General features: G+C 49.8%; 8 protein-coding genes across 21 annotated transcripts; 4 read left to right on the top strand and 4 right to left on the bottom strand.

Moving 5' to 3' along the window:
* Positions 1 to 16,332: 16,332 nt before the first annotated feature.
* CCM2L (CCM2 like scaffold protein) lies at positions 16,333 to 34,169 on the bottom strand. 2 transcript variants are annotated; one of them, XR_009559114.1, is made up of 11 exons: positions 34,101 to 34,169; positions 31,637 to 31,804; positions 29,404 to 29,487; positions 29,128 to 29,311; positions 27,796 to 28,259; positions 24,317 to 24,452; positions 22,634 to 22,697; positions 20,133 to 20,262; positions 19,458 to 19,596; positions 16,990 to 18,583; positions 16,333 to 16,638 (listed from the first exon to the last, which is right to left on the bottom strand). XR_009559114.1 is itself a non-coding variant. In XM_030830950.2 (10 exons), the coding sequence occupies exons 1-10, from the start codon at positions 34,128 to 34,130 to the stop codon at positions 18,267 to 18,269; spliced, it is 1,716 nt and encodes a 571-aa protein (XP_030686810.2). In that variant the 5' UTR covers positions 34,131 to 34,169; the 3' UTR covers positions 16,333 to 18,266. The 2 variants fall into 2 exon arrangements, 1 of the variants encoding a protein (XP_030686810.2); XM_030830950.2 differs by having other exon boundaries at positions 16,333 to 18,583.
* An 11,217-nt stretch (positions 34,170 to 45,386) lies between these two features.
* XKR7 (XK related 7) lies at positions 45,387 to 69,703 on the bottom strand. Its single transcript, XM_030830589.2, has 3 exons — positions 69,120 to 69,703; positions 48,208 to 48,410; positions 45,387 to 46,879 (listed from the first exon to the last, which is right to left on the bottom strand). The coding sequence occupies exons 1-3, from the start codon at positions 69,701 to 69,703 to the stop codon at positions 45,924 to 45,926; spliced, it is 1,743 nt and encodes a 580-aa protein (XP_030686449.1). The 3' UTR covers positions 45,387 to 45,923.
* A 15,224-nt stretch (positions 69,704 to 84,927) lies between these two features.
* On the top strand, positions 84,928 to 91,756 carry PDRG1 (p53 and DNA damage regulated 1). The gene is made up of 5 exons (XM_030830951.2): positions 84,928 to 85,104; positions 86,921 to 86,996; positions 88,073 to 88,147; positions 90,099 to 90,179; positions 90,805 to 91,756. The coding sequence occupies exons 1-5, from the start codon at positions 85,018 to 85,020 to the stop codon at positions 90,885 to 90,887; spliced, it is 402 nt and encodes a 133-aa protein (XP_030686811.1). The 5' UTR covers positions 84,928 to 85,017; the 3' UTR covers positions 90,888 to 91,756.
* Positions 91,757 to 93,586: 1,830 nt separating this feature from the next.
* On the bottom strand, positions 93,587 to 159,530 carry TTLL9 (tubulin tyrosine ligase like 9). Of its 6 annotated transcripts, XM_060284461.2 has the most exons (15): positions 159,176 to 159,530; positions 152,111 to 152,300; positions 149,347 to 149,390; positions 137,404 to 137,496; positions 133,276 to 133,387; positions 132,142 to 132,327; positions 117,662 to 117,730; positions 115,701 to 115,791; positions 114,099 to 114,139; positions 113,138 to 113,225; positions 102,197 to 102,255; positions 101,169 to 101,365; positions 99,000 to 99,113; positions 97,658 to 97,782; positions 93,587 to 93,786 (listed from the first exon to the last, which is right to left on the bottom strand). In XM_060284461.2, exons 2-15 carry the CDS (start codon positions 152,111 to 152,113, stop codon positions 93,710 to 93,712), a joined length of 1,299 nt encoding a protein of 432 aa, XP_060140444.1. In that variant the 5' UTR covers positions 152,114 to 152,300; positions 159,176 to 159,530; the 3' UTR covers positions 93,587 to 93,709. The 6 variants fall into 6 exon arrangements, with proteins under 6 accessions (XP_060140444.1, XP_060140447.1, XP_060140445.1 ...); XM_060284464.2 differs by lacking the exon at positions 152,111 to 152,300 and having other exon boundaries at positions 137,354 to 137,496; positions 159,176 to 159,529; XM_060284462.2 differs by lacking the exon at positions 152,111 to 152,300 and having other exon boundaries at positions 133,276 to 133,465; positions 159,176 to 159,529.
* Positions 158,688 to 168,500, top strand: DUSP15 (dual specificity phosphatase 15). 3 transcript variants are annotated; one of them, XM_060284469.1, is made up of 8 exons: positions 158,688 to 158,866; positions 158,956 to 159,116; positions 160,548 to 160,581; positions 162,521 to 162,603; positions 164,680 to 164,729; positions 165,708 to 165,782; positions 166,935 to 167,106; positions 167,943 to 168,500. In XM_060284469.1, exons 2-8 carry the CDS (start codon positions 158,967 to 158,969, stop codon positions 168,213 to 168,215), a joined length of 837 nt encoding a protein of 278 aa, XP_060140452.1. In that variant the 5' UTR covers positions 158,688 to 158,866; positions 158,956 to 158,966; the 3' UTR covers positions 168,216 to 168,500. The 3 variants fall into 3 exon arrangements, with proteins under 3 accessions (XP_060140452.1, XP_069899653.1, XP_060140453.1); XM_070043552.1 differs by lacking the exon at positions 158,688 to 158,866 and adding an exon at positions 159,194 to 159,853 and having other exon boundaries at positions 159,001 to 159,116; XM_060284470.1 differs by lacking the exons at positions 158,688 to 158,866; positions 158,956 to 159,116; positions 160,548 to 160,581; positions 164,680 to 164,729 and having other exon boundaries at positions 162,538 to 162,603.
* A 1,524-nt stretch (positions 168,501 to 170,024) lies between these two features.
* On the top strand, positions 170,025 to 182,233 carry LOC115839357 (interferon regulatory factor 4-like). Of its 6 annotated transcripts, none has more exons than XM_030830953.3 (8): positions 170,025 to 172,332; positions 177,210 to 177,399; positions 177,710 to 177,810; positions 178,617 to 178,704; positions 178,824 to 178,889; positions 179,662 to 180,033; positions 180,685 to 180,771; positions 181,005 to 182,233. In XM_030830953.3, the coding sequence occupies exons 1-7, from the start codon at positions 171,694 to 171,696 to the stop codon at positions 180,747 to 180,749; spliced, it is 1,521 nt and encodes a 506-aa protein (XP_030686813.1). In that variant the 5' UTR covers positions 170,025 to 171,693; the 3' UTR covers positions 180,750 to 180,771; positions 181,005 to 182,233. The 6 variants fall into 6 exon arrangements, 5 of the variants coding, with proteins under 5 accessions (XP_030686813.1, XP_060140443.1, XP_060140442.1 ...); XR_009558982.2 differs by having other exon boundaries at positions 170,027 to 172,332; positions 179,662 to 180,213; positions 180,653 to 180,771; positions 181,005 to 181,022; XM_030830952.3 differs by having other exon boundaries at positions 170,030 to 172,332; positions 180,653 to 180,771.
* Positions 182,234 to 182,369: 136 nt separating this feature from the next.
* On the top strand, positions 182,370 to 185,159 carry FOXS1 (forkhead box S1). Its single transcript, XM_030830955.3, has one exon. It carries the CDS (start codon positions 183,906 to 183,908, stop codon positions 184,896 to 184,898), a length of 993 nt encoding a protein of 330 aa, XP_030686815.1. The 5' UTR covers positions 182,370 to 183,905; the 3' UTR covers positions 184,899 to 185,159.
* A 9,466-nt stretch (positions 185,160 to 194,625) lies between these two features.
* Positions 194,626 to 207,016, bottom strand: MYLK2 (myosin light chain kinase 2). The gene is made up of 12 exons (XM_030830591.2): positions 206,965 to 207,016; positions 206,009 to 206,483; positions 204,698 to 204,999; positions 203,020 to 203,125; positions 202,357 to 202,450; positions 200,141 to 200,250; positions 199,918 to 200,059; positions 197,065 to 197,135; positions 196,815 to 196,943; positions 196,178 to 196,330; positions 195,879 to 196,011; positions 194,626 to 194,934 (listed from the first exon to the last, which is right to left on the bottom strand). Exons 1-12 carry the CDS (start codon positions 207,014 to 207,016, stop codon positions 194,854 to 194,856), a joined length of 1,848 nt encoding a protein of 615 aa, XP_030686451.2. The 3' UTR covers positions 194,626 to 194,853.
* Positions 207,017 to 218,369: the final 11,353 nt, after the last annotated feature.

Raw genomic sequence — 218,369 nt, 5'->3', positions numbered from 1 at the left:
ATTCTGCCCCCAGGATTTTAATCCTGCCAACGGAAGGATACTAACCCTTTCCTTTTTTCTTTTTTTCTTTTCTCCCGGTACGCGGGCCTCTCACTGCTGTGGCCTCTCCCGTTGCGGAGCACAGGCTCCGGACGCGCAGGCTCAGCGGCCATGGCTCACGGGCCCAGCCGCTCCGCGGCATGTGGGATCTTCCCGGACCGGGACACGAACCTGTGTCCCCTGCATCGGCAGGCGGACTCTCAACCACCGCGCCACCAGGGAAGCCCCTAACCCTTTTCTTGAAAAGATTCTAACCCAGCCCTCAGGATTTATTACCCTACTCCTAGGGATTCTAATCTCTCTCCTGAGCGATCCCACCCTGTTCCCATAAGATTTTAATCCGCCCCCCAGGGTTCTAATCCGACGCATCCAAATATTCCATCCCTGCCTTCCAGGGTTTCTGATGGCACCTATCAAAGGATTCTAAACCTTTTCAGGAGGATCCTAATCCCACCCTCATCATTCTCACAGGATTCTAAATCCACTCCTCCTCCCGCAAGCATTCCCCACCCTTCCAATCGCCACCTCCTAGCCCGGGCCCCTCCCCACACCGCGTCCCAAGCCTTCCCGGCCCTTCTGTGGTCTGCGGTTTCCGCTCCGCAGGCCCCTGGCGAGTCAAACGCCAAGCAAAGTTCTTTGCCTGCAGGAACCAGACTGCCTTACTCCTTGCAGGCTTCCTGGCAGCTCAGAGGAGTTCGAAAGTTGAGGGGGCGGCAAGTGGGGCTGGAGGGCACAGCTGGAGGCCGCAGATGAGCGAGATGTGCCCAGGGCCAGGCAAGGGCAGAGCACATCTCCTCCTGGAAAGAGAGGGACTGTCGCCTTAAATTCTGCTGGACACACCTCCAAAATGTACGGGAATCCTACTGTGTCTCTGTAGTCCCACTGCTACCAGCCAGTTCAGGCCACCATCATCTCTCCATTCATTCATTCAGCAAGATTGTGCTGGGCGCTGGGCTACACAGGGCTGGCTTCTTGGCCTCAGCACTATTGACATCTAGGTCCTGAAGTTCTTTGTTGTGGGGTCTGTTTTGTGCATAGTAGAATGTTGAACAGCATTTCTGGATTTAATCCACTAGATGCCAGTAACAACCCCCTTCCCCAGTTGTGACAGCCCAAGTGTTTCCAGACATGACCAAACGTCCTGGGGGGGAGGGGGACAGACCATGGATGAGAAAGATAATGACTCTGCTCTTATGTGTTTTGTTTATGTACTTAAATACATGTATGCACTTTTAAAAAGTAGAAAACGGGGAACTTCCCTGGTGGTGCAGTGATTAAGAATCCGCCTGCCAGTGCAGGGGACACAGGTTCAATCCCCGGTCCGGGAAGGTCCAACATGCCGCAGATAAGCCCCGGCACCACAACTACTGAAGCCCGTGCGCCACAGTGAGAAGCCCGCGCACCGTAAACAAGTGTGGCCCCTTCTCACTGCAACTAGAGAATGCCGGCACGCAGCAATGAAGACCCAACGCAGCCAAAAAAAAAAAAAAGTGGATAATGGGTTTATATATATATATATTTTTTTTTAATTTTATTTTTGGCTGCGTTGGGTCTTCTTTGCTGCGTATGGGCTGTCTCTAGTTGCAGCGAGCAGGGGCTACTTTTCACTGGGTGCGCGGGCTTCTCATTTCAGCGGCTTCTCTTGTTGCGGTGCCCGGGCTCTAGGTGCACGGGTTTCAGTAGTTGTGGCTCACCAGCTGGAGAGTGCAGGCTCAGTAATTGTGGCGCCCGGGCTTAGTTGCTCCGTGGCATGTGGGGTCTTCCCAGACCAGGGATCAAACCATTGTCCCCTGCATTGGCAGGTGGATTCTTAACCACTGTGCCACCAGGGAAGCCCCTAGATAATATTTTAATTGTGTGTTTAAGTTACTTGGATGGTACTTATTCAGTTTTGTCCCTTTTTTTCCACTCCATCACTAGATACTATTAATATCTAGCCATGTTGCTGAAGGTCATTGTCTACATCCTCCATAGTCTATTTATCCATTCCCCTAGTCATGGACACCCAAATTGCACACAACTTCATGCCACTGTGGACATCCTGATATGTGTCCCCTTATGAACCCACGTGAGAATTTTATAAAGACTTGCTTTGCCAAGAATGACAGATTCTTGCACAGTGGCTGCTGCCTGGATTCCTCTCCTGCCATTTCCCCGTATCTTGTCCCTTGGTATCCTCTGCTGGTCTTAATTTGAGTTCCCCAGAAGCAGACCCTAGACATGGATTCAAGTGAAAGTTATTTGGAAGATGCAGAAAACACTGGTAAAGGAGTGGGTGAATGAGACAGACAAGGGAAGAAAGCCAATGAAGAGAGCATTATCGGGCTTCCCTGGTGGCGCAGTTGTTGAGAGTCCGCCTGCCAATGCAGGGGGACATGGGTTCGTGCCCCGATCTGGGAGGATCCCACATGCCGCGGAGAGGCTGGGCCCGTGAGCCATGGCCGCTGAGCCTGCGCGTCCGGAGCCTGTGCTCCGCAACGGGAGAGGCCACAACAGTGAGAGGCCCGCGTACCGCCAAAAAAAAAGAATAAGAGCATTATCAAGCAAGCTCCAATTGTGGCCTCCTGGAGCTCAATCCTGCTGGGAAGCGAACCCACTTCAGAGTTATCCCACCTGAGGCTTGAGGGAGCTGGGGTATTTATACACCAACGCCTGCCAGGCATTGGATGAGGGCTGCTCCCCGGCGGATATTAATCCTTCAGCATTTCTGGTCTGCCCCATGCATGCTCCAGTCACCAGAGAGAGCCTCTAGGAAGAGAGATGCAGGTTCCCGGGACATTAGAGGGTCATTGTCAGCATCAGCTACATCTTCTTCCAAAAGTCTGCCATTCTGATGGCAAAGGACCACTGATAGCTGAAACATTCTCCTGCTAACAGCCAATTTCCCCAATTCTTTCGGTATTCAAGTGATGCTGCAATAAAAATTCTTGTATGTGTTCCCAAAGCCCCTATCAACTTTACTGCGGCATAATCTTATAAATAAAATGCACCATTTAAAATACTCAGCTCGGGCTTCCCTGGTGGCACAGTGGTTGACAGTCCGCCTGCCGATGCCGGGGACACGGGTTCGTGCCCCGGTCCGGGAAGATCCCACATGCCGCGGAGCGGCTGGGCCCGTGAGCCATGGCCGCTGAGTCTGCGTGTCCGGAGCCTGTGCTCCGCAACGAAAGAGGCCACAACAGTGAGAGGCCCGCGTACCACACACACACAAAAAAACAACACATAAAATACTCAGCTTGATGAGTTTGGACAACTGTATACATCTGTGTAACCACCACACTAATCAAGATCTAGAACATTTCTATCCCTCCCAAAAGTTCCCTTATACCCTGTTGCACTCAACTTCTCCCACTCATTTCCTAAGGTAACAACTGATTGGATTTTTGTCATTATAGATTAGCTTTGTCTTTTCTGGGATTTTACATAAATGCAATCATACAGTATGCTTCTTTTTCATCTGTCTTTTTATTCACGTATTGCTTTTAGGAGTTTCCATGTTGTTTCATATTCTAGTATTTTGTTCCTTTTCACTGCTGAGAAGTATTCCATAGTACCGATGTATCGCTATTTGTTTATCCATTTACTTGTTGGTGGACATTTGGGTTCCTTTTGTTACAAGAATAAAGCTGTTATGAACATTCATGTACAAGTCTTTGTGTGGACATGTTTTCATTTCTATTGGTTAAATACTTTGGACTGGAATTGCTGGGTCATATAGTAAGTGTATGTTTAACTTTATAATACAATGCTAAGTTGGTTTTCAAAGTAATTATACCATTTTGCATTCCTACCAGTGATGTATGGTTTCCAGTTTTGTCACATCCTTGTCAATTTTGTACTGTCATTCTTTGTAATTAAAAAAATATTTTCCATCTAACTCATATTAGCATCAAAGAACATTGATACAATTACAAATTTTATGCTAAAGCACTGGCTTACTAGTATTTAGGGTGGCAAACATTTTGTCTACTCATGCATTCGTTCATTCATTGTCATGGGGAGTATAGCTGGCCACAAGCAGTGGTGCTAAATACTGCATCTTTGGAGTCAGACTAGAGTTCAAACCCTGGCACTGCCATTTATCAGCTGAGTGATCTTGCTCATATCAAGTCACTTCTCTGAGCCTCAGTTTCCTTATCTCTCAAGTGGGAATAATAATAGGTGAGTCATTGTGAGAGTCAACTAACATCTTATGTCTGAGGGTGATAAGGATTAAAAGGAAAATAAAGCAAAGCAAGGGGAGAGGTAGCAGCTGTGGGGGAGGGGTGATGGTGTGACTTGAGACAGAGAGGCGGGGAAGGCCTCTCGGAAGAGGGAGCATGTGAGCAGAGACCTGCTGAATTGGGGGAGTGAGTCATGGGATGGTTTGGGGGAAGTGTGTTCCAAGCAGAAGGAATAGTAATGGCTAAGGTCCTGAGGTGCAACTGCACTTGATGTGTTGAAGGAACACAAGGAGGCCAGCGTACCTGGAACAGAGTGGGCACAGGAGAGAATGATGGAGATGATGTTGGAGAAGTTGTGCTGTCAGACTGTGAGGCCATGAACCTCCTGGTACTGATATTAAACTTTAATTGACACAAGATGGGAGCCATTGGAGGGTTCTGGGCAGAGAAGTAGGCCACAAATGGCTTGTGTTTTAATGGGATCTCTTTGGCTGCTGGGTGGAGAATGCATTAGATGGGCCAGGGGAAGCAGGGAACCCAGTGAGCAGGCTGAGGCAGTTCCCCAAAGGCAAGATGATGGTGGCATGCGCCGGGGTGGTGGCAAATGACAATTGTAGGAGCTCAAAGAAAGGAACAGAATGCTTGAAACTTTACGGGTATTCACAAGGAGAGTCATTGCAGCACCACTTTTACTAGGGAAGAACTGGAAATAACCTAGATGCCCATCATTTGGGGACTGGAAAAAAATGATAATACAGTAATGGAGTACCAAGCAGTTGTCAAAAGAATAATGATGTTTAAAAACTAATCATATTTCTATGCACTAGCAAAGAACAATCTGAAAATAAAGCTAAGAAAACAATTTCACTTACAATGTCAATGAAAAGAATAAAATTCTGGGAATCAATTTAACAAAAGAAATGCAAGATACTTGGAAAACTAAGAAACATTTTTAAAAATATTTATTTATTTATTTGGCTATGCCCGGTCTTAGCTACAGCACGTGGGATCTTCATTGCGCATGCGGGATATTTTTTCAGTTGTGGCATGAGGGACTTAGTTCCCTGACCAGGGATCGAACCTAGGTCCCCTGCATTGGGAGCATGGAGTCTTAATCACTGGACCACCAGGGAAGTCCCCTAAGAAACATTCTTGAAAGAAGCTTAAGAAGACCTAAGTAAAGTCATCTCAGGGATGGAAAAGACATCTCATGGAAAAGACATCCCTCTGTGGACTGGAAGACTTAATATTGTTAAGGTGATGATACTCCCCGAAGTGATCAACCAAATCCCTATCAAAACCCCAGATGTCTCAAAATGAGGGACTTCCCTGGTGGTCCAGTGGTTAAGACTCCGCACTTCCAATGCAGGGGGCCTGCGTTAGATCCCTGGTCAGGGAACTAAGAATCCGCATGCCGCATGGCGTGGCCTGAAAAAAAAAAAGAAAAAGAAAAGACAACCCACAGAGTGGGAGAAAATATTTGCAAATCATACATCTGATAAGGTACTGGTATCCTAAATGTTTAAATAACACTTACAACTCAATAATAAAAAGACAACATAATTGAAAAGTGGGCAAAAGATCTGAATAGATATTTCTCCGAAGAAGCAATACAAATAGCTAATAAGCACATAAAAAGATGCTTACTATCATTAGTCATCAGGGAAATACAAATTAAGCCCAGTGAGATGCCACTTCACATCCATTAGAATGGCTAATAACAAAAAAGACGGATAATAGCAACTGTTGATGAGACTATGAAGAAATTAGAACCTTCATATATTGTGGTGGGAACATAAAATGGTGCAGCCCCTTTGGAAAACGGTGTGGCAGTTCCTCAAAACGTTAAACATGGAGTTACCATATGACCCAGCAATCCCACTCCTAGGTGTCTGCCCAAGAGAATTGAAAATATGTCTACACAAACATTTGTATGTGAAATTTTCATAGCAACATTATTCATAATAGCCAACAAGTGGAACAACTCTGATGTCCATCAATGGATAAATAAAACGTGCTATATCCATTCAATGGAATATTATTTGGCAATAAAACAGTATGAAGTACTGATACATGCTACAACATGGGTGAACTTTGAAAATTTGTTAAATGAAAGAAGCCGGTCACAAAAGTTCACATATTGTGTAATTCCATTTACATGAAATGTCCAGAATAGGCAAATCTACAGAAACAGAAAGTAGATTAGTGGTTGTCTAGGGCTGGGGGTTGGGGAGAAATAAGGGGTGACTGCCAGTGGGTTCGGGGTTTTTGTGGGGGGTGGGTAATGAAAATGCCCTAAAATTGATTGTACTAATGGCTGCACAATTCTGTGAACATACTAAAAATTACTAGAGTGTACATTTAAATGGATGAATAAGTGAATTATAATTCAATAAAAAAATTTTTTTAATGAAGAAAGTCGTTATGTACTAATAGGGAACATGTGGGTAAGGGGAGGGGGGAGCAAGGTGCACAACAGTTTCTATTGTATTTTACTATTTGTGTAGAACAGGAGAACAAGGATACGGGAATTTACCAGCACATGCCTCGGCGGGGTCAGGAAGGGCGCACAGAGGAAACAGCCCCAGTGGTTTCTTCTAGGGAAGGGAACTGTGTAGCTGGGTGACAGAGGAGGGAGAGGGACTTATTGGTCCTAGTATACCCTTTGTACTCTTGAATTTTGAACGACCTGAATATATTAACTATTCAAAAATAAAGTCATTTAAAAAATCAGAGACTTCATGGACAAGATAGAATTGGGGCTGGGTAGGATTTTTAGAGGATGAAGAGTCCAAAAAGGTTCTGGGTGTGCACTTCACACTGGGGCCAGTGGTGTAAGAATGATGGAAGCAAAGGCATTGAGACTGGACTGACTGCCTCTCACTAGCTCTGAGTTTGGTCAAGTTACTCAACTCCTCTCTGTCCCTGCTTCCTCATCTGCAAAGTGGAATGATAAGAGTGCTTACCTCACCAGGTCATTGAATCATTGCATATCAAGCTCATTACTGTGCCCTCACTTATATCATCTCATTTAATCTCTTTGAAATGGGGATGATTATAAGTGGATGGCTCAGAGAGGTAAAGACAGTTGCCCAAGGTCACACAGCCAGCAACAAATTCGAATCCAGGTCTGTGAGCCTCCAGTGTGCCTCCAAAGGCTGTGCTTGTAACGACTAGACAAACCTAATAAGTGTGCCCCGGAGATTAAGGAGTAGAGAGAGAGAGATGCTGATGGGAGGACATGATGCAGGGCTCAGTCCTGGAGGGAGGGCAGGAGCTAGGGAACAATGCAGTCTTCACTTTACAGGGGGTCAGAGGTTAGCTCCTTCAAAAGTATATTTTCCTATTTCCAGGAGCATTTGCATTTTATTTCAAATTCTTTGGGAACTGCTGATTGTTCTACATTCAAAACAGGATGGGGGATGGGGAAAAGAGCCACAAATGATTATTTCAAAGCCCAGATATTTCCCCTTTTACTTGCAAAGTAGCCAGTGTACACCCTCTCAGGCAGGAGGTCATTGCTGTCCTTATTTTCCAAGAGAGGCAAACAAAAACCTGAGAAGACTAGCCCTTGAGAACCTCACAACAGCCCCCAGCAGGTCCTTGACCACTCTTCTTAAAAAACTCCTCCAGGGGCTTCCCTGGTGGCGCAGTGGTTGAGAGTCCGCCTGCCAATGCAGGGGACACGGGTTCGTGCCCCGGTGCGGGAAGATCTCACATGCCGCGGAAAGGCTGGGCCCGTGAGCCATGGCCGCTGAGCCTGCGCATCCGGAGCCTGCGCTCCTCAATGAGAGAGGCCACAATAGTGAGAGGCCCGCGTACCGCAAAAACAAACAAACATACAAAAAAAACACACAAAACTCCTCCAGCCTCCATCATCTCTAGCCCCCCATGCCCACCTCCACCCCTGCCCTGGCTTATTTTTCTCCGGAGAACTTGTCACCACCAGGCACTTTAATACATATTTATATGTTAAACTGTTTGTTGTCTATCTCTTCTACTTTTTTTTTTTTTTTTTTGCAGGTTCACGCAGGTACTATTCATGTGTACGTTTTTACAGATGGAGAAACTGAATGAATGAAGGAAACTGAATGAATGAAAGAAACTGAAGGAAGGAACCAAATGAAGGAAGGTTTAGTGAATAACAGTGCCGGGATCAAAACCCTTCATTTGATTAATTCTATTAATATTTATTAAGGGTTTACTATGTGTAGTTTCCAGACTTTTCTCTACACGTTTACATACATATATAGGTAAATACAAAACGATGTTATTTTAAAAAAATGAATGTACTCTCTGTACTATTGTACAAGCATGTCTTGGGGCTCTCTCCATGTTAATTCACCACTGAATGTGAGTGAGGCTGGGGCCCAGGAACTTTAACCTCTCAGAATGCTGCCACGAGCTGGGAGGACAAAAATGGACAAGATAGTCTTGGTCCTCAAGCAACGTCCAATTCAATTAGGTAGACAAAAACTTAGACCAATAACTTAGATACAGAAGTGGAAAATTCTGTGGTAGAGAGGCACATGATATTGTAGAACCAAGTAGGAGGGACATTGGCCCAGCCTGGGGTGCATCAAGGAGGACTTCTTGAAGGAGGTGATCCATTGAGGCTTAAAGGATGATAGTGGAAGGTCATGGCAAAGGATTTTCCAGACAGAAGGTACAGCCTGACAAAGACTTGAGGGAGGAAAGCCTGGCCTGTTTGAGGAACCACAAACTTCTGTTTTGTTGGTGCCTGAAGCCCGAGGCAAGAGAAGGCAGACCATGAGGCTGGAGATGACAGCAGCAGCAGCGGATAAGGAGCTGGGGCTTTCTCATGAGGGTGACCAGGGAGACTGGGCTATGCGTGTCTTGGAAGCTTACCTACCCCGGGTACCATCCTAGAGGCAGCCGACCTCTTGCTCAGGGGTGTGGCAGGGCTGAACCGGGATGGGGATGGTGGGGGGTGTCAATGAAGTTGTTTTTCTGCCCCCAGCTGCGTGGCCACCTCCAGCTGATGGGTCCCCCTGGGGCGGGGGGGTACGGGACTGTTCGGTTTCACAACCCCCCTCCCTTCCCCCAGTGTCTCCGGAGGCCAAGAAAAGAGGAAGCGCTACGTGGACTTCCTCCTGGGTCCCGGTGCTTTTGAGCCCAGGCGGGTCTTTCGGAAGGGCGGGGGGAGGGGCGGGGCACAGAAGGACCTCTCCGCCCACATGCTTTCAGCAGAATAAAAAGGCCTGGCCTAGTCCCGCCCCCTTTCCTCGGTGGCCGAGGTCCTGCAGGGTGGGCCCAGGCCTGGAGCTGGGAGAGCGAGTTCGCATCCCAGCAGTCCTAACACACTGTCTCTTTCTGTACAGGACCTCCTCTCTGAGACTCACATCTTGAATGAGAGGGCACGTCCTATCCAGCAATTTAAAACTGAGGCGATGTGTATGAATGAATATGGAGAGAGTCCCAAGATAGCTTTCAGAATAGTATAGAGTACATTCATTAAAAAACAAACAAAAACCCCAACAAACCAACCATGGTTTTGTATTTACCTATATATATATGTAAATGTGTAGAGAAAGGTCTGGAAACTACACAGCCGACAAGAACAGAGATTGTCATTGAAAGAAGAAAGGAACATTGGGATCAGGGAGAAAGAGGTGAACTTTCTTCTATTTTTTTTAAACTAGAGTGTATTTGTTTTTATCTGTGTAATTAAAATGATAACAATAAATGAGAAGATTGGAATATAGGGTTATGGAGGGTCTTTTTCCCCAAACGTTTTATTATGAAACTTCCCAAACATACAGCAAAATTGAAAGACTTTTACAACAAAACCCCTATACTCACCACCTTCATTCTACCATTAACATTCTATTGCTTCATCACGTCTGTCCATCTAGCTGTACATCAATTCATCTTTGAAATGTATTTCAAAGTAAATTACTTCGGCATACATATTAGTTCAATGTTTGCTTACAAAATTTAATGTAAAATTTACATACAACAAAGTGAATAAGGTTAAGTGTTCATTTGCTGAATTTTTGCAAATGGATATACATCCATGTAACTTCAACCCTGTTAAAATAGATTGCCATCAATCCTGAAAGTTTCCCTTTGTCCTACAGTATATTTTAATTGCCAACATTCTATGAGTCAGCATTCCACACAGGGCCAGGTATATAGTAAGTGCTCAATAAATGTTTGTTGAAGGATGAATGTGTACATGGCCTGCTCCCCTGAGGGCAGGATGATGTCTTTTTCTCTTGCATTTCCCACAGAATTGATACACAGTAAATGCTTAATAAAGACTTATTGATTGTATTAGTTATTCATTGCTGTGTAACAAATTATCTTTAAATTTAGCAGTTTAAAGCATTATAAGCAGTTATTATCTCACCCAGTTTCTGTGGGTCAGGAATCTGGGAGCAGCTTAGCTTAGTGGCTCCGGCTTGGGGTCTCTCATGAAGCGGGCCTGGTCAGCCTGATCTGCAGTCCTCTGAAGGATAGACTGGAGCTGAGGATCCATTTCCAGGATGACTCACTCATATGACAGTTGGCAGGAGGCCCAGGTCCTCATTACACGAACCTCTCCATAAGCCTGCCTGAGTGTGCTTATGTGGCTGGCTTCCCCCAGAGCGAGCGATCTGGGAGAGCAAGGTGACACATCACACTGGGTACACAGGTCATCTCTAGTCAGTGTGGGAGTGGTCCACACAAGAGCAAGAATGCCAGGAGGTGAGACTGCTTGAGGACTTCTTGGGGAAGAAAGCCATTATGAATATGGATTCAGATTTTCTGAGCACTTGCTTTGTGCTGGATACTGTGTTGGGCTCCTGGAGGGAATGTAAGGATGAGTCACAACCAGTTCTCCCCCTTCCAATCACAAGATCAAGATCTCTTTGTGTGTGTGTGTGCTGGGGGTGGAGATGGGGAGGTCAGACAGACATGGAAACAGATGACAGTGTTGTAGAGTATGATAAATCTCACAATAGTGGTTTTTAAAATTGCTTTTCTGTAATTCATGTTCATGACACAACATTTGAGATGACATCATGAAAAGAGAGTTTCCTTTCCTCCATATTTTACATCTGTACATTCCTCTAGCTCAGAGGCAACAACTATAACCTGTTTTGTATATGCTTCCAGAACTATGTGTTCCATGCATAGACACAAAGACATTTCCTGCCCTCTTTAAACAAAAAGACAGCACCATCCATAGTTCATTATTCTGCACCTCGTTTTTCTTTTTTCCACTTACTCTATCTTGGAAACAATTCCATATCAGTACACAGAGAGCTACTGCATTCTTACTTATGGCTGCATGGTATTCTATTGTCTGCCTGAGTCCCGGTTTATTTAACCAGTCCTCTTTATCACCGAATGTCTGGTTTCTCCCTTTCTTTCCTTCTTTCTTTCTGGCCGTGACACACAGCATGCAGGATGCAGGGATCTCAGTTCCCCGACCAGGGATGGAAACTGTGTCCCCTGCATTGGGAGCGCAGAGTCTTAACCATTGAACCACTGGGGAAGTCCCAACATTTGGTTTATTTCTAACCTCTTGTTCTTAGAAGCAAAGCTGCAACGATTTTCCTTGCATGGCCATCGTTTCCACTTTGCGCCTATGAATGCAGGAGAAATTCCTGGCAGTGAAATTGTTGCATCAAAGGGTGTGTGCATTTAAAATATTGGTAGATATTGCTAAATAGGTTTTTTAAAAAAAATTTGGTTGCCCCAGGTCTTAGTTGCGGCTCGCCAGCTCCTTAGTTGCAACATGTGAACTCTTAGTTGCAGCATGCATGTAGGATCTAGTTCCCTGACCAGGGGTCGAAGCTGGGCCTCCTGCATTGGGAGCGTGGAGTCTTAACCACTGCACCACCAGGGAAGTCCCCCGCTAAGTAGGCTTTATGCCAACTTGCCCTCCCACTTAAAACATGTGAGGGCTGGGCTTCCCTGGTGGCGTGGTAGTTGAGAGTCCGCCTGCCGATGCGGAGGACACGGGTTCGTGCCCCGGTCCGGGAGGATCCCACATGCCGTGGAGCGGCTGGGCCCGTGAGCCATGGCCGCTGAGCCTGTGAGTCCGGAGCCTGTGCTCCGCAATGGGAGAGGCCACAGCGGTGAGAGGCCCGCGTACCGCAAAACAAACAAAAAAAACATGTGAGTGCCTGTTTCTTCACATTACACACACAGTAAGTAATCAAGCTTTCCAAACTTTGCCAATCTAGTAACTGAAAAATGGTTTCTCAATGTAGTTTTAATTTCTCTTATTAGAGTGAGGTTGAACATCTTGTCACATGTTTCAGAACCAATTGTATTTTCTTTTCTGTGAACTGAATAAATAATTTGCCTATTTTTCTATTGGGCTGTGGGTCCTTATTATTTATTTGAATGTTCTCTTTACACATCAAGGCACTGTCTGCGTGATAAGCTTCAAAAATAATTTTTTGAAAAAAGTTGCTTTTAGACAGAGATGAGAAGTTTCTACAGGTCACATCATTTTCTGTGCATCACTGCAGGGCTACCTAAGGGCTAAGGGGGCAGCCGTGCCATGTAGAGTTCTAAAAGGTGATGCTAGGATCTGGTGCTGGGGTTGGGGGAGGAGGGGTGGGCAAGGAGGCAGTTGTTAGCTCTCACACTAGATGAAAAGGGCTGCCTCAGAAGACAGCAAGCTCCCCAGTACAGGAGGTAGGCAAGACAGGCTGGCCTGGCTCTAAGACCTTTTGCCCTTTATCTGGAATGTCTGTGGATAGACAAGTCAGAAAGGGGAAGACACACAAATAGGGCTGTCAGTTTCTCATCCTTTGGGCCTTGAGTGGGTGGTTACTGCATCTGGAACATTATTTGTTTATTTATTTATTTATTTAATTAAAAAGATTTTTTTGGCCTCACGGCTTGTGGGATCTCACTCAGTTCCCCGATCAGGGATTGAACCCAGGCTCTTGGCAGTGAAAGTGCAGAGTCCTAACCAATGGACCACCAGGGAATTCCCATGTAACATTATTTAATAGTAATATAAACTCCTTAGAATGTAAGCTCCATGAGGCCATTTCAAGTGCTAAATAAATAGTTGTGAGATGAAGAATGAATGAATGAATCTAATCAAAGGATGTGAGAGGTTGCTGTTTCTGAGCGCGGAGGGAGCCCTCTTCCCCTCCCTCCCTCTTTGAAACTGCCCTGTCCTCTTCCTTCCTCTGAGTCAGGTCTTAGCATCTCTCCTCTGGTCCTTGTCTCCACACCCCCCCCCAAGTCCCCCAGTGCCCAGGCTTCTCTTGACTCCCCTCCAAGCAGCTAGATTCACTTCAAGAAAATGTAAGCCCATTAGCTCGCTCCCCACTGCCTATACTTCCTAGCCTGCCCCTTCAGGGCCTTCTCAGTCTGCCCACTTCTCTGGTTTCCTCTCCTACGAGTCCTGCCCCTCACCTCACACACCCCATGCTCCTCCAGAAAAAATAATGGTCACGTTGACTGAGCACTTCCTAGATGTACTTTTACACGGATTATCTTGTTTAAGCCTCACAACTATCTACGAGACCTATGAGGGCAATGCTCTTATTACCTCATGTGATAGATGAGGAAACGAAGACCCAGAGAGACATTTACCCCTTGGGTGACCCCAAGGTCACCCAACTAGCAGATGACAGAATTGGGACTGAAAACCACTCAGTCTGACCCTGGAGCCAGAGCGCTTAAGTGTCTCGGACTGTGCCACGCTCCTTCCGGCTCCCCTGCCTGTGCTCATGCTGGGCCCCCCAAAGGGCTCTCCCTGCTATTGTCAACCTGCCAAAAATCTTGCTCGTCCTTCAAGGTCTCACTCATACGTCACCTCCTCCGAGAAGCTTTTCCCAGCTTCCCCAGAAAGAGCCGGTTTCACACTCTTTGATTTTACAGTTGAGAATTTTGTGCTGTGATAATTTGGGGACCATCAGGCTAGGAACCCCCCCAGTGGGCAGGGATTATTCTGTATCTCCTTCTACTGTCTAGCACAACCCCTGGCACACAGTGGGTGATCTCTAAATGACAGTGACTGAATGGCAGTGGCCCCAGGACTCCTCCCCAACACGCGGTTGTGAAGGATTGCTAGGAGTCTCCAGGGCCCCCAAGTGGGAGGGGCTTCAGTGTAAGGGGCAGCTGGAGACATTTTCACTACCCACCACTTGTCAATGGGTCGAGACTGTCACCATGTGATCCTGCTGGTGGGGGAGTTCCATCATTATGCCACCCCTACAGGTCTTTGGGAATCAACTATCCACCCCCAGGGGCGTTTCCCGTCTTGCAGTGCCAGGAACTGAACCATGATGGGAAGTGATCCTGGCAGGGTTTCTGAGTGCTATAGGAGGAAGTGTGGCCAGAGTCCGCATGCTCAGAGCCCGGGTCACCCCAGTCAGGGCCCTTTGGACCTCAGAAACCAAGGGGTTGCATGGCTTTGGTAAGAAGGTAGTTCCGGGGTGTGTGTGGACTTCCTCGGGGTGTGCGGGAAATTGCTCCATCCCTGGAGCTGTGGGGTAAGAGCTTTCCCAGTGCCTCTCAGCAGCCCTGTCACAGTGTCCAGGCTAGGACTGTGGGCAATTTCCAAGCTTGATCCTCTTGCAAAGCCCTCAGCCCTTTGAGAGGGACCCCATCTCTTTGGCCTCTGCCCCTTATCAACAGACTTCTCCCTCACGGCTGCCTCACTCAGGAACTTACTAGGGCACCCCACAGCCTTGGGTTCAAATGCCTCAGCCTGCAGTCATTATATCCCAAAGACTGGTAGAGAGGATAGCAGAGCAGGTAGGAGCCTGGGTTCTGGGGTTAGCCAGATATGGGTCCAATTCCCAGTTCACTGGGTGACCTTGGGTCATTCACTTCACCTCCTTGAGGTCCAGTTCCTTCATCCACAAAATGAGAATAAATAAATTTGAAAACATCATAATTAAGGATTTGTCCAGTGGAAAATTTGTTCAAAGGAAGGCACCACAGACCAATGGTTCTCAACGTGTGGTCCCTGAACCATCAGCATCACCAGAGTACTTGTTAAAAACACAAGTGCTGGGACTTCCCTGGTGGCGCAGTGGTTAAGAATCCACCTGCCAATGCAGGGGACACGGGTTCGAGCCCTGGTCCGAGAAGATCCCACATGCCATGGAGCAACTAAGCCTGTGCGCCACAACTACTGAGCCTGCGATCTAGAGCCCATGAGCCACAATTACTGAAGCCAGCGCGCCTAGAGGCCGTGCTCTGCAACAAAGACAAGCCAGCCCAATGAGAAGCCCGCGCACCACAATGAAGAGTAGCCCCTCCTCGACCCAACTAGAGAAAGTCTGTGTTCAGCAACGAGGACCCAATGCAGCCAAAAATAAATAAATACACAAATTTATTTTTAAAAAAAACACAAGTGCTAAAAACAAACAAAACCAAAAACGCAAGCTCTTAGGTCCCACCTCTGTTCTGTTGAGTCAGAAACTCTGGAGTGGGGATCAGGAGATTCTGATAAATGCTGAAGTTGGAGAACCACTGCCATAAATAACAGATGGGCAATGCACTAGGAGAAGATCCTTGTAACAACAATATCCAAAAAGAGATTGACATCTAAAATTTATAAGCTACTCCTACAAATCAACAAGAAAAAACAGGAAATCCAGGAGATAATGGAGAAAAGATATGGACAGACAATTCACTGAAGGGGAAGCCTAAATCCCTGACAAGTATAGGAGGTTCTGAATCTCAGGATTGACAGAGAAACGCAAGTTAAAACAACGAGATGTCATCTTACACCCAAAGTAGGCAAAAGTTACAAAGTCAGATAATGTAAAAGTTGCTGAAAATGTGGGGAGAAAACATCCCTCACACGCTACTAGTGGAGCCATCCTAGCAGATTTTAGTGAAAATTAAAACAGAGATGCTCTATGATCTAGTAATTCTACTCTTGGGTATACAGCTCAAAGAAATTTTCACACAGCCCCATAAGGGGCATGCACAAAGATGTTCATCACGGTGTGGTTTATGGTAAGAGGGAACTGGAAGCAACCTGACTGTCCATCACTGGGGGAATGGATAGATAAAACAGTGGATGCTCAGCTTGGAATATTTTGCAGTGGTTAGATGTAATAATTTAGGTTTTTACACAGCAACATGAGTAGATCTTTTTTTAAAAAAATAAATTTATTTATTTTTGGCTGCGTTGGGTCTTTGTTGCTGCGCGAGGGCTTTCTCTAGTTGCGGCGAGTGGGGGCTACTCTTCGTCGTGGTGCTCGGGCCTCTCATTGCGGTGGCTTCTCTTGTTGCGGAGCACAGGCTTTAGGCACGCAGGCTTCAGTAGTTGTGGCTCGCGGGCTCTAGAGTGCAGGCTCAGTAGTTGTGGCGCCCAGGCTTAGTTGCTCCATGGCTTGTGGGATCTTCCTGGACCAAGGCTCAAACCCGTGTCCCCTGCATTGGCAGGCAGATTCTTAACTGCTGCACCACCAGGGAAGTCCCCACATAAGTAGATCTTAAAAACACATTAGGGAGTGAAAAAGGAAACAACAGAATGAGAACCTTATACAATACCATTTACGTAATATAAACACACACACAGAAGACATTGTACATTTTATGTCCAGGGATATATATCAACACATAGGGGTGGGTGCCTATTGTAGGGAGGGGAAGGATTGTGGGGATGTATGGATGGAGTTCGGGGAATATAAAACAAAGTAAGACATCAGAAGGGCCTTTCATGGATCAGTTATGATGGGATGGTCATTTGCCACGAACTGAGTATAACTCATGAAACTCTCTGGATCTGAAGCCCTAATAATAATAACGATATAATTTTAACAATGGTGATAATACTACCTACCTCACGGTAAGTGCCCTGTGTCTGGCCATGGAAGGCCATGTAAAGTTCTACAAATAAATTTTAGCTCTTCTATGCAATTCTTGCCTCTTCTCAGGGCTTCTTTCTTTCAGCCTCTGAGCCTTTACTGAGGCTGTGCTGAGTCCTGTTCTTATGCTGACTTCTCCTCCCCTCCAACCCTGTCTTCAGACTTCTTTGACTACTCCAGATGCGACGGCTTGTCTGCGGAATCTTGGGTACTTTTCATTTGGGCCTCGAGCACAGAGCCAGGCTGTAATAGAGCTGTGAGGGGCAATTCCTATTTCCTCCTCCCAAACTGTGAGCTCCCTGAGGGTCTTCTCACCTCCACCTCAGTTCCTGTCCCGTTGCACACAGGTAAAGACAGGTAAACTGAGTCAGAAAGTGTTCGATGTGGAAGGGAACAGCATTTATTGAGCGCTTAGCATGTGCTAGACCCAGCACTGAGGTCTTGACCTTCAGTCATCCCTATGACGCCCCTGTGAGGTGGGTGGGGCCGCCTTCATGGTCAGAAGAGGAAATGGAGATGCAGAGAAGCTAGAACTGCTACCAGACAGGAGGCCTAGCCTGTCTGGCTCCAAATGCAAGATCTGAACAAGCAACCTGTTCAGAGCCTTAGGGCCAGGACTGGGACCCAAATCGTCCACCTCTGGGTTGACTCTCAGTAGAAAGAAACCTCTATTCCACACTAACGATCTAATTCCACCTGCGAAGGGGAGACCCTGCCTCTTAGAGCTTTAAAAATACCCTCTACACCACTTAGTATGGTCAGTTTGAGGTAATATCTGAGGGGAATCAGGAGACTCCCTCAAGTCCCTTCTCTCGAACATGTTTCTCAAACTGTAAAATAAGAGGAACAGAGGTCTTTGGGCTCTGAGAATTATTTTCTCAACCGGCCAGCAGGTGGAGCCCACTCTTCATCCCTCCCTGGGTCTCCAGAAAGCTGCGGAGTCTCGAGGAGGAGGGAGAGTCCAGAAGCCGAACCCGCGGGGCTAGTGGGACAAAGAAGTTCGCAGTCCACCCCAGCCGGCCTAGGGGCTGCCAAGTCCCAGTTAGGATTCCGCCCCCTGCAGGACATTCTCGGTACTGCAGGGACCGGAGCCCCGGGAGTAGGGACAGAGACCCCGGGAGGGTGCAGCCCCGGTTGGGGGTTTGAGGAGGAGGTCTGGGGATGGGGTCCCACAGGCAACGGTGAGTGAGGCTCAGGAGCGGGGTCTTGGGGCCACCCCCTTCCCCGCCCTCCGCATGGGCGGCGGCACAGGCTACAGGTAGTTGTCCTCGGCCGCGTCGACCCCGCTCGGGGAGCCCTGGGCCTCCTCGTCAGTGCTTTCGTCGTCGTCGTCTGGGGCCAGCGCCTCGATGTCGTGCGTGATGTCGGCCAGCAGCCGGTGGAAGGCCTGCGCCTCGGGCCGCTGGGCCGCGCCGTCGTAGCTGCGCACGGCTGACGCCGACGTGGAGCTCATGCTGCGTTTGATGCGGCCGAAGCTGTCGGTGAGGATGCCGCCCTCGCGGATGCCCACGCCCTCCAGGAAGCCCTCGAAGTAGCCGATGTCCTGGTCCGGAATGAAGGGCCGCATCCCTGCAGGCCGAGGGGCAGGGTGATTCCTGGGGGTCAAGCCTTCCCCTCCCACGGAGGAATCACCTTCTCTGGGGAGCGGAGTGCAAATCCCCACCCTGCCGCTCGCCGGCTGTGTGACCTTGCACAATTCCGGACTCTCTGAGCCAGAGCGTAACGGCATAATGCTCCGCACGCAATAAATGCTCACTACATGTTAGCTTATTATTGTTATCATTATTATTATTACATTCCCATTTATGAGTTGTGTAACACTCCTCCAATAATTACTCTGAGCCTTACTTTCCTCCCCTGTAAAAGGGAGATAATTACACCTGTTCTCTCGGTAGGGCTGTGAGGATTAAATAAGGTACTTAACACACACTGAGTGCCCCATTTGGCTTCCGTTTTACTTCTGTCACTTATTAGCTTTGTGACTTATTTATGTACTTTGCTTCTCTAAGCCTCAGTTTTCTTATCTGCAAAATGAGGGCAAATCATAGTTTCAACTTCCCGGAACTGAGGGCGTTCAATGAGATGATCCTTGCCACTACACACGGTAACTGCCCAATACATGTTAGCTTATTAAGATTATCGTTCCTGTTGCTGTTATCACTAGCCCTCCTTACTAGCTCTGTGACCTTGGAAGAGTTCCTTAGCCTCTCTGAGCCTCAGATTCCTCATGGAGTAAAATGGGAAGAATCATATCCTCTCCCAGCTTTGCTGTGAAGGTGAAATGGTTACACCTGTGCTCTCTCTCCAGGCTCTGACTGCAGACAAGTCTCTTCCCCTCTCTGCACTTCGGTTTCCCTGTTTGCCTCATGGATCTCATGATGTCAGCTTTATGGGAGGCCAAGGGATAAAGAGTAAACACTCCCAGCCTGGGCAGGGGGCTCACCAAGCAGGAGGAACTTGCGCCGGTCTCCGTAGAGCTTCAGCAGGCCTGCGCAATAGTCCTGGATGGGCAGCCCCAGACGGTAGTCCCGCAGCAGCAGGGCAAACTGCTGGATCTCAGGGGGCCCCAGCTTACTCCGCAACTGTCAGGGACACCATTCGAGATTAATCCCAAGAGCAACCCCCACCCAACCCCTGCCTAAAAGACCCAGAGCCCTCACTAAGGGTGTATCCAGCCCAGCCCTCCTGTGAAAACCTGGCCTTGGGCTGCATCTAAGAATGGGATGTGGACTCAAGCTGCCCGATTTCAAATCCTGGCCCCTTCACTGACCAGCTCTGTGATCGTGGGTAGGTGACAACCTCCTTAACCCTCGCTTTCTTCATCTGCAATGTGAGGATAATGAAGGCATTTCCTTCTTGGGTTGTTGAAAGGATGGAAAGAAATGATGCATTAAAGGCGCTCAGAACAGTGCCTGGTATAAAGTCAACACTCAGTGCTAGTTGACATTACTTGAAGCCTTTCACAGCTGACTCCGTTTGCTCTCCTAACCTCATGCCCTGCCCTGACCGCTGAGGTCTTATGCTTCAGTTATGTCCAGGATTATTCATGATGCCTGAAATACCCCATGTGTTCTCCAGGCCCTTGCTTATGCTGTTCGCACTGCCTGCCCCAGCTCACCGTGACCATGTAATCCTGCAACTGCTCGAGGCCCAGGCTGCTGTGGTCGCTGCCGCTGCAGTGGGAGCCATGGAAAGAGGGTGTGGACGTGCCGCTGTAACAGGCTTCAAATGTGTCCTGGGAGCCATTGCTGCAGAGACAGGGGGGGAAGGGGCCCTCACTCGCCTCCCTCCAGCTCCTCTCCATGTGGTAGGCTGAAGGTGGGAGGGCACAGCCACCAGTGCTCTGGGCCTGGGGCCTCATCCTATACCCCATTTTGGCCTTCGAGGCCCCATATGATCTGGCCACGCACCACCTCTCAAGCCTCGTCTCCCCCTTGCTGTTTGTGCTCAGGTCACCCTGCCTTCTGTCTTTTCTTCTAATACTCCAAGTACCTCCTCACCTCTGGGCCTTTGCACATGCTGTTCCCTCTGCCTGGAATGCCTCCCTTTCCCTGTCTTTTGCTCAGCTAACTCTTCCTCACCATTGGATCTTAAATGTCACCTCCTCAGGAAAGTTTTCCCTGATCCCTCTAGAATGGGTTAGACCCTCTGTCAAATGTGGTCACATAGTCTGTAAGCCTACCCATGACATGAAGGCCTTTCCGATGCCTCCACCAGATCTCCTCTCTATCCACTCTGTCCTTCACACCCTCTGCTGCAGCCATAGTGGCCTCCTGGCTGCTCCTCAAACATGCCAAGTGGATCCCGCTTCAGCATCCTTGCACTTGCTGTTCCCTGTACCTGGAGCGCTCTTCCCCCTTTTATTTGTCATGTCTCAGTTCAAGTGTCATCACCTCGGAGAGGTCCTCCTGACTCCCCGGATGAGGTAGGGTTTCCACAGCCTCTCTCTCAGCACTCTGAGCTTCTCTTGAGTGTTTATTACTGTTGATGCTTATTATTACTAAATAATGATTTCATTGTCTCCTGTGCTACCTTGTAAACCATGCAAGAGCAGGGACCTTGTTTTCTCTGTTTGCTGAGTACCTACTATGTGCCAAGCACAGGCCTCGTCCTTGTCTGGCTCCCCACTGTATCCCTAGCACAGAGCACAGTGCCTGGCACATGGTAGGTACTCAATAAATATCGCTTAAATAAAAGTCAACATTGGGCTCCTGCCTCCTGGTCTCTACATTGTTCCAGAACCATCTTCAATGATTACCTCCAGAGAAGCAGTGTAAGCTTAGTGTGGACTCTGGAGCCAGCCTGTCTGGGTTCAAATCGCAGGCCTACAACTTACTAGCTGCTTGACCTTGGGTCAAGTTACTTAACTTCTCTATTCTTCAGTTTCTCTATCTGTAAAATGGTATGATAAAAATTGGTGTCATTGTAAGAAACAGAGGAGTTAATGTTTGTACAGTACTTAGAGTCATGGACTAGGCAGTAAATAAACAGTAGCTACTGTAATGTTGCTATGTTGATTTTAAAAACGAAGTGCATTATAGAATAGCACTTGGCAGACAGTAAGTTCTAAAGTTAGTCATTGTCATGACTGTCATCTCTCTAGCAGATAGCAGGTTGTTTAAGGACTGGCCTAAGAGTGCACAGTCTTAAGCAAGTATATTGCCGCTGAAAAGGGGGGCGGGGGGAAGTAAGGCCTGTATCACTGGCAGAGGCTGTCCCCTGTCAGCCTTAATAACAGAAAGCCAAAGGCCTTAGTAACAGAACTAAGGTGACCAATTTGTCCCAGTTTTCCTGGGACTTTCCTGGTTACAGTACTGAAACTTCCATGTTTTGGGGAACCCCTAAATCCTGGGCAAACTGGGGTGGTCAGTCACCCTAAATAGAACCCTGGACAACATTCCCAAATGAGATTTTTTTTTAAAAAAACCCCTACATTTTCCAGACTTGCTTATAGCTAGTTCTGGCCATGAGACCAAGTTCTGGCCAATGAGATGTAAGCAGAAGTCAGGTAGGAATTCTAGCACAGCTCTTTCTTTAAAGAGATTCCTCATATGCTGCTGTGATGGCTGGAACTATAGCCACTATCTGGGCCCATGAGGTGACCTTGAGGATGGAAGCAAGTGTTAGAGAGGGAGGAAAAGATAAGCCCGAGCCCTTAATGACCATAAGGCCATAGACTCCTTGTCTATCTTATGTAAGAGACGGGCGGGTGGGGGGGGGGCGGGGGGGGGAAGCTTTATCCTTTTTAAAGCTACTCTTTTTTAGGATTCTCTATTCCATAGAGCCAAAATGACTTTTTGGCATTAGCTGTGATTTTGGCCTCTGCAGGCCACTGTGTCTGGATGACTGGGAAAGAGCTGCAGGCCCATGTGGACCTATTTGTGAGTTCTGGCTGCCCTGTCTGTCTCTCAGGGGTTCAGATCCTATAAGCTCACCAGAGCCTGGGAAGTTCAGGTTACCTGCACCCTCGGGGCCTAGCATCTCAGCACAAATCAAGATGGAGTCACTTTCTCCCACCCTCTCTTGCCCATAGGGGCTCAAGAATGCCCAGATGAGCAACCCTGTTTGTGCAGGGACAGAGGGGACCAGAGTGGGGTCCCTGAGAAGGACGGTACCCACAAGGAGCTGCAGCAGCTGAAGTCGGCGTCATAGGCGTAAGTCCCATCCGTGCGGCAGCTGTCACCTGGGGGCAGCAGACAGAGGGCGGTCAGAGGCGGCCTGGAGTAAGGATGGCGGCTGGAGCACGAATGGCCTTGTTAGTAACTGTACAGGTGTTAACTTTCACTCTGAGTGAAATGGGCAGCCACTGGAAGTTTCTGACCATGATTCCTGCCCCCACCGGCAACACACAGCCAACCTTGGGCAACGCACTTCTCTCCCAGGCACTCAACTTCCCCAAGGTTGGGACAATACCACCTTCCTGCCTACCTCAGGGGGGCCTTGGGGAGAGCAAGCCAGGGAACAGGCGAGGTAGCGCTTTGTAAACTGTGTATGTTTGACAGAGAGAAAAAAGAACTTTGAGGGCAAGGAGCTCAAAATCATGAGGAGAAAGGAGCACCAGGTACAGAGAACTTGCTCTGTACCTGCCCCTGTCATCTCAGTGAATCCAGCTACTGGCCTCCCCCTGCCCATCGTGGCTCACTTAGTGTCACTTCCTCAGGACACTCCCCTGACTTTCCAGGCCCCGCTGGTTCCTCATTATACATTCTTATAACACAGTGTGTGGTTACATTTTATCTGTGCAACTATTTAATTACTGTCGGCCTACTTCAGCACTGCACGCCTCAGAGGGAGGGCCACATCTGGCTTTACTCGCCAGTACATCCTGGTGATTAGCAGGATCCCACAGACAGGTGTTCAAGAAATACTTGTTGAATGAATGAATTTGTTGAAATATCTGTTGAGTTATCTCATTTATCTGTCCATCATCCCTGGGAGAGTCAATGAACTTTCCCAAATTCTCAATAACCACAGTTCCCACAGATGTGAGTGCCTCCAGAAGGAAAGAGCTGGCTCCCCATTGCCTGAGCTACGCAAACAGGGACCACGCTCAGGGGGCTGTGGCTGAGGAAGTTCCCTTAATGGCCCTGAAGGCAGCACGGGGAGTGAGGCTGTTGCAGGAAGCTTTAGAATCAGACGCACCTGGGTTTGAATCCTGACTCTGCCATTTACCAGCTGTGTGACCCTGAGATATTTATTGACTACTCTGAGTCTTAATGTCCTCATCTGTAAAAATTGTATTCATAAGGCCTCAGAGTGTTCTTTCATCCATTCAGAAAATACGCCTTGAGCATCCGTCCCTGGTCCTGTGTTAGGCACAGGGGATACAGTGGCAAACAGGACAGACAAGGTTGTTATGAGGATTAAATAAGATTCGGTACATCGGCCCTGTGCTTGGCACGTAGTTGGTGATCAACGAATACCACTATTGGTCTCATTCTCATTCCAGCCCTTGATGGCATTCAAGGACCAGTCTGGAAATCTTGGTTTTGACCTAGAGTCCTAGTGGGACTAGATGGCTCAGTAAACTGACAATGCATGTACTTAGGTTTTGGCAAAGTGGGGACACCAAAAAACAAAAGGGAGAGAGAGTTCAGCTCTGAGGGTCTCGTTCTGAAACTACGTTTGAGGTCGTTATGAAATTTGACATTTTATTTTAGCGACATATCGGGGGTATGCTGTAATTGCTGTAGAGGTCAGGACCCCTAAGGGCTTTCATTGGCCCCAGTCCTGGGACATCCCCCCTCCTCTGGCCTTTCAGGACGTTTCACAGGAGGGGCCACCAGGAGTTGGAGTACTCACTGCGGCTGCACAGCCACGGCCGTTCGGGTGTGGACGTATAGTGGTAGCCGGCCCGGTCCACACACTCGATGCTTTGGTCCCCGTAGATGATCTGGAAGACCTGACAGATGAGGGCGCAGGACTCCTCTGCAGCATCCTGGCCCAGAGAGGAGGACAGAGCTCAGGCCTTCTCCAGGGACCAGGATGCCCCTGCTTCCTAAAAACGCAGTGTGAGGAGGCGCACAAGGGCACACACACAACTATGGGAGCCTTTAAATTGATTTTGAGGACATTTTTCATCAAAATTATATGGCCACGCTCTGGGTGGCCTTTATAGAAATAGCCACTCACTGGCCTTTACAGAATCCAGTGACAAATGTAACTCTTCTGCCCTGAAAAATGCACACATGCACCCCAAATTTCTGGGAGAATTATGGGGCCTCCTGAAGCTTATCTAAAATAAGCCCTAATTTAGTTTAATTTACACGTAGGAAGCTGAAGCCCAGAGACATAAAGTGATTAGCCAGGACTAGAGCCCAGGTCTCCTAATGCCTAGTAAGAGGAAAGGAAGAATTAACTGTATGAAAATGTTAGGCTCAGCAGAGTTACTACTGCTCAACATAGTTACTATGCCATATTTAGATATGAGCTTCCTGGCACCCAAGGCAAAAATGGAAGCAGGATGAACACATAAACTTCAGTCCCTGATAGAAGGAAGGCATTTAAGTTCTTGGGTGCAACTTTTTTGAGATCGCAAATATGAAGAGGAATTTGCCTCTTTGATTTTCCTCTTTAAGTCTTTAAGCAAGAGACACGGAAAGACAACAACTAATGAAGAGACCAACTTCATGAAGCCACTTCTTATATTGTGCTTCTAAAAAAGCCAGTCCAGGGAGTAAATTAAAATGTAACCCAGGACAGGCATTTTGGGATGAGGGAGTGAAATTATCATTAAACCAGGATTGACGCTTATAATAGCTCTACCAAATGGACAGGGAAGAGGGCATCCTTATTTTATAATGAAAGACATGGAGGCTTAGAGTGGTTAAGTGACTTGCCCAGGCTCACACAGCAGGCTCATGGCTTTGGTTAATATTGGCACCCAGGTTTTTTGACTCTAATTCCTGTACCCTCCTTGGGACCATGATGCCTCAGATTGGAGGCCAGAGGCTCAGTTACTCCTAGAAAACAACCATTATTTATTTACTCATTCCACAAATTATTATTTAGTCCCACTGTGTGGCAAGCACTGGGCCAGGCTGTGGAGTCTCAGAGGTGAATTCGATGAGGCCTAAAGCCCTCACAGCCCAGTGGGATAAACAGGGTACACTGTTCCCTCTGCCTGGAATTTGCTTTCTTTTCTTTCTTTTTTTTTTTTTTTGCTGTACGCGGGCCCCTCACTACTGTGGCCTCTCCCGTTGCGGAGCACAGGCTCCGGACGCGCAGGCCCAGCGGCCACGGCTCACAGGACCAGCCGCTCTGCGGCATGTGGGATCTTCCCAGACCGGGGCACGAACCCGTGCCCCCTGCATCGGCAGGTGGACTCTCAACCTCTGCGCCACTAGGGAAGCCCCCTGGAATTTGCTTTCTTGACTCTTTGCCCTGCTGCTTCCTTCTCTCTTACACATTTCAGTTTAAAAGGCACAAACTCACTTTCCCTCTGGAAAATGGATCTCGTCCCTCATTATCATTGCAACCTGCTTTTCTACTTGGTCCCCATCACAAGGTATAGTAACATAGTACCCACTAATCCATCTATTCGGTATATTTATTGAGCACCTATCATGTGCCAGGCACTGCCCTGGGGGCCAGGGATACCAGAGTGAACCATCCGGAATGCACAGATGTCTTTAGATGAGGCTAGAGAGGAAATGAGGATGGTGGCTAGGCCACCATTGTAAGGTAGATGGCCTTATAAACAGTTGTAAGGACATTAGATTTTACTCTGAGTGAACTGGGGAGCCACTGAAAGGTTTTGAGCAGTGACACAATGTGACTTCTGTGTTAACAGGACTGCTCTGACCATGTGGGGGAACAGATTCTGAGCAATGGCCAAACCAGTGAGGGGTGAGTGAATGACCCAGATGGGGGAAGATGGAGCATGGACCTGGGAAGTGGGGGACAATGGAGCTTGGGGAGAAGTAGATGCACTTTGGTTATATTTTAGAAATAGGGCCAACAGGATTTGTTGACAGAGTGGATATGGGTTGTGTGAGAGACAGGAGCCAAGGAGTGCTGCAGGGTTTTGGTCTGAGCAATGGAAGGACAGAGCTGCCATTCATCAAGACAGGGAGAGCAAGGGAGGAGCAGGTCTGGGGAGAAGACTGGGCGCTCAGCTCTGGTCGTTAGACCTTTGAACGGAGAGGCTGAGTGGAGACACAGCCGTGGAGATTTGGTGGGAGGTAACATTTGGGAGAGTTCTCACTAGAGAAGGCCACGTAGAAATGAGTGTAGATAAAGGAGAAAGAGAATCAAGGACTAAGCCTGGGACAGTCCAACCTCAAGAGACTGGTGAGAAGAGGAGGCGCCAGCTCTTGAGAAGGAGCAGTCAGGGACGTAGGAAAACCAGGAGCATGTGCAGAGCTGCACACCAAGTGAGAAAATGTTTCAAGTCAGCACCAGAGCCTGAGTTTACTGGTTACTATCCACCTCTCTTAGAGAGGCACTGTGTCTGTTTTGTTCACCATGTGGGGTTTATATAGAGAGGGAGTTCAGGGCCCTGGGCCAGAGAAACAGCTTACAAGGCTCAGGGTTTGGAGGTGTCTGCTAGATGGTGAGCTCCCTAAGGGAGGGCACTAAATATGTCTTTGTTCATCTCTGTATCCATGGCACCTAGCCCAATGCCTAGCACAAGCTGGCGCTCAATGAACATGGTCAAATGAATAAAAGCAAGGGTGAATGTGGAGGATGGGGGGGACAAGAATGGCCAGAAGTCTTCTGCCTTGGGTGATGGCCACTGTTACCAAGAGTACAGGCTCTGAACTTCTGGGTCCCAATGCTGAAATCACCACCTGCTTCCTGTGTGACCTTGCACAAGTTGCTTAGCCTCTGGATCTGTTTCCTTCTCTATAGAATGGGGATGGTGGTAATATTTGCCTCCAGGGGTTACTGTGAGAATGAAATGACTTAATGCTGGTTTCCTGTCTGGCACAGGTCGGCCCTGAATTCGTGCTGGTGATTACTGTCCTCATTATTGTTACTGTGGTAGTGTGGACACTGACGACTTTGGAGAAGGAGCAGGGCTGGATGAGGGGTTAGATCAAGTCTGGGTCATTTTGAGCTTTCATCCCATTGGGACAGCAAGGGGGAGGTGTCCTGGGGCTGGAGTAAAAGCCTTTTGGCGTCAATGGGCACACAGTTTCGAAGTTCTGGGCAGTAGGGCCGAAGGAGGGAAAAGAAAAGGGGCTGGGGTAGACTCCAGGAACTTGGTATGTGCGTGGGGAGTGTGAAAACGCGCCAGGGAGGCAGGGCGCAGGGGCGCGGGATGCCCTCGGGCTCACCCTGTTGGCCACAGCCAGGATGACCAGGTTGCAGTAGGCGTCGGGGCTGGGGTCCTGCGGGTCGAGCGGGTTGGGGCCCGGGTGGCGCCGCTCCCAGCTGCCGCCGCCTCCCGCCTGCCTCCGCTCCCAGCTGCCGCCTGGCTTGCCCGCGGCGCCGCCGCCGCCGCCGCCGCCGTGTCGCCGCTCCCAGCTGCCGCTGAACGTCTGCCGCCGCTCCCAGCTGCCCGACGCCCGCGCCCCGGCGCGCTGGCGCTCCAGGCTGCCGCCGCCGCCGCCCCCGGCCCGGGCCTCGGCGCCCGCGCTCCCGCCCCACGCCATCCGCCAGTCAAGGCTGCAGATGGTGTGGCGTCGCTCCGTGGCGCCCACCCGCCGCTTCTCGGGCGCCGCCCCGGGCGGGCCCGGGTCGCGCCCCGCGCCGCCGGGGCTGGCGTCTACTCCGGCTGGCACCGGGTCCACGCCCAGACCTAGGAAAGGCCGGGTGGCCGTCAGAAGCAGGAGATCCGGGCTGAGAGCCCTCTCCCGAGGCCAGCTGGGTGTCCTGACCCCCGCCGCTGCGGTGGTGGTTGGGGGGAGAAGGGGTCCAGCCGTGTCTGGCCCCGCCCCCACCCTCAGGCTCCACCCCTGGCTTCAAAGTCGGAAGGCCGGACCCCGCCCCACTACGGGTCCTCACTTTTGGGTCCCGCCCCCACCCTCAGGCTCCACCCCTGGGTTTGGCAGTTCCCACACGCCCTACCCCATTCCGACGCCCCTTGCCTCCCAGACGCTGCCGTCTGGTCTGAGAGTAGTGGTCAGGCTGTCCCCTCCTTCTTTACCCTTAACTCGGACCCTGTCCCGGGTTTCAGGAACACCTCCTTGGCTTCCGGCTTCCCTTCAACCCCTCCCCTGGCCTCAGGCCCCGCCCCTAGTATGGCAGGGTCTGACATCTCCCACCAAGATACCCCAGCCGCAAGCTCCGCCTCCCCAGTGTATGGCCCCTCCACTAGATGAGACTCCGCCTCTGCCGCAGGTTCCCTCCTAGCCTCAGAGCCTTGCTACCCTTCATCACGCCCTTTAACTTCAGGCCTCAGGATTCTGGCTTCTCCACCGTTTCGAAGATGGTGGGTCAGGCCGCCCCTCCTTCAAGCTTCAACCTTGGGCTTCCTCTTCTCGCAAACAGCCATGTCCTGTCCCTAGTCTCAGGGTAGTTTGGTCAGGTCTTTCCATCACCCACTTATCCAGCCTCAGGCCCCGCCCCTGCCCCAGGTCACGCCCATGCCCAAGACTAGGTGTTGGGCCCTTTCTCCACTCCTTCACCTCCCCCGCCCCGGCCCTGCCAGGCCCCGCCTGCCGTACCGGTCTTAAGCACCAGCAGGTGCAGCGCGTCGTCCTGCAGGTAGGAGGCAGCGGCGATCTCGTGCGTGGGGATACGCAAGATGAGCTCCTCGTTGTCGCGCCAGGTGAGCAGCAGGCAGCGGGCCGACAGGCTCAGGATGCTGTCCTGCTCCGCCGTGGTCTTCAGCGGCAGCTCCTTCAGCTGCTGCGGGGTGGGTCGGATCTCCTGAGTCCCGGGGGCCTCGGGTGGGAGAGGTAGGGGACCAGACCCTGCCCTCCCCTCTCCCGGAGCCTCACCCTGGCCGTGTCCAGCAGCTGCAGGAGCTCGTCGCGGCTGGAGGGGTTCAGTGAGGAGGTGACCCAGGTGAGGTGGCCCAGGAACTGGATGGAAATGGGGCGGGGGCGGGGGTGGTGGGAAAAGGGCAGAGAGAGGTCTCCCTGAAGCCTTGGAGGACCCTGACCTCCTCACTGACACAGTGCGGGTAGACTGAGATAAAAATATCTGAATTAATAATAATAGCCTGATAATAACTGTTATTAAAGCCATTGTAGGAGCCAGGCATAGTCCTGAGAGTTTTCTGCACTCATTCATCATCGCTTTAAGGATGAGAAAACTAAGGCACAGCAAAGCCAAATAACCTGCCCAATATTATAGAGCTAAAAAGGGCAGAACTGGACTCCACACACCAGAGTCCATACTCTCACTGCTAGCTTATTTTTGCTAAAATAAGCTTATTTTATGAGCACATAGTTATTTAGCTATGGCAGAAACAAAAGTCATTAGAATAGCTTGAATTTCCTGCTTGGCCTGAGTGGCTCTGTGCACCCCAAGCACCAGTGTCAACTGACTGTGCAGGTCACTGGCCCTCTTCATGATCTTGTCGCAGAAGTCAAATGGAAAGGGAAGAATGTTGTATCCAATTAGTATATAATTTTGTCAGAAAAATGATGCCCTAAATTAAATTAATAGTAAATTAATTCTTCATTCATTCTTAGTTATAGCTTAATGTTATCACACTTAAATGTTATTTAATATAAGAATTAACTTTTTAAAATATTTTTAGTTTTATTCTTCTAGGTGATTCTACCAATCATACCTTTCTTTTCTTTTTATTCTCTATGAAATTTCAGTTCCCAATTTTTTAAGTGGATTTGTTTGCTAGCTTTTCTCTTCATATAGGGCTGCCAGGTAAAATACAAGATGCCAGTTAAACTTGGTTTTCACATAAACAACTAATATCAAAACTAAAAAAGTACTCATCGCCTATCTGAAATTCAAATTAAAAAAATTTTTTTTGTTGAAATATAATTGATTTACAGTGTTAGTTTCAGGTATATAGCAAAGTGATTCAAATACATATTCTTTTTCAGATTCTTTTCCATTATAGGTTATTATAAGCTATTGAATATAGTTCCCTGTGTTATACAATAGGTCCTTTTGGTTATCTATTTTATATATAGTAGTGTGTATCTGTTAATCCCAAACTCTAATTTATCCCTCCCCCCACCAAAATTCAAACTTAACTGGGTGCCTGTTTTTACTAAATCTGACACTCCTACCCCCATATCAGTCTTTATTGGGTAGCGAGGATTCTCCACTGCTCCTTCATGGTGTTCATAAAATAGAAGTAAAGCCCCTGAGTTGGCCTAAGTCCATGTGGCCTGCAGAACTGGCTTCCTTTAAGCTGGACACTGTCCAAGTAGCAGCAACGTCACTGCAGTAAAATCTCACAGGACGGTCCGGCTTTTTGGTGCACAGAGCACCCTCCCATCTGCTCTCCCCTTGGGGTAGGCTTTGAGCCCCATGTTGAGATGGCAACACTGAGGCTGAACAGGTGGAGGTCACTTGTTGAGGGTCCCCAGCATAATTCAGGGGCAAGGCTGCCTTGAACCCAGGCCTCTTTCCCCTGAGCCTCCCCTGTGTGGTCAGGGGTTGGTGTGGGGGAGAGGTAAGGTCTTTCCTGATGGAATCCAGAACATGCTTCCCTAAAATATGGCATCTTGGCACATTGAATATCTTAAGCTGAAGGAGTATGAGAAAACGGCAGAAGCAGGAAGGTCACTCTAACTTCCCCCACCTCACCCATCTTCCCTGAAAGCAGGCGATAAATCTCCCTGGTGAAGGGTACCCTCCTTTCAGGGTACCAGTAGGAAGGGAGACATCCTTATCACCAGGGACAGGGAATTGAGGGCCGAGAAGTCTGTATAAACAAACCTTGTTCCTCTTTCACCATTTACCAACCCCCTCCAAACCCCTCTGGCCTTGTCCATTCTTCACAGATTTATTGTTTCTTTGTCAAAAAGTATAAAAACTTCCTGCTCTGGTCACTTCTCAGGGTCTTCCATTCTCTTCTGAAGGCTCTCATGTCCATGTGAAAATTTAATAAAATGTGTGTGCTTTTCTCCTGTTAATCTTTGTTCAGTTTAATTTTCAGATCCAGCCAGGTAACCTAAGAGGGCTGAGGAAAACTTTCCCCCCAGCCCCTTATCTCAAGCTTCTTCCCACCCCTCCTGCTCATCCCGAAAGTACCTTGACCTCTTTCTCCAGATAGTCACACAGCAGAATCTGGGGGTCGATGAGGTAGTCGGGGGGATAAAGGGGCATCGAATGCAGGGGCCGGCGGCTCACACTGCTTCGAAAGGCTGCCCGGCGCCCAGCCTTCGGGAACACCAGCCTCCGGATGGGGGACACGAAGCCCTGGGAGAGGCGGGGGCGTGGGGGTAAGAACAGTAATAACAGCAACTGACTTGATCATATTCAGCACTTACATGTGCAGCCTTTTACTTACATTACCTAATTTAATTCTTACAAAAACTCTGCAGAGGGGGTAGCTCTATGATTCCCATTTAGTAGGTGGAGAAACAGCCTCAGAGAGGCAGCTAGCTAATAAGGTCACCAGCTAGTAGCGGTAGAACCAATAGTTCACCTTGGGCAGTCTGGCTCCAAACCTTCCATTCTAAACATGCAGGTGAGGGTAGAAGCCCTGTGCAGGCCCAGGCTGAGGCTTAAGGAACCCCCACCCAGGCTGGGGCAAGTACAGAAAAATATTAACATTCAGTGTGGCTGAGTGGTGGGTGCATAGGTATTTAAGCTATTTTCTGTGCTTTCCTAAATATTAGAAATGGTTAACAGGTACCTTGAAGTTTAATCCAGTGGGCACCTGCATAAAAATGGCCTGGATCAAGGTTAAAGGAGCAAATTTCAGGACCCCAGCCCATCCCAACAGAATTTAAACTCCCAGGAAAGTGTGAGCACTGCTCTAGAGCAGTGGTTCTCAGTGTGTGGTTCCTGGGTCTCCACCAGCAGTAGCAGCAGCATCGCCTGTGAACTGAAGAGAAATCTACATTCTTGCGCTCCATCTCAAACCTATTGGATCAGAACCTGGGATGAGACCCAATGATCTGTGTATTAACAAGCGCTCCAGGTGATTCTGCTGCAGGCCCAGCTCAAGTTTTAAAATCAGTATCACGGAGCCTGGATGAAGTACGTGGAAGCTCTGAGAAATGAGAACAAGCGATGTGGGAACGAGCACCCCAAGCAGAGGGCACAGCATGTGCAAAACACTGGGGGCTGCAAGGGCGGGCGCGAGCCTGGAGAAGGTGTGTTGTAGCTGTGGCTGAATGACGAGATGAACAAGTCATAGAGGGCTCGAATGCCGGCTGTGGAGCCAGGACTTTATCCTGTATATGGGAGCATGTGTGTATATGTGAGTGGAGTGGGGAGGTGAATGCTTTGTCTGTGGCCCTCAGTGGTCCACCCCTGCCCACTTCTCCAGCCTCATCTCACCCCACGCTGCCCCTAACTCCTGCCCTCCAGCTATAGGGCCATCTTTCAGTTCTTCCTATTTGCTACATTCCTTCCTACCATGGAGCTTTGCACATGCTGTTCCTCTGCCAGAAACACTCTTCCCTGTCCTCTTTCCTTCCACCCATCAGATCTCAGCTCAAACTGACCAGTCTAGGGCTGGGTCCCTTAATATTCTGTCACCCAGCACTGTGTGTGGAGACTTTTGTACAGTTTTACATTAATTGTTTTTTTTTTAAAAATTAATAGTTGTCTCCCTCACTAGAATGTGAGCTTCAGGGAGGGAGCAGGGACCTTGTCTGACTTTGCTCACCAAGTGCATCATCACCAGCGCCAGGCACAGTGCCTGGCACATAATAGGTGCTGAATAAATATCTATAGAAGGAATGAACCAAGAGAGAACAAGCACCTATGTCTTGTCTCCCTTCGGAGCCCTCACAGTTCATGTGGGAGTCTTTTCAAACAGCTGGATCTAGGTTTCCTGGGGGAAGAGGGCTCAGTGGGGGTGGGGGTGGGAGTTGGAATCCCAGAGGCTCCCTGGACCACAAAGAGAAACAGGTGTGATGCCCAGAGAACCAGACTAGAAAATATCTGAGAGTCAGGAAGGGGTAAAGGTCTAGGGGTGGGGGGAATGACCCCCAGGCTGAGGCCTTTGGTGCAGAACTGGGCCCTGTATAAAGACAGGGAGGGGGCAGGCTCAGTTGGAACCCAGCGGGGGGGGAGCAAGCAGGTGTCTCGAGCCTGGATAGGCAGCCTCATAGCACAGAATTGCCCTGGCTGAGGTCCTTCTGTCTGGGGAGGCAGGGAGCAGGGGAATGGGTTTGTTGGGTGGCTCTCTATCTGTCCCTTGGTCTGAGAAGCTGCAGGAGGGAACCCCCAGGAACACCAGGGAAGCAGGTTGAGAATATCTCCCAAACTAATCTGACTGGCTGGATTTTCCTGGAAGGTGCCCGTCCGTCTGTCCATTCCTGGGATGGCACAGGCCACTGAGAGCAGGGAGACGGGTTAGGGAATTTTGAGTCCAAATGTCTGGCTGCCCAAGGGTGGGGAGGAAGGTCTTTCCCAATAAGAAGAAAGGCTCTCCTGACGCCACTCACTGCCCATCACCCCCCTCCTCCCCCCAGGCTTCCCACTTCTCCGACTCCGGGGACATCTCTCTACCGCGCACCCCTTCCAACCTCCCACCTACCTTTTTCCCTTTCTTGACTTCATATTCCATGGTGAAGTGTCCCCTCCACTCCTGCCACCCTCCTGGCCACCCCCCTCCACCTTCTCCCCCCATGCAGTTCCTTTGTTCTTTTTCCTGCCTGGTCGGAAACTCCACCAGTCCCAGAGTTCCTGCCCCTCCCATCTGATAGTGAGCGGTGGGGTGTGGGGTGGGTGGAGGACGCAGCCTTGGGACCTTCCAGCTGAACAGTGGAAGCCCAGCCAGAGCAACTGGCCTGGGGAGAAAGCCCCCAAGGCCTCCAGCAGGCTTGCTATTTAGGGGGCTTGGGAGTTGAGTAAGGCTGGGAATGGTCCCCTGAATTTGGAGTCGGAAAGTCCCAGATACCACCCCCTCTTCTGCCACCGACCTTGCTGTGTGACCTTGGCAAGACAGGATAGTTCCCCTTTTCGAAGCCTCAGTTTCCCCCTCCCCTTTATAAATTAGGAGTAAACATTGCCTTCCTCTCTGGGCTGGTGTGGTGAGAAATAAATGGAAGTGGGTGGGAAAATGCTTCATAAACTATGGAATATTGTGTCTGAGCAAGTAATGATTTTAAAATTTAATCTTACTATTAAGGGAGGTGGTATGCATGGGCTTTAGAGACAGGCTGTTTGAGTTTGAATCCTGGCTTTGTCACTTACTAGGGTTATGACCTTGGGTCTGTAACCTCTTGTGCCTCCATTTCCCCATCTGTACAATGGGCATAATACCAGCCTTGTGACCTTGTAAGAATTAAATGCACTTAGAAAGGCTCTTGGCACATGTGAGGTACTCAGTAAATATTAACTATTTACCTGTGTGTCTGTGTGTCCTGGGCTGTTTTACTGTCTCTTGAGAGAATAATATTAGAGAGGCAAGGTTCCCTTTGTGGTTCTGGACTGAGCACTTTACTTATTTCATCTCACTTATTCTTCACAATATTGGGGTACCATTGTTATACAGATTTTTTTCTTTCTTTTTTTTTTTTTTTTTTTTTTGTGGTACGCGGGCCTCTCACTGCTGTGGCCTCTCCCGTTGTGGAGCACAGGCTCCGGACGCGCAGGCTCAGCGGCCATGGCTCACGGGCCCAGCCGCTCCGCGGCACGTGGGATCTTCCCGGACCGGGGCACGAACCCTTGTCCCCTGCATCGGCAGGCGGACTCTCAACCACTGCGCCACCAGGGAAGCCCTGTTATACAGATTTTTAAAACAGGCTCAATTGCAGAGGCTGACCCAATGAGGGGACACAGTGAATGAGAGGAGGACCTGGGATATCTGCTGGGTCTGGCTCTGATCTGAAGCCTGGTTCCTTTCCTCTAGGGCCTATGCCCTCTGTGTGGCCCACCCAGGACAGCTGGAAAGGTTCTGACTGACCCCTTCTGACCTTGCCATGACCCCTGGGTTCTGGAGACCTAAGTCCCGGAACTGATTTGCTGTATGATCCAGGGAGGTTGCTTATTGTAAGCTCCCTGGGCCTCAGTTTCCTCATCTTTCCAACGGGAACAATAATCCCCCAAACCCTGTCCTGCAGTCAGAGACATGGCAGGAAAGACATCAGGCCGTGCATAAGAAGGCAGTTGGAAATTATGAAGTGCAGGGGCCAATGCATAGGATTGTTTTGAGTTTTTTCTAAAAGCCTGGGTGTTCCAGGTTAGTGCCGGTGGGAGCGAGGGTCAGAGCTCCCCACTGCCTCTGGGTGTGAGAGCCGACAGAGGCTCCCAGACACCAGCCTTCCCTCTTCCCCTCCCTCCCTCTTTTGGGGGTGGGGAAATGGCCCAGGCTGCTTAGTGCTAGCTCATACAGCCACCCCCACCTGCTCCCCTACATCCTGCCAGTCACCTCCCAACAGCAGGAAGTGAGGTCTCCCTCAGCGCCCCCGCTGGCCAACAGGAAGAGGCCTGACCCAATCCCTGACTGCCCCAGACATCAAACTCCCAGTTAACCCCTGAGCAGGTCCTGAACTCCCACCCTCAGAGTGGCAGCAGGGAATGAAAGGTGGTCTCTTGCTTTGGCACCTCCAAGACTGACTTTTTATTTTTTTAAAGATTTTCCTGATGTGGACCATTTTAAAAGTCTTTTTGAATTTGTTACAATATCGCTTCCGTTTTATGTTTTTTTGATTTTTTGGCCACGAGGCATGTGGGATTTTAGCTCTGTGACCAAGGATTGAACCTGCACCCTCTGCATTGGAAGGTGAAGTCCTAACCGCTGGACCTCCAAGGGAAGTCCCCCATGACTGACCTTTGCAAGCCTTTTCTTCTCTCTGAGCCTCAGTTTCCCTATCTGTAAAATGGGGATGTCTATTATTCCTGGAATAACTCCAAACATCACTGAACTGCTGGGAATCTCAAACAGGACAAGAAGTGTTCTGAATGCCACTAGAAAGAGCAAACTATCCCTGTGTTCCCTGCAGTGCACACCCCAGGGCCATGAACAGATCAATTGGCTAGTACGTCAGTGGAAATGGGCGGAGACAGGTGGACCTAGGTTCACATGTGTATGACCTTGAACCAGTAGTTTCTCTTGGAGTCCCAGAGTCTCGTGTGTCAAAAGCAGGATAATGATGGTGCTTGCCTCAGAAGGCTGCTGCAGGGATTAAGTGGGATCAGAAGCATACAGTGGTAACACTTATTAACAAAGTTGCTTGTGAATCAAAAAAGAGGTGAGTAAAACAAAGTCCATGCCCTCAAGACTTAACAGTTGTGGCAAATAGGATTCACGTCTTTTGAGCCACCTCCAGTTGATTGGAGGGGCTGCCCTGGAGTGCTGATTAGAAAAACCAGATCTACTCCCAATGAAAAAGGGATTGCCATGGGATGGTGGCTGGGTGGGGAATGTGGCAGCTGGTGTACAGTGCATATGCTGACCCCTAAACTGGTGAGAGAGAAAGACACACAGGCAAAGAACTCTGATACAAGGCAAGCGACTTGTTTGGGGAAGGTAGAATCAGGAGCCATTCACCAAGCCTGTGGCATTCAAGCCAGGCTTTGAAGGGCGTATGGACAGGAAGGTCACTCCGGGCAGAGGGAACAGCGTGAACACTCATTGCATGAGATGCGACACTTTTGGCTACCAAGAATAGACTATCCGATCAAAAGTGACTTAGACATAAGGGAAATTTATTATCTCTCAAGACAAAGCCCAATGGTAAGTGATTTTAGGGCTGGTTAATTGAGCAGCTCAAAAATGGCATCAAGTTCCTTACATCTTCTGCTTTGCTGGTGTTATAGGCTGAATTGTGTCCCCCCCCCCGCGCCCCAAAATTTATATGTTGAAGCCCGCACACCCAGTACCTCAGAATGTGGCTGTTGGGGAGAGAAGACCTTTAAAGAGGTGATTAAGTTAAAATGAGGCCATAGTGTGGGTTCTAATCTAACTTGATCGGTGTCCTTATAAGAAGAGGAAATTTGAACACATAGACACCAGGGGCGCACACACACAGAGGAAAGGCCATGTAAGGACATAGTGAGAATGCTGCCATCGGCAAGCCAAGGAGAGAGCCTCAGAAGAAACCAGTCCTGCTGACACCTTGGTCTTGGACTTCTAGCCTCCGGAACGGTGAAAAAATAGATTTCTGTTAAGTCACCCAGTCTGTGGTATTTTGTTATGGGAGCCCTAGCAAACTAACACAGCTGGCAAGAGGGCTGTAGCAGTTGTAGGACCAATACAGACCTGATACTACTCATCATTATTCTGGTTTTGATGCTATCAACCCTTGATAAGGCCAAGGGTTTCCCCTTCTTATGTGTCTTTTTATCGAGAAGGAAAACCTTTCCCAGAGATTCTTCAAGAGACTTCCCTTAGGGATCTAGGGGTCAGATGTATTAGCCAGGATATATTTCAGCTCTAACAAAGATCCAAATAACAGTGGCTTAAACGTGATAGAAGTTGATCTCTTCCATCACATAAGCAAGTCCAGGGCAGGTACAGCAGCTCCATGTGTCCAGGACCTAGGGGCTTCCCGTCTCGCTGCTCCACCAGGCTAGGGTTTTGCTTTCAACTTCAAGTTGGCTCTCGACACAGCTGCAGTCAAGCCGGTAGGAAGGGTAAACTGAGCCAGAGGAGAGCACAGCTCCTCCCTCTAAAGGGATGACCTGGAAGCAGCACAAAGTTCTACCGCTCATATCCCATTGGCCGGAACTTGTTTCCATGGAAACGCCTAATTGCAGAGGAGGCTGGGAAATAGTCTTCTATTCTGAGTGGCCATGTGCCCAGCTAATAATTCCTTTATAGAAAAAGGGGGGGCATGGATACTGGGGGACATATAGCAGTCTCTGCCTCACAGAATTGGGTCACATGGCCCTGCCCCCACCAATCCTCAGTCAGGGGAATTATCTTGGACCAATGGTTCTCAAACTTGGGTGTGCCTCAGAATCTGCGTGAAGGCTTATAAAAACATGGTGCTCCCCACCCACACCATGGCGCTCCCCACCCACACCATGGCTGGTTCAGTAGGTCTGGGGTGGGCTCTGAGAATCAGCACATTTCTAACAAATTTCCTGGTGATGCTGCTCTGGGGACCACACTTTGAGAACTATTGTCTTGCCTCCTAAGGCCAGGTAGGGGCTACATTCCCTGAGCACTTGGGCTGGGGGGTCCTAGGAAATGGGGCTCTACCTCATGAGAGAATGGAGAGAAAGGGCATTGGGTGGCAACCAGAAGAACCTCACAGAAGCAGGAAGATGGTGGTTTGGAGAAGCTATGAGGTCTAGGTGGGGTGATGTTGGAGGTGAGAATTGAGAGGTATTTTGGGTCCAGGTTGTGAAAAGTCAGCATCTTGCCTACTAAAGAATGTCACCAGCCATCTGGCTCTACAAGAATTGAGTCATTGGCCACTGCAGTCACTGACCTTTAACACACCCTGAAGGGAGATCAGGAATGAGGCACTCTGTGCTCTGGGAAAACTGGCAGAACAGCCCTTCAGATAGTTATATATTTTCAGGAGAAATGTTTTATGCACCTGGATTCTTGCATCTTCCCATACTTCGGAAAGCACTAAAACCATTAACTAAGATATCTGTTCCTTGAGACTAGCAGCAAAGTTGACAATCTTTATTCTGAAGGCCCTGGGAAGCCATGGGAGATTGTAAAGCCAGGAAATGTCATCGTCACATTTGGGGGAGGAGGCATTAAAGCAATGGTCCTCAAAGTGAGGTTCTTAGAGCCCCTTGTACTAGATCCTCTGGAGAGCCTTTAAAATTCATATTCCCAGGCATGCTCTATTACCCCCCCCTCCAGTTATGGAGACGGAAATCTGCATTTTAAATATCCCCACTCCGCCCCAGGTAATTCTGATGCATTTTGAAGTTTGAGAACCACTGGCTTAGAGGGTGGAAACCCTGGAGGTAGGGAGATCTCTTAGGGGCAATGCCCTCTAGAATGTAAGCTCCAGAAGGGCAGCGATCATGACTTTAATATCATTCTTATTCACTGTGTCTTAGAAGAGTGCCTGGCACGTAGTAGTTATTCAATAAACATTTGTTTTAGCGGCATTAGGAACTTCGGTCTAGGTCCTGACTTTGCCACTGACTCATTCTTTGACCTCTAGAAAGTCTGTCCCCAGTCCCTTTTTTCCCTTACCTGTAAAACGAGGAGTTTGGAGAAAATCCCTAAATTTTTGGCCCCACCCATCATTCTGGTTGAGTGATTGAGGTTCTGTCCAATCAACAAGGAGCTTTGTATGCTGCTGTCCTCTTCCAGCCAAATGCCTGTGTCTCTTAAGGGAGCCACAGGAGCCGCAGGGGTTGTGGCAGAGGGTGTCCTTTCTCCCCGCACCCTCCTTCCTCATCTTCTTTCTCTGGCGCAGAATAGCCAAAACAATAAGACGCAAACAGCACGTACTGAAATGACTTTTAATATCTCATGTTGCAGCAAAATTAAAAATATACAAAAAGTTTGTGGCGTACAAAAGAGTCTCAGTACAGAAGTCCCAGCTTGGGGTCCCCTCCCCCTCCTGGGGGAAGGGCAGAGGGGTGAGTGGGGTCTCGGGACTGAGGATGGCACAGATGCAGTAAATACCAGGAGGTGGGATCGGGATTGGAGACACAATTGGGCAGGGGTGGGGGTCGACTACAGAGGGAAGAAAGAATCTGGATGGGAGAATCACCCGGAATTGTGCTGAGGGAGGGAAATTAACCCCTCGGGCATGGCTAGTGGTTCCTGGAGTTGGAGAAAAAGTGGAAGAGGGGGCATCAGGGCTGGGGGTATTCTGGTGGGACCCCGAAGAACCTGGGCTCTGATCCCACCCTCCCAACTCACTGTGTGACCTTCTGCTGGCCACCCCTTCTGGGCCTTCCCCTTCAGAAGGGGAAGGATGATTCAACAGACGCTGGATGATTAAACCACTGATCCCTAACTTGGGGTCCCAGAGGCAAGAATGGGGCCCACAAGTGCTCTTGAGAATTATGTATTAAATGCCAACAGAATACAGATATCCCCCCCACCTTTAAGCCCTAGAAGCTAACTCAAGGCCTTGGAAGCATTTCTCTGCAATCAGAAGCTCAGTTTGAGTTCATTTAATGTGGGAAAATTAATTATCCTTCAAGAAGCGAGGCTAGTTTGGGAGAAAAATCTCCCAAACTATAGGATCCTCAGGGGTGAAAATAATAAGGGAGAATCTGGGAACCATTCGGGTCCCTTCCAGCTAGTTTATGACTGGTTCACAAAAGACAGTGGGTTTGGGGGGCTGTTCAGATGGGGTCCCTCCACGTGGGGTTGTTTAGCCAAACAAATGGAGACAGGCCTGGTTTGGAGTCTGGGATTTGGGTGAGAGGGAGATGGAAGAATATCATTTTTCTACCTAGTGCCTTTCTCACCCCCTTTGCCTCAAGCTACCCTCCACTCTGGGATTACTGCAGGTGCCCCAGAGCCCACCCCCCTTCAGCCTGGCCTGGGGGTGCCCTTAACGATGATTGTGCATAGAATAAAGGCCAGGATTGCTAGGGAGAAGGCAGCCCCCTTCTTGCTGGGAGAAGGGAAGGGTAGAGGAGGCCTGGCACAGCAGGTCCACACCCCACACAGACACATACCGGGGAGTTTTCTGCTTCCAGGAACCAGGCCATCCCTAGATCAGGCCTTCCTCTCCCACTTCCACAATTTCCTGCTGTTCCTCCCCTCGCCTCTACCTGCAGCAACCAAGAACCCGGAAACGTCCGAGCCCCTCCCCAACCAGAAGGGCACCTGAGAGTCTTTATCCCCAGCCCCAGGGTCTCAGAAGACCCTCTGGTTGGGAAGGGGGACCGCAGACCCCATCCCCACTGCTGCCCACGTGGCTTGGCACTCACTCCATCTCTTTCACTGAGACATTACAAAGTACAGGAAGTACAGAAATTGATAGCTTCGCCCCCTGTGGGCCATAACTGGGAGGGAACCATCCTCAGGGTGCCAAAGGGTGGCATGGCCCAGCACAGGATGGGGCAGTTGGGTCCTGGCTTTCAGTCCTCTGCCTGTGCCTGAACTCTCCCCCCACCCAGTGCAGGTTCCTCCTACCTGGGGGCCCCCAAACTGGAGAAGACCCCAGTCCTTACGCTGACCCTGTCAGTCACTGGAGGGGCCTGCAGCCCTTATCGGATGATGGTTCCCAAGCCAGGGACCTCCCGGATGCCCAGACCTCCCTGGCCTTTTCAGTCGAGAGGGCGTCGGGCAGTTCTCCAGTGGCCAGGCCATGGGGGTTTAGGGTTGGACTAGAAAAGTCTCAAAGGAGTTTCCGGACTCTTCAAGACTCTCCAGAACCTTATTAACATTTTGATCCAGAGGTTTCAAACTGGTGGCCCACGGTCAAATATGAGTGTTTAGTTTGGCCCGCACTGGATTTTTCAAACATTTGAACTTTAGTGGCTATAGGCAGGGCACGTACTCTCCAGTTTGTCAGAGTCCCCACCACTTAATTTTCTAGCACCTCTACCACTCTTATTTTCATTAACTGGAGGCATTTGAATTTGCAACCCATGCACTCAGATACCTTCTCCCCACTGCCTGAGGTTTCAGTGAATTCCCAGCCCAGGTGATCTCCAAGGGACCTGTGGGACTTTAGCCCTTAGGAGGGCACTGGGGCTGCCAGGCAAGACCTTCCCTCCCTGGATACTCCTAGCCCTGTTGGCCCTGACCCTGAGACCTGGACCAGGCCTTGCCCTCCCTGCCCTCTGCTTTCTTCAACTCTCATGGGTGACACACCTCTGCAGGACACAGGTGTAGTAGGGAACTGGCTTGGGGTAAGGCAGATTTGGGGGAGATACGAGGATAAGGCAGATGAAAGGAGAGGACCAAGAAAGGCTTCCTTGTTGGGGAGCCCCCTGCTGGGGAGGGGTAGAGGTCTGTGCTGTCCAACCAGGTGATAGTTACAAGGCACGTGGAACATCAGTGCATGGGGGTATGATGAGGGGTGTGTGCTGCCTGGAGAGGTTTGGGGAGCACAGTCAGCAGCCTGGGGCATCAGCTCCAAAAGACTGGGAGACAGAAGTCTGCCCTGGGAATGGGGGCATGGTCTCCTAGGAGTTGAGATACTGACAGCATGGCAGGGCCTGACATATTTGGTACCTAGAGCATCCTGTTGTCTTCTCTCCCTGGCAAAATTAAGATGGACCCAACTACCTCTCATCCCCAGGAAAAGCCTAACTCTGCCACGACTTCCTGTGTGATCTTGGGCAAGTCCCTGGCCCTCTCTGTGCCTCCATTTCTTCTTTATAGTGGATGTGGAGGGTAGGTGGCTTAAGAGACACTAAGGGCCCCTCTGGGCTGTGAACCTTCTCTCACTGCAAGGACGCTGTAGGGATTCTGGGAAGGGCTGAGCAGCCAGGCTAGGGGGGAAGACAGGGAATGGGCAGTAGGAGGCAGGGACCCAGGGTGTCCAGTTCTGGCAGGGAAGAGAGACTGGCTGAGGTAGATTGTGTCACAGAAAGGAAAACAAAACTGCTTGAATGAGATGGTGCCCCTTCCCTACTCTGACGCCTCCATCCCAGTGAAACAAGGGGACCAGCAGGGACAAGATGAAGTAAGGGACAGGCCAGCAGAGAGAGGGACCTCAGGCCTGGGAGGGATGGGGTCCTGAGCTCCTAGGTGTGGAGGGAGGGGGCAGTCCTTAAGGGGCTGAGCTCTTTCCAGAGGGTGAGACGCAGAAGGTGCCTGTAGCCCTCTCCTCGGGCCCTTTGACTATGACCGTTTCTGGTGTTCAGGTGTCCTTGCAGGCAGAGGCCTTTAGGGAAGGTTTTGTGGGATTGAGAAGATGTGGGGTGGAGGTGGAGTAAAGTCCAAAAATGAGCCTCAAGCCACGCCTCAGCACTGCCTGCTCGTCCCTACTCTCTGGTTCTCTGGGCAGCTCCTGGAGCCGTCAGGACTCCCAGCTCCCAGGGAGGAGATTTTTAACTTTTCTTTCAAGGATGCTGGGGAAAGGAGCAGCCATTCTGGGGCACTGGGAGTAAAATAACTCGCCAAGGCTGACCCTCATGTCCCCTCTCTGAGCCTGTTTCCTCCTCTGTAAGACGGATTGATAACACCTCTGTTGTAGGCAGGGGAGAGTTTAAGTGAAACAGTCCAGAGTGAAAACTGCTGGCAGTCAACCCAGGAGAAACGATCGGTTGGATCTGGGTCCACATCCTCAATGCTCCCATCTCACAAAGGGCCATGGAATTTGGTCTCTGAAAACAGAAGGACAGAGGATAAAGAGGATGGGGGAACGCACCAGAGGGAATCTGGGTCAGCCTTGGGCTGCTCCTGCCCCCCACCACCTTGAGGCCCGGTTCCTGAGGCATCTTAGGGATCAGAGAAGTAGAAGAAAGAAAGAAGGAAAAACACTCTCTGTGAGTTGACAGGAGGGATGCACACACCATTTCGGCCTGGGTGGGTGTCTGTGCAGTCACCTGTGGTGCTGGGGGGGTGAGGTGACTTGTGTCACGGGGGTGATGTGTGCTTGTGTGTGTGTGTATGTGCAGTCCTGCCTTCTCTGCCTTTGGAGCCACCCTGCACCCTGAGTGTGGCCCTCTCCCAGCATCCTTAGCAAAGCCACTATCACCTTTCACATTCTGATGGAAAAGCCAGGAATCTAGGACCTTGTGAGACTCGCTGCCACGCTGGGCCTCAGTTCCTATCTGTAACCCAAGGGAGGCTGAACCAGAAAGGGCTAAGTGCCCCTCTAATTTGCATAGTTTGCCCCTCTAATTCTCATGTCCCCTTCACCCCAGCCCAGGTCTGCATCTGTCCTTAATATCGCCTGCTGAGCCCTTGCAGTGAACGAAACTTACTAGGCATGCGGGAGGGAGGAATTTGTGGAGAGGGGTTCCAAGCTTCGCTCTGTCCCCTCACCCCACAGAACTGCCTACTTCTCAGCTCCCATACCCCCCATGCTATCCAGGACTTGTTGTCCCAGGTGGAGAGAAAGGGCACTGGGTGAGTGGCCCCAAGGATGCCCTGGGATGTTTGGACCATGAGAATGAACCATGGGTCCTGGAGGGTTGTCAGATCTGAGGCAAAACAAGTCCGTTTTACAGCTGCAGCCCCAGGGAGCTGCATCTGCAAGGTGGCTAAGAGCCAAGATTCATGTCATGTCCCCAGAGCTAATTTTCTCCAGCTGGAAACCAGTTGGCAGTTGAAATGTCTCAGGAGTTCTGAGGACAGTTTCTCCTCGGGAAGGTGGCTGTGGACTGAAGTGGACAGGGGCACAGAACTCTTATAAACCCTAGAAGTCTAGAAGTGGAGTACCCTTTCCTAGAATATTCCACTCACACAGGGTTCTGATGCCCTCTTCCCCACCACCACGGCAGGAGCTAGAATCCCCCGCAGCAGAGCAGCAGGGTGCCAGCGTCTGCACCTCGTTATAACAGAATCCAGGTCAGAGTGACTCCCGAGAATGTTTTATCAGCTGTGTGTCCTGGAGCTCAATCCAGAACAAAGAATGTCTCTCTAGAACAGTCTCCCTGCTAAACGTGCCAGAACCTTATCCACAATCAAACCCAGACAGAGCATCTTCCTAGGCAGTTCATCTACTGCGGTCAAGACCTTCATCTAGAAGAAATGTTCTAGATGCTCCCCTAGAACAAAGAATGGCTCCTTGAAACACTTCCCCTGAGGTGTCTGGAGCCTCCTCCATAAAAGAGCCCACAACAAAGGCTGTCTCCTGAGGAACATTCTCTATGCTCCGGATCGAGGTTGCCCTCCCCCAAATCTGCCACCCCTTCATGCTTCTGCCAGCCTGTACCTCTCCAATGTCTCAGGGTCCTCCCTCCTGTCCACCTCCAGCACTGTCAGCCCCCCACCCCAACTTCCCACCCCACCCCAACTCCCTCCTTTAACTCCCCTCTTGCCCAGGCTCCAGACCTCGACCCACAGGAGCTGTACCAACCTCGCTCACCAGATGCTCCCGCCTCACCCCACATCTTCCGTGGCCTCCTCCATCCTTCCCAGAGGCAGCCCACCCCCACGCCCCCTGAGGAGCACAGGGCCTAGGTCATGGACCCCCTTCTCTGGCGGGCCCACCAGAGTTGACAGGTGGGCAGCTCCAGGCAGGGGAGATGGTGTGGGGTCCTCAGCACCAGCTGTGATACGGAGGCCTCCATGAAAGTGGGGCCGCTCCCGAGGAGCGTAGCACCAGTTGGTTCCCTGGGCCCCGGTTCAGGGGAGTTTAGGAAACGGGCCACAGGGCTGAAAACAGGGCCAAGGCCTGGGGCCTCCACAAGGCTGTCGCCTCCCATGAAATAACCCCATGGTGGGCGCCACTCTACCCTTGGACCAACAGATCCACTCCCCCTCAGCCTGGTGGCCCTGAAATTTTGGGCTCAACACTGTGCTCGATGTGGGATCAGCCAGAGTTCATCCCTTTTGCAGGGAGACTGTGACCTACACTGAGGTCTCATACTCCAGCAGCTCCTGGGGGATCCCGATGCTCCGGTACTGCAAGCGGGGTGTCGTAGGCGAGGAGTACTCCAGCGCCAGAATGGTCTTCCGGAGCCGGCGGTCGATAAAATGAGCGTCCCAGGCAGGGTACTTCTTACGAGGCAGGTCAATCCGAATGACAGGCCCCTCTGTCCGCAAGGTGCGGGGCACAGGCGTGGGAGGCAAGCCAGGTCGCACCTGGAAGACAGGTGGTGTGGGGGTCCCCGCACGCTCGCCTCCCACGGAGGCCCCATCCCGCTCAGCGCCTGTAGTCCTGGGCAGGGACCTCGGGGGACTTGTGACAGCATCGGCTGGTGGGCCACAGGGCCCTGGGGCCTCAGGGCAGATGCAGCCAGGCATCTGGGGACCCAGCAGGGGCCCGTTAGGGTGCAGGAGGCAGTAGTAGACACACATGAAGAATATGCCCAGTGCGAAGCTGGAGGCCACGACGCAGACCAGAATAAGTGAGTGGAAGTCAGTGGAGAAGTTGCGGCTGGAGTACCAGAAGCCGGTGAGCACGGCGTTCTCGAGCAGGACGATGCAGTAGTAGAGGGTCATGCGGCGGCGGCTGCGGCCCTCCTTGACGTTGAACCAGCAGAAGATGTAGATGATGCCCACCACCATGTTGTAGATGATCTCTTCCCACTTGGACATGCAGAAGTCCGTCTCGCCCTGGATGACCCAGAAGGTCATGACGCACCAGTGCGCCACAATGAAAATGCCAAAGTAGAGCTTGTAAACGCTGGCGAAGAGCGCGAAGGCCAGGCTGCGGGCCGCGATGGCAAACAGGTGCCACAGCACCTGGGCCACGGCGCCCTTGTAGGACAGCGGCCGCTTGTCGTCCCGTGAGTCCCGCAGCACCTTCTGGTAGGAGGCCAGGGTCCAGGCCAGGGACACGAGTGAGGCGGAGGTGGAGAGGGCTGCGGAGACAGGGTGGGGGCAGGGTGGGCTGGGTTAGGGATGGGTCTGGGTTGGGGTCTGAGGAAAGGGGGAGGGGTCTGGGTCAGGAGCTGGGTTCTGAGGAGGTGTGAGGGGAGGGTCTACAAATCAAGAGGGGTGTGGAGAGGGACTGGGTGGGTGGTCTTCAAGAACACTGAGGCAGGCGTGAGAGTGGACAGGGTTGGGTACTTCTACAGGGGTGGGAGCATAAAGGGAGAGGGGAAGTGGGTGATTTTGGTCTCCATAAGGGTCAGGTTGGGGTCTCTAGTATGGGGCTGTTAGGGTTCAGGGGTCTTGGTGGGAGGTTGGGAAAATAGGGTCCAGGACTCTGGGAGTGAAAAAGGAGGTGAAGAGGGGGGGTCATGATTAAGGAATGGAGGAGCCAGAAGGGACTGTTAGAAGCTACAGGCCACCAGGATGAGGCTGGGGCATGGAAAGGAATATCCAAGCTGAGCACAGCTGAGGGCATGGGAGGAAAATCCCGGTGGGAAGTTTCGACTGGGGCCCAGGACCCTGGGCGAGGGATGCCCAGGGAACCTGAGAGATGGTGATAGAGTCTTCTGAAACACTGAGGGTGTGTCGGGCAGTGTCGGGCGGGAGGGGCACCGGGAGCCCCAGGGAGACTGGGAATGTGGCTTTTCTCTGACACTGAAGGAGTTGGCCTGGTCTGTTAGGGTTCGAGAAGCTGCAAGGTGGGTGGGCGGGGTGAGCTCATGGGGACCAGGACGAAGCCTGGGAGGAGTCCACAAGGGGCTGAAGAGCAGGGAGGGGTGGATGGAAGGGCTCTCTGGAAACTGGTGGTGATTCAGAGAGCCTGTGAGGCAGAGGGGTCCCCAGGAGATGCAGGCTGGGATTGGGACAGTCTGGGGAAAGCAGGGGCAGGGGACTTCCCTGAAGGTCTGAGGTGTGGTGATGGGGTCAAGGACCTCTTTGGATTTGGCAGAAGTGAGGTCTGGTCTGCCCTGGCAATGGGGAAGGGAGGAGGGCGGGAGGGGCTAGTGCGCAGGGAGCCTGAGAAGAGCAAGGGGGTGGGGTGTCTCCTAACACTGAGGGTAAGGGGGCCATTGGGGGGGACCTGGGGGTCTCCAGAGGCCTGGAGACTGCAGAGAGTAGAAGGGGCGGGGCCCCCAAAACCCCGACAGTGAGTGCGCCAAGGTGGGGGGAGTGGACAGGGCCTCCCCAGGGGGCCTTAAGCATGGGGCTGGCGGGGGTGGGGGTGGGGGACAGGTGGGGCCGTCAGAATACTGCAGACGAGTGAGCCCTGGGGGCGGGGGCGCCCGGGGCGGGCAGGCGGAGGGGCGGGGCTCACCGGGCAGCAGGTCGGGCGCGCCGCCGCGGTGCACCAGGAGGCTGAGCTGCAGGACAAGCTGCGGCGCGCTGCGCAGGAAGGTCTCCAGCAGGCGCAGCATGCTCACGTCGGCGCTCTCGAACAGCATCCTCCAGTAGAAGTGGCGCCGCAGCCGCTCCCCGCGCCAGCGGCTCTGCAGCCCTAGGTACATGGCGCGCAGGTACCTGCGGGAGGACGTGGTGCTCAGGCTGTTGCGCGCGCTCATCCCCCTCGCCCCCTCCCAACCAGACCCTCGCCACCCAGCAAGTGCAGAGGGCCAGGGCGCGGTGTTGCCCTGGGCAAGTCACTTACTGCGCTTGTTTCCTCAGCTGTGAAACGGCCTCATTGAAAGGATCGCCTCACGGGGCTGTTGTTGGGCTGCTCCCACTGGGCTCACTAGCTTAAAGCACTGGCACAAATTAAGCCTTGAATACAGCATTATAAGGATCATTATTGCTATGGCAAGTTAGGGCCTGCTTTCTTTGCAGGATTCTGGACACCTTACCTGGAGCTTGCAATAACCCTATTATTATCCCCATTTTAGAGATGAGAAAACCGAGGCTCAGAGAGGTATGTCATTTGTCCAAGGTCACACAGCTAGGAAGCAGTGGAACCAGGATTCAAACCCAGATGGGCTGGTCTCAGACCCACACTCTAACCAATAGGTGACACTGCCTCTCACTGTAAGCCATAAAGACTTGCCCATACACAGGTTCCTTCAGGGACAGTCCTGGTGCCAGCCCCCAGTTCTGTTGCCAGCTTCCTGGCCTTTTCCCCAACCCCACGTCTGAGTGCACAGTTCTCCCCTTAGGGAAGCTGCTCAGAGATCCCCTGGCATTTGCGACTTAGCTGCTTCCTCTGGTGCCACTTCTCCCAACAAACTTCACAGCTCCAGCCGCTTTGTACACGTCACAGATTTGCTCGCCCTCACTGCTAAGCTTTTGCACTTTCTGTTCCCTCTGCCTGGAACACCTTGCCCTGTCCGCCAACCCCACCCCAGCCCCAAACCTGGATAACTCTTGCTTTTCATCCAAGGCTCAGCTTTTAGATATGACTTCTTCAGGGTAGCCTCTACTGGTCACCCTCCACCTGAGGTAGGGGCCTCTCCCCGGCTTCCCTCCAGCCCAGCACTCGTCACAGTGGGTTGTAACTGTCTGGTTATGCATCCATCTCCCCCAGGCTGTGAACTCCATGAGTATGACTAGGTCATAACTGACTGCTATACCCTCAGTTCTTAGCACACGGTAGGTGCCAATCCTATTGGCTGCATGACTGAGTGCATGATTCCAAGTCTGTTTAACTGAATGGAACTCTGGTAGCCCCATAGGAGGTATGGAAGGGATCTGGAAGTCCTGAGTTCAATTCCTGACTTTGCTTCTAATTTGCTGTGTGATTTTGAACAAGACCCTCTCTGAGCCCTAGCTGATCCCACCTAAAGTGGTTGTGAGGATTAAATGGATGAGGCCCTTTGCAGCTATAAAGTGCAGCGCCCATTAGGGTGACAGAGGACCTGTCCACACAGATCTCTGCCCTGGTTCCTTGCCCAGCAGCTCCACTCCTGGCTGTTGCAGGTACAACAGCCCCAACCCCCAAATTCTCTGATACACAGGACAGGCAAGCCCTTTTTATGAAACCAGAGAAGGCTCCTCTAGGAGTCATATCCCCCCAAACTGGGGGAGAAAATCCCACTAGATTCAATGACCCTATTGCCTGAATCCACAATCAGGGAAGCAGGGATCCGGGGGTCTATTCCCTGATGTGAAGTGCCGGCATTTCCAGGATGTTCTGTATTCAGCTGTGTGTGACCAGCCCAAGGGAGGAACCACAGTGCTCCCTGGAATTTGTGCTCAGCTAATTCCTAGAGTTTTCCCAAATGAGTATCCTGGTCTTAGCAATGGTGTGGCCCTCTCTGGGCCTCAGCTTCTCTATCTGCCAACAAGAGGGATGGGCTTGGAGACTTTGGAGATCCTTTCAGAGCTAATGTTCTGGGACCCAAACTTCCCCCAAAAACATGGCCAGAAACATACCATTTAGGCCTCTCCTTCCCATCTCTGAGTCTTCTGAGGACCAATCGGTGGTGTAGACACACCCTCAGTGTGAAACAGTACGGGATTGGCCCCCAGGATGGGGAGGAGGGCTGTTCCCTCAGAAGCTGACTCAAGATGCAGAGGCCCTTCAGTCTAACTCTCCTGTCCAGCGCTGGAATCCCTTCAGCAGTTCCCAGCCCCGTGCATTTACCCCTCTGCTCACACACTTCTCAGAACAGGGAGACGCTACCTCTTGAGGCAGAGCCTTTGGCTTCCGAGCAGCTCCAGGGCCGAACTGTGTTTCTCCTGATGAGCAGAAATTTGTCTCCCTGTGACTTCTAGTCTCTAGGCCCCTGCCTACCCCCCAAATAAGGATGTCTGCAGCTAGAATCATTCATTCACATAGCAAGCGTATCTTGACCACTTGCTATGTTCCAGGCCCTGTGACCTTAAGTACCTCACAGTCCCACGGGAGAACAGACAAGCTAAGAGCTGAAATAGATGCTCTAAGATGCTGTGAAACCCAGAGAAGGATCAGTAACTTTAGCTGGGGAAGACTTCCTGGAGGAAGAAACACTTGATCTCCGTTTTAAAGCATGGGTAGGCATTTGAAGGCACACGGGAAGCATAAGGCATTTTAGGTGGAAGCCCAACTAAGGCAGAGGTGTAGAGGCGTGAGAGAGAGAACATGGCTTTTCAGGGGAACGGCCAGGGTTTTGCCAGGCCTGGCGGGGAGGGTTGTCCTGGGGAGGAGCATTAGAAGACTAGAATTGTGAAGGGCATCAAATTTTGGACTGAACAGTTCCTATTTTATTCTAAATCTGAATTCTATCCCAGAATCGGGAGTGATGTGATCAGCTCGGTAGCTTAGAAAGCTCACTCTGCTGGCTGCCTTGGAGGAAGGCCAGGTGAGTCCCCAGTTTAGTTCAGGCCTGAAATGACAGGGCTGAGTTAAGGCAGGGCACAGAGGAGGAGTCGAGCGCAGAGCTGGGAATGCCAGAAGTGGGGGCGACTCGGGGAGAGACCAGGCTGGCCCCCAGAGCTTCTCAGGGCCCAAAACGCAGACCACCTGTCCCAGCCTCCACCTCCCCCTTCCCGTTCCCTTTCCCAGTCCTGCGGCTCCGGCTTTGAACAGGAAGGAGAGACCAGCTGGTCCAGTGTGAAGGGGCCTGGGGAGCTGGGGGAGGGCAACACCCTGGAAGTTTCCCTCAGGCTGAAGACCATCTGTTCCCCGGCCTGGGTCAGCATGAGAAAGGCCCCAGCCCGGCCAGCATCCATCACCACCTGACAGGCTGCTTGCCCAACTCCCCACCCACTCCTGTCCCCTCCTGTGCCAGCTCCCAACACCCCGCACCCCACACCCCAGCTAACAGCAGACAAAGGGCTTACCCAGCCGAGGGCGCTGTTGGGCCAGAGCAAGGAAGGGGGAGGGGAAGAAAGAAGGCTTCTGAGACCCAAGAACATGGGGTCAGCAGGGAGCGTGGAGAGACCATGCTGCAGTCTGAGGGTGAAAGGGCCTCGGTTCAGCCTCATTTTGCCCCTTGCCCCTTTTGACAACAGGTCCAAAAATCGTGGCTGTCCTTTCCAGCCGGTGGTACATGCTCGTTGCCGAGGGCCTGTGAGGTTTTCATGGGCCTAGCAAAATGTTTGAAGCCTGGAAAAAAAATTGGCTCTAAAACACAGGGAAAAACTGCAGAATCAAAATTAATAAATGTTTAATTAAATGTCTGCAAAACAGAGCATATCAGCCAGTCGACTGCAATTTGGCTTGTATCTGGGTATATATAATTTACATTCAATGTTTGATATGGCTGCATTTTAATATACTTGATAGATGTGGGGCCCACAAAAGTCTTAAAACAGCTCTGCCCAGGACATACAACCTAATTGCCCTGGGCCTCAGTTTTACGTTCTCTAGAAAGGAGCACAGCACTTGCCCTCCTGCCTACATCACAGCCACTGGGGCGAGGATCAGGAGACAAGACGGCAATATGCTGGGCTTGTGGGTTTGCCCGTGCCCTGGATGCTGTGTGACCTTGGGTAATCTCTCTGCCTCTCTGAGCCTCATTTTCCCCCTTGTTGTGGGCATTTATAAACTGTAGAGGGTGTGCACATAGTGAGGGTGACCATATGCTAGGTGGAGGCCTCTGGCTCCTTCTGATCATCCAGCCTCTCTCTTTTAATTGAAAGTTGACGTACTAGCAGGTGCCCTTAAAACCTCCTCCAGGAAGCCCACCTGATTCCACTCTACTTGAAAGGAAGTTGGAAGAAGTTGATTTTCACCACAAACGGGACCGATGCCACCTACAGAGAACACCTCATCTCAGGGAAAGGAATCCAACTTCAGGGGCAGTGCCTCTACTCTCCTCCAAAACACAACCCCAGTCTGTCCATTCACTGACACCACCCTGGTCCAGGCCATCATCATCTTCTGCTTTCTCAGTCCTGCATCCACTCCTGTGCCCCACCACCATAGCCCATTCTCCACATGGCAACCAGTGGGATATTTTAAAAACTAATCATGTCAGATCACGTTATTCCCTGTCTCAAAATCCTCCAAGGGCCTCCCATCCCACTTGGAATAAAATCCAAGCATTCCCCCTTGGCTTGCAGGCCCTAAACCATCTGGCCCTTTCTGCTTCTTTCAACTCGTCTCAAACCACTGCTTCATTTGTGCCCTGGAGGTTCCTGGAAGCCAGCCCAACTTGGTCCTGACTCTGGACCTTTGCACTTGCTACTTGCTCTGCCTGAAACACCCCCTTCCCCAGATCCTCCTGTGGCTGATTCCTCAGCTCCCACGTCACTTTCTCAGAGAGGCCCCCCAGGCCACTCATCCTATGTCAGCCCCTCCACTCTCACTAAATCACTCTCATCTCTCATATCACTCTGTCTTATTTTGTTCTTAACATACACTATGAAACAATCTTATTTATTAATTTACACATCTATTTTCTGTTTTACCACTGTGGTTTGCTGAGGGTCGGGACCTCATCTGCCTTGGTCACCACTGTGTCCCCAGCATCAGTACGTGTAGTAGGCACTTGATAAATATTTGTTGAATATTTGCGCATGAGTGTTTGCAGGTGTCTCCCTCCTGACCTTGGAGGCCCTGGGGCTTCTCTGCCTGAGTTTGCATAGAGCCAGAACATCTGGCCTTCCTCCTCCAGGAAGCCTCCCCTGATGCCCCACAGCCTGGTTGGGCCTCCCCAGCTCTGACACCCCCAGCCTTAAACTGCCCGAGGCCAGCGTGAACCGGAACCTAACAGACAGCTCTACCGCCCCCATTCTACCGGTGAGGAAACAGAGGTGCTCAGAAGTCTGTTTTGGATCTAACTTGCTGACTCCCAATCTTTGGCTCGGAGAAGAAGCCTGTCTGGGAGGAAATTGGAAATTGAAGTGGTAAGTGTGTATCGTTGAGGATGGGGTGGGGAGCAAAATGACGAAGCCTAGAGAAGAGAGGAGCCAGCAGTGAGCGTGTGAAATCCCTCCACTCAAGGATCCGAAAGGCTGTCTCCTCTGGATCCCCCGGCCCTGTGAGCAGGCAGCTGGGCAGGAGATGAACAGAGCTCATCCCCTTCTCCCCAGGCCCAGGGACTTCCCAGCATTGAGGGCTCCTTTCTAACAGGCAGAAGAGAGAAGGATGAGGGGATCCCACATCCCTAAGTAGCCAGAAAGTTTCTGGGTCACCCTGTCTCTCTCCTGTTCTCTGTTCCTGGGTTGCCCTGAGTCTCTGGTACCAGTCAGGGCTGCTGGCCTTGGCCTCAGTCCCCGTGCAGAAGGTCATCCTGGACCCGTCTTTTGTGTGTGCTCAGATCCTCGGTCATTGTCTGTCTCTGTCTCTGGCTCAGATCAGCTTGTTGTTGTGTCTGTCCCTTGAATGCAGGGTCAGCCTATTTATTTATCTGTTCCTCCATTACTGTCAGTCAGTCAATCTATTTGTCAGTCAGGGTCACCCTGGGGCCCTGGGTCAGTCCTCCTGTCTGTCCTTGGACTATAGGTCACATCGTCTCTCAGATACTATGTCCATCTGTTAGTCAGCTTGACCCTGGGGTCCCACGTCAGCCTGTCTGTCTGCTCTTAGAGGCCAGGAACGTCAGTCTGTCTGTCCCTTGGATGTCAGGATAGCCTGTCTGTCCCCTCGGATACCAGGTCTGCTTTTCTGTCTGTCTTTCTGGCTGTCTCCTGAATACTGCCTGTTGGTCTGTCCGTCTTTCAGTCCCTTGGCGGCTTGGTCCATCTGCTGGTCTGTTGCTCAGCTCGTGGCTCGCGTGACTCTGCCAGTTTTCCGGCCGCCCTCCCCTGCCTGCTCCCTGTCTCCCGACTCTGGGGCTCTCTCTGTCTGTCTGCGTCTCTCACATCCTCGGCTCTTCCATCTGTCGATCTCAGCGTTTCCGAGTGTGTGTTCTCGTCCCTCTCCACTCCCCCTCACAGCTCTGGGCCAAAAACACAGCAGCTTCCAGCGGCTCCCCCGCTCCCACCCCATCCAGAAACGGCACCATGGCCAGCTCTCTTGTCTCCATTGTGGGCCAGGCTTGCAGGCTCTGGAGGGTAACCAGGCTGGGCTGATGGAAAGCAGCAGGAACACTGTACCAACTGGGCCCACAACTGCTCCGTAAGTCTGTAGGGGGATAGCGTGCAGGCAAAAATAATGAGAATAGCTCACGCTTACTGAGCACCAACTGTATGATAGGCCGTGCTAAGCCTTTCTATACATACTGTGCATTCGTCACAGCAAATCTTTGAGGTGGGTACTATTATTATCTTTATTTTACAGATGAAGAAACTGAGACCCAGAAAGGGACTGGGACTTGTATAAAGTCACACAGCAAGTTACTGCCAGACCTAGGACTCAGACTTGGCTCTCCATGGGCCCCTGCATCAGAGAAGGTGCTTCAGTTGCCTGGAAGGTATTCAGAGGGCTGCCCGGGAGGACCCGTGTCGGACAGGGCTGGACCTAAAAGCTTTGCTTGGAATTATGTGGGTTTAGAGAAAACTGGGGAAGGGGTGACAATAGTAGTTGGAGTGTCAGGAAACCCAGGCTCAAGGCCTCCACTGGACTTTCTGGGAAAGTCCAATTCCTCTGTGGGCTTTAGTTCTCCTACAAAATAGGTCCAAGGAACTTGATGCTTGCCTACCCCAAGGAGTTTTCATCAGGCGCAAGTCCCCACACATCCCATCCTGATAACATCAAGGCCTGACAGCTGTCTCCTAAACCCAAGTACTTCTCCCCGCCCCGGTGTCATCACTCTGGTCCAAGCCACCCAACCTGAAGCAGCGGCGGCCTCCATCTACCTTGATCTCCTTCCCTCCATCCTTGCCCTCATAGACCGTATTCTTCACACAGCAGCCTGAGGGGTCCTGTAAAATCCTAGGTCAGGTCATGTCACTCTCTACTGTCCTTAGAATAAAATCCTCACCATGACCTGTGGGGCCCGGTGCGATCCAGCCTCTGTCTACCTCTAGGACTTCATTTCCCTCCGCCGTCCCCCTCTCCCACATCTCCAGCTACACTGGTCTTGCTTCTTCCTGGACACCCCAAGCTCTTTCCAGCCTCAGGGCCTCTCCCTGGAAAGGGCTTTACCAACACGTGGCAAATTCTTATTCTTTCCATCTCAGCTCAGTGTCACCTCCTCAGAGAGGCCTTCCCAGATCCGCCCCCTGCCTTCCAAAGCAATTCTACCCACCCCTCTTGCCACTTTCTGTCAAGTTACCCTATTTTCTGAATAACACATATCACAACCAGAGATGATCTAACTTACTTGCTTACATATTTCTTGTCTGTCTCTCCACGAGTGTGGGGACCATGTTTGTCCTCTTCTCTGCTCTGCCCCTAGTGCCTGGCACATAGTTAATGTTCAATATATATTTGTTTCTTGAATGAGTGAATGAATGGAGTGTGAATGTATTTTATAAGCCCCCAAGTGAAGGCTGTCAAGTACAGAGGGAAAGAATCAGCCTTGAGAGGCAGGGAGACCCGGGTTCAGATCCTGACGCCATCATTTACTGTCTGTATAGTTTTAGGCAAGTTGCTTCCCTCTCTGAACCCTTCAGCTCAATGCCCACCTTATGGGATAGCTATAAAATCAGAAAGTGGTGATTTGTATAAAATGCCCAGCCCAGTGCAGGGTATTCAACCAATACGAGGTTTTAAGAAGCTGACAGACTCAGAGGCTCCAGCAGGGAGAGGAGGTCTTGTAGTTTCCAGTTTAGTTTCTAGCGGGGCTGAGACCTACTCCTCGCCTGACTTTCCCTGGTGCTCACTGAATCCATCCTCAGGAGACAGAGGGTCAGAGAAGTCCCTTCAGGACAAGTTCACAGGGCAGGGCCTTATTTGGGGTCTTCGCCCTCCTCCAGAAAATAACTGCCACTCATCAAAGGCCTTCTGTGGGCACTTTGCCAAAATCCTCACTGCAGCCCTGTGAGGTTTCGTGGGCATGACCCCCACTTTCCAGATGAGGAAACTGAGTCTCAGAAAAGAGGCGGTTCACTTGACGTTTATTCACCCAGCAGTTTTGTTTTTTTTTTTTTTTTTTGCGGTACGCGGGCCTCTCACTGTTGTGGCCTCTCCCGTTGTGGAGCACAGGCTCCGGATGCACAGGCTCAGCGGCCATGGCTCACAAGCCCAGCCGCTCCGCGGCATGTGGGATCCTCCCGGACCAGGGCACGAACCCGCGTCCCCTGCATGGGCAGGCGGACTCTCAACCACTGCGCCACCAGGGAAGCCCCACCCAGCATTTTTGAGTACCTACTGTGTGCCAGGAGCTGTGCTAAAATGCTGGTGGACACGATGGTGAGCAAGACAGACCCAGTCCATCTGGCACTGTCTAGCGGGGAACCTGGACATTAATGAAATCGTCCTGTAGACTTGAAACGACAGACATTCTGTGGGCTGCAGACATGTTCCAACAGGCTTCTGTGCTCCAGTGCTGAGGAAGGCAATTCTATGGGAGAAGCGCCCAGCTTGGGAAGGGCGTGGCAGTCAGGGAAGGCTTTCTGAAGGAGGTGGCTACTGAGGCATGATCTGAAGCAGGCACAGGAGTTAACCAGGTGAAGGGAGGGAAGGGAGTTTCCGGTAGAGGAACAACATGGGCACAGGTCCTGAGTTAGGCGGGAACAGTAAGTGGTCAGAATGGCTATAGCTCCAGAAAAGGAGGTGAGAAAGCAAGGGATGAGGGGGACCATGGTGAAGCATTTGGTCTTTATCTGAAGAGTGAAGACTGTGTTGGATAGCACTTCTGCATTTTAGAGGGAGTACCCTGGCTGTAAGGAACAGATTGGACGGAGGCAAGGGTGGAGGTTGGGAGACCAGGTGAGAGGTGAGAGGTGAGGAGGGCCCAGACAGAAGGGATGGACCCCAGAGACATTTAGCAGGCATTTGGAGAAGTGACATGCCCAAGATCAGTAGCCAGAAGCATTGGAATTGCATCTCAGCTTAGGAATGGTGGACTCCTTCATTTCACCACAGGCATGGATCAAGCTGAGGACCTAGATGCAGTCTGAGTTCCCTGCAAAACATTGGGCCTCCAATTATACAGATTCCTCACCTGAAATGTGGTCAAGGAAGCTCCTGGGGGGAACAGCCTTGAGGCCCCCTCCCCATCTATCCACTCCTCAATGCTGAGCACTCCTGCAAGGATGCAAAATGGGACCTTCCTGGAATTGGCAGCCTAATGAGTCATAAATGTCAGTAAAGGATGCGATTTTACACGTTTGGCTCCCATTTCATATGGTGCTGGGAGCTGGGCTGTCTCCTTCCTCCTCAGCAGCCCCCTCCAGAGTCACAGCACTTTTTTTTTGCTGGGCTAAGGCCAAACATCTCCCTGCCACTAATTTTAGGCTCTGGCTGTAAAGCTGAGACCCTCTCCCAACCCGCCCACTGCAGTCAGCTCCCAGACAGTGTGCCTCTCTTTGCCCAACAGGGAAGCAGGCAGCTCCTCTCCAGCAAAGCATTTGGGACCAGGTTCCTGCCTCTTATGTTCTTCACTGTATGAGTGCAGCCAGATCGCCTTCCCTCTCTGGGCTTCACTTGCCGCATCTGTGAAATGGGTGCAGAGCAGAGACTCAAAGCCAGGACTCCATACTCTAGCCCAAGCCTCTTTGATCCCCCCTTTCCTCTTTTCCTGATTTCCCTGTGTGACATTGGGGTGGCATGAGCCTGTGAGGGAGAAGGAGTTAGATCCTGGTCTCCTGGTGGTATCTGAAGGTACTTGAAGATCGAGGCAGGGAGAAAGCACCACTTCTCTTTGTCTCTGATCTATGAGATCCTAGATGGTAGAGGAGCCGAGCTGATATTATGAGGGACTCTGGGGAATGAAAGAAGGGTGTCTAGAAAGGTAGCTGTCCCTCAGCTCCAGCTGATTGCTGCCATGGGAGAATGTGAGCCCAGTATGGCTGGAATTTCAATTTTTCAAGAAGAGCTGGAGGGCTTCCCTGGTGGCGCAGTGGTTGAGAGTCCGCCTGCCGATGCAGGGGACACGGTTCGTGCCCCGGTCCGGGAAGATCCCACGTGCTGCGGAACGGCTGGGCCCGTGAGCTGTGGCCACTGAGCCTGCGGGTCCGGAGCCTGTGCTCCGCAGCGGGAGAGGCCACAACAGTGAGAGGCCCGTGTACCGCAAAAAAAAAAAAAAAAAAAAAAAAAAAAGGAAGAAGAGCTGGAAATTAGGATATTTATGCAAAAAACAAAATAAAACCCCAAAACTTCAATTTGGAAATGTTGGCAACTAATTTTAAAAATACCATATGAATTTAAAAGAAATTATTATTCCTTTTTTAGGTTTGATAACAGTATTACATACTTCAGTTACATTTTTAAAAAGTCTATCTTTTTAGAGATGTACTGAAATATTTATGGGTGCAATGATATGACATCTGAGACTTGCTTCAAAATAACATGGAAGGGCAAGAAATGGGGTGGGGTCCAGACCTATACTCTCCAACACCTACGTGTCCTACACTAGCCACATATGGTTCTTTAAATTTAAATTAGTTAAAATTAAATGAAATTTAAAATTCAGTTGCTCAATTATACATTTCCAATGCTCAATAGTCATGTGTGGCTAGTAGCTACTGTATAGGACAGTGCGTTTCCTATATACATATATATTTCCATCACTGCAGAAAGTTCTTTCGGATGGTGCTGGCCTAAGTAAAACAAGGCTGGCCAGGAGATGATCATTCTTGGAGCAGAATGGTGGTACACAGAGCAATCATTAACCTGTTCCCTCTGCTTTTATATATTTAAAATCTTTCCATAATAAAAAGTTTCATTAAATAGTAGGGGAAAAAATACTGTATGGGACAATCGAACACATCCTCAGGCTGGATTTGCCCTTGGGCCACTGATCTGCAACCTGTGGTCCAGCAGGTAAGCATCACAAAGCACCCAAGTTAGATCCACAGACTCTTAAAACTGTGAGGGGCTTTAGAGATGACTGGTTTATCCTCCAAACTGAAGGCAGGAGGCTCTGCTACTGCTTCCCTGCCAAAGTCAGTCACTTTTGTCTGCATGCATGTCTGGTGATGTGGAGTTCACACCCTCGGGGCAACCCAGGGAGATCTTTCTTCTTATCACACAGCTTCTGCCTCCCTTTAACTTTGGGTTGTCACCTATCCTCACACTGTCTCTGGAGTCACAGAATAAGTCTCCTTCCTTGAAGGGGGGATCTGTGGGTGAGGGGTAGTGAGCGTTAGGACCCTTGATGCCCTTCTCCCACCCCCTATCTTATTATGAAGCAAGTAGGATGGGCTACTACTTGGGCCAATAATAATTGGTAGTAAATATTTTCTGAGCATATAATATGTGAAGACCCTATTCATTTACATTATCTCAAGACATCTTTACAAGAAACTTAAGGGGTGAATACTATCACCCCATTTCACAATGCGACTAGAGCTCCAGCTGGTGGAGCAACTTGCCCAAGGTCACACAGTGAGGAAGCCATGGCGCCATGGGCTGTACCAGTGCCCCAAGCTCTCAGCTACTCTGCTGTCTTGTCCAAGTCCTGGGAAAACTCATCCAGGATTCCCAAGCCCCCACCTGGACTTTACAGATGGGATAACTGAATCCCAGGCAGAGAAATGTCTTTCTCAAGATTCTGATTTCAGAAACAGACTCACAGACTTAGAGAACAGACTTATGGTTACCAGGGGGCAAGGGTGGGAACAGGGATAGATTGGGAGTTTGGGTTTGACAGGTACACACTGCTATATTTAAAATAGATAACCAACAAGGACCTACTGTATAGCACCAGGAACTCTGCTCAATATTCTGTAATAACCTAAATGGGAAAAGAATTTGAAAAAGAATAGATACATGTATATGTATAACTGAATATAACTTTGCTGTACACCTGAAACTAATACAACATTGTTAATCAACTATACTCCAATATAAAATAAAAAATTTAAATAAAGTTACGTTACTAACAGTGGAGGAAAAAAGGTTCTGATTTTAAAGATTCTATTCAGTTCACATGAACGTTTATTGAGCACTTACTGCATACGAGGAACTTCATCTCCTGTCAGACACACGTGCATCCTCCTGGGAACTCAGCCCCGGGGTTGCTTCTACTACATCTTGTACAAATACATATGTATTGCCCTTAGCCTGCATTTGTTCATTGATAGTTTGGAAGGCTGCGGATGAAGGCCTAAGCAGACCTCAGTGCTGTGTCCACACAGCAAGGGGCTCCCACACTGCCTTAGCGCCCCCCACATCAGCCACAGATGCAAACCCTGCTTCAACAGAATTTGTGTTCTAAGACCCTACTATGGACCTCACCAAAGCTCGCTGGGTACAAGGCCACCAATAGCAACAGAGTGTCAGCTCGGAGCCAGTCATGGTGGGGGACAGAAAGAAGGACGAACAAGGCCTCAACTCCCCAGGTGCTTTTAATCTGGTAGGAAAACCAGCCAGGTGGGCAAGGATCACAACAGAATCTGATCAGGACTATGGGGCTGAGGAGGAATGAGTAATTGTGCATGGGGGGAAAGTCGGAGAGGAAGAACCCAGAATGTCAACAGGGGGTACTTTATATTAAAATAAAATTTAAAAAATACTTTTCTGACTTTTTCCCTCTTCCCAAAGCAATACATGATTGTTTGTTTTGTAAGAATACACTTAACTAGCAAAAGGTAGTATCTCTTGGTAGTTACACATGTGGGCTTGGGAGCCTGACTGCATGGCTTCAAACACTGGCTTTGCTACTTATGTATTAGGAGGCTGTTACCTCCTTGTGTGTCAATTTCCACATCTGAAACATGGGCCAATAATGCTAGCTAACACTACTTGAGGACTTATGATGTGGTGAATACTGTGCAAAGCATGTTCCATATATTAATTCAATAAGCCTTCATAATGGCCATTTGTATAGGGGTGTTATCCCATTTCACGGATGAGGAAACTGAGGCCCAGAGAGGTTAAGTGACTTGCCCAAAGTCACATAGCTCCTAAGTGGCAGAGTCAGAGTTTGGGCTCCACAGTCCTTATTATTATTCATTATTACACTCCCTACCTGACAGGATTGAAGAGGAACGACCTAATCTATGTCTCTATAAGTGGTGACTATAATTTTTAGTAGTATCTGACTCTTTGAAAGCAGGTATACATGCTTTTAAAATGTATGCAGGTAAAATGTATTTTTTGGTTAATTAAAAATCAGAGTAAAATCATCAAGTGATACAAGAAATATCTAATTAGTAAGGGAAAATCTCCCCTAACCCCACTTCTGCACCCCCAGAGGTAATAAGTGGAGAGGAGTCTCCTTTGCACCTTTCCTGCGCTGCCTGAGGTTTCAACAAGAGCATACAGCTCCTTTTTAAACAGACAAAACAACCAAGCAGTTTTCATTTTAGATGAAAATGCCAACAACTAGCCTGACTGAGGAAATGGGAGGTGGGGTCTGAGGGGCAGAGGGTGGCACATGTTGAGTTTGTTCAGGGTGAGCGTCTCAGAAGGGGTAGCATTTGAGCTTGGTCTTGAGGGATGTACAGAGTTTCACTGGGAGGAGGATGGGGCGGGGTGTTGCTGAAGGAAGGACTGCAGGCAGCTGCTTAGAGGCATGAAGAAAAGGAGCATGTGATTTATTTGGGGGGAAGCGTAGAGCAGTGAGGAGATGAAAGGGTGGGAGGTTGGGGCTTGACACCAGGCTATAGCATTAAGACTCGCTCAAGGGGCAGAGGGGAGCCAGGGCTGGCCCTCTGGCTACAGAGTGGCAGGGTCAGCTCTGAGCTTTAGAACTACCATTCTGGCCGCAGGTGGAGACAGGATATGGGGAGGAGTGGGCTGGGGGGAGACCGGAGGCTGATAGGATTTCCCAGAGGAGGAATTCCGAGGCCCTAACAAAGGCAGAGTGGTGAATGGAGAGGCCAGAGAAGATCCCAACCCATCCTCCTTCCTCTCCCTGGGGACCTTCGCCCCAGCTGCCAGGGGTTCAAAGCCATTTCCTGGCAGCCCTCCCTCCTCCCCCAGGGTTTCTCCTGTGTGGTCTTTATAGATCAAACAGGGGACGCTGGGCCCAACTGCCGCCGCTGTGTCTGTTAGGAGCTGCTCTAATGGCCTGTTGCTGCCAGCTGGGCAGGGAGAGGAGGGCGGCCCGGTGGAGAGCGTCCTAGAGAGGGGTCTCCCAGGAGGTGGGTGGTGAGGCTAGACTGGAACAAGCCTGCAAGGTCAGAGCAGGGAGGGACCCTGTGGATAGTCACCGAGTTCAGGGGGTTGTAAACATGTTTCAGCTGTAGGACTGTCAAAACAAAATCTTAGGCACGTGACCATCATATCAAGAAAGAGAAACTTTGAGATACTCAGGTTGAAATGATGGTAAGAGGTGAAACACAGTTTGAAAACCACTATGGAATCCAACTCCTGACCTGTTTTATGTATTACTTATATACTTGTATTATTACTGTACAACTAGTAATGGCTACTGAGAATTGAGCACTTCCTGTGTTCCAGGCACCGTGCTAAACGCTACACATACATTCTTTAATTTACTACTCCTCCAAGCCACATGCGATACATACTATCAGTAAGAATGTCCAATTTGCAGATGAGAAAATTAAGGCACAGACAAGTTATGCCATTTGCCCCAAATCACAGAAAGTGGCAGACACAGGATAAGGCTGATTCCAGAGTACGAGTTCTTAACCATTAACTCTCTGGCCCCAATGGGGAAATTGACCAAAGAAGGAAAGATACCCTGCCTGCTATGCCTAAAACAGACCCCCGCCCCCTCTGCTACTGCCCTGGTCCAGCCTCCATCTTCTCTCACCTGCATCATCGAGGGTGGATCTCTTCGTGGGTCTCCAGGCTTACCCTGGCTTCCCTCCAGTCCATTTTTCATCCAGCAGCCAGGGTGCGCATTGTAAAGCATAAGTCTAGACCCTGTTCCTACTCTGCTCAAATCTTCTTGGGCTCCCCACTTCATGCAGAGTGAAAGCCCCAATCCTCCCCCCCGGCCTTTGGGGCCCTGTGTCATCCACCCCCAGCCACCCTGTCCACCATCGTCTCCTACAATCTCCCCCCAGCTCCCTGCTTTGCCACAGGGCCTTCTCCCTGCTCTGCTCCTTCCCTGTGCCTGGAACGCCCTTCCCAAGACATCCACACAGCTTGCCCGCACCCTGTTCAGCCCTCTGCCCACATGCCCACCCCTCACAGAGGCTGCCCTGACCACCTTATCTTGAAGGGCCACACCCTCCTCCTTTTCACTTTTTCCATAGTTCTTACCAGTATCTAACCCATTATATTTTATGTTATGTATTATATTTATATTATATTTATATTTTAGATTAGGTAATATATATTTTAATTTGTTTATTGGTTTCCCCCACTAGACTTTTTTGTTTTTGTTTTTGCGGTACGCGGGCCTCTCGCTGTTGTGGCCTCTCCCGTGGCGGAGCACAGGCTCCGGACGCGCAGGCTCAGCGGCCATGGCTCACGGGCCCAGCCGCTCTGCGGCATGTGGGATCTTCCCAGACCGGGGCACGAACCCGTGTCCCCTGCATCGGCAGGCGGACTCTCAACCACTGCGCCACCAGGGAAGCCCCCCACTAGACTCTTGAGCTCCAAGAGGGCCGGGCCTCTGCCTTGTTCACCACTGTATTTCCAGCACTTAGCGCAGTGCCTGGTACACAGCAGGTGCTCCATATATTTGTGGAATGAATGACTACAGATTAAATGCACAGCTGCCGTGTCCCTATGGCTTCAGGGTCCTTCAAGGCCCTCTTGCCCTCCTGCCCACTCACAGGCCACCCGCTCAGTGAACAAACCTTTTTCTACAGGGAACAAAGCCCGGGCTGATGGTCCTAACCATTGCCAGGGGTTCTGAGTACTTAATGATGGCCAGCCCTTTGCTAAAACCTTGGTATATTATCTCTTGAAACCTTGAAACAAACCAAGAGGTGATACCGTATGGTCTCTAGTTTATAAAGGATGAGACTCAGGCACAGAGAGATTATGTGACCTGTCAGGATCACACATATTAAGTGGTATGGTCAGGATTTGAACTGAGGACATTTGAATCCAGAGTTCATGTTCTTAACCATCACGCAAAGAACAGAGCTTCCCAGAGAGGAGCCCCAGAGACTGACTTTCATACCAGGTAGGTCACTAATTCATTTCTGAACGTCTCTGGAGTGCAGGGCTTGTGAGGAGGCAGAGAGCAGTGCTGGGGCCTAGACATAGAGAGTGTGGTAGAGGGAGGGCCTTCAAAGTCCAGTTTGCCTCTTTCCTTCCCCTCCCTCCCATTTTGGGGTCCCCGGATCCTGACAGCCTGGGAGGAATCCCACGGCAGATTAATTCCACTAATTGGCTTAACAAACCACGCTTATCTGGGCAAAGCTGGGGCCCAGAGAGTTTAAGATTAGGGAAAGCAGGATTCATGGCTTACTGCTCTCCTGCCCACAGGGTCAGAGTGGACAGGGTTAGGACTTTAATTGGCTTAGCAGCGCTGAGTGGCTTAACAGCTCAGAGGGATGGGGGTGGGAGCTGGGCAGAAGGCATGAAAACACAGGTTGGTGTCCAGCCCCCAGCCAGCGTCATGTCTGACCAGAGGATCTGTGTGTTCTCTCAGGGATCAATCTGTCTCTGCACCGGGCCATCGCTCTGGGATCCTCTAATGCAGCCAGTGTGGTGGTATCAGGGATAGAGCCTGGGCTTGGGAATTAGGCAAAGGTGGGTTGACACCTCACCTCTCCCCCACTTGCTCAGTGGGTGACCTTCGGCAAGTTACTTGACTTTTCCAAGCCTCACTTTCTTGTCTGATAAATGGGTATATCAACTGTCACCAGAGGGAAGGTTTTGGGGCAAAACAAGATCACATGCCTAGAGCACCTCACATGGGGCCTGCTGGGACATGGAGGGTGCATAGTGTCTGTGAATTCCTTCCCTTGCTCTCCCTCCTCAGAGCCCCATTTTGTGATTAAAATAATAACATGCATCTTGCAGGCTTGTCTGGGAACAGAAGAAGAAAGGACCTGAATCAATTGTAAGGAGCTGGCCAGAGGTTACAAAGAGGATGGGCCCCCATATGTTTCCTGTGGTTGACACTATTTTTAAAAACCTTAATTAGTAGTTGAATACTGGCAGAATTCACCAAAAAAAAAAAAAAAAAAAATCCCAATTTCCCATTTCTCTTGAGAAATCAAGACTTGTCAACACCTGGTCCGTGATTTCTTGTGGCACCATCAGCTGGAGCTGGGCGGTAGCTTCAGCTTCTCTAGGACACTGCTTGCCCCATACTGTCCCCTTGTCTGACACCCATGTACTGACACAGTCTGTGTTACTAGCTCCTCAAAGTATTCAAGGTTTTGATTCAACATTGTGCAAGCATAAGGAGTTGAAAGATATCTTTATGATTCAAATTAATTTATTCAGATTTGGGGGCGTGGAATCAGCATGTGAGTGAATGGCCAGTCCCTCAGCTTTGATCATGCAGGTCTCACACACACATCTCCTTCCTCATTACCCTGGGGTCCAGCCCTCAGAACATCTGCACCAAGTCCCGCTGGACAGTGAGCCTGTTCTTTGTGGGAACCTCATGTTTGCTTACCACATTGCTTAGTTTCTAGGAATACCAACTCTGGTGGCTTCTCGTCTGGATCTCTCTCCATTTAGCCAGACTCTCAGCCATTTTTGAATCCAAAGCTTTTGGGACAGGGGCCCAGAGGTTTAGCTCTGATATAGACCCAGAGTCAGACTTCCAGAAAAGGGAAGGCTCTTAAGGCCATCAAATCTATTATTCTCATTTTACATACAGGGAAACTGAGGCCCAGAGGTGGGAAGAGCCTTGCCCAAAGTCACCTAGCCAGCTAGTTACAAACCTGGATGAAGTCTCCTGATCCCGCCCTACCCCCAATCCAGCACTTTCCTGACAATATACACAGTCTCCCCATCCTTATCCACATAGTTCAACTCCCTCCCCCTCCTTTCCCATTCTTATCTCAGTCCAGCAGAAGCCCTGACTTTCTATCATCCTGGAATCTTGGTATCTCAGACTCATAATTCTTTGAGCTTGGAGGACACTTTAGTGGCAGAATTGCAGGGGAGATAAATTGAACTTGGGCTTTGAAGGCAGAGAGTCTTGAGTCCCAGTGCTTTTACTCCCTAGCCATGTGACCTTGGGCAAGGATGTCCCTTTTCTGAGCCTCCATTCCCTCATCTGTTAAGCAGGAATGATAATACAACCACATTGCAGGATTATTAGGAGGGATACAGGAGATGAAGCAGGTAAAAAGGCAATCAGTAGTCTGGCACAAAGTGAAGGCTTAATGAAACAATTGTTACAGAACTGTAAATTAGGGCTCTCATGCCCCTAAGGCCTAAGTGAAAGAGTCCAGATGTGATCCAAGAGAATGGAACCGGACAAACTGAAGCGCATATACCCTGTCTAAATTGTTCCAGGCCTGATATTGCTAGATGCATTTTTTTTTCAAGAGGAGCTAGGATTTTGGATTTTTGAAATACTATGCAAGCCAGACAAAACACTTCTGTAGGCCAAGTTCAATCTAAGAGCCATTAATTTGTCATCCCTGCAAAATCATCTCATCCCAAGCCCCTCATTTTACGAATAGGGTAGAGTAGAAATCGCTAGCCCTTTTATCTAAGAAACCATGGAGTTCAATGGACCCTCAGCCATCTGCAGCCACTCCCCTGAGACCCCCACCTCCACCCCATGGTCATTTTTTGCTCTGTTTGAGGGAAATTCAGTTTATGTTCAAGAAAGAAGTATGCATTTCTTGTAAGTAGATTCTGAAAATGGGAGAAGGGGGTTTTGAGGTAGCCAGTGAGTCAAGGGGCAGCTGGCCCATTTTAGGCTGAAGGGAAAGGGGGATGAAGCTTTGGTTACCAAGAATAGGAAGTTACCATTTCAGAATCTAAAAATATCTTTCACCATCTGTCCACTCGGGCACAGAATGATAAATGCAGATTAGTTCCTGGATGTAGACATGAATATTTTTTGTGTCAAGCTAATAATAATAACACCACCTTGTGTGGATAGAGCTCCTCCCACCTTTTCCCCCAGGGTAAGCTAAATGGAATATATACATCATCTAGGCAAGGCACATATGGGGAAAGCAAGTCAGAGAGAGATTTGGCAACACAACAAGGGTGACACAGCAAATGAGCAGCTGGGACAAACCCTGGGAGTCCTCTTTCCAACCCTCAGCTCAGAACTGCATCTTCTGAGTTAAGCAGAATGTGTTAACAAGTAGCAGAATAAATATAACAACAGCAATAATCACCCTTTACTCCACAGTGACTTTGACTTTTTCCATGGTTTCCCCACAGGTGTGATAATCATGATAATCTATTGCATTCCTAAAATATGTTACAGTCTGCAGGGCCTTTACAAAGACCCTCTCTCACCTGACCATCCCAAGAGGTAAGAAAATGTAATGTAGATCAATGAGATGAGAAGAGTAGGGAATCGCCCTCTCTTCACAGGTGAGGAAACTGAGGCTTGGAGGGAGGAGAGGTTTGTGTAAGATCAAATAGCAGACAAGTTCATTCTGTCAGTGCACAGTAGAGCCTAAGCTACTAGAGCAATACAGACTCAAGGGGAACCCTAGGTTCAGAATTCCCTGTCTCCAGTTAACTCAGCTCAGCAGGCACCCTCAGTCCTGGCAGAGGAAGAAGCCTAGAATTGGGCGGCTTGTACAAAGCTTCAGTTTTGTCTTACTGTCCTGAGATGAAAGGACAGATAGTGGCTATCTAATCTCAGATTCAAGATCCCATATCCCCATGGCTCTGTTTCGGGGGGCGGGGGGGCGCTGCAGAGATACTGGGGAAGTCCTAGGAGGCAGAGGAGCTAGACACCTTCTCAGCTAGGTCCACCACAACCTTTCCTAAAAGTCCAAAAAGTTTGGCGGGATATTCATTTAGCTGCCTCGAATTCTGTTTCTCCTGGGAGGTTGGGAATGGACTGCAATTCCGAGCTGAGAATCTTTGAGAGCAGAGAGGGACTTCTGAGATCTTTCCTAAGCCCAGGCTCAGGCTCAGCACTCAGGCAGAGAGGAGTGGGACAGGGCTGGATGGAGCCCTGGGGCCCTGTTCCAACCTTCACATTCTTCTCCATCGGCCCTGGGCCCTCCTCATTCACACACCCCTGAGGATCTCTTTCTCTTTCTTCTTGCCCCATTCCCTCTTCCCTCAATAGCCAGATCCTAGAGGATGGTACAGAGGTTGATCAGAGTTAGAGGGCAGAGGTCAGGGAGGAGCTGGCAGAGGAGGAATCAGAGCTGCAATAGGGTGGGGCGGGGCGGGGGTCAGGACAGGAGCAGGTGTGGAGGATCAGAGAAAGGCTGGGGCGGCAGGCAGCCCCTTACCACCTCCCACTCCTCCAACTCAGTTCTCTCCACCTGAGCTTCTCCTACCTCCAGACCTGGCCGAGCTGCAGGAGGTGGACGAGGGTCTGCAGTAGCCAGACGCAGAGGCGGCGGCAGCGGCGGCGGTAGGCGCTGGCCGAGGAGGGCTCAGGTCGGGGGCCCAGATCGGGGCTGCCTTCTTTGGTACGGAAGGTGACGGCGCTGTCCTTGGTGCTGATGACCGGTCCGCCGGTGCCGCTGTCCTTGGTGCTGATTGCGGGTCCCGGGGCCCCAGCGGTCTCCGTGTAGTCGTAGACGAACCAGCGGAAGCTGAGCAGTTGTACGACAAGCGAGGGCAGGATCACAAACAGCAACGTGAGGCCGAAGTAGGTGCGGTGACCCTGCAGGTAGTAGGAGGCCGCCAGCCACAGGTCCGTGGCGCCGTCGGAGAAGAACACGAGCAGCGCGCACAGCACCCAGCAGCAGTCCCGCAGCTCGTAGCGCGGCCCCGGGCCTCCCGCCCCGGTTACCCCGGGGTCCCCGGCTGCCGCCGCCGCCTCCCCGCGCCCACCCGCACCGCCCCGAGCTCCTCCGGCCGCCCCCTCCGGCCCCGGGCCGGCCGCGGCCACCGCTCCATCCGACTTCGCGGCCATGTTGGCGGAGCAGGAGGCGGGGAGCGACTTCCGGGCGGCGGAGGGGGGGGTGGGGTGCGGAGTGGGAAGGACCCTGTGCGGGCGGCTCCCGCCTCCTCCTCTTCCTCCTCTTCTTCTTTCTCCTCCCCTACACTTCAATTATTCATTCCCCTCGGCGCCGCCCCCGCCCCCGCCCTTCCCCCACCCCGCCTGGGCTGTGACCGGATGCGGGCAGCCCTCCAGGGAATGGAGAGGGGGAGGGGAGGGGAGAGCATCCCAGGTCACCCTCCTCTTCCTTCCTCAGAGGCGTGGGGCTCCAGCCACATGCTTTCTGCCTCCAAGCCCCCCACCTCACTCCACTTCCTTCTTTCCTCTTTTCTTCACCATCCCTGTCTCCATCCTCTCTTCCATTTATCTCCTCTGTTTACCTTCAGTGGTCTGGGTCTGAGGAGAGTAGGGGACCAGGGACTTGAAAGTAAGGGGCTTCTTAGGCAGGCACCCCAGTAGACCATCACTCCATGCTAACACCCCACTTCCTAGTTTCCAAAGTGTTCACATATTGTTCCATCCCTTTCTTTCATCTTGGGAGGTCTCTTTTCTTATTGTCTTTTTCTCATTTAGGCTGAGTAAACTGCAGCTCTGAGAGTTGCTGTCTCTTCCCACTCTCCCCTTCCCCTCCCTCAGGGAGGGGCCTTCATCTGGCCACAGCCCTAGTCGAACAGAGGCTGGGAAGGGGTCAACATCAGAGGGAAAGGGATGAGAGGAAACACCAAGTGGAGGAAAGAGCAAGTGTAAAGGCCTGGAGGCCTGAGACTAGAGGGCATGTTTTCAAGGAAGTCTGGATCACAGATCCAAGGAGGTGGAAAGCTAGGAAAGTTGGGGCTGGAGAGTTCCAAGGGATGCGATCCTAAAGAGCCAGAAGCAATGGGGAAACACTCAGAATTTGATCAGGGAAGTAATGTGATCAAATCAGGATTTGGAAAAAAGACCCTGCAGCCAAAGGAGAGAAGTGCTTACAGGGAAGCAGTGTGGAGATGGAGAGACCAGAGAGAGAGAGAGTGCTAACAGTAATCCATGAGAGGGGTAGGGTCCCTCATATGCCCTGGATATCCCTAGTTCACCACCCACTTCACCCTGCTTTGCTCAGATTGGATGTACCAGGGCATTTATGATACAAGCACTCATGTAGCAGTTTCTCTTTGCTCAGAATCATTCTAAGCATTGTACATTTACTAACTCTTTATCCTTACAATTTGTGAGGTAGTTTATGTTTCCCTCCCATTTTACAGATGAAGAAACTGAGTCTCGGAGAAGTTTATTTATTTGTTTGGAATCACACAGTAAGTGCTAGAGTCAAATTCAAACCCATCACCTGGTTCCAGAATAAGCTTTTCTACCTTCCAAAGGGAGGATGGGAATTAGGTGAGAAAGGGAGGAGAGAAGAGGGGAGGAAGGGAGGTTTGAGGACCACCCTGCTTCAGAGTGGCAAGGAAGGGAAGATGAAGGGAGACAGCTGCCCTGGATCAGGAAGGAGCAGCCATTTGCAGTCCTTCAGCCCAACATCCCTTTCATGTCCAGGGACTGTTTTGGTCCCAGCAATGCTCAGGAGTTGGAGTGCCAGCTGTTGTCCAAGGCTGAAAATGGAGGACGAAGAGTTAGGGATTAAGGGAGTTTTCCAAGCTGGATACAAAGCTGACAGTCTAGAATCCGCAGGCATGTGTAGACTGGTGGGAGTTTTTGTGGGTTGGGCAGGAGGGGAGTCCGAATCCCAATGTGATTAAGCAGGAGAAGTGTCTCTTCCTTTCTTTCTCCTCTACAACTCCAGGCAAGGAGACTCATGTAGTGCATGGAGCCCTGAGCAGAGGGAAGATCTGACCTCAGATCCCCTTATGGCCCTGGGCCAGTTCTGCATGTGTATGGATAGGGCCTGACAGAGTTAGGTTCTCACCTCCCGGGCCCCACCCAATGGAGGCAGCCCCTCTACCTCCCATGCCTCTCCACATCCCAGGATCAGCCTGTTCAAACAGGCAGTAGAAGTCACACTTTTATGTACGAGACTCTAGAGCCAGGAAACCTGGGTTCAAAACCTACTCATTCCTTCCCGGCTCTATGACCTTAGGCAAGTCACTCAATTTCTCTTAGCTTCAGAAAATAAAGTAAAATGGTGGGCTTGGGGGATAACCAGTGCCTTCCTCCTAGGGCTGTGGTGAAAATTAATGCTAATCATTAGCTGGGGTGATGCCTCCCTCAGGAAGCCCTCTTGGATCTCCTACCCAGCCGTGCCCTGCTCCCTATCCCTCAGAGAAACCTCCCTGACCCTCCCTTATTATGAGCTTCCATGACACTTTAGTCTTTTCCTTCTTGACATCAATACACTGGCAATTTATCTTTTATGTTTGCCTGTTTGGAATTGTCTGGGAGCTCCATGAGAGTCGGGACAATTCATCCATTTTCTTCACTGACAAATCGCCGAGTGCCCAGTGCTGTGCCTGGCACTCAATAGATAGTCTATAAAAATCACTGAATGAATGAATGAATGAACAAGTGATCAGCCCTATGAAATAGGTTCTGCTATTCTCCTCATTTTATAAACAAAGTAACTTATTCGGAAAAGGGCAGCGACTTGTGTAACTATGAAGCCCTTCTGTGTGTCAGGAGCTGTGCTAAGAAATTTACTGATATTACCACATGTTATCCTCAAACTAGCCTTTTTGGGGGGGGGGTGAGGAAACTGGGACTCAGGGAGGTGCTGTCATTTACCCGAGACCATTAGTTAAGAAGTAGCAGAGTTGGCATTCGAGAACTCTAGTTCAGGCAACTGGAGGAGTGACACTGAGGAAGGAACTGATGGGGTGCCTGAGTGGGTCAGGTGGGAAGGACCCACTTGTCACTGGTGCTGTAGAGGGGACTCTGCCCTGAGCAAGTTTGGACCAGTGTGTTCTGAGATCAGAGATCAGGGATTCAGACTAAGACCAAAGAGGAACTACAGGGGTGGTGTTCCACTGGGGCCGGGGGTAGAATATCTTGGGCAAAGGCTCTGCAGTGGGACTGAGCCAGGCTCATTCAAGGGCTAAGATGAGGCTGGGTCTGGCTGATGTGGAGGCAGAAGGTGAACCACAGCTGGTCAGAAGTGGGTAGGTCCTTTGAGATCTCATCTAGTTCCCTGAGCTCTTCTTTCATTTTACACACAGGGACACTGAGGTCCAGAGAGAAGTATATCTAGCAAGTGGCAGAAGCAAATCTGGGAGCTTTTCCTTAGTGCCCAAGGACATGGCCTCTGGGCTTTGTTGGGAATCACTCTTGGAAACAGCCTTCATCACATTTCCTCAAGTAGCTAAGAGCTTAATCCATGCCTACCACACCTTCTGCTTGGACCAGTTTCTAATACACAGGACCAGTTTCCCTCTGCTTGGACCAGTTTCTAATACACAGGACTAATTCCTTTAGTCCTGTGCAAACTGTGCACAAGATAATTGACACTGCATTGTTTATAACAAGAAAAATTGGGAACGACCCACATGCCCATCAGTAGGGGACTGGCTAAATAAATCATGGACTTCCTGACAACGGAATGGCATGTGGCAGTAAAGGAGGTGACGAAGCACTCTGGCTCCTAATACAGAGAGGCAGCCGTATGGAAAAGCAAGGGACAGAACAGGTGAAAAGTGGGACTAATAATCTATATTTGTATTTGTTTGCATATGCATAAAGAAACTTTGGAAGTCTACATAAGGAAATGAGATTACTGGGGAGCACTGGGCAGAAGGGAAACAGGTTGGGAGGGAGACTTTATAATATGCCTATTTATAATTTTTTGAATCATGTGAATGTATTTACCTATTAATAAATTGAAATAATAATGGGGACAGCTGCTACTCAGCTACTGCTGAGTGTTGTCATATGGGAATAGGCAGTCAGTATGGTCAGATTTTCCAATTACTCAAGAGAAGCCAGAAATCCAGATTTTACTGTAAAATCTCTTGATTTTTAAACCTTGGCTCCATTTTCTCTCAAATACTTTTCAGGCCAAATAAATAGGTCAGTGGGTCAGATGTGGCCTGAGGGCCACCAGGTTTCAGCCTCGGCTCTAACGGCCTTCTGCTTCCAGGCTGGAGTTCTCAGCAGCCCAGGTCTCTGCCCCACTGTGGGCAGCTGGAGACAGAAACAGAAAAGTGTCTTGTCTTGCCCCTTTCCTGGCACCCTCCAACCCTTGCCCCTTGGGGCTGTGGTATTTGGGGCTTTTAACTCAAGACCTGCAAGGCAGAGAGAGGTTATGAACGCTCAGATAAGTCCTTCCCCCAGGGCCCTGCAGGCGTCAAGGCACAGCTGTCTCCTGCTGCCCACCCATCTGTCCCTGGGAAGTGGGGACAGAAGTGGGGGTGGGCAGGAGTCTGCACTCTGAGCTTCAGATCGCTGGGCTCTGTCCAGACTCAGCCTCCAAGAGATTGTGAGGAAAGAAAAACAGGGGCTTGGCTGCACCTAGCTGGTGTGTGCTGAGGTAATTCAAGCAAATTACAAAACGCCAGAGCTGGAAAGGCCCTAAGGGACCATCTCATCAAACCCCTCGTTGTGCAGCTGGGAAGACTGACCTCTGCTCCCCAGCACCCCGCCCCAGACCATAGCTTTGTCGCTACTCTCCTGGACAACTGGACTGCACCAGCCTCTTCACTGGGCGCCCTGCAGCCTTTCTTCCCCTCCTATTGTTCAGTCTCCACCATTAGCCAGAGGGGCTTTTTTAAAAGAGAAATCTGGGGCTTCCCTGGTGGTGCAGTGGTTGAGAGTCTGCCTGCCGATGCAGGGGACAGGGGTTCGTGCCCCGGTCCGGGAAGATCCCACATGCTGCGGAGCGGCTTGGCCTGTGAGCCATGGCCACTGAGCCTGCGTGTCCGGAGCCTGTGCTCCACAAGGGGAGAGGCCACAACAGTGAAAGGCCCGCCTATCGCAAAAAAAAAAAGAAAGAAAAAAAGAGAGATCTGCAGATCCCATTCTGCTCAGAATCTTCTGATTACTTCCTACTCACTTTGAGCCTGACTCCTCAGCCCTGCCTACAATCTCTCTCCTGCTCTCCTCTCCAACCTCTCATCCTTCGGTCTTGCCCTCGCACATTCTGTTCCAGCCACACTCTTTGCTATTCCTTTAACATGCCAGCCTTCTCCCTCTCACCCAGCTTCTGTTCCTTCTGCTCCCCCGGGTGTTCACAAGGCTCCATCTCTCTCTTCTCTAAAATGTTGCCTCTTCAGAGGGGTTTTCCTCATCATTTCTCCCCTATGCTCTGTCACCTCACCTGCCTTATTTTTCATCCACAGCATTTATCACTACATGATGTTATAATACGTATGTTTTTGTTTCTCGTCTAGAGTACAAGATCTGCGGAGGCAGCAGTCTTGCCTACATTGTTCACCACTGTGTCCTCGGCACTTAGCAGATTTTGGCACATAGATGCTTAGTGATCCTGAACCAGCTGTGACGTGAAAGGGCACAGTCTACAATTCAGGTGACAGCCAGTCCTGATTCTGCCATTACCTGCTTAGGTGACCTTAAGCAAGTCACGTCGCCTCTCTGGGCCTCAGTTTCCTCATTTGTAAAACAAGGGAATCACAGAGACACCTTCAATTCAACAATCCTGGGATGTCTTCTCTATTCCAACGTCACTTTCTCCTCCATGGAATCTGAAAGTCCTTTAAACAAACGTCATTGTGTTTATTGAATAGTTAATACATTCACAGTATTCAAAATTCAAAGGTACAAAGGCAGCACATATGTCTTTCCTATCTTGTTCTCCAAGGTTCTCCTTCCCTTAGGTACACAAGTTTCCTCTCCCTCCCTCCCTCCCTTCCTCCCTTCCTTCTTTATTTCTCCCCTGCCCCCCACTGCTTATCTTTATACTGTCCTTCACCATTCTGAAACAAATCAGAGCTTAATTATACACAGTTCTGTGTTTTGATTTTTTTTCGCATAACAGCATTTCTGGAGGTTGCTTTATATCAGTGCATAGAGAGCACTCCTGTTCTTTTTTGTGGCATCCCAGTGTTCCATTGCATCAATGTACCATAATCTACTTCACCAATCCCCTAGGTGGTGGGCAATTAGGTTGTCACCAGCCTGTAGCAATACTTCAGTGAATGACTTTGTGGACACACCATTTTGGATACCTGTATAATAAATGGACTTGCTGATTCAGTGGTAGGTGTGTTTATAATTTGGATAGATGCCCCCTATAGGGACTATACCAATTTATCCCACACATATCAGCATTGAGTAAAAGTGCTCAAAATAAGCCTTTTTAAGTGGACTGCAATAAGTCCTCAAGACTCCTTGTATAATAGATGAATAAATTGTTCAACCTTGCTAAGCCTGTTTCCTCGTCAATAAAATGAGTATCCTACTTCATAGAGTGGTGGTAAGGATCAAATGAGATAGTGCATGGGAAGTCCTCAGCCTAGTTCTTGGCACATAGTAGGGCCTCTATGAAGGTTCGCATTCCTCCTCTGCTTGATGTTATCATCTGCCCCCAGACTGCAAGCTCTGTGGGAACAAGGGCCTTGTCTGTTTTGTTCGGTGCTATAGCACAGCCCTGGCTAATGGTAGGTGTCCAATAATTATTTAGTAAGTGAATGAGCCCACTTTCCAACTTCACTTCGCCCACTAGGCCCTGCATTATGACCTAGCTCCTGCCTGTCCATTCAGCTCATCCCCTACCTCTTTCTCCCCTTCTCCTTGGGATCCAGCTACACTGCCTCCTCCAGGTTCCCTCCTGCCACAGGGCCTTTGCACTTGCTGTTTCCCCTGCCTGAAACAATTTCTTTACCCCATACCCACCCATAACCTCTCCATTTGCTTAGTTTATTTCTACTCATCCGTAGGTCTCAGGTCAAATGTCACTTTCTTAAGAAAGCTACCTCTATTCCCTGATTTACGTTGGGACACCCCTCTATACAATCTCATTGGACTCTGAGCTTTTCATTTGAGCCTTATCACAATAGGAATGGTGCCTGCATGAATGTCAATCATATCCCTGTGACCAAAAGCCCGTGAGGCTCAGGACTAGGGCTGTCCTGTTTACCATTGAATCTGCAGAGCCTGGCACAGTGTAGGCACTGAATAACCATGGCCTTGAGTGAATAACTGAGTGCCAACACCCATTTTACAGAGGGATTGAGCCACGCATCCCCACCCAACACTGTGGAAGTCTGGACTCCATGTTCCACTCTCTTTCCAGTGGAAAGAGCAACTTCCGTAATGTTTTGGTTGGTAAAGAAGAAGAGAGAGGGGCTTCCCTGGCGGCACAGTGGTTAAGAGTCTGCCTGCCGATGCAGGGGCACGAACAGGACACGGGTTCGTGCCCCGGTCCGGGAAGATCCCACATGCTGCGGTAGCGGCTAGGCCCATGAGCCACGGCCACTGGGCCTGCGCATCTGGAGCCTGTGCTCCAGGGAGAGGCCACAACAATGAGAGGCCCGCGTACCGCAAAAAAAAAAAAAAAAAGGAGAGAGAGAGATTGGACTCTTAATTCCCTCCAAGCATGATTATGTCACGGCCTCACTCATTCATTCAGCAGACCTCTCCGGGGACATCATCTGAGGGTCCTGGGTACTTGAGGGGAAGCCCACAGAGCCCCTAGCCTCAGTGGGCTCCCATGTCAGTGAGAAAGCCAAAACCATGGCAAAAATAGGTTTAGTCCAAAACAAGAAAGTGATCGATGCCAGAAGAAAAGGAGGACGACAGTCCTTCTGGAAGACCTGAGGGAGAGCCACCCTCCTGGGGGACCAGGTCGGGGATGGGATAGGGTCTTCTAGCAGGAGGGGCCTTAAGAGAAGAGTAAAAGCCTCAACAAGTGGATAAGGAAAGCAAAGGGTACTCCAGGCAGAGGGCACAGCCCAAGCAAAGGCAGAGAGGTGGGCAAGTCAGGGAGTGTTTGGGAACTAGGGTTCAAGGAGAGTAGAGGAAGATGAGGTGGAGAAGAACTCACAGACAGGTATCAGGAGATGTGTCCCTGAAGGATCATTGCAGCACTTCTTATAATCCCCAAAGATGGAAAACAACTTAAGTGTCCATCCACAAAAGAATGGGTCAGTAAACATGATACTCACAACCACCACACTGGCAAGCCGCAGAAAGGTGGATAATACCTAATGTTTGGGAGGATGTGCATCAGTGGTAGGGCATAAATGAGTACAGCCATTCTGGAGGGCAGTGTGGCATTTTTCAGGGATAAAAAGTGTGTGCGTGCCCTTCATCAAGGCAACAGCACACTAGGGTGTTCGTTGTGGCACTGTGTGTGTCAATGCGGAGAAAAAGGGAACTCAAGCACCCACAACCAAGGAGGAGGACGTATGAAATGTGGTGGAAGCGGTTACGGGTTCTCTGGAGCTTCCAGGAGCAAGGAAATAGAGGTACACAGAGGATGTGGATAGATCCGAGGAACATCGAGATGAGAAAAAAAAAAAAAAAGTGGGACATTAACACACCTTACAGCACAATAATATTATGTGGCTTATCCATATCTACTATCTACTAAAACTAATCATACCCAGCAATCCCACTCCTCGGTATTCATGCCACAGAAAGGATACATATGTGTGTGTACCCAAAGACATGCACATGACTGTTCATATCCGCGCTCTTTGTAACAGCCCCAAGCTGGGAACCACCACAGCTCCACCAGCAGCAGAATGGCTTAACTGCTGTGAGTCCTCTGATGGTACGCTTCAGCGTCGAGAGTAAGTGATCTACAGCCACACCCAGCGATAGAGACAGATCCATGAACAAAATGTTGAGCGAAAGAAGTCAGACATAAAAGAGCACACTCTGTGTGATTCCATTTGTATAAAGTTCAAAAACAAGCAAAACCGATGTATGGTGTTAGAAGTCAGAGTGGCGATTACCTTGGGGTGGCGGACGGGAGGGCTTGGAGGGCTCTTCTGGGGAGGGGGCTGCTTGATCTGTGTGCTGGGTACTTGGGTGTGTTCAGTTTTTGAACGTTCATAAACTATAGTATACTTAAGACTTGTGCACTCCTGTGTGTGTTATACCTTAATAAGAATTTTTTTTTTTTTTTTTTTTTTTGCAGTACGCGGGCCTCTCACTCTTGTGGCCTCTCCCGTTGCGGAGCACAGGCTGCGGACACGCAGGCTCAGCGGTCATGGCTCACAGGCCCAGCCGCTCCGCGGCATGTGGGATCTTTCCGGACCAGGGCACAAACCCGTGTCCCCTGCATCGGCAGACGGACTCTCAACCACCGCGCCACCGGGGAAGCCCAATAAGAAATTTTAAAATACATAAACACATAACACAACTACTATGCATTTTTCAAGAAATCACAAATATTTAAGGACATATATCAAACACAGTAGAGAGGGTTTCGGTGAGCTCAGAATTGAGTGGGGGTGGGGGGAAAAGGAGAAAATAATATAAACAAGAGAGGGTCTTTGAAGACTAACTCATGATCACGTGCTAAGAGCTGAGAGGTGGGATTAATTCAACCACCTGTACTTTACTGCATGAAAAATAAATGTAAAACTTAATTTAGGAAACTAGGTAAACAAATGAACTCTGGTGCTTATAGACTATAGAATACTCTGCAGCAGTCAGGGAATAGGAGCGAGATCTAAATATACACATCAAAGATGTCCAAGAGCAAACAGGCTGCAGAGTGATCATTTGTGTGCAGTGCCTTCCATCCCACCTCCCTACCCTGCCACGCACATAATAGTCTTACATATGTTCTCTGGGTTCCTAACTACATCTTTAAATGAACATCATCACACACCCAAACTGGGACTGTGGAGAGAACTGAGATGGGGGAGGGGTGTCAAAACGGAACTTTAGTCTTCTCTGTAATGTTTTCATTTTCAATAAGAAGAATCTATTCATGGAATTTTACATGAATGGATTTAGTATTAAAGGTAGTAGTAAAGACCAGCTCACGGGCTTCCCTGGTGGCGCAGTGGTTGAGAGTCTGCCTGCCGATGCAGGGGACACGGGTTCGTGCCCCGGTCCGGGAAGATCCCACATGCCGCGGAACAGCTAGGCCCATGAGCCATGGCTGCTGAGCCTGTGCGTCCAGAGCCTGTGCTCCGCAACGGGAGAGGCCACAACAGTGAGAGGCCTGCGTACCGCAAAAAAAAAAAAAAAAAAAAAAAGACCAGCTCAGGGAGGCCGGGAATGTTCTGGGCTTGTATTATCTTTGAGGTCACTTTTAAGATTTTTCAAGTCAAGCCTTGGGACCATCTGTTGCCTGATGAAATTGAGGTGCAGGGAGTTAGGACACAGGTCCCCCCTGGCATCCGCATCTGGCTTCATGACCTCGGGAGGATCCCATGCCCTTTTTGGGCCTCAGTGTCCTCATCTGCCCAATGGGAATCAGATTTCTTCGTTCCCTGGGGACGTGGGAGGATGAAGTGAGGGCATGAGGAGAATCACATGAATATAAGGGATTATTCTCTGGGTCAGGGGAGGAGAGGGAGTGGAAGCCTCCCCTCCACCTGCCAAGCCCACAAGGCACAAAGGAAGCAGAGGGAGGCGCTGGGGACCACCCAGGAGAGCAAACAGCCCATCTGTGGGACAAGGGCACGCTGTCAGCAGCTGGGAGGTCTGGCCTGGACCACTCGCAGGCCAGAGCCCCTGGGGCAGCCACCCAGGCTGCCTGGAAAATTGGGATATTGAGCCAGCTTCCTGCTACTCCCAACTCCAGTGCAGTCACAGCCCTGTCACCTCTCCAAGCCCCCATCATCACCCTCCCACCCCCAACACACACACACACACACACACACACACACACACAGGACCGCACCATACTTGCCCTTTTTAGCCCATCCTATCCCCACAGCCAGAGCGGTTTCACAAGGTAAAACCCACTCACGTCCCATGCTTGCTCAAGGCCCTCCAGTAGCTTCGTATTGATCTGGGAACAAAATCCAATCCCCTTACCTTAACAAGGCCTGGCATGACCTGCCGCTCCCACCTCCACCTCCAGCACAGGGGTTAAGAGCCTGGCCTCAGAGACATCTGCCTTGGTTAGAATTCTGGCTCTTTTCCTCATTCATTCATACAAAAATGCTTATTGAGCACCTACTGTGGGCCAGGTAGTGTTCTAGGTATTGAAGATACATCAGAAGCAAATAAGACAAAGATTCCTGCCCTCATGGAACTTCCTTTCTAACAGAGGGAGATTAACAATGAATATAAGTAGATTAAATAGCATGCTGGAAAGTGACAAAAACTGTAAAAAAAAAAAAGTAGAGCAGAGGAAGTTGATCAGGAGTACTGGGGTGGTGGGGGGTTTATTTTTAAATAGAATGGTCAGGGTAGGCCTCACTGAGAAGGTGAAATTTAAGCAAAGACTTTTAGGAGCTAAGGGAGGGAGACAAGAGGACACCAAGGGAAAGTAGAGGCAGAGGGAGCAGCCAGTGCAAAGGCCCTGAGGTGGAACTGCACCTGGCTGGTTTGAGGAGCAGCAAGGTGATGGGGAGAGAGGTGGGAGAGGCTCAGAGAGGTAGGGCAGGTCATGTAGGGCCTTGCGGGCCTCGGTGAGGAGTTTGGCTTTTACTGAGTGAGATGGGAGCGTTGGAGGGTTCTGACCATAAGGGAGTGGGGGAGGCAGGACAGGGAAGGAGAGGAAGCCAAGTAGCACTTGCGGATGTCGTGTGGGTGGCTGCTTCAGCCTGACTCCATGGGGGAACTCTGGAGCATAAGTTACACCTCAGAGTTATCCACCCACACCCCTGCCAGCATCCTACGCAAAGAAGGTGGGCTTTCATAACCCTGAAATGATGAGCTACAGCTTGGAGGAAGGGTGGGTCCCCCCCAGAAGGCTCCAGCAGCCTGAGAGCAGTCCTCCCGAAGGAGAGAAGTGGGTGCTGGTCACTGAACACTTACCCAAGGGTGGGGCGCACAGAAACAGTCAAAGGAGGTCCAAGGGGAAGGGGCGCAGCATCATTCTTATTGCCTCCAGTCCCCAAACACCAAAGCCCCAGTAGTTACAGCCCTTTTGGCCTGGGGCAGTGGGTGGCTAAAGATGGGGCATACCCTAGTGTGACTAGGTAGAATTTCCTGGTTAGGAAATACCGAGGGTCCACCTCCACCTGAGTTGCAGAGGGTTCCATGCTCTGCAACGTCCCGATAACGTGGCAGTCCAGCCTTATACACCTTATGGGATGGGGAGCTAGTTACCCTTGGGTTAGATCTGTTCACTTTTGGATACTTTGGGTTTTAGAAAGTTCTGCTTCATGTGGAGCCCATGGCTGAGCACCGACTGTATGCCAGGCACCATCCTAGGTCCTGGAGACACAGCAGCAAACATGACAGACAAGGTCCCTACCCTGAGGAACTCTCAACTGGAGAGGGAGATGATTAGAGAAAAAGATGGTGTGGTAAGTGCAGAGGTGTGGGTAGCCCAGGAAGCTGTGGGGGCCCCGAGAGGACTCTTGACCTTTGGGAGGAGGTGACACCAAGCTGATAAGTGGGGGACATGTAGTAGTTATACGGGTACAAAGTTTGGGAGAAAACGAATCCAGGCTGATGGAAGAGTGTGTGCAAAGGCCCGGAGAATCCCACCAGTGTTCACTATCTCCATTGCTACCCTCTGTCCAGCAACTATCCTCTCCTGCCTGGATGACTGTAACAGCCCCCTCGTGGGTCTCCCACAGAGAGGCAAAGAAGCTGGGGTAGGCAGCCACTAGCTCCTTCCTCTTCTTTGTTGAGGGCCACTCCTGTGGATGTTAACTCACCTGCATTCCCCACTCAACCTGCATCTGTGAGCAGGGAGAAACAGGAAGCCACAGGCCTGTGCTGCAGTACTTGCAGGCCACCCCCAAGGAGGGCCTGGCCACGTGGGCGGGGCACCTATAGGCCCATCTATAGGCCCACAGGCTCCATGCCTCTTTCCCCTTTCTGACATCACTTCCTACTCTGCCTGCCCCCCCCTTCCCCCCACATTCTGTTCCACCTACGCTGGCTTTGCTGTCCTTCCAACTTGCCAAACGAAGGCTCATCTCAGGGCCTTTGTATTTGCTGTTCCCCCTGCCTGGAATGCTCATCCCCCAGATGCCCACGTGGCTCACCCGCTCACCTCCTCCATATCTCTGCACAAATGCCACCTCTTCAGAGAAGCCCTCCCTGACCACCTTATCTCAAGTCGTCCCTGGTTCATTCCCTCTCCACCTTGCCCTGCAGTGTGCTCCATAGCACTTATCACCCACCACCTGACGTGATATAGTTGCTTGTTCACGTGTTTATTGCCTGTCTCTCCCACCAGACTGAAAGCTTTCTGAGGGCAAGGACCATGTCTGGTTTTACTCACGGTGGAATCCCTATAACAGGGCCAGGGCAGTCAATAAATATTTGTGAAGTAGATGGTTCTGAAACATAAGTGATTCTGAAACAGGAGCCCTTCCAGGTCTGACTGTCCCAAAGTCTTAGATATGCCCTCCCTCCCCAACATTGCCAGTGGCCAGGGGTGCCCTCTGAGGGCCAGTCACAGCCAAGAAGCTGCCAGTTTGGGAGACTTCCTCAACCCTTCCCCACCCGGGCCCATCTGCCAGGGGTCAGGGGTCAGCCTGGTCCAGCCCTCTTTGAGCCCCAAGATGGAGGAGACCCAGTCCTGGGGTCCAGGCCCCACAGATGCCTGGTGAGGCCTGTTTCTCCTTTGGCAAATGTTCCCCCTTCCTTCACAGGGCCTGCGTCTGCGTTTCTGAACCAGAAGGTGTTTACACAAAACATCCTGGGTTTGGCGACAAATTCACCCTCAATGAGGAATCCTTAATGAATCTCCTTCTTTCCCCATGCCAGGTGGCTGCAGGGAAAACTAGCTCTGCCTCTAGCAGTTGAAGGAAGCCAATGGCCATGCAAAGACAGGGTGCTACTGCGACTCCTGGGGCCACGATTTAGGGGAGGGCCTTTTTTCAGGGTCCGGAGACAGCTGCGGTCTGGCTTGCTGTGTGACAGGGCATTGCCCTTTCCCTGCCTTAGTCTGCAACTGTGAAGTGTGTAATAACCCATCCCCACAAAGGTTGCTGTGAAATTCAAGTAAGGCAAGGGGTGTGAAAGGTTACAGTGGCCAAAAGGAGAGAAATAAAAAGCTGGACTCAGGGAAACAAGAGGTCAGAGCTCTAGTACTGGGTCTGCTCTTGACTTTTTAAAGTCCTCACCACTCTCTCAACCTTGGTTTTTGCAGCTGTACAATGAGGTATTGGGCTTGAAGATATCTAGGGAACCCTCTTGTTCTGAAGGGCCGCCACTTTCCACCTGCCTGCCTCATCTTGGAGGTCTTCCCAGATCCTACAGCCCACACCAATTCACTTTCCAGCACTTACACAACTTTCTTCTGAGCTGGCACTCACTGCCCATGGTTTTCCAGCCCCTTCCTTGGGTCTAGGTCAGCTATTCCGGACATTGGGCCTAACACAGGGGCTCAATGAACACGGGGGTCAAACTGAATTTTAAAAGATTCCTGCCTCCTTCCAACCCTGAGGAAAGACAATGAGGGGGAGTTTTATTCACTCTCATTTTATAAACTGGAACCTGAAGGTTAATATAAGTCACACTGCCACATGGGCCTCCTTGGTGTTCCTCAGGCAGGGAGGGGAAGAATGATTTGATTTCTCCAAAGCACTATCACTGCCTGCCATAGTATGTAATTATTTGTTTTGTCATTAATTGTCGATGTTTCCCGCTAGATGAAGTTGCACGAGGGCAGGGACTTTGTTTTGTTCACTGCTGCACCCTCAGCCCCTAAAACTGCCTGGCACAGGGCTTCCCTGGTGGCACAGTGGTTGAGTATCTGCCTGCCAATGCAGGGGACAGGGGTTCGAGCCCTGGTCTGGGAAGATCCCACATGCCGCAGAGCAACTGGGCCCGTGCGGCACAACTACTGAGCCTGCGCGTCTGGAGCCTGTGCTCCACAACATGAGAGGCCACGACAGTGAAAGGCCTGCGCACCGCGATGAAGAGTGGCGCCCGCTCGCCACAACTAGAGAAAGCCCTCGCACAGAAACAAAGACCCAACACAGCCAAAAATAAATTAATTAATTAATTTAAAAAAAAAAAAAAAAAAACTGCCTGGCACAGAGGAGGGGCTCAAGAACTGCACGAAAGGGAGAGGTTGAAAGGTTTGTGCCTGCAGGGGGCGCTTCAGTCCCGCCCCCAAAGCTAGGCCCCGCCTCTCGCGTCCGCCCGCCGCGCGTGCATTGGAGCCTGCGCGCCACCGTTCTTTTTCCAATTGCGCATGCGCGCCGGAAGCCCTGTCAGATCGGCGAGTGCGCGGACCGAGCCGCAGCGGAGGTAGAGCGGAGGTGGGTACGGATCGCGGCCGAGCCGAGTCCGAGCAGGTGAACACCATGCTGTCGCCCGAGGCGGAGCGGGTGCTTCGGTACCTCGTGGAGGTGGAGGAGCTCGCCGAGGAGGTGCTGGCGGACAAACGGCAGGTAGGAGGCCCGTCCGCGGGGCTGGGGCCCGGGTTTGGCCTGAAGGCGAGCGCCTGGAGAAACGCGCGTGGTTCAGAACTGGCTCCAGCTCGGGCTCGCCGTGAGTTGACCTAGGCTTGTGGGCCAAGGGCTGTGACGACAGACTGGGCGGTTGTGAGATCACGTGGGTCAAATGCGTGGCACGGCACGGAGTGGGGACGTGGTAGGAGCGTGGGGCCCTGGCCATGGAGGGCCATGTAGACCTGCACAGGGAGTTTGGGTCTGGTTCTAATGGAAATGCCAAGGGTTTTAAAGGAGTTCGAGGTGGCAAAAGATACTCAACATCACTAATTATTAGGGAAATGCAAATCAAAACTACAATGAGGTATCACCTCACACCAGTTGGAATGGCAATCATCAAAAAATCCACAAAAAATAAATGCTGGAGAGGGTGTGGAGAAAAGGGAACCCTCTTACACTGTTGGTGGGAATGTAAACTGATACAGCCACTATGGAGAACAGTATGGAGGTCCCTTAAAAAAACTAAAAACAGAACTACCATATCACCCAGCAGTCCCACTACTGGGCATATACCCTGAGAAAACCATAATTCAGAAAGTCACATGTACCCCAGTGTTCATTGCAGCACTATTTGCAATAGCCAGGACATGGAAACAACCTAAATGTGTCTGTCGACAGACTACTGGATAAAGAAGATGTGAGATACATCCACATGTATAATGGAATATTACTCAGCCATAAAAAGGAATGAAATTGGGTCATTTGTAGAGATGTGGATGGACCTAGAGTCTGTCGTACTGGGTGAAGTAAGTCAGAAAGAGAAAAACAAATATCGTATATTAACACATATTTGTGGAATATAGAAGAATGGTACAGATGTACCTATTTGCAGGGCAGGAATAGAGACACAGATGTAGAGAATGGACGTGTGGACACGGGGGTGAAGGGGAGGGTGGGATGAATTGGGAGATTAGGTTTGACATAAATACACTATCACGTGTAAAATAAATAGCTAGTGGGAGCCTGCTGTATAGCACAGGGAGCTTAGCTCGGTGCTCTGTGATGACCTAGATGGGTGGGATCGGGGACTGGGGACGGAGGTCCAGGAGGGAGGGGATATGTGTATACATAATAGCTGATTCACTTCATTGTACAGCAGAAACCAACACAGCGTTATACTCCAAATAAATAAATAACAAAAAGTTTAAAAAAACAGTAACCTGTGTGGTGGGCCCGGTTCCTGTCTACGTTTTTCAGAGAGGTGAAATCACATAGCTCATAGTGGACAGCAGGATTCACACCTGGGTATTCGGCTTCAGAGCCAGTGCTGTCAGGCAGTATGCTGTACTGCCTGCTCACTCCCTTTGTAGCTGTTGGGCTGTTACCACCATCTCAGTGCCAACACCTCTGCTGTTCTGATGCAATATTGTTGGGTTTTTCATGATACTAGGTCAGAAACAACTGGAGGAGCTTGTCCAGGGAGTGGTTTGCACTCTCCTAGTGATTCTGAAATGTCCTAAAGCTTGAGAACTAGTGCTTCAGTGGATAATAAAAAAATAATGACCTATTTAGTCATTAAACATTTCCCCAGCACCTCCTCTTGGGGGAAGACACCTGGACAAAGCATTGTTTTTAAGGAGCTGGAAGCTGAGTGGGGGAAGAAATACCTTCACACATCAGTCCATTTTAGGCAGGACATTGGAATTAACCTAGGAATGATGGCTTGTCTCTGTTAGGTTTTAATAGCCCTGGTCTGTTAGGAGTACAGGCTGGGGTAAGAAGTAGCTGAGTTCCTTTCTGCCCCTGTGCTTTTCAGATTGTGGACCTGGATACCAAAAGGAATCGGAACCGGGAGGGCCTAAGGGCCCTGCAGAAGGATCTCAGCCTCTCTGGTAAGCCTAGACCTCCTCGCTGCAGCCCAGGAGGCCTGTTCCGTTTTCCTTCTAAGGCCTTTGACTTGTCCCTGATAGAGACTGGGCAGGAGGCCACAGGCATGTAGCACAGCCCGTGGAGATGGGGGAGACGGTATTGCAGGTCTGACATAGACTGTGGTTCAGGGTTTCAGCAGCTACTCTGCTTTAGTTTTCTCTATGGTACTTCCTCAGTAACAGGTCGTTAGCGGCCAGCTTATCAGTGATGGCACTGGGAACATGCGGGGGGTATAAAAACCCCCAGCACGTGAAAATTGTGAATTGAAAATTCACAATGTGAAAATTGTGAGAAAGCTGAAGGAGGAATTGGACATGGGGTGGGTTTTGGAGAAGGGGATAGTGGCTCTTTAGATGAGGCCAAGTGGTTGTGACAGAGTAAGGAGCAGGGGAGGGGTGTGTGATGAGGCTGAAGAGGTGGGCAGAGGCCAGGCCATAATGAAGGGCCTTGGGGGCCAAGGGTTTAAAGTGCACCGGGAAGCCTAAAACCTTCCAGTTTCTTCTCATCTCACCCGAGTAAATTCCGGAGTCCTGCAAGACCCCATGGAATTCAGACTTCCTTGAACTCTCCCACATCATCTCCTCTGCTCTCCTCCTTACTCATTGGCTCCACCCTCGCTGGTCTCCTTGCTGTTCCTAACGCCCCGGCACATTACTCATCTTTGCTGTTCCTGGTTCCTCTGCCTGCCTTGCTCTTTCCCCAGGTGTCTGCAGGGCTTACACCCTCACTTTCTTTGGGTCTCTGCCCAAATGGCACATAATCAGTGAGGCTTTAGCCGACTGCCTGGTATAAATGACAAACTCCTCCCCTACTTTGGCATTCTCCATCTCTCTTACCCTGCTTTAGTTTTCTCTACGATACTCTTCAGGGTCTGACAGATCATATCTTTGTTTATTATCTTTTTTGTTTATTGCCTCTTCTCCACTATAACGTAAGCTATGAGGGCAGGAACTTTGTCCTATTCTGCTGTGTTCTCAGCATCTAAAACAATGCCTGGCATAAAAATATTTGTTGAAGGAATGACTGTTTGCCATTTCAGAAGACGTGATGGTTTGCTTTGGGAACATGTTTATCAGGATGCCTCACCGTGAGACGAAGGAAATGATTGAGAAAGGTAAGGCCTCCTGGGCAGGGGTCAGGAACAGGTTCCCCCGCACCCCCCAGCCTTGGTCTTAACCGAGAACCGAGAGTCAGGCTTTCTTTGGGCAGCAGCTTGATGAGAGGCGGCTGTGTGCATGTTGATCCGTGCTCTGCCACTGAGTTATTTCCTCATCTCTAAAAGGGGGACACTTCTACGTAGCACAGTTGTTGTGAAGTTGAGATAAAACAGGACGCGTGCCTAGCGCAGTGCTTGTTTATCAGTGAGGAATGAGTTAGACTGCAAATAACAGGAATCCAACAAATTGAGGGTTAAGGAAATAGAGTTCTGTTCTTCTTATGTAAGAAGTTGTCCAGAGATGGGCAGTACAGGACTGGCACAGCTGTTCAACAGTGTCACCTTAACATGTTCTCAGGGTTATTATGTCATCATCGAAGGTCTCATGTTTGAGTGCCAGGCTGGAGAAAAGGCAGAGGGTTTTCTCCATATATGGCCTTGCCTTCTATTTTGAAAATAAGACGGTCCGCCTCAGGGACTTCTGCTGATCCCTCATTTGCCAGATCTAAGGCACATGCCCACACGTAGCTGCCGGGGAGCCTGGCAGAGGAGCTCTTATTGTTCACATCCCCTGCAGTAGCAAGTGGGTTGAAATGGACGTTTGGGAAGAGTGAACCTCTAGGGTCTGCCACAGCCTGGATACACAACATATGTTACTCAAATCTCGCAACTACGTTCCTGGAGGCTCTTTGGAGGAGCGTCATAAAGGCAAAAGGTCAGGCTACAAATGGGTCCTTGGCTGGGAAAAGGTCAAATTATGCATGTTTTCTGTACCCCTGAAAACATGTGGGCCAGGAGGACCAACAAGGTTGCCTCTGTCCCTGAAAACAGGGTATCTCTATCCCTATTGAAACCGAAATTCTAGCAAAGGAAACTAGGTCCGCTTGGAGGAGAAGCTTCCGGCTGTCTTGTTGAAAAACGTACACTAATATCCTGGTTATAAAATTAAGAATTGTCATTGCACTTGGGTGGAGGCTGGAGGCCACTCAGACTAAGCTTCCGCAGGGCATCGCCTGCCTGGGTTCAGGATCCTCAGCTCTCTTAGCCCACAAGTGTGGTCTTGTCACCGACATAGAGAAGTTCTGTGACATCATCACCTCTGGTTCTCAGGGATGGACCCAGGCTAAACAAGCTTGTGTGAGACTGTGGTTCCTCATTTACAGTGAGAACCAGAACCACTGCCCAGGCCAGAGGCTCGGCTCGTTAGGGCGTTCACCCATCAGAAAGAATGGAAGTCTGTGAAGAAGACAGGAATGTCACTCACGAGTGGATGAAAACAGAGCTGGGGGAGTTGGTTGGGTGGCACCAGTCAGTTGCACTACTCACGGCACACCTGCCTTTGGGTGCAGCCCGTCCTGTAAGACACCGTCCTGTAAGACAGCCTTCTCTTCACAGCCGTGAATTAGGTCAAGCGTGAGCGCTAGGCTGCATGTTGACTGTTCACGTATCAGTTACCACAATCCTGCCTTCGTGAAAACCCCTGACCTTGATGAATGTGGGGTTGTGAAATTCCTCAGCCACCTATTTTTCCATCCCTCTTAGGGTAGGCTGGGTCTAGGTTCTTTTTGTCCTTACATTTGAATTTTCCACAATTTCACTGTGGGAGGGTGACCTAAAATCCTGGCGTTGCCTTCCCCATCCACTGGCCAGGGTACTTTGCATAATGAAAACAGTTCGGTGAACTGTGAGTCAGGGGACTGGTGTGCTCAGCCCTGTTTTGGGCTCACTCAGGGGTCGGGGCAGGTCATGTCCCTTCTCTAGCCTTTAGTTTTTTCCTCAGCGGGTCTCCGAAGTCTTCTTTTCTTTCCCACATGCTGAGACCCCTTGCTCTCAAGGGGGCTGGGGAGAGGCTGGCATCCTCAGATCTGTCTATAGTATAACCTCATCTTGTTTGCATCTCATTTTTCAGATCAGGAACATCTGGATAAAGAAATAGAGAGGCTCCGGAAACAACTGAAAGTGAAGGTCAATCGCCTGTTTGAGGCCCAAGGTATTGGCCTGGGGGCTGGGGGTGGGGCTGGAAACCAGGAGGGGAGACAACCATCAACACGGACTTTGAAGGCAGGGGTGAGAAGCCCCTCTGGGTGGGCAGTGACCCGGGCAGCTGGTGAGTGGCACTGAAGCTGTGGGCAGTGGGCAGGGTTGTCTCGAGCCGCCCAGAGATGGAATGGACGGGAAGTCTGTGGGATCTTATTCCTGTCACAAGTTGTTTTCAGGCGCCAGGAATGGCCTGGGATATCTCACATTTATGCCAGGGCATGGTGTCGGGACTGGGATAGCTCTGACTAAGGGTCAGAAGGCCTCAGTCAGGTGGTCCAGGTTAGAGCTGAATTTCTAGGTAAACCAAACCACTCCAGGTTGGTCACAGTCTGGTGCAGATCTGGAGGTTTCTAGACAGCAGTCATGACTCTGCAGGTTCTTGGTGACTCAGGAGCAGGTGTCGATGCACATTGTTCAGTGCATTGCAGAATTTGAGGTCCATTCCTGTCAGACCTCAAGGCCAAGTGTTTGGCAGCATGAATGCAGTGTAAGCCCCTTTCCCAGGCCTGACTCCAGGGCCAGCAGGTTGGACAGCAGGAGCCCCGACTCGCTGATGAATTGTCTTCTCTTCCTAGGCAAACCGGAGCTGAAGGGTTTTAACCTGAACCCCCTCAATGAGGATGAGCTTAAAGCTCTCAAGGTCATCTTGAAAGGATGAAATTTAAGAACCAAAGTGGGGGACCTAAGACCAGCATCCCCCCTGGGATCATGGAGGACCTAGAACTCTCCAGCCTTGACACCTGCAAGGACAGGATCTACTCTGCAAGGGGACAGTTGTGAGGAATCTGGCCATAGCCCTTGTACGAAGCTTCTTTGTCTGTAGCACTTGGCTATTTTGTGATGGCAGGAGGGAACCCTCAGCCTGCCAGTATCTGCCGGGCCTGACCACTGGGGCTGGGTGGACACAAGGCCCATTGACAGGCCCTGGCAGCCACCAGGAGGTGGGAGGGGGCAGCGCTTGTGGGGGTGTGAGAATGACTGCAACAGGCACTTCTCAACAATGGCCTGCTATTGAAAGGGGCCCCGGGCAGGGGGAAGAGTGGGAGCTCATTCCAGCATTCCTCTCAGAAAGAGAGAGAGGCATTTTCAAGCAGTGTGTGTAACGGAATTGGAGTAAAGCAGGAGGCTCAGAGGCTCCTGTCCTGAATCAAGGACAGAATCTTGGTGCCTCATGGTCCGCCATAGGCAGACGCACAGTCCCCCTGCACTGCCTCCATTTGGGCCCATCTTCCTGCTTGCCCCCAGGACAGCCCAGAGCAGGTGCTGCTCATCAGCCTGCTGCGGCTGCTCTGGAGTCAGGGAGGCCTTGCAGAGTCCTGCACCAGAGGTGGGTGAGGGGCCGCGTCTTACTGTGCTGCACTTGTGCAGGGTGCGCCTCCACCGGCTCTGAAAGCAGGGCCCGGGCCAGTGCTGCTCGGAGTTCCCATCTGCCCTCGGGGTCTGCGATCCTGATGGGAATGTGCCGTGAGGGGTGTCTTTCGTGTGCCTCGAGGGCTCAATAAATGTTACCTACGTGAACGAATAGCAGCTTCTAGTCTTCACCTCATTCAGTCCTTAATTGCCACTCCTTTAGGATACCATCTATGAAGGGGCAGTGGTTCCTCCTTGAATTGATGTCAGGATTAGATAGGCAGTAACAGCAGAAGGTGGCAGGATGGAGAGGGCACTCCATTTGGTTCCAGCCAAGTTATATGGGGAATCAAGCTGGCATGGCCAGATCCTGTGTTTTCTTCAAGATAATCTAGAAATTTAGATTTTTAGGTTGAATCCTCTGTTTTTTAAATACTGCTAATTCAGAAAATTTTTTACAACTTGGGTGTTGGCCAACAAAACACTTTACCTAAGTCAAATTTGGCCCAGACCTATGATTTTGCATCCTCTTGAGTTTTCTTAGTAGAATTTGCTGGGTTTTCCCCATAATGGCCCTAAGAAGTAGGGAGGTGGAATTGGAAACTAAATGTCTGTCCACAGTAGATTAAAGAAATTGATAACTCCAAATAGTGCAATACTATACAGCTGTAATCAAGAATGAAGAAGCTCTGAGCACTGATTTGAAACAAGCTCCAAGATACATTAAAGTGAGAAGTAAGGACAGGTGTCTAATCTCATAATTTGTGTGCAAACAATTATGTGGTTCCTTTGGAATAGAAACTGCATGGTGGGGCACAGGGTGCAAGGGAAGGACATGTTGCTGTTGTATATTTGAAAATGGGGAGTTGCGGTGTTCACTTTGGTTGATGCTGTCTCGTATGACTGCCTGGCTCGCAGTTGGTCTGTCTGAACATTGCCACTGCTTGTCTAGCTGAGGGTGGATGCTAGGCCAAAGAAGAGCCAATCAGATTCTTTCTCCTGGAAAGATGTGGAATCCATGCCTGGGGTTGTCTGGGCTTGCCCCAGTCCCAGGGATGAGGGAAGTCCCCACACTCTGGAGGCAGGAGGCCCGGAATGGCCTGGCTTCAGGGGCTTCCCAAGGCTGGCTGATTCACTTAGATTTCCCAGTATTTTCCTTCCAAAAGCCCTCCCCACTTCTCCCCTTCCTTTCCTTCCACAGTCAGATTCTTGCAGCCAAAAGAACTGTCCTGAAAGAGGGGAGAGTAATAGAGGGAGCTGACTAGGGTCCTTGGTAGGTTGCCCTGGAGCAATTAGCCACCAGCCCACTCTTGCTGCAACTTCTTTTCAACCTAGAGGAGGCGTAGGAATGTGGAAAATGCAGACATTCTTACTTGTGCCCAACTCCCCAAGCCATCTCTGCCTGCCAGCCCAAGGCTTTCTGGTCTAAAAAGCTCAGCTCCCAACCTCAAACAGGAAGGTTCAGAGAGGCACCTAGGTCACCCATCTGACTTCGATAAGTGCACCTTTGCAGAGACTGTCTCTAAGTAGCTCTGTCTTCCTGATCCTTACCTTGTCCGTGGGTTCCCTGCCATGCAGTCAGGGTATTGTAAGGAGGGCAAGATGCACACAAGGCTCAGGCCTTCCCCAGACCCCCAGTAAACACACAATCTAGTAACTGCTTGCTTTGCAAACACAGCTTAAGTTGCATAAACCCTGAACCCTTGCTCCTGGAGGAGCTTTTCAACACTGATCCCCCCGGGGAGACATCAGAGGGTCAAAGCCAGGAAGATTTGGTTGCAGCCAACAGCATCCCCTGAGCCAAGCCTGGAGCCCGAATAAAGACTGTGATCCTTTATTAGACGTGATCTCTGGGGCAGCAGAACTTGCCGCATTTGTCCTCTTCGGGCCTGACCGCCAAGCCAGCTGATCCGTCAAGGTTAAAGTCTCTCCAGTCCTGGGGATTGGCTCTCTCCTGGTGCAGAGATGCCCAGGGTAGAGTGGGGGTGCCAGGCTAGCAGAGCAGCTGCCAGGCCGGAGGGAGGGGGAGGGAGGGAGGTGAGTTCTCTGAGGTGCTGCTGTGCTGGAAACTGGGAGCAGGGAGAGAACTGGTGTGGCACCTCCCCTGGCCGCTCTCCTCTGTGCTGGGGATTAGTTGGGAGTTTTCTTCTGGCCTTGAAGGGAGCGGAACAGCTGCCTCAGCTGTTTTTTCCGATCATTGACGCAGCCTGGAAGGGAAGTGGAGTGTTGCCTGGGATGGGCTGTCCCAAGTAGAGGGGGATTTGGGGGGAGTGGAGGGGCCTGTGCTCCCACTACCTGCGGGAAGAGGGGACAGCAGGAGCCATGCAACCACGGATGGCCTATGGTTTGCATCCTGGCTCCCCTGCTGCCTGTCATGGCCCTTAGGCAGGTCATTTACCTCTTTGAGCATCCGCTTTCTCATCTGTAAACCAGGATACCTGCTTTATGGGGTGAATGTAAGGATCATCAAAAGCAGGTAATATTCACTGGGGGCTTACCTCAAACCAGGGGCTGCTTCAGGTCCAGAATGTGGACTGACTTGCTGAACTTTCACGGGAATAACGTGTACAAGAGAAAACTGAGGCTTGAAGAGGTTAAGTAGTTTACTCCAAATCACACAATAAGTAGCAGGACTGAGGGCTGAACCCAGGCTATCAAGCTCCAGAGGCCCAGCTCTTAACCACCACCCCACGTTGCCTTACCTTCTGGCTTTGCTCTGAAAATGCACTTAAAGCTATCACAGTGCCTGGTACCTAATTGGTTAAATGTTAGTTTCTTCCCTTATCCAACCCCATGTGTCAGGCACTTTCATCTAAGAGATGGCTCTTCCCTGCAGGTGGCCCCTACTCTCATGAAAATGTGTCCCAGGCAGTCCTGACATGACCTCCCCTCTCTGAGCACGTTCACAGTGTTCCCTCCCTTTTGCGCTCAGAGCTGATCCTTGAGGCGACTCCGTGGTCATTTGCTCTTGGGCCAGGCACACTGATGGCACTCACGAATGGTGGCTGACTGACTGAATCCCCACGGGGACAACTACTAACCTGGAGGTGTCTGCCGTCTTCTCAGCACCCCAGAGCCCCATCCCTGCCTCCTAGGCACTCACCAGCCATCAAGGCTTCACTGAGCCGAGAGTCCACTAAATGCATCCCCAGGGTTTTCCAAAGTGAGTTCCGTGGAACCTTAGCTTTAACTATAATTGGCTCGTTCATAATTCTCAAACCTTTGTGTCCAGTGCAAATCTCTTCTTGGAGTTCTAGACTCATCTCTGAGTTGTTTATCTTTTCACCAGTTCTCAGCACATCCCTAACTCATTTCATCAGTACTCTTGCACCCCCAGCCAGCTCCTCCTGTATTCAAAACCATCCACCCAGACGCTCAGCTGGAGTCTTGGGAAGCACTGGCTCTCAACCTAAGCTGTGCTTTAGACTTATCTGGGAGCTTTGAAAAATACTGACGTCCAAAGATACTTATCTCCAACAGGCGTCAGTATTTTTTAATTCTCTTGCATGATTCCGATGTTCAGCCAGGGTGGAGAACCACTGTTCTGAATCTTTCCTACTCAAACAGAGTCCAGGAACCAGCAGCATTGATATCTGAGGTGGACTGTTAACACAGGCGGCTGCCATGATCCTCCCAGGCCTATATGCACCTCTCTGCAAAGGTGCCTCTCTGTGCCGCGCCTCCCGTCAAGAAGTGGAGTCTATCTCCTTGTCCCCTGAATCTGGGCTGGACTGGCTTTGGCTACTGGATTGTGGTGGAATGACATTGTGGGATTTCTGAGCCTAGGGCTCAAAAGGCTTCGCTACATCTTCTCTCGCCCTCTTGGAGCCCTGAGACTATACCATCTGAAGAAGCTGGGGCAGGGCTGCTGGAGGATGAGTGGCCACCTGGAAAGAGAGGCTGCTGACAGTCAGTCTCGAGCACCACACATGTGAATGAGGCTATCCTAGACCATCACGTCTCAGCAAATCTGCTAGGTGCCTGCAGCCCTGTGAGAGACCCCAGGCGACACCTGAAGAATCATAAGCAAATATAGTTGTTTTAAGCTGCGAGGTTTTAGGAGGGTTTGTTACATAACAGTAGCTTGTTAGGTATGCAGACTCTTAGCCCCCTGCTCCAGACCTACTGAGTCATAACTGCATTTTTAACAAGATTCCCAGGTGATTGCACAACTTGAAAGCATTGTATAGTCATCCTCCAACAACACCACGGGCAGGTACTAGGGGTCTGCTGTGGGAAAACCATTCACAAACCTTCTCTCCCTTGCTTTCCTGAAGGCAAACTACTTGACTTCCCAGGCTTCCTTGCGGCTGAGGTGCCATGTGACCCAGTTCTAGTGGGTGGGAAGTCAGCAGAGGTTGCTGGGAGGGCTTCCCTTTTGGAATAAAGAGTCAAAGCTTGAAAGAAAGGCTTTGGCCCTTGGGCCTTCCTGTCTCTTCCTGCCTGAGACAAGGACACGGTGTCTGGAGTTGGAGCAGCTGTTTTGTAGCCATGAGGCAACAAGCATGAGCATCAAGGCAACATGCTGAGAGTGGCAAAGCAGAAAGAGGAAAGAGCTGGGTCCTTGTGCAGCTGTTGTGTACGGCCTACCCCATGACTTCCTGTGGCTTAAGATAAATCAGTTCCTATCTGTATAACTGTTAGTTGGCTTGTTAGTGTTTGCAGCCGAACCCAATCCTAAATCATACCAAACTCTAAAAGATACTTAAAACTTCTTTTCATCAAAAAAGAGAAAAAAAAATGCCACAAACAAAATTTAAAAAGCAAAATGACAAACTCAGGAAAATGTTTACAGTAAGTTTGACAGAGGGATGATATCCTCAATATATTAATATCCAAGCCCTTTACAAATTTAGAAAAATGTAAGCCCATTGAAAAATAGAGTATGGACAGCTTACAAAAGAAGAAATGCAAATTTTAAATCTGAAGCCCCACCCATAATCAATGGAATGCACAGAAAACAAGTCAATCTTTTTACCTATGAAGTTGGCAAAGGTTTTCTGTTGTTTTAAATTCAGAACTGGCAAATTTGTGTAATATTTCTAAGAAAGCAATTTGACTGTAATAAGTCCATCCTTTTGACCCAGTAATTCTATTCCTAGGAATCTGTCCTAATGAAACAGCCAGAGTTTCAGCTGAGCTTTATGTGAGAGGATGTTCTCACAGGATTATTTATAAAAGTGAAAAACTGGAATCATGCCAAATGCTCGATTATATGAAAGTGATTTCATAAATTTGGGGATGTTTTACAGCCATATGGTAATTTTGGTTTTAATTGTGCTAAGGGACAAGCACTAGCAGCCAAGCATTCGGGTTTTGGAGTCACAGACAGATTGGGGTTCAGGTCCCTGCTCACCACTTACAACCAAGCCCATCAGCAAATGATGTAATATCTGGAGGCCATTTCCTCATCTGTAAAAGAATAAAAGCTGCCTAAAAATGAAATCAGATAACGTACGTAAAATAGTCTGGGCCTGGCCATACAATGTTTCCAAAAGAGCGGCTCTTATTATTGAACGAGATGAAAAACGCTACATGGGAAATTAGACTCAAAGCTCCAGCCCAATGCCAATTTTGTAAAAGAAAAAGCATGAATATATGCATTTTTGAAAAACTGGGTGGAAATACACCAGATTGTTAAAGATGGTTACGTCTGGATGGTTTTTTTTTTAAATTTTCTTCTTTAATTTTCAAATATTCTACAATGAGTATGAATAATTTTTATAGTCAGGGAAATTTTTCACTTTTGAAAAACCAAATTTAAAGTCAAGCCCCGAAGTCCTTAATTTCTCTTAACAACATATCATGCTTTTTGTGTGGGTGCCACTTAAGCCTTTTGAAATCCACCTTGTGACAGATTAATAATATCTCTCACTACGGCATATATTAAGACAAACTATTTAATCTCTGTTTTACAGATGAGGAACAGAGAGGTAAGTCCCTTGCCCAAGGTCACACAGCTGGTAAATTGTAGATCAAATTAAAACAGTCTAACCACCGTGGCAAGCTGCCTCTTAGACTACTTGGCACCTCCCATGACTCATCCCTGGTGCCCACTCCCCACCTGGCCCCACATACCAAGGTGCGTGTTGGTCACAAAGTTCCCCAGCCCCGACAGGTCATGAGCCCCATCTTCTCTGCTGACAGGGCCATCGTTCCACATGAGGTCGAAGCCTCCCACTCGCTTCTCCCTTCCCGTGAGTCTGGACAGGCAGGAGACAAAAAGGGTTAATGAAGGTGCACCTGGTAGGGCCCTAAGACTCAAGCCAGGTCCCTGACTGTTCCCTGCACCCGACTGGTACCCACCCTGTCAGTATATCTTCTTTTGTCCATCCATTCACTGGTCGTTTCCCAGGCGCCCACACAGGCCTCAGAAGGGTCATCCCCCATTTGTCCCCAGGCTTCCACACTTGCCCCCAGTAACATGCACCTATTCGTGCTTTCTGGTTTAAAGAAGTCTGCTGTTCTTCCCAGACCACAGACTCCATGAAGTCAGGGACTAGGCCTGTCATGTCCTTTATTGTGTCCCCAGTGTGTGACACAGGCCTAGCACATAGTAGGGGCTCAAATGTTTGTTGAATGAATAAGTGATGGTGGATATAGTGGGCACCTGAGGTTCTGCCTGCTCAGCATACATTTCACCATTTTTTAGCCTGTGGGTACCTGGGTTTTTCTTTGGAAAACCATGCCTCCCTCTCTCACTCTCATGGCTCAGGTGGGGTTAGCCCCACCCCCCTGGGAGGTGGGCACAATACCTAGGTCAATCAGAGTCACAGTGATTGGTTCCGGTATGGGCATGCGACTCAATCCCCACCAATGAGCAATGAGAGTCAGCCCTCAAACTTTTGCCAGAATAATTGGGGAAAAGTTAATACGGAGGAAAGAGATGAGAGAGAGGGAAGTGAGAACAGACAAACCAGCCAACACTGCCTGAGCCATTCCTGAAGTCAAACCCTGGATCTTTCTATTATATACACATCATTATATCAATAAATAGCCTCTTACTGTGCACTTTCTGTGAGTTACACACTTTATAATAAATTATCTTGGTAAATTAATCTAACAAACCTGAGAGGTAGATAGATATGAAATCTCCCATTTTACAGATGAGAAAACTGAGGCTCAGAGAGGTGAAGTGAGTGGTTCAGGGTCACACAGTCAGGAGATATTGAGGAAATCCTGCTGGACCAAATCTCAGAAAGCTGTAGTTGGCCTGCTCTGCTGGGACAGGGCTGAGTCCCTGGGCCAGGATCTGACCCTGTGTGGACATTGCAGTTTCTCCATCTGTAGAATGCTGGGGCGGGGTGGACAGAGCCATCTCTGAGGGCCTCTCAAGTCCCAAGGTTCTGAGTTCTCTATCCTCGGTGGGAACCCCGATGGTCAGGTACAGGGATGCATGAGCAAGGTTGCTCTCCCTCACCTGGCCTCCATGTCCACGATGTGCAGGGTGTCTTCCAGGAGGCAGGTCTTGAGCTCATAGTCCTCCTGGCTGCTGGCTGTCAGTGATGGGGATGCATTGACCTCCAGGAGCCACCTGCGGAGGGAAGGGAGTAGAGAATCTTAAGTGTACCTGGTCCCTGAGGCCCCTGGAATTTCACTGAGAGGCTAGATAGGGTGCCTGGGTCTCACCCTCAATTCAACCAGGGCTGCTCTCTCCACATTTCCATTTGAAGAAAGGGTTCAGGGGCTAAAACTTTCTTCTTTTAATTAAATTTATTTATTTAATTTTGGCTGCATTGGGTCTTCGTTGCTGCGCGCAAGCTTTCTCTAGTTGCAGCGAGCTGGGGCTACTCTTCATTGCGGTGCGCAGGCTTCTCATTGCGGTGGCCTCTCTTGTTGCGGAGCACGGGCTCTAGGCGCGTGGGTTTCAGTAGTTGTGGCACGCGGGCTCAGTAGTTGTGGCTCGCGGGCTCTAGAGCGCAGGCCCAGTAGTTGTGGCGCACAGGCTTAGCTGCTCCGCGGCATGTGGGATCTTCCCGTACCAGGGCTCAAACCCGTGTCCCCTGCATTGGCAGGCGGATTCTTAACCAGTGCACCACCAGGGACGCACAAAACTTTTGAAAACAACTGTCACAAACTTGGGCAGTTCCCACAGGGTCCAGGTGGTGACTTATAGGAAGCAAGTTGGTGGGGGTAAGAATGATTTTGCTGCCCTCATGCTTGTTATCGCTTTTCCTTCTTTCAAAAGAGCTGTGAGTACAAGAAAAACTCCTTTCCTAGTGAAACTTTGCCCATAAATGGCCTGACACGTCAGGGGGTGGGGAGTAGCAGGGAGGGGTAGGGACTGTGGTGAGCCAGAAAGAGCATTCCATGTCTAAAGGGGTGGCTATGGAGGCTCTAGGAGAGCGTTGCCCTGTGAGAATGTGAACCCAGAATTGCAAGATCCTCTGACTTTCCCAGAAAAGCCAAAAAAATCCAGGTTTTTGTGTAAACATCTTCCAGTTATTGGAGACTGTCAATGAAAATCAACCAAATGCAAAAACATCGGGAAGGCCAAACTCAAAGTGTCTGCAGGCCAGAAGCAGCTCAAGGGCCGCCAGCCTGCAACCGCTTGTTTTGTGCAACCCTGTCATTTTACAGACAGGAATCTGGGGCACAGAGAGGGCAGGGCTCGCCCAGCAGGTCAGTGGGAGGCTAGGGCCCCCTTTCCACCATTTTCTGCCTCCTGCCAAGCTTGTTTCCCCTTTCAGTGTCCACTTTAATGCCCATAGCATATCTTGCATCCCCGGGGGCAAGGGAGAGAGACCCGCTGGTGCCCGGCCCCTGTTTCTCTTGAACTTGGACCTGACTTAGGTCTTGCTCTAGGGCTCCTACTCCTAGCTCAGAAAGCCCCTCAACAGCTATACAGTGACCCTGGGGAGGGGGTTGGGTCCAGAAACCTCAGTGCTGTGGGAGCAGCTCAGCCCAGGAACATGGACCCTGGGCCTGGCTCAGCCCTTGACTTACTGCATGACCTCAAGCTGCCTCAACAACCCCACTGGGCTTCTGTGCCCTGTTGTATCACGTAAGGGCCATCACTGTGTTCCCTGATAGTTCAGGTTTGTTCTACTCATCAGCTCAACCTCCTCGTGGGCACTGGGAGGGCACAAAATTCTTGGCAGGGATCGACATGGTAACAGTACTTCCTTACATGGCACTTTGCATCCTCAAAGCACCAGGGCTAACAGAGGGGAAGCTTCTTGCCTGATAGGAGGGGAGGATCGCTCACTCAGCAGATGCTCAGGAAAGGCCTCAGTGCCAGGCATGGGGCTCAGTACCTCACTTCTTCCTCATAACAATCTTACAGACAGAGTGACCGTTTTATTTTATTTTTTAATATTTTTTGGCCGCACCGCGCGGCATGCAGGATCTTAGCTCCCCGACCAGAGATCGAACCCGTGCCCCCTGCAGTGGAAGTGCAGAGTCTTAACCGCTGGACCGCCAGGGAAGTCCCACAGTGACCATTTTATAGACAGGCAAGCTGAGGCACAGAAAAAGAAAGTGTGCCCCACTGGGAAGTGGCAGAGCTGAGCTCAAATCCGGGCAGTCCGGGTGCAGAGTGTGTAAAACACCCCTCCAGGCCCTCCGGGCCGCGAGCCCATCCACTTACGGCTTGAGGTCCTGGTCTATAAGGATGTCATAGCCATACAGCTCGAAGCAGTGCTTGTCGCTGATGATCACCTTCTGCACGCTCTGCAGGCTTCTGATGAAGATGTTGTCCATGTCACTGAAGAGCGTCTCCACTGCCGTGGGCCCATGCTTGGATGCCAGATACTGCCGGAAGCGCTGCAGCATCCACTTGCAGCCCTGGGACCCCGCCGCCGGGTTGGGAGAGGGAGCCTCGGTCAACCCGGACCTGGCCCATCCAGACCATCATTTACCATCAGCACAGCCCCTAGGCTTGGACGAGAGGGGCCCAGCCCTGAGTCCTGTGATTAGGAGAACCCCAAGTGTGTCCCTCCTTGAGGGGTGAAGATTCTACATGCCCAAGAACCTGTGCCTCTCTTTCTAGAGCACAGCCTGCTATCCACCACCCCAGAAGTCCCCGACCAAATGCCCTGCACCAGTTTCCTCCCTGGGCCTGCCCTTACGCAGACAGACTGCCCTGACCATTGTGCAGCCCAAGGCCCAGGGAGTCACCAACAGCTTGCTGTTTTGTGTGTATGTGTGTGTGTGTGTGTGTGTGTGTGTGTGTGTGTGTGTTTGAAGGAAGCCCCCTCGGGGTAATGGGGAGCTGGGGACCATCTCTTCCTGGGCTCTTCTGTTCTGGCTTTTAACTCTGAAAAGTCTGAGTGTTCTAAATATGAACCTGGCCTTGCAGGTTATTAGGTAGACAGATGACAGATGAGAGATGATAGATAGATAGATAGATAGATAGATAGATAGATAGATAGATGATAGGAGTACATCTGTCAAGGTAGGAGGATACAACACATTCTTTTAAACAGTGTGTTCGTTTGATTTGTAACTTTTAAATATTTAGACACATGACGTGTGGGCCTCCATTTGTACTCTTGCCCTGGGCCCTGCAAACGGGAAGGGTGATCTGAACTCTCTTCGGCTCCTTGGTATCCCTCCTCCTCCCCCCAGCCCAGTCCCAGAGGCCATACCTGGAGGGCAGAAGCCCAGGTTCCTCACCTTCTTTGGGTGGTAGTCAGGAGACGTCTTTTGCACGGCGACATTGGTGAGGTGGACGTCTGCCAGAGATTAGTGGTCAAGGGCCAGTGCGGACAAGAAGGCGCTGAGCCCTGTGCCATGTAGCCCCCAGGGACCGAACTGAGACCCTTGCTTGGGAAGTGATGGGGGAAGGCCGCCAAACAGCCCAGAGGTCACGTGCGGGGGCTTCGGAGTCAGATGGGCTCGCACCCCTGAGCAAGTCACTTAACCTCTCTGAGCCTGTTTCCCCACCTATTAAATGGGGGCGTGTAGTAGTATAATGACCTCACAGGGTTATCTGAAAAATCAGATAAGACGCTGTGTAGAAGCACCTCTTACAGTGCCTGGCATGGCTGATATTAGATTAGGATTGTTCCACTCAAGAGGAGAGAACACTTTCTAACATGTAGAAAGACCAAGCACAGAACAGCCATCTCAGGACATTCTGAGCTCTCTGTCACTAGAGGGGCTCAGGCTGGGTGGCCACTTTGCAGGAATATCAGAGAAGTGACCCAGCATTGGGATGGGGTCAAGTTGGCCGCCTTTGAAGTCCCAGCCCTGAGAGTCTGCTTTCGGTATCATTACCATCGTCACCACCAGTAACATCGGCAACACTTTGAAGCTTACAGAGCATGTTCACACACTTCAGCTCATGTATTCCCCAAATCATTCCCATCTCACAGAAGAGAGCTTCGAGGCTCAGAGAGGATGACAGCCACTCAGAATACCCCTTCTCAACATCCTCCTCCACATAGCTAAGTAAGATGGATCCCCAAAACCTTGTGTAGTGACAAGACATAACTTTCACTTGGACTTGTTGGTGAGACAGGCTGAGACCTTTTGCTGCAGTGCTTGCACCTGGATACACAGAAACTATAAGGGACTAAAAATAACTGCATGCATGCGCAGTTGGGGCAAGTTATGGACAACAAGATACAAAGAGACCAAAAAGCCCAACTGCCACTTCTGAAGAGCCAGGAGCAAAAGCAGAGGGTCAGGAGCAAAAGCAAGGTATTGCACATGTCCCCTACACACCACCACCACCAAAGCGTTGGGCAAACCACCTAAGCCACCCTTCTGGCCCGACCCCTGGACACACCCCTACCCTCATCCCATATAAGGAACCAGCTCCCCCCACCTTGGTGAGTAAGGGAACTTGTTACTTGTTCTTGCCCCCCACTGCTGCAGCAGGGGCCCCAATAAAGCCTTGGCTGAATTTCTTCTCTGGCCTCTGATCAATTTCTATTGATTGAGGAGGCCAAGAACCCTGGTTGGTAACATTGGGACATTTCACACATGCAGAGGTAGAGGCTCTAGGTCACTGACCCAAGTCTAATTCCCCTAACATGTATGTTTCTCCATATTTGTGGCATATTGGACAGGGCTTCAGCCTCTCCAGAGAAGGTGGGTATTCTCTGTAGCACCATTTTCCTAGAATGTCTTCTTTAGGGCTTTTCAAAGACCTTTTTTTTCCACATTTGTCTGAGAGATTTTCTGCCTTAATTTCAAAAGAATAAGCACATAACAAACCACTAAAAGGAAGAGAGCCCTTACATTTTTGGTCAATTGATTTTCGAAAAGGGTGCCAAGACAACTAAGTGGTGGGAAGCAAAGTATTTCCAACAAATGGGGTGGGGATGCCTGAATATCCATGTGTGAAAGAATAAAGTTAGACCCCTTTCTCATACCATAGAAAAAAATTAACTCCAAATGGACCACAGACCTAAATATAAGAGCAAAAACTATAAAGCTCTTAGAATAACATTTAGGAATAAGTCATTGCAACCTTGGGTTAGGCAGAGCTTCTTAGCTGTGACAACAAAAATACAGGTGAAATACATGCAGAAAAAACTTTTGACAAAATTCAACATTGATTTATGATTAAAAAATTCTCCAGAAAGTGGGCATAGAGGGAACCTACTTCAACATAATAAAAGCCATATATGACAAACCCACAGCCAACATCATTCTCAATGGTGAAAAACTGAAAGCATTTCCTCTAAGATCAGGAACAAGACTCTCACCACTATTATTCAACATCATTTTGGAAGTTTTAGCCACAGCAATCAGAGAAGAAAAAAAATAAAAGGAATCCAAATTGGAAAAGAAGAAGTAAAACTGTCACTGTTTGCAGATGACATGATACTATACATAGAAAATCCTAAAGATGCCACCAGAAAACTACTAGAGCTAATCAATGAATTTGGTAAAGTAGCAGGATACAAAATTAATGCATAGAAATCTCTTGCATTCCTATACACTAAAAATGAAAAATCAGAAAGAGAAATTAAGGAAATACTCCCATTTACCATTGCAACAAAAAGAATAAAATACCTAAGAATAAACCTACCTAAGGAGGCAAAAGACCTGAATGCAGAAAACTATAAGATACTGATGAAAGGAACGAAAGATGATACAAACAGATAGAGAGATATACCATGTTCTTGGATTGGAAGAATCAACATTGTGAAAATGACTATACTACCCAAAGCAATCCCTATCAAATTACCAATGGCATTTTTCACGGAACTAGAACAAGAAATTTTACAATTTGTCTGGAAACACAAAAGACCATGAATAGCCAAAACAATCTTGAGAACGAAAAACGGAGCTGGAGAAATCAGGCTCCCTGACTTCAGACTATACTACAAAGCTACAGTAATCAAGACAATATGGTACTGGCACAAAAACAGAAATATAGATCAATGGAACAGGATAGAAAACCCAGAGATAAACCCATGCACCTATGGTCACCTTATCTTTGACAAGGAGGCAAGAATATACAATGGAGAAAAGACAGCCTCTTCAGTAAGTGGTGCTGGGAAAACTGGACAGTTACATGTAAAAGAATGAAATTAGAACACTTCCTAACACCATACAAAAAAATAAATTGAAAATGGATTAAACTTACCTAAATGTAAGGCCAGACACTACAAAACTCTTAGAGGAAAACATAGGCAGAACACTCTATGACATAAATCACAGCAAGATCCTTTTTGACCCACCTCCCAGAGTAATGGAAATAAAGACAAAAATAGGGCTTCCCTGGTGGCGCAGTGGTTGAGAGTCCGCCTGCCGATGCAGGGGACACAGGTTCGTGCCCTGGTCCGGGAAGATCCCACATGCCGCGGAGCGGCTAGGCCCGTGAGCCATGGCTGCTGAGCCTGCACGTCTGGAGTCTGTGCTCCGCAAAGGGAGAGGCCACAACAGTGAGAGGCCCGGGTACCGCAAAAACAAAACAAAAACAAAAACAAAAATAAACAAATGGGACCTAATGACACTTAAAAGCTTTTGCACAGCAAAGGAAACCATAAACAAGACAGAAAGACAACCCTCAGAATGGGAGAAAATATTTGCAACCGAAGCAACTGACAAAGGATTAATCTCCAAAATATACAAGCAGCTCATGCAGCTCAATATCAAAAAAACAAACAACCCAATCCAAAAATGGGCAGAAGACCTAAATAGACATTTCGCCAAAGAAGACATACAGATGGCCAACAAACACATGAAAAGATCCTCAACATCACTAATCATTAGAGAAATGCAAATCAAAACCACGATGAGGTATCACCTCACACCTGTCAGAATGGCCATCATCAAAAAATCTACAAACAATAAATGCTGGAGAGGGTGTAGGGAACCCTCCTGCACTGTTGATGGGAATGTAAACTGTTACAGCCACTATGAAGAACAGTATGGAGGTTCCTTAAAAAACTAGAAACAGAACTACCATATGACCCAGCAATCCTACTACTGGACATATACCCTGAGAAAAACCATAAGTCAAAAAGATACATGTACCACAATATTCATTGCAGCACTATTTATACAATAGCTGGGACATGGAAGCAACCTAAGTGTCCATCGACAGATGAATGGTTAAAGAAGATGTGGCACATATATACAAGGGAATATTACTCAGCCATAAAAAGGAACGAAATTGAGTTATTTGTAATGAGGTGGATGGACCTAGAGCCTGTCATAGAGTGAAGTAAGTCAGAAAGAGAAAAACGAATACCGTATGCTAATGCACATATATGGAATCTAAAAAATACGGTACTGATGAACCTAGTGGCAGTGCAGGAATAAAGATGTAGAGAATGGACTTGAGGACACGGGGGGAGAAGGGGAAGCTGGGATGAAGTGAGCCAGTAACATTGACAAATATACACTACTAAATGCAAAATGGATGGCTAGTGGGAAGCTGCTGCATAGCACAGGGAGATCAGCTCAGTGCTTTGTGACAACCTAGAGGGGTGGGGTAGGGAGGGTGGGAGGGAGGCTCAAGAGGGAGGGGATATGGGGATATAAGTATACATATAGCTGATTCACTTTGTTGTACAGCAGAAACTAACACAGCATTGTAAAGCAATTATACTCCAATAAAGATGTAAAAAAATATATTGAGATTAAAAAAAAGCACAGGTGGCAATAAAAAAGTAGATAAATTGGACTTCATCAAAATTAGAAACTTTTGTGTTTCAAAGGACTTTATGAAGAAAATGAAAAGGCAGTGCGCAGAGGATTTTTAGGGCAGTGAAATCACTCTGTACGATACAATATGATGCATACATATCATTATACGTTTGTCCAAACCCATAGAATGTACAACCTTAATGTAAACTATGGACTTTGGGTGATTATGATGTGTCAACATAGGTTCATCAATTGTAGCAAATGTACCACTCTGGTGAGTGGTGTTGATAGTGGGGGAGGCTATGCACACAGGGGGGAAGGGGGTATATGGGAAATCTCTGTACCCTCCTCTCAATTTTGCTATGAACCTAAAACTGCTCTAAAAAATAGTCCTTAAAAAAAAAGGACAACCAGGGACTTCCCTGGCAGTCCAGTGGTTAAGAATCTGCCTTCCAATGCAGGTGATGCAGGTTCGATTCCTGGTTGGGCAACTAAGCCTGCACGCCACAACTAGAGAGAAGCCTGCGCACTGCAACGAAGAGCCCACGCTGCAACAAAAAGATTCTGTGTGCCTGCAACCAAGACCCGACCCAAAAATAAATAAATAAATAAATATTTAAAAAAGAGAAAACAAACAATGGAACAATATATATTAAAAAATATAAAGGACAACCCACAGGATGGAAGAAAATATTTGTAAATCGTGTATCTGATAAGGGAGCAGTATTAAAAATACATTTAGAAACTTACAGCTCAACAATAAAAAAGACAACCTAATGAGAAAATGGGCAAAGACTTTGAGTAGAAATTTCTCCAAAGATTTACAAATGGCCAGGAAGCACACAAAAAGATGCTTAACATCATTAGTCATCAAGGAAATGCAAATCAAAACCACTTCACATCCACTAGTGTGGCTATAATAAAAAAGGACAGATAATAACAAATGTTGGCAAGGATGTGGAGCAACTGGAACTCTCCTACCATGCTGGTGGGAATGTAAAATGGTGCAGTGCTTTGGAAAATAGTTTAGTGGTTCTTCAAAAGGTTAAACATAAAATTACCATGTGACCAGCAACTCCACTCCTAGTATATACCCAAGAGAAATAAAAACATATGTCCACACAAAAACTTGTACACAAATGTCCATAGCAGCATTATTAATAATAGCTCAAAAGTAGAAACAACCCAAATGTCCATCAACTAATGAATGGGTAAATAAAATGTGCTATATCTATACAATGGAACATTGCTTAGCAATAAAAAAGGAATGAAGTACTGCTACAGGTTATGACATGGGTGAACTTTGAAAACATTATGCTTAATAAAAGAAGATACAAAAGACCACATATTATATGAATCCATTTATATGAAATGTCCAGAATAAGCAACATATAGAGTAAAAAGTGGTTGCATAGGGCTGGGAAGTGGGGTCGGAAGGAAATGGGAAACGACAGCTGATGAATATGGAGTTTCTTTTGGGGGATCGTGAAAATGTTCTAAAACTGAATGTGGTGATGGTTGTGTGAAGATGATAAGAACCCAATGAGTTGGGACTTTACTGGTGGCGCAGTGGTTAAGAATCCGCCTGCCAATGCAGGGGACACGGATTTGAGCCCTGGTCCAGAGGATCCCACATTCCGCAGGGCAAGCCCATGTGTCACAACTACTAAGCGTATGCTCTAGAGCCCAGAAACCACACCACTGAGCCCATGTGCCACAACTACTGAAGCCCACGCACCTAGAGCCCATGCTCTGAAACAAGAGAAGCCACCAAAATGAGAAGTCTGCACACCGCAACGACCCCACTCGCCACAACTAGAGAAAGCCCATGTGCAGCAACGAAGACCCGACACAACCATAAATAAATAAATAAATTTATTTATTTTTTTTAAAAAAGAACCATTGAGTTGTATGATTTAACTGAGTGAACTGTGTAGTATGTGAATATATCACAATACAATTGTTATTTAAAAAATGGAAAAAGAGGATGTTCAGGCAAAGTGAGTTACTGGCTTTAAGAGGAAATTGCTCCCTTGTGATGGAGGAAACGCTCACATTTCTCCGCACACTGCTCCTGCCTGCGGGGAGGAGAAGTCAGGGACTTCCCTAGTTTCCAGGGAGAAGCAGAGGCTAAAGGAGGAGAGTGGGTGACTGGTCAGCTGACCTCAGAGCCTCCCCTCTCCACAGATGGACCTGAAACCAGGTTCCAATGGACCAACAAGCTAAGTGGCAAAAAGTAAGCAAACAAACGGTCCAATTCATAGAGAAGTAGAACTGATTAGCTGTGAGATCTTCAGGGGGAAAAGGATTTTCTTATCTTAGAAATGACAATAGAAATCACAGAGGAAATCAGTGGATATAGTCAACTATGTGAAAAGGAAATTAATCAGATGTCAAGGCAAAAACGAAAGGCAAACATGACTAGAGAAAAGATTTGTAACAAATATGACAGGCTAATGTTTTGTCACGTGAAAATCACGCATAAATTGTTAACAGTAAAATTGTATGACCCTAATAGAGAAATAGATAAAGGATATGAAAACATAAAAGAAAAAATATAACTGGTAAAAGACCATCTGGGAAAGTGCCCAAAGTTTCTAGTAATAAAAGATACACAATTTTAAAGGGATGTAAATGGGGGAAAAATGCAAATTGGAAGAGATGCAAATTCTAAGGCAAAAAATCTGCTTCTCCATCAAGTCAGTTACATTTTTTTAAACCTTTTTATTGGGAAAAAATTTAAAACCCACAGAATACTTGCAAGAATAGTACAATGAATTCCCATATATGCTTCACCTATATATGCCAATTGTTTTGGAAATGTGTTTTTTTTTTAATAAATTTATTTATTTTTGGCTGTGTGACGTCTTCGTTGCTGCGCACGGGCTTTCTCTAGTTGTGGCGAATGGGGGCTACTCTTCATTGCAGTGCGCGGGCTTATTGTGGTGGCTTCTCTTGTTGTGGAGCACAGGCTCTAGGCACGCGGGCTTAAGTAGTTGCAGTGCACGGGCTTAGTTGCTCTGCAGCATGTGGGATCTTTCAGGACCAGGGCTTGAACCCGTGTCACCTGCACTGGCAGGCAGATTCTTAACCACTGCGCCCCAGGGAAGCCCTGGAAATGTGTTTTTTAATTGATCGTCCCCAGTACTGGGGAGCTGGGATGAAATGTCAGTGGGAGGGTAAAAATATGAGGAAATCTTCTGGAAAACAATCTGGCCGATGCCCTTGACCCAGTATTTATACCCCTGTGGCAACATACAAAGGAATAAATTTTAATATAGTAAAAGATTTATGAAAAAAATATGTTTCTTTGCAGCATTGTTTGTCATAACAGGAAGAAATTGACTACTTCCCAAATGCCTGCAACAAGTAGGATTAGTAAACCAGTAAATCTATTCAGTGGAATACTTTGTAACTAATAAAAAATGTCTATAAGGAAAATACTTAAATAATGTTCAGTGAAAAAAAGGTTATACTTATACAGTGTGATCACTCATATATAAAAGGCCAAACAACAACAAAAAACCTGGGAGGAAAGACATCAAAAAGGTAAGTAGTTATTTCTAGAAAGTGTGACTAGAAAAGGTTTCTTTTCCTCCCTCCCCCCTTTTTGTACATTTCTGTATTTTCTGATTTGTCTTTAAAGAGCTATACTTTTATTATGAAGGCTATATCCTTTAAATGTTTTATTCTCTTTACTATTAAAGTAATTCATAGCAGTTATAAAGAACAGTTCATAATATAGAGAAATGTGTAAAGTTGACAGTAAACGTTTCCTGACCTGATTCTAATCCTCTGAATTTTTCAAAGCTAATAGATTCATGAGTATCCTTTCATACTTTCTTCTAAACAGAAACGTACTTCCCTAAAAGCAAAAATGGGATTGTAAACGCACCCCAGTTCTACACCGCACATGTTTCCACCTCATGGTCTGTGAGATACGTTGGGTTTCTGTTTGTTTGTTTTTCTTGGCAAAGCTTTGCAGCTTGTGGGATCTTAGTGTTCCCAAACAGGGATGGAACCGGGGCCCTCAGCAGTGAAAGCGCAGAATCCTAACCACTGGACCGCTAGGGAATTCCTGTAGGTACTTTTCCATGACATTTCAATCACCGCATTGTATCCAACAGCTACACAGGATCCTGGAAATGCTTTATCATTCATTTCACCGTCCCCCTAGGGTGGGTTAAGCTGTTTCTTCTTGTTTACTACTACAGTGTTGAGGTGAATATTTTTATATTTTGGGTGTGTGTATATGCATATATGTATTTGAATAATTGTGTGTAAACTATATATGTTATATATATTTATTTAAAGTCAGGTTAATAATATTATATATTATTATTTTGTGATCCCAAGTTGCTTTATTATTTTAAAAGTTGCTGTGTTTCTAAAGCAAATATGGCAAAATATTAATATCTGCTAAATCTGGATGGTAGATGCATAGATTTCTGTTACAGCCTTTCTGGCAGTTTTCATAGAATTTAAATATTTCAGTATTTAAAAATTAAGAACAATTAAAAGAAGGGATGGAAAATTACGTGTATTCACTCACTGTGAACACAGCAAAGGCTCATTAAACAGAAACTAGCCCTGGGAGAGGCCTCAGTTTAATAAGGCCCCATGATGCCTGCAGATAAGCAAACACTTTTAAATGGGGGTCGGGAGACCACTAACGTGTACTGAGTAGTCATTCTGGGTTAGGCATTGTCTAAGTGCTTTACACGTATCATTTAACTTTAATAAGAAATGAGGTGGCAAAAAATGAAAGTAAAATAAATTTGATGAGTTGCATATGGTAAAGGCTTGTTAGAATCACAAAATAAAACAAACACTGGAAAGGCTGAAGTTGGCTAAATAGAAAGAAACAAATTGTAGAAAATTCTCAGGAAGGCCTAAGCCCTTCTATCATGTAGGGAATGTATTATCTTGGACAGACACTTAATTGAATAATGAAATTAAGGCACAGTGATGTGAATTGACTAAAAGCATCAGTTGGATTGCCCAAGCCAGAAGCTTGGCAACATCACTTGTCATTTCCACCTCTCCCATATGCAGGTGATCTAGTCGTGCTGATTTATCTCCTAAATATTTCTGATCATACCCCTTTTCCTCTGATGCTCATGTCTGAAAATCTTAAAAACAATCTTTGATGTTTATATTTGAACCAGATAATACATTCACATAGTTCAAAAGTCAAAAGGTATAAAAATGTATATAAGGAGTATCTCCTTCCCACCCCAGTCTCCACCTGCCCATTTCTCCTCCCAAAGGCAAATTCTGCTTCCTGTTTCTTCTACATCCTTCCAGAGATATCTAGGCACAGATAAAAACATATACAGAGATACACTTTTTTGTGTGTGTGTGTGGTACGTGGGCCTCTCACTGTTGTGGCCTCTCCCGTTGCGGAGCACAGGCTCCGGACGCGCAGGCTCAGTGGCCATGGCTCACGGGCCCAGCCGTTCCGCGGCATGTGGGATCTTCCCGGACCGGGGCACGAACCCGTGTCCCCTGCATTGGCAGGCGGACTCTCAACCACTGCGCCACCAGGGAAGCCCCCCCATTCCTTTTTTTTTTTTTTTTTTTTTTGTGGGACTTGGGCCTCTCACCGTTGTGGCCTCTCCCGTTGTGGAGCACAGGCTCCGGACGTGCAGGCTCAGCGGCCATGGCTCACAGGCCCAGCCGCTCTGCGGCATGTGGGATCCTCCCGGACCGGGGCACGAACCCGCGTCCCCTGCATCGGCAGGCGGACTCCCAACCACTGCACCACCAGGGAAGCCCCCCCATTCCTTTTTAACAGCTGTATAGTACTCCACTGTATAAATGAGTAATTCATTTAGGTATTTTCTTTTTTAAAAAATCTCACAACAAGGCTGTGCAGTGAATAACATTTAACCCCCTCTTTTACTATATTGTTAGTGTACCTGCAGGATAAACTCCAGAAGGGAATTGCTCGGTCAGAGGGTCTGTGCATTTGTCTTTTGATAATTTGCCAGATTGCCTCCTAAGCGGTTGTACCAGTTCACATTCCACCAGCAATGTATGTATTCCCCTAGCCTTGCCAATATAGCGTGTTATCAAAATTTTCATATCTGTCAATTTGATGGGTGAAAAGGACATTGTATTCAAGTGAATGAGTGAGCTGATGACTAGGCATGTAAAAGGATGCAAACATTCTCCAAAGGGACTCAAACACTCCTATCCTATGAACATGAATCAATGTGAAATGATCACCAAGCAGAGAAGCCTGGGGTGAGTTGCTCTGAGCAGAGCAAGGCTGCTCTCCTCAGATCACTGGAGGATCCCCCATCTCCACAAGATTGTAAGCTCCGGAAGGGAAGTGACCAGGGCTATCTTGTTCACTGCTGTATCTCCTGTGCCCAGACCAGAGCCTGGCACTCAGCCAACATCTGTGGAGTGAATGAGTTATCTCAGGACCAGCCAGGGGACAGGCAGAGCAGGGTATGTGGAGAACACTTAGGGGTGGGGGGTGGGATGCCAGGATACACTGGTCATCAATGCTGTTCAGTGTGAAGCGGGTGTTGGAGAATCGGGCGAAGCCGTCCCGGTACAGCCAGGCTCGCAGCGGCATGTACTGTGGGGGAGGTGGAAATGGAGAGAGAGAAAAGGGAAGGGGAATCAATACCAGCACTTCCACAACTCCTAGCTTTTGCACCTGCTGTTTCCTCCGCCTGGCATGCCCTGCCTTCTCTCCCACATCATCCTTCATGAATCTGCTCAAACATCACCCTCCTTTGATTCGATCCCCCTCCTTCCCTGGAGGTAGAAGTAAGGGTAGGGAGATGCAGAAGGGAACAAAGTTAATGGGTGTCTTCTCTGCTCCACCACCACATGTGACACCCACCAGCTCACGGTGTGTCCATATTCCCCACCAGACTGTAAGCTCCAGGAGGACAGGGGCCGAGCCTGTCTTGGACACCCTTATATCCTGTTCCCAGCAGAGAATATTGCACCAGGAAGGTTTAAGTGTTCGTCGAATGCATGGGTGGAGGGAGTATAGCACCTCCTTTGTTAAGAGAGTAGGATGCCTGGATCCAAGTCCCAGCCCTGCCACTCACCACCTGTGTGACCTCAAGCCAGTCACTCAGTCCCTTTGATCTGTTTCCTTATCTGTAAAATGAGGCCAATAAAAGATCCTACCTCCCTGGTTATTAGGAGGACTGAATGAGATAAAACCTGCTAAATACTGGGCCTGGTTTTCAATACATGCTAGCTGTGGTTACCATGGATGACTGAATGAATAAAGAAGGAAGGCAGAGTGACAACCCAGTTGCTGGGGTCTCTGAGACGGCAAAGCTTGGATCTGTTTACCCACCCCCTGGGCTCTCCCAGGCAGGTTAAACCAGACAGCTCACACGGGTGCCCCCAGAATGGCTTCTGCCCCTGTCCCCCAGTCCAACTGTCCCTTCCCCGCCACTGGAGGAAGGCACCTGTACTGGTCACTCACCGACATCACCAGCACGTAGACACGCAGGTCAAACTTGCGGCCTGTCAGGCAAGGGAAGAATTAATCAGTGTAATGAATATTGAACGTGTACCATGCTAGGTTTGGGGGATACAACAGTTGACAGGCAGATGTGAATCCCAGTGTGCCACAGGAGGTACCGGGTGCCGGCCTAGCCCAGAGGGGGCGGGGCCTTCGCACAGGAGGAGCTGCCTGAGTAGAGGCCCAGAGGCGACAAAGAGCTTGGTCCAAGGGCAGAGTGGAAGGAGATGTGAGTGAGGTCAGCAGAGACCAGGTCATGTGCAGTTTTTGGATTTTTTTCCACCAACCATGGGAAGCTACTGAAGGGTGTCCGATCCCTCTGGCAACTGTGTTTGGAGTAGAGCGAAGGGGGCCAGAGCAGTGGGCATCAATGCGGAGGCTGGCGTGTTGCCCTGGAGGGAGAGGACCGTGTCCAGAACTGGGATGGAGGTGGCCAGCAGGTTCAAAAGCTGCATGGGAACTTGATGGAGAACCAGATGTGGGAGGGAAGAGAGGGACGCTCCCAGAACGGTCTCCACCTTCTGGCTTGGGGGTGCGAGGGCTGCGTCCCCAGGGGGAGGCTGGTGGGTGAGCCAGATAGTGGGGGGAGGACAAGGGGTAGATTTTAGTCCTGTTGGATTCGAGTTGCTGAGAGATGCCTGCGAGGGGATGATACAGGCTGCAGGACATCAGGGTCTGGGGTGCAGGGCAAGGTCTCGGCTGCAGACAGAAAGCTGGGAGTTACTGGATCTGGGTGGTGGTTAAAACCACGAGAGAGGATGGGGTCACTGGGAAAGGGAGGGGTGGAGAAGACACCACGGACTGCCCCGGCGGAAGGACATTTCCTGAGGAAGTGAGAGGAGGTAAGTGATGTTGTCCCCTTCGGAGCACTGGCTCCTCTCAGACCAGACCCTCCCAAGACGCCCCTCCTCACATACTGCCTGACGTGTCTGTACTTCACGGCCCCTGTGTGGGAAAAGCAGAGGTGGAGACGGCCTGGGGAAATCCGAGAAGGTTTCATGCGCCATAGCCTGGTTCCGCCTCAGGCCCTTGGCCCTTACATCTCCCCGGGCCTCCAAATCTACCCACGGGTGACTCCTAGCTGTCATTCAGGGTTCAGCTCCCGTCACCTCTGCAGAGAGGCCCTCCCTCACTCTGCACTTGATTTACTTCCTAACACTCACCGCTGTGTGGAACTATCTTACTTCTTTGTTTCTGGTTTATTGCTGTCTGCTCATTGGAGTGTAAGCTCCAAGAGAACAGGGTGGGCAGCCAGCACCCTGGACGATGGTTGGCACTGACTAGGCACTTTGTAAATATTTGTTGGATAAACGCATGAAGGAGCTGGTTCTTGAAGAATGAAGAGGATTTTAGCGAACCAGGAAGGGAGAGGGAAGGGCATGCCAGGCAGGGGGAACCTTAGGGGCAACGGCTGGGAGGTGGGAGCATGCAGGGTGGGATTCTGTCTTTGCATCCCATCATGCCTGGTGTCAGGCTGAGCCCACGTTGGGCTGCTAATCAAGGCTTGTTGACTGACTGACCGACCATTCCATGGAAGGGCAGGAGCAGAGACAGCCATCTTACCTCCTATCAGGTAGGGATTTTCGATGTAATGCTGAGCTACATAGTTCTCCACGGGAATATCATCTTTCTGGTCATCAGAACTTCTTGTGGCCTAGTTGTAATAATAATTGTTATTAACATTTTTTTCGCATTTCCTGTATATGAGGCATTGTGATAGGCACTCTACTTGGGGGTATATGATCTGATCCTTAAATCAACCCTGTTGGGAAAGTACTAATGTTATTCCCGTTTTACAGATGAGAAACTGAAGCACAGAGAAGGGGAGTGACTTGCCCATGGTAACACAGCCAACTGGTGGTACAGCTGGGAAGTGGACCCACACAGGCTGGGCCCAGAGCCTGGGTATTTAGCCTCTAGATCTGTGCTTCCCAGTAGGGCAGCTACTGGCCACATGTGGCTATGTACATTTATATTTAAATTGATTAAAAGGAAATGATGTTACATGCTACAATATGGAGGAAACTTAAAGGCTTCATGCTAAGTGAAACAAGCCAGACATAAAAGGACAAATATTGTATGATTCCACTTATACGAGGTACCTAGAGTAGTGGAATTCATGGAGACAGAAAGTAGAAGGGTGGTTGCCAGGGGCTGGGGGCAGGGGGGCAGGAAGGGATTAGTGTTTAATGGCTACAAGTTTCAGCTGGAGAAGATGAAAAAGTTCTAGAAATGGATGGTGGTGACTTGCACAAAACTATGAATGTACTTAATGCCATTGAATTGTACACAAATAGAGTTAAACTGGTAAGTTTTATGTATATTTTACCGCAATAAAAGAGGAAATAAATTAAAAATCCAGTCCTTCAGTCGCACTAGCCTCATTTCCAGTGTTCAGTATATCAACATGTCGCTAGTGGTCAGGACATTGGAGAGCACAGGTGTGCACCATTCCCACCACTGTAGAAAGTTCCGTTGGTCAGTGCTGCCTGGAGTACCACCCAGGCCTCCAAGGACATTCCTCTCCCTTCTCTACTTGCTAATTCTTTGCAGGCCAGCCCAGCTCAGGAGGATAGCACGCTCCTTTTCACCTCACCATCTGCAAAGCCCTTTCCCACCCACTGTCCCCTTCACAGTAACCTTGTGAGAAAACCGAGGCCCAAAGGCAAATGTCACACACCTGGTAAGGTCACACAACAGCCAGTGGCAGTGAGCGCTGGAACTCAGGGCTTCTGGGCCCAAGGGCCAGAATTTTCTACACCTACCACCATCCCCACCCCCAAGCTGCTTCAATATCGAGGCAGCCAGGTCTTCTCTTTCTGGGACCCAGGGCTACCCCCACCTATACTCATGTGGCTGCCAGAGGGGTTGACAGCGCTTGGAGCCGGCTAAGCCCCCAAGCTGGTGAGCTTCTTCGCGGCGGTGCCCCGACAGTTCCATGGGAGGAATCAGGACACACGGTGGGGAGGAAAAATTCATTTATTGAGCACCTGCTGTGAGCTGCTAACACGGTAGGTGCCCGTTGTGGAGTTCTGTCATCCTGCCCCTCACACCCACCCTGCACATTATCATCCCTAAGGGGCTCAGCAGTTTCCCCAGGACCACACAGCTGCTGAGGCAGGATTGGGACCAGGATTTCTGCTGTGACAAAGACGGGTTTGGGGGAGGGAGGGACCTGCCTCAGGCTCAGTCCAGGACCTGGAGGAAGAGTTAGCCAAACTCTCTGCAGCCAGGTGAGCAGGAAGCCCAGGAAAAGAATGCACCGTTCTCTTAGACATATTAACTCACTGATTCACAGGGCCACAGAGAGGTGAAATGACTTGCCCAAGGTCACACAGCTATTAAGTGGCAAGGTCAGGATTTGAACCCAGGCAATTTGGCTCCAGAGACCCTGCACCCATAGGCAGGCCTGCAGGCAGGGCTTCTTGGCCAGCCCTCCAAGCTTTGAGGGCAAGGAGGAGGGGCCCCTCATCCATGCAAGGGCAAAGGAGGGTTTGGGGAGGAAGGGGGAGGGGCAAGCTCACCTTCTTCCAGTCCATGATGTCCTTCAGCCTCCGGAAGAGGAAGATGCCCTTCCCCTGCGACCGGGCTACCTGGGGTGGGGGTGAGGGCAGAAAGGTTGGCTCTCAGCTCTGTGTGGTTCCCTGTTGGCCCCTGGGCTTGGGGGCCTGGGGCCCCTCCCCGGGGGCCCCTCCCCAGCATTTTTCTGTTTCCGTCCCCGAGGGCCCCCCAGCTGTCCCTGAGGAATGGCCCAGCCCAGCCTTGAAGGGGTTGGGACAGAGAAGGTGCTAAGAATGGTGGGAGGGAGAGAGGGAAGTGGGAAGGAAAGTGAGAGACCGACTGAGCTCACAAAGGCACACAATTGCATGAATAATACAAAGGAGCAGACAATTAAAAAGCCATTTCTAACAGTCCTGGGAACACATCATCCACTTCTTTTTTTGGAAATCAATTTGCCTTCCTAATTAGATTTTGCTTCAGCTAATACTGCAATCAGCCTGCCTTTATTGAATCCCAGCATGGATAATTCAAAGCTTCACAGAGTCTAGGGGTTGGGAGAATCTTTCATACCATGCAGGGCAGCAGGCACCAAAGGCATTGCTCCCTCTGTGACATCCCTCCACAGTGGTCACCTGCCTGACCTTGCACATTCACAGTGCTGGGGAGCTCACTACCTGCCCCCACCCCTTGACAGCCCATTCCACGGCAGGATAGCTCTATTAAGCAGTCATTTCATCCAGAAGGTACATATTAGATGCCTACTCTGTGCTTGGCTTTATGCTACAGCAGTAACCCAGACCTCATGGAACTTTCACAGCTTAACCTGTGTTGAGTTAAAATTCACCTGCCTGGTTCTGGCCTCTAGGCCTCCTACAACAAATCTGGTTCCTGGGCCCCAGAACAGCCCTTTGGTTATTTGCAGCCCCCGAGCAAGTGCCCCGGAGCCATTTTTTCTCCAGCATAAATGCACCCAGCCTGAGCAAACTCTCATTTCGTTCTCATCTCCTCTGAGCATGGCCCAGCTGGTCAAAGCGAGGCTCTTGGTACGATGTGAGGCGGGCAGGGCCATCAGGCATGGCCGCGGGTTGTTGCAAGAAGGGCTTCCAGCGGTGGGGGCAGTGGGAGCTAAAAACCTAGCCCTGCTCTGCCTGCCATGCTGTGCACCCTGGTTCAGGGTGTGTGTGCCCAGAAGATGGGGTGCCCAAAATACTGGAGCACTGGCAGTGGTGCAGGGGCAGCCACACGTGCACAGCTCTTTTGGAAAACAATTACTCAGTGTGCATCCAGGGCTTCCAACGGTTCACAGCTGTGCAAAGACTTGCCCGGGCACTTCGCGAGAGATGACCCAGAGTAAGCAATGAAAAGGCACTGACCCATAGTCTTCAGGGAAACGCAAATGAAAACCCCAATATGATAGCACTACACACTCCCCAGGAATGGCTAAAAGTAAAGGCAGACACTACCAAGTGTTGGTGAGGATGTGGAGAAACTGGAACGCTCACACACTGCATTGTTGGGAAACTGTTGGGCAGCATCCACTAAAACTGAAGGCAGGCACCCCTGTGACCCAGCGATTCCTCTCCTAGGTAACTCCGTGACAGAAACGTATGCACGTGGGCATCCATGGACATGCACGGCAATGTCCAAGCAGCACAATTCATAATAACTCCAACCTTGAAACTCTCAAATGAATAAATATTCTCTCAATGGAATAGTGTACAACAATGCTTAACAATTTACAGTTACCCACATCAGTATGGATGAATTGCACGGACATAATGTTGAAGGAGAGAAACCAGACACAATGTAGCTGTACTGCATGATTCCAATTACATAAAGTCCCAAAACAGACAAAAAGAACCTATGCTGTCAGTGACTGGGGGTGGTGGGTGGAAAGGGGGTCTGGGGGATCTGCTGAGGGGCTGGCAATGCTCTGTGTATAATCTGGGTACTAGTGTTCACCTTGTGAAAATTCATCAAGCTATATCCTTAATAATTTGGGAACTTTCTGTTTTATTAAACTTCAATTAAAACACTTTTTTTTAACAGTTCATACCTTTTGATCTAGGAACCGCCACCCCCACCCCTGTTGATTGACTTCCCTAAAGCCATTCCACTTCCTCTTGTTCCTGGCTGACAAAGCCCACCTCTCAGGGTGGAGGCCAGAAAGACCAGATACTTGTTTTCCCAGCCTCCCCTGCAGCTAATGGAAATGTGACCCATTTTGGCCAAAGAGACCTAAGGAGTTATCTGCTTGGGGCTTTGAGGAAAGAATTTCATCCTTGTTAAAAATATTAGGGATGGGGAGAGATTGGGGGTGGGGGGGAGAGATTGGGGGTGGGGGGGGAGAGAGAGAGAGAGAGAGAGAGAGAGAGAGAAAGTGTCTGCCCCTTGTTCAAATGCTGCATCTGAGGAGGTGATACCTGCAGCTACAACAGCCATCTCACATCCATAAGGTGACAAGTTTGATGACAGAAACCCAACACACTGAGGAGGCAGAGTGGACAAAGAGAAGAAGCCCGGGCTTTTAATGGCACCTTTGAGCACATCCCTAAACCTGGAACTGCCTACCTCCAGCTTTCTTGTTATATAAGATAATGAAAAGCCTTTATTGTTTAAAGCCTTGTTAGTCACTGACATGCCTATTCCAGGAGATGTCCTGGAATAATCCTAAAGAGTGGAAAATAAACTTCCTGCGTGGTGATATATCAGAGTTGTTGAGACTGGAAATCACCTAACATCTAGCCCCACCAGACTGTCGTTTCCAAAAGCAATCACAACGATATTCCCAGTCCCACATGTCTTCCCCAACCTTGCTACCCACCACCTTCCAACAAGAGGAAAGTCAATGTCCGTTCCCCTTGAATCTGCATGAGCCTTCAGGACTGTCTCAACTAATTGTGTGCAGCAGAAGTGATGCTGTGGGAATTCCAGTGCTGGGTCATAAAAGGCAACACAGCTTCCACACAGCTTTCTCTTTGGAGATGGTCACCCTTGGAACCCAGCCACCATGCTGTGAGGAAGCTCGGGTCATGTGGAGAAGCCCACACTGGGGGCAACTGAGTCTTCCAGCCCCCAACCCTGGCTGAACTCCCAGCCAGCAGCCAGCACCAACTTGCTAGCGGAGCGAGTGGGTCAGCTTGGCAGTGAGTCCTCCAGCCCTCAGTAAATCCGCCCAGGTAGATGCTGGAGCAGCCATGAGCCTTCCCTGTCAAGTGCTGCCCAAGCCGGAGGCTCATGAGCTAAATAAGAGATGATTGTTGTTTCAAGCCACGGAGTTTGGGAACGCAGCAACAGAAACAGAACTTTAGGGGAATAGTTCCTAAACAGTGGTAATATTAGAAGCTAATACTTCTCAACAATGAACCAGGCACAAGGATTTTACACACATTTCCTCATTAAACCTTTATTTTTTTCACCTTGCATTTTCTTTTTTCTTTTTTTTTTGCGGTACGTGGGTCTCTCACTGCTGTGGCCTCTCCCGTTGCGGAGCACAGGCTCCGGACACGCAGGCTCAGTGGCCATGGTTCACAGGCCTAGCCGCTCCGCGGCATGTGGGATCCTCCCGGACCGGGGCGCGAACCCGCGTCCCCTGCATCGGCAGGCAGACTCTCAACCACTGCGCCACCAGGGAAGCCCTCTATTTACTATTTTACATTAAAATTTTCTGACATATCAAAAGCAGAGAATAGTACATACTCCCAATACACAAATTCAAAATTATCGAACTTTCATTTTAAAACAAATCCCAGATGTCATGTTATTTCACCCTTACAGACTTGTGTGCATCTTGTTTTCAAAAAATTGACACTCTGCTATATAACCATAATACCATTATCATATAAGACATAATTAATAATGATGTCTTAGCATCTGATTCTTCAGTCCATAATCAAATTCCCCTGATTATCTCAAAAATGTCCTTTTATAATAGGTTTAAGTCCAGACCTAAACAGCTCCCTACATTGCATTTGGTTGTTATGACACCTAAGTCTCTTTTAATTGAGGGCAGTCCTCCCTCCTTTCCCCCTGCCATTGACTAGGTGTACAAACCAATTGTCCTGTGCACTGTTCCATATTCTGGGTTGGTCTGTTTCCTTGTAGCACCATTTAAAGTATTCCTCTTTTCTTTGTATTTCCTATAAATGAAACTTAGCTCTAGAGGTTTGGTTACATTCAGGTTCCCCTTTTTGGCAAGAATACACAGCTGGTGCTATTCCGTCCCAGTTGTCTGTTTGCTCCACATCTAGAGATGCTAAGATTGACCAGCTTGCACCTTTTTCAACTTCACGTTCTATCCTGAGCATCTCTCCATTTCAGCTCGTATAGAATGTCCTGGTTCCTTATTATGGCTACATAGATCCCGTTGGGTGAAAACACTGGGTGAAAATAACAAAGTGATCATTCCCTTGAAAAGAATACTTCATCTCAATTTATTTGTAAAGATGATCATAAAAGACCCGTCAAGGTCTATGATTCTTTAATTATGTGCAACAGAAGTTTGCTTTTTAAAAGGAGCCCTTGAATGTATTTTTGCTAAAGAAGTCTGTTGTACTGTAATTAATTAGTTTCTAAATTCTGTCTAGAAAGTCATATCATGAATTTTCTTAAAGGACAGTTGAGTGTTGGCTATAATTATGTGGAGGGATAACTACAAGAAAACTATTGCATATGATACTACTATAGAAATGGTTTTGCTTTTCTCCCTTTGTCAACAGGAAAAGGGACAGAAAATCTCAGACTCCTTAAAGATAGCCTCCAAACACCAAAGGGAAACACTGGAATTATGTGTAATTAGAATTACGCATTTATAGATAACTAAGGGGCCACTTGACAAAATTCATAAAATGGAAGTGAGAGAATTTTACTGAGGAGACAGGAAAACACGGGCGATACAGATGGGATCACCTGGAAAAACTCAGTCCAAATAGAATCTACACTATAGAATGGGGGAGCCGCAGTGGAATGGATACTGGGGAGATGGTAACGCCCACTAAAGCTGGAATCCTATATGTACTTAATTTGAATAAAAAATCCTCTCTTATTTAAATCACAGCATCTCAGTTAGGTTCCATGTACCATTAGTCCCAAAGTTTTGCAAAGGTAGACACTGAGGTTGGATATAAATTATAACAAGCTACGCAAATTTGGTTTTTTTTAAATTTAATTTTATTTATTTTTTTATACAGCAGGTTCTTATTAGTCATCCATTTTATACATATTAGTGTATACATGTCACTCCCAATCTCCCAATTCTTCACACCACCACCCCTGCCCCACACCGCTTTCCCCCCTTGGTGTCCATATGTTTGTTCTCTACATCTGTGTCTCAATTTCTGCCCTGGAAACCAGTTCATCTGTACTATTTTTCAAGGTTCCACATATATGCGTTAATATACGATATTTGTTTTTCTCTTTCTGACTTACTTCACTCTGTATGACAGTCTCTAGATTCATCCACGTCTCTACAAATGACCCAATTTCATTCCTTCTTATGGCTGAACAATATTCCATTGTATATATGTACCACATCTTCTTTATCCATTTGTCTGTCAATGGGCATTTACGTTGCTTCCATGACCTGGCTATTGTAAATAGTGCTGCAATGAACATTGGGGTGCCTGTGACTTTTTGAATTATGGTTTTCTCAGGGAATATGCCCAGGAGCGGGATTGCTGGATCATATGGTAATTCTATTTTTAGTTTTTTAAGGAACCTCCATACTGTTCTCCATAGTGGCTGTATCAATTTACATTCCAGCATTCCAGCAGTGCAAGAGGGTTCCCTTTTCTCCACACCTTCTCCAGCATTTGTTCTTTGTAGATGTTCTGATGATGCCCATTCTAACTGGTGTGAGGTGATACCTCATTGTAGTTTTGATTTGCATTTCCCTAATAACTAGTGATGTTGGGCAGCTTTTCATGTGCTTCTTGGCCATCTGTATGTCTTCTTTGGAGAAATGTCTATTTAGGTTTTCTGGCCATTTTTGGATTGGGCTGTTTGTCTTTTTAATATTGAGCTGCATGAGGTGTTTATATATTTTGGAGATTAATCCTTTGTCCATTGATTCGTTTGCAAATATTTTCTCCCATTCTGAGGGTTGTCTTTTCGTCTTGTTTGTAGCTTCCTTTGCTTTGCAAAAGCTTTTAGGTTTCATTAGGTCCCATTTGTTTATTTTTGTTTTTATTTCCATTACTCTAGGAGGTGGATCAAAAAAGATCTTGCTGTCGTTTATGTCAAGGAGTGTTCTTCCTATGTTTTCCTCTAAGAGTTTTATAGTGTTCAGTCTTACATTTAGGTCTTGAATCCATTTTGAGTTTATTTTTGTGTATGGTGGTAGGGAGTGTTCTAATTCCATTCGTTTACATGTAGTTGTCCAGTTTTCCTGGCACCACTTATTGAAGAGACTGTCTTTTCTCCATTGTATATCCTTGCCTTCTTTGTCATAGTTGACCATAGGAGCATGGGTTTATCTCTGGGCTTTCTATCCTCTTCCGTTGATCTATATTTCTGTTTTTGTGCCAGTAGCATATTGTCTTGATTACTGTAGCTTTGTAGTATAGTCTGAAGTCAGGGAGTCTGATTCATCCAGCTCCGTTTTTTTCCCTCAAGACTGCTTTGGCTACTGGGAGTCTTTTTTGTCTCCATACAAATTTTAAGACTTTTTGTTCTAGTTCTGTAAAAAATGCCATTGGTAATTTGATAGGGATTGCATTGAATCTGTAGATTGCTTTGGGTAGTATAGTCATTTTCACAATATTCATCCTTCCAATCCAAGAACATGGTATATCTCTCTGTTTGTATCATCTTTAATTTATTTCATCAGTGTCTTCTAGTTTTCTGCATACAGGTTTTTTGTCTCCCTAGGTAGGTTTATTCCTAGGTATTTTATTCTTTTTGTTGCAATGGTAAATGGGAGTATTTCCTTAATTTCTCTTTCAGATTTTTCATCATTAGTGTATAGGAATGCAAGAGATTTCTGTGCATTAATTTTGTATCCTGCAACTTTACCAAATCCATTGATTAGCTCTAGTAGTTTTCTGGTGGCATCTTTAGGATTCTCTGTGTATAGTATCATGTCATCTGCAAACAGTGACAGTTTTACTTCTTCTTTTCCAATTTGTATTCCTTTTATTTCTTTTTCTTCTCTGATTGCCATGGTTAGGACTTCCAAAACTATGCGGAATAATAGTAGTGAGAGTGGACGTCCTTGTCTCATTCCTGATCTTAGAGGAAATGCTTTCAGTTTTTCACCATTGAGAATGATGTTTGCTGTGGGTTTGTCATATATGGCCTTTGTTATGTTGAGGTAGGTTCCCTCTATGCTCCACTTTCTGGAGAGTTTTTATCATAAATGGGTGTTGAATTTTGTCAAAAGTTTTTTCTGCATCTATTGGGATGATCATATGGTTTTTATTCTTCAATTTGTTAATATGGTGTATCACATTGATTGATTTGCATATATTGAAGAATCCTTGCATCCCTGGGATAAATCCCACTTGATCATGGTGTATGATCCTTTTAATGTGTTGCTGGATTCTGTTTGCTAGTATTTTGTTGAGGATTTTTGCATCTATATTCTTCAGTGATATTGGTCTGTAATTTTCTTTTTTTGTAGTATCTTTGTCTGGTTTGGTATCAGGGTGATTGTGGCCTCATAGAATGAGTTTGGGAGTGTTCCTTCCTCCACAGTTTTTTGGAAGAGTTTCAGAAGGATGGGTGTTAGCTCTTCTCTAAATGTTTGATAGAATTCACCTGTGAAGCCATCTGGTCCTAGACTTTTGTTAGTTGGAAGATTTTTAATCACAGTTTCAATTTCATTACTTGTGACTGGTCTGTTCATAGTTTCTGTTTCTTCCTGGTTCAGTCTTGGAAGTTTATATCTCTCTAAGAATTTGTCCATTTCTTCCAGGTTGTCCATTTTATTGGCATAGAGTTGCTTGTAGTAGTCTCTTAGGATGCTTTGTATTTCTGCGGTGTCTGTTGTAATTTCCCCTTTTTCATTTCTAATTTTATTGATATGACTCCTCTCCCTCTTTTTCTTGATGAGTCTGGCTAATGGTTTATCAATTTTGTTTATCTTCTCAAAGAACCAGCTTTTAGTTTTACTGATTGTTGCTATTGTTTTCTTTGTTTCTATTTCATTTATTTCTGCTCTGATCTTTACGATTTCTTTCATTCTGCTAACTTTGGGTTTTGTTTGTTCTTCTTTCTCTAGTTCCCTTAGGTGTAAGGTTAGATTGTTGATTTGACATGTTTCTTGTTTCTTGAGGTAGGCTTGTATTGCTATAAACTTCCCTCTTAGAACTCCTTTTGCTGCATCCCATAGGTATGTATCACCATGTTTTCGTTGGCATTTGTCTCTAGGTACTTTTTGATTTCCTCTTTGTTGTCTTCAGTGATCTCTTGGTTATTTAGTAACGTATTGTTTAGCCTCCATGTGTGTTTGTGTTTTTTATGTCTTTTTCCCTGTAATTGATTTTTAATCTCATAGCGTTGTGGTCAGAAAAGATGCTGGATATGATTTCAATTTTCTTATATTTACTGAGGCTTGATTTGTGACCCAAGATGTGATGTATCCTGGAGAATGTTCTGTGCGCACTTGAGAAGAAAGTGTAATCTGCTGTTTTTGGATGGAATGTCCTATAAATATCAATTAAATCTATCTGGTCTATTGTGTCATTTAAAGCTTGTGTTTCCTTATTAATTTTCTGTTTGGATGATCTGTCCATTGGTGTAAGTGAGGTGTTAAAATCCCCCACTATTATTGTATTACTGTCGATTTCCTCTTTTACAGCTGTTAGCAGTTGCCTTATATATTGAGGTGCTCCTATGTGGGTGCATATATATTTATAATTGTTATATCTTCTTCTTGGATTGATCCCTTGATCGTTATGTAGTGTCCTTCCTTGTCTCTTGTAACATTCTTTATTTTAAAGTCTATTTTATCTGATACGAGTATTGCTACTCCAGTTTTCTTTTGATTTCCATTTGCATGGAATATCTTTTTCCATCCCCTCACTTTCAGTCTGTACGTGCCCCTAGGTCTGAAGTGGGTCTCTTGTAGACAGCATATATATGAGTGTTGTTTTTGTATCCATTCAGCAAGCCTGTGTCTTTTGGTTGGGGCATTTAATCCATTCACCTTTAAGGTAATTATCAATATGTATGTTCCTATTACCATTTTCTTAATTGTTTTGGGTTTGTTTTTGTAGGTCCTTTCCTTCTCTTGTGTTTCCCACTTAGAGAAGTTCCTTTAGCATTTGTTGTAGAGCTGGTTTGGTGGTGCTGAATTCTCTTAGCTTTTGCTTGTCTTAAAGCTTTTGATTTCTCCATCAAATCTGGATGAGACCCTTGCCAGGTAGAGTAATTTTGGTTGTAGGTTCTTCCCTTTCATTACCTTAAGTATATCATGCCACTCCCTTCTGGCTTATAGAGTTTCTGCTGAGAAATCAGCTGTTAACCTTATGAGTGTTCCCTTGTATGTTATTTGTCGTTTTTCCCTTGTTGCTTTCAATAATTTTTCTTTGTCTTCAATTTTGCTAGTTTGATTACTATGTGTCTCAGTGTGTTTCTCCTTGGGTTTATCCTGTATGGGACTCGCTGTGCTTCCTGGACGTGGGTGGCTCTTTCCTTTCCCATGTTAGGGAAGTTGTCGACTATAATCTCTTCAAATATTTTCTCGAGTCCTTTCTCTCTCTCTTCTCCTTCTGGGACCCTTATAATGTGAAAGTTGTTGCGTTTAATGTTGTCCCAGAGGTCTCTTAGGCTGTCTTCATTTCTTTTCATTCTTTTTTCTTTATTCTGTTCTGCAGCAGTGAATTCCACCATTCTGTCTTCTGGGTCACTTATCTGTTCTTCTGCCTCAGTTATTCTGCTATTGATTCCTTCTAGTGTATTTTTCATTTCAGTTACTGAATTTTTCATCTCTGTTTGTTTGTTCTTTAATTCTTCTAGATCTTTGTTAAACATTTCTTGCATCTTCTCGATGCAAGGATCTGAAGGCTGGCCCACTCCTGGGAGACAGGGGACTCCTGACAGCGACTTGGGCTTGAGGCCTCCGCAGGCCTCGTTGAACTTCCGTCAGGCCACGGGGCATTAGGAGACTTCGCCCACCCTTCCTTCCCTCTCTCCCTCACTGGGGTTGGCCTTGGTGGGGTGACAGCTCCCTCAGCCTCCCCAGGCTCCCTCCGCCTCGTCTCACAGGCCAAACTCTGGCCTGTTAAATCTGTTTCTCAGAGGAGCCAGACAAACACAGCTTGTAACTGTTTTTCGATACAGTTGCTTTCTTTTATAATCAAACATACTTTATGTTATGCGTTTAAAAACACTATTCTGTGATGGGGTCCACACATTACACCAGATGCCAAAGAGAACAGTTCAGAACCCCTGCCTTCTTGTTTGAGCTACTGTGAACTGGGTTTTCTGTTATCTGCATCCAAAACATCTCAACTCTTGGGAGATTTCAGTGAAAAAGTGTGAGAAGCTCTGGTTGGGGTAAACCCACGTAAGAGAATGTTAAAACTCGGCTCTTACCATCCTGCACTTTGGACAGAGGCCCCCCAAAGCCCAGAGCAGCACAGTGGTTGCCCAGGATGCTCACAGCCCTGAGTGAAGCATTAGACCAGTTCTGTGGACACACAGAGAGACGGACAGACAGGGTCCTGAGAGCCCAGCACCTGCTTCCTAGCCACACAAGGGAGGCTAGAGGAGCAAGCGTGGTCCCTATGATCTGGGTCCTGTCCGTTTCCCTGACAAACCAGAGGGCCTGGGCTGGTGGGAGGGGAGAACACTTAGATGGAAAAAAAAGTTCGGATTGAGATGGGCTTTACACTAGACTGATGGGGTGGCGTGAAGGGGGTGATGCTGCCTGCTCCCTTCTGAGTCCAACTCAAACCCCTCTTTCTAGGACTGCTCTGCCGTCACGAAGAGGAAGGTGGAGGCTCGCAGGACCTGGGGAACAGGGCAGAGGAGACATCTGAGGGAAAAGGCAGGCGGGTGGCTGCCCCAACTGGCCCGGCCACTGCAACTATGTGAACTATGTGAACATTTTTTCTTCTTTAACTTTTCCCCACACCAAAGGAATCCAAACAACAGGATCCCAGAGCTAATGATCTAGCTCAGTGGTTCTCAGAGTGTGGTACCTAGACCAGTAGCATCCTCATAACCTGGTATGATGGTTAATTGCATGTGTCAACCTGGCTGGGCAATGGTGTCCACTTGTTTGGTCAAATGCTCGTCTAGATGTTGCTGTTAAGGTATTTTATAGACGTGATTAACATCTAAAATCAGCAGACTCTAAATAAAAGATATCAGTCTGGATCATCTGGGCGAGCTTCATCCAATCAGGTGAGGGCTTAAGAGCAAAACTTGAGGCTTCTGGAAAAAGAAAGCAATTCTGCCTCAAGACTGTAACAGAGAAATCCTGCCTGAGTTTTCTGCCCTCACAGATTTCAGACTCACCAGCTCCCGCAATATCACACAGCCACTTCCTTATACACACACTAACGGTTCCATTTCCATGGAGATCCCTGACTGCTGCAGCTGGGAATTTGTTAGAAATGCATATTCTCAGGCCCCACACCAGGCCTACTGAAGCCAACACTCTGGGGGTGTGTGCTTTAATAAGCTTTCCAGAAAATTCTCAAGTTTGAGAACTGCCCCTCTATATTCTCACTACTCAAAGTGTTGTCTGTGGACCAGCCCCAGTGGCATCACTGGGAGGTGGTTAGCAAGGCAGACTCTCAGGCCCCACCCAGACCTGCTAGGGGCTCTGCATTTTAGCCAGATCCCTGATGATTTGTGAGCACGTTAAAATTTGGGAAGCACTGACCCAGTGCTCCCCAGGGGCAGCGGGAAGAGGCAGTGTTGTCTGGACTCTCGGTGATAACAATAAAAGCGGTTAATTATTGGGCACCTAAGAGCCAAGCCCTTTATACAGCTTGTATAATTCATGTGTAACTTCACTGAACCCTCTCACAACCCTGTAAGGCAGGTATACCCATTAAGGCCGTTTTACAGATGAGGAAATGGACTGAGAGGGGTTTAGTAACCTGCTCAGGATCACACAGCTCATAAGTGGTGGATCAGAATCAGAACCAGGCTTCTAACTAGAAGCACCCACTCTCCACGCCAGACAGGGCGCCTCAGCGATTCAGGAGAGAGGACACACACACACACACACACACACACACACACACACACACACACACACGGAGCCAAGATTCCTCCTCTTAATTACAGCTGTCTCTGCTGCTAACAAAGGCGGGGGCTGGGAAAGGAATCAACTTAATATGCAATTGCTTGTTCCCAATTTGCACAAATTACCATTTGTCTGAGGAGATAATGGTGGGAATTGGGATCCGCCCGGTGGGTTGCAGTGTTCATCTGCCTAACACCCTTCTGAGCCCTCCTCGCTGGCCTTCCCGCCTTCCTGGGAAGGGGGCCGAGCCTTCCAGTGAGACTTCAGGAGGCCTGGGTAAATCCTGGCTCTGGTCTCTTTGGGAGCACTTGGTGTTTTTTGCCAGTTTCCCCCTCCACTCACCTGTGCTATTGGCTAAATCTGCATGAGCCAACACTAGCCCATCTCCAGCTCCACAAGGGGGGCTGCCCCCTCCTACCTTACCCCCCAACTCCCTTCCTGGGGCCAAGCACATTTCCAATCCCAGAAAATACTAGGGGGGCTTTGATGATGCCATTCAAGGCCATGGTGGCATTGTGGTGAGAGCCAGTCCTGGCACGAGGAAGGGCTGAGGGGCCGGCAGGTGCTCTGGTACCCTTGCCCGCCACTCAGTTTCTTGATCTAGGGCTTCCTCCAGATGCAAGGCCTTTGGTCATGCAGTTCCCTCTTCCTGGAATGCTCTTCCCTACCTCTGCCCTTCTCCAGGCTGACTCCTCTGCATCCTTCAGGTTGAAGCTCAATACTAATTCTTTTTAAAAAATTTATTTGTTTTCTTTTGTTTGTTTGTTTTTCAATACTAATTCTTATAACAACAACAACTATCATTCATTGAGGACCTAATATGTGCTGTACCTGTGTTAACTCATTTAATCACACAACATTATGTGATAGGTGCTATAGTTATTCTCACTTTGCAGATGGGGAAACCGGGACACAGAGAAGTTAAGTAATCTGCCTGAAGTCACACAGTAGGTGGTACAGCTAATATTTGAACCAAGGGGTTTGGTCTCAGAGCCCAATCTCTCACTTCTTCTGAGAAGCCTGCTGAAGGGCTGGGGGAAATCCTCCTGCTGTTTCCTCTGCTGGCACCATTCTCCTTATTGACACTTAGCACAGCTATAATCACACGTGTATCCTCTGCTTGTCTGCCCTCAAGGAGGGCAGAGACCCATGTCTGACTTGCTGAGAGCTGTATCCCCACCATCTAGTTCTGTGCCTGGCACATGGCAAGTGCTCAATAAGCATTTGTGGGTTGCTTGAATGAATAGGTCTCAGGCTCCTCATCTCTAAAATGGGGCTGGTAATACCTCCTCCCAAGGACCATTACAAGAAGTGGGGCAATGCAAGTAAAGCACTTCTCACAGCCTGGCCATTGTTTTCATTCATTTCAGGAAGAGAGACTCTGGATTCCCTGCCTTGGTGTCCTGAGGATCACTTGTTTATCTAGTGAACATTTATTGAGCATCTACTGTATACCAGCAGTCATAGGTGCTGGGTCCACACACTGCAGAGAGGAGGAGATGTAGTCAGTCCTTTAGGGCAGTGGTCCCCAAACTTTTTGGCACCAGGGACCAGTTTTGTGGAAGACAATTTTTCCCACGGACAGGGGTGAGGGTGGGGGTGGTTCAGGCAGTAATGCGAGCGATGGGGAGCAATGAGTAGCAGCAGATAGAGCGATGGGGAGTGATGGGGAGAGATGGGAAGAAATGGGGAGAGATGGGGAGAGATGAGGAGCGATGGGGAGAGATGGGGAGCAATGTGGAGAGATGGAGAGAGATGGGGAGTGGGAGATGGAGCAATGGGCAGCGATGGGGAGAGATGAGGAGCAGTAGATAGAGCGATGGGGAGTGATGGGGAGTGATGGGGAGCGATGGGGAGAGATGGGGAGCGATGGGGAGTGATGGGGAGAGTTGGGGAGCGATGGGGAGAGATGGGGAGAGATGGGGAGAGGTGGGGAGCGATGGGGAGCGATGGGGAGCGGCAGATGGAGCAATGGGGAGAGATGGGGAGTGATGGGGAGTGATGGGGAGCGATGGGGAGTGATGGGGAGAGATGGGGAGCAATGGAGAGTGATGGGGAGCAGCAGATGAAGCTTTGCTCCCTCGCCCGCCGCTCATCTCCTGCTGTGCATCTGCTTCCTAACAGGTTCCGGACCAGGAGTTGGGGACCCCTGCTTTAGGGAAAGGCAGATGGTGCATCTAAGGCTGAATTCCCAGGCAGAGTCCTGTCCTTCTCCATTGGCAGACTCCTGTGTCAATGGAGGATCCCTGCTCTGGTCCCTGGGACACCCCCTCTCCCCAGTCCCCAGCACTGGGCACTCACAGGCTTCATGATCCAGGTGATTCCTGGGTTTTTGCGAAACTCCTCCACAAACAGATGGTACTCGCAGGGCATCTCAAAGGTTTTGGGGAAGAAGTCGCACTTGGCTGCCTCCAGCTTTCCCGCCTCGCGCTCCAGCTGTTTCCGGAAGCGCTTCAGGTTCTTCACCATGTAGTTCTTGCGGGTCAGCTGAGCAGCATGATGGACAGGCAGGCCATTGGCGCTCATGCCCACTGCCCTGCACCACCCGTCCCACCAACTGCCCCTCTCCAACCACCCCACCAACTGCCTCCCACAGCCCCCATTCTCTGTACGGTAAGAGTAACAATAAGAGGGACTCCCCTGGTGGTCCAGTGGGAAGGACTCTGTGCTCCCAATGCAGGGTGCCTGGGTTCAGTCCCTGGTCAGGGAACTAGATGCTGCATGCCGCAACTAAGAAGCCTGCATGCTGCAACTAAAAGATTCCACACGCCACAACGAAGATCCCACATGCCTCAACTAAGACCCGGCCCAGCCAAAATAAATAAATAAAAATAAATCTTAAAAAAAAAAGGGTTAAAAAAAGAGTAACAATGAGAGTAACTTTGACTGAGAGCCTGCTATTCTATAATTATCCCCACTTTACAGGTGAGGAAACTGAGGCTCAGAAGGTTGTCAGTTGCCCAGAGCTATCCAGCTAACAGGCAGCACAGCCAGGGTTTGACCCGGCCTGTCTGATGCCAAAATTCTTTTTCTAACTGCTAAGCTGCACTAAACTTTTTAAATCTCCCACCACTGGCCTCTCGAGTCCCATCTTTGTGGTATGGTTCCTCCCAGAGCTCTCTCCCATCTCCAGACTCCAAACAGCTCAACTTGCCTCACCCTGAAATCACATAATCCCTCAAGCATCCTGCTTCTTTAGCCTTCGCACCTGAAGTCAGACGGCCCATGACCTCAGTCCCCTCCCCAAGGTGGGCTGTTCCTCAGGTCTGAGATCCCTATTCCCTCACACTATTTAGCTCATCGTGAATCTAGGGCACATATCTCTCACCTGGCATGTACCCCAAATTCCCTTGTACTTTTCCATTCTGGTCCTTGTACCCCCAAGCCAGCCCCTGCTCATTGCCACACCCAGTCCCCTGGGCCCACCCAGCTCACCTCATAGTGGTTTCGGAAGTGACTGATCCGCACGTGCTCATCCATGTAGGTGTGGTCGAAATTCTCCCGGAGCCAGCTAACATCGCACCAGTAGAAATCCCACTCCCCTTCACTGGGGGTGGGGGTGGGACAAAAGTCAGGACCTGAGGACCTCAGCACTGCTGGAGATCTGGGGCCCAGGGAGGTGCAGCTGAAGGGTAAGCGGCGGTGTGTCCATCAGGTAAGTCTCAAGGAGGTGGCCTCGGGCTGTCGCTGCCCACCATGTACTTTGTGAGGCCAGAGTGAAAACTACAGAAATGTCCCTGCAAAAATCCAGGCTACTGGTTTCCTTCGAACAATCAGCAGATCTGGCCACGTTGAGCCCAGATGCCCCCTGGCACCCACCGCCTTAGACAGGGCACACCCTCTCCAGATCACAGTCCCCACCATGCCCTATGGCCCATGACAATGGGCCAACCTTACGTGGTCATGTTACCTGCCTGGGCTCTGGAAGCATCCAAGTAGCCACCCCTGAGCCCACACGACCAAGCAGTGGAAACAGGCAACATTTATAAGCTCTTCCCAGTTCAGAAAGCCCTCCTCTCACTGAATCCTCAGAGCAGCCCCAGAAGTGACTACGATCGTGCCTGGATCCCTAAGACGGGGACAGCCTTGCTCAGTGAGGACATGGCAGCCTCGGGATTCACTCCCAAGCCTCCCCGACTCCAAATTCTGACCCTGTTCTTCACCACCTTGCCAGAGAGGGGGACAGGAAACCAGACTGATCTACCAAATCCAGATACCAGAGCTGGAGTACAGAGGAGGTGCTTCAAAAAGACTTGACAGGAAATGAAATGCACAACCATGATTACTTCCAAATTTTTGAGTAAAAAATTACAGATATAACTGAAGCTCCACGTATATTCCTGACTGATTCTATCTCCTACTCTCCTGTCCAAAAGGAAGCCATTAGACTGAATTTGGAATCATTTCTATGAGTGTCTTTATAGTTTTACTGTGTATATATGTGCGTATCCATATGTGGCACATGGCATCGTTTGGCATGTTCTTAAAACTTTCTAATGGCTAATACTTACTTCCACTTCCCATGTGCCAGACACTGTTCTAAGTACTTTACAAATATTAACTCATTAATCCTCATAGTAACTGTTAAGTGTTAGGTTCTTTTATTATGCCCATTTTAAAGATGAGTGAAGTGAGGCACAGAGAGGTTAAGGAACTCACCTAAGTTCATAAGCTAGTAAGTGGCAGAGCAGGACTGGAACTCAGGCCATCGGGTTCCAGATTCCGAGCTCTGTGGTTAGAGCTACTCTTGTCTATTTCCTTTCACAATTTGCTTTTTTTTTTTTAACCCACCTTTTGTTTTAGTTGAATGAATAATGGATGAATGAATGAATAATGAAGTATTCATTCATTCATACAACACATAGGTGTTGAGGCTGTCTTGGTGTCAGAGACAATGTTGGATGCAAGGATATAGGGGGAACAAAAACACCTGGCTAGGTGGTACATACAGTCCTGTGGGGAAGATAAAAAATAAACAAGGAAACAAATACACAACTCTCTAATGAGGAATTGTGAAATGTTATAACCCAGTTGGAATAACCCAGTTGGAGGCCATGAGGCAGGGCAGCTGAGGAACCTATTTAGGTGGAGGCTACCCTGTGGAGCTGACCTTTCAGCTTAGATCTGAATGGTAAGGAGGGACAGCCAGATCAAGGGCAGTGGGGAGAGGGTTCCAGGAGTGGGAAGGATAGGAACTGAGGCCCTGAGGTTGGAAAGGGCTCATTCAAGGATATGAAAAAAAAGCCAGAGTGGAGGGAGAAACGTAAGGGATGACACTGAAACTGGAGTAGGGCCCAACAAACAGGGCCTTGTAGACCATGATGTGGATTTTGGATTCTTTTCTAATTCCACAAGTTTGTTCATTTTGTACACCATCTTCATGATTATCACAGTCAAGTTGCTCTTAAATCACCCAGGAAAACATTAAACTGCTCAACAAGGCCAACAGGAAATCCAGGTTCTTTCTAACTTCTCATTCTGCCATCCTTAACATGTTGTCTTCATGCTCATCATCTCAAGGTCACAAGATGGTTGCTGCAGTTCCAGGCATCAAGGACAGCTTTCTTTGTGGGAAGCAAGGGAGGGGACAGCTCTGGCCACATCTGTTCCAAACTCTGACCTAACAGGCTGATGGTCTGAATTGGGACCTCGTTCTATCTGGAAATACCAGACCCCAGCTTAGGTCCTAAGGAAAAGGTCTCACATTCACCGAGCCATGTCTGGTGTAAAGGCCCTGGCCTCTAGCCTTTCCTGACTTGAGGACTCTCGAGGCAATTTGGGATCAGCCAGGAAACAACCTGCTTCATGGGCTCCCACACTATCAGCACCAGACGAACCCTCAGACCTTCTTCCACTTGACCATGGAGCAAGGCTGAGGAGAAACAGGGGGCAGCCTCAGATCACGTGGCAGGTCAGGACAGTACCTTTTCCCATATACCTGTCGATCACCTCCCCCGCCTCATCCTCCACTACATCCAGTTCTTCTGGATCCAGGGAAGGAAAACTCATTCTGATATTAGCGTGATACATGAGAGAACCAAGAAGGAAAATCCACAGTAGCTGCTATCATCACCACCATCACCATCATCACCAACACTGTAATACTCCCCAAAGTGCCAGAGAGAGGACTCTGCCATCTTGGATTCCCCATACCACGCTTGCCACCGTCAGCCAATTCCTAATTTTTTTGTGGGATGATTTAGTAAGGGTCTGTCTCCTCTGCTAGACTCCAGCACCAGGCAGCAGGAAGCATGCATTCACCTATTCACTCATTTGTTCCTTCAATTACTGAGAGGCTGCTAGAACAGGGAGGCTGAACCTGGGACTCTGCAGACAGCCAGGCTAGGTGAAAACCCTAGCTCAAGCCCTGACAAGATGGTATATTCCAACACTTTCCAACACGGTATATTTTTCCACTTTCCAACATGGTATATTTTTCCTCTTTTTGTCCAGTTTTTTCATCAGGAAAATGGAGATGATGATAGCACCTACTGGAAGGTTTACTGGGATGATTCAAAGAGGTCATGCGTGTAAAGTGTGGAAGAGTGTCTAGGAGGCTTAGTTGTTGTTATGCAACAAATATTTATTGAGGACCCTGGCAGGGTAGCTGGTTGCCCTCACCCCTCATATCTATTCTCTCCTTTTTCTACAGTCATAGAATTTCCAACATTTACCTGGAAAATGTAGTCTACATTTTTCAGATTCCCTTGCAGCTAGGTGTGTCCACATGGCTAAGTTCTGGCCAGTGAAATGTGAGGGACTTCTGGGTTGTGTCCTTCAAGGGTAGGACATGCCTTTTCTTGTCTCCTTCCTACATCCTGCTGCTTGGAATGTACAGGAACTCCACCTCAGACCATGAGAATGAGGGTCTCACTCAAAGGATAGCAGAGTGGAAAGACGGAAGCAGATGGGTCCCACATTTCCATACCATCTTTGAACCTCCTATATCTGGACTTCAGTGGGAGGGGTAAATAAACTTCTAGTCTGTCAAAGCCTCTTTTATCTTGTGTCTCTGTTACATGCATCCAAACCTTAACCTTCACTAATATTAACACCTACTACGTGCCAGGGATTGTTTGCTTTTTCATCTCAGTATCCCCAGGGCCCAGCATAGAAGAAGAAATGTAGGCTTAGGGGTCAAAAAACTTGTCCAAGGTCACAGAACTAGTAAGTGGCCAGGACCTGCCATCACCGGAGGATTCACTCCACAGGTCTGTGATGGTTGCATAGAGAGCTATAGGACACTGGCTGTGGAATAGTCAAACTGAACTGGGTTTGAATCCCACTCTGACACTTAGGTGCTGTGCGACCTTAAACAATTGACTTAATATTTCTGAACATATTCACATCTTTCTGGATGGTTATAAGGCTTCAATAAGACAGAGATGACATCAGTAATGCACCTAACACATTGTGAATGCTAAATAAATGTCGGCCCCTGTCACAGCCAAATTGGGACAAGTCCCAGTGGCCACCCAAGGGAGCTGGGACAAAAACGAAGGGAGACAAGGACCTGTGAGACAAAGGGAAGGAGAAACAAGGCTGGGGGTGAGGGCTTCTTACTCCTTTACTTCCACCCATCCTGGCCTGTGGTGAAGGACATCCATGAGGGTATTCACAGGAGTGGTCTTGAACCGGATTGATGCTCTCTGCTCTCTGCAAGACATGGCAATGGAACACTTGCTCAGAATCAACAATTCCCTAGGACAGTCCAGGGATAGGAAAAAAGGGAAAGGAAGAAAGGCCAAGTTCCGTACATGGAAATGCCAAAACAGAGAATTACTGAATTTTAGAATTTAACATCATAGCGTGAAACAAAATAATCAAATTGAGAATGATAGAATCTTTGAATCATTGAAAAATAATAGCAATCATTGTCTTCAGTGCCTTTCATGGTCTGGTTGCTTTACATATGCCATGGCTAATCCTTATACTAAATGATACGTTTTTGCAAATCCCCCTTTCTGTCACTCATCTGAGAAGATGGAATGGATATACTTTTCCCTCTTCCTCCTACCAGGACAACTAAAACCCCAGGACATTAGATATAAAACAAGTATAAGAAGACCCTGAAAGGTGGACAGAAGAAGGCAGATCGGCTAAGGACCTCAGGACCCATGGAACAGCATGTGGTGAATTCCCTGGGTTCTCTCTTTGCCTCATAGATCCCAGATGTGGAGATGAAGAAGCTAGCAAGTCTGAAACACCAATGGGCACAGACAAAAAAAACCCTCCAGCAAAAGCCTGCTCTCTCCAGCTGACAAAATCAGGAAAGGAACACTTAAGACAATAACTTCTCTACTCTGGCCAACCCCAGCAGAAACAAATCTGTGACCTACGCTCACTTATGCTAGCAAAGGCTGAGTGGGGAATCTAGACTTCCCACCAGGCTGTAACAAGGTACCCAATATCCCCCCAAGACCCCTGGCTAGGCTGGTGTCAGAGAAGGTCAAAGACGTAGCCGGGACTTTCATCCCTAGCAGGTGGTAGTGAGGTGCCCACCCCTGCTGTGTCAGTGGAGACCATGTGCCTGGGCTTCCACCCCCACCTGGAAGTAAGGAGGCACCCCTCTCCCTTGGGCTGATGTCAACGGAGGCCTAGTGGAGAGTCAGGACTTTCAATACCACCCAGTGGTAATGAGGCGGCACTTCCTGTGGTGTTCATGTGAGTCAGGTAGGGAGCAGTAGCAAGGAACTCCTACCCCTCCTGGCCAGGGTGGTATCAGCAGAGGCCTAGTGGAACCAGAACTCCCATTCCACCCAGCAGTAAGAAGGAACCTCCTTTACCCTCAAGTGTCAATGGAGGTCAAGTGGGGAACCTGGACTTCTACACTCTATGGTAGTAATGAGGTGGTACCATGCCCCCTTCCCTGGCCGGAGTGATGTCAGAAAATGTCACCTAAAAGAGGCTTAAACAAGATCCAGAGTTCTATGGCATAATATCCCAAATGTTCAGGTTTCAACTGAAAATCACTTGTCATACCAAGAATCAGGAAAATCTCAATGTGACTAAGAAAAATCAATAGATACCCAAGAGGGAAGAGATATGGGAACATATGTATATGTATAACTGATTCACTTTGTTATAAAGCAGAAACTAACACACCATTGTAAAGCAATTATACTCCAATAAAAATGTTAAAAAAAAAATCAATAGCTACCAATGCCAAAATGGCAGATGTGTTAGAATGATCTGACAAATATCTTAAAGCAGCCATCATAAAAATGTTTCAATGAGTAATTAAGAACACATTTGAAGAATATGTGAAGAACACTGGAAGAAAGCAAGGGTGTCCGCTCTTACAACTCTTATTCAACATAGCACTAGAAGTTCTAACCAGTGCAATAAGTCAATAAAAGGGACATAGATCAGAAAGGAAGAAAGAAAACTCCCTTTTTGCAGATGACTGTGTAAAAATTCCCACGGAATCTAAAAAACAATTCATGAACTAATAGGTAAGTACAGTGAGATCACAGGATATAAGATGAACATACAAATCAGTTATATTTCTATATACTATCAATGAACACATGAACTCTGATATTAAAAATACAATTTACAACTATTACTTTTAAAAAAAGGAATATTTAGGTGCAAATCTAACAAAACATGTGCAGGACTTAGGTACTAAAAACTACAAAATGCTGATGCAAAAATTCAGAGGTCTAGTACTAAAAACTACAAAATGCTGATGCAAAAATTCAGAGAAGGTCTAGATAAATTGAGAACCCTACCATGTTCATGGATTGGAAGACTCAGCAGAGTACAGATGTCAATTCTTCCCAAACTGGTGTGCAGACTTAATGCGATTCCTGGGATCAAAATCCCAGTAAGATTTTTTTGTAGATATAGATAATTCTAAAATGTATGTGGAAAGGCAAAGATATTAGAACTAGAATATCTAAAACAATTTTGAAAAGAAGAATAAAGTGGGGTAAATCAGTCTAACCAATTTCAAAACATTATGTAGCTACAATAATCAAGACTGTGTGGTATTCACAGAGAAAGACATACAAAGACCAAGAGAACAACCAACAAACCAACAACAAACAAACAAACAAGAGATGGACCTGCACAAATATGCCCAACTGAATTTTAAAAAATTATTTATTTGGGGGCTTCCCTGGTGGTGCAGTGGTTGAGAGTCCGCCTGCCGATGCAGGGGACACGGGTTCATGCCCCGGTCTGGGAGGATCCCACATGCCGCGGAGCGGCTGGGCCCGTGAGCCATGGCCGCTGAGCCTGCGCGTTCGGAGCCTGTGCTCCGCAACAGGAGAGGCCACAACAGTGAGAGGCCTGCGTACCGCAAAAAAAAAAAAAAAAAAATTATTTATTGGGCTGTGTGCGGGCCCTTGGTTGCAGCATGCGGGATCTAGTTCCCTGACCAGGGATCAAACCTGGGCCCCCTGCACTGGGAGCGTGGAGTCTTAACTGCTGGACCACCAGAGAAGTCCCTGCCCAACTGAATTTTGACAAATGAACAAAAGCAGTTCAATGGAGGAAGAATAGCCTTTTCAATAAATGGTGCTGGAGAATTGGATATGCACATGCAAAAAATGAACCTAGGCTTAAACTTCATACTTTATATAAAGTATAAAGTACTTTATACTTTAACTCAAAATGGATCACAAACTTAAGTGTAAAATGTAAAATTATAAAACATAGAGGAAAATCTTTGGGATCGAAGAGCTAGGCAAAGAATTTTTAGATTTGACACTACGAGCATGGTCCATAAAAGGGAAAACTGATAAATCGGATAAACTGATAAACCTTCCAAATTAACGATTTCTGCTCTTTAAAGGACTCTGTTAAGTCAATGGAAAGGCAAGGTACAGCCTAGGAGAAAATATTTGCAACCACATATTGACGAAGGACTACTATCTAGAATACATAAAGAATTCTCAAAACTCAACATTAAAAAGAAAATCCAATTAGAAAATGGGCAAAAGACATGAACAGATATTTCACCAAAGAGGATATACAGATGACAAATGAGCACATGGAAAGATGTTCAACATCGTTTACCATTAGGGAAGTACAAATTAAAACCACAATGATATAGCAATACACAAGTATCAGAATGGCTAAAATAAAAAACTCTGACAACATCAGCTGCTGGAAAGGACACAGAGAAACCGAATCACTCATACATTGCTGATGGAATATAAAATGGTGCAGCCACCTTGGAAAATAATTTGACAGTTTCTTAAAAAACTAAGCATGCAACTACCGTATAATCCAGCAATTGTACTCCTGGGCGTTTACCCCAGTGAAATGAAAACTAACACACAGACCTGTACTTGAATGTTCATAACAGCTTTATTCATAATAGCCCCAGACTGGAAGAAAACCCAGATGTCTTTCAATAGGTAAGTGGTTAAACGCATGGTGGTACATCCGTTCCCTGGAATACTAGTCAGCAATAAAAAGGAATGAACTGTTTATGCACTCAACAACCTGAATATCTCTAGCGAAGTTGCTGAGTGAAAAAGGCCAGTCCCAAAAGGTTAGTATATAATGTGTGATTCCATTATAAAAACTCTTTGGGGCTTCCCTGATGGCGCAGTGGTTGAGAGTCCGCCTGCCGATGCAGGGGACACGGGTTCGTGCCCCGGTCCGGGAAGATCCCACATGCCGCAGGGCGGCTGGGCCCGTGAGCCATGGCAGCTGAGCCTGCGCGTCCATAGCCTGTGCTCCGCAACAGGAGAGGCCACAATAGTGAGAGGCCCACGTACCGCAAAAAACAAAAAAAACAAAGAAAACAAACAAAAAAAACTCTTTGAAAGGACAAAATTATTGAAAAGAGAACAAAACAACAGTTGCTGGGGGTTAAAGATAGGGTACGTTGGGATGGGGAGGAAGAGGGGGAGGGAGGGGAAGTGGGTGTGGTTATAAAAGGCACTATGAGGGATCCTTGTGGTGGTGGAAATATTCCATATCTTGACTGTATCAATGTTAATATCCTAGTTGGATGCTGTGCTATAGTTTTACTCTGTTACCACTGGGGGGAACTGGGTAAAGGGCACATAAGATCTCTCTGTATTATTTCTTCCAACTGCATATGAATCCACAATTAAAATGTTCAATTTTAAAAATTAACATTTTTTTTAGTTTTGGCTGCACAACTTGCAGGATCTTATTTCCCTGATCAGGGATTGAACCAGGCCCTTGGCAGTGAAAGTGCAGAGTCCTAACTGAACTGCCAGGAAATTCCCAACACAACTTTAGATGTCTGGATAATGGCTACCTTTATCGAGCAATGATTAGAAGAGGGCAGGCTGGTGATGTTCTGTTTCCTGATGTGGGTATATTAAGTTTATGAAAATTCACTGAGCTGTAAAATTATGATATACTCAACTTTCTGTATATATAACAGAACTCTATAACAAAACATACCACAAATAAAGTTAAAGGACTACCTATAGATTAAGAAAAAATATTTGTGGTGCTCATAATCCATAAGAGATTTGGACCAAGTACATAAAGAAAGAGACAAACTCAATAGAAAAATGTCTAGAAGCTATGAACAGGCAATTAATAGCATAGGAAATTTAAATGACCAACAAGCATGTTAAAAGATACTCAACCTTACCAATAATTAAGAAATGCAAATTAAAATACCAAGGAGAGGACTTCCGCTTTGGGTTATGATGTAAAAGAATGTAAAAGACTTTCAATCCTATAGTAACAATGAGAAAAAAATGTACAAAATAAATATACTTGTCCATGGGGCTAGTGGAGAGCAACAGACAAAAGAAAACTTGATGAACCGATTCCAGAGAGAAACAAGGCCTTCATGGGGGGGAGCAGAGAGATGCAGCCGTTTCCAGATCTGGGCTGGCTGCCTGGCCTGGGGTGGGCAAGTGGAAGAACAAGTCAGCCGTGGAAGAGAGAGTCTGTGGCACCAGGAGAAATCAGCTGAGCTTATACGATATGTAGGATGGCAAAACACATCAAAATCTGGAAGGGCCCATTCCAAAACCAAACCAAACAAAACCGGATTCTGGCAAATTTGCTTAAGAAAGGAACAGTAGAGAAAACAGTACAGCTGAGAGAAAACCCAGACTCCTGCATGTTTACATGGTGTTTGCATTCCTGCAGCCCTGCCGGAGTTGAATTCAAAAATGAACAACAGGGGCTTCCCTGGTGGCGCAGTGGTTGAGAGTCCGCCTGCCGATGCAGGGGACACGGGTTCGTGTCCCGGTCCGAGAGGATCCCGCATGCCGCGGAGCGGCTGGGCCCGTGGGCCATGGCCGCCGAGCCTGCGCGTCCGGAGCCTGTGCTCCGCAGCGGGAGAGGCCACAGCAGTGAGAGGCCCGCGTACCAGAAAAAAAAAAAAGAACAACAACAACAACAAAAATCAAACAAACAAACAAAAAAACTGAACTGCAGTCCAATGCCCTCCCAGGTCAAATACTAACAAGCTCAAAATGGTAGTACAGGAGGCTGGGCTTGGGATGAACTCAGTGTAATTAAAGCTTTGGTCCAACCCATGTTCCCAGTGCATATAAAATTTATGTTTACACTATATGTAGTCTATTAAGTGTGCAATAGCATTGTGTCTTTTTAAAAATGTACATATCTTAATTAAAAATACTTCATTGCTAAAAAAAGTTAACCATCATCTGAGCCTTCAGTGAGTTGTAGTAGTAACATCAAAGATCGCTGATCATAGATCATCATAACAAATATAATAATCATGAAACAGTTTGAAATATTGTGAGAATTACCAAAGCGTGACACAGACACGAAGGGAGCAAATTCTGTTGCAAAAATGGCACCAATAGACTTTGTTGATGCAGGGTTGCCACAAACCTTCAATTTGTGAAAAACATAATATCTGTAAACTGCAGTAAAGCAAAACACAATAAAATGATGTATGCCTGTACACACACACACACACATATGTGGGTGTGGGTGTGGGTGTGTGTAATTTTTTGGTCTTCACTGCTTTTTATACACAATGACCAGAATGGAATATAGAAAATAGAAGACACGCAATAATAAAGCAGAGAAGTTTTAATGCATGATCAAGAGGAAAAACTCTATATTTTGTTATAGAGTTCTGTTATATATACATAACTCATAAATGACCCAATTATTGGAATTATTAAAGACTTTAAACAGATATTATAAATGTGTTACAGAATTTCCATGCAAAGTGAGAGAGTGGCGTGGACGTATGTCCACTACCAAACGCAAAATAGCTCGTGGGAAGCAGCCGCAGAGCACAGGGAGATCAGCTCCGTGCTTTGTGACCACCTAGCGGGGTCGGATAGGGAGGGTGGGAGGCAGACGCAAGAGGGAGGGGATATGGGAACATATGTATATGTATAACTGATTCACTTTGTTATACAGCAGAAACTAACACACCATTGTAAAGCAATTATACTCCAATAAAGATGAAAAAAAAATTTACATGAAAAGGCGGATATGAGTAAATATATTTAATTATTTAAATATATTTAATTACATTTAATCAGTATAATGAGTTATTGCAGAAAAGACACAGAAAGTCTAAAAAAGAACCAAAATGGAAAAATGTAGAACTGAAAATTATAGTATCTGAAATTAAACATTCATAGGATGAGCTCAACAGGGGATTGGACATTGTAGAAATAAGGACAGTAACGTTAGTCAAAGGGTACAAATTTCCAGTTATAAGAGGAATGAGTTTTGAGGATCTAATGTACAGCAGGGTGACTATACTGTATGATAGACTTGAAAGTTGCTCAGAGTAGATCTTAAGTGTTCTCACCACAACAACAACAAAATGGTAGTTATGTGAGGTGAAGGATGTGTTAACTAACCTTATTGTGGTAAACATTTTACAATATATATATGTGTATCATATCATCACATTGTCCACCTTAAATCATACAATGTTTTATGCCAATTATATCTCAATAAAGCTGGAAAAAAATTTAAGATAATAAATTTGAAGACAGGTCAATAAAAATTATTCAATCTGAATTAGAGAAAGAAAAAATTTAGAAGAACAGAATCTCAGTGCCTTATGGGATAATATCAAGCAACCTAACATACATGTAACTGGAATCCCAGAAGGAGATGGGAGCAAATAGGACGGAAAATATTTTTCGAAAAAATGATGGCTGAAAAATTTCCAAATTTGACTAAATTATCAAGTCACAGATCCAAGAAGCTCAATTAAATCCAAGCAGAATAAATACAAAACACACACACACACACACACAAAGGCGAACAAACTATAGTCAAATTTCTGAAAACCAGAGGAGTCTTAAAAACAGACAAGGGAAAAAGACACATACAGGTGTGTGTGTGTATGTGTATGTGTAACTGCCGGGGCGGTGGTGGGGAGACAGTGTAAAGGACAGCTGACTTCTCATCAGAGACAATGCAAGCCTAAAGACAAAGGGACATCATCGTTTAAGAATTTTAAAGGAAAGTTCTTCAGGTAGAAGGAAACTTATACCAGATGGAGATTCAGACCTATAAGAAGGGATAAAGAGTGGAGTAAATTTGAAATACTTTCTTCCATTTCTTAATTAAAAAAAAACAAACAGTTAACTATGTAAAGTGAATATAATGAGAATGTATTGTAGGGCTGGGACTTCCCTGGCGGTCCAGTGGTTAAGACTCCATGCTTCCACTGCAGGGGGTGAGGGTTCGATCACTGGTCAGGGAGTTAAGATCCCATGTGCCAGGTGGTGTGGCCAAAAAGTAAAAAAAAACAAAAACAACAACAACAAAAAAACTACATTGTAAAAAAAAAAAAGAATGTATTGTAGGGTTTATAATATATTTACAAGTAAAATATACGACAAAAATAGCACGAAAGATGGGAGGGGAGTAAACAGAGCATGCTGTTCTAGGGCTCTTATGTTGTACACGAAGTGGTATAATATTGAGTCAAGGTAGATAGTGATAAGTTAAGGATGCATATTGTAATTCCCTAGAGCAGTGGTTCTTTTTTTTTTTTTTTTAATTTATTTATTTATTTTTTGGCTGCGTTGCGTCTTCGTCGCTTTCTCTAGTTGTGGCGAGCCGGGGCTACTCTTCGATGGCATGCGCGGGCTTCTCTTGTTGTGGAGCACCTGCTCTAGGCATGGGCTTCAGTAGTTGTGGCACGTGGGCTCAGTAGTTGTGGCTCACGGGGTCTAGAGCGCAGGCTCAGTAGTTGTGGCACTCGGGCTTAGTTGCTCCGAAGCATGTGGGATCTTCCTGTACCAGAGATGGAAACCGTGTCCCCTGCATTGGCAGGCAGATTTTTAACCACTGCACCACCAGGGAAGTCCCAAAGCAGTGGTTCTTGATGTGTGGTCCAAGTACTCCTCAAGGTCCCCAACTCTCAGGGGTACACAAAGTCCTCCCCTTTCAACAGCATATCTTTGTGAGGCTAGATTTTCTTCCTACTCTTCAGGCAAAACAACGTATCACAACAGATTGAATACAGAAAATTTGAGAAGCTGAATGTTTTCTATTAAGCCAGACATTGAAGAGCCTCACAAAAAACCAGCCTCACAACCACCACTCATCTCAGTAAATTTGGGGGAGGGAGAAAATAGTTATAGTTCATAAAAATATGTTATTTATGCTTCCATGTAATGAGTATGTGATTGCTTTTTTTTTTTTTTTTAAGAAGATGTTGGGGGTAGGAGTTTATTAATTAATTAATTTATTTTTGCTGTGTTGGGTCTTCGCTTCCGTGCGAGGGCCCTCTCTAGTTGTGGTAAGCGGGGTCCACCCTTCATTGCGGTGCACGGGCCTCTCACTATCGCGGCCTCTCCCGCTGCGGAGCACAGGCTCCAGACGCGCAGGCTCCAGACGCGCAGGCTCAGTAGTCGTGGCTCACGGGCCCAGCCGCTCCGCGGCATGTGGGATCCTCCCAGACCGGGGCTCGAACCCGTGTCCCCCGCATTAACAGGCAGACTCCCAACCACTGCGCCACCAGGGAAGCCCTGTGATTGCTTTTTAAATGAATTAATAAATAAGTATTTTTTAAATTTATCTTTTAAAATTTCTAATGTGGTAAATATTGATAAGTATAAGCTGCATAAACAAAAGTTATTACAGTCCACAATGATTTTTAAGTTGTAAAGGGATCCTGAGGTCAAATTTTGAAAACTACCGTTCTAAAGTAGTGAAATATTTAAAGCTAATCCAAAACAATAAAGAAATGCAAGTTCAAATCCATCAGATTGGAGAAAATATTAAAAATCAGGCAAATACCAAGTGTCTGCGAGAATGTGGAGAAATGATAGTGATGCTGATGGGAGTGTAAATTGGATAAACTTTTGGAGAGAAAGTTGGCATATTAAAACCATCGATTACTATTTCATACACATTAGACTGGCAAAAATCTAAAAGTCCAAGTTTTAGCAACAATGTGCTAAAATGGAAACTCCTCCTCCGCCAGTAGAAGGCGCTTTGAAGAACCACATGGCAGTATTTAGTAAGTTGAATGTGCATATACTCTACACCCAGCAATTCTATCCTAGATCTACACCCTAGGTAGATACCCTACATACGTACTCGGCAATATACATGCAAGGATGTTCATCTGTAACTGTTAATATTTTTATGGAAGTAATCTGCAGCACACACTGTTGGTGGTCCATCCTTATCCCTTGGGCATTTGCCATTCCTGTGCATGCAAATCACAGGGCTTTCCTCTGCCAGCACCTGCAGTTCTTTACCTGAAGTCTTCTTCTAGCCCTTGGTGTGCTCAGCCAGTGCTTGGAGTAGATCTGAAGTACCAGGGAGTTAACTGCCCTCCCCCCAACAGCATAAAACCAATGATGACTGAAGTTTATGGATAAATCCTCCAGCTCTTTCATCACTCAGTTGGGGTAAGCCTACGGTGTGTTCTACACTATCTCATAGGAATCCCCGGTGGGATGGAGCCCCACTTGCCCACAGCAATAACCTGTCAATAATGCACTTTTTATTGGTTTCTTTCCCTTAGCTGTCTCACTTCCCCACTTCCCTGCCGATGCTTACTGGAATCACCTTCCAGATAAACGATCTGCTCTCACATCCTTATCTCAGGGTCTGCTTCTGGAGGAAACCAGTATAAGACACAATCTAAGTGCCTTTCAGAAGGCAGATAGATAAATAACTTGTGGTATATAATGGAACTCATACAGTAGTTAAAATGTATCCAGAGCTACATGCACCAACATGGATAAATACTGAAAGTATAATTTTGTGAGACAAAAGCAGGGTGCAAATATAACAGTATAATGCCACTTATGTAACTTTTATTCCTAGCCACTCGGGCAGCTAGGGGTGTCCATGTGACACAATTTGGGTCAATAAGATAAAAGCATAAAACCGCTAAGGAGGGTAGGTTCCTGGGTAGTGTTTATTCTTTTGATTTGAGAGAGAGATGGCTTGAGTCTGCCCTCCCCCCTGCTTCCCATCTTGATCATGACATGAAGGCTGAAGATGTAGCAGCCACTTGGTGTCCATCAGGAAAATGTGAAGGCAATCACAGAGACATTAGCTCTGACGTTGTTGAACCACTGCACCAGCCCCACAGAAGCTTTGTTACATGAGGAAAAGAAATACAATTTTTTAAAGGTACTATTAGTTGGGTTTCCTGTTACTTGTAGCTAAATGCATTTCTAATCAATATCTGCCTTGATAAAACAGATGGATGGGTCCTGTTAACTGAAGTGCTCTTTGTTTTGTTGAGGTGGGAGTGGGTGTGTAAGTTTAGGGCCAGGAGCTGGAACACAGTGGAACACTGTGCATGCAAGAGTGAAAGGTTTGAAATTGGTGGAAAGGAGTCAGTACAGAGACAAAGAAGGCAAAGAAGATGGGTGCTGCATGAGAGAAAGGTCAGAGGCCATGCATGCCTGCCCCAGAGGTGGTGTAGCCAGGAAGGGCATTAGAAAGAACAGAAATATATAATGAAATAGGGAATAGAAAATTCTAAAATATTTGCCATGGTGTGTGCAATGTAAACTACCTCCCCTAATTCCCACAAAAATCTTCAGTTAAGTCTGCATTGCTCACTCCTGCTTGTGCAAGTGGATTATTTTTAAGAAATCCGAAGAGGTGCTGAGTTCTATAACCAGGTTATTGGTGCAGAGCGATGCAGAAGTTCAGAGTGCAGTTGACATTTGCATTATCAAGTCAACTTCACGTGGTTGTTGAAGGAGGCAAGGAAACACAGTTAGACACAACATGGGCCATGGAGTCCAACAAGCTCTGCCACTAACAGTTGCTATGGTCTTGAGCAAGTAACTTAGCCTCCCTGAGCTTCAGTTTCCCCATCGGTAAAGTGGACATAAGAGTAGTATCTATTTCAAAGAATTGTGGTAAGGATTCGATGAGATATACAAGTAAAGTAACAAGCCCAGGGCCTGGCACATGGTAAGTGCTCACTGATTGTTTATTATCATTATCATTATTTAAGTAAAGAAGTGGGGAGGGAGGGATGGACAAAGGGAAGGAAGGATGGCAGCAAGCAAGCAGGAAGTTAGTTCTGGGTTTATTGGATTGGGTGGGACCACTCACCGCTCTCTTCCCTTTGGCAGTCCATGCCCCTTGTAATTTTGATTCTGCAATGAGAAAAGGAAAGTGATGTAATTTTATGCATATCTACCTGCTTCCCAAATCAACTTACTGTAGATATTAAAATGCTCAAAGTATCAGACTCAACACTGCCCAGATGCTATGACATGAAGGTTCAGCCTGGCCAATTTCTTATTAGTCAACATGTGCCTAGTAACTTGGTCCTTGAAATGAACCTCCAAGAATCCAAGGGTCCACCTCACTGTAGGCTTACTCCACAGGCATGACCAGTATAGTGAACATCCGTTTTCAATGCTCTAAAAGTCCAACCATTAACCCCAGTTTGAGGGCTGAACTCAGCAGGCTCTGTGAGAAGGATGTGGACCTACTCTAACCTTGAATGTTTGATTAGACCCATGATCCAGGAGGAGCTGGGTCAAAGACTCAGAGCAGTGTTAATTCCTTCTACCCAAAATGGACCTTCCAAATCCTCAAAGAGTGGTAGGTATTATTCTGTCCAAACTGTCCAAAACAGTTTCGCCCTCAGTCCTGATAAGACTAATCCCTAAGGCAGATATGAAAAAAGAACTAGAAATTGGTCCGATGCAGGATGACCTTTGCACCTTGGACAGACGTGCCATCTGTATTAGTTTTCTACTGCTGCACTGCATAACAAATTACCACAAACTTAGTGGCTTAAAACAGTGCAAATCTATATCTCACAGTTTCCTTGGACCAGGAATCTGGGCACATCTTAGCTGGATCCTCTGCTCAGGTCTTGCAAGGCTACAATCAAGGTGATGGCTGGAGTTGTGTTTCTCCTCTGGGGCTTGGGGTTCTCTTCCAAGATCATCCAGATTGTTGGCAGAATTGTTACTTGGGGTTGTAGGACTGAGGTCCCTGTTTACTTGCTAGTCATTGGCTGGGACTGCTCTCAGCTCCTAGAGGCCACTTGCAGTTCCTTTTGAAGTGGCCCCCATAGGCAGTTCACAACATAGATGTTGCTTTTCTTCCAGGCCAACAGGAGCATGCCCTTCTGATTTCCAACCCTCCCCCCACTCCAAGTCAGCTATGGCAGAGTCTTATATAATATATTGTAATCATGGTAATAACTATCCCATCAAATTCAGAGGCTCCATTGACACTCAAGGGAGGGCATTATACAAGGTGTGTACACTGAGGATGGGAATCTTGGGGGCCACCTTAGAATTCTGCCTACCACACAATCCTACCCCTCAAAAAGCCAGTGGAAGGGGATAGAGCCCCTCTAATTCCTCCAGAACTAGTCAAGTGTCCTAATCTTTTTTCATAATATCTTTTCTATTCTCATATGTTTATGTATGTTTGTTTATTCAGTTGCTCCAGAGTCTTTGCTTGAAAAACCTTCCCTTTCCTCACTGAATTGCCTTGCCTCTTCTGTCAAAATTCAATTGACTATGTATATGTAGGTCTATCTCTAGACTTTATTTTGTTCTGTTGACTTATTTGTCTACCCTTACGTCACTACCACAGTGTCTTAATTACCATAGCTTTGTAGTAAATCTTTGAAATCAGGGAGCATAAGTCAAACTTATTTTTTTTCAAGATTGTCTTCGCAATTTGAGGTCCTTTGGACTTCAGTATAAATGTTAGGATCAGACTTCCCTGGTGGTGCAGTGGTTAAGAATCTGCCTGCCAATGCAGGGGACATGGGTTCAAGCCCTGGTCCGGGATGATCCCACATGCCGTGGAGCGGCTGGGCCCAAGTGCCACAACTACTGAAGCCCGTGCGCCTAGAGCCCATGCTCTGCAACAAGGGAAGCCACCGCAATGAGAAGCCCTCGCACCAAAATGAAGAGTAGCCCCCGCTCGCTACAAACTAGAGAAAGCCCCCGTGCAGCAATGAAGACCCAACACAGCCCAAAATTAATTAATTAATTTTTTAAAAAATGTTAGGATCAGTTTGCTATTCTATCAAAAAAAAGTATGTTGGGTTTTTTATTGGGATTGTAGTGAATGTACAGATCATTTTGGGAAGAAGTGACACCATAAACTATTGAGTTCATCATTCCATGAATATGGTCTATCTCTATTAATTTAAGTCTTCAATTTCTTTCCACAATGTCTTCTAGTTTTCAGTATAGAAGTCTTGAACGTTTTTAATTAGATTTATTCATAGGTATTTGATTTTGTGATGCTATTGTAAATTTTTAATTTTCCAATTATTTGATAATAGTATATTGTGGTAAACAAAATAATGCTCCCTCAAAATGTGTCCATGTCCTCAGGCTTCCCTGGTGGCGCAGTGGTTAAGAATTCGCCTGCCAATGCAGGGGACACAGGTTCAAGCCCTGGTCCGGGAAGATCCCACGTGCCGCAGAGCAGAGCAACTAAGCCCATGTGCACTACTGCAGCCGACACGCCTAGAGCCCATGCTCTGCAACGAGAAAAGCCACGGCAATGAGAAACCCGCGCACCGCAACGAAGAGTAGACCCCGCTTGCAAAAGCTCGCGCACAGCAACGAAGATCCAGCGCAGCCAAGAATAAAGAAATTAATTAATTTAATTAAAAAAACAATTAAAAAATGTGTCCATGTTCTAATCCCTAGAACCTGTGAATGTGTTACATTACATGGCAAAGGGAAATTAAGGTTGTAGATGGAATTAAGGTTTGGAATCAACTGACGTTAAAACAAAGAGATTATCCTGAAGTACACACGTGGGCCCAATGTAATCACTCATTTTAATGCTCTGGGAGGGAAATAAAGAAATTTATTTCTTTAGGTACCATTCATCAGAGGTGCCACACGGGATAAGAAGCAGGTTGGGGTGGGAGAGCTGGATTCTAGAGTAATTCATTCCTCTCTCTGGTCTAATCTTTCCCACTTCTGAAATGGGGGAGTTGGCCTGTGCACTCCTAGAGGGCAGGGGCTTGTCAGATTCACCTCTGTGCCCCCATTGGCCAGCACTGGGGTCGCCTGGGAAAAAAACACATTAGCGTTTTGGGGGTGGATGGATGGAGGGATGGATGGATTATAGATGGATGAGCGAGTCGTAAGACGGCACGGGGTGAAAAGATCTCTAAGAGCTTTTCCAGGTCAGGAAATACGAAATTCTGAGCTTCCCCGGGGGTCACAGAAATCGCTGAGTACAGTTTAGAATCCTAGAGTTTCCTAAATTTCCCGCCAGCAAACTGGGTTTCTTGGACTCTCGCAGGAACTCCGGCGTTGCGCGGCATGCCGGGACGTGTAGTTTTTTCTCTGAACTCATCATTTTCTTCCCATTCTAACCGGAATGGGAACGAGGAACGTGGTTGTTGAAGGAGGCAAGGAAACACAGTTAGACACAACATGGGCCATGGAGTCCAACAAGCTCTGCCACTAACAGTTGCTATGGTCTTGAGCAAGTAACTTAGCCTCCCTGAGCTTCAGTTTCCACGAGGACCCCACAACTTCTGAATCCCTCCGCGATTTCCCTCCCTCTCTGGGACGATGGAACATCTGGATCGAGGGGCACCCCTACCTTCTGTCGCGACATGATACAATTCCCCAGGGCCCGACCCAAACCGTCACTGCGTCCCGCTCGAGCGTTTGCGTCCCGTTGCCAAGGCGACGGAGGGAAGGCTCTGCCGCTCTGATTGGATGAGGCAAAGACACGCCGTTTGGCGCAGCTCGCAGTCTCGAGCTGATTGAAGCCCTTGCGTGTCATTGCGGCCCGGACCCCTCTGCTCCCCTCTACTTTCTCTCCCAGCCCCACGCCTCCGCGACCTTGGGGCACACCGGGCCAGAGACCGGCTGCCAGCCGCGGGCACTCACTGCCTAGCGTCTTCTCCGGCTGCACTTCGGTTGAACTAAATAGCGCTGCGTCTGAAAAGTTGTCAGTTTTTGGTCAATGCGATGATTCTAAGTTTCCTTACTCGGTCCCTCACTGAGTTACCTGGTCAGTTGGTCACCTGGCCAATCGGTCACTTCTGATCTCTCCCAGTCACTCTAATTCTTAGGCACCAACTATGCTAGGACTCGCCTCAATGCCTGCAGTAGCCTCCTGTCTAGTTGTGCCCACTTTGCCCTATCCATTCCAATTCATTCTCTGCACTGCAGGCAAAGAGCCCTTTAAAACACAAATCTGATCTTGTCTCTCCCCTGCGTATAACCTGAAGTGGCAATTTATTCGTCATTGTACCCTGTATTGGCTCCCTGTCCTTCCACTGCCCTGGAATCTCTATACCTATATCTATATAGCTGACTAGAAACTATTCAAAAAATTTTGTTGTTGTTGTTTTATACCAACAAAACGTAAGTTATGTAGGAATGTATCTAACAAAATATATGCAAGGCATTCATTAAACAACAAATTATTATTAAGCATCTACTCTATGTCTTGCCCCATTCTTGACTCTGAGGATACAGCAGTGAACAAAACTAATAAGGATTGTGGAGTTAATATTCTCATAGAGAAAATTACAAAACATTATTGAAGGACATTAAAGAAGGCCTGAATAAGTGGAGGGATATACCATGTACGTGGATGGGAAGACTCAGTATCATAAAGACATGTATTTTCCCAAATCCAATCAGGATTTTTGAGAGCCCTTATCAAACCAAAAAAACAAAGTGTATTTGTTGGGGAAAGGAGATATTTCTCTGCCTATTAAGTCACATTATGGTGCAGGGAGAGGCAAATATTAATGGAATACAATGGAGATCCTGGAAACAGACACAGGTGTGTGTGTGTGTGAACTTGATGTACCATACATAGAGGTGGCATCATAAATCAGAAGGGAAAGGATGGAGAACTCAGTAAATGGCACTGAGAAACTGGCATTCCATAGGAATAAAAAATAAGATACCTAATTCAAATGGATTAAAGAATAAATATGGCAAACAAATATTTCGGACTACAGCTGACCCTTGAACAATGCGGAAGTTAGGGGTTTCAACCCCAAGAAGTTGAAAAACCATCTATAGCTTTACAGCTGGCCTTCCCTATAGACGGTTCCGCATCCTTGGATTCAACCAACCTCCGATTGTATAGTACTGTAGTACATATTTATTGAAAAAAATCTGCATGTACGTGGACCTGCTTAGTTCAAAATCATGTTGTTCAAGGGTCAACTGTATATACGTACATACATATATATATAATTTTATGACTTCATGGTGAAGAAGGATTTCTTAATAAAGCATAACTCATAAGGGAAAAGTTGATCTGTGACTCTCTCAAAATTTAAACTGCCATGTAATGGAAGACATTGCAAATTGGATTAAAAGACAAGCAATAGACTAGGAGTAAAAATCTGCAACCTATATAACAAAGGGCAAGCATTCAAAGAACTCCTGAAAACCATTAAGAAAGACTCTCCCCCACAATCTGCAAAGGAAAAGTGAACAAAATATATAAATAGGGAACTTTCAGCGGAAAAAAACTTGAATTGCCAATAGGCAACTGAGATACATAAATCAAAATAATTATAAGAGATGATTTTAAATACATCAACTAGACAAAATTAAAACACATATGCATGCCAAGTGTCTGTGAGCATGTTGGGGAACAGGAATCTTTATATGATTACATTCACACTTTGGAAAGCAATTTGGCAATATCTCATAAAGTTGAAAAGGCACACACCTTACAACTCGTCGATTCAACTGCTGGATATACAGCCCATAGGCTCTCTGAATACAGCTGCACCACCCATGGACTACCTTTTGTTTTACAGCTAATGTGCAAGATGACAACCTTCCCTAAAGAAATTCGAACACTTGTGCATAGGTTGTATGTATAAGGATGTTCTTTGCATATAATATAAAGCATTCTTTATATTAGTGGAAAATATTAGAAATGATTTAAATGTCCATTGGTAGGGTGATGTATGAATAAAAGGGGATATACCCTAATAAAAAAATACTATACAATGATTAGAATGAATGATCCAGCTCTATATCAACATGGAGATATCCCCCAAACCTATTGTTGGATCAATAAAAGAAAGTTGTAGAATGATAAATATTTTTAAAGGTTACCTTTGTGTTAATTATAAACACACATACAAAAGCACATTCTATATATTTATGGGCATATAGGTATTACAAGTGTAAAAACACAGACTGGAAAGATGCACACCCAATTCATGATAGCGTTGCCTGTGGGGAGAGAATTAAGGAGGAGGAGAGAGGAGAGGGAACTTCAACTATGTCAAGTTTATTTGAAATGGTTTTTTTTAAAGAACCCAGTTGAAGCAAATAGGTCAAAATATTCTTATCTGGATTTGTTTTTCTTTTTTTTCTAAATGAAAAACAAGCCATAGTAATAAAAGAAAATCAGTACTATGATAGAGGAAGTTTAGGATGTTTTGGGAATGCATAACAGTGAGGTCTAACCAATCTAATTGGGGTCAGCAGAGACTTCCAGGAGGAAATGGGAGTTCATCTGGTAAAGGGGATGGGAAGGGCATTCCAGGCAGAGGGAACAGCATGTACAAAATTGGAAGACAGAGTGAAGAATGTTTGAGGAAGTGAATGAAGATCAGTGACCAGGAAAGAGTGAAGAGAGGAAAGATGAGACGGCCAAACCTATATGTTTTTGTTTGTTTCCTTTTTTACAGATGCAGAAACAGAGTCCTAGTGAGGGGAGTAGAACCCAGGCCTCCTAACTGCCTGTCAATTGCTCCGTGATAATAATAATGACAACAACAATAATGATGATAATGATGATGTGCTGTGTGCAGTCTCTCTAGTAGGTACTTTAAATATGTCCTTGCATTTAATCTCACTACAGACCTAGAGGGTTTTTTTCCTCCCCATTTTACAGATGGTAAAACTGAGGCCCATAGAAGTTAAGAAATTTGCTCAGAGTCACAGTGGCAGAAGCCCAATCCCACAAGGCTTTGTGTGCCGTACTTAGCAGGTTGGACTTTTCCCCAAGGGCACTGGTGAGTGTATTAGGTTCCTATTGCTACTGTAATTACCGTAAACTGAATGACTTAAAACAGTACAAATGTATTAGCATATAGTTCCTGATGTCAGGAGTCTGAATCGGGTCTCACTAAGCTAAAATGAAAGTGTTGGCAGGGCTGAGTTCCTTCTGGAAGCTCTATGAGAGAGTCTGTTTCTTTGTTTTGCCTTCCTCATGGCCTCTTTCCATCCTCGAAGCCAGAAATCATAGCACTGTGACCTCTGCTGCTGTCATCACATCCCCTCTGACTCTTATACTCCTGCCTTCCTCTTTCACTTATAAGGATTCTTGTGATTACACTGGACCTTCCCAAACAATCCAGGATAATCTCCCCAACTCACGGTCAGCTGATTAGCAACTTCAATTCCATCTGCGGCCTTAATTTCCTCTTGCCATGTAACATAACACGATCCCAATTTCCAAGGATTAGAGAATGGACATCTTCGGGGAGACCATTAACTTGCCTACCATGGTGAACCACTGAATGGTTTTAAGCAAGGAAACACAAGGTGAGAACTGCATTTTAGCATCTTCATATTACTGGTTTTAAAAAACTGTCACTTCCCGTGACTCATTTAAGGCAAATTGGGCTTTGTAACAACTAACACTTTCAAAGCCTGAACAGTATATAGATATTAAATGTGTTAAATCTAATAACTACATTTTTTTCCAGGGTTTTTAACCTCATAGAGTTCTTTCCTACCTGTGCTTTGATTATTTCCCCAACAATCAAGTAGAGGTACAAAGGGTTATGTGTTAATTGCCCCCAGATGGATGAGGAAACAGACCCGGGGCATTCGGTCACCTGCCCAGGTTCACGGAGCTGCTAAGGCCAGGGTCATGATGAGGAACTGGTCTTCAGGCCGCCTTCTCGGCATTTCTTTATGCCATCCATAGGGTGGGGACTTCTGGAAAACTCAGGTCAGACAGTACATCTTTTGCAATATTTCCTGTATAACCTGGGGTCCAATAATTATTTGTTGAATGGATTAATAACCCTGATTTTACTTCTGAGGCACAGATAGCGATTTTCAAGGCAGGAAAACTGGGAGTCATCCTAGAATTCCTTCCTTTTCCCCACATATAATCTATCTACATGTCGGTTATGCTGCCAAAATACTAATATATGCTGCATCCCTCCCCTTCTTTGCAGCCTCTCCACTCCCTCTTTGTCCCAGGGCACCTCATCTCTTGCCATCTCTCACCATCTCTCCTCAAAGCCTCCCTTCTTTGCTTCTCTAATCTATACTCCAGTTAGGGGCCAATGTGATCCATGTAAATCAGATGACATGGCCACTCTGTTTCAATTTTCCTACTGGCTTTCCATCATACTGAGAAGGAAACTCTAAACCCCCAATCATGGCCATACGTGGTCCTTCACGCTTGGCCTCTTCTCCTCTTTAGCCTCAATCTTACCACCTTCCCTTGGCCTCCTCCCCTCCAGTCCTACTGGCTCTTCCCAAAGACCAAGCTTTCCCACCGCAGGGCCTTTACTTGTGCTGTTCCTTCTGCTGGAAATCTCTCCACTCTTTAAACAGCTGTGTCCGTCTTACATGTCAGGTCTTATCCAAATGTCTCCTATTTACAGAAGTTCTTCCTGTCCTCCAGTTTGCTTCCTCCATAGAAAATTGTGACCGTTTGTAAATGCTTTGTCTATTTGTCTATTTTGTTTGCCTTCCCTCCTAGCCCTGATGTCCAGTATGGAGCTACCAGCCACATATGGCGATTAAGCATTTGACATGTGGCTAAACTGAATTGAGATGTGCTCTAAGTATAAAATACACACTGGATTTTAAAGACTTAATACAATTAAAAGAATGTAAAATATGTCATTAATAATGTTTAAATATTGACTACACATTGAAATGATAATATTTTGGCTATACTGGGTCAAATAAAACCATGAGTAACAACCTGCTTCTTTCTACTTTTTTAATGTCGCTACTAGAGAATTTGTGATTACCCATGTGGCTCACATTGTATTCCTACTGGGCAACGCTGGTCTAGACCGTTAGCCAACAACGGTAGGAACCACTGCCACCTTATCTGTTAGGGACATCCCTAATGCCTACCATATAGTGGGTACTCAGTAAGTATTTGTTGAATAATTTGGTTTATATGAGAACCTTGGACACAGAGCTGAGACAGGCAGCCCCATGTACACTGTGAATTTGAGGAAGAAAGAAATACCAAAGAAACAGTTTTATTTTCCTGCAGTCACTGCATTTCAAACAGGTTCCTCCGACCCTGTCCTTCTCTGTACCCACATTCCTCCCACAGTCACTTACCACTACAGATGGAGGGGGGCAGGTGGCGGCTAGAGGAGTAAAGCTGGTTCAGCTGCTTCTATTTCAGTCCCACAGGAGGTGTGTGCTCTCAGTTATTTCACATTCTCCATCTTTGGTCCTAGTAGCAGCACACTGAGACATACCGTTTGGGTAGCTGGGAGCCCAAATGGATTTGCCCAAGGTCACTGAGCAGGTCAGAGGTGAATGAATAGGGCCTGGAACCCTGGTCTCCAGACTCACCTTCTGAGACTCTTGCCTCTAACTACATCCTGTCGTAGTCTCCTTTACTCCAAGGAACCCAGGTGACTGTAATACTCACTCATCTCCCTCTCCTCACATGCACCTCTGATTTACTGGGGCCCCTAAGCAGAGTTATGCCTGGTCCCAGCAGAGCTGACCCAGATGGCACTATCCTCAGAGGCCAAAGTATATGGGAGGAAGAGATGGGAGGACGGCTGGATGAATGAACAGACAGACGGAACAGTGAATGGATGGAGTGGAGGATGGGAGGACAGACTGGCTGCAAGAGTTGGGGAGGAGGATGGTTGGCTGGTAAGATGCCTGCATGGGGGACGGAGCAGGGAGATGTACAAAGGGAAGGAATTACCCACTTTTCTCGTCTCAAACAGAATCTGAAGATCAAAGTCCAGCCCCCATCACGTTTCTGCTAGAAAACCGAGGCCGAAGGAGCTAGGCGTTTCGCCCCAGGGCCCGCAGGGAGGGCCGGGCAGAGCTGGAGCTGGGATCCGAGTCTCTGAGCCCGCGGCTGGGGGCTCTCTCCGCCCCCGCCCCGCCCGCGCCTGACGGTGCCAGGGTGGGGGGAGCGCCCCGCCCCCACCTCCGGAGGTGGAGGCCCCTCGCGGCCCCAACAAGCTGCCGTTGTCCCGCGGGCCCCGGGCCCGGCACACTGGGGCTTTGTCCAGCCCCCCGCCGCGACCCACGGGTGGGGGGGGCGGCCCACATGACCAAGGGGGTAGGAGGAGCCTGCAGCGGCGGTGGCGGCGGCGGCGGCAGCGGCGACTCCAGCATTTCCCTCCCTGGCCGGGGGTCGGCGGGCGGTGGCGGCGGCAGCGGCGGCGGCGGCAGCTGGGCAGGGCTGGGCCGAGCTGCGGACGCCAGGCCCCCCGATCCCCGCCAGGCTGCGGACACCAGGCCCCCCGATCCCCGCCAGGCTGCAGGCGCCGGGCCCGGGCCGTCAGGGCAGCTGTGACCCTTGCGCTCAGCGGGTGGCGAGCTGGGGGTGCGCCCGGATCCCCGCCCCCGGGATCATGGGGAATGGCATGACCAAGGTAGGGGGCCGGGATGGCGCAACCCGCACCTGGCCGGCCCCAGCGCCGGCCGGGCGCCCGCCTCTGACCTTCTGGCTCTGGCGGTCTGTGTGTCTATTTCTCTGTCTCCCTGGGACCCTCAGATCGTACGTCTCTGTCTGTCTCTCTGGGGCGGTATCTCTCTCTGACTCTGCCTCTCTGTGTCTCTGTCTCTGACAGTTTCTGTGACTCTGTATTTCTTGCTGTGTCTTTCTGTGGCACTCTTGTCACCCCCAGACTATCTCTTCCTGAGTCCCTTTCTCTGTCTCCATGTGTCTCTGTCTCCCTGGACTCTCTCTAACGCTGTTTCTCTATCCTTCCCCATCCCCCACCCCAAGGCACGACCCCCATCTGTCCCTGCCTTCCCACCTCCTTCTCAGAATTCCCCATCACCCACCTTAGAAAGTCCACCTCTCCCTTTGCCCCCTCCCCTGTGCTCCTCCCCCCCTCTTTCCCTAGGTCTTTGTGCCCCTCCTTCCTCTTTCCTCTCCCCCTACCCAGGCTGGCCTCCCTTGATGCCCCCCTGCTGCCCTCCCCAGACATCACTCATAGAGCATCCAGGCCCACAAGACGGGGGTGATCGCTCCCTGAGTCCTGAGGGCCAGACGCCCTTCATGGGACTGAGCGGGGCTGCATGCACCCCTACCCGGCTGACCCCGGCCTGTCTCTCCTGTAGGTACTTCCTGGACTCTACCTCGGAAACTTCATCGGTGAGCACCGCCCATTCTGTCCCAAGGCCATGGCATACTCCCTGTCCCAGGCCTGTGTCCACCATTCATGCTCCGGCCCACGCACCCTGGACACGCTCAGGAATGGGGCCGGGGGCAGGGAAGCGATGCCAGGCTGGGAGGGGGAAAGAACTCATGAAGACTAAGGGGGACGTGGGTGGAGGAGTGTCCCCAGTACAGAGGGCTCCGAACACTGGACACTGGGCAAGGCTGCACCTGCTCTGAGCCTCAGCCTCTCCCACAGCACAAGGCCCACCCCCGCTTCTAAGGATTTTGCCAGCCCTGAGGTTCTGGGTTGAGGTCTGTTTGGAGGTGTTGCTTCTAGCTGGGAAGCTGGGAAGGCTTCCTGGCACAACCTCCTCCTCAGAGGAGAGGTCTCTAGAGACTGGACTCTACGTCAGAAACTTCACCGGGGAGCACTGCCCGCTCTGTCCCAAGGCCACAGCACTCCGCCTGTCCCAGGCCTGGGCTAAGAGACAGGCTGGTCCGGAGCTTGGGAGACCCAAGGCAGGAAAAGTCACTTCCATCTGTGGAGTCAGAGAAAGCTTTAGGGAGGGAGGGGCATCTGCACTGGGGCAGAGCTTTCCCCATCCACTCCTGTTCCACTCTGGGCTTAGGGGCCCCACTTTCCTAAACCCTGGTCCCTTCCCCCACGGGAGCTCCCTCAGCAGCTCACACCACACCGACTTCTGAATATTTGGTAAGTAAGGTCTGAATCCCCTTTAAGTGTGCAGGCCCATGAGGGCAGGAGCCATGAACTTGACCCCACAATGCCATGCCCAGCCAAGGCTGCACATGGTAAACACTCAGTAAATGTGGTGAATGAGGAAGTGGGCATGTGGAGATCAAGTGTTATTTCTTCGATTATAAAAGGTCTGCATGCACTGGAAATCCAGCCCCTAGAGATGGCTACTGATAGCTGTGGGAGGTATATCCCTGGGTTGTTTTCATGTATCTTTGTACATATAGATATAATATTTAAAACAAAAATGGAGGCCTATTCTGCATGCTGTTCTGTAACCTGTGTTTCCCATTTAATAATATATTGTGGGCTTCCTTGCACATCAGCACACAGAGATCTTGTTAGTGGCTGCACAGTATTCAAGTATGAATATACCATTATTTATCCAGTCCCCTTGTGGTTTGTTCCCTTTTTTTTTTTTTTTTTTTTGGCTGCATTGGGTCTTCGTTGCTACACGCAGGCTTTTCTCTAGTTGCGGCGAGTGGGAGCCACTCTTCATTGTGGTGCGCAGGCTTCTCATGGCCGTGGCTTCTCTTGTTGTGGAGCACGGGCTCTAGGCGCACGGGCTTCAGTAGTTGTAGCATGCGAGCTCAGTAGTTGTGGCTCGCAGGCTCTAGAGCGCAGCCTCAGTAGTTGTGGCACACGGGCTTAGTTGCTCCATGGCATGCGGAATCTTCCCGGACTAGGGCCCGAACCCGTGTCCCCTGCATTGGCAGGCGGATCCTTAACCACTGCACCACCAGGGAAGCCCAGTTCCCATTTTTAACTGTTTCTGATGTGTTGACAGTCATAAGCAGCAGTGCAGAGAACCATCTTCTACACACAGCTTTCTGTGTGAGTTAACCCTTCTGTAGTCAAGATTCCTAGAAGAATTGCCTGGTGAAGGATATGCCACAGAAGGGTGTTTGCAATGGAAAGAACAGCAGGGGCAAGGCTGGGGAGGTGCTGGGCTGTTACCTGTGGGTGCCGCAGTGGAGAGACTGGAGCTTAGGGGTGTGACAGGACCTGTCATGCTGGGAGCAAGAGGTGGTGAAGGAGCAGGGAGCCGGCAGAGGGTGGGCCAAGGTGGAGAGGGCGGGCTGAGTAGGAGAGTGGGGCAGTGAGCTCCCGCCTCACTTGGCCATCGGAGTATATAGGTCACACCTGCCAGATTGGCTCAAGCATCCTTGTTTCTTTCAGACGCCAAAGACACGGATCAGCTAGGCCGGAATAAGATCACACACATCATCTCCATCCACGAGTCACCCCAGCCTCTGCTGCAGGTAAGCCTTACCCCCATCCCAGAGCTGCACATGGGTGGGAAGGGGGGTTTCAGACCCCCACAGCACCCATTTATCAAGTACCTACGACGTGCCAGATCCTCGACTGGCACCAGGCCTTCCTGACCCATATGCTAACTCATTTGCTTAAAAACTGGCCTGTTTTACATTAGCATCCCTATTTGCTCCCTCTCTGGCAACTGAGGACCAGAGAGGTAAAGTAACTGGCCTGAGGTCACACATCCAGGAAACTAAGGAGCTGGAATTTGAACACAGGCCATCTGGCTCCAGAGGCCTCACACTAAACCTTAAAAAGTCTCCCACAGGGGCTTCCCGTTGTCCAACTGAATAGATGACTCCACGTAGATGTTTCTGGGCTCTGTGTCTCGCTTGTGACCTGGGGCTATGATTTCACCTGTCTGGGCCTCTGATCCCTCAGCCCTATCTGCCCCCAGGGGACTGTGACATGGTAAAGATGCTTTGCACACTGTACAGCACGGCCCCCACTGGGAGGGTTGGAGCTGGTATTATCGAATCCTGGAAAAGACGGGGTGAGGGTGTTATGACCTAGAGTAGGGAAGTAGGAAATCCAGGCCACATGTGCTGGAGTCAGGAGCTCTGAGTTCACATCTTCACCACATTCTGACTGTAACCTTGGGCACAGGTACTTCACTTCTCTAGACCTCAGTTGCCTGATCCGTAAAAGGGGAATTTTATAACAGTACCTACCTCACTGGGTTGTTGAGAGCCACAAAATAGGCGCTCAGCAAATTATAGCTGACATAATAACAAAGTTAATCATATTCTCAATCGATAAACAGAGCCCCTTCCTCTTTATCTGTTAGAGTCTGTCTCACCCATCGACGGGAGAGAACTGTGGGTGGGAAGGGACTCTGGAGATCTGAGATCCAGACCGGGTTCTGTCACAGCTTTGCTGTGTGCCCTTGGGCAGGGTCCTCGCCCTCTCTGGGCCTTAGTTTCCCCTTGTGTCAGATTTGATGGTCTCTAAGAGCTACCTCCAATAATCTGTGGTCCTCAGTGTCACGGAGACACTAGAAGAAATTTCCAGGTCAATGGAGTCTGATTTTGCTTTATAGAGCAGGCTTGTTTTGGAGTATTTGGAGTACACAAGTCACTAGAGTGCCTGAGGAAGGTTGTCTAGGCATGACTATATTTACTAATGAAATGACTACTGGCAAAATGAGTCCCTGCTCCGGCAGCCCTGCCCTCTTCTTCCTCCCCATCCATCAGTGAATTTACCAGTCAGGGTTTGATAATGCCCTGTAAATCCAAGGCCAAATTTGTTGCAAAGCGAATTTGCGAACCTTGCAAAAGATGCAGGCTTGCAAAAGATGCAGGCTCGTGTGACCTTGGGGAGAGTGAGTTACAGAGAAGGGCTGGAATCTCACACAAAGCCACTAACAGATGAGGACCTAGCCAGGCGGTCACTTAGTCACTGGCTGGAGGTGCGCCAGTCCCTTGAAAAGAGCCATTTGAATATCAAAGGACTAAGAGAGGTCCCTGAGAAAAGTGATTCTTGGAATGTGGGCAGGGCTCATCTTTAAGATCTTGTGGGAAGGTTAGGCGTGGAGTGAAAGATATGGTAGCAAGTTTGTTGGAGAAATTCCTGACAATTCATTCCTTGATTATTTTAATAATTAGCACAGAGTTTTATAACCACAATTCATGAACTAAAACTAATCTTCATATTTCTTGTTTCTTTTCAAGAGAATAAAATCTGCTTTGCCCTTCTTACTGTGTAATTTTGTAATCCTTTTATGGAGGGGAGTCAAGTTAAGTGGCCCTTTCCCAGCTATTAAATAAAAGGTCCCTGAATCCTTTTTGGCAAGTCTTTGTGCCCGAGTCAGCTATGGGGTTAGGATACCATCTTCTCAGAAGGTTCTGGAACCACAGATGGTCAGACCTGGGAGGCCCTCAGAGGAGGTGTCTACCCTCTTTGGACAGAGACAATAACAGTGGCCCAGAGAGGGGCAGGAACTGGCCTAAGGTTGCGAGGTGCTTGGGAGGCCCAGGCTGGGGTTGGGGTGCAGGCTGCCCATGTGTGTTTTGTACTTGCAGGACATAACCTACCTTCGCATCTCAGTGGCCGACGCCCCTGAGGTACCCATGTAAGTTCCTCTGGACGGGCTGACAGATGGACAGACAGCTGCTTCGTGTGGTGGGAAGAGGGAGGGTGGGAGGTGGTCTGAGGGAGGACAGAGAGGACTCAGGCCACAAAGCTGTCCTGGAGACCCCAGCACAGGTGTTCTCCCAGACCACCTGGACTCTGTCTCAGCCACACCCTTGCCTATGCCGCTGGCCAAGTCTTAACCTCCCACAGCTCAGTCTCTTTGGCTATGAAATGGAGAAAACACCCTGTCCCTCAGGCTCAGACGCCCCAGTGGATTTGAAAGGGTCAGGCTCAGCCTGTTCCTGGCCTTGGAGTTAAGGCATCTGGGTTCAGGCCAGGCTCTGCCATTTACTTGCTGTTTGACCTTGGACAAATCACTTCCCCTCTCTGAGAGAGAAAATGCGTATGTGAGGGGTTGGGGCCATCAGCACCAAGGAGGCTGTCATAGATCAGATAGCACAGGTTGAGGATCTAGGACAGGGCCTGGCGTGTAATGAGGGCTCAGAAAGCAGGATTTTGGTTTATGTTATTAGCAGTAGTACACCCCAGCCTGGGAGGGACCCAGACAGACACTCCTGCCCCTTGGGACTCTTGCTCCCAACCCTGTTGTTGACCATTATTGTCCCCAGGCGCTCTGTTTGCAGACCCCAGAGGGGTGGGACTCCTCGCACCCATTTCCTTGAAAGGTCAAGATAAACCCTCCATGAAAATAGGATCCACAGGACCCGCTGAAGAGGTGCTCCTGCCTCTGCGGTGGGATTTGCCATCATTGGCCTCTCACCTCCTGAAACGCCACCATTATTGCTTCACACACACCTCCACCAGTACTACAGTATCAGCCCCTAGTCACTGCACGTGCTGGCTGACCTGAGGATCCAGGGCTCTGTCTCTTGCCATCCCAGAAATGGGGAGGGGGACAACTCCTAGGAGACCTGTCCCCCCCCAGTGCTCTGTACCTTATTGCTTTCTTCTCTAGCAAAAAGCACTTCAAAGAATGTATCAACTTCATCCACTGTTGCCGCCTCAATGGGGGAAACTGCCTTGTGCACTGGTGAGTTAAGAGGGGAGTGGGGGGAGGGGAAGTGAGTGGCCTTCCTCCATCCTGAACGTGCCCTCATCCTGTGGGGAATGCAGAGCCTGCGATGGATCTTCTCCAACCTGTCACGATGCCTGACAGTCCACCATTCGTCTGACAGGCTGATGGAGGACTCAGATCAAGGCCCTGTCTCTTACCAGCTGTATGGCCATGGCCAGATAGCTATTTCTCCCTGAGACTCAATTTTCTCATCTGTAGAATGGGAAAAAAGAATGTTGACCTGGCAAGCTATTGGGAGGAATAGGTGAGGTCAGGCAGGTAGCCCAGCATCCTTCAGTAGTCCCAGCTCCTTCTCCTCCCCTCTAGCCTTTGAGGCAGTAGTACAGGGCAGTGAGGAGCCCCAGGCTGGGAGATGGGACCCCTGAGTTTTCCCAGGGGCCCCTGGCCCTGTTGATTTCATTCATTCCATAACTTCTCACTACGCCTGGCTCAGGGTAGCTCTGCCTGAGCCCCAGCCATAGGGACGGCTCCTCCAGCCTGCCTCTCCCCCTCTCTTCCTCCTTTCCTTGCTCCAGCTGTGCTGGCCATCTCCCCATTCTTCAAGTCCACCAGGATCCCACCCACATGGTCTTTGTACACTGCCCAGAACATTCTTGACAATCCTTACCCATCTTTCAGGATTCAGCTTGATGTCACTTCCTTGCGAACCCCTTCCCTAATCCTCCGCATCCCTTCCACTAGATTAATACCTCTTCTTATACAATCTCCTAGCCTCTGGACTCATCTTCGAAGCAGTTATCACCACCTGAAATTGCTTCCCTTGTTAGTGTCTGTCTCTCCCAACCATATTGTAAGCCCCAGGATAGCAGAGACCATGTCTGTTTTATTCGCCACTATATCCCCAGTACCTGAAAAATCACAGATGATCAGGAAACGTGTACTGAATGATTGAGTGAAGTGATGTTTCACTCAGGCCTTTGATGTGGGTGAATGCCAGGCAGAGGGAACAGCACAGACAAAGGCCTGATGTGGGAAGACGGGTCCTGGCAGGTTCCTTGTGGTTGGAGCTCAGGAGGCAAGGGTGGGAGAGCTGAAGTGGGGATGGGGTGCCTGGAGGACACGGAGGAGATTGGGCCTTACCTGAAGCCTTGGGGTGGGATGTCCCAGCTTTGCAGGCATCTCCCGAAGCACCACCATCGTGACGGCATATGTGATGACTGTGACAGGACTGAGCTGGCGGGACGTGCTTGAAGCCATCAAGGCCACGCGGCCCATCGCCAACCCCAACCCAGGCTTTAGGCAGCAGCTTGAAGAGTTTGGCTGGGGCAGTTCCCGGAAGGTAGGGGCAGGGGCAGGGGTGGGAAACTCTTCTTACTTGAGCTGAGCACTGATTGGAAGGAATTTAGCCTGTGCTTCAGACCTGGCAGAAGATTTTTCTGGGGTCTTGAACTCATGGCTCTTGAGCTAACCTAGCCCCTAGGTTGGACGGCCAGGTGTTTTCTTTTCCTTTTTAACTTAGGATTTGAACACCCGTGGGCCTGATTATGGACCCTTCAATCTGGCTAGGTTCCAGCATTGCCTGCTCTGCCTACCTGGAGCCTGAAGGCATTTGAACATTTGGCTCCTCTGGGGAGACATGTCCAGTCCTTATTCCACCCCTGGGTCCTTGATGAGGCCAAAGCAGTTCCTTCTCTTATGCCCACTGGGCAGATGGCACATGGAGATGTCGGGGACTGAGCCGCGCCCTCCCCCACCCGCAAACGAGAGATGAGAGAGAGAAGCAGTCAGTGCAGGAAGGCAGGCTGCTGCCCAGAGACTTGTCTGCAAGGCTGCATTAGGAAAGAGGCAGGCAGGGAAGAGGGCCTGCTTGAGTAGGGTTGTTGGTTAGTGTGGGGAGGGGTTAATGTGGTCCCCACTGTGCAGGTGGGGGGCTCACTTTAGTAGGTCTGGAAGATGGAGTGTCAAAGGGGAAGGGGATTCAGGGAGAGGGGAGGGATTCGGAGGGAGAGGGGCTCAGTTAGGGGGATGGGGACGCAGAAGGGAAGCTAAGAGGATGGTCAGGACGGGAGGGGCTTAGCGAGGTGTGGGAAGCTCGAAGAAGAGCGGAAGCTCTGAGGATTGGGGAGGGGACCGAGCCGGCGGCCCGGCATCGACCCCGACTCCACCCCACCCCAGCTTCGCCGGCAGCTGGAGGAGCGCTTCGGGGAGAGCCCTTTCCGCGACGAGGAGGAGGTGCGCGCGCTGCTGCCGATGTGCGCGCGCTGCCGGCAGGGCTCTGCGAGCGCGGCCTCTTCCCCCGCGCCCAGCTCCTCGGCCTCGGAGGGGACCTTGCAGCGCCTGGTGCCGCGGTCGCCCCGGGAAGCCCACCGGCCGCTGCCGCTGCTGGCGCGCGTCAAGCAGACTTTCTCTTGCCTCCCGCGGTGTCTGTCCCGCAAAGGCAGCAAGTGAGGATCCTGCCCCGCCGTGGCGCCCCTCGGCCTCTCGACCGGTCCCCTTCGGGGATTGTCTGCGCCTCCCACGGCCTTCAGGACGGGCCCAGAGCCTGTGGGAGCCCCGCGGCGGCCTGATCCCCGCCCCTGCCCCCTTCGCGCCTTGCTTGTCTGCGTCCGCGGTCAGTGTGTCCTCCATCTGTGTGTGTGGCTCTGTGTCTGGGCCGGCCTGCTGCAGCTACCTGGTGCCTTAGTTCTTGGGCTGGGGGAGGGTGCCCCCGGCTCCCCCTCCCATTAAAGGCGGTGGGAGTGGGAGTGGGTGGGTGGGGTAGTTGGATGGGCCTGGAGGATATTAAAGAGACACAGAAGCTGCCTGTCTGATCGCCTCCCAGTCGTTCCTTCATTGAGCAAAGGCAGGGCTGCAGGACTCTGCCAGGGGCTGGAGCCTGCCGGAAAAAAGAATGGGAGGGGGTTTGCATCCCCTAGGGCCTGAGGAGCCTGCCACCCTCCGTGAACTGCAGTCTGCAGGGCTGAGTTCCACTTCCCTGACCCTCACCCCATCTCTCCCTGGAGCCCTGGTCTCCTGAAAAGGCCGCCAGCTCCTCCTCTCTGAACCCCTTTCCCCCTGGCTGAGCTCCTGTCCTCCCTGAGCACTGCGCCCCGCCCCCGCCTCCTCCCCAGCTCCTTTCCTTTCCCTATCCACAAATCTTAGCTAGTAAAGGTATAGTAGTAGTACCTGCCTCATGCCTGACTTTTTACTTGAATGAGTTCACTTACTCCTCGGGGAGGAAACTGAGGCTCAGAGTGGTCAGGCAGCTTGCCCAAGGACACACAGCTAGAGTAGGGGAGGCTGGGTTTGAAGCTAGACACTCTGTGTCCCATGATGGTTGTTAAGAAGCAGCTCCTTCTGGTCTTGAAGGTTATTGGCAAGGAGGATCCACCCCCAGCTAGTGGGAATGGCCCTCCCCACCTAGAGTTTAAAGGCCAGGGGAGCCACTGTAGAGGGAGGGTCTCAGGGCAGCCCATAAAGCAGCAAACTGACTCTGAGGATGAACAGGGGTCACCCGAGCTGATTTTTCCTAAACTAAAATTAACTTAGGATTAAGAGAGATCTGAAATCTCTATAATCTAATAAACACCTGTATGGGGGTTCTTATTATGCACCAAGCAGTGTGTCCAGGGCTGTGGGGGAGGCCCAGATTCCAGTATTCGGGGTGGGAGGATGGATGAAATAACCTTCACCTGCTACCCAACCTCCTCCTCTGCATTCATGCAACATGAGTTCATTGAGTACCTACTGTATGCCAGGCATTGTACTGGGCACTGAAGACACAGCAATGAGCAAACCTGTGCCCTGGTGTTGCTGACATTCTGGTGGGAAAGACACTAGATAAACAGATAAACAAAAGAAAAAATATGTCCGGGGGACTTCCCTGGTGGCGCAGTAGTTAAGACACTGCGCTCCCAATGCAAGGGGCCCGGGTTCCATCCCTGGTCGGGGAACTAGAACCCACATGCATGCCGCAACTAAGAGTTCTAATGCCTCAACTAAGGAGCCAGCCTGCCGCAACTAAGACCCAGTGAAACCAAATAAATAAATATTTTTTTTAAAAATGGGGGGCTTCCCTGGTGGCACAGTGGTTAAGAATCCATCTGCCAGTGGACACAGGTTTGATCCCTGGTCTGGGAAGATCCCACATGCTGCGGAGCAGCTAAGCCGCACGCCAAAACTACTGAAGTCCCCGCGCGTAGAGCCCGTGCTCTGCAACAAGAGAATCCACCTCAGTGAGAAGCCCGCACACCTTAACGAAGAGTAGCCCCCACTCGCAGCAAGTAGAGAAAGCCCATGTGTGGCAACGAAGACCCAACTCAGCCAAAAAAAATAAAACTCCATTCCTATCATCTCTAGGACAAACAAAACCCCTTGATCTGATGTTCCAGGTCCTTCATAATGCTCCCCGCCCCCTTCCATTGCTGCTTTTACCACACTGTGGCTCAATAACAGCAATAATACCACTCATTTATTGAGCACTTACTGTGGGCCAGGCAATGTGCCAAACACTTTACCTGCATCTCAAGCAGCCCTGTGAAGTGGCTGGTCAGCTAGCAAGTGGTGGGGCTGGGATTTGAATCCAGGCAGTCTGGCTGTGGACCCCATCCTTGTCATTACTATGACTCTGCCCACCCCCCCCCCAGAAAAAAATGAAGAGATTGCCTGACACAATCAATACTCCTGCTTAGATGTAATTATTACTCTTGTATTTATTATTTTATTTTAGTTTTTAATTTTTTATTTTATTTTTGGTTGCGTTCGATCTTCGCTGCTGCACTCAGGGTTTCTCTAGTTGTGGCGAGCGGAGGCTACTCTTCGTTGTGGTGCGCGGGTTTCTCATTGCAGTGGCTTCTCTTGTTGCGGAGCACAGGCTCTAAGCGCACGGGCTTCAGTAGTTGTGGCATGTGGGCTCAGTAGTTGTGGCTTGCGGGCTCTAGAGCACAGGCTCAGTAGTTGTGGCACATGGGCTTAGTTGCTCCGTGACATGTGGGATCTTCCTGGACCAGGGATCGAACCCATGTCCCCTGCATTGGCAGGTGGATCCTTAACCATTGCACCACCAGGGAAGTCCCATACTCTTGTATTTAATCATATGAAATTTTTTGTGCTCCATCAGAGTCCTACAGCTCTGATTTTGAATCCTGGCTGTGACTGTAGAAATGTCAGAACTGGGTGGCTGCTGCCATATGAGGACAGAAGGTGGGGATCATGAAGCAAGGCCCCTGACAGGTACACATGAGGGACAGGGCTCCCAGCCTCTGGTCAACACTGGCTGGCCATCCAGCTTGGTGCTCCCTGCAGTGAGGGGTGGTTTCTCCCTCTCAGAACCTCAGTTTTCCCAGGTACACAGCCAGGGTGGAGCAGTCTGAGCTACTTGACCTCTTTCATTTCACAACCCCCCTTTGACAATTTAATGAAAGATACAAACCCTAGAAAAATGCGTAGAGATGAAAAAATTGCATACACTTTGGGCGGGTCACGGACCCCACCCAGAACCCATAAACTCCAGGTGCAGCTGTTGGGAGGCAGTGTGGGGCACTGTTCAGGCCCCTGGGCTCTGGGGGCAGAGAGTCCTGGGTTCAGATTCTGACTCCCCCAGGCACTAGCTCTGTGACCTCAGTCCTCTTAACAAAGTAGGTAATTACACTCATCTCACGTGCTGTTGTGAGAACCCACTGAGACACTGCAGAAAAGGCTTCAGCCAGGCCCAGCACCATGGTGAGCAATCAGAAAGGGACTCCCAATATTTAAGGAAATATTTCTCCAAGGGTGACCCATGGACCACCTGGATCAGAATCCCATGGCGGGACTTGTTTAAAATGCACGTTCCTGGACTTCTTGCCCAGAAAATCTGATTCTTCAGGTCTGGGATGGCGGCTAGGAGTATGCATTTTAAACCAGTCTCTGCCTCCCAATTCTACTGGGAGTTAGTCTGAGAAGCACTATGCTTTTCCCACCTCTACAGTCCAGGTCCTGGAAAGAGACTAAGTTTCCGGTAGGCTGGGAAGAGCAGAAAACAGGTGCAGGGATGGTGCAAGGGACGCCTCTGAGCGCCCTTCGGGGCCCCCCTCCAGGGATGAGCAGAACCCGGGCTACCCCACCCCGTACCCTTCAGTGGGTCTTGGTGGTGCCTCTAGCTGCCCCCGATGTGAGGACCGACGCCCTCCAGGCCAGGCGACATGGGGAGGGGCGACAGGGCCTCTGGGGAGCAGAAAGGAAAGTGAAACCTCCTGCCCAGCCTTTCGCTTTCGCCGCCTCCACTCGCCGTCCAGGTGGCCCCCGCGATCCCCTGTCGCGCTGGGGTCTGGCCGCCGCGCTCCCCAGACCTGGTCCCCGGAGCACTGTGTCCCCGATGGCCGGCGACCAATGGCGGAGGGACGAAGGGAGGGTTCCCGACAGCAGGCGACTCATGGCGGGGGCCGGGGGTCCCCTGCGTCTCCGCGACTGGCTGGTGGCGCAGATCGAGAGCGGGCGCTACGCTGGGCTGCGCTGGGAGGACGCGGGCAAGACCCTCTTCCGCATCCCCTGGAAGCACGCAGCCAAGCAGGGCTACCAGGCGCAGCAGGACGCGGCGCTCTTCAGGGTAAGGATGCGCGGGCCGGGGGCCGCCAGCCCGGCCCGGGAGGGCTCTGCGCTCACACTGTCGCAGAGTCCGGAACCGACACGACACGCTGTCACCTCGGGCCACAGGTTCACCCCTTAACCTCAGTTGTCTCTAGGTTGAGGGTAGTGTTCTGTATACATGGGAGACCCTCCCACACCCTCTTAAAAGAGAATCAGACAAGGGCTGCATAACCTGCACCATCCCCACGCCTCAGGGGACCTCTCCTCCCTCTCCTTGAGGAAATTAGATGCCACCGCCACCATGGAAATTCCCTCCACTTCCCACCCGTAAACTGTTAACCCCAGCAGCTTCGGGGACATTTTCTGTGCTTTCCAACACCAGCCCTTCTCAGGGACCTCCTCCAGGGATGCCCTCCCTTTCCTTAGACACCATTAACTTCCTCCAAACTGGCTCTTTCCCACCAAGATTGAAACTGGAATCTCTCCTGTGAGCAAAAAGCAACCAACCGCATCCCAGGCCACTGCCACCATCCCAAACACCACGTCTCCAGCTCCTGCTTCTCTGGCCTCCCCTCTCCTTTCACAGGGTGAAGCACCTAGAAAGGGTCTTCTGGACATCAACGCCCTCACTCATAAACCCCTCCCCCCCCCAGCCCACAGTGTGATTCCTCTCCCTCCTGCTAACGTCTCTAATTTTGCCAAATCCAAGGTTGCCATTACTATCATCTTCTTGGACCCCTGGGTGGGTTTGCGTCTAGTGGACCCTCCCTTCTTGAAACAGTCTCACTTGGTTTCCAGGATCTGTGTCCCCTCCCCACTCCAACCCTGACCTGTTTTCCTCCTACCTTCCTGGACCCCGCTTCTCAGCCTCCATCCCTGCTTCTCCTCTTTTGGGGCTCTCAGCACTCTCTCCTGGGCCTCCCTCCTCACGTCCCACTCTCCCCTTCCACGGCCTCAGTGTGGAGCCCAGCATTTCCCAGCCTCCCAGCCAAGCCCCAAGCCTGCTGGTCTGACAGCCCAGACCTCTCAGACTCAGCACCTCCTTAATAGCACACTCATCAGCTCCCTCCTACAAACGTCTGTATTTCCCAAAGTGGAAGATGGCACGGATCGCCACCTAGACCCCAGAGCTGGGCACCTGAACCCTGGCCGCTCCCCTCTCCTGCAATCTCATTCTAATCCATTTCCAAGGCCTTCGGCTCTTACTGCAGAACTGCTCTTTCATCCGTCTACGTGGACCCGTTCCCACCATCTCTCACCAGGATAACTGAATGCCCTGCTTTCCCATCCCTCAGCTCTCCCCTCAGTCCTCCAGAGGTATATTTCTAAATGTAAATCTTGCCTTGGCACTCTCCTACTCAGAGTCCTTCCGTGGCTCCCCATTGCTCTTGTGATAAAGTCCCAACTCCTTACCAAGACCTCAAAGCTCCTCCCTGGCCTCTGTCCGTCTCTCTCCACTCCTTCCCCAACCTTAGACCCAGCCAGACAGTTCCCTTCAGTCTCCAAATGCTTCCTGTCTCTCTCACCGTGAGAACTTTGTACATTCTGTTCCCCCTGCCTGGAACACCCTTTCTTCTTCACTTTCACTGGCCAACTCCCATCATGCTCAGCTTAAACATCTCTTACTAAAGACAAGCCTTCCCTGATGCATTCATTTGCTTAATGCATTTATGAAGCTCTCAGTGCTTCTCCCAAGTCGTCCCTGATTCCTTCTGCTTCCTCCATGGAACCGCTTTCCCTATGAATTATAAGTGCCTTGTATGAGTCTGCCTCCTCCAGCTGCCCGTGGGTGGTGACCTTGAGCGCAGTGCCTGGCCCACAGAGGACTGGTTCAGGAAGTGTTGAACAGGTGGTTACCTGGCCTGCCCCTTAAGGCTATGTGCCGTTCAGAAGCGGGAGATTCTGGGGACGGGCCCTCCCTGTCCCTCTTTGGCACTGCTTTAACCCATCCCTCAACCCACCACTGTCACACACACGTGACTCCCTGGCTTCAGGCCCTCCTGGTGCCTCAAAGTCCATGGGATAAAGCTTGGCCTTCGAGGACATTCATGATCCAGCTTCAACCTGTCTTCTTCCATAATTCCTCTTCCCCTTCCCCCCACCACATACAGTTGGTCCTCATTATTCACAGATTCCATATTTACAAATTCTCTGACTCGCTAAAATTATATGTAATCTCAAAATTGATATTCAAGGCACTTTTGCAGCCATTCACAGACATGCACAGGATGGCAAAAAAAAAAATTGTCACCAACATGCATGTTCCCAGCTGAGGTTGAGCAAGGTGACAACTCTAGTTTCAGCTCTTCTACTGTAAACAGGTGTCCTTTCGCAGACAATATTTAGTCCACGTTTTTAATATTTTTGTGCTTTTTGTTGGTGAGTTCACTGTTTAAAATGACCCCCAAGCTTACACAGTTTTGAAGCGCTGTCAGTATTCCTGAGCACAGGAAGGCTCTGACGTCTGTAAGTTTCTTTCAGACGTGAGTTACAGGGTTGTTGGCCATGAGCTCACTGTTAATGAATGAACAGTTTATATTAAATAAGGTGTCCTTCAACAGAAACGCTCATAGAACAAGGTTATGTATTGACCCGTTGATGAAAGTGGGGTGACCAGAGGCGCACAGGGACCTAGCCTTGTATTTCGCTTAGGAGTGACGGTTCAGTGTTTGCTAACTCAGTGGTTGTGTAGATTTCATAGAACACAACTACCAGGAATAACAAGAATCAACAGTACACATACCCTCAGACACGCACACCAGCTCCAGTCACACCAGGCTGCCCACTGTCCCCTGCGCGCATCACGCGCTTCCATGCCTTTGCTTGGGCTGTTCCCCCTGCCGGGAACGTCACTCCACCTGGCAACGTCCTATTTATCCTTCGAGGCCCAATTTGATTCATTCAACAAATACTTATTGAGCATCTCCTGTGTGCCAGGCACCACTTTAAATGCTTAGGGGCACAGCAGTGTCCCCAGAGATCCCTCTCTCATCATGGTGATAACACCCTGTGCCTTGAGCCCAGGTTACCTTTGAGTTAGAGCATCCTTAACATAATGAATAAGTACTGCAATAAATAAGCAGCGTGTGCCAGGTGCTGTGCTAAGCACATTACATAGACCGCTCATCTTACACGTGCCACAACCAGGTGAGGTTAGGTATTATTGGCACAGTTTACAGACAGCAAAATCAAGCCTTAAAGGTCTCACCACTGGCAAGAGACACCAACAAAGGAACTGTGGCTTTTCAGTCTGGTGTCCCACTAAGCCTGGGATCCCCGAGAGCAATGACTGAGTGTGATTTATCAATTAAATCCCCTGCCCCCCATCCCTGAAAGTGAGCAATGCGAACAAGACATCTCCTACTGTCCTCCCCTTTGACTACTGTGCTCCAGCCTCACTGGCCTTCCTTGAATCTCTCCCCAGGACCTCTGCACTTGCTGTTCCTTCTACCTAGTACGGCCTTCCCCCAGATCTTTGTCCGACTCCATCCTTCTTTTCAATCAGGCTTCAGCCCAAAGGCCACTTCCTCCGCGAGGCCTTTTCTGATCACCCTCTCTAAAGCGGCCCCTCATATTTATTTATTTATTTAGTCCCTCTACCACAACAGTCATTCTAATGTGTTTAATGAGTATCTTTGGTTTGTATGTTTTCTTGCAAAGTGGGCATTGCTGTTTCGTGTGTATTCTTACCTTATATACATCATAATTGTGTCATAGATCTCATTCTGTGTCTTACTTTTATTTCACTCAAGGTCATGCTCTGAAGATCTATTCTTGTTCTCTGTCCATCTAATTTGTTTCTAGATGCTGCCTAGAACTCTCCAGTGGGCATCTATTACACGCACTCCCCCACCTACTTTCCCAGGGATGGACACAAGTTTGCTTTCCAGACCACAAATAACGCTGCAGTGGATCCTTGCCCTGGTCCCCTCGTGAGCCTCTGTGAGAATTCCTTTGGAATTGGCATTTCTGCTCACAGGGTATGCTTATACTTAATTGGACTAGGCATGCCTGATTGCCCTCCAGAGACTCTGCTCCCATTCCATGCCCACCAACTGTGTCCACATCCCAACCAACTACTGGCTTATCCAACTGGCTAAATTTTGTAAGCTTACAGGTGATATCTCATACTTTTATTTGCATTTCTCTGGCATTAATGAGTTTCAGTACCTTCTCCTATGCTCATGGGATTCTGGTTTCCTCTTCTGTAAACCACCCATCCTTGTCCTTTGATAAGAATATTTCTTTAGGGGATGCTTTCTGTTTCTTACTGATTTGCAGAAGTTCCTGTATGTTCTAGATCTTAGCCCCTTGCTGATTTCAGACATTGCAATGTTTTTGCCTTATGGTTCATGCCTTTAAAATTTTGGTTAAGAAGGATTCTCTGCCCCCAGAAGATTTTCTTCTACATTCTTTCCTATTAAGTTTATAGTCTTACCTCTTACTTTTGGTTTTTTAATCATCTGAAGACCACTTTGTTTGTGGCAATAGGTAAGGATTCAGTTTTATGGCTCTCCAGATAGCAAGTCACTGCCAGCATTTTATATCCCATCGTATTATTTTTTTTATTTATCACAATCCATAATTTGGAATATAGTTATTTCCTTTCAGCTGTTTGTGGCTGCCTTCTCCCATGAGACTTGAGTTCCTTGAGAACAGGGACCATGTATGTCTTGTTGTTCCCCATTTAGTCCTTAACTTGGGCCTGGCACACAGCAGGAGCTCAAGGAATATGTGTTGGATGGAGGGAGGGAGGAAGAGAAGGAAGGAGGGAGGGGCCGAGGGACAGAGGGAGAGAGAGAGAAGGGTGGGAGGCAAGGCAGCCCTCATCCCTTTCCACAGCACCATCCCCATCTCCCACGCTATTCCTCCCCCAATGCCCCTGCTCACCCCCAGGCCTGGGCCATATACAAGGGCAAGCACCTAGAGGGCGTTGACAAGGAGGACCCCTCCACCTGGAAGACGCGGCTCCGCTGTGCCCTCAACAACAGCGCTGACTTCTGTGAGGTGCGCTCGCTCAACCAGCTGGACATCTCCAACCCCTACAAGGTCTATCGGCTCCTGTCTGCCGGTGCCCACAACCCAGGTACCATCCTGTCCCTGGAGGTAGCAGCTGAGGATGGCTCTCTGGGCAATAAGGACCTCACATTGCCCATCTGTAAAATGGGAAATGGTGGGCTTATTGAGCTTAAATAAGCTCATGGGCTGGTAAACCTAGAAGGACCTTACAGTTTATCTCCCCATTCGAAAAGGAGGAAACTGAGCCCAGAGAGAGGTGGGCCTTGCCTGAGATCATGCAGTGAGCTGGGTTACTCTGGTCTGGGCTCACCTCAGACAAGGTTGGGGGGTTCCCCTTGGGGCCCAGGAAACCACAGACTATTTCTTCCTTCATCCAGTTACCAGGGCTTGTGCCCCCTGTAAAGAGGAGGGCATTCTTCATAGCCAGCAGGTGCCCCCTGGAGAAGTGAGAGAGCCGGCCTGCAAGACAGAAGAGCAGGTCAGTGAGTCCTTCCAGCCCCTACAGCCTTGCTAGCCCAGGCACCTCGCACCCATACCACCCCCTGTATAATCTCCAGCGCATTCATCTCATCCTCTCCATCAGCTCCTGCCCATCTCTGTTCCCATCCATCAGCTCTACTTCCTGCCTCTACTCTATCTCTGCCATCATTTTCATCTCCTTCATTCTATTCTCCTTGACTCCATCATTTGTCCCATCGTCTCCACCATCTTCACCTCCATCTCTCTGTCTGCGCCAGCCCTATTTTCTCCCATTTCAGCCCCTCTTCCCTGTCATCATGGGATCAATCACTCTGTCCCCACTCATCCCATCAGATCCAGTTCCATCACTGTATTCCCTTCACCTGCATCACTTCTAGCTCTCATTGTTGCCATCACCCCTATCATCTCTATCTCCATCACTGTCTGTATCACTCTTACTCCACCCCATCACCTCTCCCCCGTCATCTGCGGTTCATTCCTCTGTTCCCATCATCTCCCCATTAGCCTGGTTCATTCCACTGTCCCAAGTGTCCCCATTCCATTGCTCTATCACCCCATTTCTATCACCCCATCTCCTCATTCACTGCTAGCACTTTTCTCTCCCTATCACAATGAGCTTCACCTCCAAAAACCCCATCAACTCTCTCTCTTTAACTCTACGGGGTAAACTTCAAAGTCCCTATCAAGCCCGGCTGGCTTTCAGTCTGTCCAGACCTCCCCCTGCCCCAGTTTAGACTGTCTGGGAGCTCCTGTGGCCCACAGGTCTCCTCTTCCACCCTCACGACCCTTTCTCCCGATGCTCAGGTTGGCTCCAGATTAGTCACAGAGGATAAAGACAAGAAGCAGCCCCCCAGGCTGGCCTCCCTGCCCTCAGGCCCTTTGGCTGGCCACAGTAAGGACTGGGTCTCCTCACCCACCCCTGCCTCCTCCCCGGCCTCTTCCAGGACCTTGATCTAGGGGTCGAGGGACCCAGGGTGAGGCGATGCCTTACTGCTTCCCCTCCTTCTCCAGGGTACCAGGCTCAGGATCCTGCTCACCCCTGGGGCCCCTTACCTTCTGAGGACTTCAGCAACCCCGGTAAGGAATCCGAAGGCCCTCTCCCCTGACCGCTGTGCAGAACTGGGGAGGACCTAGGGTTGGTGCCGAATAGCCTCTGTCTCCCACCCAAAGCACCCAGCCCAGACTCCAGATAACAACAGCTAACATTTGTTGAGGGCTTAGCTTATACCAGGCATCCTTCTAAGTCTCCCCACAGCCCTGTGAGATAGATACTGCCATTCTCCCCATTTTACAGATGCAGAAACCAGACACAGAGGTTAAGAACCCTGCCCAAGGTCACACAGTTAGTAACCTTGGGAAAGTTACTATCAGATCACAGCTCCTAAGGGGCAGTGAGAGATTAGAACCCAAGGGCCTGGCTGTAGAGCCCACAGCCCTAACCACTGAGCATACTGCTAGCTCTTCATATGGGAGGCTGCTGTTTTGTTGTTGTTGTTGTTGCTATTATTATGATGATTATTATTTCTACCGGCATTAAAAATATTTACCGGGAAGAAACTCCTAGAATCCCAGAAATTTGGGCTGGGAGGGCGTCGGTGTCATGCCCCCATTGTACTGATGGCCCCAGACCCTATGCTTTTGAAGCTCAACTACCAGTTTGTTTATACTGGAAGCTGCTATTATTTACTACCACCACTACTACTAGAATTACTATTATTACTTATCGGGAGGGAGTGTCAAAAATTCCCGAGGTGGCGGCCGGGTGACCTCTGGGTTCCCTGCCCTGTTGTGAGGGGAGGGGGAGCCGGCGCCGCCAACGCCGGGCGCGCGTCCCCTCCCTCTCCCGCAGATTTTTGGCTGCACGTGCGACTCTTCTATGGCGCGGAGCTGGTGCGCGAAGCCACAGCGCGCGCGGCCGAGGGCTGCAGCCTGAGTCCGCGCGCAGCCGCCGCTGCCGCCGAGCTCCTGCTGGGGTCGCCGCCGCGCGTCGCGCAGGTTCGTTTCCCGGAGCCGCCGCCCGGCGCCCGCGTCCTGCGGCGCCTGCTGCCCCACCTGGAGCGCGGAGTGCTGCTCTGGGTGGCTCCCGAGGGCGTCTTCGCCAAGCGCCTGTGCCAGGGCCGTGTGTACTGGCGCGGCCCGCTCGCCCCGCACCGCGCGCGGCCCAACAAACTGGAGCGAGAGCGCACCTGCCAGCTCCTCGACACGCGCAGCTTCCTCGCGGGTAAGAGCGCGACAGCGGGGCCGCTGGCGGCGCGGGGCGGAGTGGCCGGGCACTGGGGTCGGCAAAGGAACTCGGACAGAGGAGAGTGGGCACACGAGATGTGCGCGTGGGGCGATGGACTTGACGATGCTGGGCTGGAGTAGGAATGGAAACAAAGGACATGACGCAGAAGCACCGGGGGTGAGAACGAATGTGGGCATCGGGAGGGCTGGGCACAGATTAGACATAGGCGTATGGGAGGTGTAGGCACGAGGCAGGCTGGGGCACTGGGTGTGGGACATAAGCATAGGACTTGGGCACGTGTTGTCATAGGGCGTTATGCATAGGGTGGGCATCGGGGGCACTGAACACAAGATAGACATAGGTGAGTGGCAGTGGGCATGGGGTGGGCATAAAGGCATGATAGTGAGCATAGGGCACGAGGCACGGGGCATGAAACCTAGAAGTGGGAGCAGATGTGGGACTTGAGGCAGGTGTGGGGACGTGGAAGTGGGCATAGGGCATGGGCACACAATGGGGATGTGGGCTTACGGGACGTGTGCATAGGATGTGAGCACAAGGTGGGCACCAGGTGGGACGCCCCATCTTGGCCCAGACCCCACAGTCTCGGTGCCCGTAGAACTGAGAGCCCACCTGCATCATGGTCGCCAGGAGCCCGAGTACCAGATCCGGCTGTGCTTTGGCGAGGAGTACCCGGGGCCCCCAGACCAGCCTGAGGAGCGTCTCATTATGGCCCATGTGAGTCACCTCCCACTCCAGCGGAGAACCACACCCTCCAGCCTCCCCGAACGGCCTCTCACTGCTCCCTCCAGTCCCAGCTCCGCTCCGGACCTGCCTTATCTGATCTAGAACACCTTGCGTGTAAAATGCATGTGGAGAGGAGCTGTCACTTCTGCCCCCCCGACCCCAACAAAGGGTGTGGGTAAAGGGGAAGGTTGGCTCATTGCCCCACCCCCACCCCCACCCCGCAGGTGGAGCCAGTCTTCGCGCGGGAGCTCCTCCTACACTCGAAGCTCCACGGCCAGGTGCCTCGGTGGCGCGTTCCCAGCCCCGCATCCCCGACAGCGTCACTCACCTGCTGACACAGCTGAGTCAGCCCTGAGCGGTTGTTTCCCCCTCCCGTACCCTCTACAGCAGTCCCCACAGGGTGCAGATCCCACCTCAGCCCTGCCCTAGCTGAGCCAGGGGACTTTAGGTCTCGCCTCACTTATCGCCCAGGTAGTTTGAGACAGTGGAAGCCAGTCACGGCCTTCAACCTCTCAGCCAATGAGATGGAGCCCCCGGAACCCAGGAAGGAGGCGTGTAAGCGGACAGCCGGGCAGCTGGGCCTGGGGCATCAGGCTTGGGAACTAAACTCGACCTTGAGGTTCCAGAAATAGCAATTAGGTCAGAAACAAGACTTCATCTTTTTGTGAAGAGCCGGACATGCCCATAGCGGTTTACCTAAAGCAGACCTTACCTGCAATTGATCCATTATAAGGTTTGCTTAAAGCTGAGTTTACTGGGAGTTCCCTGGTGGTTAGGACTCTGTGCTTCCACTGCTGGACGCCCAGGTTCGAGGGATCCCTCGTGGGGGAACTAAGATCCCACAAGCCACCAGGTGCAGCCAAAAAGAAAAGGGGCTGAGTTTACCAATAAGATCTTCCGCATAGATTAGACTGAAGCCCAACCAGTAACAGAATTGCCCCACCTCTGAGGGGCTGTGAGTTTCCAGACCCTCCTTTCACCTGCCACAAGTCTCTCTTCTTTTGGGGTGGGTGGGGATTGTGAGGGGAGGGGGTCCCAAAACAGAGGACTTAGCCTGAACCTGGGGCTTTAAATGCTAACCACTGAACCACCGCCAGTAGATACTGTCTTTGGAGAAACTGAGGCAGGCCTAGGACAGAAGCCAAAGTGGGAGCCAGGAGTCCAGCCCCTGCCCAAGCCCCCCCAATCTTTGCAAACTGTAAGTTGTAGGGAGTCCTTGAGAATTGGGAGGGAGCCCTCTCCACCATGAAAGCAGTGACCCTACCTTGTCAGTAAAGTCACTGTTTTCTACCCCAGATATCAGACCTTTTACCTTTTCTGATTTCTGACTTTATTTATAGGAATTCTCTTACAGATGGCAACATAATAAATCTTTTAGTGATACATTAATAAGCCACTTTTGTGGGGGAAACCTGTATGATTCAATAAAGGGCAGAATCAGTCTTAAAATTCATTCAACGAATGTTTATTGAGCACCTACTCTGTTCCAGGCAGATACTGGACACTTGGGATAGAACAAAGCATGGTTCCCTATTCCCTTGGGGGTCACAGCCAGTTTTCCAGTGGGGGCCCAGTGACAGTCCTCTACCCCTGCCCCTCACGGAAGGAGTAGTGTTAAGGAGTTACGGAATTCTGGGTTGAAATCACAGCTTTGTCACTGACTAGCTGTGCCACCTCAGGCAAGTCACTTAACTTCTCTGAACCTCACATTCCTCATCTACTCAAGAGAAGCTATTAAGGCCTCTGGAGCAGAGTTGGTCTGAGAAGTAAATGTCGAGAGGGGAGGGGAGCTGGCCTGGCATGGAGAGTGGCACACAGTTGGGTACCGATGACTTGGTTACTTGTGGGTGGGAGAGTGTGGAGGAGGTTGCCCCATCCTTCAGAAGGCTTGACTGTTCTGGGCTTCGCTGTACCCTCGGCCCAAGGCTGCAGCTATCGGGGAGCCTCAGCTCAGGGTGACAGTCCTCGTCATGCCCAAGCCCCTACTCTGTACCAGGCTCTCAAAGGGCACTGGATTCAGTGTAAGGGAGCCCGTTGCCTCTCCACCACAGCCCGGACAGCTGCAGAGTCTTCAGCTCCATTTTAGAGATGGGAAATGAAGGCTCAGCCAGGGTCTTGGTTGAGAGCCTCTTGGGAGGGTGGATGGCTCTGTCCAGATGTCTGTCCTCCCCACACTAGTCACTAGAGGGCGCCAGGGCTCAGCAAACGGGGTTGGGCCGGCCCTCGTCCCCACCCTAGGTGCCCCACCCCTCGTGGACCCCAGAGCTAGGAGGGCAGGGAATAGTGTGACCTCGAGCGCTCTGCACTGTGGGGAGAAGAAAGTAGACCCCAGGCCTGGGAGGAGGAAGAGAAAAGAAAGGGGGAACCAGAGGTGGGGACTCGAGAGGCCCCTGAGGCTCTTCTCACAGGAACTCCCTGTTCTCCAGTTCAAACACAGATGCTACCTCTCTCCTCTCTCATTAATGTGTGTGTGTGTGTGTGTGTGTGTGTGTGTGTGTGTGTGTATTCCTCTTCCTCTCTGTGGATTCCTTTCTTTCTCTCATTCAGTGATTCTTTTTCTGTACTCTGTGTGCACGTGTGCATGTGCGTGGGGCTGGCTCTCTGTGTGTCTCCCTGTTTTCTGTCTCTTTCTGCTCTTTGTCTCTCTTTAAGTCTCTGCCTCTATCTTCTCTGTATGTTCCTGTCTTCCTCTTATTATGCCCTTACCTCTCTTTGTCTCTGTCTCTCTCTCTTTTCACTCTCTCTTTCCATCTCGGCCTCTATCTCTCTTTGTTTCGTCTCTGTCTCGCTCAGTTTCACATCCTGTCCCTCCTCAGCCACCACCAGCCAGCACATGTGGGCTAAGGGTCTCAGTCCCTTCCCTCCTGTCTCCTCACCCCTGGCAGCTGCTCACGGCTTCCCAATCCTGGCCTCTCCTGCCCGCCCCTCTTGGGCCTTGTGGGAGGGGGGCGAGGGAAGAAGGGAGGGCAGCCTGGCGGGCCCACCCCTTTTTGCCTTTCCAGGCTGGGAGGCTGGGCCAGTGGGCCTTTTAACCAGCCTGGGCAGGCTGTGCCGGACACCAGCCCTGGACACTGTGCCTGGCCCCCGTGGTTCCGGCAGCCGCCAGCCTGGCCAGCCCGGTCAGCATGCAGCAGCAGCCCCCACCCGGGCCCCTGGCCCCTGCGGCCGAGCCGACCAAGCCCCCCTACAGCTACATCGCCCTGATTGCCATGGCCATCCAGAGCTCACCGGGGCAGCGGGCCACGCTCAGTGGCATCTACCGCTACATCATGGGCCGCTTCGCCTTCTACCGCCACAACCGGCCCGGCTGGCAGAACAGCATCCGCCACAACCTGTCCCTCAACGAGTGCTTTGTCAAGGTGCCCCGTGATGATCGCAAACCGGGCAAGGGCAGCTACTGGACGCTGGACCCCGACTGCCATGACATGTTCGAGCACGGCAGCTTCCTGCGCCGACGCCGGCGCTTCACCCGACGGGCAGGCGCCGAGGGAGCCAAGGGCCCCGCCAAGGTGCGCCGCAGACCCCTCCGAGCCACCAGCCAGGACCTAGGATCCCCCGACGCTGCGACTGGCATGCAATGCCCGTTCCCACTGGAGCCGCCAGAGCCCAAGGGCCTAAGCTTTGGGGGTCTGGTGGGGGCCTTGCCAGCCAGTGTGTGCCCGGCCACCACCAATGCCAGGCCTCGGCCACCCTCGGAGCCCAAGGAGATGCCCACGCCCAAGCCTGCAGGTCCAGGGGAGCTCCCCGTGGCCACCTCATCTTCCCCGAGCCCCGCATTTGGCTTTCCTGCCAGCTTCTCTGAGGCTGAGGGGTTTAGCAAGGCCCCTGCCCCCATCTTGACCTCCGAGGCCACCATCGGGGGCAGCTACCAGTGCCGGCTGCAGGCGCTGAATTTCTGCATGGGGACTGATCCTGGCCTTGAGCACCTCTTGGCCTCAGCAGCCCCCTCCCCTGCACCACCCACCCCTCCAGCCTCTCTCCGGGCCCCGCTGCCCCTGCCAGCAGACCCCAAGGAACCCTGGGTTGCAGGCAGCTTCCCTGTCCAGGGAAGCTCCGGCTACCCACTGGGGCTGACCTCCTGCCTATACCGGACGCCAGGAATGTTCTTCTTTGAGTGAAGCCAGCCGGCCTCAGGCAGTCCCTGCAGAGACTCTGCCAGCTACGCCCTCCAGGTTGAGCCTGACTCTAGGATCTGGGGAGCTCTCAAAGGACGCGGGCCTGGCAAGCCCACAACAGCCGGGAGAGGAAGCCAAGACTGGCGTGGTGAACACTCAGCCAGCGCCCAGGGTCTCTGGACAGACTTGGGGGTGAGGGGAAGCAGGGCTCCCTTGGGATTTACTCTATGGCTCTCAGGGCCAATAAAGCCAGTGTGATGATGAGGGTCAGTTTGCTGGATGGTTGGGGACTGAGGGCCAGGACACCTGGCTCCGTGGGGGGCGTATGGTTGTGGGGTGGTATGGCAGGGACGGGGGACCCCAGATAGGAATGTCCCACATGAGGCTTTCTCCTGCTGGGGACCTTCTCAGGGAGTTTCCCAGGAAGGCCGAGGAAGTGGGAGCAGGGAGTGGGAGAGAGAGAGGAGGGATGCAACCAGGAGAGACACCAGGCAGGAGTGAGGCTGGGCTGGACCAAGGGGCTGATTCTCCAGCCCCAAACTCTGTGACAGCACCTCACATTGCGAGCAGCCACAATACCTGTGACCATCTGTGGCAGTTATCCTGTCCTGGGCTCGTGTATATCCTTTCAACGAATCCTGGGTGGTACGGAATGTTACCTCCATTTAACAGTGGTGGAAACTGAGACTCAAAGAAGTTGGGGCTCACTAGCTCCGGCTCCAAATGACCAATGAGTGGCAGAGAGGAAATCAAAACCAGGTCTGTGTGGCTCTGCCCCCCTGCCCCTACCTGCAGTTTGCGTGAGGATGCAGCGTGGCCCACAGGGTGACCCCCGCCAGAGGGAGGCGGGCTTTTTTTGAATCCTGGCATGCCAGGGTTCAAAAGCCACCCCTCACCCCTTGCACAGACAGGGAACCCAAGGTTCAAAAGGCAGGCACACTTCCCTTGTCTGGATTTCCGGCGTGACTGGGAGAACTCCCCGAGCCCCCAGCTCTCTGAGGTCTCCTGGTGACGCTGAGAAAGAATTTCCCTCATGGGGGGAGGCGGTGGCTACCCTGGGTACAGATTAGAAGAGACTGAGCCTTGACCTTTGGCCTTCTGTAGCTGCCCCCTTGGGTAGAAGCAGGAGAGGTGGGTATAGTCGTGGTCCCCATCAGAGGAACAACTTAGGGACCTGAAACCTCACTGTCCCCATACCCTCCAACACCAGACTTGCTGAGGCAGATGGCTTTCTTCCGGAACTTCAGTCCCCCCACCTGGATCATGCGTATAGGGAGAGAAGAGGGGCCAAGGATACTTTCTGGTCTTTGCTGGAGGGTCTTATGTCCCATGAGGTGATGCTCAGGTGGCTGGAGACCCCTTTGCTGGGCAGGCAGCCCTGTCCCCTCCAAAACATCCCCCTCGGGCAGGCGGCCACGCTGGCTTCAGTCTCTGTGGCTCCCTCCTCCCTCCGCAGGTCCCCTGGGGCCTGGGAGGAAGTGAGCCCGGCTGGACAGCCCCAACTGTCTGGTTCCCACAGACTCCAGAGCCGGGGTGGAGGGGGCACCTGCAGGGTGCGGGCTCAGTGTGGCCAGAAGGGGGTGGAAGAATGCCCGGCCAGCTGTGAGGACCCTCCCTAGCGTGTGTGCCGGACCCCAGCCTGGAACCCATGGAGCAATGGGGGGAAGGAAAGAGGGTCTGTCCTGTCGCATTCAGGCGGCCTCGTGGCTGAAAGGGGAGGGGACAGAGGCCTGCAAGAGCAGGGCACGGGTGAGGAGAGGTTCGCACCACCGTGTGTGCCTGAGTGGGTCAGTACGTCTCCGTGTGTACATGAGTGTGTGTGTGTGTGATGCGCAGAGACAGTTACGGAGACAAGGACAGATTCGGGGGGGGCGGGGGTTCTTTCTCAGCTGGGTCAGGGAAAGAGGCCTCTGCCGGGCACTGTTCCCTGTGGTGCATTCCTGTGGAGACCTGGTGACCCCAGTCCCTTCCCAGCCTGTGTCCTGAGCTTGTAGGAGGATGGGGAGGCTGGCCCGACTCGGGGATCCCAGGCTTCTGCATCCTGCCCCGCCCACCCCAACCCCCGATGAGGTTGAGCATCTAACTGGGGTGGGAGCCTGGGGGGAAGAAAACTGCCCATGCTCTGAGGTAGGGGAACATGCAGAGGGATCAAGTGCACACAGAGGCACAGACTTAGCTCTGGGCATGAACCCCCTCCATGTCCCTCTCTGGTCCCTCCAGAGAGTCAAGAAGTGAAGACAGTCCCCTCAGCCCCTAAGCAGGGCCCTGGGCTCAGAGCCTGCCTTGGACTTGCTGTGTGAGCCTGGACCAGTGCCCATCTCTCTGGGCCCTGATTTCACTCCCTTTGTCCAGTGAGGAGGTTGCAGGGTGAGGGAAAAGGGCAGCCTGACTCTTTGAATCCGGATCCCAGGGAGGGTCTAACCTGGGGGACAGCCTGGAAGGGATCCCATCCCCAGAAATACTGGACCAGGAGGCCCAGACACCATGATCTCATGTTGCCCTCTGCTTGCTGCAGAGGCCTGGGGACCCCACCCACTGGGCCTCCTGCCCTCACATTCTTTCCATGACCAACAGACACCCCCTGCCTCTGGCCTGGCCACCCAGGGGTGGACAGTGCTTAGCAGAGATTCCGAATGCCTAAGCTGGGCCGACCCAGAGAAAGCTCCTTGGCACAGATGGAGAGACCAAGGCCAGAGAAGGTAAGTGACATGCCCAAGGTCACACAGCAGGGCAGGAGTACCCCTCTGCTGCCTTAACTGTAGAGCTCTAGGGGACAGGGGCCACCCCATCTGACTCTCCTCCCTGGAGGCTGGTCTGTCTCCAGGAGGCGATCCCAGCCCCCACTCCTCCTCAGCAGGTCGGAGCAAAAGAGGGTGCCGAGGGGCCTTGTAGAGTTAGACTAAATCGAAATCTAAAATTGCAGGATCAGTGGTGTTTCAGAATATTCCAGAGTTTTTAATCACAGCAGCTCAGATTCTTGGAATATCAGAATTAAAAGGGCGTCTCCTGCCTGATTTCTGAATCCCCTCTACACCAAGCAGTTCATATCCGGTGAGGGGGGCGGGTTCCAGGAAAGGGGAGCCTGCTGCTTTCAGAGCCGGCCCCTTCCCGACCAAGTTTGGCAGCTCTGAAGGGCAGTCAGGAAGTTCTTCACCTGCTGGTCCTTTGGTCTCTGCTCTCTCTGCCTCCAGGGAGGCTACCCCCACCCACAGGGCTGGGCCTTCCTCAGCCTCTCCTCCACCCTCCACATCTTATCTCCCTGCGCCTCTCCGCCCACCAGCTTCCTTCCCTGGTTTATGGCATTCCACTGCCCTGAGTTCCAAGCTCCTTCCCACACCCCAGACAGCGCCTGGGCCAGGGTGGGGAGACGCTCTCCCTTGGCGGGGCGGGCACTCTGAGGCCACCACAGAAATGAGGAAGACGGTGGGGGGAGCTTGTGTCGGCCGGCCTGGCATGTCTGCCTACTGGGAGTGTACAAACCCAGGAATCCAGGCCTCAGCCAGAATGTCGCCTCCCGTCACCCCTGAAAGGCCAGGCTCCCAGAGGCAGTAGGTACAGCAGCTAAGAGCAGGGGCTCTGGACTCCAACTGGCTGGCTTCAGATCCCAGCTGTCACTTCCTAGCTGTGTGACCTTGAGCAAGTTGCTTCCCCTCTCTGGGTTTCCCTCATCTAAAACATGTGGACACTAACAGTACTATATCCATGGGATTGTTGTCAGGATTATATGAATTAATACTTGCAAAGTGCTTCGAACAGGGTCTGACACATGGAAACAGCAATGTAAGTGTTTAAGTAAAATAAATATTTCGGCCCTGGGGGCTTGTCTTCTTAACCTGATTTACCCACCAGGAAGGTCTAGCTGCTGTAGAGGTGGGAAGATGCAGGGGGAGGGAAGGTTGTTATATACACAAAGCTTTGGATTCAATTCCTGGCATCTTTACTTCCTTGCTGTGTGACCTCGAGCAAGTAGATTCACTTCTCTGAGTACTAGTTTCTTCATCTGTAAAATGGGGCAATGATTTCAGCCCCCAGGACTGGCATGCGGGAAACCTCACCTTGCACGATATGTGTACAATTCAGTCAACACGAATGCAATGGGACATCTGAAATTAATATAATAGTGTACATCAACTACTGGAACGTGAAACAGCCCCACTGGAGGGCCTTGTACCCTCAGCCCAGTCCTCTCTGCCCATTTGTTGCACACGGCAAAACCTCCTTCCCCACAGGTCCAGACCCCCAGGTGTCTAATCCCCTGTTCCTGCCCTGCTGGTAATTGGGTGGTGACTCAGGGAGGCAGCTGGTGGGGCTGAAGGAAGTGGTTCCAGGCTAAAAACAGACCAGAGTCCCATTTAGTCCCACAGTCCGCCAGAACCCTGCCTGTGGCCCCTGGAAAGGCCAGGGCTGCCTCCGCCAGACCACAGTCCTCTGGTGCCCTGATCTCTCCGGGAGACAGACAGGAGGCTCACCCTCGCGAGCTGAGTTAAGGCAGCTGACTCCTCTGTGAGTGTTTCCACCTCTAGGCCTTTGCACTGGCTGTTCCCTCGGCCTGGAATGCTCACCCCCACTAGCTGACTTCTCAGCCTCCAGAGCCCAAGTTAAACATCACCTCCTCCGAGAAGACAACCCTCACCTCCTTATCTGATTGGATGCCTCTAGATTTTTCTCCACCTCTGCATCCTATTTGTTTCCTCCACTTGGCACCTGTTGCAATGTGGAATTCTGCATCTCTGTGTGCATTCCCTTCTGCTTGTCTCTGCCTTTGTGTCATAAGCCTCTGGGGGCAGGGGCTGGGTCTGCCTTACTCACTTTATCCACTTCCCTAACCCACTGGCTGGCATATAGCAGGCCCTCAATAAAGATTTGCTGAGTGGATAAATGGATAAATCCATTTGCCGTGGATTAAATCTCAGAGGACCCGCCCAGGGGCTTCCTGGCTCACTCAGAGCCAAAGGCCAAGTCCTTACAGGCCTGTGTGATCTGGTTTCAGCTGCTCTTGCCCTCTCCGCCCCCACTCCAAGCAGCCTTTGCATTTGCTAGTCCTTCTGCCTGGACTGATCTTCACTCCCTCAAGCCTTTCAGTCTCTGTTCTGAGACTCGCTGACCACCGCATCCCCCATCCACCCCACCAACGCGCTCTAAGTTCATTATTGCTGTCCAGGGTCTGTCTCCCAACAGAAGGAGGCTCCGCCGGGCCAGGGGTTTTTGTCTATTGGTTGCTTGTCCCCAGCACTTAGAACAGTGTCTGGAACAAAGTAGGGGCTGGAGAAATAGTTGTGGAACAAGCATAAGCTGAGCAGCCTGGCCAGGTGCTAGATCTGCACAGCTCATGTCGCTTTTGCATTGACCCTGGGAGGCAAGTACTATTATCCCATTTTACAGACAGGAAACTGAGGCTCAGAGAGGGCAAATAAGTAGATGTGAACCCCATTCTGCCTGACCTGCACCCAGTCTCTCTGTTATCAGCCTGTCTCCCTGGCGGTGTATGAGGTCTGCAGCTCCCACCTCCTGTCCCCACAATCCTCACAGCCCCTCAAGCAGACACGGCCCAACCTCCCTCTGGCCTCCCTGCCTCCAGTCTCTCCCTCACTGACATCCCTGGCTGCAGGGATCCTTCTAAACCACAGATCTGATCATGTCCCTCCTTCGTTCAGAACCCTTCCATGGCCCCCTATGGCCCCAATTCAGCCTGGCATTTGAGACTCCCACCAAATTCTCCAGATTACTTCTTGCTTCCTCATGTGCAAAAGCCCCCTGGGATGCTCCAGGACAAGGTTGTTCTCAGCTCCAAGTCTTTGGAGCTGCCTGGAACACCCCCTCCCCGCAGCACACGCTCTATTTGGAAGAGGCCTGCTCCTTCTTTGCTCTCAGCTTGACTGTCACTCCCACTGGAGAGGAGAGAATAGAAGCTAGTGTCTTCTTCCACACCCTTCCAGCTTCACCATGATCCCCAACCTCCCAACCCTGGGGTTCCAGATGCTGTGAACTCCCTGAAGACCGAGACCATGACTAATTCATCTCCAGGCTCTGGGTTAGGGCCAGGCCCAGAAAAGGGCCTCAAGAAATAGCTGTGAAGTAATTGGATGAGTCTGAAGTCAGGCCACCTGCTTTGCATCCTGACCCCACTATTTACTAGCTGGGACCCCATGGACTTGTCCATCACCTCCCTGTGCCTCAGTTTCCTCATCTGTGAACCGCTGATAAGGAAATACCCACTCATGGGGGGAAATGAAATGACTGCGTACATGGGAATCACTTGGCACTGTGCCTGGTGCTCGGTAAATAACACCCATTAGAGTGAAGGAAGGAACAGGTGTGTGGGCAGCTGCACGAGCGGGCGCTTGGTCCAGGTGGGCACATCCTTCAGGACAGCCCTGGCTGCTTCACACCCTCGGGGCAGCCCTGTCACTGGCTGAATCTTTTCCCACAGCTGCCCTGCTGGGTCCAAGGTGGCCAGTGGAATTCGAGGCCACTGGACGCCGACAGGAAAAGGCAACGTCACCAGCCCTCGTGTAATCCAAACCAGATGCGGCCTCAGACCCATGGGGGTGGTCACTGTGGGCCTGGCCAAGGCCCAGAGGCAGGAAATAGTCTTGGAGGAACGCTCTCTGGGCTGGGACCCGTCGGGAGGAGCTGTCCTGTTGAGGGTGTTAACCCTTCTGAGCCCACAAGGGGGGCCCAGGACAGTGTGCAGGAGCAGCTCGTGGTCCTGGCCCCGTGAGGCACAGAGCCCCTTGCAGGGAAGGTTACAGCATCGGCATTGTGATGGGCGCCGGTCAGGGGGAGCCCACAACACAGGCATGGGGTGGGCAGGGCACACCAAGGAAGGGGCAGGGGATTCTTGCCGCCGGCTGCCCGGGACTGGCAGAACCCCAGACCCAGACCTGGAGCTTTGGTCCTGGCTCTGGCTCCAGCTGGCAGGCCCAAACGAGCATAGATCCACTCCCTCTCTTGGGTGGCTCAGAGGCTGCTGGGAATGGAAGTGCTAGTGCAGGTCATGGGGCTGGGCCCCAGCCTACAGAAAGACTGAGACTCAGTCCCACCCCAGGGGCTGCCACACCAGCTTTCTCCTGGGTGTGCTCTGTGGCCCTGGGGGAGCAAATTTTCTCTGAATTCCCATCATTTCCCATCCATATTGTTGAGTTCATATCCTTTACTTCCAGGGACTAGGGGAGGCCCAAAGGAGGCACCTGATGAATCAAAAAGAGCTTTCTAAGATGTGCTCCCAGGACCAGATAGGGATAGAGGCAGTGGTCAGCCCTGTTCCATGGTTCTGGGTGGGCTTCCTTCCCAGGACATGTTAATTTGCTGTGTGGCCTTGGGCAGCTCACTTTCCCTCTCTGAACCTGTTTCCTCACCTGTGAAATAGGGTGAATGAGCACCCTATCCCATCTCTGGATTGTTACAATGGCCCTCAGAGTGGCAGAGGACAGTGGAGCTGAGGCTGTCATTTGCATTTTATAGAGGACAGTGGAGCTGAGGTTGTCATTTGCATTTTATAGAGGAGGAAATTGAGGCCTGTGCTGGGAGTCACGAGTCCTGGGTTCTAGTCCCAGCTGTTGCTGTCTCTGCTGAGGAGCCTTCTCATTTTGGCCTCGGTTTCCCTAGCTGGATCCAGGCCCTGGATCTCTGTGCTGGCTGGACCTCATTTCCTTACCCCTCCACTATGGCAGTGACTCATCCCTCATCATCACGCTGTGTGGCCGAGGCTCAGCCTGGGCGGGGGCCAGCAAGGCTGAGAGAACTCAGAGGAAACCACAGGCCTGGCCCAGCTAGCAGGTGGCGGGCGGACAGGCAGGCAGGGATCAACAGCCCTAGAGGCCTTGCCCATAAGCACATCTCCCACCAAGAGCCTAAGCCAGGCTCCCCAGGCCCCCCAAGCCCCAAGTGCAAGCCCCAGCAGGCTCAGATTCCAAAGTCCCCCATACCCTGCCTCATGTGGCACCTGCTGTAGGGGGACTCCGCAGCCATCTGCTGGAACAGGGCAGGGGTAGGGGTGACGACCTGGCCTTGCCCTCCAGGCCAATATTCATGGAAGCAGGGGGTGGAAGGATGAATGGTCAAGGTCTCCGTCCAAGATTTCTCAGAGGCAGATAATGTGGTGGTGAAGAGCAGGGGCTCTGGGCCCAGACTGTCTGGGTACAAATCCTGGCTCTGCCATTGACTAGCTGTGTGACCCTGAGCAAATGGCTTAGCTTTCCTGAGGCTTGGCTGCCCCATCGGAGAAATGGACATAACACTGCCCACCGTGCAGGATCACTGGAAGCAGAGTCACGTGAACACGCAGAGCTGGGCCAGGGCTGCACCCTGCAAGCACTCAGTGCACGTGAGCTGTTGTTACTGCCATTCCTGCTGGAACCAATAAGCCCCCAGCAGGCAGACCAGCTGCCCCACTTAAGCCAGTCCCACTTCTGAGTCAGCTGTCCTCACAGCCAGAAAGGCTGCACCCTATTGGGGTTAAGCTCTCTTGCCCTCTGGGCTGCCCCCTCCAGCAGATGGAGCCCCTCCCCTGCCTTGCAGGCCTGGGGTGAGGCGGGCTGGGGCCCATAGGAGGGACCGGAGAACAGCTGTCTCCCCCAGGCCTCCTGGAGGACACCCACCACTGCAGGCCCAAACCTCTGGCTCCACCTGGAGACTCTGCTTTCTGCTTACACCTTGTTCGGTGAGAAGCGGAGTGGGCTTGCGGGCAGAGCCTTGCTATGGGAGGTAGAAGAGTCCAGTTCAAGGCCCGGCTTCTGACTTGTTGAAAGGCCTTCAAGTTCCTTCCCCTCTCTAAGCCTCAGTTTCCATCCTCTGAAAAAGAGGAATAATAATAATATCTACCTCATGACCTCATAAATGAGTTAATAGACATACAAGCACTTAAATGGAGCCTGACACACAGTGAGGCCACCCCTAAATGTTGGCTGGTGCTGTGCCCTCCCTCTCACAGATGAGAAACCGAGGCACAAAGCGGGCTGCCACTTGCCTAGATCACACACTGGGTAGCCTGGCTCCTGAGGCTGCTAAGGCGCCTGGCCCGCAGCAGTGATCCGTGAACGGTGGCCCGCTGAGGCCCCGCCCGGGCGCACACACCGTGAAAGGAGGCCACTTCCAACCTGTACATTTATTTACAAGGCACAAGCTGAGAGCGGGTTGGGGGCTGCCGACGGCCTTCCCACGCCTCCTGGGCCTGCTGACGCCATCATCCGAGGCCGTGGGTGACCCTTGGAATGGGGGCCAGAGTGGCTGGGTTGGGCCGGCTTGGCCTTCAGGAAAGCTCGGGGGTGGTCTCCCCTGTCCTCCAGGCCTCTCCCCTCCCCCTCCACCAGGCCCGGGCTGGGTGTCCTCTCTCACACAGAGTTCCTGTGTGTTGGTGGTCGCAAGGAAGGTGGGCGGGCGCCGGGCCAGACCAGATGGTGTGTCAGGCCTTATCTGCTGGGAGTGGGGAGGCGGGTGGGGGCATGGAGGTCCTCCTTCACAAAGCCTGCTCTGTCTCCCCTGGCAGCTGCGCCTTAGGAATCGCCGTCTGCCTTCCTGCCCCACCAAGGACCTCCCACCCCCAACTGCAGAAACCCCATATGCCAGGAGCCCCAGCCCTCCTGCTCTAGCTAGGAGCAAGCCCAGGCCAGGGATGCCCCAGGTGAGGCCAAGCAGGGGTCACCAGAGCAGCAGTTCCGAGAAGGTGAGCCGGGCGGCGTCTCGGCAGGGCCCGTGGCATCTGGGCTGTGGCTGACGGGCCGGAGCCCTGTCTGGGGAGGCAGTAGCAGGATGGAGTCAGGCCATATCCGAGGCAGCGCACGTCGGGGAAGCAGTCACTGCGCGGGGGCACGGGAGCCCCGAGCCTCCCAGCCTGGTGCAGCCTTGTCCTGGCCAGTCAGCCCCGGCAATCTGGCCCGTCTGCTCCAGCCTTCTGGGCTGTGTGGCCTCAGCCCCGGCCACTGTGCGGCTGCGTCCAGGCCTCAGCTGCTCCTGGGGCTCAGACCCCCAGAGCCATCAGTGACCCTGAGCTGCTGATCTTCTTGAAGCGGTTGGCAGCACTGACAGCAATGAAGTTTTTCTGAGAGATGAGGGAGAGGGGTCCCAGTCAGCAGCAGGGCAGGGGGAAAGCTGGAGGACAGCTGAGTGTCTCCCAAGGTCACCTTCATTCCAGGAGGGCTCCATGCCAGGGAGGGCGCAGTGCCCAAAATGGCCGCAGGGGGCGCCATGACACTGCAGCCTCCAGGACTCCCTCCCTCATTCAACCTGAGTACCCCTCTGCTCAAGGCAGTACAGTGGTTCCTATTTCACTCCAAGTAAAAACCCCTCATCATGGCCGAGTCCCTCCACGCCCTGCCTCCCAATCCTCTTGGACATCTCCCTTACCCCTTGCTTCTTCCACTCCAGCCGTGCTGGCTTCCTACCTGTTCCTCACACTTGACCACCATGCTTCTGCCTCAGGGCCTTTGCACCAGCTGTTCCCTCTGCCTGGCACACTCCTCCCCCCATACCAGCCTGGCTCAGCCCTCACCTCCTTCAGGTTTTTGTTCACATGTTCCTTCTCAGTGTGCCCTCCCTGGCCACCCTACTAAGAAGTGCAGCCTCTCCCCAGAACTCCCGACCATCCTTATTTTTTCCTAGAGCCCTTCCTTAACTCCTTTTAGCAACTCTCCATCCTCTACCAAAAGCAAGTCCACAAAGCCTGAAATCTTTGTCTCTTTGTCCACTGCTGTATCCCCAGTGCCTAGAGGTAGTGTATGCTCAAGAAATATTTGTGAAATGAGGGGAGGAAGCCTGTGATGGGGTCAGAGAACTTTTCCTGAGCCCGAGCCACAAATGGACACCCCTCCCTACGGTGGAGATGGGTGGGTGGAGGGCCACTACCCAGGGCAGTAGCCAGCCCAGGACAAGAAGAGAAAAACCAATTCTGTTTTCCAGACCGAACCGGCTGACACAGGGCTAGTGGGGCCAGGACTCTTCCTGCCCTGTATCCCCCGCTCCGCCCCACCCTCAGTTCTGTGGTACCTTCCAGCGCCTCTTCATGAGGTATTTCTTAAGCAAGATCTGGGACTTGAGGCGTCGGTTACAGCGCTTGGCTTTCTCTGCCAGATTGTTGAGCCAGGGGTGGGCGAGGCACTGGGCAGCGTTCATCCGGGCTCTGTGGGGAGGGGGCAGTGCGGTGAGGGTAGGTGGCAGGCCAGGGAGGCACCACCCCACTGGCCTCCTGGCCCAGTTCCCGCCCAGCGGGCACACACACACACACACACACACACACACACACTGGGCTTGCACACACGGGGTTCGTGTCCTGGGGTGAGCCTCACCTCTGGTTCTTGACGATGAGGTTGGAGACAAAGTCTTTGGCCTCGTCTGACACGGCCTCAAAGGTCTCCTCATCAAAGTACCAGTTGCCCGATAGAACGTTGTTCAGGGTCTCGGTGTCATCGTCTCCCAGGAAGGGGGAGAGGCCACTCAGCCTAGAGGGAGGGGTTGGCAGGGAGCAGGGAGGTGAGATTGGGTCAGGGATGGGGACAGAGCCTAGGAAGCAGCACCATGCACTGAAAAGACCCCCAGCCTCTCATATGGGACAGACCTGGGTTTGAATCTGGCTGGGTGACCTTGGGCAAGTCACTTCCCCTCTCTGACCCTCACTCTTCTCATCTGTAAAATGGGCATAATCATCCCAGCTTCCCAGGGTTAGAGTGAAGAAGAGGAATGATGAGTGCACTGGGTCATCAAAGCTCTGCTGCCCAGAGCCCTGGGCTGGGACACTATGCCTTTGGGGGCCTTGGTTTCTCCATCTATAAAATGGGTACAGAGTTCCCTTTCCTGGTTCGCCCTAGCACGCCCAACGCCGCACAAACCCCTGACTGAGGGAGTGGGGAGGTGGAAGCAATCTAGGCCTCAGCTGCCCACCCATGTGCCCCAACCCCATAAACAACAGGCACCCTCAGGACTCACAGCATGTAGGTGATGACCCCCAGGCTCCACATGTCTGTCTTATCAGAGATTTGGTCATAATTCACCACTTCAGGTGACAGGAATTCTGGGGTCCCAAAATTCACTTTCAGCTTCTCGTTGGGGTTATACCTGGAGGTGAGGCCAAGAGCTCAGAGCACAACTCCCAGGCCATTCCCAGACACCCTCCAACCTTCCCCCAGCCCTGCCCACCTGGAGGCTGGCCCTGCCATGCCACCCACCCAGGTGGTACCTCCGTGCCAGGCCGAAGTCAATGATCTTCACCAAATGGCCCGTGGTGTTGACACACAGGATGTTCTCTGGCTGAGGAGAAGGGGGTGGCCTGGATTGACCTCTGACCTGGCTCACCCTCCCTCCCCGCCCAGGTCCATCCAAGTCCCAGGCTCCCAGGACTAGAGGCCCAGGCTGCCAGAGTGGACAGCCCATCAGAGACCCTCAGACCTGCCTGCTCCAGGCAAAGAGGAGGATCCTGACGCCCGAGAGGAGCTCTTCCAGGGCAGGAACCACCTCCTCCAGGCCTCCTTGCTCCCCACCCTCAGCGTCTAACAAAGCGCCCAGCAGACACTCAACCAAGGCTCCCAGAAATCCTGTGCCCCAAGCACAGGTGAATATGTGAGTAACATGCAAGGCTAGTCCCTCCCACTCTGGGCCTCCATTTCCTCCTCATGTAACACAAGGACAGAGGACTAATCTGAGGTTGCAGGGCAGAAACATCGTAAGTAGTTAACAATGGTTAAAAGGCAGATTTTGCACAAAAACCCTGATTTTCAGCACCTCCTGAAACACTGGAAGCCCCAGCCACATGGCCACACACGGCTGGGAGGGAGTTGCCCCTGACCCCTGTGATGGGCAGAAGTCCTCCACTTCCCCGGGGCCTCCGCCTCGTTTAATGGGGTTCTGTTCTTCGTCTGGGCTTTGTGTGCATCTGATCTGAGGCCCCAACTGATAGGTTTTCTGAAGGTCCTTTCACACTGCTGCATTCATTCAGAGCAGGATGCTAGTGACTTCAGCAGCCCAACCCAGTGCTCCCCGAAACAGGGAAAGGAAAGAAAGGCCCCAGGACACAATTGGTAGGGGAAATGAGACAGATTCAGACCTCCTTTTGGAGGACAGGGGACTTCCTGAAAAGCCCTGCAGCCAGAGCCCTGGGAAGTGCCTTCAGGCTATGGTTCACCCAAGTGACTTGACGTGAAACCCTTTATTGATGAAAAACTTACTGCTTTCCTGAAAAAAAACACACTTTAGGATACAGAGACTTAAGGTTGACCTTCTTCCCAGGACACTGCATTTTAATTGGAGACCCTGCCCTACCCCAAAGAAAATGGCTTTCGTGGGAGAAGGGCAGGCTCCGATGCCACCACGCAGGCACCCACTCTGTCCAGAAACTCAGGAGTCACCCACACTCCTTCCTTTCCCTCCGCCCTCCCCCATCCAAACCATCAGAAACCCAGCTGGCTCTATTTTCAGAATGCATCCATCATCTGACCACTTCCCATCCCTCCCCCACTGCCACTGGTTCCAGACCCATCATCTCTCTCCTGGCTTATTATGACCGCCTCCTAAATGCCCTGCTGCCACGGTGGCCCCACTGAAACTCATCTCTTTACCCTCCTCGCTTCCTCGCTTGTCAGTGGGGATGATAACAGCAACCTGACCCAATGGGCTGTCACACACTCTGAACACACCCTGAGCAGCTCTGACCACTAGTAAGCACGGTGGAGGTGTTAGCCCACAGCAGCGGGAGCATCTCCTGCTTTGGACCTCGAATGCTCCAGCCCTTGCCTGCTTCTCCAGTTACACCTTGTATGTTTCCCCATTACTCTCACGTACTTTTTCGTAACACTTTTAATGGTTTAAAATGATCTATTCATTGGGTTATTACTGTATGAATGTCTGTTTCCCCTATGACCTGTAGGCTCCGTGGGACAGGGGCGTGTCCTCATGATCTTGATGGTAATGCCCATGCCCAGCACTGTGCACAGTAGCACAGGAGCAGGTACTTGGTACGTATCTACCAAGTGAATGAATGAAAGGACCATCCACTTTGCTAACGCACATCAGTGTTCAGAATTCATCTTCTCCACTAGCCTTGCCACTGATCCCACAAACATTAACACCTGCCATAAGGATGGAGCTACCCGCTACTCATGGGGCTCCTGCCCACTCCACGCCACGGCCATGTCTCAGCTCCAGACAGCCACTGCCCGCTGATCAGAGTTGGTGGGATGCGTGAAATCTGTTTGCTCTCCCTGAACTGCTACATGCAGGGTACTGATGAGCAAGGCCAGAAGAGAGACATCAGCTTTCACTACACATTTCGTTAGCACCTGCCACGCGTGTATCGCTGCACCGACACTATACTTGCTGATGTGTTTTTCTGACTCCCCTTCTAGAATGTAAGCTCCATGAGGGCAGGCGTTTTTATCTATTTTGTTCACCACTGGATCTCCACCACCTAGAACACTGCCTGGCATCTAGTAGGCCGTCAACAGATATTTGTGGAATAAATGAACAAACATTCGCAGTGCCTGTCAGAGGCCTGCACTGAGGCAGGCGCTTTTGCAACGCTTATCAGCAAGTTTCACGTGTGAGACACTGAGTGTGGGGCAAGAGACCCTTTCAGCAAGTACTTAGTACCAGACTAGGAGCTCCTGAGAGCTGGGACCAAGTCTTTTTTGCTCTCTGATATGTCCCCTGACTCCTGGTACTTACTAAATGCTCGATAAACCCTTTTTTTTTTTTTTTTTGCGGTACGCGGGCCTCTCACTGTTGTGGCCTCTCCCGTTGCGGAGCACAGGCTCCGGACGCGCAGGCTCAGCGGCCATGGCTCACGGGCCCAGCTGCTCCGCGGCATGTGGGATCTTCCTGGACCGGGGCACGAACCCGCGTCCCCTGCATCGGCAGGTGGACTCTTAACCACTGAGCCACCAGGGAAGCCCTCAATACACCCTTTTTGAATCTACAGATGGAAGGCTGGATGGAGGAGGAGGAGGGGTTGGGGGATGGAGGGATGGCTGGCTGCGACGCTGGTCTCAGGTGGTTGGAGGCCGCTCCCGACCCCTCCCGGGAGCCCCCACCCCAGTACCTTGAGGTCCAGGTGCAGAACCCTCATCTTGTGCATAAAGAGGATCCCGTCGCAGATCTGCCGGACAAACACCATGGTGTCCACCTCAGTCAGATGGTAGTCCTCGTCCACAATCCTCTCGAAGAGCTCGCCGCCCTCGATGCTGTGTGCACAGACCCCTCTGCAGGCTTGCTTCAGGGCCCGCTGCCCCCTCCCCAGGCCCCACCCCACTGATGGCACTCACTACTCCATGAAGAGGACGATCTCGTGCGAGGTCTCAATAGCTGCATAGAGCTGGATCAGGTTGCGGTGGTTCAGCTGGTTCATAACCTCGATCTCAAGCATCACCATTTCCTGGGGACCAGGGAAGTCAGGGGTACCATCCGAGCATCATTACTCCCTGCCCTCCACCCTCCACACCTTCGCCCTTGACCAGACCTGTTGGGCCTTGCCTGGACCACTGCCCACCTCCTCCTCGCTGGTCTCCTCACCTCCCACCTCTCCCCACCCTCAAGCCTGTGTCCTCACCACACAGTCACTCCTGCTGGGACACCTTTCCTTTGCTGGTTCTTCTCTTCCCCCTGGCTGAACAGTGGGCTCCATCCTCCCTGCTCAGCACTACCCGCTCTATACTCTACCCCCGGGCGTTCTCCTCAAGTACCAGGACTTGAAATTCCATCCAAATGTGATTGATTTCCAAATCCATATCTCCACCCCTGAGTGCTCCTTTAAACTCCAGACACCAATCTCTCCAACTGCCTACCTTCCCTCCCCTTGAATGTCTGACTAACAGGCATCTCAAATCTCTCATGTCCAAAATTAAACTCTTGATACCACCCCTTCCCCACAATTGAGTTGCCCCCAGCTTGCCCATCAGCAAAAGACCATCACTCTTCACCTGGGTGTGCAGGACAAAAAGTTAGGAGCTTTCCTAGATTCCTGTCTTATTCTCACTTCCTCACACCCTTCATCCAACCCATCAGTAAATCCTTTGACTCTACCCTTAAGCTAGATTACAAATCCAATAATTTCTCACCTCCCCCATCACTGCCTTCCTAGTCTCAGCTGCCATTATTTGTCACTTTCAGAAAGTTTGCAAACCAGTGGTCACATCTGTGAAATCAACAATGGTAGGAATATTTACACCAGGGAAATTGGCAAATGCTACAGATCAGGTCTCTCCCCGGAACTATGCCCCCAGAGCATTGGATCACTACCTGGACTGCTCCGTTTTTCCCGTTATTCCATTCCTTGGTTGATATCTCACCTTCCAGGCCACTTCCTCAGAGAGGCCTAACCTCACTTGATCCATCTGAATGGCCCCCATCGACCCTGTTCCTACTTGGCTTTACTTTTCTTCCTAACACTTCTCAGGTCCTGACACCATGCTTTTTGTTTTAGTTTGGTTTTAGCCTCTGTCCCTGCTCTCTAGCACGTCAGGACTTGTTTACTACCATTTTCCTAGCACCTGGCAAATTCAACAGCACAGAAAAAGTGCCCAATAATTAATTAATCAACAGCTGACTCCAATTAGTTTACACAGTACATGTGTCTTGAGCATCTATGCTGAGCCAAGTCCATGATAGAGGCCTTGGACCCAGCAGTCAATAACATGGATCCAGGCCCCGTCAAGTGGAAGTGACAGAGAAAGACAGAGTCACATAGAAAATCCATGCTGTTCATATGAGCTCAGAGCCACGGTGAGGAATTCTGGGCTGCAGCACTTCCTCCGGACCTGCTTCTCCTGCTTCTCCAGGCTTCTGCTGTCTCTGCTCCCCTGGCCTTGACCTTGACTCAAGCGTTCCCAGCAGGTACCTGCCGTTTCTGGCCCTCAGGCCTTTCTTTCCACAGTCGTCTCTGTTTGAAACTCTCTCCCCCGTGAGTCAGGAGCCTCCTTTGTGACCCCCCACCCTAGCTTTCCTGAGTTACAGCTCCCACCATGCCAGCCTGCTAGGTCACCATCACCTCCTCACACACCCGACTCCCTCACTCCACATGAGCCTCTGCCTCATTCATTCAGCCATTCATTCACTCCTTGAACAAACACTGCTCTGAAGCGGGCCTGGGCTGGGTGTTAGAGGCAGAGTCCTCGAGGCCTGTTTACCCTGGTGCTCTCTGAGGGCAGGGACCAACTGACTTCCCTCTGAGACTTCCAGCACCAGCACAGGGCCTGGCCCAGAGCCTGCGCTTATCGGCACTTATTGACTTGAACCGAACAGAGGGCGTGAAGGGGGTAAGTCCCCAGGATAAATTCACTAACCGCGGGGTCAAGTTTATGGCCAGGGGCATCAGGCCCCTGTGGCAGGGCTACCTGTCTGTCTGTCTGTCTATCTGTGTGATATCTTCAGTGCATTAAGCTTTGTACACCAGGCCCCTGGTGCAGATGGGTGGGTGGAGGGAGGTGAGAGGCACCCACTCCAAGGATCCCCTCCCCCTCCCACACAGCCAGACCCCCACTACCTTGTCTTTGGGTGTCTGTTTCTTGATGACCTTGGCTGCTAACTTGAGGCCTGTGGCTTTCTCTGTGCAGGTACAGACTGCTCCAAACTTGCCACTGGAGAGAGAAGAGGCTGGGAATGAGGGAGTTCTAAGGGCCATGGGGTGAGGGGCTGTGCTCTGTTCCCTGTGAGATGGGGGCGCACATCCCAGCCAGCTCCGATTCCCTCCAGAAACTGTGAGCTCTACTGCAGGGACAATGGCTGAACCACATAGACCTCAGGCCCAGGAAGGGTAGGCTCATCAAAGGATGGCCGCTGATGTGCAGCTCGCAGACTGTGGCAGGGAGGGGCCCTGGGCCCTGGGCCCTGGGGGAGGGCACCTTCAGGACTTTTGACAAAGCAGGAGTCGCCTTGAGCGGTCAGTGGTGCCTGCAACTGAGACAGACAGGAAAATACTATATGCTTCCTATGGGAGACACTGAATGACCAGTGGTGTGTTTGTGTGAGTGACAGTGACACACCAGCCATGTGACAGGCTGCACACAAGTGTGACCATGTGGAACCAATTTTGTCCACTTGGCTCATGTCCAGTCGGAGTGTCTGGGCCTCTCATGGGGAAGATGTAAGGCCTGGGGCTCGATGCTTTCCTGCTGGTGGGCCAGGGGCTTGAGGCCCCGGCTCTCACCCGCCCAGTGCCTCCTTGGAGTTCAGGCTGAACTGACTGTTGATGTTCCCAGTCCTCAGCTCCACGATGCGGTGGGGGAACGGGGCCGGGGGTGGTGGGCAGTCATCTGTAGAGCAGAGCAAAGCCATCACAGTCAGTGCCGCGGCTGCTGAGGACCCACCCTGCCACCACACCCTCCTGCCTGGCCTGAGCCCCATCCAGGGAAGTTCAGCAAGTGATACCTGGGGGACAGCTGGCTCCAGGATAGGGGCTAGGGGCCTAGTTTCCAATTTCAGCTCTGCTACCAACACACACCCTCCTTGGGAGGCCTCTGCCTCTGTCAGAGTGGGGCTCAGCTTCTCCCGGCACAACAGTGGGGACGGCTGATTGGACTTCTCGGACACTCCCACATTATAAGGTATGAAGACTCCATCCCAAGCTATCTGCATTTCCATTAAAGAAAAAAAAAAAAAAGGCATCTATAATGGTGGAGTGCCCGATAGGGGTTACTGTGTCTGTTGCGGTGGGAGATGGGACCTGCCTACCATCCCCTCTAATAACACTGCAAGCTCTCACCAGTTGTGGAATGGGTGTCCTACCTGGACCTGGCCCAGAGGCAGAGTTGGGGGTGGGGTGGGGTGGGGGTGGGCCAGGGATGGAGATGTTGGTAGGGAGAGGCTGCCACCTAGTGACAGCATGGGGAACAGCATGGGGAACAGCATGGGGACAGACAGGCTGAGTCATGGGGAGTGGAAACCTCTTTATAAATAGCAAGAGGCCGCAGGGAAGCCGGTGATAAATCAGGCGGCCCTTGGAGGTTGTTCAGGTCCGTCACTCGAGGATGTGATCGCAGGGTGGAGTGGGCCCGGAGGTCTGGGCCACTGCTCAGGGGAGGAGGCAGGGCTCCTGGCTGCCGCCCAGCCGCCTAGGCCCTCCCACCCTGTCTGGGTGGCACTGTGCCGCTCACCAGGCAGGTTGGCGGGTCTCCCAGGGCACCTCAGCCTGGAGAAGGGGGGTTTTCAGGACACTCTGGGCTCTCCTGACCCCATCTCAACCCACCCCCAGCCCTGCCACACTCCTGCCCAGGCCCTTTTCCTATTCACCTGCTCGCCAAGCTCACTCATGCTCAGTGGCTCCCTGCTGCCCGCTGAATAAACCGTCCTCACTTAAGGCCATTCCACAGTCCTGCCCCATCTCACGTGCCCAGCTACCTTGGTCACCCTCCCCCCACCACACACACACCTGTGCTCTTCAGCTCAAGAACCCTCTATGGCTCCCAGGAGCCTCCTCACCCACCCAGGATGCAGTTTAACTACCAAAGCCTAGCACTTGAGCCTTTCTACAGATTGACTTCAAATCCCACTGTCCAGAGAATTGGTGTTTGTCCAATAACGTGCCTGATTTTTTTTTTAAAGTCCCATTTTAGTCAAAGTAGAAGAAAGTAAAAAGTGAGCTCTGGAGTCAGGCTGTCCTGACAGGTTCATATCCTGTTCTAGCTATGGGTTTGGGGTGCCCCACTTCCCTTTTTTTAACCCTCGTTTCCCCATCTCTCAAAGGGGACCAGGAACTCGTACTTCCTGGGGTTGGGTGACAGATGGATCAGGCTGGATAAGGCAGCTCAGAAGGGTTGAGTCCTCTAAGTGGGGAGACATGGGGAGCCCGCTCCCTCTTACCTAGCCCCAGGGCAGCCCCGGCCTACCCAAAATCTGGAAGCAGTCCTCCTCCCTGGCTGTGGGACTGAGGGCCTGTCCCACCTCCGATCTCTCCGAGGGAACAGCCTGGAACTCGATCCCCCTCGAGGTGTCCCCTTGCACCTCAGCCTGGCCAGCTTGGCCTGGAACCTTCTCTTCTGTTTCCTTCTGGCTGCCTTCCGGGAGGTTCTTCTCTCCTTCTGCTACCTTGGCTGGCTCAGGATCCGTGGGGCCTGGGGTCACGGGCACCCCTTCAAAGATGAGTTCTGATGCCTCATCTGGGGGCTTCTCAGCCAGCGGCTTCTCAGGGCTAGAAGTGAGAACACAGAGGTGACGCCCTCAGCAGCCACAGCCCCGCCAGCAGGCAGGTCTCCCAGAGCCCCATCTGCAATCTGGAGGTAATAAGACCCCGCCCCCACCCCACACGCGTGGGGTGATGCATCTGAATTCACTTCATACAAAATCAAGGGATGTTAATAATACCATAAACGTCTATGGTTTTTTTTTTCCTGGCCACGCCACATGGCATGCGAGATCTTAGTTCCCCGACCAGGGATGAATCTGTGCCCCCTGCAGTGGACGCGCGGAGCCCTAACCACTGGACCAACAGGGAATTCTCATGTCTGTGGTTGCTATCTTGAGTATCAATGCACTAATAGATCATTAATAACTGTTAACAGGATTGTTGATTTGGTTAATCATTATGTGGCAACAATGAGGAAGGTTATGTAGCTCTTGATTCATAAAACTGTGGTGATGCAATTGATAATGTATCAATGATATTAATTTATATTACCACATAATTCAAACTGATATGGTAAGTGTTATTATTGTGGCTTACGATAAATACATCATTAATAACCTCATTAATATGACTGGCATTCAGGTAAGGATAACGGATTGCACCATGAGACTGGTGCTATATTATGGTTCTAAGAGTATTGGTAATGATCTATCAGTCTGGTTATTAGTCATTTTTCCATATTATACCAATAATTCTATTAAGCAGACAGGTTATCTTTTCCTCCTGACATCTCAGTCCTGCCCTTGGTGAGACCCAAGTTCATGGGGTAAGGGGAACTCTGGACTCCAGATGCCTGGCGAAGAGGTCTTTGAGGACCTCTCCTGCCTGACATTCCAGGCTTCTGTGAACTATCACAAAATCCTGGTTTCTGCAGGGAGACAAAGTGGTCAGGCCGATGCCCAGGACAGAGGGAGGTGAACATCAGAACTACCCCGTCTAGCACTGAGTGTGATGACGGTGCCCAAGACAGAGGAACTGCAGGGCCCCTCCCCGCTCCCGGCCAGGGGCCATTCACCTCGAGATGGCGGCAGGGCAGCTGGGGCTGTGCAGAAAGGCGGGTGAGCCCCTCCTGGCTGCTGCTTGGCCCTCTGCTGCCTTCTTGTGCAGCTTGGGTTCTCCGAGGTCCTGGCTGCCTGGGGTCCCCTGCTTGGTCTCGGGCTTCTTGACACTGACCTCGGCTGTCGCGGTCTCCTGGGGCAGGGCGGCCGGCTGCCCAGCACTGCCCTCCGCAGGCCCCCCACCCCGGTGTCCTTCTCCCTTGGGGTCCTGGCTGCTGGTTGAGGGTTGGGCCAATGCACTATCCCCTTTCTCTGGGGCTGGGGCTTCAGCATCTTTCTTCATGGTGGGTGGATGAGGTTCTTCCTTTGGGTCTGGGGGACCAATTTCTTTCTCTGGGTCTGGGGGACCAAGTTCTTTCTCTGGGTTTGGGGGATCAGGGTCTTTCTCTGCAGCTGGGGGTCCTTCACCTGCTGCACCTTTAGGTGCCTTGTCTGCAAAGGAGGTGAAACACCAGTCAGGATCCACCCTCCTACAACTCCTTCCCCAGCTAGGCTGGCCGGAGACCAGCTCCAGGCCCAGGTCCCCACCCAGGCCACAATTGGCAAGGGCTTGTCCCACTGAGCCTCTGGGGCCACTCCATGGGCTCTAGAGGTGGGCTGCCAAGACCTCGGCGGCCCTGTGTAGGAGGCTCTGGTCTCCTGGTGGGCCTTGATGCCCCTGCCATCCCTCGCCCTGAGTGTTCAGGCGCCAACAATGGGGACTTCATGTTTTCCCAGTCTCTCTGGGGAAGGCTTCATGTTGGCCCTTGATCCAGCCCCACTGTACCAGAGATAACCCTGATTTCTTGGTCCTCCATGCACCATAAAGGAGGCCTCAGGCACAGAATTCCCCCTGAGGAACAGGCCCAACTCTGGATTAAAACAAACACCCCTTCCCAAGCTCCTCCCTCCATCTCCTGCCCCAGCTTGGCACCTGTTGATGGGCTCTGGATTCCCAGTTCCACTGCTCCGTTTTCTGTCGCCATGAGGCAGGGAGGCGTGTGCTTCTGCTTGTCTAACTCAAGTCTTTCTAGCTGCAGAAAGAAGAGAAAGGTGTGTTGGACTGCAGGATTCCTCCTCCTGTCTGGCTGAAAGGAGGCCAGGGCCAGCTGACTGAAGGGAGAGAGGCACCTGGAGCAGAGAGAGGCAATCTGGTGTCTGTCTGTCTCGCAGCGGCTGCCCAGGAGCAGTCCTGGGGCAGTTGTAAGGGATTGGGCCGGGTGGGCAGAGGCGGAGGCAGGGGCACAGGCAGGGAGGCGGGGGCGGAGGAGAGGATCTCTTACACCAGGGGCCATGCAGCTCAGACTGCCACCACCTGTCACTCTTGGCCCCCATTCAGAGGACACGGCATTCTTCCCATGAACTGACTGGGGGGAGAGTGGTGTTGGAACAAGCAGGAAGAGAAAGAGGGAGGGGGCACCTGGGGCCCTGGGGGAGCAGCCTTCTCCCAGGCTTTGCCTGGTATCTCTGGCTTAGATAAGATGTGGGGGGGCTTGAAGAAGAGGGGCTCTCAGGCAGGACTGAAGGGCAAGACTACGCCCAGGCCAGGCTCTGGCTCTGCCTGCATCTCCTGGGGTTCCCCGGAGCCTGGTTAGAACCACACAGGCCCACAGGTAATCACCCTGACCCCAGCGCCCAGCTTGGTGTCCACAAGCCCTGCCCCTGCCTCTGGATCTGCTTGGAGCATCTTTGGGTAAAAAATGGTCTCAGGGGCACTTGCTCAACACACCCATGGGCCTGAAAGTGTTTTCTTTTGAAAATGTCTTCCTCCTGGGCCCCTGGGGAGACGGAGGCTGCCCCAAGCGGCTGTGAGAGATGGTCAGTGCTCTCACGCCCCTCCCCTGAGCTGATCCAGGTCTTTTCAATGGCCCGCCTGGAAGGATCCTAGGATCCTCCACCACAATGGTGACCCAGGGGCCACTCCAGCCCGAGGTGTTCAAGTGGAGATAGGATGCAGAGAGGTATGATCCAAAGGGCCTTCCATTACCCGGGGGCTATCTGCCCAGAGCCTTTCTCCGTGGGGTGCTTGAGAACTAGCCCCAAGCTGAGTGCATTGGAAATAGATCTGGCGTGGATGTCTGGGTTCAGGTCCTGACTGTGGTGACCCGTCCAGTCACTCCAACCCCACTCCACGGTCCAGCTCCTCTAATTATCAAATGGAGAAATCAACTCCTGCCCCCTGTTGAGAGGAGTGGGGAAATGGCTTGAGAATGCAGCACGTCTGAACAGTGTGAAATTGTGTAACTGTAAAAAATATGGAGGAAGCCGTGAATGAACTGACATGAAGCAACCTACAAAGTGGGAGGAGAAAAAGCAAGGTGCAGAATAGCATGTAGATGATGCTACCATTTGTGCAAAAGGGGTTAAGATTTATAATAGAGAACATAATATATCTAATATATAAAATTTCCCTTTACACACATAAGGATTTCTTTGGCAGAATAAGAAACTGGGGACCAGAGATGGGAGAAAGATATCGCTGCATACCTTTTTACTTTTTTATTTGAACCCAAAACTATGTGAACAGATTACTGTTCAAAATGAGTGATGTTTTCTTAAGTGAGCAAATGCTGGGATTGTCTGTCCAAGGCTAGCAAAAACCAGAGTGGGAGCCCCTTCCGCAGTCTTGCTGCCTTGTGTCTGCCTGTCCTCCTCTTCTGACCTGGCCCTCCTCTCTTCCATTTCTCTCCTTCAGCATCTAGTTGACAGCCTGCCTCTTATAGGAAGCAAAAATACTAATGCCTATACAGTACTCATCACACGTGCAGGGCCTCTAAGTGCTCCTGTGTAGGTTCACTCACGTGATCTTCAGAACAACCGCATGAGGTAGATGCGATTACAGATGGGGAAACTGAAGCTCAGAGAGGTTAAGTAACTGACCCAGGGCCATCGGGCTTGTAAGGGACTGAGCGGGGATCTGAACCCAGGCTCTCTGAAAGGAGGGGAGCTCCCATTTTTTGAGTGCCTCCTATTATTAGCTTTATCCATATTGTCTTAAAACATCATCTTGATAATAACTCTGTGAGGAGATTTCATCCCATTTTCTAGATGAAGACGGGAGGATCAAGAGTAACTTGCCAAAAGTCACTCCACAAGGAGGAGAGTTGGGCCAGAAATGTGCTTCTTTACAGCCCCAAAGTCGTCTTTCTTGCCTAAAATTTCCCAGCCTGTGTCTCACCCCATCTCCCTGCTGGGTACTGGCTTTATGGGTCTCATAGCATTCTGAAGGTTGAAATGCTTCCTGCCTGTGCCTATGATCTGGAACCCCAGTCTTCTATTTGGTTGTCCCCACAGGACATTCTGGTTTAGCTTGAAATGTCGGACTCCCTCTTCTGAGCTCCTTCAGCTCCAGGCTGATCTCACCGTTGCCACTGTCCGGGAGCCCTTCGAGGGCAGGGGCTGTTATGATGCTCACGTGTCCCCAGCACAAAGTGTCCTTGCCAATCAGTGTCCGATGAGTATCCAGCTGACTAGCAAGGCTCTGGACCGGGTTCTACCGTGATGGCCCTTGCTGATGTCCTCTCGCTATGACTGTGGCTATCAGTACTGATCACTTATTGAGTGAGTGCCCATGAAGGGCCACTAAGGGCTCTGCCAAGGGTTTTGCCCAGCTCATTGGATCTTCACAAAGGACTCTAGGGGCCAAGTTCTAGACCATGTTAAAGATTCGGAAAAGCTCGATGCTGAGAGAGGGTAAGAGGCTTGTCCCTAGAGTCACACAGCTATTGAATAACTTCAAACTACCCGGATTCATATCCAGAGCCACCTCCCAATGAGACCAAAATCCAGGCTGGGACAATATAAGGGGTTTTAATTGCTGCACTTGTTACTGTTATGATTCCCAAATAATAACTAGCATTTCTTGAACTCTCATTAAATGGACCAGGCCCCGTCCTCACACTCCATGCTTACCACAGTCCTGCTGAGCAGTGGTTGAGGAACTCTGACGGTGAAGCTCTCAGACTAATGACCGTGAGGCTTGGGCAAATGCTTTCTCTAGTCTCCTCATCTGTAGGACGAGCACCTCCTTCACAGGGAGAGATAGGTAAAGCATTTAGAACAGTGCATGGGTACTCAGTGAGTGCTGTATAAATGTCAGCTACATCATCCCCATTTCACAGATATGAAAGGAAAACTGAGTCACAGGGCAAAGTCACAGAGTTGGGTTTGAACCATCTGACACAATGCTCAGCTCATAACTACTCTGCCCCACTGCTCTCTCCCGGAATGGCTGGGAGCATTTAGTGAGAACATGTATGTAGAGTGCTTGGCATGGTACCTGCAGCACTGTGTGTGAGGTCTCCATAATGTGGACACCCAGAGGGCTCAGCTGTCCCTGCAGGCTACTCCACAGTCCCTCACGCTGAGATGAGAGCCTGGCCTGGTTCCGGATCCACAGGATTACCTGCAGCTTACTCGCCCGCCCGCTGGGGCTGAGCTCAGCTCAGCCAGCTGCTCCCTGGGAGTCCCCAAGCTTCTTCTCAGAGCTCCCTTGGAGGCGCGGGGTGGGGGAAGGGTGGCACAGGGAAACCTCCTCCACCCAGCTGGGGGCTGCCAGAGCCCCTGCCCACCCTTAAGAAGGGGCTTTCCCGCCCTGCACCAGCTGTGCAGCCACCCTCCTTGCCTCTACAGGGGCAGGGCAGGAAGTGGGACAGTGCCAGGACCAATTAAACCCGCCAGGGGAATTAAGGTCAGCAGGATGCAATTATGCCTGTTGGATTTAACAAGGCAAGAGGGAAGGATTCTCCAGCCAGGGTTCACGGCTCCTTAGGCCTCTTGCCCTGGAAGGCTCTGCATTCCAGAAGCCTGGGCTCCCAGGCTCACCCATCCCTGGGAGAATTCCTGGGGCGTGGAGGGGTTAACTCCACTCGGGCACTGCTTCCCTGGCTCCTGGAGGAAACAGACCCAGCCAAGAGGCTTTAAAAGGACCGGCTCAGAGGAGACATTTCCTGGCCTGACCCTCTCCCTGCTCGGCTGTGATGGAAAATCCAAGGAGTTGAGCAATGACCTTTCTGACTCCAAAGAAAGCAGCCAACTCCCCTCACGACTTTCCCCCCAGTCCTGATATGGGAGCCACTCGGGGCTGCTTTCTCCTGCTCTCTCCTACCTTGGGCCCCTGAGCCTTGGGCTTTGGCAGTACCAGCCCCCGGGGAAGCCCTGGTAAGGCTGCTGTCCTTACTGCATACCCTGTCCTTCCCTCCAAGGCTGGTAAGCACAGATGTATGGACATTCTGTGTGGCCAATTGGATGTAGATTTCTCTGGAAGTTCGAATGACACTGTTCCAGCCCAGAATTTGTAGAGTTTTATCGCTAAGATTATTACTCAGTGCTCTACTCTGTGGCAAGGAATAAACTGGTCACTTTGGGGACACAGAGATGAAACTGGGGAAAAGCTATAGAATCACCATGCAGTGCATTTTAGGTGAAAAAAGACTGTAAGATCATTCATGCAATGGGTCCTTTTTTGTTGCTAAAAATATTTGTAGAGAAAATATCTGGAGGCATATATATGTATACACACACACACACATACAGGTGTGGGAGTAGAGATGATTTTTATGCTTTGTCTGGATTTTGCAAATTTTTTTGAAATGACTATTTGCAACTGTTAGGAGATAAATATTAATTCAAAACATAATAATATGGATACAGCTTTCTACAATTCAAGACAGAAAATAAGAGCTACACATGAGATATGAAACACTGCAGGGTCTCACAGGCAGAGTTTTTGGGACCGATGATCAGGGCTGACTTCTCAGCTGAAGGCATGGCTGCAGCAGGCTTTCTCAGTGCCTAGGCCCCCGAGTTTAAAATGAAGCCTCCTGCAAGTAGGGCCCCAGGAATCTGTCCTTATAACCAGCATTTCAGGTGGTTTTCATGCACACCCCAAATCTGAGAACCTACGAGTCAGAGGGCCAGCTTTGAGGCAGTCCTGAGGCAGCTGGCAGGGTACTTCCAGGACACATATCCTTCTAGCCTGGGCTGTGTTCTCAACCCTGATGCACGTGGGAAATGTCTAGAGAGTTTTCACAACTTCTGAAGTCTGAGCCGCTCCTGAAGTCAGCGCATTTGGAGTGGGGTCCAGAAAGTTATTTTTCAAACCTGCCCAGAAGACTCTGATGTGCAGTCAGCGTTGAGAGCCACTGCTCTGAGGTTCTCCCAGGGCAGGAGCTTCACCTGTTTCCCTGGAATGCACCTGCAAGTTAAGGTAAAGCGGTACACATGGCAGGTGTTCCCTTCTGACTTGTACTGACTGTGTGTATTGTCCCAGTACCTGGGGCCCTGGGGATCAGGTGCCGGCTCAGAACAGACAGGGACCAAGTCAGTAGACCTCATATCCCAAGGACCTCGTACAAAAAGTGGTGCTTCTGATGTTAATAATAACAGCTGCTAATATTTATTGTGCATTTACCATGTGCCAGGCAAAGATATTAACTCCTTTAATCTTTATAGCAACATTATGAGGTAGACACTATTATCAGTCCCATTTCCAAAAGGAAAGTGAGGCACAGAGGAGTAACTTGCCCAAGGTTTCAAAGGTAGGATTCCAGTGGGACCAGAATTTACACCCAACCCATCAAGCTCAGAGCTCTCACTCTTGATTACTATTCCATACCACAAAGTAAATGCCTGCTGAAAAATGAATTCATGGGTGAGTGAAGAATACTTAGATTATGTCACAACTTGGTAGCCCCAGGGCCTGACATTCAGTAGGTGCTCTGTAAATGTTGAAGAATAAACGTTCCTACTTTGGTAGGGTCCTGGGACAATGAGAAACCAAGACCGGCCCCTCCTTCACTCTTTCTCCCTCTCCCCCATCGCAGCCCAACTTCTCTGCAGCATAAACAGCGAAGCCAAAAATAGCCATCTAATGACGTCAGAGGAACAAGGTCATCTGAAAATTGCCCATGGACACTGGACACCTCCCTATAGGATCAAGTAGCAGGAGGGTACCCCAGGATGGTGCAGCTGTTCCAAGAACAGGAAATGTCCCAGGAGCAGACTTGGAAGCACCACCTCATGAAGGCAGGGCCCGTGGGGGCGGGGGACAAACGCAAACGCAGAAAGAAGCAAAACCCAAGTGCAGAGTGCAGACCCTGGAGAGCAGAGTAACTGGAGTTTATCTGCACTAGAAGTCACTCCCAGCACACGATCCTAGGAAATGGCTCAAAAAGGGGGGAAAGCATGTTCTATCCTGGTAGGCTTCCTGGCCTCCACTGTGCTATTTATAACACTTCAGGCTCGTCTGCAGAACTGGGTTACCATATAAGCCAGGGGGTGTATGGCAAGCTCTGAGAGGCTGCTGGGAGAAGAGGGCCCTGTCTGGGATGGTGAGGGGGGTCCAAACAAAGGATGAGGAATGGGCCAGGGCAAAGCACTTCTGGCTGCAGTCACTTGGCACTGTGACCACCTCGGCTATCATTCAGGTCTGCCGAGGCTTGTGACTTAATAATTGACTGACAGCTGCCATATCCCTGAGAGGAACGCAAGCATCCGGCAAGGACCCAGACGGCTGCTGGGTGAAACTGAGGAGAGAGAACCTGCTCCCAGCCTCTGGGAAGCGTAGCTGGAGGTTCCCACAGAAACGTCAAGAGTTCAATGAGGGCTACAGCCCAAACTTGCTCCAAAGTCCTGAGTTGCTGGCCCTGGTGGGTGACGGAAACAATCTCTTCTTCACCCATGGGGCTCTTTGATCAAGTGTCACTCAATTCCCAAAAGAGCTAGGCCCTATCCTCCAGGAGCTCCTAAGAATGTCCATCCATCCCCTCAAGGGATGCAACTGGCGTGGTGGAAAGGGCACTTGAGGGCACAGACTTGGGTCCAAATTCTGACTCTGCCACTTACCAGCAGTGTGACTTTGGGAAAGTAACTTAAACTCTGAGCCTCAGTTTCCTCATCTGTCATATGACTTGTTGGAAGGACATATGGAAAAGCATTCTTCCTTCCATCTTTATTTTGGTAATAGAGTCTTGGCTGAGGAGATAAACACTTACTCAACAAATTCAGCAGCTCTCCTGGGTAACACGAACAGGCTGCATAAATGTGACTCCCCAGGGAGCTCAGAGGAGAGGCATGCTCTTGCCCTCCACAGGGCTCTAGTTTGGCCTGCGTGCTGAGGCTCACAGGAGAGAACAGCTGCAGGCTCCCTGGTCCATAGATAGGGACCTTTGAGTTGGGAGACCTGTTCTCCACCAGGACATCTCCTGACACAGTGGTCCTCACACTTGGGGGTGCATCACAGACCCCTGCAGGGCTTGTTAAAACACATTGCTGGGCCCCAGGTCCATGGTGTCTGATTCAAGAGGTCTGGAGAATTTGCATTCTAGTCCCAGTGATGCTGATCTTCTGGTCTGCAGGACACTCTGAGGACCACCGCCCTAGAGAAAAGTCCCCCAGCCCAAGTTGCTGAGCTTCCTAGCCTGCCAATTCCTACCCATTTTCCTGGGTCCTCTGGGTAGGAGGAGTGTTTTGGTATGTATGTGAGGAAAACACAAACACTCAGACCCAGCAGTGGTCAGTACAGCTAATGTTTCAAGGAGAGGGAGAGGCTCAAAAAGTTGTTTAGTGAAGGTGGGCAGATAGTGACAGCCCCTCCCAACTCCTACCTGTCTGCCGTGTTGCTTCGCATATTAGTTTTCTATTATGCGAAGTGGTAACAAATTACCACAAGAGAGAGAAAACGGCTAATGGGCAAATAAGAATCAGGGAGGCTACAGTGTAGACATCAACCTCCAGCCCAGTAAGAATGAGATTTCTACAAGCTCAACTCAAATCCCTCGCCTCTTGCTTGCACCAACTCCCACGAGCCTCCTTCCTGAGGAGCGTCCCTGCTCCTCTCGCTGATGGCTGACTAGCAGCTGCTGGCCCTGTCTTGTCAGTTTGTTAGCTTTGGATAAACAGCAGGGGCTTCTGGCAACCCCTGATGACACATACCCACTGACAATTAATATAGTGAATATACGACTCAAGCAGGATCACACTGAGTCACGCTGGCCAACAAGGATGAATAACTGCCCAATGTGACAGTCACCATGGCTGCCAAGACTTGCTTTTGGGTCATTTTAAAGCTAGGAGCAAATTCTCATCCATGGAGCCAGAGGAAAGATCCTTTCTAGAAACATCATTTTAAACTTCTAAGATAAAGAAATTGAGACTCACAAAATGTAAATGACATGCTCAAGCTACTCTCCCAATCCCCAATCTAGGGTTCATTCCACTAAATAATTTTGTGCCCCTCAGAACCCTGTGACAATTATCTCAAATCAACCCAAGTCCTTTTGACCACAAACATTATAAAAACTGAACTGCAGCAGAGAGAAACAGAAGAGCTGCAAGGTAAGGTGGCATCCTTAAAATGCCAACAATTAAAGAACGGATACTAGCAACCTTGCATCTTGGAAAAGCCAAGGATGGGAGAGACTTCCTTGCTGTAGTCTGTTAGAATTCATTGAGCATTCTGTGCTGCTTTTAACCAGTTCCAAGGTCAAGAGAAACATCAGAAAATATGTGCGTGTGTCAGAGGACATTATTCAGAGATTAGTCCCCTGGAGTGATCTGGGCTAGATCTCCGCTTCCAGAACAACCCTTGGAAAGTCCTCCTCAACGAGCTAGCACACTGGTCTCCAACATACTTCACTGACGTTCAAATAGAAATCTAGGAGCAGGGAGCTTACTAGAGGTACCCTCTTGCAGTGACTGAGCAGCTGACTGTAGAAAAATATAACTGTTTAAAGTAGGGCTAATGTGGTTAGAACAAATTGCCTAGAAAAAGAATCTGAAAATATTCAAGCTGGAAAGAGCCTTATTTATCTTTCTAATTCAATCTCCTCTTTGACGATGTGGAAACTGAGGTCCAGAAAAGGGGAGTGCCTTGCTAAAGGTCACCCCGTGTGCCAGTGCCAGGAAGGAGATTATATTTCCTGCCTCTACTCTGCCCAAAAGACACATCACAGCTCAGCTACAGTTAAGAAAGACAAAGGGCATTCCCTTTCAAATGTGGTCTGAAGGCTTTGAGACATCAATCTACTGTGTAAGCCTGTCTTAAGATGTAGAATTCCAAGACTTTAACATAACTAGAATTCTCTCCAGAAAGGCTTTGCTAAATGCCAATAAACTTTTCGCTGGGCACCAATCCTAGTAACATTGACATCATGTCAGCCAAAAGGAGGTTTCCAATTTGCAAATGCGTATGCCAGGATGATGTCATTAACTACGCTTTTGGGAGGGAATTATATTTTCTTTTAATACTTTAATTACAAATATTGACTAAGTGGTTTGAAACAACCATTTAAAGTTTAGAGACAGACATAATACATTAGGGGGACAAAGAAATCTGTCTTATAAATAGCCTAGGAAAATCCTTTGCAAAACAAATATTTTCAATGGGGAGAAACAAACTCTGGACGATGGAACAGTATGCTGCTATTAAAATTGGTATTTAGAGTATGCAGCAATATAGGAAAAATATTTGAGCTACTACTCTGCTAAGTTAAAAAAAAAGCAGAATACAAAAAATATATATACATAAACAGAAAACCCCTACAATGTAGAAAAACAGACTAAAGTTCTATATAAGAAAATATTATACAGAGAAACACCAGTGTTCAAGGTGGGTGAGGGGACCACAGATTTTTTTCTCCTTCCTCCTATTACCAGGTATTTTCTGAATTATATATGATTAACAATAAATCCCAATTTTATAAACAAAAACACTGCAAAACCCTGTTGAGATTTTTGTATAGAGCAAATTCAAAGTCACTTTCTAGTCCCTTAGTCTGTGTAAGAGAGTGTGCCTGTACGCCGTGAGTAGAGGATGTCAGTGCCAGGCCAGAGATTTTTCATCGTTCCTTACCACAAGCTTGACAATGCTGCCCTAAACTGCTTTTCAAATTACAATTTACAACCACTGACTATTTAGTATTTGACCCACTGAAAAATACCTCTCCCACCCATGCTCCTGAAAGAAGCCCTGAGAATACCATCAGTGCCGAAATAAGCTAGGCAACAATTCTTAACCCATTCACACACCTGCCTGTGAGGTTCTGGGATACCAGTCCCATGGGTTTTGGCAGATCACGCAGGCCAGGTTTTTACTTCCCTTCTGTTTAATAAAATTTTAAGAAAAAGAGAGAAGGCAGTTGATGCCTTCAGGTTAGGCTTAGTCTGGTGAAATAATTCCTGATAAAACCTAGTATTTCCCTAAGCCCCTCCAACTATGGTTTCTCCAAGTACAATGTTAGCATTTGTGAAGCCCTTTCAGGAAGCTGATACCTTCAGCACATAAGAGCCATGCTTTGACCGCAGCCCAGCCTCATATTCTCTTGTAAGGAGGAGAAGAGCAAACACCATCAGACATTTCTGTTTTTGAGGTCAGGAACCTTCACTACAGCACTAGAAAATAGAGTGGGTATGCAGGAAGACAAAAACAAGGAAAAAGCATGTTTTTGTCCCCAGGCTTTTCTGTAGCAACTACAATGGCTTAAGCTAGATAACAAATTGTCCTCGAATTCTTGGCATTGGAGCAAACATGTCAGCTCCCTGGTTATGCCTTCGTCACTGCTCAAAGTACCACACACTTTAACCCTCCTGCTCTTTCCATAGGCCTGGGTTTGTTCCGTATCCAGGAAACTTTATATGTTGTCTAAACTGAGCACCCCAGCAGGCTGCAAGGCAGATGGCAGCTCAGGATTCAGAATGTTGACCAATTCCTACCTGGATCCACACCACCAAGCTGTACTCAGCCTGCCTGTGCAGAAATAGGAGCTCAGCCTCGTGGCTGACAGCTTTTTTAACTGCTACTCTCAGCAATAAGGAACTTCCCCAGCAGACAAGATTCAGAAGGGAACTGAAAAGGAAGCATATCAAGAGTGACCTAAGGGGATACACAGGTTTAACCAGATACTCAAGCCAATGAACCCCCAAGGCTCAGCTAAGCCAGGAGGAATTAAAAGAGCAGGCTTTGCTGACCTGACCTCGAGCCTTTGGGACCTGAGGTCACTAGGCCAGGACATCTAGACCCCACACCAGGTCTGCCTCCATGTCACTAGATTCTCATAAGAGGCTTCATACTTCAGCCAGGGAGAAAGCTAGTACATGCCTAAGGTAGTGCCTGAACCACATTATTCAATGGAGAACACATATGAAAAGAGCAAGCTACAGGGTGTAAATTATGACACTATTTGTTGAAAAATAAGAGGGAGCAGGTATGAATACATATAGGCTGACGCCATCTCTGCAAGGGAACACACCTGGCAGCACCAACTATCTCTAAACCCCTTTGTAGCTTTCGAATTTTGAAAGCCATGATATATAACCTTCAAAGAACAAATTAAAATTAAA

The sequence above is a fragment of the Globicephala melas genome, chromosome 15, assembly GCF_963455315.2.
Source record: "Globicephala melas chromosome 15, mGloMel1.2, whole genome shotgun sequence".
NCBI lineage: Eukaryota > Metazoa > Chordata > Mammalia > Artiodactyla > Delphinidae > Globicephala > Globicephala melas.
The sequence above is the reverse complement of the archived record's forward strand: the minus strand, read 5'-3'. Positions and strand labels throughout refer to the sequence as shown.

Excerpts from the sequence above, each read along its gene's own strand:
- FOXS1 (XM_030830955.3), top strand. The coding sequence starts at position 183,906 with ATGCAGCAGCAGCCCCCACCCGGGCCCCTGGCCCCTGCGGCCGAGCCG.
- XKR7 (XM_030830589.2), bottom strand. The coding sequence starts at position 69,703 with ATGGCCGCGAAGTCGGATGGAGCGGTGGCCGCGGCCGGCCCGGGGCCG. Across the intron at positions 48,411-69,119 it reads CAGCTCGGCCAGGTCTGGAG|GTACCTGCGCGCCATGTACC; the intron begins GTAGGAGAAGCT and ends GTCCTCCCGCAG. Across the intron at positions 46,880-48,207 it reads CGCGCCCGACCTGCTGCCCG|CCCTCTCCACCTCCGCCTCA; the intron begins GTGAGCCCCGCC and ends CTGTCTCCGCAG.
- DUSP15 (XM_060284469.1), top strand. The coding sequence starts at position 158,967 with ATGGCACTATCCTCAGAGGCCAAAGTATATGGGAGGAAGAGATGGGAG. Across the intron at positions 160,582-162,520 it reads CTACCTCGGAAACTTCATCG|ACGCCAAAGACACGGATCAG; the intron begins GTGAGCACCGCC and ends TGTTTCTTTCAG. Across the intron at positions 162,604-164,679 it reads CACCCCAGCCTCTGCTGCAG|GACATAACCTACCTTCGCAT; the intron begins GTAAGCCTTACC and ends TTGTACTTGCAG.
- TTLL9 (XM_060284461.2), bottom strand. Across the intron at positions 137,497-149,346 it reads CTGCCAAAGGGAAGAGAGCG|AGAGCAGAGAGCATCAATCC; the intron begins GTGAGTGGTCCC and ends CATGTCTTGCAG. Across the intron at positions 114,140-115,700 it reads AAATCCCTACCTGATAGGAG|GCCGCAAGTTTGACCTGCGT; the intron begins GTAAGATGGCTG and ends CTTGCCTGACAG.
- MYLK2 (XM_030830591.2), bottom strand. The coding sequence starts at position 207,016 with ATGGCGACAGAAAACGGAGCAGTGGAACTGGGAATCCAGAGCCCATCA. Across the intron at positions 203,126-204,697 it reads GGACTGCTTCCAGATTTTGG|ATGACTGCCCACCACCCCCG; the intron begins GTAGGCCGGGGC and ends TCTGCTCTACAG. Across the intron at positions 194,935-195,878 it reads TCATGAAGAGGCGCTGGAAG|AAAAACTTCATTGCTGTCAG; the intron begins GTACCACAGAAC and ends CTCATCTCTCAG.
- LOC115839357 (XM_030830952.3), top strand. The coding sequence starts at position 171,694 with ATGCTTTTCCCACCTCTACAGTCCAGGTCCTGGAAAGAGACTAAGTTT. Across the intron at positions 172,333-177,209 it reads AGGACGCGGCGCTCTTCAGG|GCCTGGGCCATATACAAGGG; the intron begins GTAAGGATGCGC and ends GCTCACCCCCAG. Across the intron at positions 177,400-177,709 it reads TGCCGGTGCCCACAACCCAG|TTACCAGGGCTTGTGCCCCC; the intron begins GTACCATCCTGT and ends TCCTTCATCCAG.
- PDRG1 (XM_030830951.2), top strand. The coding sequence starts at position 85,018 with ATGCTGTCGCCCGAGGCGGAGCGGGTGCTTCGGTACCTCGTGGAGGTG. Across the intron at positions 88,148-90,098 it reads GAAGGAAATGATTGAGAAAG|ATCAGGAACATCTGGATAAA; the intron begins GTAAGGCCTCCT and ends CTCATTTTTCAG. Across the intron at positions 90,180-90,804 it reads TCGCCTGTTTGAGGCCCAAG|GCAAACCGGAGCTGAAGGGT; the intron begins GTATTGGCCTGG and ends TTCTCTTCCTAG.
- CCM2L (XM_030830950.2), bottom strand. The coding sequence starts at position 34,130 with ATGGAATATGAAGTCAAGAAAGGGAAAAAG. Across the intron at positions 31,805-34,100 it reads AAGTCAAGAAAGGGAAAAAG|GGCTTCGTGTCCCCCATCCG; the intron begins GTAGGTGGGAGG and ends CGCCTCTCCCAG. Across the intron at positions 20,263-22,633 it reads TTCAGCTGCTGCAGCTCCTT|CAATGGCTCCCAGGACACAT; the intron begins GTGGGTACCGTC and ends CTGTCTCTGCAG.